This window comes from Rhipicephalus sanguineus, chromosome 11 (genome assembly GCF_013339695.2).
Source record: "Rhipicephalus sanguineus isolate Rsan-2018 chromosome 11, BIME_Rsan_1.4, whole genome shotgun sequence".
NCBI classification, from domain to species: domain Eukaryota; kingdom Metazoa; phylum Arthropoda; class Arachnida; order Ixodida; family Ixodidae; genus Rhipicephalus; species Rhipicephalus sanguineus.
Window position 1 is genome coordinate 27,736,987 of NC_051186.1, and position 288,358 is coordinate 28,025,344.

The following is a 288,358-nucleotide window of genomic DNA, read 5'->3' on the forward strand; positions in this document are numbered from 1 at the left end:
TATATCACACATGGTACAAAAAAAAATATTTGCAAAAACAAAGCATATAACAATGCCCGTGTAAGCGTAACAGGGAATGATTTTTGAATAAACACATGTCTAACAACAAACAACACTAACAGAATACTCAAATTTATTTACAGAAAAGAAATTGTAACACTACAAGTGCAAGGAAAAAAAACACAGCAATAGTACACCTGTAATTCTGGCAGTAAACTACACGAAACAATAATATCAACACAATATAATAATAGAAATGCATGGTAGCTAATCATATACAACAATATACATTGAAATGTAGTACAACATTAAGAAATAATTGAAATGTATGAATACATTAGTAATTCAGAAATATTTCACGTAATGCATTTAGCGCAGGTTTATGTAAATGTTTATGCTTATTAAGAATACATCTGAGGTTATATTTCAATGACTGAAGTTTATAGTCAGTGCGAAAGCGCGGTATGAGCCATCCTCCAACATTACGAGTATTGATAGCGTGACTGTTGCGTTGCAGTGCAGCAGTTAACTCGATAAATTGTTTAAATGAAGAAGAACATACGTAAAATGATCGCAGGATGCGGAACTCGTACATATACTGGATTTTAATTATACTGTACTTGCGAAAATATGTCGATGTCGGTGATAAATAACCAGTGTTGGCAATGTGACGGACAGCTTTCTTCTGCAAAAGCAATATTCTGTTGATGTTACGTTGAGTTGTAGTAAGCCAAACTAGACTGCAGTAACTTATATGTGATTGAAACAGTGCTTGATATATGCTGACTTTTATTTGTGTAGGAACAACTTCTCGACAACGCGACAGAGCTCCCGCTGTAAAAGAAAGTTTCTTGCATAAATGACTTACGTGAGAGTACCAACTTAGATGAGATGAAAATGTCACACCGAGAATTTTATGTTGTTCTACAATATCTATTTTTTGGTCTGCACAAATAATATCTTGTTTAACATTCAGAATTTTATTTCTAGCTCTAAATATTATTACCTTCGTTTTCTTAGGGTTAATTTTAAGTTTATTTGATAGTGACTATGATGTGATATTGCAAAAAGAAACGATTACAACTTTCTATCAACCTATCTGTATCTGCGCCGGAAAACAAGACCGTGGCATCATCAGCATATATTATAAATTTTACCGACTTGTTGATATTAACAATATCGTTTATAAAAACATTGAAAAGAAGGGGCCCTAATACACTTCTTGCGGGACACCTCTACTGACAGGCAATGAAGATGAGTGATGGTTACCTAAACACACACATTGTGATCGTTCTGCTAAATATGATTTTATTAAAGCCAGGGGACTGCCTCGAACTCCACAGATTTCTAACTTATGAAGTAGCGTGCTATGGTCAATGAAATCGAAAGCCTTGGTGAAATCAACGAACAAACCTAATGTAAATAGCCTGTTTTCAATGTTGTCTAAAATAATTTCTTTTAGCCTTAACAAAGCTAACTCCGTAGACCTTCCTTTACGGAAACCAAACTGAGCTTCGCTTATAATGCCACTTCTAGTGAAAAAGTTGGATAATCTGGAATGTAGCATTTTTTCGAAACCCTTAGCAAACACCGGAATAATCGATATTGGGCGATAGTTTCCCAGCGAGTTTTTGTCGCCACCTTTAAACAGAACAGACACACGAGAGCGCTTCATTTCATGGGGAAATTCCCCGGACTCTACTGCTAAATTAAATATGTACGCAAGTACAGGGGCTAAATGCTCTAAAACAAATTTTATGGGACCGATCTGAAGATTGTCAATATCTAATGCACTGCTATTCTTAAGACTCATAAATGTTCTGAATACTTCTGGTTCGTCTACCGGGTTGAGAAACATGCTTTCAGCATTTCTAATAATTGAGCTATTCATTTGTAGGGTATTCTTAATTGGCGGTATACCAGAAGTGAAATATTTATTGAAAGAATCAGCAAGTATTGCACCAGTTAGTACACGATTGTTTAACGTAATTTCACGTGGCATGAAGTCTGCCTTGTGGCGTCCTATAACACTGTTTATTGCTTTCCAAGCTGCATCAGGGTACCTTGTACAGATACCAGAAAACAACTTTTCATAATACGCTATCTTCGCCTTTCGAAGAGCGCTGTTTAGTTTATTTCTGAAAGCTTTATACTGCTGTAGTAATTCTTCCTCTCGCGATTTCAAGAATGCATGGAAAAGCTTATTTTTTAGGTTTATCAAACGCCTAACAGCAAATGTGACCCAACGTTTTCTTATTTTCTTTGACGGTTTAAACGTTTTAAAAGGAAAATAAGTGAGGTAGATATTTGTAAAAGATTCTATAAAGGTAAGTACGCTTCATGAACATCTCTAATCATATAAACGAAAGACCAGTCACGCATGCTAACGGCACGCTTGAAAGCCTGCAGTGACTCATCAGTGATATTTTGTACTTGGACAGTTTGGTGTAGACTCCTCTTTTCTGTTTTTGAGGAACTGTATTGCATGAACACTGGACAGTGATCAGTTATGTCTGATGAAATAGTACCGGCGTTAGAAACAAGTGTGTCAGCATTCGTAATCATCATGTCTAACAGTGATGAACTGGTTACTGTGATACGAGTTGGCGTTGATATTAGATTTATAAATCCAGATGAGTGAAGGCACGATATGAACTCGCACGTGCTTTGAGTGTCCCCCAAAAGGTTTATGTTAAAATCACCACCGCACACAAGCCGATATTTGTTTGAGTTGATATGTTCTAAGAAAGACTAAAAAAATTAAGAAAATTCACGATGTTACCATTTGGGGAACGGTAAATAGCAGCAACAATTTCTGAGTCAGTTTTAAGTGTTAAAAATTCAAAGTCATCCGCAATCACAAAAAAATCGGAAACAAGTTCATGGGTCCGATAAGCTTCAACAAAGATGCAAACGCCCCCTCCTCGACGATTCGGACGATTAATAAAAAAGCGCGAGTAATCGTCCAGACGAAGCATATCACAGCCATCGTAGTACCATGTCTCAGTCATCATGATTATGTCAAACTTAAACGAGAACTGATTGATAAAGCATGTGATGTCATGTTTTTTCCCAACTGCGGAACGTGCATTCAGATGTAAAGTGGTCTTCTGCAATCGACAATGTAGCGAGATATTTTGTGGTAGAGCAAGGTTATGGTAGTTCATTTCTACCTTTTTTTTTCTTTTGTAACTGTACAAGACGTGATACTTCTACTAGTTTATTTTTTCAAGATCAGCTTCGCGAGATATCTGTATGGCATCGGAATCATCAGACTCCCGCGCGAAAATTTTACCACTGAACGACCAAACAGACTTCCAGTGCTTTTCATGCCTGCGCTTTACTGCCATGCCTAGAAGGCGCTTCAGAGCAGGACAGAGATGCTCATTTATGTAGATCTGCGCAGAGTCTGAAACTCCGATGTCATTGTTGCGGATGCGCATCTTTTTTCCTTTCTTTAGTACAAGATCTCGCTTTACCCGAGACTTAAACTGAACTATAATGTTACTGCGGTCCGGATTTCGGGTAGGCACCCGATGACATGTTTCTATGTCAGATTCCTGAACAGGCTCATTAATAACCTCACCGACTTTTTAGAGGACACTCAGAACATCCTCATTTTCTTCTTTTCGGACACCCTGAATTTCGATGTTTGAGTTTCTGGAATACTGCTCTAGGTGAACCAGCCGTCTCTCTAGGTCCCCTGTATGGGTCTCAAGAGTCTGGCATTTCGCCTGCAGTTCCTCGTTTCTCGTGGTTAATTCAGCATTTTTTGCTGCTGCAGCAGCCAGCTGGTTTTTCAAATCCTCTATAGTTGTGTAAGCAAACTCAAGGCTCTGAGCAACGTTGCGTTGTTCAGTTCGAAACTCACTCATTTCATTTCTGAGTTCCCTCTCGAACGATTCCCGCGATATCTTCATTTCCTGTTTAAACTCATCTCTTAGTTTCAAGAGATCGTTCTTGATATCTTCCTTAATCTTTGCAATCTCTTTCGACATGACAAAAAAAAAAATACGGGAAACAAAAATAGCACACAACACACGGCAAAATATAACAGAAATGACGCAGCTTGGCAGCAGTGACAGTGTATCTTTGAAAATGTAAACGGAACAGTAAAAGTCTTTGCACCAACCTGCGGCAAGAATGCAGAAAATGCCTTAGACGATGTGAACGTAGTTCGCCACTGCTGCCAAATGAAGGCCTCGATGCTTGAGACGGTGCTTTTATGGCAGTCGCACTCGCGCAGAAACACTGACGCAGCGGCTGTCAACGCCCCCTTGTGCTGCACGGAGTCGGTGAAATTCGGCCGACACGTGTCCAACTGTAGTTGTCAATCTCCTGTGGCGCATACCTGTTTACCGTATACGGACATGTGCCACACATGTCTTGAGAAAAGGATTTGACGACGTATGCGACATGATTTTCACGTTATTCATGTGATGACCAGACAGACATATTCGTCAAACCATCTTGCCCTCCCATGCCAATTTTGACATACACCAAGCTAAGGAGGCGATCACGAGAGCACCCACACGTGGGCTGCTAGATAGATAGATAGATAGATAGATAGATAGATAGATAGATAGATAGAGATAGATAGAAGATAGATATAGATAGATAGATAGATAGATAGATAGATAGATAGATAGATAGATAGATAGATAGATAGATAGATAGATAGATAGATAGATAGATAGATAGATAGATACGCTCAAAGTCCCTTGTATTGGCTAAGAAATGCTTCGCATTTAAAATATCTCCAATGCCTACGAATTTGTTTTTAGCTGAAAGGTCGCAACGCGGACGTTTCTCTGTGTATCTTTTTTTGTACGAAAAAGGAAAAAGCTCTAGTGATCAGAAAGACGTGCTTTTTGTTTCTTCGCTGCCAGCTTCACCAGTTTCGAGAGGCATGCCAACTACACAATAAGATATGAAGAGATGATGCTTCCACGATAGGGGGTCAATAATTGAAGTGAATTACCATGCTAAAGTAATTAGTGGCTTTTGATGCTTCGTAGCTACGCAGGGGCTACAGAAAGTTAGGCAATTTTACTTAGAAACAATTGACAGTAAAATAGACAGATGACACTCTAAGGAAAAAAAAAAACACGGAATAGAAGTCGGAAAATGAAGATACAGGAATGGACAGTTAATTTTCAAAACGGGGCATACGGAAGATGGGGGAGTAATAGGAGGAGGAAAACGAGAGAGAGGAAAGACAGTGATGTTAACCAGTTTGGCATAACCGGTATGCTGCCCTGCACAGGGGGAAGGGATGGAGGAGATTGAAAGAAGAGTAAAGAAGCAGAGAAAGAGAGGGAAACACACACACACACACACATAAGTTCACAGCGCAGACCGGCAGTCTAGTGCGGTATGCGGCATTATTAAGAGTCTGCAGCCGCTTGTGCAAGTCTGTTGTCCTTAGGAATTTGAGCAATGCCTTGGTTGTTTGAATTCTCGCTGACTTTTCAGGCTGACATTGGAGAATTGTTTCTAGTGTGAAGACAAGCGAGAGCGAATAAGAGGGAGTAAGATTGTATATATATATATATATATATATATATATATATATATATATCCCAGCACCGCTGAAGGAACAGCGATGCTGGGCGGCCTTCTTCGTCCTTTTTTTATGTCTATTTCTTTCTCTCTCTCTCTGTATATATATATATATATATATATATATATATATATATATATATTCTTTTTTATCTCGCGCCGTCTAACTTTATTTCTCTTAGTTGCCTTTTCTTCTCTCTCCCTTTCTCTCTTTCTCTCTATGCAATGCTTTGCTCTCTCCCCTTTTCCTTGTTGTCCTCTTAATCCTCACATTTCCCCTCCTCATCCTCATTTCCCTTTCCCACCCCTTGGTATACTATACTATGAAACGCTATGTTGTGCTCTGCTAGCGTGCCTCGACGGCCGAGTGGTTACGATGCTCGCCTTCAGGTCGTGGGTACGCGGGTTCAAGTGTGTGCTCGTCGTGAACTTTTTTTTCGTTAGCAATTTCTCTACTTATTTATCTTTCTTCCTCTTTCTCATCCATCAGAGTTATTCCAACCCACCCCGTACAAATCGCACACGTGTTCCGGGAGCGAAGCAGAAGTTGAAGAAGAGGACGAAGAATGACGAAGAAAGCGTGCCGGTTCGTGATTATGATAGTTTTTTCTTACGGATTACAACCAATGGATGGCATAAAGAGCTCTGCTGTCAAAGGAACAGTGAGAACAACATTACACTTTAAGAATATACCACAACAGTTAAGCAACGAACAAAAGCTATGCTTGTCTTTTGAGCATTGGCGCACGCAGGGTTCTTCACATGGGAGGAGTGGGGCGGGGGAGGTATTGTTCTATACAGCCCTAGGTTGTATATATTAACTGTACAGACGTGATACTTCTACTAGTTTTTTTTTCAAGATCAGCTTCGCGAGATATCTGTATGGCCTCGGGATCATCAGACTCCCGCGCGAAAATTTTACCACTGAACGACCAAACAGACTTCCAGTGCTTTTCATGGCCTGCGCTTTACTGCCAGCCTAAAGGCGCTTCAGAGCAGGACAGAGATGCTCATTTTATGTAGATCTGCGCAGAGTCTGAAACTCCGATGTCATTGTTGCGGATGCGCATCTTTTTTCCTTTCTTTAGTACAAGATCTCGCTTTACCGAGACTTAAACTGAACTATAATGTTACTGCGGTCCGGATTTCGGGTAGGAACCGATGACCTGTTTCTATGTCAGATTCTGAACAGGCTCATTAATAACCTCACCGACTTTTTAGAGGACACTCAGAACATCCCATTTTCTTCTTTTCGGACACCCTGAATTTCGCTGTTTGAGTTTCTGGAATACTGCTCTAGGTGAACCAGCCGTTCTCTCTAGGTCCCCTGTATGGGTCTCAAGAGTCTGGCATTTTCGCCTGCAGTTCCTCGTTTCTCGTGGTTAATTCCGATTTTTTTGCTGCTGCAGCAGCCAGCTGGTTTTTCAAATCCTCTATAGTGTGTAAGCAAACTCAAGGCTCTGAGCAACGTTGCGTTGTTCAGTTCGAAACTCACTCATTTCATTTCTGAGTTCCCTCTCGAACGATTCCCGCGATATCTTCATTTCCTGTTTAAACTCATCTCTTAGTTTCAAGAGATCGTTCTTGATAATCTTCCTTAATCTTTGCAATCTCTTTCGACATGACAAAAAAAAATACGGGAAACAAAATAGCACACAACACACGGCAAAATATAACAGAAATGACGCAGCTTGGCAGCAGTGACAGTGTATCTTTGAAAATGTAAACGGAACAGTAAAAGTCTTTGCACCAACCTGCGGCAAGAATGCAGAAAATGCCTTAGACGATGTGAACGTAGTTCGCCACTGCTGCCAAATGAAGGCCTCGATGCTTGAGACGGTGCTTTTATGGCAGTCGCACTCGCGCAGAAACACTGACGCAGCGGCTGTCAACGCCCCCTTGTGCTGCACGGAGTCGGTGAAATTCGGCCGACACGTGTCCAACTGTAGTTGTCAATCTCCTGTGGCGCATACCTGTTTACCGTATACGGACATGTGCCACACATGTCTTGAGAAAAGGATTTGACGACGTATGCGACATGATTTTCACGTTATTCATGTGATGACCAGACAGACATATTCGTCAAACCATCTTGCCCTCCCATGCCAATTTTGACATACACCAAGCTAAGGAGGCGATCACGAGAGCACCCACACGTGGGCTGCTAGATAGATAGATAGATAGATAGATAGATAGATAGATAGATAGATAGATAGATAGATAGATAGATAGATAGATAGATAGATAGATAGATAGATAGATAGATAGATAGATAGATAGATAGATAGATAGATAGATAGATAGATAGATAGATAGATAGATAGATAGATAGATAGATAGATAGATACGCTCAAAGTCCCTTGTATTGGCTAAGAAATGCTTCGCATTTAAAATATCTCCAATGCCTACGAATTTGTTTTAGCTGAAAGGTCGCAACGCGGACGTTTCTCTGTGTATCTTTTTTGTACGAAAAGGAAAAAGCTCTAGTGATCAGAAAGACGTGCTTTTTGTTTCTCGCTGCCAGCTTCACCAGTTTCGAGAGGCATGCCAACTACACAATAAGATATGAAGAGATGATGCTTCCACGATAGGGGGTCAATAATTGAATGTGAATTACCATGCTAAAGTAATTAGTGGCTTTTGATGCTTCGTAGCTACGCAGGGGCTACAGAAAGTTAGGCAATTTTACTTAGAAACAATTGACAGTAAATAGACAGATGACACTCTAAGGAAAAAAAAAACACGGAATAGAAGTCGGAAAATGAAGATACAGGAATGGACAGTTAATTTTCAAAACGGGGCATACGGAAGATGGGGGAGTAATAGGAGGAGGAAAACGAGAGAGAGGAAAGACAGTGATGTTAACCAGTTTGGCATAACCGGTATGCTGCCCTGCACAGGGGGAAGGGATGGAGGAGATTGAAAGAAGAGTAAGAAGCAGAGAAAGAGAGGGAAACACACACACACACACACATAAGTTCACAGCGCAGACCGGCAGTCTAGTGCGGTATGCGGCATTATTAAGAGTCTGCAGCCGCTTGTGCAAGTCTGTTGTCCTTAGGAATTTGAGCAATGCCTTGGTTGTTTGAATTCTCGCTGACTTTTCAGGCTGACATTGGAGAATTGTTTCTAGTGTGAAGACAAGCGAGAGCGAATAAGAGGGAGTAAGATTGTATATATATATATATATATATATATATATATATATATATATATATCCCAGCACCGCTGAAGGAACAGCGATGCTGGGCGGCCTTCTTCGTCCTTTTTTTATGTCTATTTCTTTCTCTCTCTCTCTGTATATATATATATATATATATATATATATATATATATATATATATATATATATATATATATTCTTTTTATCTCGCGCCGTCTAACTTTATTTCTCTTAGTTGCCTTTTCTTCTCTCTCCCTTTCTCTCTTTCTCTCTATGCAATGCTTTGCTCTCTCCCCTTTTCCTTGTTGTCCTCTTAATCCTCACATTTCCCCTCCTCATCCTCATTTCCCTTTCCCACCCCCTTGGTATACTATACTATGAAACGCTATGTTGTGCTCTGCTAGCGTGCCTCGACGGCCGAGTGGTTACGATGCTCGCCTTCAGGTCGTGGGTACGCGGGTTCAAGTGTGTGCTCGTCGTGAACTTTTTTTTCGTTAGCAATTTCTCTACTTATTTATCTTTCTTCCTCTTTCTCATCCATCAGAGTTATTCCAACCCACCCCGTACAAATCGCACACGTGTTCCGGGAGCGAAGCAGAAGTTGAAGAAGAGGACGAAGAAGATGACGAAGAAAGCGTGCCGGTTCGTGATTATGATAGTTTTTTCTTTACGGATTACAACCAATGGATGGCATAAAGAGCTCTGCTGTCAAAGGAACAGTGAGAACAACATTACACTTTATAGAATATACCACAACAGTTAAGCAACGAACAAAAGCTATGCTTGTCTTTTGAGCATTGGCGCACGCAGGGTTCTTCACATGGGAGGAGTGGGGCGGGGGGAGGTATTGTTCTATACAGCCCTAGGTTGTATCCACAGGTGCTATATAACAACCTGGCTGCGTAATAAAAAAAAAACGTGAAGCCATTCCCGAAACAATTCTGCCTTCCAAGACGACAATTTTGTGGCTGAATGCCAGAGCTGTCAACGCTAGAGGTAGTAAGCAGTGACTTGGCAAACAGATAGATGTCCAAGCTGCCATCATAAAGAGGCCCTCTTTTTCGGCAGACCAACTGCGATGAGCAAAGCCACGCTTCATTGCCCGGCAGTATGCGCATCTCTCCGGCGGCCTGCTTCTCTAAGCAGCCAGGGGAAATCGAGAGAACTCGACGCCATCATTCAGGCGAGCCACCATTCAAGCCGGATACTCATCAACCGTTTCCTGACCATAGCGAACTGCCTGCTTATGAAACGCTCTGGCGTATTTCCCACAAGACAGAGCGACAGTCGTCTCGAGTGCCTGCAGGAAATGCGCGGCCGCCACCGACGGCTTTTTACGCTCTCAATAAAAACAAAAAGATTGCGCAGAATACCCGAGTCCAGTGATGAGACAGATTTGTAAGGCCGGTAAGATCCAGATACTTCGATTTTCCTCCACACGAAGGGACATAATGACGGAGGAAGGCAAGAAGAAAGCAAATATGTAAGTATAGAGTTTTGTTGTCTCGTTAACCCGGCACTTAGCGGCCAAAAGCGGAGTAGAAACAAACTACAATCCCCCGAAAAGGGTAATTTTAGGCTAAATGAGTTCAGCCCACACGAAGAGCTTTCAGCCACATTTCTCCCGCTCCCATCGGACTCCTCCGATTTTCTTCTCCCTGCTTTCGTCAATGCATCATACGTTCTTATCTAGTTTCTGTTTACTAATACCTAGTTATATATCTTCGCTCGGCGCTCGAAATGTGACTGATTGTAACTAAACTTGTGTCAGGCGTCGTTCGTCATCTCAATCTTCTGTTCGTTCTCTGCTGCGAAAGAAATGATTACGAGCGTAGTAGCACTTCCCGAAATACTATTTTTGTTTTTATTCCAGCCTTTCTCGATCGCTTCTCCTCAACCAGTTGCCGGTGCCGACATCCGTTGAGAAAACAAAACCACCACCGCACCACCAACGCTGACGTCTCGGACTAGGCCTAACGAGGGGCGCCCGGGCATCGACTCATTAATCAGGTAATGACTCGTTGCCATGGCGTCGTTTCGGCAACATCCCATTCCGGTTTCGTACTCTTTGACCTAAGGGGACGTTGGTTTTGCTCGAGCAGCCTGTGCTGTTTGTTCGTTTGCTCGCTGCACGCCAGTAGTTACATACAGCTCGTTAGAGTAAAGTGGCAGCGAAGCGCACTTGTCTGTGCGCCGGCGCCCGGCTGTTTGCTCCGGGATAGCAGCCGACAGTTCAGCTGGCCGACAGGAAATGAACAAGAAGTAGTGCACATCGAACAACAAAATGAGTGCAACCCACTTCACTCTTACTCTGGCGCGTAAGAAAAGCTGTATTGTAAAAGACAGGAGACCTTCTTCCCCGACCCGAGTCAGAAAAAAAGGAGAAAAAGGGGACAGCTAAAGCGTTACTAAAGCTGGACGATTTCTCCACGCTCAATGACTCAGAAGAAGGAAGGACATTTGAGTTGGTTGAAATCGCTCAGACTGACGTGCCGAGAAAGCTTCTTGAGTGGCGAACTCGAGTGTCAATACAAGTTGGCTCCTCGGCTGATCGTTACTACGTTTTGTTACTTAGACGCAGACGTGCATGACGAAGAGAAATGCTGGTTCGTGACTTCAGGGTGATGACGTGTATCTTCAGCGGGCAGGCTCGAGTTGTTTTAGGTGTGCTATATATCTGCTTTATCAAGTTTGTTGAGACTTGAGCTTAGTTTGAGTTTTCTGTAAATTAGCGCAAAAGAAAATGGGGATACGTGCAGTGCTGCTTCCTTCCTATTGCATTCTATTATTTCGAAATTGGTTTTCATTCAGAAGTGATACATATATTTTTGTTGTTCTTTTTCTGAAAGCGGGGGAGCAGGCGTCTTAGATTGATAACCACTTATGGTGATTCGAAACAATGAAACCAACAAACACGGAAAAGAGAAAGAGAAAGAAAGAAAAGGGGAAGGCAAGGAGGCTAACCAGAAGGTGGTATCCGGTATGACAAGAAAAATAAAACTCTGAAATAATCCTAGGCTAGTAAAAAGTCACATTGCGAAACTCTCTGTATATGAAGAGCAATTGCGCAAAAGTGAGTACCGTGTACATTTACCGAGTGTCAATCACACGTTATGGACGCCGACTTAAGATCTTTTTCATAAATTTTGTTCATAAAATTTGGTCTTCTAAGAACACACCCTCAAACAGGTAATGTACTGAGTAAGTTGTGTTAGTAATGCTTGCAATTTTTTTTCTTATTCGGTCAAGGCCACAGGCGGAATACTCCCTCCCGCGGCTCCTTGACCGTTGTCTGCAAGCCTCAGCAGTTTCCACCGGAAGCATAACAGACATGTTAAAGATATTTAAACTTTCAAAGAGCCAGAAGTACGAAAATGACACAAATTCCGGTATTTGTGTGCAAGAACAAGATCGCCCGCACGTAATCTTAAATGCACTGTGCAGGCTTTCGGCCATCCTGTCTTTGAAGCGCGTACGTTTGCATAAAATCTCGCAGAGTCCCTTATGCCTTCGCCTAAGACGACTCGAAGGCGAAAGCATCAGCGTTTAGATGCGAAGCAGCTTTTGCTCCGGCCTGTGTCCGTCCTTCCCTCACGCATCCACTCCCCACTGCGCATGCGCCAATTCTCCTCCCTCTACTCGCGTTAGCGCCAGGAGCTGGGGTGGCGGAGGTGGCGTGAGCGCTGCCTCCGCTACCTTTCTCCTCTCCCGTTTCTCTCTCTCCACCACAGCTGTGCGCTCGTATATAATGCGGCGCACGCTCGCTCCCGTTGCACTCTTCTTCGCAACGGCGCTAAGAACGCTCGCGAAGCTGAACGTAAACGGCAACGCCGGCAAGCAAATCTCGAAGCTCCGAGGTAACGCGAAGCCGAAGCGCAACGGAAACATCGAGCTGGGGAGGGGGGATAACATAAGCGGTACACAACATATACACAGCTCCACACACAAATGAAACATACACGGAAACATACAAATGGAACAGTGGAAACACAAGTGAACACCCAGAGCTGCTTCGCATCCCCACATGGTGCCTTTTAGTGAAAGATGGTGTAATCTTTTTTTTCTTCTCAATCAATAGCTCCGACAGCTTTCTGCACCTAACGTGGCTTGGCACAGCCACCAGGATCGCAGACATGGCAAGCTTTCTGTACCTCAGCTGGTTTTACACTGCCTCTGTGATCGGGCCACCTTTGGCGAAGCGGAGATGTCATATGACAGCGTCATCACGTCATGTCATGATGACACCACATATTTTGGTGATCTATGACGTCTGTGACGTTATCATCACGCGATGCTTTTTTGCATCACTCGTGTTGACGGCGCCGATGCCGACGGTCAAATTTCGCATTTGATGAGGCATCTAAGGCTTTCGCCTTAATGCGCTTTGAATCATGCTGCTGCAAGCTTACGCGCAAGCATGCAAAACTTACACGTTATCATTCACTGAGTGAGCCTTGAATACGAGTTTGTAATCAACTTCAGTCGGAAGTAACTGTCGCCGAGGTAGCTCCAGTGCTCGTTTGTATCTTCAGGTAAGGCAATTTATATTTCTTAAGTTCCGGGAAGAAAAATTCGTGATTTCTGGTGTTTGACGTGCCAAAGCGTTCGACATAATAATGAGACACAGCGTACATGTACCAACTAGCTCGCATTTCGCCGCTTGTTTTCAGCAGTGAAGGACCGCTGATTAGCATGGACCACCTGTGTTTCTTCAACCGCCAACTAAGTGCAATGACGCCTTCGCATTCCACCTAGATCGAAATGTGGCCGGAAATCCAATGTGCGTTCATCGAGCTCAGCAGCGCGACATCTTTGGACGCTAAGCTACTACGGCGGATTAATGTCGATTCCTTCTCTGTCCGCATATATACGAGCTAGGAATCCACGAGTACGCTTGAAATGAACTTCAGTTTAGTCTGACACATTATTTTCGGGTCCAGAGAAGTAGGCACGACTTAACGTGCTCGTTGTTTGGCTGAGCAGGCTGCTGCGTCTGCTACAACGTAAGCAAAGAGAAAGTAAGATGGTATCATCGTGAGGACGTTCTCGAGCCTCCGGGCATCGATGAAGAACGCGAAGCGAAGGAAGCGGTAAAAATCGCCGAGCGGAGAAGAGCCGTCATATTTCGAGGAACCGAGCAGAGAGACGTCAGGCGCAGAGATTCCCTCCTGGGGCGAGCGCCAAAGAGGGGTCATCCGGGACGCCTCCTCTTCTAGCGCTAATATTTAGTCATCATGGTTCGTCCGTTGTCATCCACGGTCCAAAACCATCCCCGCTGAGCAGCTCGGAAGAATGTCCCGGGCACATCACATGCACACGTTCAGACAGAGGGCAGGGCCACACGCATTAGGCGACGAGCATTACCCGCTCTTCTTCTATTCTCGTAACGCTTTTTCCCTACCCGACTCTCCCGCCATGATCCCTCGGAGAGTTCCCGTCGTTTTCTTTTCCTTCCTCTTCTTGCGGCACTCAGACGAGTTACCCAGAGAGGCGACAGATTGTTGTGACGACTGCCGGTTATAGCTCCCGCGGCTCGTCCGATGGAGGGCTGTGCTTTGCTCTTCGCAGAATCAGAGACAGCGGGGAGGGAGAAGAGAGGACGAGAAGGAGAGGAAGGGTAGAAAGGAATTTGTATCTTTCGGCATGCAGCCATTCGCAACGTCATCGCAGATCGCGACGTTGGAGCACTTATGTCGCTTTAGCGTGCCGCTCTCTTCCTGTTGGTCTTCGGGGAAGCGGGTTTACTGTTCAAGAAACGATTCTCAGATTCCCGCAATAAGCGCCTTCCGTCAGACAACTCGGGTAATTGTGAAGGAAGTCGTCTTTAATGAGTTTGTTTCTAAAAAAAATTAATCAGAGAGAGTATTTTTGTTCTACTGCAATCCAGGAGTGAGGCTTTTCTCAAGATTTTTTCCCATTGCTATAATAAATTTCTTATCTATTATTTTTTATTAACAAAACTAATTCCACATTCCTTAAATTCTAGTGGAGCAGCTCGCCAGGAGTTTCACAAGGCTATCGCCTGCGTCCTGCACTTATTTGTCTGGAATCGATCAGAGTTCACGGAGGGGTGCCATACACATGAATATTTACACGAAATTAAAAATCTTACCCCTCTTATGTCAGAGCAAAGATGCCTTGCTGTCGCATCGTTGCGCGGGTTTTTCCTTTACGAACGCTTATTCAACCCTGCGCATTTTCGCGCGCCCAAGGCCAAATCCGGATTGCGCATCTTAAACATGGCTAGAAGTTACGAACGTTCATAAATTGTGTGAATTGTTTGCGAACTGACTGTTTCCATTAACGGCCTGAATGTTGTCTTCCATCTGCTTCTCCCATCTATTTTTTCTATGCTTATCTATTTCTTCCTTCACAAGTGTTGAACAGCCACTGGGAATGTCATTGGTTAAGCTTGTAACATTTACTTCTACTTTCTTTTTAAACAGCTCCTGGGTGACTGCCCACCGCACATGAGGACTAAAGGACCTTTGTTGTTGACATGTTCAGCCGGCACAAAAGTGCTCCAGATATAGGTTGTACAGCTTTCTGAAGTAGCGCATATTAAGCCTTCGTGCAGTCATCACTACAGCAAAATGTGGTACTCAGCTGCAAGTTTCTAAATTACTGGCGAACTAAAATTAATCGAAGCTCGCAAGGTGGACAACAACTAAGAAAAGTGAATGCTAGCTTTCAAACAAAAACCAGTCAGATTAATATCACTTTTGTGCAACTTAATACTGCAATGAAACCCCACAACACTTGATCGAAAGACAACCACATGCAGCCTGTTCCTTACCTTCGCGTTAAAGTTCGCTGCATGAAAAGTTCACTCCTGTTTTCTGCAATTGTTTTCTTCTAGTCTAAGAGATGCGTCATGGTCAGTGCGCGTTAGTGTAACGACAAACGAGTCTGAACAAGGCTTCCGGAGGAGTGGGCGCAATTAACGGACGTCAAATTAGGGGGAAAGGTGGGGGAAGGTCTAAATTACGGGCTCTGTAAAGTAAACGCCCGCGACACGCCAGATGCACACACGAATCTACATTGTGCAAAACTCATTTGCGGCAAACTTCGACGCCTGGTCAATGTTTAATCTTCCCTCACTTGAGGGGCGTGCCCCAAACGCGGCACTAACTTGAGAAGCAGGATAGAGTAGCGTTAGAAAAATAAGAAACAAAGAGCAGGGGGCGCATCTCTGGGACGCGCTTTGCAGCCTCGCATCGCTGTAACCGCGTTGTGAGCACAAGGCTATCGACGTTGATATCATCGTTAAGAGGCCTGCGCGAGCCACGAACGTAAGCGGTACCCACATCCCTCTGCATTGGTGCGGTAGCACGCCGTCCGTGGTGATGCCTTCCAAACTAGCAACCCTCCCCCAGCGTTTCTCGGCTCTCATCCGAAAAACCCATTAAGCCTCAAGCAAAGCGAAACTCGTTATGCATGCCTAGGACCCAAGCGCTCCCGCCATTCAAAACGTTTGGTCAGGACGAGGGGTTCGGAGGGAGAAAGGAGAGGGATGGCCCCACTCGTCAAACTGCGCTCGTTCAAGCAAGCCGTGGGCATCGAAAACTTTTCACTACTCGCGCATGGCAGCTTCTCATGGCTTTCCCTTTCCACGCATGGACCCCTCCCGCTACGCCTATCGCCGTCTCCCAAAACACCCCTTCAGCCTAAGTCTCCGCACCGGAGTCAACTTCAGCGTTCCACCATCGCCGTGCTCCGTCATCAAGAGACCTTCACTCTAAACGCCGGTCGCTTCGTGTTTTCCCCTGTAGGTGAGAAGAAAGAGAGTGAGGCCTCCCTTTCCACCCACGAACTGCCTCGAACTCTCTTGAGACCGCGCGTGGTCAAGAAGGTGAGAACGAGGGCGACCGCTTTCCATCCTCCTTACAAGCCTCGCCTTTTTCTTCACGGAGACCTCAATTCCGCTTCCCGCTCATTTTCCCCCTCGTCGCCGCTCTTTCATACCTCTTCCTATTAACGGCCTTGTTTGCCAAAGTCGGCGGCCGCGCGAGGCCGCACCGGTGAAAGCGTTCTTCCGCTGCCCGGTCTCGGGAGGAAAAGATTCAACGCTGGTGTTTGAGGAAAATCAGTAGGGATGGGGAGAACTGGCAGTCGCAAGATAGAGAGAAAAATAAAAAGCTCGTCCTCTTCCCAGTTTCGCATGTGCAAAGCCACCTCGGCGGCGTCCACACCTGAGCCAATTAGAGTGTTCGCTGAAGCTGAAAACCGTAGCCCCCAACGCAGGATAAATATTTGAGCTCCTCCCGCTCATCTCACGCTCCTACTTCTTCACAATTCACCCACCACCCCTGAGCTAAACGCGGCTTTTCAGAGTGTAGACAGAGTACGCTTCATCGGTGGAACTACTTTTATTCTAATGTTTCTTTTTTCTCTCTTCAGCAATGAGGCGTACAAAAGCCTTCAGTGAATTTATTCTAAGCCTCCCACGAAACATCGCGCGTCTTAGATCGCCGGGGAAGCTCTCTCGCATCTCATAGACGTGTATGCCTTTCCGGTGGCGCGAACGTTTTTACAGCCACCCCGCTACCCACGACACGTCTGGCAATCAGGCGCTGTTTACGTTTCTCTGGAAGTGCGACAAAAAGAAAAGATATACATTAGTACACTGATTCTCTATAAGCTGTGTGATTTCAACGTGGACGCTGCCCAAACTGCTCTGCTATGTAAAGTGCAACGTCGTATGTCTTCGACGCGCACTCTGCTTGCGGCACCTCAGAAAAAAAGCTTTTTATTGTTTTTTGCTTATGATTTTATTGTTTGTTTTTCCTTGCGGCGTAAAATGACAATATGTGCGGAAGGGTTAGGAAAGGAATATTGACTTGGCTACTAAGAAGCTTTCTTTCTGAGACATCCGTATGGATTGTCTTGTGGCTTCGTGCTACGAACGGGTGGTTGTCAATATTCCCCTCTTGACCTTTTCGCCACCTTGCGGGATTCTGCAGAACTGATTAGCAAAAATTGTAATGTTATACGAAGTAAGGCTAGCAGCTAACTCTTTTGGATCAGATCTCTCGTAAGTCGACAAAACACTGGTGTCAGGGGACACGGCTGTTTCAGGGAGCGAAACGGTTTTCGTGCATTCTGTTGTCTCAACGCGAAGCGGGGAGAGCACAGAACGTAGAAGGGTATACGAGCCGTTTGCTAAAAAAGAGAACGTCCCAAAGGGTGCAATAGTTGTTAGAGTGTATTCGTAAATGTGAAATCTTGCGAGATTATTGCGATGATAAGGTGATCTTCTTTGATGATCGAGTGTTTGCCAGTGCTCTGAAAGTACACTTATGTGTCAAAAGCAATGAACAAGACGGCAAAGACAGCAAGTAGAATTCAGTGCGGAGAACTGTATAGTGATGGGTGCAATATAGACGGAGACGTCAGGTCAAACAGGAAAAGCGGGGTTCTCATGCGTGTTTCCTAGTGCTGACGCAAAGGCGACTAAAGAATGGGACTGTCCACGAAGGAAGGAGAAAAAAAAAGATCGCTTCATGAGCCTCAGGCGTCGAAAATTCGAACCACCAGTTTGTCTTCGGTCGCTTCATGGATCGGAAGGCGCGCGACGCCGAACAAGCTGGCCGTGTTTCCGCGCGTTGCCCGCTTCACTTCCCCCTCCCCTTCGCTAGCTCTTACGTCAGCGGGAAACGAAGAGTTTTCCTTTCCGCGTGGTGAAATCCGGTCAAGGGATGTGCAGCTATTCGTGCGAGTCTATTCTTTTGGAGGGTAGCGATGCAGAATTCTCGGAGCTTGCGTCGGCTGATCGGAGACGGACTCTGCAGATGCTTGAATATACGTGATAAACATAGAGATGATGACAACGTGCGCGCGTATTTCGAGACAAGAGCAAATAGAATGTGTCGCCATGCTCGTTAGGTTCCACTTGCAGGCTTAAAAACTCACAACAAAAACGGGACATTGACGTGAGCACAATACAAGTGGTATTGAAGTCGTTTACAACCTGGGAATGAATGCAAACTCCATCTGCAAAACGTCGGCGCGCTTTTCAGTCACCTATATTTAAGAGAGTTGGTCCAAGCTGGTTTCGTTTCCTTTCGAGCCGTAAGTACTTTTTCTGTTCTAATCTAAATACCGCGCGTATCGAAATATAAAGGTACAGTAGGGTCCACTGTCAAAGAGCAGGCTTCGCATTGCTGGCCCCCTAACAGCAAGTGCATGTGGAAAATTTGTTTGTGCTCGACACGAGTCTGTCAAAAGGAGTCAGAAGTGTCAACCACCACTATCCATATGCAAATCTAAGGCAATATGCTTTTGCAAGACAGCAAAATCCGGACACGACCTGAACGCAAGTGTTCCCTTTAACAGTGGACCCGTCTGTACATCGTTGAGGCCACAAATATTACCTTTGGCTAATTGATGCCAGCATCTGTGATAAAATTTGCCAGGACGTTCAATAGTTAGACCTAAACTAGCAACACTGAATGGGTACTATCGCGCTCAGTTTGAGCTACATCCGGGAGCGCATGACCGAGCGCTCTGCGTGGTTGTACAGTGGCGCCGATTATGGCATATCTTAGAGTAATCGGGAGAGAGTTTGGCTGTCCCTGGGAGCGTGCATAACATCCCCTTGCTTTCACCCTTACCCTCGTTTTGCCCTGTGGTGATATCAGCCTCGAGAATGATAACTTCGAGGGTGAGAGCAAGCAAGTGAGGGCGATGCGTGCTCGCACGAGTAGCCAAACCGTCTCTCGATAACTCGAAAATATGCCGTGGTCGGCGCCACTGTACAACCACGCAGAGCACTCGGCCACGCGCTTGCGTGGTGTAGCTCATGCTGAGTGCAATAGTACATCAGCTATCTTAATTACTCGAAAAGTTCTTGACGTCACGGAAATAAGCAAATGTGATTGGATGGAATGTTTATGCAAATTCTCTCTGGGCGGGACGGTGATGGCTGTGTGTGAAGCTTGTGTTTATGCGTGGGATTAAACAGATTATAGTTGCGTGTACACGAGGCGAAATTATATACCATAGTCATCACTCGACACCTGGAGTGGCGAGCCAGGCGATAAACCAGGATAACATCTCCAGGGTTATTATGAATATAATTGCCATCTGTCCGTCCATCCCCACGAGATTTAAGCCTACGTCAGAGTGTGTTGACAGGTCACTGTGAAACGGCCTCCTCGATATCAAAGTAGAAAACGTTTTTTCAAGGTACTGGTATTAAAGATATTGTGAATGTTCCGACGCACCACGATACCCTTTCGCAGGTTTCATGACACCAGTTCTTTTTGTTCGGGTCAACAATGCAAAATTTTCTAGCTTGCGTAAGTACACCATTAGACAAGTCGCCTTGTGAAAACGTTCGCGACACTTCTTGTCAGAGGACTTATCTTAATTTGCTAATAAAGTTCAACTGATAATAAACTAGACATGACCCCTGAATGGTTAGAAAGACATGTAAATCCCTTGATTTCTCGGCCACCTCATTTCGTATGTATCGGACCAAGAAGTCATGACGATTTGATTAGTGAAATGTTTTTTTTTTTCGGGATAATAGTGCGGAAGGGTTCTATAGTCAATGCATAGCACACCCATTTCACAAATATTGCCACACGCACTCCTTTTTTTATGTTTTCTCTTACCGCCTCCTTACACGTGTTGCTACTGCCTTGCGCAAGCCGCGCGAGAATGTCTGGGAACATTCCAGATTGTATAGATCATTTTGTTAAGATTGCGCACATCACGCGAATAGTCAAGATTATTTCAGAGCTTGCGCGACCACCAGTGTTAAGGCTGGAAAGTTCGATGCATGATGTATAAAAGACGGCGCGTGCCAGCGATCATCGGATCATCGACGGCCGACGCTGTGTTCGCCGCTATCAGCATGCGGTGTGTATTGCTGTAGTTCTACTTTGCGTTTCCCGGCCACAAGTTCGGCCAAATAAAGAGTTTCATCTTGGACACGCCGACTGCTGCTTTCGTCGACGTCACGGCCTCGTGACAATATTGATGCAACTCTATGACGCCTCTATTAACTTTCTGTTACCATCGATGGTCATTTTGTCGCGATTGAGTTGAATCTCGCCATAAATTCTCGCTGTTGCAAGAGCGCGATGAGTTGAAACATAACTAGCTTAGGAGGCCGCCTGCCGAGGAGTTATTGCTCTGGATAAACGTGCGCTCCACCCACGCAAATATGAAACGGATGAGCACGCGTTTAATTTTCTTTTCGCTCTCTCTTCAACCTTTACTCTTCGCCCCCATCAGTCTCCTCTCTCCCACACGACGTGCAAGAACTCTCGGTGCGGCACTCCCCCTCGCCCTTCAGCAGCGCGCGTAACGTCAACTCATCCGTGCCGCGGCATCCATTACCTTTATTGCGCACTGCCGGCATCGTCGTGCCCGTCCCCTCAATTCGGAGCTACACGACGATTATTACGGGGAGCACCAACGCTAGCGACCAATTGCCGGGGCTCGAGCACCCGCGTAGAAAGCCCGGCGCAGGCCAACCAAGCGTCGTGCGCAATCAAAGCAGCGCGTGCCTGGCCTCGCTCTCCACTGGCATGTGCGATGTTCGAAAGAGAAGCGGGGAATGCTCGTAACGGAAGAGGGAACACTTTTGAGACCGAGAGGGAAGGAGATATCAGACTTCTTTTGCTGAAATACTTTGTTCTCTCTCCTCTCTATCTTTCTACGCACACACACACACACACACACTATATATATATATATATATATATATATATATATATATATATATATATATTGAGATAGCAATTATAGGGACAGTCTCGGCTGGAAAATGTCCGTCCCCGTCGCCGTCATTCACCGAATATGTATAAGTATGTATATATATAGAAAGGCCACAAAGAAAAATAATTCAGAAATTCTTTCCGACGCGCGGAATCGAACGGGCGCCCTCTCGCTTTGCAGCCCGCCGCGTTAGACGTTAGGCCACGACAGCACCGTCTCTCAGCCTGCTAACGGAGAGCTATTTATATACACCATGTAATTCAGCATGCTTTCTTAGTGGCCACATAGATGGCGCGACGTGCGCGCGTGTTGCGCGCTTTAAAGATCGTTGCCCCGCCCCTGCGAACGCCGTTGCTGTTCGCTCTACAGGGCGTCGTCGCTTTCGTGCGCTTATCTCAAGAAAAGAAGGGGCGGCCGGTGGGGTGCTTCGCTTCGCTCGCTGCAGCGGCCGCGTTTGCGAAAGGAGCGCGCTGTTCAAACAGAAATAAGCAACAACTGTGACAATTAGTTTGCGCTCGTCTTGTGTGTACATACCTGTTCGTTTGTTTCGTGCGTCCTGCTTTATGTTTGAGCAGTGCGCTTCAAGTGCCGAGCTGTGACGCATTAGTTCGCGCTCGTCCTGTGTGCGTTCTTTTAACGCGGTAGCGTTAGAGAGCTCGTGTCGCAGAAATTCCGCTGTCGGCGTCGGCACCGTTGGTTGTGAGCGAAAAATCATCCGTGAGCGAAAAATCGAGAAAGTAGCAAATAAAATAAACGATAAAATCTTCGGTCCCAATGAGGATCGAACCCGGGCCGTTCGCGTGGCAAGCAGGTGCCTTACCACAAAGCCACGATGTTGCTTGCAGCTGCTCCGGACAAAAACACTACATAAATGTCATGTAGTGAAAGGAGTCTCGACACATTTTGTTCGGCAGATGTCACGACGAAAACGAGCCCATACGGTAGGCGCATTCGCGAGGCCATCAAACTACGTCGAAAAACGCCGGGATAGTGCAGCCATCGCCGCTAAATACACACACGAACTTTCAAACAGCTCTAAAAATGGACAACTATGTCCATCTAGAGAAAAACATATCAAGCCAACGCAGCAAACGCTAGATAATGTGCTGCCATCTGTGAGGCATTGTGAGAAATATGTCTCGCCTTTTCATGGCTTCCGAGAGGGCCGGCGCGCGGCGTATGTCTTGGAGGCCATGCGACTTGCTTTAGATCGAAAGCCTGTAAAATTCGCGCGCGTGCGTGCGTGTGTGTGTAACAATACACATTAATAAGTATGCACTTAGTGGTTGAAGTGCGCACTAGGGGCCGGATTTCGCTATCGCGTTCAACTCTTAAAGGCGAAGCTTAAGGGTCCCCCAATTTTTCGTGCGTCCTTTGGGCTCGAGCGATGTGCTGGCAATTTCGAGCTGCTTTCCGTTCTTCGCGTTACATAACAATTTATTGCTATCGCAATCATTGCTTCGCCATTGCGGCGACACTGTGACTTTTTAAATATATATTCCAGTCAAGCATACATAGGTATATCCATAATTCATATGGCGTAGCGCAACACGACAGGGACAGAAAAGAAGAACACATACACAGCGGTAACTTGCAACTAAACGTTTTATTTGCCATCACAGATGCCATTTATAGAATAACAGATCAACATTAAAACAGAGGCAACAACATGTAACGGTACAGTAGACAGAACACGCACGTGTCATCACTAATCACACAATATCTTGCACCAGCCTACGTCCAAGCGATGACTCGAGAGACTTTTTTCTTTTTCCGACAAAGCTAAAGATGGCACACTCGCGCATTTTATTGCGATATCAATTATATGGGCTGTCTCGGCTGATTTTTCCCGTCACTGTCGCCGTCGCCGCCGTCATGCACCGTGTATGTATATGCGTATATATATACATAAAATATACAAAGAAAAATTATTAAGAAAACCTTCCCGACGCGCGGAATTGAACGGGCCACCTCTCGCTTCGCAGCGCGCGGCGTTAGACGGTTAGGTCACGAACAGTACCATCTTTCAGCCTGCTAACGGCGAGCTATTTATATAAACCATTTACTTCAGTATGCTATCCTAGTCACTACAGAGATGGCGCGAAGTGCGCGCGTGGCGCGCTTTAAAGATCGTCGCCCCGCTCCTGCGAACGCTGTTGCTCTTCGCCCTACAGGGCGTGGTCGCCTTGGTGTGCTTATCTCGAGGAAAGAAGGGGGCGGCCGGGGGGAGGTGGAGTGGGGAGTTGTATTCTAAAAAGACAGGGCGTGCAAACAAGGACACAAGAAAGAAGTCAGGACACCACAAACGCCGACTAACAACTAGTTGTTAGTCGGCGTTTGGGGAGTTGTATGTCTTCTGCTTTCCCCGCGATGTCCGCGTTGAAGTCACAGAGCGTACGAAGGTCACTTCGCTCGCTGCAGCGGCCGCTTTAGCGAAATGAGCGCGCTGTTCAAACAGAAATAAGTAACAACTGTGACAGTTAGTTCGCGCTCGTCCTGTGTGTACCTGTTCGTTCGCTACGTGCGTCCTGCTTTATGTTTGAGCAGTGCGCTTCAAGTGTCGAGCTGTGACGCATGATAGTTCGCGCTGGTCCTGTGTGCGTTCTTTTCGTGCGTCCTTTGGGCTCGAGCGACGCGCTGGAAATTTCGAGCTGCTTTCCGTTCTTCGCGTTACATTCTAATTTATTGCTATCACACTCATTGCTTCGCCGTTGCGGCGAAACTGTGACTTTTTTCATAGGCTTCAATTGTTTCGCGTGTAGTTCTGCCTCGTGGCTTTATTTAGAATGCGGGTGTTCTCAAACACCGGGACGCAATCCCACCTCTGGCAGCGAACGCCTAAATGACCTGACACAGCTTTTTTGACATTGTGCAGGTGTTCCCTAAGTCTTTGGTTTACGCACCTGCCAGTTCGACCTACGTACACGCGTTCACAATTCAAAGGGACACAATACACAACGCCTTGACTACAATTAACCAATTCTGCCAGGTACTTGCTGGCACAATCGCACTCCTCGCTTCTGCCTGCATTAACCTTTTTGTATGTACACCCCTTGCAGTCGTTCGGGAGCGGAAAAAACAACGTCCAAACCGGGCTTTCTCGCTGTTCTTCGCAAATTATGCCAAATTGTGTGCATATAGGGCACCACAGCGACCTCGGTTGCTTTCATGGTGGCGGTCAGCTTATTGATGTTCGCCCCGCCCTTCCTACTCATATTTCCCGCGATGGCGGTCAACAGGCACATGGGATAGCCAGAATCAATTAGTCGTTTGAGCCTGGCCCACAGGCTTACTTCAAGCTGATGCGGACACGACTTCATCAGTGAATTCTGAAAACACGAATTTACTACGGCACGCTTTGTCAATTTACATACCAATTTTCATTACGTTTCAGCATAGCCCTGTCTTCTTTGTCGTGTCTCGTGGTTTTGCTAGCATTTCTTCAAGTAGCATGAACCAACTAGCTCAGATTTTGATCCCTGTGCTCTGTTGAAGATCTAACGAATTTTTTTCGATATTTTGAATTTTGACCGTTGTCGTCAAAGATAAAATGAGGCAAGGACGTCGCCAAGAAGCTCAAGTCACCCTGTAAGGCAGATAGATCCCGAAACTACGGAGATATTGTGCAACGTCCGCGAGAAATATGTGCTTGAGTGCAGAAAATGCACTGCCCTGTTTCTTTACCCCAAGAGCTTAGTATCTTTAAGGGGCCCCTCACCAGCCTCTGAAAATACAATAAATGAGCGCAATATTCTCTTCTGGTGCTTTTCGTCTTTCTGACGCACTTGGTGACGCAGAACAGTGATTCCCGTGACGTCTATATAGTGCATACTCTCGATCGGTCCATATGCGCGAAATATCAGAAGTGAATAGGTGGATAGCAAAACGGCGCGTCGTTTGCTACGGTACTTCCGGTTCGAGGTCTATCTCTTCGCTGCTTCAAGGTGCCTGCTGCCCAGTGTAATCGGGGAGGAAACGAGCACTTCTGCGGCGCGTTTGTTACCGGTTGTCCAGCAATTCTGTTCTTTGAATATTTTGCAAATGTATATGCGATATTTCGCATTTTAGAGAATCAAGCAAGAACTGGAAATGTGCGAACACGAGGAACGATGAGCAGTGAGTCTCAAGCGCAGCGTTCGAGTATAGATATACGGTTATGCTTTAAAACGCGCAGTAATATTTTGCAGAATAAGCTTAGTTTAGTGCATCCGAGCACAAATGGTGGGCATACCTCAGAACCACTCACGCATATGAGCACATGGTGTCAAATGTCAACATACGTACGCTCCCAGATCACTTACACTTCCAACAAGAGTACGCGTACTCTGTCTGCCCGAACAAGTTCGTCGACACAGTATACTTGCATTGAATATACTGCATTGCCTACTTTCTGTGATATTTATTAAAACTACTGAGCGCGTAAAAGGAAAACGTACGGAACAAAAAGGTCGCTCAGTTACTGGTATCGTAGTACGTAAAACGATCGAAGTTGGTTTTGAAGCAACGGCTTTGAAGCACGGTATAGCGTCTCTAGTATTTCAGAAACTTGCAAGCGGGAAGTGGTCCATAACTTTTAGTAGAATCCGAAAGGCAATTGTGTGTTGAGTGCGAAGAATTTCCTATGCATTGATCGAAACACAATGTTCGAGTGCGTGAGGGAAAGACATCTCACGTAAAGGAAGATTCAGAGGAGTAAAAGAAAAGCGACAAAACTGCCAGAGTTGTTTACGCTTTGAGCAAGAAAAGTCTTACTATTACCATGTGGTACCTTTGCAACTCAAAAGTAAACAAATAATTTTATGAGTTAGCAACAGGAAAACAGATTGGACGGATATTTCATCACACTATATAATGTGCAACAATCCTTTGTGTGCCACAAAACATGCGCGAAAATGCCGTTGGCGGCGAAACAACATGCATTTGTGCGGAAGTGCGCGCCACTTGAATGAAAACATGACCGTTCGCGCCTTTGTTGCCTTTATATCTATTCCGTACTGCACTTGTTATTCAACTGAGCTGCACATCACTTCCAAGTGTTATGCCGTAAATTGTGAGAAAAGGAGACCGAGACTGCCAGATGGAACACACAGAAAGCAACGGCACTAGCAGCAGCGCCCGTTCGGTGGCATGGCGTCTCGAACCGGAAGTCGATGCAGACGGGCGCCGTAGCCCACAATACTCTGCGAGAGCCGCGTTTTTGCTATGCACCTTTTGTCTCCTGCCCTGCTTTGCCATGAAGCCGCCCATCCTTTCTTCCTTACCTCGCATGACTGTCGTGCGCGATCAACTGATTTCATTTCATATTCTGTGTTTGCGACTGCGCAAACGGAGATATTGTGCAGCCGACAAGCGCGAAATCTTGATAGGGCCAACGCTCAGTGCTGACATGGTTCACGTGCTTTTAAGAAATAAGTGGCGAGGGGGAGACATGACCTGTAGGAAGGGTAGCGAAAGCGAGGAGGAAACCACTTCCTCATCTGTGAACGCGGGCTAGTGAGGGGCCCTTTAAGGGGGCAAGTAGAGTTATATGTACCTTAAGGTGAACACTATAAAAAGGACAATCGGGTGGCATGAGAAGAACCAGATCAATGGGATGAAAAATGAGATGATACAAACAGTACACGACACACATACGTAGAACACACCACGACACTCAACTAAAATGTACATTTTCCACCCGCTCCCTAGACATTTATCCCCCTCAATAAACGTTTTGATATATATACCTATTAGACGTGCCTGCGGGAAAGTTTAACGGTGACTTCTGTGGGCAAGATGCACAGGCAGCGCCGTTACATGAACCAGAGAGAGAGAGAGGTTGATTTACAGAAAGGCAGAGAGGTCGCCCTGAGCGATAGTATGATCTAGCCTACTACTCTACGCCGGGGGAGGGGAAAGGGGAGAGAAAAAGAGTGATATGTGACGATGGTAAGTTAAGGAGGTGAGTATGTACAGGTTGTGCTGGGCCCTTGCCCTGACGTCAACAGTACAACTGTGGTCATAAGAGCGGTCGCAGCTTATCTACAAGCCACTGGACTGGAGGCGCGGCAATAGCACTGCGCCACCTTTACGGGACTGTACATGACCCCAATACGTATGGTAGTTAAGGCCGACTTGATTGTGCAGTGCAGACACTGAAGCAGTGCTTTTGTGATGTGGTTAGCCTGCGCTGTGGTTTGTCACACGTCGGCGATCTTATACATGTGTTCTAGATATATGAGACATAAGTTCAGGGGAAGAGGGAAGCTTGAAGAATGCGGGGTGTCGTTTTCGCACTTCCCTTTCCTCCCCTGTTGTTTGGGTTGGGAGAGGGGGTACGAAGCATGCATATGCACGCGCTAAGGTAGGCAGTTGCAGCCTTGAAGACGACAAGACCACTTGTCGAAACGTCGGCTCCAGCGACACCTCGGCTTCACGACTACTCCATGTACTTCAGATATGAGATTTCCTGATATGCTTGGACCAAGTCCGCCCGATTTTAGGACTCAGCTTAAGTTGTCCGAGTTCATTGTCAGTGCTTCTCACTGATACAAGGATTGATTTTCTAAAAAAATTAGGTAGGTAGATGTCACGTGCCCATGTTGAAAGCCATATTAGTGGCTCTTTAATCGGACAGAGATTGTTGGAAGTTAGCGCTCTTTATTGTTTGTTGCTCTCTTTTACTCACTTGCGCTATTCAACCACTTTGCTTACAAAGGTCACGCTATGGAACGCGTCTTGATAAGCTAGGGCAGGTTAGAATCGAATCGATTTTTCGTTGCGTCCATTAGAACACGCTGTACGAGACATCACATTTTATTATGCCCTTGGCTTCAGCAGGACGGCTGTAGGATCCTTGGCCTTTTAAAGCTACATTCTGATTCTACTGGCTGGCCACACTTGCAACGCTGCGTTCTTGATCATGCGCGGCTCTGTTTCCATCACCATGCGGCACGTGAAAAACCAATCACCGTACGAGGTACAAATCGAAAGGGCTACATTTAGCAAAACACTGGCCTTCGGACTTTGAATGTCATCAGCCATCAATACAATTTCTGTTATTTTCTTTTTCATTGCAGCTATTTCCCGCTCGTGCGTGCTTCAGCGACATCCATTTACTTGCATGAAAGCACCAGGTGCTGTTTCGAAGCCATTGCACGTATCGCACGGTTTCGACCACAATTACAATTTTGATACATCCGTCTCGCACGCTGAATATTTATAAGGGTGACATAAAGGCTCGCACAACAAACTGAGCATTATAAATGAAACCCGCCATGATGGCTTAATGTATATGGAATCGTGCTACTCTTGAGGGCGTGTGCAAATTACTGGCCGCGGCGGCCGCGTTTTAATGGAGGCAGAAAATATTAAGGTTCGTGTGCCTTAGTTGATCTCCATGCTAGGCAATCCAGGTATAGGTGACAATTGTGTCGAACTCGCCCAGCTTACGGTGTGCTTTGTGTCGTGGTTTTGGAATGAAAAAAATTATGGCAGCGTCGCACTAGTGGCAGGGCCGTAGCCAGAAATTTTTTTCGGGGGGAGGGAGGCACCTGCTTGATCTGAAGTGGGGATCGGGCAGGCAGATGTGAGTCCGAGACCCCCCCCCCCCGAAATTTTTTTGGGGGGGGGTGGGGGTGGGCACGGGCCTGGTGTGCCCCCCCCCCCCTGCTACGCCACTGACTAGTGGTGACAAGCCTGAAGGAAGAGCGGAGCTTGGTGGCCTTCCTTGTTTCTTTTTATTTTTTATTTCTTCCTTCTCTTTCTTTTCCTTTATTTGCTGTATCTCTTTTTGTATCTGTTTCTTCCTATTTCTTTCTTTCTCTCTATATCTATTCCTTCCTCTTTCTTCCTCTTTCTTTCTTGCTCTCAGCTTTTCATACGTCTTTTTCTCTCTTCTATGTCGATCTTTTTATGTCTTTATTCCTTTTATTTCTCCTGATTTTTCTCTTTCTTTCTCTGGCTTTCTTTCTGCTCTCTCTCTCTCTCTCCATTTACTCTTTGTCTTTATATCTCTTTCTTTCTCTGTCTCTCATTCACGTGTTTCACGCGCTCCACGTTTCGTTTAATGTTCGCATCTGCTGTACTTGGTAGCGGGGCTTGCCCAATTCCTTTGACGCATACCCACTTGTGGAGTTTTTGACAACGGAGCACAAGTTACCGATCGGTAAAATCGTGCACATTCGTAGCTCAACAAAACGCTGGCGTAAGCAAACGCGGCCTTCGTGTCGTCTATCGCTTCAACGGAAACGGAGTGGTGAGACCACAGCACATACAAAGGTGTGAGCAGTCTGCCGATTCCTGTCAAGATGGGGCGCGCGCGACCGCAATCGGCAGATAAATGGACACAGTTTCCGCCTTAATCATGCATTCCCCTCTTGAAGCCCCCATGGCCGTTTCGAGCGACAGAGTCTTGCGCGTTACTCCTCTGCTTTAGCCGCCAACGCCGGCTGCCCTCGTACGCTTATACTCGCACATAGACCATAGACGCACGGGCGATATTGTCGCTCTTGGACGTTAACGGAATCTCACGGCGACGGGCAAGATGCGCCTGGAGTGCCCAAAAATTTATATCCCAATAAAGGAAACCTGCAATCGCTAGAGAAGATAAAAGGGGCAATGGCAACGAAGACTGTTCGAGCGCTCCTTTTTCTAGGAATCAGCCAAGAAGACGCGACCTTTCTCCGCCTTCTCGCTTTTCCTCTACCTTGATTCTTACTGAATAGTCAGATACAGTATTTAAAACAGTGCCCGTATGTTACTTCGAGTGCGTGTAAGCTGAGACGAGCGTGTCAAGCAGCAGGGGAAAATGTAGGCAACGGAAGAGAGCCAGAGGATACGGAAGAAGCGAGGGTATATACGAGAGGTAAAAGCTAACGACACAGAGCAGACCTAGATACGCACTATGGCACGTGCACGGTAGCCCCAGGGTTTGTCGTCATCACAGCTTGACGGACAGACGATGTCTCCGATCTCCTCTAGTTAGAACGAACATTGCATGAGGGAAGCGAAAACACAGGCACGCGCAATCGAGCTCATCATCTCTGCGCAGCTCAGGAACGATCCGCATCGTGCAGTAAGGCTTGCATCACGGCCGCTCGAAACAAGCGACGCCAAAAGCAGCGAATGCAATAACGCCTGAGGGAGCTCTCCTTACCGAACGTCTCGTGCATGCCGGCATCGCGACTCTAGAGAGCCGTGGGGGAATAGCGAGAAAGTATGTGCGGCGTCACGTCGACCGGTGCCTGCAGTGCTGGTTTGCTTCCTCAGTGAACCTGCCCATCTCGCATTCCCGGAGCCCAATGCTTCCCTCGCGTGCTATCACTGCTACTCAGCGACGCTCGCTGTCTTGCCGAACCATTTCCTCTATTTGTCTGCGTTTAGCTATACGGAAGCTGTAGGCACTTTTGCCTAGATACACAATATTGAATGCGAAGCATTTCGTAGCGAAACCAAGACACTAGAGCGTTTCCATCCATCCATCCATGCATCTATCTATCTATCTATCTATCTATCTATCTATCTATCTATCTATCTATCTATCTATCTATCTATCTATCTATCTATCTATCTATCTATCTATCTATCTATCTATCTATCTATCTATCTATCTATCTATCTATCTATCTATCTATCTATCTATCTATCTATCTATCTATCTATCTATCTATCTATCTATCTATCTATCTATCTATCTATCTATCTATCTATCTATCTATCTATCTATCTATCTATCTATCTATCTATCTATCTATCTATCTATCTATCTATCTATCTATCTATCTATCTATCTATCTATCTATCTATCTATCTATCTATCTATCTATCTATCTATCTATCTATCTATCTATCTATCTATCTAGCCGCCTACGTCTGGGCGCTCTCGTGATCGCCTCCTTAGCTTGGTGCAGGCCAAAATTTGCATGGGAGGGTAAGAGGATTTGACGAATATGACTGTCTGGTCTTGGCATGAATGACGTGAATATCCTCTCGCGCGCGTCGTCAAACCCTTCCCTCCAGATACCTGTGGCACGTACCCGTATACGGTAAGCTGGTATGCGCCACAGGAGACTGACAGTTTATATCTTCCCAGGACCCGCGAGAACAGACATTAGCAATTTAAATGCGAAAGCGTAACGAAAAACCGACATCGGCAGCGTTCACCCGACGAATTCAAATAATAAAAATCTGGGTACCAACAGGAATCGAACCCAAGCATTCTGCGTGGCAGACATATTCTGCCACAGAGCCACGCAACGTCTTGAAACTGCTTTGGAAGAAGAGCCTATGCAGGCGTAATGTCGGCGCAGCGTGAATTGTGGTTGCAGTGCTGGCGATTTAATTTTGTAATAAAGCAATAAATATTACGTACGTACTCCTGTGATGCAGGCGTAATGCCGGGTTAACATCGGTGGTGGTTCGAGTGTTGGCTCCACTGTCATACAAGTCTCATAAACATTATATTTGTACTCCTATGATTCAGCAAGCTCTTGACCCCGGAGGAATACGCTAACGAAAGGTACGCATGATATTCACATCATCACACCGTAAAGTGCACTTCGTTTTGATAATTTTCACGTCTCGGCTTTAAAGTGAGTATTGACGTTAGGTCAGACCATATGTTCCCCTTTAAACGCCAGTGAAGTCGATGTGCCTGGTAAGGCCACGATGTGCACACAACTACTACGCTTACAAAACCGCGTCGATCCACCTCGCAACGCTTGGCTCGAAGGCAAAAATGCAGCATAGACAACGACTCGCTGATTGCTTCGCACGAAAACGATTCCCACAAGGCACGGGATCTGCCCAATTTTTTTTCGTCTCTTGGTGTTCGTTCGCGGTTTATACAGTGTGGTGATTTCATGAACTTCTCGGGAGGCTGGTAAAAAAAGTTATTGTTGCTGAAGATGTTCCATTTATTCACTCTGAAAACAAACGTCGTATTTGGGGGGTCTTTTCGTCGCACAATAATAAACGTGCGCTATCATCGTGACGTGGCATTCCTGATTGGAAAGTGGCGAGTGCTGAGCAAGCGAGATGGCCATTCTTGTTGTGGGTCAAAATGACTAAAGTCCCCTAATATATAGAAAGTAGCGACACTCTCCTCCATATCCTCTCCAAAGCGTCCAACCCTCCTCTCCCAAGTGTCCAAACCTTATCTATATCCTCTTCCAAACGGCCACCGTGCGGGCGCCGGCCCCATAACCCGGCTTGCGCCACTTTCCTATCAAGAATGATACGTCACGCTGATAACGCGCGCGTTTCCCGGGCGACGGCCCGTGAAGCGGGGAGGTGGAAGGCGGGAGAGGAGGGTGCTCGGTGTGGCGGCTCGGTTAAAAGAAAGACGGCACTTTCCCAAAAATATCCAGGGACTTTAAAAATGACACACTGGAAGCGTCCACTCTTTTTGAAGCGTAACAAGAGAATACGACTTTCACTGCTGGTAGTGGCTGCCTGGGGAGCAAGGGTAGAAGGAAGAAGAATTTTGACGGAGTCAGTTAATAGTGCACTCACAAAGACATCCCCAGGGGCAGTCTTGACGAAATTACAGGCCCTCGGGCCCAGTTCGTTGCTGAAAAGTTAACGTTCCGCAAACATGGTGTCGCTCCTTTACTCTTACTTGTCTTAGTCGTGATAGGGGTTAGGCTGCGATGTTTTGAGTGAACGATGCTTTTATGTCGAAGCGCAGACGGGATATTTGTGAAGAAAAGCTGTGTCGCAGCACTTTCTGTCTAATTGCATGGGTACACAGAAATAGGCCTTCTCGTCTCCTAGTGCACCGAGTTGGTAACATTTGTTATACTTCAGCGTAAGAAGTTAAAATATTCCATTCACAGGAGGTTGATTTTACAGCCAAGCTGTATGTAATAAAAATGTTGGCTAAAAAAAGTAAATTGTGAGCGCTGACTATATAGTTCATCTTCATCTGTACAGAAACCATTGTAATCATCATCTTCGTCTGTCACGCGGGCTGCGCCGCTTTGGACATTGAAATATAGCCTTTCGAATACTGAACTGGGCGTCGTCTCATAAGTGGTGGAGGTGCTGCATGCGCCTTCCACACGCCTCCTCTGACGCTCGTTTTGCTGGAGAACATGAATTGCGAGCCCTGATCCGCACCATTGTCAGAGAGGAACTTCACGGCCTTGTTCCGGGCAACACAGCCACTTCGCCTGTCCGCTCTCCTCCTCCCAACCTGCGTGAAATTATCAAGGACGAACTGGCATCGATGACAAGCGTCGCACGTGCCCCGTCTCCTGTACCATTTCGCATGCCTTCGTACGCAGAAGTTGCATCACGGGCCCCTGCACCAATCTCATCTGCGCCTGCGGACGTTGGGTGCGACCATTTGGCGTCGATGGCAGCACAGGCACCAGTGCAGTCGCACTACTCTACCTGGCGTCCTTCGCGCCCCGTCTGTTTCTACTGTGGCATACGGGGCCATATATCCCGTTTCTGCCGCCGCCGTCAGCAGGATGAACGACGTGGCTATTCTGCTTATGAAAGAGACTTTGCCCCAAGATCTGATGCCTACGCTCCAGCGCCGTATCCATCCTCCTCACGTCGGTCGCCCTCACCTCCACTGTCCCAAGCCATGCCTTGTCCTTCTCGTTCACCTCGCCGCCGTTCTCCGTCACCATTTCGGCGTACGACATCACCCTTGCGTCCTGCTCCGATCTCTCTGGACAGCCACTCGGAAAACTAGAAGCTGCAGTTTTTGGAGGGGAAACTGCTCGTTGTCGAAACGTCACAACTCCTCCGTCTCGCCCAGCAAATCTACTGCCTGTTTGTGTGGAAGGTGTTTGTGTTGACGCCCTTGTAGACACTGGAGCCGCAATTTCAGTCATTAACCGCGAATTGTGTTTTCGTCTACGGAAAGTGCAAACTCCTTATGTCGGTCCCCTGTTATGCGGCGCTAATGACAATCCGATTTGCGCGACCGGACAGTGTACTGCGCGCGTTCTCATCGACGGAGTCCGCCATCATGTACAGCTGGCTGTGCTTTCTTCATGCGCTCATCAGATAATCTTAGGCTGGCACTTCCTATCGGCTTCGTCGGCTGTCATTTCGTGCGGTCAACCTCTCATTCGTATTACGGACACTGAGCTTTCTTCTGCTGCCGATTTTTCACCGCCCAACCTTGTCACAGCTGCGGATTTTCTCCTGCCTTCAAGGCAAGAACGTGTACTCACGATCAGGTCACGAGACATTATAGATGGCGACGCGGTGGTTACACCTTGCCAGCGCTGTATTTCTCGAGGCATCGCCATCGCATCTTGTCTAGTGCGGTTCACACGTGGTTATGCAAGCATCACCGCCTACAACACGACGCCAGAAGCCCTACTGCTGCCAGAGGGGACTACTGTTGCCAGCATTACCGAAGACGCACCGGTATGTGTCGTTACTGTTTCAACTGACTCGTCATTTCCACAGTGTACGCCCGCGGAAGGTTCATCGCGTGCTCTAAAGGCCACTTTGAGTACAGATCTCAATCCGACACAGACTGATGCCTTGCTGACCATATTAATGAAACACAACGCTTGCTTTGACGTTTGTTCCGATGGCCTGGGTCAAACAACAGTGGCCGCTCATCGCATCGACACAGACGGATCTCGTGTCATTCGTCGCCGCCCTTACCGTGTATCAGCTTCTGAACGCAAAGTTATAGAAGAACAAGTCAACGATATGCTCGCACGCAACATTATCAGGCCTTCGGCAAGCCCGTGGTCTTCTCCTGTTGTGCTCGTTAAAAAAAAGGATGGCTCAGTGCGATTTTGCGTTGATTATAGAGCGCTGAACAATATTACTCGTAAGGACGTCTATCCTATGCCTCGGATCGACTACGCTCTTGATACTTTACAAGGTGCCGAGTACTTTTCGAGCCTCGACTTGCGCTCTGGTTATTGACAGATCCCGATGCACGAGTCCGATAAAGAGAAGACTGCATTTGCCACACCTGATGGACTCTTTGAATTCAATGTAATGCCTTTTGGCCTCTGCAATGCCCCAGCCACATTCGAACGAATGATAGATACGGTACTGCGTGGATTAAAATGGAAGACCTGCCTTTGCTACCTGGACGACATCGTCATCTTTTCGTCCAGCTTCTCACAGCACCTGGAACGGCTAGACGAAGTTCTGACCTGTCTAGCTAAGGCCGGTCTCCAGCTAAACACTAAGAAGTGTCGGTTTGCCAGCCGCAGCATCAAGGTATTAGGTCACGTTGTCAGCAGACATGGCATTGAGCCCGATCCCGACAAGGTTGCTGCAGTACTGCACTTTCCTACACCAACCACACCTGAAGACCTTCGCAGCTTCCTCGGCTTAGCGTCGTACTTCCACCGCTTTGTGCGTGATTTCGCCACTATTGCAGCTCCTTTGCACAAGCTCTTGACCGCGAGCGCAACTTTTGCCTGGTCGGATGAATGCGCAGCCGCTTTTCACACTCTCAAGCGATGCCTCACATCGCGGCCAGTGCTTCGGCATTTCGACCCTGCAGCGTCTACTGTCCTACACACTGACGCAAGTGGACATGGCATCGGTGCCGTCCTGCTGCAGCGGAACCACGCTTCCGAAGAACAAGTCGTGGCCTACGCGAGCCGCACTCTTTCTCCTGCTGAGCGAAATTACAGCATCACCGAACAAGAATGCCTCGCCGTCGTGTGGTCCGTACAAAAGTTTCGCCCTTATTTATACGGCCGGCATTTCACAATCGTCACTGACCATCATGCTCTGTGTTGGTTATCGTCTCTCAAGAATTTGTCGGGACGCCTTGGCCGTTGGGTACTGCGTTTGCAAGAGTATGACTACAGTGTCACATATAGGTCGGGTCGGCAACACCAAGATGCTGACGCTTTGTCGCGGTGCCCGCTCTCGCCAAGCGCCCAAGTGTCGCCTTCAATCTGTTCATCACCGACCAGCCAAGTGACCAAGCAGACGGCCGGTAGTCCGAAAGAGTCCGTTGCCTCAGTGGACATTCTTTCATCCACAGATCTCACCTCGCTCCAACATGCAGATCCATGCTGCCGCACAATCATCGATCGGCTTACTGGCTTATCCCGTGCCCCCAACAGCCGCTTAAGACGACAGCTTGAACGTTTTAAACTTCGAGATGGAACGTTATGTAGGCACATTTACCACCCTCTCGGTAACCAATGGGTTCCAGTCGTCCCTCGTTCACTTCGTCTCCAGGTTTTACAAGCCCTGCACGACGACCCGACAGCTGGCCACTTGGGTTTTCACAAGACTTACGAGCGCATCAAAACTCGGTGCTTTTGGCCTGGCCTCTCAACAAGTGTAGCGAAGTACGTCGATTCCTGCGCATCATGTCAACACCGAAAACGTACCACATCTCTTCCCGCAGGCCCTTTACAACCTCTGCCGTGCCCGTCCGCTCCCTTTGAATTCGTGGGCATCGACTTATACGGACCCCTCCCGCTTACGCCAGCCGGCCACCGCTGGATTGTTACTGCCGTCGACCACCTAACTCGCTACGCGGAGACGGCAGCTCTTCCATCTGGGGCTACCTCGGAAGTAGCCGATTTTGTCCTGCGCGCCATTATTTTGCGCCACGGTGCCCCTCGTGTTCTCCTTAGTGACCGTGGCAAGACATTTCTTTCCCATGTTCTTGCTGAAGTCCTCCAGTCCTCTAACACCGTACATAAGACCACATCAGCATATCATCCGCAAACAAATGGTCTTACAGAGCGTTTTCACCGAACTTTGTCCGACATGATATCCATGTATGTTCAGCCAGATCACAAAAACTGGGACACTGTACTCCCTTTCGTCACGTTTGCATATAATACTGCCATACAACGCACGACGAATTACAGCCCGTTTTTCCTCGTGTTAGGCCGTGAACCGACTTTTGTTCTGGACACCACATTTTTATCCACGCCCTCTGTTCCATCTTCGTCCCTTCCAGAAGAGTTCGCTGCTCGCGTCGCCCGCTGCCGTGAAATTGCCCGCGCCAACACTGCTATCATTCAGGACAAGAGGAAAGTCCGTTTTGACGCGAAACGTCGAGTTGTTTCGTTCCGTCCAGGCGACGAAGTCCTCCTGTGGACACCTGTTCGTACCCCTGGGCTCTGTGAAAAATTTCTTCATAGATATCTCGGTCCATACACCGTGCTGGAAAGGACATCTGCCGTGAACTATCGCGTCGCTCCAGCCAGCGCGGCTACTGATCATCGTCGCCGCAGCACCGAGATCGCTCATGTCTCTCGCCTGAAACCATATATTCGGCGTTCCTACCCTTAACCTGCTGCCCGCTTTCGCGAAGGCGGAAAATAGTGTGAGCGCTGACTATATAGTTCATCTTCATCTATACAGAAACCATTGTAATCATCATCTTCGTCTGTCACGCGGGCTGCGCCGCTTTGGACATTGAAATATAGCCTTTCGAATACTGAACTGGGCGTCGTCTCATAAATTAATTAATTAGGGCTTGGTCATGAAAAAAATACAGGTTGCATGTGCACACGACTCCCACTAATATACAACAGGTAGAACTTTCCTAGAGTGCATGGTTTTTTTTATTATTATTTTTTAAATGTTGGGCGGAGCTAGCGGGGACACCCGGTAAACACGGCCATTCGCACCTCCGCCAGGAGTTATCCACTCAAGAGAAAAGCTCCCGCCACGATGGTCTAGTGATTATGGCGCTCGACTGCTGAATCGAAGGTCGCGGGATTGAATCCCGGTCCCGGCGGCTGCATTTTCAATGGAGGCAGAAATGTTCGAGGCCCGTGTACTTAGGTTTAGGTGCACGTTAAAGAACCCCAGGTGGTCGAAATTTCCGGAGCCCTCCACACGGCGTCTCTCATAATCATATCGGGGTTTTGGGACGTTAATTGTTATTATTATTATTATTATTATTATTATTATTATTATTATTATTATTATTATTATTATTATTATTATTATTATTTCTGCACCATGGCTCCCAGTCGGGATGCATGCTTGCTATGCTCCTCCCGTATTTCGGTAAGCAGCAGTTTTTCCGCTGTGAAAATTGCTCTAAACGTGTTCATGCGAAGTGTGTAACCTGGCCTGATGTAGAGCTGCTACTTCTGAAGTCTGGATCGCGCTCGTTTTGCTGCAATTTATGTGATCTGAGCCGTGCTGCTGGTAAGCACAACTCGGCGGCGTGCAGCGATGAGCATTGCAGCTCTCAAACCGGTTCCCTCTCCACGTGCACCCCTCCAGGTGGCGATCTCGCCGGGCTGCGCCGCATTCTCCTCGACGCGTTGGAGGGAATCTCGTTCCTCAGCGACGAGGTATCCGCGAAGAAAACGAGCGCCTCCGTAAGGATCATTCCCGCAGTGTTGAACAACAAGCCCGCGTGGTCGCCTCCCTTCGTGCAGAGGTCCGCTTCCTGCGTGAGGAGCTGACGCGCCGCACGGCCGGAGTGGCAGTGAAGGCAGCTGTGATCCCCCCAGCGCATGTGATCGTTGACCGATCAGTGACTTCCGAGCAACCTGCCTGCTCTGAACCACCTCTCTCCAAAACTCTTTCATCTTCGAATTCGCCGCCAGCTGACGTAGACACGTCCGAGCGTGGCAGTGTGATGCCTGCGACAGCCTCTTATGCAGCGGTGACTGAGGGGGAAAGAAAGAAGAAACCCGCCTCTTTTGGAGCTATGACAACATCGAATATATCTGTAGCTCAACGGCCACAACGGCCACCACGGCCAAAGGCCATTTTTGTTACGAAGCTGAGCCAGGACACCACTGCTACTGACATAAAAAAACATGTTGCTTCATTCGATCTGTCTCCCATTTCCTGCCGGCGACTTCAAACCAAATTTCAGTCCTATTCTTCGTTCTACATCGAAGTCGACAAGGAAACACTACAACGCCTGAATGACTCTTCGATGTGGCCCCTCGGATGCCTCTTCAAGCCATTTCGTGGGGAGCTGCGCGATGACATGCTTCATCCCTCTGAGCTAGTGAATGGAATCGAAAGTGCCGTGTAACGTAGACATATTCTACCAAAATGCTCGTGGTCTACGTACCAAGACACGCGAGTTTTTCTCTAATGTTCTTTCGTCTTCTTTTCCTATTATTGCTATTTCTGAAACCTGGCTAGGCACTGAAATTCCCTCATCTGACTTTTTCCCCCGACCTACACCACCTTCCGCAGTGACCGAGATTTCAGTGAAACCAAACAGAAAGGCGGTGGCGTGCTGATTGCCATTGATAATTCACTGAAATCCGTTAGATGGAAAGACCTAGAAACTATCGAAGAATCCATTTGGCTAGAAACCAACCTTGAGCGCAGTGAAAAATTGTTGATTGGATGTTTCTATTTACCACCCAGCATGTCCCCTGCCTCGTTTCATGATGTCATGTCTTCCATTGAACTTGTGGTATATTCTCATAGTGGGCACAGAATTATTGTTCTTGGGGATTTCAAAGCACCTCCATGGAATTGACTGGAGCACGCTTACCTTTTCTCATTACAATCATTTCATAGAGAAAAAGTGCAGCCTGCTCTTGGACTTTCTGGCGTTTAATTACCTACTGCAACATAACTCAGTCGTCAATTCCAGTGCAGTGGCAACGTCTTAGACCTGTGTGTGTCAAACGATCAACCCCTTGAAGTTTCCCGCTCCGACATCTCTTTTGTACGTCCTGACAAATTCCACCCACCACTTAACGTAAGATTATCCGTATCAGCCGAACCAACGAGCTTCAGCAGTTACGTAAACAAATCTCCGAGATTTGCCTTCAAGCGAGGTGATTACACGGGCCTCTATCATCACTTGTCCACCGTTGAGTGGTCACAGGTTACTGACAAACCAAATGTTGATGACCAGGTTGATCGGTTTACGGAGCTTGTACTGAGCAGCATGCGTAATTTTATTCCCCAATATACACCTAAACAACGTAAATATCCCCACTGGTTCTCATCTCAACTTATCAGTGCACTGAAGCATAAAGATCACGCACACAGGAAATCTAAATGTTCTCCATCCAGCGAGTGGAAGGAAGAGTTCAGCTTCTTTCGAACTCTCTCTAAACGCCTATATAAACGGGACCATAGTTCGTATATTGAATTCTTAGAAAAAAGCGCCTCTGACAGGCCGGCTGAGTTTTGGAAGTATGTACGTAAACGGTCTAGCAAAAGCGGAGAGTCCTTCAGACTACTGGACTCAGATGGGGTAGAAGTGCATGCCGTCGCTGACTGTTTTGCCATGCATTTCTCATTCGTTTATAAGGCCTCAGACTCTAGCACTGATATCCGACAACAGCCCAAGGCGGTTAGCTCATCCAGTGCTTTGTCGCTGGATGAAAATCTTATCTGCGAATGCATTAAGCGCTTAAAACCATCCTTATCATGTGGGCCAGATGGCATCCCCTCCGCCATACTAAAAGCTTATGGTAGTATATTTGTCCCAGTACGGACTACGATATTTAATAACTGCCTGGACACTTCCACATTTCCTAGCATGTGGAAAACTGCTCGTGTTTTTCCAGTATTTAAGTCGGGCTCTAAAACAGATGCTTCTAATTATCGCCCGATTTCTCTACTATGTGCCAGATCAAAGATCTTCGAGCTGGGTCTTCACAACATATTGCCTTTTAGTGTGAAAAACTCATTGATTCCTAATCAACATGGTCTTCCCGCTGGCCGCTCAACTACCACAAATCTTGCTAGTTTCATGACGCAGATCTCCACACCTATTTCTCAGAGAGGACAGGTTGACGTAATTTATTGTGACCTGAGAAAGGTTTTTGACGTAGTCAGCCACGCAGTGATTATGGTTAAACTTGCGCACTTTGATGTTGACTTGTCAGTTGTGAATCTCCTCCAGAGCTATCTGCTCAATAGATATTGTTATGTAGCCGTAAATTGCCAAACGCCTTCTTTGTATAAAGTGACTAGTGGGGTCCCTCAAGGGTCGGTATTAGGCCCACTCCTATTTTTAATTTACGTTACTGATGTTTCTTTTGCCATTCGTAATTCTTCTTTTCTCTTGTATGCCTATGACATCAAGATTTTTAAGGAAATCCATTCAGTTAACGACTGTCGCTTGCTGCAGTCAGACTTGCGCTCTTTTTCCGAATGGTGCAACGGTAATAACCTTTCTATGAATACCTCGAAGACAAAATTCATGTCTATCACTCGCAAAACATCTAGCGTGTCATTTCAATACTCTGTCAATTCTGTGTCCTTATGCAAGGTTTATGAGATCAGTGATCTTGGTGTTGTTGTTGACAGCGCCTTAAAATTTTCTGCTCACGTTAAGCGTGCTGCTATGCGGGGCCTTCGTTCTCTCGGATGTGTTTGTAGAATATCTCGAGAATTCAGGTCTCCCATAGCCCTCCACAAATTGTACACGGCAATATGTCTTCCGCAACTTGAGTATGCGTCCGTGATATGGAATGGCATTGCTCAATCCAGCGGTAACAACATTGAACGAGTCCAGAAAAAATTCCTGAGCATATATAACTATCGCTTTGCTAAAAATAACTCTGGATCTCGTTCAAATACTGCTGAATTATTATCACTGCCATCACTTCACTGCCGACGAAATCGCTCTGATCTCTTATTTCTTTACAAGCTAGTCCACGGTATCATATCCTGCCCTGTACTTCTCAATTGTGTTAATTTTCGAATTACGCGTAAGTTAACCAGAGAGAACAGACCATTTAATGTACCCGCCTGCTTCTTCCCACACTCTACCGCTCACAGAATACAAAGTATCTATGATGTTAATTTTCTTGATCTTGACGTTTTTCATAGCCCACAATCATTGTTTTTATCCGAGCTTTGCACTGTTTTGACATAGTGTGGCACAATGTACAAGGTCTTCCCTTCTCAGTCTTTCCACATAGTTGTATATATGCAATCTAATTTTTTATTCCCCGTCAATATTTCTTGTGTTGTCTTATTTTACTCCTCCCCTTTTGTGTTCATTTCTCTTTGTCTACGTGTTTTTGCTCTTTTTATTTCTGAGAACTGTCTGTATTGTATTGTTTATTTTTATTGTTTTTTTTTTGCGTGCGCCTGCACAAATACCTTACGGTTGTTCCTGGGCACGTTAAATAAATGATTGATTATTGTTATTATTATTATTATTACTACTATTATTACTACTACTATTATTATTATTATTATTATTATTATTATTATTATTATTCAAGAGCAAACCCCCAGCAGGTATGCGCCACAAAAATAATTGAGCAGACGCGACTACTCACCACAAATAAAGAAAAAAATGACAATGTATTAATTTATAAATAAAACAAATAAATAAATAAAAATAAATAAATAAATAAATAAGTAAGTAAATAAATAAATATCCTGCGCGCTGCACTTCTGGCCTACTCAAATCGAGCTGGAAGTGCTTTAAAGCAGCATACAGTAAAATAAAAAAAATTGCAGTGGCTCAGCTCGGCTACGCCAGGATATACCTAGCGTTAGCAAAGGTTCAGCTGAATATTCCTAGCTTCCCAGATTGTCTAGAATAATTAGCCTTCTTCTGTTCATTCTTGGTACGCTGAACCGCTAATTGCCAGGCAACTACTCCGGGATCCGATCAGATAAGCTTCTCGGCTCTTCTGCGCCGTCGAGAAGCATTTGCGCTCTCCTTCTCCATGGCATTACCCACCTGCAAACGCCAGTCAGAGGCGCTATCAAGCGGCCCCAGCGCAGTGTCAGACGGGGACTGCACAGCGAAGGCGAATAGCCGCGCGCGCGCCGGCGCCACTGTGTCTATGGCTACGACGTCACTCCTCTCGAATGCGCCGCAGACCAGCAGCGGCGAGCCGTGCGCGGTGGTGGCGGAGTCTACGCGAGCGCTGGCGCCAGCGTGTCTGCCGCGCCTACGACGCCACTCCTCCCGAACGCGCAGACCAGCAGCGGCGAGCCGCGCGCGGCGGTGTCGGAGAGCGCGTGAGATGCCAGCTCCGGCGACCCAGCTGTGTGACATCACTGATCCTCGCACATGCGCAGCACGCCTCATGACCCTCCACGCGAAATCGGCTCCGGCTAGGCAAGTGTAGCTAACGCTACAAAAATTATGTGCCTTCTGTACCTTTCGTCAAGCACAACTCCAAGTTCACAGTGTGGAATGGATCGTAAATTTTTTTCATGGGACCCATTGTTATTTTTATCAAAATGTGTGAGTATCAACAGGGGAGATGTTCTAGGGCTGGGACGGACGACATATGAGTGCCGAGGGTAGTCACCCTCCGGTTCCGAGATGCACCTGTAGATGACGTAACTGCCTCGGCCGCTGACGAAGGGGTAGCCGCACACTGAAACTGAGAAGCGCGGCTCCAGCGCTTCCGAGTAGGCCTTGTGGTGACGGTGCCGTGGTGGTGGGGGGCAACGGTGTAATAAATGTGTTAACATGCCTTTCTCTGTGCACCTCTACTCTACAAATAACGTAAGCACCGACACTCGCATTAAGTCACGAAACATGACAGAAAACCACAAGGGAAACATAGGAGCTCCGCTGTTTCTGTGGAAGTCGTAAATTACCGCTTTTTCGTTACACTTGTAACGAATTTTATTCAAGTTAGTTTATCTGGTTTTGAGAGAGAGTATTTCGATGTTTCACATAACTTTACCTTCAGAGGTAGCCATGAGGTAAACTTTCCTAATAAAAAAGAACGTAAGGTGACCGAAGGTAAACGCAAGGGATAACATTTTTTAATATATTTTCATAACACGCCCAGGGTTGCCAGGTTTAGCTACTTTGCGACAATTTGGCTACATCTTTAGGCCGGTGGGGGCAGATAAAACGCCTTGGCTACTTTTTGGCTACTTTCTTGCTCCCTGGTTTCGAACCATATTATCAATATTTGGCGACGTCGCAGCCGCTGGCGCTTGAGTGTGCGGTGTGAAAACATGCAGACAGAGGCGCGTTTCCAGCTCCCGAAATTGAATTTGCATTACACAAAAGAAGATACTTGTGGATACGTGGTTGAGACACGGGGAAAAACAGTTATATGAGGCCTCATATTGCAGATCACCCGTTGCTGAACGCGACTTTAAAACTGTAATGGGAAGAAAACAGGACAGTCGAAAGCGCTGCGCATCCGGGAAGCTTCGCACTCATCGACATTGGGAATCGGAAATCAGACAAAGTGTCCGTGTTATTTCGCAGAATTAGGCGAGGACTGAGACTCGGAAATATTAACTTCTCGGACGTCGCCATCACTAGAGACCGGATTTAGCAAATTCCTATTTTGTTCCTTGCACTCCTGTCATGCCACTTTGATACATGAGCATGAATTAGAGCTTAAGAGGGGCTTTTGTAGTGTTTTTATAGCGCCTATAAATGCCTATTTTGGTGTTTGTGCCTAAATGCCTAAAAATGCCTTTAAATAGCTATTTTCAATATTGGCGCCTATAAGAAGACTATTTAACCTCAAGTTTGCCTTCCGAGTGCAGATTGAGACCGTTATTCGTACTACCGCGCAATATTAACCGTTCGGAATTCTAAGGGGTTCAACCTAGTCCTCTAACCAACTCCCGGAAAAAACCTCTGGCACCAGTGAAATGGGACGCGCCGTCGAGCATACGCTGCTGCGCTGACATGGCACGAGCGGTTGGCGAATGCGAAAGCGCGGAGAGTTGTCAGGGGAAAGGACAATGAAGAGCAGAAAATAAATTAAAAAATGTGATGCGTACGCTGCTTTTGTTTTGTTTGTAATTTACTTTTTAAGGTGTTCACCGACAGGGGAGGAATTGACTGTATGTGATTCGACCCTGCCAGTGGGAAGAATCCCACCCTTCTTGTCTTTTAGCGACCTGGCTATCTGCTGCTGCACTGCCCTTCTCAGTCATGCTGGACTTTTTTTTTTTTTGCTGGAAATGTCGAAAAGAAAGACACCCATGAGTGTGTCGGTTCGACAGTGGGCACATGCCTCACCATGCTACAGAATAAGCGGAGACACCATGTTCTGCGAACCGTGCGAGGCGTTGGACACTTGCACGGCCACGTTCAACTGCTGGAGCCTTTGTGCCATCTTAAACAATAGCATTTCTTGTTTTCCTGTCGTAGACACGGGTCGTGCAAGTCTTAACTGAAATTATTTGCATTTATGTAAAAATTTATAGTGCCTATATTTGTGATACTGGAGGCATAAAACGCTGTTTTGCCTGCCAATTTCGGCGCCTAAAAGGCGCTTTTTATTGCCTAAAAGTCCGGCGTCTAGTCATCACGCGAGAAACGATAGCGAAAGTTACTTGAATTTACGTTTCAATCACAGCCACTGTGATTTTGAGCACACTCATGCAGTACGAGCTCACTTTATTGTCACCACAAAGCTGGTAGTTCTTGTCTTATTAAGAAAAGTCACGCAATACAAGAGCACAAGTATATTTCGCATGCTGCACGAAATGAATGCGAAAGACAAAATTTATGCTTTATTCTCAGCAATTATGATTGTGAGGGGTTTTTGCTCTGTTTATTTATATTTCCACCGAAAGGTACTTGCATATAGTCATTTAAATGAAAACGACGCAGTTTTCCTACACCCCTCGCTACTTTTGGCTACTTTTACAGCGCTTGGTTCATGTTGGCTACTTTTCAGCTAGTTTTTCGAATTTCTTGGCTACTTTTCCACCTGGTAACCCTGAACACGCCTGTGCTCCTAGAGGGAACGGTATTAGGCAAGGTACGTCTGTTAAAAGTGCAACTATAAATACATCGCCCTCTTCATACCAGTAATATCAAGCATGAGGAGAGAGCTTTCGATGACGGCTTCTCTGTTCTTTTCTTAAATGAATCGAGACGATGCTTCTCTGAAAAGTTCCCGCTGCATTTTCACTATGACGTGGGATAAATAGAAAGGAAACGCCCTGATAAGAGCAAGGTCATAGCGGTACGAAAAATAAATTAAGGACGAGTTTCCACGAGTGGTTCAGCAGCGCATAAGTCACGGCTTTACAAGCTGAATGCAGTTAATAAAACTCACAGGGTCCCTTAAGGTTCGACTAAGAGAACATAAAGGCGAAAGCCGCCGCCTTTTTATTGCGATAGCAGTTATATGTATACACTCTCGGCGCGTTTTTGCCGCAGCCGTGACCGTCATGCTCCGTATAAAGTCCAAATTGATAACGTCGCGTCGCGCATCCTATGTTCTATGCGAAAGCAAAAGCATGCAAGTGTTGAGGACGAACGCGGCTGAAGCAGAGCTTAAACGAGCCGGTCATCTCCGTCGCACTACGGGTGCGTGCCATAACACTGTTTCGCGTGCGAGGCCTGCAGTCGTCGGCCCCTCAAGGAGAGAGCAAACGCCCCGGCAGTCTTTAATTCCCTGGAGCGGCCGTATTCCCTTAAACTAGCGTTTTGTTGAGTTACGCGATATTCGCGGATCCAAAAGAGTTAGCTGCTAGCCTTACTTCGTAAAACATTCTAATTTGTTGCTATAGCACTCATTGCTTCACCCTTGCGGCGAAACTGATTTTTCTCAGTCGATGTGTTGATCCTCCCCCAGCCCCTTCCGAAAGCTTTCTGCACCTAACGTGCTTTTGCACTGCCTCCAGGATCAGAGGCATTGCTGGCTTTCTGCACCTGATGTGTTTTGCACTGCTTCCCTGATCGGCTCATCTTCGACCAAGCGGCGGTGTCATAGTGACGTCATGATGAAGTCACATTACGATATCATACGCTGATGTGATCACGTGATAATTTTTTGCTGCACTGATGGACGCCAACCCCGACGGTCCACTTTAACGTTTGATGAGGCACCTACGGATTTCGCCTGAATATTGTGAAAGGGGTAAGACGGCGGGCATAGTAATTGTATTGCGTTTGTGTGACACCTGAACTGTCTCGAGGTGAGGAAAGGCAGAGGTAGAAAGCCAAGAAGCGACCAAGTTCAGCCAAGTTCAGAGGGCCATAAATTTAAGAATATCAATCGAAGAATTAAAATACAACAGCACAGTTGTGGGACGATTCTTGTTACTGAATCACTGCTTCAAGCTCGTAACTGTTTGTCTCATGGCTCGTAAAAGCTGCTGCGAAGTGGAGACACCGTGCAGCACAACGACAAAGCCATGGCGGAAGGCACATCCTACGTGCGACTATGCGTCTTCCAACATCGCTGTGCCATTGCGCCTCAATATGGTCATAAGCAACGGGCGGCTATCCCAACAACCTGTCCCCCTGCCGAGATTAGCGTAGCGACAACTCTCGCTTTATATGATAAGCGGACGACAGACGTAGAACCGTGGGTAAGCAATGCCACCACTTTTGCGTCGATCCGCAAAACTTTGCCGACTGCGCTTTATTAACGCTAGCTGAGTCACGCGCAAAAGTGCCAGTCGTATCAGCCAGCGCCTGCATACTTTCTTTCCGGCTGTAACGAAGCGCATCCCTGGACGTTCTCGCCACTATACGACGTCCCGGCGATAGCCGCTCAGCGATTACTTCCCGCCTGCCATTCGCATTACAGGCAACGCTTCTCGCTTCGCAAATAGGCTGAGTGCAACAAGACGAGGAGATAAAAGAAGCCCGGTACGCACACACAGAGCGACGTACCAGCCGGGTTTGTGGTGCTGCGGTATAGAACCGCGGTCTGTCACCTCGCGAAGATCTATAGAAACCACAAACAAAGACGGCTGAACGCAAGCCCGCAAATGCGCAGATAGAAATGCTTTCCGCTCTGCCGCCATCGCGTGCATGACGCTCGGTGAGATTCTGAGACAAAAAAAAAGGAAGGTAAGCGGCGAACGAAAAGCGGGCATGCCACAGAAAGCGCGCGAAACTGCTTGGTCGAATAGACGGTGGGGCACGAGGAAGGAACAAAAATGCTGACGCAAGCGAAAGTGTATAGCCCACCGGCACTGCACTGTATACGAGAATAAAATGATAGTAATAAAAATGGCGTCGTCGTTGAGTGGCTTCATCGGCGCCGGCTTTGAGGCAGGCTCCTCTATAAAGAACCTTTTCCCTCTACCATGTTTGGCGATGGTCGGGACGACGTATGTACGTACTTGAGCGTTTCACGAAAGGACGGCGACGGCCCTTTGTGGGAGGCTAGGGCGACGGTGGTGTCTGGAAGGCACCGGAGTGGTCGGTGCAAGCAGCGCTTGGCCTTTCAGCAGAAGTCTCAGGGCCTTCAGGAAGCGTTGTCGCCTCTAGGTTGTGGTTGCTTAGTCATCGTCTAGACGTCAGGCGAATGCCGTCCTCCATTACAGTGTGAACAACGGAAGGGGGAAGTGAAGGATGTTGCAGTGAGGGGATGCAAGTGGGGCCCCGTGTCACAGCGTTTGGTGCTGCCCACCAAAATGTGTTTACGACGCTTTGCTCGTGTGGGCGCCAGTGGCCGGCTGGCCGGTTTGGCGGAGAGCTATTGCTGATCGTGCGTCTTTCGTGTTGCAAGAATACTGCCTCTTCGATGAGCAAACGGTGGCCCTTTGTGGCCTACCTCCTCGCTTGTTAAGAGCCTCGTTCCACTCTGATTCTCTCCGTTGTATTTTTACTGTTCACTTCCAGATTGGTGAGTGACTGGGTGGCAGCTGTATGCATGAACAGGTCCCAGTTTTCGCTTTCATTGATTGGCCCCTCGAATAGTCCTTATTAATCTCTGTACTACGTCAAGAACATTCACTGGCTATGCTGATGCCTGGTTCCTAGAAAGGTTGCTCTGAAGGCGGAATTCAATACGGGCGGACACTACAATCACTTAGATTACGAGGTATTGACTACGTCTGAGAAGTGGTCGACCTAGTGACAGCGTAACGGCGGTTTTTACTGCCGCTAATGAAATGTCATTTTCGAGTAAAAAGCCTTGGTGTAAAATAGGCACAGTAACGAGAAAAATACTTTCAGTAAAAGCAAACCTTCCCGGAAACAACTTGTATATGAGAACTGTTCGACGGATTAAGAACCATTTCGGGGGACGTATGCCGAGAGAGAGGGATTGTAATAAACCCATGGCATGACATTACAAAAACTTTATTTCAGTCCTGAGGAACCCAGATCTAGAGAGCCGGAGGCCCCCCAATATCAAGTTGGTGGCTCCGCCCAAGCAGAATCTTCTTTTGGGAGGAAGTGGTGCGTATGCGTAGGATTTTACCGTAGGAGAGTCCGTGGTTGCGGTCCTTCCAGCAGCTTTCTTTCAGGCTGTATCAGCATGGCGTCTTTCATCTTTCTAGCGTTCGTCAGCGTCTAAAACAGCCCAACGAAAGGCCCATCCTCCAATCATCGAAACGCGTCTTTGGTATTCAATTTTCGCAAATTCTTAATTTCCCGACATCTGCAATGCTCGATGTCGACACGCTGGGCAAGAGAGAGCTCTTCATTCCTCCATTTATAAATAGTTCAGCAAACCCATCATAGAAAGTTATTCAAACAGCAGTGCAAAAGAACAGGCGGACGACGAAATAAGCACACGGGACACAGCGCTAATTAACTGACTGCTTCAATGCATGCAATCAGGCTCATCAACGCGCAAAGAAAAAGGAAAGGGGAACAAACAATCAATTCAACACAGCAAGCTCAACTCATACAGCCGGTTAACAGGACAAAACAACATTTCTTTATTTGATAAAGACGCCGACGGACAACTAACAGCTTAAGCTCCGCAGCGTGTGCAGTGCTCGGCTTAGTGGCCTGACGAGGCAAGCTTTTCAATGTTATACCTGTGCTATCGCAAGCAATCATTTACGCACATGCCTGTCTCACCCATGTACTATTTTGCGACATGTAAACCGAATGCAATAAACAGCCCCTTCGACACAAGAAACAAACTGTTCGCGGTGGCTCTGCATGCACTCCCGTTTACTATAGCGCACAACCTAGGCAACTTCAATGGGCAGGAAACGCGATATCTACACCGACACGTTTCCTTATCTTCTTCAGATTTTTACTAGAGTTGTGTAGGCAGGGCGAGACAATTATTTTCTTTCTTTCCCGCGTCACATGGTCAACAGCATTTAGAATATTGTTCTTGGCTTCCTTTAGCATGCGGCTTGCTACAGCGGACAATACATGCAACGGGTAAACCACGCGTCTCAAGACGTCGAACTTGGCTATAGAAACTTCTGTAAACGAAGTGCGGGCAGGACTTCAAAATGGCGTTCTTGAAACACAAATTGGTGATGCCCGCTTGAGCGGTGGGCTTATGAGTATGCAAGAATAGGTTTATTGTGACTCGACTTGTAATACCAACACGCCTGCTTACTAGAAATAAATGAGGGGAGATCTAAAAACGTTTCTCCTTCGAGAGTAAAACACGAGAGCGCGTTCATGGCCCTTTCGGGGCATCGCCTTCTCAATCGCTACTCTATCTTCGCTTCTCGGTGGGCACCGTGTCCAAGGAAGGGAACGTCTGAGCGCGTAACATTGGCCATTTCAAGCTAGCCTACAATGCCTAGTGCAAGTACAGTCACGAAGTGCTCGCTACGACATGATTCTTCTTTAGCGAATGAACGAAGTTTCCACTACGCTTCCGTTAGGCAACAGGCGCACCTGAACACTTTGTTTATGGTGTTGCTCATGATGATTATTATTTATGCCTGGGCGCTTTATAATGACTGAGCCTTTGTCGTTCAGCACTTTACATATTGTGGCCTCCTGTGCAATTCTACGCTTCTTCAGCGCAACATCGCATTTGTGATGGAGACTCCTAGCACTACATAATATTCGTATAGGGTTTTTTCCCTAAACAGTTTTAAGCACTGGTGGGACCCTGTGGTAGAACGCCTGCTTGCCAGCCAGAAGGCCTGGGTTCGATTCCCACTGGAAGCTAAAATTTTTATTGTTTATTTATTTTCATCCATCTCGATTTTTCGATCACGGACAACGCTGATTTCTCGCTCCAATATAAAAAAGCGTCACGTAATGACCGGTAGAGAAACTAGCGTGTAATCGACAGCCACTTACCGCAGCGGTAATGGAAAGAAAGAAAGAAAGAAAGGAAGAAAGAAAGAAAGAAGAAAGAAAGAAAGAAAGAAAGAAAGAAAGAAAAAAAGAAAGAAAGAAAGAAAGAAAGAAAGAAAGAAAGTGATTGCCAGGCTGACAATGAAGGGATGCATCTACTGCACGTATTTAAAACGAGAAAAAAAAGGACATAATGTTAAAAGAAAATGTGGAGTCATCATGGAATTGTTACAAAGTAACCAAAATATGAATAAAAGGTGGACACAATGAATGACACGCGGCTGCAAATGAGGCAGTGCAAAATAAAGGAGGGGTCGTTAAGAGTCCCAGAACGATTTCTAACGCCGCGACAAAACGGGCTGAGCAGTTACCAGTGCACTTCTTGTCCCTCTGCTTAAACCATTAGGCGGTCGTTTGAGCTAGTTGCTGTTACGTGTATGAATGTACTATGCGATAAGAAAATGGATGGCGGCAGGGGGGGGGGAGTGATATATGTACGCGGATTTAGGAACTTCCTTGAGTGATGAACTCATTTAGTGCAAAAGGACTGAACACTGTGCGCACTGGACACCGCTACTTTTACATTGCTTTTTGTTTTTCACTTTTAGCGTCGAAGGATGGCCCTACAAGAGCGGAGCATTGACCGAGGACAGTTGATAGGTTCTCATAAAACAAGAAAGAATAAAGTATACAGAAGTAAACAATCAGGGAATGAAAGAAAGTGTGGCAGACTTTTCTTCTTCTGGCGCGTAAGCACTTGGGCTATGAACTAGTAGTGGGCAGGCTGCTAAAGAGAGGAAGGAGTTCGAACGATGGCGTCTGTTGAGTGAGATCAAGTACTAATAAACTGCTCTGTGTTTTTAACCATGCTTGATGGTGGTACAGTTACTGGTGACCCGGACTACGAACGCGACCTTCCATGGAGCAGCGTGAGAATCCAGACGACCGCAGCCTGTCTTGATCGTTCGAGCAATGAGCGCACCGGCTGTGGTTTGTGAAGTACCATCACCATAATGTCAGCTGAAGTACCATCACCATAATGCAGCAAAGGCAAGCCTCAAATAGCGGCTTCTTTATAACGAAGCTTCGAGGGGCTGAAAGGTTTTTAATTCAAACTGTTAGAGATTAGGACATCTCTCTTCGCAGTAGGCCCTTGCTATCTATAGAACTTCGAAACTGGTTCAAACGCCCCAAGTAGTGCCAGAGTATAAGAGCGCGGAGCTCTTCGTGATGGAGGCCACATTTACATTGAGAACAAAGCTGAAGCCTGCTGTAAAACTTTTGTTTGTCAAAAGTACTCATACAATTAAAATCTATCGAAACAGTTCGCGACAGATAGCGTTGAACGCCTAGAAAGTGGCGCGCGGGCTGTAACAACGCCTAAGACTAGTGCCTTGAAATGAAGTTTTGATATCTGAGTTCTCCAAAGATGCAGACACAGCTGCACACACCAGAGCTGTCGCGTCCATGCGCTGGCGTCAGAACGCGGCTTCAACGATCAGAAAAAGAACCGGAGGCTTGAACCGCTCTAAGCTGTAGAACGTCATGGTCATTGTAGCTACTCTGGAGGGTCTTCAATATGTAATGTAGGAGCATGGAAACTTATGGTTGGCCTTAACTTTCTCGACTTTTCTTATTTGCCACAAGCGTAAATGCACAGGGTAAATACAGCTTCTCTGCAAACACGCACCAGAAACCCAGAGCACGATTTATCGGCCTGGTCGAAAAAGCTGCAGGTTAGAAGCAACGAGGAACAAACGAAGGGCCATCCGGGCGACAAGCCCTTTCATCGAAAACTTCCCTCGTAGCGCAACGACGTTGTTTCGCGAAGCCGTCAAGCACTTCCCGCGATGAATAAAACAGTAGCTAACGCAACAGTACGCCAGGGATGCAGCATTCATTAACGAGCGGGGAACGAATCGACGCATAATAAATTGGCGCATACTTCATTTGAGCGTAATAAGCACGACATGCTCTGATATACTGAAAGCGGCCGTACTGCAGTTATCGTGATTAAATGGCCTCACTTATTCATGGTGCAGAAAAGAAAGCGTGTCTAGACGATAGACCCGGGGCTTCCACAAATCTTTCCATCTTGTGTCCCGATTTCGCTGCCCATTTTTCCTAATAGTCGGGCACTTTGTTTGGGCTGGGTTCACGATCACCGAGAAAGTGTGCAACGTCGATAGAAATATCTGAGGCATACACGCTTGTACGAGTGTGAACAAACAATCTGACGGCTGCGCCCGTGGTGATTCACTGCTGATGGCACACTGCATGAGAAACGACCCACGAGGAATTTGTTGGTTCGTCATACTAGAAGTATAAGGGAAAGCATTACCGAGACAACAAAATTGTGACACAGCTAGACCAAACCGTATGGTTGGTCTGTGGTGCCCATGTATCCTCCACTTCTACAGATATATTAATTCCAAGTATTCTCATGGCCTAATGGGTTTTACAGAGAGGAGTGGTAAAAAACATAATAATTCATTTTAACTAGTAGCTTCTTAGACAGCAAATTTCAAGTTGTTAGAATCCAGAGTAGTAATGGAAACAGAATGGCGCACTCGTAGCCGCCATGGCGGCCAGGAGTGGGGCTAGCTACGACTCCAAGGGCAGGACAAACATATGTTCAGAGAAAATGAAAAAAAAAGTCACAGTTTCGCCGCAACGGCGAAGCAATGATTGCGATAGCAATAAATTGTAATGTAACGCGAAGAACGGAAAGCAGCTCGAAATTGCCAGCTCGTCGGTCGAGCCCAAAGGATGCACGAAAAGAACGCACACAGGACGAGCGCGAACTAATGCGTCACAGCTCGACACTTGAAGCGCACTGCTCAAACATAAAGCAGGACGCACGAAACAAACGAACAGGTACACACAAGACGAGCGCGAACTAATTGTCACAGTTGTTACTTATTTCTGTTCGAACAGCGCGCTCCTTTCGCAAACGCGGCCGCTGCAGCGAGCGAAGCGAAGCACCTCACCGGCCGCCCCTTCTTTCCTTGAGATAAGCGCACGAAAGCGACGACGCCCTGTAGAGCGAACAGCAACGGCGATTGCAGGGGCGGGGCGACGATCTTTAAAGCGCGCAACACGCGCGCACGTCGCGCCATCTATGTGGCCACTAAGAAAGCATGTTGAATTACGTGGTATATATAAATAGCTCGCCGTTAGCAGGCTGAGAGACGGTGCTGTCGTGGCCTAACGTCTAACGCGGCGGGCTGCAAAGCGAGAGGTCGCCCGTTCGATTCCGCGCGTCGGAAAGAATTTCTTAATTATTTTTCTTTGTGGCCTTTCTATATATATACATACTTATACATATTCGGTGAATGACGGCGACGGGGACGGACATTTTCCAGCCGAGACTGTCCATATAATTGCTATCGCAATAAAAAAAAAAGAACTTGTTTTCTTTCGTCCTCTCACTTTTCTCCATCGGACAATTGCTGCACTCAATTAAAAACTGCAAACAACACCCTCTATACCCTCCTTGCCTTCATATGCTTTTGTTAAACAGAAAGCAGCGTCGATCTATTACCCTTCCCCATTACAGATAACGAGATTACAGGTTCGAATGCTGGCTACAGCGATTACACTTTGATGATAGCGTAATGGCGAAAGCACCTGGGTACCAATTTTCGCGACCACCACATGCGGAACACTTCACGGCGTTGTCCGCGACAACGTGCCTATTGTTTTTCGCGCAAACTAAAATGAAACTAATTAAATCAGTTAACAAATCAATCAGCAATTTTGCCTTGCACTCTAGGCAACATAAAGCGGTAAAGCATGATTGATTCGAGGCCATCTGCTTCCAGTATGAATGTGAAACTTCACAGAAGCTTCTACAGGGTGTTTCAAGATATGGGCCCAAAATCCTCAAAAATCAGGCCAATGAGATATTTGCTTGATGCCTTCACAATTACTTCTGTAGCCTCAGGTATCTTAAGATGGCTAAAGACATGATTTGCGACAGCAATTAGGAGAGCTAAATAATCAACTGTTTAATTGGTGGAGTTAGGCAGTTATGTCAGTCAAATCATATATATATATATATATATATATATATATATATATATATATATATATATATATATATATATATATATATATATATATATAGTGTTTTTTCTCTGCACTTCTTCGCTTTGCCTCTCTCTTTGTCTGGTGAAATTTGAAGCGCGGAAAGCCGCGATCTACGCTCGCGAGATCTGTGAGCCCACGGCTTGCGCTCTGCGTTGTATGGCCTTATTGATCCGAGCTACCGAGGGCTCACAAAATCGCACGCTGTTATTTTTTTTCAAATCAGCTAATCTAAAGCAGCACGTAGGTAATGTAACAACGCGTACGATATGACAGCCGTATGAAGTAACAGCATAACCCTAGGGTTGGCAACAACAAGCCGTTGCATAACTCTTGAGCGCTAAATCCCGAATTTCAGTGCACGCTATATCATTTTCCGGAGCTCCCCATCCTTTAATAAAATAATGCGCATATTTAAGGCTTTCTTTTCTTGCGTTTTCATTTGACTTGAATGGAAAGCGTAATAATGAGTACGTGTCGGAGGACAGCGAAGTGAAAGCCCACAAGGCTCGGGACACGACTGACAGCACATAATAAGTTCACGTTTAGGCTTTTTTTTTTGCAGGCCATGAATAGCTCGGTGGTTTCGGAGCTGCCTTGGCGTGACACCTCACGCAATCCGCTATTCATCATCGCAGCTCATCTGCCATGCATGACTTCGTTACCACTCATTTTTTTCAAATTTTAGACCGTTCATTTTTTAGTTTAATACCGAACGCATTTTACATAAAGCACCGTGGTTCCTACGAGCTGCGTTTCTGTGACAATTATAATTTCATCGTACGATAGTAATTAGGGACTTGTCATGCGGTTCTACTTTGCAGTAAAGCAAGTATGTCATGCGTGTAGTTGTCACCAAGTATCTGTAAGTTAGCTGCATCGGACAGGTTGCTAAAAAGAGAAGAAAGATTTCTTTCATCACCCCCACGGGATAATTAGGCGAGAGATTGAAAAATCGCGCTTACACGCCAGTAAAGATATCTCGCACAAAAACACACGCACCGTTTATTCGGCAGCACAATTTCATCTTTACTCCCTCCAAAATCCTGGCAATGGCCACAAGGGATCACGGCACGTGGAATTACATTCCGATTTAAGTGCACAAAACAAGAACGGACTCGCACATCGAATTAGTGCCATTTCATTTTAAGCTCGTCTTTTTCATTTTAACGTTAAAGTGCGCCTTTCCATTTTGTTTTTATTGCTTCTTCCTACAACTCAGAGTTGGACTACTATGAATGTCAGTTGTGGTGCTATGTTTTCTTCAATTTTTCTCTATGCCCACTTTAAGGACAAGAAAAATATAACATCGTGAGAATACCGACGAGAATTTCGCATTTCGCTCTCTTTTTCCGTATTATTGGGGCTCAGTCATGCTTAGAATGACGATATCACGTGGATATTCCTGAAGGCATTCGTTGTTGCTTCAAGCGCCTTTTATATCTTTTGTTTTCTTTGCATATCGATCATTATCGATCAAATAATCCGTTTGAAATGCAACATGTTAAAATGCGTCGGAGAACTTGAACCGGGGAGTTTTAATCCAGGTCAACCAATATTGCTAGTGGGCGTTCCTAATAAATACAAATAAAACTTGCAGTTCTCTTGTGCCACATTTCTCCACGCCCCCGAGGTCGCCTCCCCTACCCCCTTACCGAGTTTCTGCCCGTGCACGACCTTCGTGACTAAACTATGTTATTTGTTTGAGCTCATATATACATATATTTAAAATGACACAGAAGAGACCAACAGTGAAACGTTTGGCGCTTCATGGACCGTCTGTCCTTCCTCTCTGCTCTTTTCAGGGTCTGAATTTCGCGTCAGAAATAAGCATACAGAGCAATACAAACCATCAGCGCAGCACCTGCCCCACCCGGGTACGCCTCCATGCGCCTTTCGCTCGACGGTGACGGCCACCGCGCTTCCTCTTCGCTTGAGCCACGATTGTCAGCAGCCCTCGCATACTTTCCCTCGCGCACATTATGTACAGCGAGCGGGGCCATCTTATCGATTTTTACTTTATACGGAACATCACGGTCGCACCGACGCCGACGGCAGAAATGCGCCGGCGATGTCCATACAATTGCTATCGTGATAAAATTTATTTCGTGACATCCTGTTGCCTTCATCAGCTACACCGGATCATTTGTGCCATCGTAGGCTGTGGTGAGTGCACGTCTATTTCAGGCCACAGTACTGCGCTCTCACTGCACAATGAAAAAATCGCATAGAAACTTTCGCTACTCGCCGTAGAAGCTTAGCACGCTAGGTGGGAGTCCGTGTGCAGGAAGTCAATAAAGTTCTCTCTCCTTCTCTCTGGCCCGCCTCGTAAGTTTATCAATGTTCTGGAATAAATAAATACTCTTAAACAAGCCTCGCTGAACTGAAAAGAGAGTGGGAAGTAATTTCCGAAGAGTTCGTAGTGGGCGTTGAGGCAGCACCGACGCAGCGAGCAAGACGCCGAGAAAACGTGCTGGAAGGAGAAGCCGAAATCGTTTTTATTGTAGCGGCAGCCAGCAGAGACCCCGAGCGGAACGGATTAGATCTCTCTATCGAAAAACCGTTGATTCAGCCTCACAGACGACATTGTCGCTACGTATGTCTTAGCTGTGTATATTTTGTCTTTCTTTACTGCCCTGCGTAGCCAGTGGCACTGAACGAAGCGTGTACATCCCGGGGACCCAGTGCTCGCACGATATCTACTTTGTCCCACATCGGCGCCACCCCTTTCCCGTCCTGTGTGCGTGACGCGTTCGCTAGAGTCGATTCGCGTCGAGCGAGTGACTCAGAAAGGAGGCCTTCGCCATGAATTACTAAATACGTGTCTCGCAATATTCCCTTGACTGCTCAGTCAGTTTTGTTATAGCGTATTACACGTCTTTCATTCGCAGTCACAGTTCTTGACATCGTTTTATACGCGAGAGCCTAACCGCACAGACTGCGAGTTAGAGGCGAATGGTGGCCTCCTAAATTACCATATTTTGTCTCACACTACCGCCAGTGTGGGTATGTTGCAATACTCACCGCAAGCGGCTAAATATAAAGCAAAGCGCACAGCGGCCATCTTGAGTCTCATTCAAGTTCTCCCATATCGTGAAGACAGCATCAAAGACAAACATAATAAAGGCTAAATTGCCGTCTAAACAAGATGGCGGCTGAGCGGAATGCTCGGATCTTGGAAGGTATGGTTGTCAAAAAAAAGCGTTGAAATACAATGAATAAACCTCTATAAAAGCATGAATTGGTTGGATTATAGGGTTTAACATTCCTAAGCGAGTCAGGCTATCTGAAGCGCCGCAGTGGAAGGTTCCTGGTAATTTCGACCAGCCGGGGTTGCTTTAACGTGCAATAACATCGCACAGTACACGGGCCTCTAGCATTTCGCCTCCATCGAAATGCAACCGCCACGGCCAGAATCGAACCGGCGTCGTTCGAACCGGCGTCGAGTACCATAACCACCGCATCCCCGCGGGCGAAAACAACAATTCAGCCGGACTTCTCTACAGTACAACCAATAAGTTTCGTGAAGAGTGTGTGTAGATTTCTAGAGATTTGAAGCTTTCTAGAGGTATAATTATGCTCGTGTGAAAAAGAAAGAAAATAGGGTGAAATGCAGGCATCCCAGAATACGGTCCAGTGAATTCATGACATCGCGCTTTCCTCTTTCCATCGCCTCCAAAAATCTCTTTACATCCCCGGATCACTTCCAAAGACAGCGCATTCACAGTGAACGTGTCTCTGGTTAAGCTGTCTGCTTTCCTCTGCCTCTCTCTTTCTCTCTCTCTCATTGCCTTCGTGCCCCTGGCCTGAAAAGGAAAACCAACAGGCGGCGTCCCTCATTCCACCCTTTTCCCTTGCATTCATTTTTTTTTACTTTTGCATCTCATCTTTCCCATTCGAAAGGAAGGGTGCGCACGCTCCTTCAGACAAAGCGCCGGGAAAGAGGGAAAGGGCGAGAGACCAAAGCCGCCCCGCGCAGCAGTTGTCGCATGCATGGCCACCGCCACACAGCGAAATTATGATGCACGCGCACAGCGCACGACGGACAGAGCTCGTCGCGACGCCGTTAGAATGTTGCCAGCCAAGCGCGACAGGAGACAACGTCGTTACGGAGCACTTATGCAAATGAGGCCCTTTAGTCATCCTCACTCTTTCCCCCTTCTTTGGCGTGCACACACACACACACACACACACACACACACACACACACACACACACACACACACTTATTTTTTTCATGCTGCGGCGTCCTCCCAACTCTACGATTCTGACAGGGTAGCGGAGGAGAGATGACGTCGGGTGAAAGACGGGTGCAGAGGAGGTGGCAGGGAGCTGCAATGCTTAGCCGGGGAATGAACATTGCTGCGGAAACAAGAAGCGCACTCAAGCGAGCAGTTAAAAAATGCGGGAGAGGAGGTGACAGAGAGTCGGGCACTCTCGTCGGTGGTGAGTGTGCGGAGGGAAGCATGCAGTCATGATGAAGCCTCCGTAGTGACGTGGCTGTATGACTGAAATCACGTTCTTGAGGTCAAGCTTGTGCAACAGGGCGAGCCAGAATAAGACCACGTAGAGACTTTCATTTGATAATGTACAAGGCTGTCGTAGATGACTCATTCGTTTTGAAAAGGCTGCATTTTTGAGAGTATTACATGTAGAGCAAAGTAGCTATTTGGCCGAGTTGGTCGAACTTCATCATGAAACAGCGCACACAGACAAATACAAAAGAAGAAGGGCAGTTGTCGTCAGTTCTTTCTTCTTGCCTTGTATGTGTGTGTGTGCGCGCTGTTTTATGATGACATTACACGTACACACATGAAAGGTATATGAAAAGAACCTCAAATTCGCCAAGTTTGTATTGTGTATTCCAGGTGGCAGCACCGCTACCGCAAGCCCTAGTCGAGCTCCAAGACCGCATCAGTGCTGCCGCGCAGATATTTGACAGGTCTGTGCTATAAAAGGTATGGAATGAGCTCGATTATCGTGTGGACGTGTGTCGCGTAATCAAAGGGGCACATATTGAACATCTGTAGGTGGGTGTATGAACGTGGTGAGCTTCTGGTTCTTTTCTTCCACGTGTGTAGATGTAATACTTATGTAAATTAAGCCTTTTGAAAACGAATTAATCATTTATGATAGCCTTGTATAATGTAATTGGTGTGGTTTTACGGCCCAAAACCACGATATTTATTGAATTTGAGAGACGCCGTAGTGGAGGGATCCGAATAGTTGGACCATCTGGTGTCATTTAACGTGCACCTAAATCTAAGTACACGTGCCTCTAGCATTTGACCTCCATTGAAATGCAGCCGGTGTGGCTGGGACTCACACTATCATCTTAGTACTAGCAGTCAGTCGTTGGCTAATTGGTGAAATGAGGAAAGGAGGAAAAAAGAAACTTCACTGCGGAACACCCTGTAACTGTCTAGGGGGAGTGTCTGACACCTCAACGGCAGTCAGCATTGGGTGCAGATGCAGAAGAGTAACAGACAGGGTGAGAATAGAGCCGGACTATTTACATATGTACAAAGTAGATCATAATATCTCATTCATACGAGGGAGCAGCCAGTTATTGGCTAGATGGTTTCGCCAGTTGCACGCTCGCTGTCCCTGTTGGCCCACCTTTACCTCTGAACAACTATAGCATATGAAGTGATTTGCTGATACTAGCCCCCAAAAACGCAAGCTCTGTAAAAAGCCCGAAACAAAGAGCCATGATTGAACGAAAAAGTTATCTTTTTTTTGGTTCACCATCGAAAAAATGTCTGTATTTATTGAATGTTATCGAACTCGGACAGGCAAATTTAGGTAAAGTCACAATGTTCATGACGCGAGTTGGGCAAAATGGTTCGCAAAGTTGTGCCCCCAAAAGAAATCTTCTCTTGAAACCTACGCTGTACCGGAACCAGTGACGTAGGCGTCTGACTTCCTGAATTTCGACGCGTACGAACGAATTGAACTTCCGTCGTTCGTGTTGCAAGAGGGGGGAAATTAAAGTCGAATAGCCGGGAGCCTCTCATGGTCCCTTTCAATATTTAAGCTAGGTTGCTTCAAAGACCATGAAGGGCTATTGTGCTTGGCTTTCTTTTTTTTTTCCTTTAAGCTCCGTATACGTTAGTCACTACAGCAGTATCGCCATCAGAGAATGACACAAAGTGCCTTAACAGAAGCTTTTATTCTGAAGAACAAATCCCTTTGCATCCTGCCTCAATTAAAAAAGAAAAACAAAATGTTTTACTGATCTTAAAAATATCGCGAGCAGTTCACTTTCCTGCGCTGAACGTCTCCACACAGTTCATTTCCTAATCGTAGCGCACTCATGCGTGTTCACGGAATATTCTCCCAGAACAGCTTATCATAAAACAACTTCAATGTGTCGCTAGAAAGGTTTTCACGCCTTGTGAATATTTCACCCTGCTCAGAGTCACAGACAACGCTTGAGAAAGCAGAAAAAAAAAGTCCGGTGCGGTAAGTGTGCATGCTTCTTTAGCAAACGACAAGACAGCATCCGGCAGGAAGGCTTGAAATGTTCCGCAGCTCACATCTCTTCTCATCCTGCTAACAGCGTTTATTAATAAGTAGAAGGCGACACAGAAGAGTCTACGGCACACAAGCAAGTTAAAAATAAGAAATGTTCACTTCTTCTCTAAGCGGGAAATAGAAGCAATAGTTCAAACGTTATGCAAACGTCGGAAGTGCATGTCTGGTGAATTTTGACTTAGAATTCACGTGCAATTTTCAGGGTCTTCATATTCTAATGGCCAGTGCACCCCTTGGATTTGGTAAAGCTTTGGATTGTGCACGAAAGATATCTTGTTTCTGGGCGCATAATCGACGCTCTTACTCATTAAGTAGTCGCTCTCCTTATAGTTCAATGAAGCTTCCTATTGTGCAGAAAAGAACTGTTCTCCGTGGTGTTTTGCTTTTTATTCTGTTCAGTAATTTTCTACGCATTGAACTTTAATTACTTACTTTTTGCTGCAGGCTGAAACTTCACGGAAAGCATTTCTCACAGACACATGTTCTCTGTCTGGTTTTTTTTTTTCACCACTAGAATCCAAAGGCTTTTTCTTTTCTTTTGAGTCGTCATCTCAGACTCCTAGTTTACCACACTCGTTTCACTGTGATCATCAGATGCCCGGATGAATGTAGTACTCATCCTTCATGAACGTTTACGATGCATTGCTTTGTTTTATTCTCTTAAGAAGAAGCTCCAAAGGTTAAAAAAAAAACGAGCTATAAGGCCCCTGTAGCACTTTCAACACCCTGAACACGACAACCAACACAAAATTCGAAATTGCTCGACAAAAAAATTTAAAGAAAGCGCAGATTCCATTTAGCCGCGCGAGGTTGGGTCACAGCAGAGCTGGTGGGCAGCTAGCTAGTCCTGGCTCGGCTAAGCTTTTGCACTCTCACCTCTCTCTTTCGCACTCCTTGCTATACTATACTAAACATGGCATTGCTTGCTCTCTATTTATTTTTGCCTCTGTTTATATGTATTTCTTTCTCTCTAAATATATTTGTTTCTCTTCCTCGCTCTTTCTATGTTTCTTTCTTTTTCTTCCCTTTCTCTCTCGCTCACAATTTCTCGCTTCCTCTTTTCTTGTTTTCTCTCTATCTATTTATTTCTCTCTCTTTCTTACAAGCACTCCTCCTTTTGTTTCTGTCTTTCTTTCCTTTCGCTCTCTCTCTTTCTATGCTATGCTTTACTCTCTCCCCTCCTCCTTACCTCTTCCTCACCCCTCAGTTCTCTCTCCTACCTTCTTGCTATACTATACCAAACTATGCTGTGCTCTGCTAGCGTGCCTGGACAGCGGAGTGGTTACGACGCTCGTCTTCGGATTGTGGGTACGCGGGTTCGAATCTCGCCTCATGAAGAGATATTTTTCGCCTAGAATTTCTATCTATCTATCTATCTATCTATCTATCTATCTATCTATCTATCTATCTATCTATCTATCTATCTATCTATCTATCTATCTATCTATCTATCTATCTATCTATCTATCTATCTATCTATCTATCTATCTATCTATCTATCTATCTATCTATCTATCTATCTATCTATCTATCTATCTATCTATCTATCTATCTATCTATCTATCTATCTATCTATCTATCTATCTATCTATCTTGCGCTTGCCCATCAGAGTTATTGCATCCCACGCCGGACAAATCGGCGCACGTGTTCTGGGAGCGAAGCAGAAGATGAAGAAGAGGACGAAGAGAACGCGTGCCTTTTCGGATGATGATGACGATGACTTTATATCTGCATCACACGGTAAACCGCAAGCATAACAGCTCTGCTGTAAAATGCGTTAATAGCAAGAAACACCGAGCCGCTCCTGCTCGGTGAACCCGGCTGACATCCATGATTGGTGGAGCGCGCCGTGATGTCATCGTCGCAAGCGCGACAGCTCACACGCACAGGCAGTGCCACGACTTCCCTGACGCTTTGGCAGAGTTACAATGCTGTGGTCTCTTGCTTATCAGCAACATTTTAAACACACACGGTCATTCACATCGTCGTTTCATTCACTTGCCAGCCTCAGTGGCCGCCTCAACCGTGCCTCGAGAAAAGGACCGTCTGTGCGCGTAACATTGGTCATTCTAAGCTATACTAGAATGCGTGATTACTGCAAGCGCAGTTCCGAAGTGCCGACTGCGCCATAATTCTGATCTTTTTTTGGTGGCCACGTTGTAGAAGGGCGGCCTTTTCATCCCCCTGAAGCACAGAACAAGCCCACTGTTTTCTTTTACGACCTCATATGGGAAAGGAGCCCGCCCTCTATTCATGGCAAAAGGAACTAAGACAGAAATTTGAATCTGATACATTATAACAAGGAATGCGACGAAGAGACAACAGAAGTCATGTGCGTGCGCATGATTACGCTGAGGTGTGAATAAAACGAATAAAAGACGCTAAAAAACGGCAAGCATATAGTAATTGCCTGTGCTCGTTATAACACGTTCTCGAATGACTAATTAATAAAGCTACCACCCGAATGCCCCACATGCTTAGCACACACCACGCTACGCAATGATTGGTAGGTGCTCTACTCCTGCTGTCAGGAGCACATGTGGGAGTTGCAGGTTGAGCTGGATGCGGAGTCGTGGGCATACTGTGTTTAGCTTGCCCATCGCACTGGGCTTTCTATTCCTTCTGACTTCGTGCGTGCAAGAACTCGACTCACACTCAACAAAAGTTTTTACCATTGCCCCAACCTACGCGATGAAATAAAAAAAGAATATCTCTTGCATCTTTCGTCTCACCCCGGATAGACAATTCTCGCAAAGTGGTCCTAACTTCACTTCAGGCAAAATTTTATTGGGATAGCAATTATATGGACACTCTCAACTGTTTTTTTTTGCCGTCGCTGTCGCCGCCATGTTCCGCATAAAGTCCAAATAGATTAGATCTCCCGCGCATCGTATGTTCTACCCGTCGGTAAAAGAGCGAGAGAGGGGGCGACAAGCGCGGCTGAAGCAGAGGTGAAACGGACCGACCCATCTCCGTCGCACGGAGGGCGCATGCGATAACATCATCCCGCGTGCGAGACCTACCGTTGACTGCTGCTCAAGCAGAAAGGAAACGCCCCGCCCGTCTTGATGGCGCACGAAAAAACGCGAGGTGGGGAGGGGGTGTCGCTCGGGTAGCAACCGTGAACCTTGATTGTAAGGTCGCGGTCACGATTGCTTTCGCGCGCACTATCTCGGCAGGCACCAGCAGACGGCTCGTATACCATGTTGTAAGAATGGCAGACTGAGCGTGTTGGTTCAGCACATTTGAAGTGTAAGCCGCGACGACCACAACGGACAAAAGGGAGAGTACACAGACACCGCGCTCTGTGTGTTTGACCTCTCCCTATTCCCCCTTGTCGTCTTCGCGCCTTACACTTCAAATATGCTCGTATGCCCTTCTACGTGCTCTGCTCTCAAAGCGAAGAGACGGTGCGAAAACCGCTACTCCTCCTGTAGCTGCCGTATTCTGTTACACCAGCGATATGTAGGGTTACGTGAGACCGGATTCAAAAGAGTTAGCTGCCAGTCGTACCTCGTATAACGTTACAATTCGTTGCTATCGCATTCATTGTTTCGCCCTTGCGGTGAAGCTGTATTTTTGTTCAGTCTTTCCTTCTCCGCACATCCGCAGACTGGAACCACCTTCCCGGATCCACAGCCGACATTCAGGGCAACGCTTAGCTAACATTGTATACTAAGGCTAACAAAAATGTGTTCATTTGTTGTGTACTACCTATTATTTTTTCTGGTAAATACTTAACACGTAATTGTGTAATCTAGGAACATAACGCTTGTGTTTTGAATTTGTTCACTTTTACGATATTGCAATATTTATGACCACTCCCCTCTGTAATGCCATTGACCTCGAGGGCATCAATCAATAAATAAAACAAATAAATCTTGGGCGCCGAGGCCTCTCGTAGTTCACTCAGAAACCTCCTCCTAACTCCTGTCTTCTTTCTTTTATCTTGTGGCATGAACATCACCATGACCCCGTCCACTACATTACGTTGGGCGGCTCTTATTACTCATGCACGAAGTGCGGTGACTCCAACGGCTCCCACGCTTCCTTTGTATCCTCTACTACAAACTCTGTGGCACCGTTCGTCTCCCCTGGGTGCTGTGACTGCTGCCGGCACTGGAGCTCCAATCGTACGCCCGCAAAGAGTTTTTTTTTCCTCCGTAGGAAAACGAACAACAGCGCTACACAATAGAGGTCGCTGCGTTATGCGTAGGTGGCCGGAATTGTTATATAACTTTTTCGCGCCTCACCCGTCGAGCTCGTCTTCCGCCTGGTGGCGGCTGTGTTTTACAGGATTTTCTCGTCCCGTCTTTATTTTTGCTTCTTACCCGAACAATGCGGCTCGCTCGCCTGGGAGCTTCTTCCGAGATTCGTTACTCGTCGCCAGTCCCTCGGGACTTGCCACCAGAAGCGTGGTCGACACGGTGCTTGATGAGACGACAAAGACGACGTCTGCGGTCGCGCTGGCGCCATTCTTTCGGCTCAGACTTGCTTGAAAGAAAGGAGTGTGTGAGAGAAAGAGGATGAGACACAGCGCCCGCTCTACGCAGTTCCTTTGAAACAAACAGCGTCTTTTCCTCTCCGCTTCCTTCCCCTCCTCCGCCTTTTAAACAAAGCACTGTGTCGCAGGAAAAAACCCTTTTTCTTTCGGGCGCTAGAAAAAAAGTTGCGTTTGTTTCAATTCATCCCTGCCGTCGTTCTTGACGCAGGTCTAAATGAAGATTAACTGGAGTTTTCTTCGAAGTGCCATAGAACCTGAAGCTAGCTGCTGCATCAAGAAGGGGCCCTTGCCGTAAGACAGAACGAAGCAACTCAAATTGGGGTGTATTCTCAGTATGACGCAGACCATATAATACATTGTAACAACGAATTGACATTAAGAAGTCTGGTATTTGGCTAGACAACGAGCGAAAGTTAAACTAGTTGGTAGGGATTTTTAAGGCGCTTTTACAGCGAAAGCTGTTACGAGATCACAACAGGGGCCGTTTTTCGCGCCGTAGTTGTCTGCCGCCGCCGCCTGTGTCCGTAACCACGATCGGTTGAAATAAGAAAAAAAAAACGAAATAAGAAAACATTTCCAGGATGGAACGAGGTTCGAACCTGGCCGTCTGCGTGGGAGCCCAGTGTTCTACCTCGGAGCCATGCCGGTGCTTGAAACTGCGTTGCAAAAAGACCGTATGCAGGCTTCATGTCGCGAAGGAACCACATTAACACATGCAATGTAGCGTGGTAGAAGAGTAAAATAACAACCAAGCGTCACACAACGCGAATATTGTAACCAGGCGTCACACAATGCGAAGTGCGCAACGAGTGGGTTGTTGAATGCTTCCAACCCATTACAAAGAGCTCTCCCATAATTCTTCATCGTCATCAGCCGCAGCATCAACAAAGTGCACAGAATGCCTTAAAGGTGTTTAGCGGGTACCACGACTCTCTGCAAAATGACGAAAAATGAAATAGTGGCTGCTTCCCTACTTCAAAAAACTATGATCATTTGTAGCGTAGTGGGTTCCTCGCAAGTGCACTTCTATAGGTTGCCAAGGAAGCCCATAAAGCTCCTATGATGCATTTCCTCAGGGTCTCAATAAAGTTCTTTCCCTGTCTCTCTCTTTCTCACGTTGACCTATGTTATATAGCTGGTGGGAGAGTAAAATAACGACCGGGCGTCACACGATGTGAAATGTGGGTCGTTGAAAACTTCCAACCAATTACAAAGGGCTCAGCCATTTTTCTTCACCATCATCAACCGTCGCATCAACAAAGTGCACGTAATAAGTTACATGTGGTAGCTCGTTTCTCCGGAGAATGAAGAATCATGTCATAGTGGGTGCTTCCCAACTTCACAAAAATTATGATTTGTGGCGTAGTGGGTACGTTGCTAGTTTACTTGCATTAGTATCCACAAGAGAGTTTATAACGGACTCTAGAAATGCCGCTCTTGTAGCTTTCGCTGTGACTGCGCTGCGCTTTCCGCGCAGGCTTGGCGTTTTCTTTTTTGTTATGCCGTTAGTTGTCCGCAGAAAAGTATCATCATCATGAATCGGCACGCGCTCTCTTCGTCCTCCTTTTCATCTTCGTCGTATTCTTCATCTTCGGCTTCGCTCCAAGAACACTTGCGCCGATTAGTCCGGCGTGGGATGCAATAACTCTGTTGAACGAGAGAACGAGTACAAAGAGAGAGAGAAAAAGAAAGAGACGGAAAGAACGAAAGAAAGAAAGAAGGAAAGAGAGAAAGGAAGAGAGAAAGAACGAAAGAAAAAGGGAGAAGAAATAGAAAATTAAAGAAAGAGAGAAAGAAATAAAGCTGGAGAGAGAGAGAAAGAGGAAGCGAGAAATAGAGAAAAAGGAATACATAAAGAAAGAAAGAAAGGAATTGAAATAAACAGAGACAAAAAAAGACAAAATAGAACAGAGAATGAAAGAAAGAGATGAAGAAAGAAGGAGAAAAGTAAAGAGAAAAAAAGAAGGCCATCCAGCTACGCGCTTCCTTCAGGCTTGGCCCCACTGAGCAAAACTGCCTTCATTGTTTTTTCTTTGTTTTTTTTTACGCGTACACGTAAATTTCCCATTTGTCAAATCGCCGTCGTGGAATGTATCCGCTCAAGCAGCGCCAAGTAGAGGCAAAGCGGAGAAGGAGACAGGCGAAGCGAGGAAGTGTCGTGGACGAGACGCCTGTGAGTCAAGAACAACAACACGGGCAGGCGGAGGAAACATTTGAGCCCTAATTACGTAAGTTACTGTGGTATCTGGCAGCACAAGCAAGCACAAACGCATCTCAGTCGATGAAAATCGGGACGCTTCAAATGACTCTCTTTAACATGAAAGGCTTAGGGTACTCCTAAAATGTGTGAGCAGCTAAGGATACCGCCAAATGAATTCAGCGAGAAAGCATGGTATATGGTCACAAAAAGGAATGAGAGGTTTTGTAGAGTATGTTGAAGTCATGCTGCATTGATAACTATTGAAACCTCATTTACAAATTAATTGAGAACGGCGTATTTAGGACTCCAGACTGCAAGCCGCAGATCATGGAGAAAGAAGTAATACCCGCGTTACACGGGCAGTTCTCAGTGGCTATAGAACTGATGACCTCCGAAAACCTAAATATCTATTCATGTTTGTATAACACGCTTTCCTGGGTGTTTTCAAGGGTCGCTGGTTTGATTTCACGTGTAACGAACAATACAATACGACTTCTAGCCATCCGCAAGAAAAAAAAAAATGCGCACAGGACAGAAACTTTATTGAGGAACAACCACAAAACTAAAAAAAGAAGCGTATACGGGGCACAATATGCATAGACAGTGCATGGAGGAAATGTCACCAAGAACAAGTAAATTGCCATTCATGCAAGCAGTCCGTTCTAGCTTCCTGTGCCAGCGCATGTTTTCAGCGTGGAGCTCCCACCGGAAGTAAAATGTTCCGGACGCTCATCTTGAACTTCCTGGATCTCAAGTGGACCCGATTGCTCGAACAATGGCTGTCACAGCTGTCTAGCAAACTCGGCGTGCAAAGAAAAACAGGGAGTGAACCAGCTTGCCTCGTACTCACTACGAACATTGCATCACAACAATGTACAAAAGGCACACGAAATTAGTGTGTGTATATTACTTTTCTTTTTTTTTGCGACAAGTAAACAAAGGTGGCTGCTGAGCGAAAGGCTGCTATGTTGGGAATTTAGGCGGCTTCGTGGAAGCGCATTTCCAGATTTTTTTTTTCATTGAAGAGGACATTCTGTAAATGAGTGAAAGCAAACAGCGGTAGGCACCGTCGATATATTTAGGCTCTTGTAGTGACGTCGCAGCACGTAGGCTCCGCCTAGCGCTCGCCACCGTCCTCCATAATCACGAGACAGGAACTGGTGCAGTAGCTTCGAAAGCTGCCTTCGAGCACCGCGCGTTGGGGCGCCTTCAGCGTGTTTAGAAGGGACGACCGTGACAGAGGAAGTTACAATGGTGCTAAGAAGGACTTTTCACAAAGGTAATCAATTTTGTTAGATAAAACAGGCCACGTGAGCATCTGTTTTTGTCACGTCACCGATGAGTCGGCATCGGAGACGAGTTGTCGCGTTTTACAGCTCCGGCCAATTTTCTACTGCGCCTTCCTAAGCAGGAAACCGATGAAAACTTATCCCACCTTTCTTGTGCCTTTGTGCGCAATTAACCGCGACGCAGCTCGTCGGTACACCGTTTTTTCTTCATTGCGCAGCGGTGAACACTGCATCAATTGCACAGGTACTGGGGGGCATGACTTGAGGACGAGGAAAATAATAATACCTCGGGTTTAACGTCCAAAAACCACGATGTGATTATGAGAGACGGCTTAATGAAGGGCTCAGGAAATTTCGACCACCTGGGGTTCTTTATCGTGCACCTAAATCTAAGTACACGGGCCTCAAACATTTTCGCCTGAGGACGAGGAGAAGAAGAGCAAAATAGCTCTGCTTGACGGGACCAGCGAGCTCGTGCCAGTGGAGCCGTTGAGGGCCCGACAATAACCGCCTGAATTTATTTATTCCCTTTTTTCCCTTATTGAAGTTTCTTCCCCCTCCTCCTTCAGCGATAAAATGGTGGCCGATGCCTACCACGAGAAGCTAAACGCCGGAGGACAGCGCCACCACATTTTCGTAACGTAGGCTTTTGGGTGGTGGAGTAGGCTTAACCAAGGCGTCAGACTCGTATACAGAGCAGCTTTCCGACGGACGACTACGGAGCTCGCCGCTATGTCGTGTTTCCATCTCCTATAGCGCAACCTCGCGTCATCACCACGTGCGAGAGAGCCACGTGACCCGAGGAGAAAGTAGGCTCTACCTGGCGTCGCATAAGTCGCCCGTGTCAGTGGGGCGTCAGCAACTTATGCCGTGCCGCTTCGCGGTTCTCACTACTCTGCCAGCATCACTATTGCCACAACCAAATTCTACAATGACGTGCCTCTCTACCAGTGACGTGACACGTGACGTTTCTGCTCAGGTCACGTGACATTACCGCATGGGACAGGGACCGGAAGTTCCGCTATTTCATTCTTTAGGATATGGAAACGCACACAGCTGTCGTTGTACTCCAAGAGTTTTTTGTTCTGCAGGGCACAAGTGTTTTCTTTGAAGAGTTAGTTCTTTAGCTTACATTACGGGTTGCCCAATAATTATGAGAACTAACAGACGATAATGCCAAGGAAAGTATAGGGGATGTTATTTGTAATAATTTGAATATAAATCTGAAGAAAGTAGAGTGGACGAAAATGTAACTTTTTAAAGAAAAGTTGTCTTCTCGTAAAAAAAAAAAGAAGAAGAAAGATGACTCCTAAAAAGTGATTTTCCTTTCTTCATTACAGGTTGCCGTGTTTTTAAAAATCACATAAACTTGAAACTGAAATGTTCGCAGCGCCACGTACATTAATGCGAGATTGAAGAGCGCGGAAAATATTCATATACTCAGTAACACCACCTAGCTCATCTTACGAAAGACCTGCTCCAAGGACTAAAGGAAAAAATCAGATTTGTTTTTTTCTCGCATATCAACGGACTGCTACAAATAACGCATCCTGCAACCGTTCAAGCCAACGTTCTCGAAGAATCCATGAACAAATGAAGGTTGATTTTTTGGCCAAATAGACAACCAGTCCGAACTGAACGCGATATTTGCACACTCCATGGAAATCTTACTGATTCCGGATTTCAGAAAAAAATGGATATGACGAAAGGGGGTTCTCCGTATGTTGCAATTATTACGCTGACGGAAAATCATGTTCTCTTGGCAGCATCAGCTCGCAGGAGAGGCTGGCGAGCCTATTTAGTTGCCAACACACAAATGTCACGCAGACAGGTTGATTGAGGAAACGAAATACTTTCGTGAGACCGTGGGTTTCTTAATTCTAAGAGCTCATAGTGAGGCGAAGGACCATTGGATGAACAACATCAGATCCAGTGACATAGGCGCGAAGACTTAAAAAGCAGTACACATAATTAGCGCCCCTGTAAAGCGTGCACCACCATTGGCTGCTAAGCATTGGGTAAAGATGCTAGTGTCTTGACGGTAAATTGGGTTGGAATTTATTGGGTAACCACTAAATTATAATTTGGGAAAAATACAGACAGAATGTGCCATGACGAATAAAGAAAGAAATGACTTATCCAGAAAATTTGCAGCATGTTTACTTCAAGCGATCAGACGCAAAGCACGTAATATCAGGCCCTAAAAGACCGTTAATATATTGTTATTTTAAACTAGCGCTATAATCAGTGTGTGTCAGAAGGAACACTTTTTTGACAGGGCCAGTAAAAGAAATTTATTGAAGTTGAACAAAATGAAATAAACAATAGAGAAAAGGAAACAACATAAGTCACTGAGTAAACTAAAAAAAATGGTGTAAACGAACTCAAGCAAAGGAAACAAAAACATAAATACGGCGTGCACATAACTGTAGGGTTGGTCTATGTTAGTAATCGCTATATGTGTAATAACAGCTGTGCGCTTTGTGCGCTTTAACTAAAGATAAGGCGAGAAACATGCGTCAAAATACCGCCCAGCATCGTCGAGCACTCTGAGAGCGCTGTGCTTCACGCAAAGCGCACAAAGTGCTGGCTAACCAGAGGCACCTTGTCCCAGCGTTTCGTTGGTTCCGGACCACTGCTGCATGTGCGCAGACGCGTTTGCTGCCACGGACGCAGAGATGAGAATGAATGACCGTGTCCCTGACTCGCAGCGAGTTTGTCGTCCAAGCGACGCTTTTCTCGCCTCCTTTTCCCCCGCCCCAAGCTGCACACAGCCCCAGCAGAACCAAGCTCGCGATCATGACGGGACCTCCAGACACCGCAGCGACGTGTAGTGTGTGCGGCGTTAATCTTCAGTGTTTCTGGCTCGCACCACTGGGTAAACACGCGTGGCCCCACGTCATAAGACGGCTGGATTCGACCATCAATGCCTGTCATCCCGAAAGCCCAATCCCCACCCCGACTAATCAAATTATTCAGTGCACAAGCTCGCTGTGCCGCGCTCGCTCTGCTTCGAGGTCGCAGTCGTTATCTTTTATTCCTGCCACTTTCGTTTTGCGTGCCTTTGCGAGATATACGCGTTCTTCCTGCGGGATCGAACGCGGAGATTGTCAACGAGCGGTGCGGTGTAATTTACGACTGCGGGGCAAACTCTGCCGGGCACACTGAATCTGTCTCCACGGGTTAATGCCTGCGAAAATAACTTCGGAATACCCGGATGACATTCAGCACCACCAAAAGTACTGTCGCCGACAGACCCACCGCTTACGGTGATTGCGACCTCTTATTGGCCCGTGGCTATTTCTTTCAGTGTTTCTTTTCCTGACAACTGTGCCACCGTTTCAATCCCCAATATTAGCGGCAAGATTGCTCTCAGAAGAAATAAATAATTTGAAGAAAGTAAGGAAAATCGAGACATATTCAACAAATTTTCGTGCCGAACTCCCGTGACTTCATTAGGATCATGACTTCAGAACACGGCGATGACTTCAAACTGCCTTGTTCACGCCGTGTTTTCGTCTCATATTTATTTTGTACGAGTTGTGCTTCCATGTCCTTAGTTAACTCGCGTTCAACAAACTAGCGTGAAGCTTTACTATGAAAGCACCGCTCTTAGGCATAGCTTCGTAGCATACTAAAATCCGATTTTCAATGAAAGATACTTGGCGGCTTACATGTGTTTGGGGTATGTAGGATCTGGGTATTTATCTGAGTTCTTGGGCATAAAACAGCCATATTGGGTCAATAGAGTGATGTAGGGAGTCGTAAAAGGTATCAAAGTTTATTTAAGAGGGAGTAATGGACCACTAATTAATCGGAGAATAACTGGTACTGGCGTAATAAGTACCAAAATAGTAGCAGTTTTCCAGCCTAGTACAACATACTGCACTATTTCCGCGATCAGCCAACGTAGCCTCTTGACCAGAATGTGGCCCTCTCGGATTTTTAATCCACATGTTTATTGTGGTACTTGGCGAACAGCACAAGTCTCAGAGCTACCAAATTTCCGAAAAGGTACGAGGGAGTGAGAGAACGAAAGCAGGGGAAGTTTCCGAGGGGCACGTTTCTTCGTTAGAAGGCAACCTAGTGAAGCCAACAGATATTTAAGCCACGGAAAGTATAACGGACAATATTTGCAGTGTTTGTGTATAGTATAGTAATTATGGCATAACTTGAAAATAAATTAAAGTGGACGAAAAAAACACCTTTGCCGACAGTAGGGACCAAACCTACAACCTTCGAATTATGCGACTCAGAGAGAAGATAATCGTTGGCACACAATCGTAGATCCGGGAAAAAAGTAAAATTTCAAACGGAAAAAGAAAATACAGCAAATATTGTAAATAAAATGTCATGAAATTATACTACATTGCATGATATTATTTCCTCAATTTAGTATACCTAACAACATGTGCAATGTACGTTAATCTTGCTTTTTTTTAAGTTGGCTTTCATTGACAAGTCTTAATGACGACCTCAGTGACTGAAGGCAAATCGCTGTTTATTGTTTGAAACGAAGAAGTTTGATTATGGTCGGCTCTTCAATATTCCGAAGGGTTGGATTTACGTTAGTGTCCTGGACAGTGTTAAAGAAAAAAAACATGTACCTTGACGCATAAAGTCATCATCTAAACAGTCTATACAAGAAATATGAAAGTAGATAATAATAATAATAATATCTGGGGTTTAACGTCCCAAAACCACGATATGATTATGAGAGACGCCGTAGTGGAGGGCTCCGGAAATTTCGACCACCTGGGGTTCTTTAACGTGCACCTAAAGCTAAGTACACGGGCCTCAAACATTTTCGCCTCCATCGAAAATGCAGCCGCCGCGGTCGGGATTCGATCCCGCGACCTTCGGGTCAGCAGTCGAGCGCCATAACCACAAGACCACCGTGGCGGGGCATATATGAAAGTAGACTTACATACATTGTCGTGATCTCCTTGTGACCTTGCTTATAACTATGCGTAGGGTATCAGATTACACACAATTGACCCTTCGGGGCTTGCACCACAAATCACTATCTGTAGGCTTCCACCTTCAAGGATTCGCTAGCTACAGTGGCTCAAAGCTGGCTGGCGGAGCTTCCGCGTTCGATTATTATTAATAATTGCTTCAGTATTCCTCAATTTTAAATATCATTTTTTGACGACCTCGCCAGAAGCAGTATCGATAGAGTATAACCATGCTAAGACCGATTGAAAAAAAAACATGCAGAACAATATGTTTGTGCACGAGCTTCAAGGGTCTCGTGAACACGATGTTTCAAAAGTTTCCCAAGTCGAAACAGATGATAAGGGGGATTGGGCGCTGAAGATTCCCTGTCTGATACTGGAGCAAACGGAAACGGTGCGCAGGAAAAGTCAAATGCATAAACTATAACAGCTTTCGAATTGACACGAACTCGAAGCCAACGCTAGCACTGATCAATACAAGTGCGCACTCTGGGCACCCAACGAGCGCAGCGAAACGAGTAAACAGAAACACTTCGAAACATGGTTCACATCAATGCAGAGGTTAATACAGAAGCGTCACGTCTGTTTTCGTAACACTCTGAGCGCCAAGTAATGGCTTTCAGTGTACCTCGTCGCATAAATGATGAGCACTTTCGTCGATACAACACATCCCCGAGACGAGGTCAAGAACTTCGCTAGAATCGATTTCGACAAACGCTGTCGTGACGGATCAATGTATGAGCCTTCGTGATCTTGTCAGCGCAGACATCGCATTCGAAACAACCCAGAGGAAACCATCGTAAAGTCTTCTCTGCACGAAACGTTTCCCCACTGTTTACACGTATTTCACTTTGTATTACTTTGCAGTTGTTAATGTACATCGCTAATGACTTTTCTGCCTGCCTGCCGTGCTCGCCCTGTTTGCGACGACGCCTCACTCGAATCTTTTTCAGACGCCAGCCTACCAGAGATTTGTTTATTTGTACAGTGGAGACTAATATATATGTACGCCTAAGTGCAGTAGAGAGGATTCTAACGAGAAGCACTTTTGCACTATCGCTGAATGAGCTGTTGCGCGAAGGGTGTGCGAAGAGATAAATTTGTGCGCCATTTATCGAACAGGCAAGAAGGTCGCAAGAGCAAACAGTGTAACCCCTTGTGCGACGAGCGATCACTGCGTACGCTCGCTACTGTTGCGGTTTCATTGCATTCAGGCAACGTACTAACTTAAAGGGTCAGGTCGATAACTTTAAGAACGCGCAGTTACGAAGCGCATCAAGGAAATCGAAACTTTCCTGTCTCTGTTTTCCTTCCTACATTTGATACTCTGCACCTGCGATATTTGGGACTTCGAGAAGACAACTGGCCTCGGAAGGTCATAATGCCGCAACAGCAACACCACAATGACTCAGACTAGTATCAATGTTCTTATCCATCCGTGCCAGGCGGTACGCCGCGTTGCACTCATTTTTCATACAAGGCACGAAACATGCAGTTAACGTCGAAGCCACACTATTTTAAGAACAACTGCTTGTAATGAATACAGAAAATGACGCACGTATGTTTGATGAACAAGCAAGCCCCCAATACAAGTTTATTCACTTTCCGTGATGAAGCATTTCATTAACAGGTCAGGGGATAGCCAAAGCCACGCACCGTAACAAGACCTGCTATACAGCAACAGCCCTGGGGGTACAGCTATACAGCAACAGCCCAGGGGGCATCATATGCAAGGAAGTTGTAAGAAGTAAACAGGAAGGAGGTAAAGTAGCGCTCAATACAATTTGCAACATGGTGGCCATGGTTGAAGAGGCCCCAAGCCTACACTGTAACAGCGGCAAGCGTGAAATTGGTTTTGCAAATATCAGTAGTGTAAACAGCGTTTACGTCGCTGATTGTTTTCTATGTCGCCGCCACCGTGCAGTCTTGGCGCCGCTTTGACAACGGGAAGCACGTTGCAGCTCATATTGAGCGTGACTGTACACCTCTGTAAGTAGACAGTGGGTTTGTAGCTCCTTCCTCTCGACTGTTTACGATCTTTTGCAGGAGGATGACGATGATGATTCTAAAATAATAATAATAATAATAATAATAATAATAATAATATAATTGCTAAGAGGTTTATTGGCAGAGAATGCGTGCGAACAAGCAGCGGTCAGCAGCGTTCGGCCAAGTGCAGCAACCACGAGCTCACGGCGATGGCGATGCCGCTGAGGCGCAGAGCAATGCCGCCGAGGCCACTCTTCTGCTCTACAATTATTATTATTATTATTATTATTATTATTATTATTATTATTATTATTATTATTATTATTATTATTATTATTATTATGATTATTATTATTATACAGGGCTGCATAAGCCGGATATCATACGTAAGACAAAAAAAGAAATGGTAAAGCTTGTTCGTGCGAACTCCGGCGGACACCTGAGCTAGTACTAGCCCTGTAACACGATTCCGAGCACGTCGTTTTCATTAGAAGCGACAGCGGCGACATCGTCTTACAAACAGCGACGACGACGACGACGCAGCAAAGAAACGGCCACTTCGGCAAAACCTGGTTCTACGCGGATACCTTCCGAGTGCGACATCAAAGAGCTCCGCTCGCTCTCCGAGTCCAACACGAGCACGTGAAGTCATTAGCACAGGCACAGAGGAGCGTCGTTCTTGCTATGCTTCGCAAGGCATGGCGCAAGAAGCGCTGGGCTGGCAATTAAGCTTTACTCCCCCGAAACACGTTTCTTTTTCATTACGGCGAGAGAGCCGAAGCGTTCGTTCAGTGTTCTTTCCTTTGTTGATATTATACTCTAGCTCGTGCGCTGTGCTGCGCTTGCAAAACTGAGTTATTAGACAGAGAAAGAAAGAGCCTTCTTGGTCACTCCGTTTGCACTAATTGGAAAGCTCCGCAAAAGGAACTAATAATGATTTTCTCAGAAGAACGTTTTTAATTCCACCGACAACCATCAAACGTCATACATAAAAACATAATATTGGAATATAATACGACGGACTCAACGCGTTGAGACAAAGCATACAGGTTTCTGATTAAGGACCCGATAACTGTGACATAACAGAATAAAGGTATTATCATTATTTTCGGGAGAATTTATCTTAATCAGTTGTTTTTTGCACTTTGTTTTACTGAAAGCCTGTCCTCGAAATTGAAACATATGGTTTGAATAAATACATTTAAAATTGCAAATTCGTCGTGCAATTTTTTGCGCTGTTCACGCAGGCACGGAATACAGAAGCCACGCGAAGTATTCGAACAGAACGCGTCGCACGATGGTTATCGAAGGTAATGCGATTATCATTAACTTACTGTAACGACACGTTCACCATGTGGTCACCGCTGAAACTAGGCGTACACTGCGCCAGGGCTTCTATCTCTCGCTTAGCTATTGACAAAGTGTGTCATTTAACGACGCAGCCGCGAAGTCTGTAAATCGCTTCTGAAGATGACACCGGTACGCACGAACACTGAGAATCACTGTTCATATGTGTCCACACATATTCGTGGTGCAGCAGCAAGGCACCTGTCAGCTGCTCCGGAGGAACACTTAGTCCTACGTACTTTCTTACTGTTTGCTGTCATTTAAGCCGTAATCACGCGCCAATTCGCCAAACAAGGCACCCTTGTGAAATAACTTATCATCCAAAAGCCGAAAAAACGATGAACTTCACTAGTTCCAAAAACAAAAAAAGAATGCACAAAATCAGCGTTACCAAAGCCAAACCACAACTTTCAAAGAACACAACTCAACACAGCGGAGGAGGTAGCTATAGCTTTAACTCTCGCACCGAATTTCTAAAGTGATCCTTACTGATTCTCGCAAAGCCTGCGCCCGCTAATTGGCAAAGGAAATTTCAACCCGTGCCTAAGAAATTCTGCATACGAGCACGAGGGTCGCCGACCCCACCCAAAAACGCTTGGTATGGAGCCCAGGTCATCAGCGACTTTGATGGAACGAGGCTGCAGACGCGGCGGCCCGAGCGCTCATTCCCCGGGTACCTTATTTGAACCCTATGGATGGGATCTCACAACCACCGTTGCTCAGGTACAATGGCGGGGGGTGGATGCCGGCAATGCTGGGAGCTATAGTGCTCCCAGCATTGCCGGCATCCACCCCCCGCCAAGGGTCTGTATGAGGCGGGAGAGAGAATCTTACGCCGACTTCAAACGAACACATTGCTATGACCGGTCATTTTACAATACTTTGATGCCGCAGTCACTGCCAGGTGCAAGCATTGTGGGGAGACAGCCGGTGTCTACACCTTGGTATGGGCCTGCCAGCTGAACACAGCCATTCCGAACCCGAGAGGACTGGGAGGCGACGCTGCTTAGCTGCTCTGACCTAGGGGCCCAACAAGCCGTCGTTGCGCGAGAAAAAGCAGCGGCATCATTCAATGACGTCCCAGACTGAGGATGCCCCATAGTCTGTAGGGCCCTTTCAGGGGCTCACACGCTCTCTTTTATAATAAAGTTTTTCGCCACCACCGCCCGTTGAGCAACGAGTAATAATAATAATTTCTGGGGTTTTTCGGGTCGAAAGCACGACATGATTGTGAGGTACGCCGTGAGGGGGCCTCCGGATTAACTTCCAACTAGAGCTACTGTGTATGTTATCTTTAGGTGACAGAGTTGCACATCTGTCTTCCAAACGCCGCTAGCAACCATACATTGCGGAGAAGCTGACGCTCGGGCCAATTTTTTTATTTCTCGATGCCGCCGCTGCAGCGAATTGAATTAACACTAGTAATCGACAGCCAATGTTTATCGCCAGTCTTTGACACGCTAGACTGGTTGATTGGCGACACGGTAGGCATATCGCCTGCAAAAACGGAGTATGACTTCACCGCATAGCCGTGGTTGCTAGCCAGACCTACGCGCTACTCTGCTACTCTGCTACCTAAAGGTAGCATATAAAGTAACTCTTGTCCCAACACCTGTGGTTCTTCCGCACTCACATATTAAATATTTAATATTAAATATCAAATATTCAATATTAACTACTAAATATCAAATATAAGCACACGGGTGGCACTCACATACGTGCACACCACTGTTCTTTGCATTTAGCCCCTATAGAAATGCGGCCACCGTGGCCAGGAATCGAACCCGCGTCCTCGAGCTCATCAACACGACCCCTTGCGTGCTGAGCTACCACGGCAGGTAATGTAAATGGACACCAGCCTCCAAAATGTCAGACTCGAAGCAGTCGACATAATTAGCTGTAAGTTAAACGGGAAGGTGAAAATTGTCCTCCGATGGAGTGAGTGCAGTTGAAAACCCACAGAATGACACAAGTATAAGCATTTCATATTCGGAGAAGCATCGGCGTTGTTTTCACCACCATACTACGTGGACAAGGCGCCGGGATTAGTAAACGGCCAAACTTACGGGAAGCTTGGGAAAAATCCCGCTAGAAAGTGCAATAAGTAGGACGCTGGTAAACAGGTTCCGTAACCACATAAAATTGAAAACCTTTGCCTAATCTTTATACAGAGAAACATCTCGTTACCAGCCTTGTGCATAATATCGAACATTCGTGAGCTGAACCCGGAATCCGTCGTCGCACAAAAATGAACTTCTGCTATTCAATGAGATCAATGTTTGATTATCTATGCTGACACATGGTTACGTCAACACTCACAGAAGAAAGAACGTGCCGCTTGCTTAACCCCGAGGTCTTTATGAAAGTGGAATGACTACTATGTCCATTTGAAGGAAGGGAATTTCGAGGGCTCGTGTCATTGTTGGAGACAATTTAAATGCAAACCAGCTGGCACTGAAGCCAGGGAAGGTATCAGGGATGTTAATTGCACTGTTTTAAGTGTATTGCAGTAATTGTGATGTAGATGTGAAGAAAGTAAAGAGGACGAAAAAACAACTTGCCGCCAGCAGAGACCGAACCTCCAAACTTCGGATTACGCGAATCTAGTCTGCTTTACTGTTATCTTCTTTTTTTACAGAGTATCCCTACACTTGGCTTCAGCCACTGATCGTAACGGTTTCAAACGTGACAGTAAGCTCAGCTTGGGAACCCTATTGACGTGATCTTGAGTGCGCTTTACAAACACTTGTAAACTCCTAAGGCGTGCTCCGTGCGCTACAACACAGTACCTATTTGTAATTTAAAAAAAATATTTACTTCTCTCTAATCTGATCTAACATTCCGTCCCCTCTTCCAAATTGTAAGTTAGCTAACCGAGCAGGCCCTTTATTAACCTCGCTGCCTTGCCCCGGTCGTTTGTATTCCTCCTACAGCGTCCTCTAACTGCGCTTGTTATGTACGCATATATATATATATATATATATATATATATATATATATATATATATATATATATATATATATATATATATATATATATATATATGGAGAGAGAAGAGAGAGAGGAGAGAGGATAATACCACATGAATCTTATGGGACTCACAGACGTCGTGTTCCATCACTATGTCGTCGCTTAGAAAGCCGTCTGCCTACTGTCGAGCGACATATATTTGGTGAACTAAAATGTGCACGAAACAATCAGGCTGTGCAAGAATGGTATCAGGACCCTCTCCACAGTACGCAGGGACATCCATCATCGAACCCTTGAAACATGCCGACGACAGATATGCCTGTTAAGAAAATTAAGTCAATCATCCAAGGAACCTCTGTAAAAGATTATTGCTAGAGCTATGGCAGGTGCAGAACACGGCAAGCAACCTAAACAATTGAAACGGCACCCTGCACAGCGTATATATACAAGGCCAGCGCAACGCTAGAAAACCTAGCGAAACATATGCCCCAGCTCAACAAGAGCCTTTTCTCTCATCGACTTCTACAATCTCTTATTCAAACACTGCCACTTGAAGAAGTGCTACAAACTGTGTGACAGGCCTGGCCATTAGCTTTTTTGAGGAAATATCCTAGGTTAAAAGAACTCTTCTGGCTCATTGTTTTCCCAGCCGTTAGGTAGTGTAAGTACATAGCTATGACGACGTGACGTTGATTATTACTGCGAAGTCAATGCAGTGACGGCAACACCACCACAGAGAGATAAGTTAAGTGAAAGGCAGGGAGGTTAACCAGAAGGAAGTTTTTCGGTTTGCTACACTGCACTGGGGAAGGGGTACACACACACACACACACACACACACACACACACACACACACACACACACACACACACACACACACACACACACACACACACACGGGAGCATCATAGTAGTTTAGCGAAGTCGGTTGAGCGGAGAAATTTCACCAGCGCCTTCGTCGCTTTCTGGTTGGAAGCCCGAACGCTCCGGCACTCCAAAAGCGACTGTTCAGAAAGCGGTCATGGAGGACAACAACAAAGACAACAACACCACTACAGAGTCCGTATAAGACCTGCCCCAACGATACAAAGAAATGGTTCACTTCGCAAAGACAAAACAATTGGGGGACGCTTAAGCTTCGCCTTTAAGAGTTGAACGCAATAGCGATATCCTGCCCCTAGTGCGCATTTCGAACACTACGAGTGTTTAACAGAATGCGTGCACTAATGTGTGTGCCTTATGTAATGGGTAGCATGCTTTAAACCAGGAGCAATTATGCGCGAGAAACTTTTTCGAAGTTGCGATGCACCCACTACGTGGTCTCAAGGGAATACGCGCAGTAATGTGTGTGCTTTTTGTAATGGATGGCTGTCTTTAAACCACCAAGTCGTTATGATATTGACATGGTGTGACACCCGATGGCAATGTACGCTTGTACCACGCAATACTACTGCGATATTACGTCTCGTACTGTGACACCTGTATACAGGACGCGTGTTTTTGAGAAGCATGAAAGTTAGTTTCAGTGCAACTCCAAGTAGAGGCGTGGCTGTGTGGTAGAACACCTGCTTGCCACGCAGACGGCCTGGGTTCGATTCTCACTCGGACCCAACATTTTTATTATTTATTTTATTTGCAGCTTTTTCGATTTTTCGGTCACGGACATGATGGTGATTTTTCGCTCACAACCAACGGCGCCGACGCCGACGGCGGAATTTCTGCCATACGAGCTCTTTAACGCTGTCGCGTTAAAACTGGCGCCTGCATCCGACTACGCTTCTTCCGATTTACTGTGAACTAGTTATCTTTATTAGACAGACCTCTCTACGCAGCAGAAGTGTCGCGCGTTTTGTGTATTAGGGCTATCTTTCTTCGAGTGTCTGGGAACAGCGTAACCAAAGTGACGTCGCCGCACTACACTCTAGGCTTTGAAGCGACAAAAACAAACAAACAAACAAAGAATAAAGGGTGCGTTCCTCGAAGGATTACTGGAAGGGTGGTCTCCACAATAAAGATAAGTTATATGGTCGAGAGGCGCGGAGGCGTTTTTCCCGCGATTTCCACATCTCGCGTACCTCATCTAAACGCAGTGTCGTCCGGTCTACCGGTACAGCCTAGACGAAACTTATTTTGCTAAATCCTCTGAACCGAGCCAGCTAGAGGGGGTTCCAGAAAGGGGATGACGGCGAAGCTAGCTAGCCGGGTGGCTTTTTTTATTGCCGAGATCTAGGTAAGTGCGAGCATGGGGACAGCATTTCCGTCGTCGGGCCCGGCTATCGCTTTTTGTATTTCTTTTTTCTTTTTGGCACACTGCGCTCGGAGCCAAGGCCTGTGGCTTTTCTCCGGCTGCAGAAATGAGGTCTCTTTTTTTTCCCGAGGAAAACTGACGTCATCAGCTCAAATCCTTTTTTTACCTTCCTTACAACCAGGCCCACGCAGCTGTGTGCGCTGCGGCAAAAGCTGCGGTTGGTGCCTGCCTACCAGGAGCGTTGACAAGCCAGGAATGACAAACCTCGAACCGCCTTTGAGCGCCGGAGTGCCTTCCAGCAGTTTTAGGCAATATAAAATTGATCGGTCATGTCGTTATAAGATACAAATCTGCGCCGACGGTGCATCCTAAAATTATTCAAAGGAAAGGTTCTGCGAACTGGTTAAAAAGTTGACTCAGGTTTAGCTCTTGTAAACCTAGTGATCACAAGTGAAAGGCACGTTCATATTGATTTAGTAAATACTATAAAAACAGTGTTTCATTAAAGTTGGCCTTTATTACAAATCCGACGGTGTGTTTGTGTTCCTAAATGCTGACAAAGACGGTCTTATTGTCCGTTAAGTAGCCAGTAATGGTGGCAATATTGGCATCTCTATAACGTCCTAACCTGGCCTTCCTTTGCTCCGGTGTTTCAGCAGGCAACTTTGTCTTTGCTCGAGATTACGCAGCCTTCCGTCTAGCTATGTCTGCTGGATGACTGTGTTCAGTCTGTCGCTTCGGCTGAAGAGCACGCGCGGACGACCCAGCCGAAGCGCCTTCCATGGCGAGAGTGAGTGACCCATAGACCAAAAGCCGGCGAAGGAGCCGTTAAACTTTCGCCTAGCCACGTGCTATCGCAGCGGCGAGGCCCCAAGCAAGCGCAGCTCCAAGTTCCTTGAGCGAAGGGAGACATACTTACACCCATTATCGCACCCTCTCCTTCCCACAGCCGCCCTCAGTGGGTGCACGGGAAGACGGCGTGCACCAAGCCACTGCGATCAATGGCGATTCCTCGGAGGCTTTGCATCTCGCGTTCGTTCAGCGTAAGGTTCGGGTAACGCAATAAAATGCTACGGGATACCACGACGAGAGAGACAGAAGAAATTCGCCTGGACCGTCCATGCACTCAGATAAAACGGGAAAGCAGAAAGGAAGAGGAACAAGAGTTAATTCCAGAATTTTTAATTTATTGGTGAGCGGAAGGATAGCAGAAGGTTCTGTGCAGGCGTAGCAATAACGGGTGTTAAATAACGTTGCTGTCCTTGAACATCGCCGAACTGCAAGAGAACGAGCGAGAGGAGAAAAAGATTCGCGAGCAGAGGAAGTCGAGACAACGTGGTGACAGGAAGAAGAATATCGTCCAACCAACTGTACTGAGAATGAGCCACCCTTATTGGTACTGCGAAAAAGAAGAAGATTGGGACGTCCGCGGGAACGACATCGGCGTAGATTTATGCGCGTGCTTCTCGGACGAATCGGTCTTGTCGTACCGGCACTTACTTAGCGTCCTTCCTTCGACCGCCCTCAAGGAAAGCCTCGACTACAATTTGTTGCCGCTGTATCCGGTTTGACACTTTTATATTTGCAATTCTTATTCCGCCTTTTCAGGCCGCGCAGTTTGTAACTGCTTGGGTGCCTACAACAGCCCTCACAGTTGAGCCAACTCGCAAGCCTAAGGAGGCCTTATTCTTGGCTTCGTCCAATCGCAAGCTCAATCGGTAAAGTGCAGCACTAGCACTTTAGCACCTATGTAGACATTGTCAGGGATATAAATGCGGGAACCTTCCTCATACATATCTTCCTATCAGTTATAGCTGTAGTATACCACTTTACTCATAAACTCGGACGTTGAAATCTCAAAGTTACGGGTGTCCCCCGCATTTTGTCTTACGTCTCGCGCGCACGCGTTCTTTTATACGAGGTGACTCATTTCATAGTGGAAACGAGGCCCTGTCACTCGTAATTTATGCCGGCGGTACAATTTCGCTGAAGCAATAGATCCTTTTCTACGAGGGACAGTCATTTTGCCGTAGTATGGTGCATGGGGCCGATTGGGCTCCTCTCTGCATCTATTTATTTCTCTCGGGCGGTCATTGGTCGAGTCGTGTACGGTCGGTCACGCGTGCGCAATTGTGGAGCTAGATGGGGTTCGCAATACGCGCAAGGGAACACGCGCGCCTTGTTGGTTGTGTTCGATTGTCCTCGTATAATGTCAGTCACATACGCGCGGCAATATTTTACAACGAAAGCTGTTTTGAGATCACAACAAGCGCCGTTTTTCGCGCCGTAGCTGCCGCCACCGCCGCCGGTGTCCGTAACCACTATTGCTCGAAATAAGAAAAAAATTTCCAGGATGGAACGAAGTTCGAACCTGGGCCCTCTGCGTGGGAGCCAAGTATTCTATACCTCAGAGCCATGCCGTGCCTAAAACTGCTTTGCAAAAATACCGTATACAGGCTTCATGTCGGGAACGAACCACATTAACATATGTAATGTAGCATGGTAGGAGAGTAAAATAACAATCTAGCGTCACACAACGCGAATATTGTAACCAGGCGTCACACAATGTGAATTGCGCAACGAGTGGGTTGTTCATTGCTTCCAACCCATTACAAAGGGCTCTGCCATAATTCTTCATCGTCATCCACCGCAGCATCAACAAAGTGCACATAATGCCTTACAGGTGTTTAGAAGGTACCACGGTTCTCCGCAGAATGAAGAAAAATTGCATAGTGCCTGCTTCCGTACTGAACAAAAATTATGACGATTTATAGCGTAGTGGGTTCCTCGCAAGAGCACTTCTATTGGTTACCAAGGAAACCTAAAGCCCCTATACCTTCGGAAAAGTACAGCTTTCTCTTGATCTACGCCGCTTCCTCCTCCCCCGCCTCTGATAAGGCGGCTGCGGTCACGTGGTAGCGCGCGCCCTCTTTCTCGGTATTTTGTTTCCTTCGCCTCTCGGCGCCATGTTGAACGCTCCAACGTGCCATGTGCTGTGTGTTCGCCCCATGTGAAGTGCACGAAGTGTGAAGTGCACGTGTGCGTCTCGCTCGTTTTGTCTCGATGCCTGGTTGCTGTGCGTTTGGCTGCCATAACCGTGACAACCAAGGGAAACAGTTTTCTGCCATTCCTCGCGGAAAAGAGAATGCAGGTGGTCGCAAAGTCTGGCTCCACAGAATAGGTCGAGCAAACTTCGAGCCGAGATCGGCGCGGCTTTGTGAGGTATGTGCTCGTGCGTTTTAACTCTTGACAGGCGTCTTGCTTTGCCGAGTGACATATGTGGTGTATTACTTAATGTCACGCGAAATTTTGTGTAATTTGTCATGCACCAAGACAGTCACTTGCTCGAGCAAGTGACTGTCTTGAACACCAGGTGGTCGAAATTTCCAGAGCCCTCAACTACGGCGTGCCTCATAATCATATCGCGGTTTTGGCACGTAAAACCTCACATATTATTAACTCTGAAAGAACGAGTGTCGTGCACTGCAACACTAGGTTGTGTTCCACACATTCTGCTAACCTTTCACTGTGATGTGCGGATGGAAGGGCGAAGACAGAGCGAGCGTCGGAATGAAAGAGCGATAGCAAAAAAAAAAAAAAAAATAAAGAACCTAGCGCGCAGAATTTATCGAAAGCCGTGTATTTACGTGTAGCTCCTCCATCATATTGTCTAATTTGGTGACCCACTTCTGGGTGACAGTCAGAACTTTCTGCAAATTCGGAACATGAGCGGGGGCTTTAGTTCAGCGGACCGCGGCTCATGATCCTGCGTCTCATAATGAATTTTCGCGTCACACATTTAGCGCATAAGTTTGAAAACGCTACAAATGACATGTATCACCTGTGCTGTACTTTTGCAAAATATCTCGCATTGCATAAAAACACGGCAATAAAAACATGTTTCAGAAAGGTATGCTCATTGAGTGGGATCTTTAATCAAACTGCAACCGCTGAAGATGTCCGTTTGAAATTCGACACTTCGGTAGAATGAGTGGGTTAATGTCGTTGGTTTTAGCATGCCGGTTTTACATCTTCATTTATTGGTTTAATAAATTCATTTATTGTCAAGCTGCTCCGCACAGGCCAAACGTCCCAGAACGGCGTACTGCGAGCACAGGTCATTGGGCAGCAAAAGGGGATAATAATGTGGTTTTACGAGCCAAAACCACGATATGATTACGAGGCACACCGTAGTGTATATATAGGGCTACGGAAATTTGGACCATCTGGTGTTCTTTAACGTGCACTGACATCGCACAGTACGCGGGGCCTCTGGCATTTCACCTCTATCGAATTCCGACCGCCGCGGCCGGGACCGAACACGCGACCTTCGGATCAGCAGGCAAGCGCCGAAACCGCTACATCACCGCGGCGGGCAGGCCGAGGAGAAGTAACATATGTGAAACGTCATGAAGTTTTGATCGAGCACCTTCATGGGAATTACAGGCATTGCTGTAGTTATATATGACAGAGATAGTTTATACGCACGGGAACTATTCCTTCCCAAACGGCGTGGCTTGACATCACAGCTGCCATGTAAATATTTCTTACCGATGGAATAAATAGCGCGTCGTGTTTACAGAATTTTATGTCAACCTTTTTCAAGTAAACCCAGTTGCCGATATCCGCGCCAGACACACAGGGAAATGCTACGCTCCGAACAGAACCGTAAACGACGTGCAATTTGCTACAAATTGTACATGGGTTGCAGCAGCTCTTCTGGCGCGCTATAAGGGAATTAGATGGTGCACACACCCACACCAACTCAGAAAATGAACGCAGAAATAAAGAGAATCATTGCACACAGCCGTGTGCGAGACATGTCAAGCGGCCACGGCTGGACTACAAAGGGTGTTGCCAAAGTGGCAGCGCGCCTGAAAGCTTCACGCGCCCACATGGCGCGTTCGAGGGGGCGCCGCCGTCGCACGCGAAAGACGCGCAGGAGAGGAGGCGGCGTAGAGGAGAGCAGATGGCGGTACTTTTACGAAGTATAGGGACTTTAAGGAAGCCCACAAGGCTCCCATGGTCCATTTTCTCAGGGTCTCAAAGTTAATTCCCTCTCTCTATCTCTTTCTCACGTTAGCGTATGTTATAGAGCATGGTGGGAAAGTTAAATAACGACCGGGCGTCACACAATGCGAATTACGAAACTAGTGGGTCCTTTAAAGCTTCCACCCCATTACAAAAGGCTCCGTCATAATTCATCGTCATCAGCCGTTGCATAAACAAAGTGCACATGATGCCCTACAGATGGTATCTCGCTTCTCCGCAGAGTGACGAGTAATGTCGTGGTGGGTGCTTCCCAACTTCACAAAAATTATGATTTGTGGCGTAGTAGGTACGTTGCTAGTGTACTTGTATTAGTACCCACAAGACAGTTTATAACGGGCTCTAGAAATGCCGCTCTTGAAGCTTTCGCTGTGACTGTGCTGCGACTTCCGCGCAGGCCTGGCGTTCTTTTAATACGACTCCAAATCATAATTAAAATCTAGGCTTGGGCTATTTGGTAGTGAGTGATATTCGAAGAAAATCGCGGCCTACATGACTCACCACAAGGTAGACGAAGCTAAGATGTTCTATTGTACCCTTCACAACCCACCATATATATATATATATATATATATATATACCGCTTCTCCTCGATAGTATACGTGCATTGTACTTTACTGAACAGAAGGTGCCACCAGCAGTCAACGTTTTCTTTTCTGATAACTAATAAACACAAAATATACCATAATATGGAGGACACTGAAATCGTATGTGGTGCGCAAAAGTACAGCCTAAAACACACAAGCAGCTAATGTGCATATTTGTGTACAGAACTGGGTGAGAGACAAGCATATTAGGCCCCATTGTCAGCGTAAGAGGGGTAAGCGAACTGTTGAACCAAAATCCGCAATTAAGCGGAAACACAGAGCTGTGTATTGAACTTAATATTTGCGTGAGAGAACACACTGCCCCCGTACAACTAGAAAGCTAAAGGGAAGCACTAGGCAACTTCGTACACACTTTATGTTCTGCACCTTTTTGTTTTACCAATATCACAAAAGAGTTCAGTCCAATTAATGCATTAGCGTCATCGCTATCGACACCATTGTATTAGAAGTTGCCATGTTGTAGCGAGGTAAAGAACTTAATGAAAGGCTTAATTTACATTCGCATCTGACGTGCTCTGAACGTGTTCGGCGGCTAAAAAAGAGGACGAGCTAGCTTGCGTCATGTCGGGCATTTTCAATAAACGTGCGCGTATTGACCGACATAGCATAGCGTGGGCCTGTATTGCCACTGATAGCCGAATCTCGTGCAAAGAGTGCTTTTCGGCTCACGGCTTAACGAGCGTGCGCTTTCGCCGAAATTGCGTTCGTCATGCGACGAAAAAGAAGCAAGACTAGTAATCAGCAAAAATGAGAAAACAAATAGAGGAGAAGCAAATCTGCTAAAGTGCGTAACACGGCTTGGAAAGCACGTGCGGTAAACTTCCGAGCCCTCACGCTAACAAGTGGCTGAATGCAACAAATAACGCGAGACAAAGCAAGCAAATCATAATAATAATAAATGCAGAAAACGAAGTAAGAGCGCGCGCTAAAATTATCGCGTGCAAGCGCTCTCACACACGCACAGACAAACACGCCTCACAAACACTTGCACAAACGCCTGCATGCAGACACGTGACGTATGAGTGCATCTCCCGACTGACGTTGATTCTCCCGGGTGCCCTGCTAATGTGCTTATTTCGTGACGGGCGCCGATTTCGGAGGGTAAAAGTTTCTTTGCCCGTGTCGACCGACAATTTTGGGTGAAAGGGTTCTGTGTGGGCGGCTGGGACCTGGGAACAATGCTCATCCCGAGCCCACAAGGCACGCTAGTGAACTATTCGTCGAGGATTTGTCACTATATACTCAGCCACGAAAACGACAAATCGTCGCTCGTTTATTTAGCGTGTGCCGCTGCTAGTTTGCTCTCTCCTCTACCACACTCTCCCCTTCGCCTGTACCACAAAGACAGAGTTTAGAACCTACGTACAGCTGGGGGAGAAGCTAGCTGTCGTCAGCTGTGGTTCAGCCAAGTTGCATCTGGAATATATATATATATATATATATATATATATATATATATATATATATATATATATATATATATATATATATATTAAGCGAGCGTACGTGCTACGAGTTTCGTATTGGCCAAGTATTGTTCGGAGCAGTATGCAGCGCGTCAGGATCATTTTGCCAATACGACAGGCTCGGTAATTGACAAATGTTGCTTACTTAACTTTAATTAGTAACGCTAGAGAAAACTTCTCAATACACAACTTGTAGCATTTGTTCTGAAACGTCGCAATATTTCATTTATGCTTAGATAACTGCCAATGCACCAAGCTGGGTAATCAACCCAGGTTGCTTAATTAACTTTAAAATAGTGACTGTAACGAAAAAAATCAATGAATAAGATGTAACGCTTGTTCTGCACAGCCGGATTATTTAATATACTCTAAGATAACAGTCCCGTAATTTTTTTCCAGCTTTTATTTAGAGTGCGCGAAATTTAAAAACTGTACTTGGCGCAAATTAAGTGAAATTCCCTGTATAGCATTAACGAAAAAAGGGGAATTTTAAGTCTGTGTTTTGTTGCTAGACACAACATTAACTAGAACTAACAGACAAGAAAGTGAAGGAAAGTATAGGGGATGCAAGTGCAGTAATTATAATGTAAATGCGAAGAAAGTAAAGTGGATGAAAAGATAACTTGCCGCCGGCAGGGACCGAACTTGCGATCTTCGGATTACGCGTCCGATGCTCTACCACTGAGCTACGGCGGCGTTCATCCTCCCGTCTACTTTATGGGGTACGTATGTGCCTTTAAACCTAGAAGTGTTAGTTAGCGCAGCTAATAGCCATGACGGCGAATGTGGAACACTCTTTTTCCGCCTGCTGGCGCCGGGAAGGACGTTCATTCATAGCGAGGGTCTCGTTCTGGCAGACTGGATGCCTTCAGGTAGTATGCGAGCAATTATTGGTCAATTGCCAGCTCGTAAAAAGATCACGTGCTTGGTGACGCCAGCAGGCAGAAAAAGGGCGTTGCACACTCGCCGTCATGGCTACTAGCGGCGCTGACTAAGGCTCCTAGGTTTAAATGCACATATATACCCCATAAAGTGGACGGGAGGATAACCACCGCCGTAGCTCGGTGGTAGAGCGTCGGACGCGTTATTCGAAGGTAGCAGGTACGGTCCCTGCCGGCGGCAAGTTATATTTTCATTCACTTTACCTTCTTCAATTATAACTACTACAAATTACATCCCCTATACATTCCTTGGATTTCTAGTCTGTTCTAATTATTTCTGTATAGTATTAGAAATTTGATTGTTTTTCACAATATATTTCACAAAGAAAGCAATCTCAAGGTCTTGGGATAACTTTCATGTCCATGAAAATGCGTCCTCCAAGGCATGATTTAAACTAAACATTTCGACCTCATCTCCACTAAGCTTCCCCAACGGGCGGAGTCGGCAGAAGTACGCGCTTTCGCGGAAAGTCTGTAATGGATCGAGTCCACTCAGAACACCAGTTATTATCTCGTGAGTGTTACGTTCCGAAAAATACAGGTCATGGTCACAAATGTTCATTGTGATCCAGGTCGGTGTGTGGCGTGGGCGTGGTTAGTATGGCTGTACGGTTTCAAAGGAGGCCAATGGCTCGCGGCGACCAATAAGTCGGTCAATCACACAGTCCCGAAAGTTCCGCACCGTCCGCATTTGATTGCTGGACGCTCGGTGTATCCCGTAGAACGCTAACTTCCCCAAACTCCCACCTCACTAAACCTCCTTCCCGCCGTCCTTATCGCGTTTTAAATGCAAAGCATTTCTTTACATTATCTATCTATCTATCTATCTATCTATCTATCTATCTATCTATCTATCTATCTATCTATCTATCTATCTATCTATCTATCTATCTATCTATCTACTATCTATCTATCTATCTATCTATCTATCTATCTATCTATCTATCTATCTATCTATCTATCTATCTATCTATCTATCTATCTATCTATCTATCTATCTATCTATCTATCTATCTATCTATCTATCTATCTATCTATCTATCTATCTATCTATCTATCTATCTATCTATCTATCTATCTATCTATCTATCTATCTATCTATGTCTGGATGCTCTCGCGATCACCATCTCAACTTGGTGTACACCAAAATTGGCATGGGAGGGTAATAGGATTTGACGAATATGACTGTCCGGTCATGACATGAATAACGTGACAATCCTGTCGCGTACGTCGTCAAACCCTTTCCTCCAGACTCGTGTGTCACATACCCGTTTACGACGGGCCGCGTAGTACTGGTATGCGCCACGGATGATTGACAGTTCACATCTACCCAGGAACGGCCATAACAGACATTTGCAATTTAAACGCAGGAGCGATAAGAAAATCCGGTATCGGCAGCGTTGACCCTAGGAATGAAAAGAATAAAAATCAGGATCCCAACAGGAATCGAACCAAAGCATTCTGCGCGGCCGACAGGTATTCTAGCACAGAGCCACACCGGGTCTAGAAACTGTGCTGAAAAAAAAAAAAAAAAACGTATGCAGACGTAATGTCGATGCAAGGTCATTTTTTTGTTGTAGTGCTGGCTATCTAATTTTATAATAAATAATAATAATTTGATAATAAAGAACTAAACACTACATATGTGCTCCTATGATACAGGCGTCATGCCGGGTTAACGTCAATTATGGTTCCAGTGTTCATTCCACTTTTATAGCAGGCTAATAAACATTCTATTTGTATTCCTATGAGTCAGCAAGCTATATTCAAGCGCACTCGACCCTGAAGGAATACGCTAATGCAAGTTACGTATGATATTCACATCATCGCATTCTAAAGTGCATTTAGTGCTTTAACGTGAGTGCTGACGTTATGTCAGACCCCAAGTTACCCTTTAAGCGCCAGTGTTGTCGACGTGCCTGGTAAGCCCCCGATGTGCACACGACGACGACAATTACAAAAACGCGTCGATCCACCTCGTAACGTTTGGCTCAAAACCAAAAATATGCAGCATAGACAATTACTCGCTGACTGCTTTACATGAAACCGATTCCCAGAAGGCGTGGAACAGTGTGGGCTTCGTCGAAATAAAAAAATCGATGACGAAGCCACGTTTTTCTACCTATTTCTACCCTGCGCAGCTTCCGACGTGACTCATGCAGAGTCCCCCAACAACAACAACCCTTTCTGTCGCTTTCGAATTGACTAAGCGCATCATGTGGAAGCGTGCGGCATGTTCAGTGGCAATAGACGCTAAATCGAAAGCCACGTAATCCTCAGAGACAAAGCGGGGTCCGTTTGTTTTGCCGTAACCTAGCAACGTACTCCAGATTAGAACAACATGATGAAGATGTGCTCGGATTTCATCCTTATTTCGCAATATCGTAATTGTTCCAGTTCAGTATTTGAATGTAAGACGCCCGCTCTTGCAAGTACTCGAGGTTTGAAAGGCGTTCCTGCTTGGTACGCGCAACTATTCACATCTAAAGACGTGCTCACGTTACCGGAAGAAATATTTTATTTACTTCGGGCACAGTGCGCACGTTTTACTGTTGCCTCGAATAGGGACCCTCGCCGCTTTCTTTGCACTTTAATAAAGGAATGGTTTCATCATCATCAGGCTGCTCAGAATACATTAACTGTAACGAAGTTAGTTTTAAATTAGAATCATTTACGCAAAACGCATCTTTTTTTCTGTGGTATAGCTCGAACATCAATTAAACTTGAGAGAATTCAGGCAGGGCCAGTGCATCTGATTGCATATAACAGTCGTGTGTGAATTACTTCGCGCTTCGTAAGCTGCCTGGCAAATATAAAACAAGATGGTCAAATTTATAGAATACATCAATACAGTAGCACTGCAGTGTGAAAGTTAGCATCTTACGTTTCGACTAGATATAATGGTAGTGCCAAAGAACGGAGACGTTTGCGTGTGCCTACTGCCTATCGTAATTTCGTGCGATTTAGCTTTCTTGCCCGAATGAAGGACCTTTTGGCTGCGTACAGTACGTGGCGGATAAGATCATGGAGGACGGGAAATCATTTCCGATCGTATGGCAGTTCTTCACCAAGAATGCTTCTAAATATTGTAACACACAGTTCAAGAACACACTTTAATGAACTGTAGTGAGTTGGGGGAACTTTTGTCCGAGATGGAAGGAGGAGATAACCAAAACGGAAGTCGCCAAGCTGCTCCGGAGAACAGTCCTCTTTCAGCTCTGAAGCCACACCTCTTCGCTTCCTTTGGTTGTGGGTCGCGTACAGCTGTTATGGCCTGGGTCAAGCAGGCACGCGCTCTCCGCCCCCCTTTGTTTCGCACGTATGCCACGAACAACTGGGAGGGCGCGCGAATCGACCTGAGCGCGTAGTTTGAAACCCCCTTTTGTCCATATTAAGGAACAGTTGACTCATTCAAAAGCAATGGCATGTTACCTAGCAGCATAAGGACAAGCGTACGCTAATTTTAAAACAGGCCAGCTTTACTTTTGAATAGGCTAGCGCGATATTCGTCTACACTGTGGGCCTTTTCGATTATGTTACGTAAGGTGCTCCTGCGTGAAGCTGTATGTCACTGTAAAAGTAGGTGCTTGGGCCAGTTTGTGCGAAAACCCTAGACATTTAGAACAGCTCAAAATACGGTGCGTTAGTTGAAGACAACAGCGCATGCTCCCAGGTTTGTCCTTTTAATGTGGTTCCATGCTTTGCGCTGTTTTAAATGTCGCTTGTCGTCTAGTCCGCTCCAGCGACAGCCCCTGTTCACGAATTTTTTAGCGTTTCTCTGTGTGTCGGTGGAGCTTACAAGAACGCTACTTCATTTATGCATTATTTTACTATTGCATTGACTTACGTGCTTTTAGCGATTAGCCATTATTATAATGTTTTCTAGTAGAGTTTGTTACGTGTAGTTGTGCCCCTTTGAATGTAGCCCCTGAAAAGTTCTTGCAACTGAATTTACAATTTCTCGACTGTGAGCAATTGAATATACACTGTACAGACTCACGAGTGTTTTCTATTTGATGATTGTGACGTGGATGCATTTTCTTGTTAGGCTTATGTAAAAGTACACATAATACTGCATTTAGTTTTGCTTTCATTTGATAAGGTGGCACCTCAGTAGTAATGTTTGTGCACAACAAGAGCGCGACCTAGCGCATTTTTGCCAACTCCACATTGTCGGGTGTTAATAATTCGTTTTAAGCTGCTCCTGTGGGTTTTGTTTCCTAATTTCTTGCATTCCAAGAAAGAAAGGAGTATTATTTTGTTCTATTGTTCATTGCTCCATATTGCTTTGCACATTGCCCCCCCCCCCCCCTGTTTGGGTCAAGTGGCTTGCAATGTTCCTGCAGTAAAATTAATAAATAAACGCTGGAACTAAGAGGTGCGAGTTTTTCTCCGTGATGTACTTGTTTTCTCCTTAGCTGAGAATCTCCATGTAACGCGCTGTAAGGCACAGAAAAAGTATTTCTGCTGCTTGAATAGGAATGCAGATCTGAGGCAGTTCCTTGCACCCATCCGCAGTCAGCTGGGGACTCGAGACGACGGGTTCAAGAATCGTGCACTTAGTGCTGTACAAACAGTGCAGTGTTTACTTTCCCAACAACACCAGCTCGTGTTCTTGGCGATGATCCTGCTTCCGCGAGGCCCCCCTCGACATCTCAGCTCGGAGCTATAACGAGGCCAGCGACCACAAATGTGCGCTTGAAGCAGCTCAAAAGCTTCTTCTCTATGTATGTATGTACAGCGGCTTGGAAGAGAAGAAGCTTTCATGCAGCCGTTTCGTCTAAGCCGAGAATAAAGTCAGCTTTAAATGTTGACGGATGGCCATTTGCACAAAAAGCTGCACTTTACCTCAGCTTTAGCTCACAGCCAATAAAAGACGGAGCGCAGTGTTGGTCATGTATGTCGCTAAATCAAAACTTACGCCAATAAATAAATAAATAAATAAATAAATAAATAAATAAATAAATAAATAAATAAATAAATAAATAAAATAAATAAATGACCTACGCGCTGCACTTCTGGCCAACGCGAAATTGCGGTGGAATTATTTAAAGGAGCCTACACTAAATTTAACAATTCTGTGCGTTTCTGCACGTTTAATCAAAATTGTGCTACCTCTGCGGCCATGACTCATGTTCTTTGGATCATAAGCTCTGGCTGTGCCCAGCCCTTAATGCGTCTGCACGCATCACGCAGGAGCAATGGAAGGAATTCCTGAAGAGCAGCCGTCTTCACACTCAACTCCAGAGGGCCCACGACATCGCGGCGGAAGTTTGACTTGCGGTCCCATCGTGGGCAGAGCCACCACCTTGATCTAGGGGGGCCTTCGGTTCCCCTAAACATCAGTTCCTCAGGGTTCCTCAGGACTACAATAAAGTTCTTGTCATGTCAAGTCTGTGCCTTGCGCTACGCAGTTTCGCTGGTCATCAACCTTCACAAAGTATAATGGCTCATGAATATTTTTTGTTACATCCCTGACTTCAGTTTGTACATCAGAGAGGTTAAAGTGCTCAAATCTTTACCTGTAAATTCCTGCCGCCGAGAGAATCTGTTCTTCAGAAACAATGAAATATGACCTGAAACCAGCACTTATCTCATAGCTCCTTCTGAAGCACACAGGACAGGCGCGTGGTAGGTAACCAATCCTCCTGTCTTTATTATTTCATTACCTGTATCCATATATTAACCTTCATAACACAAGGCATGTTCCAATGGCTGGTAAGGCTTCTATAACACAGAACTTCCAATGCAAAGTAGTGCCAGTGAAAACGTGCCTGTTCTACGCAACTAAACAATAAAGCACCGTGTGAGGCATCTGCGTGCACTAGTATCCGCTTGTAGATATTTAAACATATTTAGACGGCAATGGTTTCTTATCAGAATAGCACATGTGTTGTTGCGTGGAGGTGGCGGGGCTTGCAGGCTGCTAAAGTTTGTTTCCCGATATCCTGCCCTAAGTTTCATTCTAATGCGATAACATTAAAGAGGTCGTTTCGCAGAAATTCCGGCGTCGGCATCGTCGGTTGTCAGCGAAAAATCGGCGTTGTTAATGAGCAAAAATATGAGATAGATTCAAATGAATCAGTAAAAAAATCGCAGATTTCCCGCAGTGTGGGAATCGATGTAATACGAAGCAGCCAGCAAAGAGCTGCCTACATCGTCTTGTTTGTTATTGAGGCCAATGAAGTCATTCACGTAGCGACATCTAGTTCGCTATATATCGCGAGATTGCCATACATGCATGCGTGTACAATCTGGTATATGCCATGCTAATGAAACATATATTCTGGTACATATATACGATGCGTGACCTGCTACTTATGTTCGTCACGCACTCCTGTCATGCCATACCAATTTAGGTATATATTCAGTTAACATAATGGCCGCGAGTGCACCGTCTAAATCATACCCTACATGACATGCATGTCATGGTTTTCGGGTTGCCACCTGCTATTTGTGTTCGTCACACAGTCACGTCGCGATATACCAATTTTGGTATATATCAAGCTAGCGACACGGCCGCGAGCGCACCATGAGCATGGCACGTAAGTCATGATGTGCATGATATGCGTGTCATGATTTTCATGCTACCACCTGTTATTTGTGTTCGTCACACAGTCACGTCGCGCGATACAAATTTTGGTGTATATCAACTTAGCGAAACGGCCGCCAGAGCACCATGAACGTGGCACGTAAGTCATGCCGCACATGACATGCGTGTGATGTTAACTCCTGTTCTTTGTGCTCGTCGCACAGTCACGTCGCGTGATATCAATTTTGGTGTACATCAAGCCAGCGAAATGGCCGCCAGCGCACCATGAACGTGGCACGTAAGTCATGCTGTACATGACATACGTGTCATGTTAACTCCTGTTATTGGTGTTCGTCGCACAGTCACGTCGCGTGATATCAATTTTGGTGCATATCAAGCTAGCGAAACGGCTGTCAGCGCACCATGAACGTGGCACGTAAGTCATGCTGTGCATGACATGCGTGTCATGATTTCCATGTTACCACCTGTTATTTGTGTTCGTCACACAGTCACGTCGTGCGATACCAATTTTGGTTGATATTGCCTTCTTTTATTTTGATGTGTTCGAGTTTGACCAGCAAGGACGGTTATCAACGCTCGACGCTGGCCGCGAAGCAGTGTTCGAGAAACTTCACGATTTTAGTAGATCGTTTTCTTAAGATTGCGCGCCGCACGCGAATGTTCCAGCTTCGTCGAGAGATAACGCCGCCACCAGCGATATTGCTGGAAAGTTCCATAGCGCCTGTATAAAAGCCGACGCGCTTGACCGCTTGTCAGTTGATCGACGGACGACGCCCTGTTCGCCGCTATCATTGTACAGCGTGTATTGCTGTAGTTCTAGTTCTCATTTTCCGGCCACAAGTTCGGCCAAATAAAAAGTTTCATCCTGCAAACTTCGACTGCTGTCTTCGTCGACGTCACGACCACGTGACATCTGGTGGAGGTGCTGGGTATGGTCGGGGTTTTCCTCGTCTTGTCGGGTAGAGGCCCGTACTCCGGTGGGAGACCTTGCTGCCTGCGGCTGGCCCGCTGGTCAATGTCTTCTTGACGGTGTGGGCTCGGCTCACGGCTTGACGGGGGCATCCGGATCATGAAGGAACAGCACCTCCACCAGATACCGCCGGATTCCCACGACGACCTACGGGGAGGTTCAAGCGCTGTAACCCGACGACCTGCAAGGCACGATCAGAGCTATCGTGCGGGAGGAGCTGCGAAAACTGTTGCCGTCCTCGCAGCCTGAAGTAGACTCGATTACTGACGTCGTGCGCCAGGAAATACAGCAATCCCTGCGAGCACCTCAACTAGTGCAGCCTGAGCCACAAGGGATCAGCTACGCCGTTGCAGTCCGCCGCAACGCTCCTCCTCGCCCGCGTCAAGACGCCGCGCCGCCGCAGCAGTTCCGCCGCCACCACCGACGTCATACCGCCCGCCAGCCGGCCAGCAATCCGCGCCGAGGAAGACCGACGTTGGGCGCGCCCCTGGCAATCGCCCGCTCTGCTACCACTGCGGGGAGGCCGGCCACACGTACCGCCGCTGCCAGTACCGACAGATGGGACTACGAGGATTCGCCATCAACGCACCGCGACCGCAGCCAGGCGAACGGCCTCGCGACATCGACGACTACCTAACCGGAACGCAGTGGCAAGGACGAAGTCCTTCACGCTCGCCGTCGCCCGGCCGCTACATGTCACCGCACCGCCGGCCGTACACTGGCCCAAACCGGGGCCGGTCGCCTAGCCCGTATCCGGAAAACTAAGGGCAGCAACCGATGGAGGTGCGGTTGCTGTACTACGAACTACCGAAGATCCTCCGCCGACGACGACGACGTCGCGACGAAACATTCAGAACACGACGCGAACCAGACAGACCCCTGACGACGAGATCTTGCGGACCGAAGACCCGACGACGCAACATGGAAGCAGCGGAACAAGCCGACGCAGCCGTGACCCGACGCCGAGACCCAACCGCAACGCAAGACGACGAACTAGCGACCTCGACGTTCTCATCGACGGCCACAACGTCACCGCTCTCGTCGATACTGGAGCCGACTATTGCGTCATCAGTGCGCCCTTCGCCACGAAGTTGAAGAAAGTTAAGACCGCTTGGGAAGGCCCCGAAATTCGCACCGCTGGAGGCCATCTGATAACGCCGATTGGTGTCTGCACGGCGAGAGTCACCATCAATAACCGGACTTATCCTGCGAGCTTTGTAATCCCACAAAACTGCTCCAGGGATGCAATACTTGGAATGGACTTCCTAAGTGAACACGGCGCCGTCATCGACCTGAGGTCCGAGTCGATAACACTAACCTCAGATAAAGCGCTCCCGCCCCGCGCGACGTCAGGGAACCATGCATTGAATGTGATAGAAGAGCAGGTGACCATTCTGCAGCGTTCCAGCGTCATTATTTCCGTCGGCACCGGAAAAGCTGAAGACATAGAAGGTGTCATCGAGAGCGATCAGCGTTTGCTGCTAAACCGTGACATTTGCGTCGCAAGGGGCATTGCTCGGTCGCATGAAGGAAAAGGAAGCGTGATGCTAACGAACTTCAGCCAGGAATACAGACACCTGTGCAGGGGCACGACGATTGCATACATCGAAGAAATCTTGGCCGTCAGCGATGCGTTTGCCTTTTCAGATTCTGACGAAGCTACGACGACGATCCCTGAGCCACCCTTCGACGTAAACCCAAGTCTTCCCGCTCGCCAACAGCAACAGCTTCGACGCCTTCTGCAGGAATACAGGGACTGTTTCTCGTTGTCATCGCGGGTCCGACAAACGCCCCTTGCTAAGCACCGCATCATAACAGAAGAAAATGCTCGACCACTCCGTCAGAGTCCCTACCGGGTTTCGACGCGGGAACGGGAGGCCGTTAAGAAACAAATCGATGAAATGCTACGCGACGACATCATCCAGCCGTCCAACAGCCCGTGGGCGTCTCCCGTGGTGTTAGTGAAGAAGGATGGGACCCTACGTTTCTGCGTCGATTATCGTCGCCTGTACAAATTCACAAAGAAGAACCCTCTCCCACGGATAGACGACACCCTGGATCGACTCCACAACGCGAATTACTTTTCGTCGATGGACCTCAAGACCGGCTACTGGGAAATTGAAGTCGACGAGAGAGACCGAGAAAAGACCGCCTTTATAACACCGGACGGCCTGTTCGAGTTCAAGGTCATGCCTTTCGGTCTTTGCTTGGCACCTGCCACTTTCCAACGAGCCATGGATACTGTATTAGCTGGCTTGAAGTGGCAGACTTGCCTTGTTTACTTGGACGTCGTCGTTGTGTATTCCTCGAACTTCGACGAACACCTCCAGCGACTTCAATCCGTACTTCAAACAATCAAGAACTCCGGGCTCACCCTGAAGCCAGAAAAGTGCCGCTTCGCGTACGAGGAGCTCTTGTTTCTGGGTCACGTGATCAGCAAGACTGGAGTGCTCCCAGACCCGCAGAAAACAGCTGCCATCGCCGCTTTCCCGCCACCCACCGACAAGAAGGCCGTGCGCCGATTTCTCGGCTTGTGCGCCTATCACAGACGCTTTGTCAAAGACTTTTCACGGATCGCCGAGCCACTAACGCAGCTCACGAAGACCGACGTCGAATTCAGGTGGCAAACAGCGCAAGTCGAAGCATTTTATGAACTGCAACGACGCCTGCAGACACCTCCGATACTTGCGCATTTCGACGAATACGCCGATACGGAGATTCACACCGATGCAAGCAGCATAGGACTCGGCGCCGTCCTTGTGCAGCGGCCGGGCGGACTGGAAAGGGTTATCAGTTATGCTAGCCGGTCGCTGTCTAAAGCAGAGGTCAACTATTCCACAACAGAAAAGGGGTGCCTCGCCATCATCTGGGCTACGTCAAAGTTTCGCTCCTACCTCTACGGCAGGCCCTTCGAAGTTATGAGCGACCATCACGCCTTGTGTTGGCTAGCTAACTTGAAGGACCCTTCAGGTCGCCTCGCACGGTGGAGCCTAAGACTTCAAGAATTTGACATTACTGTCGTGTACAAGTCCGGAAGGAAACGCTCCGACGCCGACTGCTTGTCTCGTGCCCCCGTCGACCCACCAACGCCCGGCGACCAGGATGCTGACAGCTTCTTAGGAGCCATAAGTACCGAAGACTTCGCCGAACGACAGCGAGCCGACCCGGAACTGAAGGGTCTACTGGAATACCTGGAGGGCAGGACCATCGTTGTCCCCAAAGTATTCACGCGAGGATTGACATTTTCCTTGGAAAACAACGTAATCGTAAAGAAGAACTTCACTCCGGCACGAGCCAGCTACCTTATCGTTGTACCTTCAGGACTGCGACCAGAAATTTTGCATGCCCTGCACGACGACCCAACGGCTGGACACCTCGGACTTTCCCGAACGCTCGCACGAGTACAAGAAAAGTACTACTAGCCGCGCCTTGCCGCCGACGTCACTCGCTACGTAAGGACGTGCCGAGACTGTCAGCGACGGACGACACCGCCCACAAGACCAGCAGGCTTCCTTCAGCCGATCGAGCCTAATCGGCGACCATTCCAGCAGATCGGGATGGACCTCCTGGGGCCGTTCCCAACGTCGACTTGCGGAAATAAATGGATCGTCGTGGCTACCGACTACCTCACCCGCTACGCCGAAACAAAAGCCCTGCCCAAAAGCAGTGCCGCTGAGGTAGCCAAGTTCTTCGTTGAGAACATCGTCCTTCGACACGGCGCCCCAGAGGTTCTCATCACCGACAGAGGTACGGCGTACAGAGGTACCACCCACAGACCAACGGCCTCACCGAGCGTCTAAATAAGACCATCGCCGACATGCTGGCCATGTACGTCGACGTCGAACACAAGACGTGGGACGCCATCCTTCCGTACGTGACCTTCGCGTACAACACGGCCGTACAGGAAACGACGCAGATGATGCCATACAAGTTGGTCTACGGACGGAGCCCGGCAACGACGCTCGACGCCATGCTACCAAACGTGACCGACGAGGAAAGCATCGACGTGACCACCTACTGTTACGACCGGGTATTCGGATCCATCCCACCGCTGCAACCATTTGTTACGAGCGGCGACGTTGGCCCGATGCGAACCCAGGGGGTAGCGTGGAGCTGAGTGGCAGGTGTCGTACCGCAGGCCCAGGGATGTCCAGAACAGCAGGAAGCCGAGGCAGAGAGACCGGCGTTGAGGAAACTTAACAGACGTTTATTTACAACATCCCAGAGGACAGGATCGTCAGAACGACATCTAGTCCGATCGATCCGTCCCGAGCAGACGTTCTGCTGCTCCTTAAATACGCTTCATTCCCAAGATAGGGAAACTCCTTAATCAGCAAATGTCCAATCACAAATGAGCATGCCTTTGAAGCTGCATAATTAGCAAACGTCCAATCACAAGCATGCATGCCTTTGGAGAGTCCGTCTCTTCGACACATAGGTCACCGCCCCCAGGATGGCACGCCAGGGACCACTACACTCTCACTCTCCACGTCCGACCAGTTCGGAAGAAAAGGGGGGGGGGAGACAATGCCACCTCGGGGAACTGATAATCCTTTTACGAACAAAGGCACCAGCCTTAGCCAAAAGCACACTCGATGCAAATACGCGTCCCATGGAGGGGACCCGCGTGTAGCAGCCAGCTTCCCGCCGAAGCGCTCAGTTCAGGGAAAAGACAGCAGGTGTAGGTAAATCCGTTCTCCGAAATGAAGGGAGGGGGGGAGTCCAAGTAGCAGGAAAACTCGTTTGGAGACAGCTGGCCCAGGACCCTCGCATTTGCTTTGTAACAGCTTCCCCGGCGGCAGGCCGAGACCTCGACGTACAAAGGTCAACCACCTTTGTGGGGAGAGGGCGATGAAGACAATGCTGGTATGCCGAAGTCGTGCACACCCCGATGCTGCTCTGCTGCATTCCTCTGCCACCTCCGGTGATCTCGAACATCTGGTAGCGTCGTCCAAATTCGGAGAAAAACTTCTTGCTCTGCTGGCCAACATTCCTTCTCGAAAGACAGCACCTGTGTCAACCACGCGAGAACCACAACCGCCAAGCAGGCAAGCGCCCGTACTCTCTCCCTGAGACCCACCAGGCTTTTACTCCAAACAAAATGACCTGTTCTCAATTACAATAGCAGCAGCAATGCGGCATCCGGCAGTGCGGATGCGCAGCCGAGCTAAACAAAACCACCGTGATGATGAGGCACAGGGACCAGCGCACGCGTGAAATTGCTGAAGCATTTGAAATTATAAAAGCAAGAGACAGATGCGTGAGCCAGCCTTCAATCGCTCTCACAGAAGCTGAGATTACCTATCTACAGCATACATGAGTACATGCCTGGTGGGGGATAAGAATTTTTGTTTGGTTTTTGTGTTTTTTTGTTTTCTTTTGTGTTTTTTTGCGGTTTTTTTCTGTGTGCTTATATATGACACGTTTCTTCCATTAAAATTTCAGTTGTTAGACAGCGCTTGTGTCGTGCACTTCCTTGTGTTTTCGTGTTCCTGTTTTGCGCTGAACATGGCGAGGAGCAATTCCAACAACCAAACCTGAAATAGGCTGCTCAAATTCCCAAACACATGTCGTGATGGAGCACGACCACAACAACAACAAAAAAAAGCAATTGTAAACCTGTCACAAAAAAGATGAACCTAAATACCAAGCCAGAGTACCCGACGCCATCAAGTTCCCTGAATCGCACACAACCCTAGCCTTCGGCTAAAACCCTTTCACTCATTGCACTTGGCAAATGAGTACTACATTAAGAAAACAAAACGCTGCAAACTAAATGCGAAATAAAACTGAAAATCAAACTCGCGTTTAACACAAAACAAGGAGAAACTAAAATTACACTGACGCGCATACTAACACGTAACGCAAAACAAATCAGTAGTACGTTAAACAGAGGCTTTTATCATCTAGCCTTCGTCTCTGTAACTACTACGAACAGCTCTCCTCTACTCGAGCGCTAAAAGCTATGTTTCCAGCTGTCGAAACAAAGCTATTTAATACGGAGGCTTTCAACACTCAGCCTACATCTCCTTCAAAACAATTCAGAGCTCTTTACACTAGCGCTGGCGGTCATGGCTCTAAATATATAAAAAAAAACAAATAACCAAACAAACGTCTCAATGTCCGCTACAATGAGGAGGAAAGTGACAAATTACAAAATTTCACTCCTCAATTCGTTAGTACACATTAACACACGAACTTCTTTCAAGATGTCAATTCATCTTTATGCTGCGGTTATCCCAGGGTGTCTCCAAAGGCACCCTTTTAGACGAACTCTGGGGAGACGCGCATGCCACAGATTTCGAGGGGTCCGGTCTCGACAAATGAACAAAGAACAAACCTGTCCGATGCGCTCAGTAGCGGCGACTTTTGACCCGCGGCCTCTCGATTCTGACAAAGGGCATCGCTTGCCCGTTGTGCCCCTCCGGGCTAAGCCGTCAGCCTTTAGCCACGGTGGGGGACAGTCTCTGTCACGATTCCGGCGTACGCGACACCTCGCTGCGCTCCTGCCTCGACTAGGCCGTGAAACGGATGAGACCAGGCAAAGATTTCGGCATCTGAATTTCCCTGAAATTCTTTTCTTCGCGACGCGCCTCACGTCCGATCTGGATTTCCGCGGGACTCTCAACTTGGAACTTGTCCTAGCACGCCTTTTTGGGATTTCAGGCCTAGCCTTTATCTTGGCGTCTCGAAGAATGCGGTCGTCGCGTTTGGCTAGCGCTTTAGCACGCTTACCGCCACTGGTCTCTTTTGCGTTCGCCTGTCGTTTGCGTCGGCGCCTTTTTCTCACCGAACGGCTCGCAGCGCTCATAGTCTCGGCACTAGTACTCTCAAGTGCGCTGCCTTCGACATTCGCTGCTAATACTTTAAGCGGCTGAACTGACTTGTCCTCTGGGCCGTTACTAGGTATCTCTGAGTCTGACCTAACGGTAGTCCCGACACTCTCTAAGTCAGCCAGCTCGCCCTGAGATGTCTCTTCAGCTTCGGGCGTTCTATCGCTTTCGTGGTTAGCCCCTTTTCTCTGGCCTTCGAAGTCGGCCTCCTGCTCTTCGCGTCTTTGACACTCTTCAATCTCACGCGCTTTGCGTAGCGCCTCTGTCTCTCGCGCCACACGAAGTGCTTCTTGTTCTCGCGCTTCCTCATCTAGCGCTTTTCGACGTGCTTCATCCTCACGCGCCTTGCGGAGCGCCTCGGCCTCTTGCGCCACGCGAAGTGCTTCTTCCTCTTTCGTCTTGCGAAGCGCCTCGTCCTCACGTGCTTTGAGACGGGCCTCAATTTCTAGCGCTTTGCTACGCGCTTCTTTCTCACGCGCTTTGCGTAGCACCTCAGTCTCTCGCGCCACGCGAAGTGCTTCTCGCTCTCGCGCTCTGTGACTCGTTTCCTCCTCTAGCGCCCTGGCGTCCTCAAGCGCCTCACGACGGGCTTCGGCCTCTAGCGCCTCGCGACGGGTCTCAGCTTCAAGCGCTTTACGGCGCGCGTCATCCTTTAGCGCTTCAGCGCTGTCTTTGTTGCCTCGGCTTTCGCAGTCAGCAGGACCTGACGCACCCAAGTGGCGCAACAAGGCATCTTTGGCCTTATCAAAGTCTTGCGCTTCCTCCGGGGCTAAGCGCTCCAAAATGCATGTAATTTGGTGCGGCAGCAACGTCACAAGCCTCTCCAACCAAAGGTCTCGGCTAATGCCAACGTCCTCGCAGACAGTCTTAAAGCCAGCAAGAAAAGTCTCAATGTTCTCGCCTGACTTGAAGACGTGGAGACGGCATCGTGCTCGCTGCCATTTAATCGCCTGAATTTCACGATCAAGCTCCTTCATCTGGTGAGCATGTTCTCGCTCCCGAGCCTGCCTCTCGCATTCCTCCGCCTCTCGCTTTTCACGCCTTTCGCGTTCCTCTGCCTCCCGCCTTTCACGCCGTTCGCGTTCCTCTGCCTCTCGCTTTTCGCGCTTCAGCCTCTCATTTCTTTCTTCCGCTTCGCGCCTTTCTTTTCTTTCTTCAGCCTCGCGCCTAAGCCTCTCATTTCTTTCTTCCTCAATTAGCTCTAGACACTCTGAGAGCTCGTCGTCGTCTGCCTCAAGGTTCTCAATAGCCTCGATAATCTCTGGCTTTCTCATTTGTTCTCGAACATCCAAACCCAGACTTTTAGCTAACTCTAGCAAAAGTGGTTTTTTCAGTGCCTTCAGATTCATGGTTGCTGCAAGTGCTGCTAACTTCACTACTACTAAGACGCTACGTTCCTATGCACAGGTCAACGTAGAGTAGTTACCTAAAATTACCACCTTTCCTACAAAACTCGAGACAAAGCCTGGTAAAATCTCAGTGAAGAAAAGTCAAGCACTCACCACACCCTGCAGCCATGATCTCGGCGGAGACAATCCCGATGCTGGCACGAGCTTGTTGCGACTTGGCGTGAGCAGAATCCCGTCGCTGCCATCCAGTTGTTACGACCGGGTATTCGGATCCATCCCACCGCTGCAACCATTTGTTACGAGCGGCGACGTTGGCCCGATGCGAACCCAGGGGGTAGCGTGGAGCTGAGTGGCAGGTGTCGTACCGCAGGCCCAGGGATGTCCAGAACAGCAGGAAGCCGAGGCAGAGAGACCGGCGTTGAGGAAACTTAACAGACGTTTATTTACAACATCCCAGAGGACAGGATCGTCAGAACATCTAGTCCGATCGATCCGTCCCGAGCAGACGCTCTGCTGCTCCTTAAATACGCTTCATTCCCAAGATAGGGAAACTCCTTAATCGGCAAATGTCCAATCACAAATGAGCATGCCTTTGAAGCTGCATAACTAGCAAACATCCAATCACAAGCATGCATGCCTTTGGAGAGTCCGTCTCTTCGACACATAGGTCACCGCCCCCAGGATGGCACGCCAGGGACCACTACACTCTCACTCTCCACGTCCGACCAGTTCGGAAGAAAAGGGGGGGGGGAGACAATGCCACCTCGGGGAACTGATAATGCTTTTACGAACAAAGGCACCAGCCTTAGCCAAAAGCACACTCGATGCAAATACGCGTCCCACGGAGGGGACCCGCGTGTAGCAGCCAGCTTCCCGCCGAAGCGCTCAGTTCAGGGAAAAGACAGCAGGTGTAGGTAAATCCGTTCTCCGAAATGAGGGGGGGGGAGTCCAAGTAGCAGGAAAACTCGTTTGGAGACAGCTGGCCCAGGACCCTCGCATTTGCTTTGTAACACTACCTACAGCGCGCCGAAGAAGCACGACAGCGCGCCCGCCTACGGATCAAGAACCAGCGGACGACTGACAGCCGCCGCTACAACCTTCGACGACGCCACATGGAATACCAACCCGGTGACCGTGTATGGGTATGGACGCCAATACGCCGACGGGGACTCAGTGAGAAGCTTCTTCGACGATACTTCGGACCGTACAGGGTACTTCGACGCCTCGGCGCACTCGGCTATGAGGTTGTCCCTGACGGCATTACGAACTCTCAGCAGCGCCGTGCGCGACCTGAAGTCGTCCATGTCGTGCGCCTTAAGCCGTTTTTTGCGCGTTAGCGAGCCTGGGGACTCTATTTTTTTTCCTTTGTTATTGTAATTTATTTGTGTATGCACTTGTTTTTTTTTCTCTTCTATGTTCTTTCACAAGCATCGGGACGATGCTTTTTCAGAGGGGGGAAATGCCACGCCCGCTCCTTCTTTTATTTTGATGTGTTCGAGTTTGACCAGCAAGGACGGTTATCAACGCTCGACGCTGGCCGCGAAGCAGCGTTCGAGAATCTTCACGACTTTAGTAGATCGTTTTCTAAGGACCTCGAAAGATGTTCCTCGACTGGTGGATCCCTGGCAGCCTAGCCCCGGGCACAATATCAACCGTTGGGCAAATAAAGTTTATTCAACTCAACTCAACTCAAGATTGCGCGCCGCACGTGAATGTTCCAGCTTCGTCGAGAGATAACGCCGCCACCAGCGATATTGCTGGAAAGTTCCATAGCGCCTGTATAAAAGCCGATGCGCTTGACCGCTTGTCAGTTGATCGACGGACGACGCCCTGTTCGCCGCTATCATTGTACAGCGTGTATTGCTGTAGTCCTAGTTCTCATTTTCCGGCCACAAGTTCGGCCAAAAAAACAGTTTCATCCTGCAAACGCCGACTGCTGTCTTCGTCGACGTCACGACCACGTGACAATATCAAGCTAGCGAAACGGCCGCGAGCGCACCATGAGCGTGGCACGCAAATCATGCTGTACATGACATGCATATCATGATTTGCACGTTAGGACCTGTCACTAATGTTCGTCATACACTCTTGCCATGCCATACCAATTTTGGTATATATCAAACTAATGAAACGGCCGCAAGAGCACCAAAACAGTGGCATGTAAATCTTGTGGTTCATGGCAAGGATATCATGATTTTCATGTTATGACCTGCCATTTATGTTCGTCTTAAAGTCATGTTACGCCATACCAATTTGGGTGAACACCCTATTAACGAAACGGCCAGCGGAGCACAAAATCGTAGGCGGATAGATAGATAGATAGATAGATAGATAGATAGATAGATAGATAGATAGATAGATATATAGATATATAGATAGATAGATAGATAGATAGATAGATAGATAGATATATAGATATATAGATAGATAGATAGATAGATAGATAGATAGATAGATAGATAGATAGATAGATAGATAGATAGATAGATAGATAGATAGATAGATAGATAGATAGATAGATAGATAGATAGATAGATAGATAGATAGATAGAAGCCTCCCCACCATAACAAAGTGAGCAGCTGCGCAGGTGCGCCTGGCACCTTACGGAGCTTAGTAGGTACTTCGCCGATTTGCAAAAGGAAGAATTATGGCGTAGTGGGCGCTTCGCAACTGTACCAACTGTACTAGCAGTAGGCATTCTAGAGTAGTTTGAAACGGCCGATGTTATGTGCGCTAAGTTTACTTTCACTGAGGCTCGGTTCAAGGCGATGCTCACGGGTTCTGATTACGCTATCGCATTCTCCTCTTTAACGCGGTGCTCAAGCGTGCTCCAAGTTTTTATCTTTTACTGATATTATTCACTTGATTTTGTATGTGTTGTGAAATCAGCAAGACCAAATGGAATACTGAAAGCCTTTTTTTGATATTGCTAATTTTCTTATAGTTCTTGTCATTCTTGGACCATTCGACAAGTGCAACATTCTAAATGTATATTCTTGGCCAATCCTCGAGCGTGAATACGCGCCCGCCTTTCAACATTTTCTTCGCTTGTCGACTTGTCCGCTACATTCGGCCGTTGACTTCGCGACGTTGCTTATTTAACTCTTCGCGCCCTCTCTGAAAGGCCACGCACGCATTGGCTTGAAGAAGACAACAGCTGGCGAATAAATGCTGAGAATAGCTCAAAGTGGTCGCACTCTCTCTCGAGAGAAAGAGCAGCACGACATTGCAGTCGGTGTGATCGTTTGTCTCGCTGAAGATTAGAGCGAAGCCACAAAGCCACTCCGGCTGTGTGACCCGCGTTCAGAGTCGGTGTAAGGGTTGACGTGCCCCGAAAACAAGAAGCGCCGGCTTTACAAACAATGTCGAGCTCAGCAAGGGAAACCACGGAATGAGTGCTCGCTGTGCGAAACCACGGCGTCGTCCTTAGTGAAAATAAACACTGCGCCCGGCTTGTTCTTGCAGCTATTTCAAAACTCGTAGCGTGCAGCCTGCCGGCTTGCACTATCCTTTAGTACGCGCACACTTGGGTGTTAAACTACTCCACGATGATGCTAGGCTGAGAGAGGACTGTTTTAGATCGACTCCTGACGTGTGACAATGTTCATCAATACGTACTGCTTTGCGTAATTTGGGCTGGAATTCACGCACCGACTGACATATCCAGTGTGGTGGTTGAAGGACGATAGTATTCTGTCACTGAACGCGACATTTGAGAGTTTAATTTCTTGCCACGAAAGCTCCGCTACTGAGAAGAAGGTGTAAGCGAACGTTCAAGTGTCAAGAGCGCGGAAGGGCGTCACAGTTCCGTGTACCGTTTCACACGCTAGATGGCGCTAGTTACACCCGGCGGCTTGTCGTTCTCGGAGCTCTCCCGAACCGAAACTGGGATTTCTCTGCAATAAACAGTCTGTAATTAATTATCTGTCACGCGCAGCAAAAAACGATGTGCTGTGTTATGACTAATAGGCCTCCAGCAACATGTCGCAGCGAAAAAAAAAAAAAAAACGCCAGACCAAAGTTTCTGTGTCTGTATGTACCCCTTGAAGAACCCCGAGTGGTGAAAACATATTCAGACTCCTCAACACAAGCCCCCTGTGCGTGTTGCGGTGTCAGTTAAAACCAATTACTAAAATGAAAATGTGGAGCCGATAACTGTACGAAGCGTTTATCTTATATAGCTTATAAACTTGTTTTACTTCTTTTGTGGGAGCTCCTCAATTGTTGGCCACGTCACGACAAGATGGTGCGCGAACGTCAAGGTGGTGTCGCCATCTGAATTTCCCTTTTAAGCTTAGGAAGCGTCTCCTCGCGGCAGTAGCGAAGCCTTTGTTATTGTGAAAGGGTGATTTACTAACACGAGAAATATCTTCCTTCTCCTTTGTGTCCCTTTAAGAAATCAGGTCCATCCGACTTAACTGTTTAGAGCACAACAAAAGCGAATAGCATGACATAGTGGGATTAATAGCGATAACCGAATTTTCGTTCGTTTCTCACTTTATGAAAAGTCATCCGTTTGCCGTTTAGAACGAGGCTGGCTTCACAAGAGGGCACCGCTTTGTTTTGTTTTTTCGTCGGCCAAATGGGCATTAAATGCGGACTTGTCTAAACGAAGAAAGCAGACATGTACAATCGTAATATTCCCTCGACATACCACACGTCAGAACAGAATCGATTATATAGAAACTTACCACAGGTTTTAAAAAAATTCTTCATGAACTAAAAACAGCAAGAATATGAGCACTCAAGAAATTCCAGAATCGCAGAATTGAGAAGTTCAGGCACAAAATCTGTGGTCCCGTCGAGGCAGAAGAGAACAAAAAAGAAAAGCTGACGTTGGCATGGCGGTTCCATTCACTTCGTGATAACCCCAAACGACAGCAGCCCTTCAGGATGAGTACAGTGGGCCTGAAGAAAAAGTGAATGCTTTACGTATACCCGCACGGCGTGAAGAAGAAAAGAATGGGCATCCCCAATCACCTCTTTCATTTGATCCGATGCACAAGATTAACACCGAGGTGAGTGCTAAGCGGGATTGCAGGAGTCGGTGAGGGATAGCTGAGGAAAAGAAAATGTTCCACGCGTTATTGCCTTTTTTTTACACGATTTCTCAAAGGCTGCAGTCAGACCGAGAGGAACTGCTACAATATACACGACCTGTCGAGTTTGTCCGACGTCCAAGACAGCACCTCCAAGAGGCGAGAATGAGGCTGATGTGAACGCATATACATACACATATACAGCAGGTCGACCAAAGAAATTTGGTGGCGTGCGAAGTGCCTTTATTGTCGGGAACGCCTTCCGGGACGCTCGCTGCGGGAAAGATTGTGCCGGCGACGAACAAAAGATATGGCCGTGTGCTTAAATCTGATGGCGGCGGGGCGGATCCATTCGGCAGGTGAAGCTAGGCTTCTTTCTTTTTTATCGCGCCGAGCCCTCAGCCCGAAGAGCAGAGTACTGCGGAGGCGTGATCCAATCTCCGAGGGACGCTTTGATGTGCGCACGTTTCAAGAGCCTGGAGTCAGTCACCGTCGTGATGAGTGCCGACACTCTCACTGAACAGTCGTATCTCCCCACTCAAACCTCAACTTGAGCGAGGGCACCGTTGTCTCCGACTCGGAAAGGAGGCGTCTTTCATCCAGTTCCTCACGCGCCATTGCGCAGCAGCGCCTACTGCATTTCGCTCTGCCGAGACAATGTCTACGCCGGTCATTACAGATAATAGCACTGCCATTCAAGGGATTCGGGGGCGGCTCTATTGAATTTCAAATGGAAAGCTTTTCTGCTTGTTCCATCAGATTCGAAAAATTTCAGAGAGCCTCTCGAGACGTTTTAGTGTCAGCGAAACCATTGGTCCAAATCGCTAGAAACACCAGCCAAGGAGACCATGCTCGTCTAAAATTCTAGAGAAGTGCTGACTGCAAAAGCTAGTTTGCTTTGTTACTCGCTTTGTTAATTTTTTTTTATGTATTGCCCCTTGCGCGTGCTGCTTGCCGCATAGCGACGATGCTTTCTAAGCCAGGGGAATCGCCACGCGCTTGCTTCTTTACTTTCATGTGACCGAACTTCACTCACGAAAACTCTTACATTTGTCTGTCGTCTAGCTTGATCAGCGCATTGCGCAGAACGTTGCGTTAATTCACAAAGCGTTCACAGAAACACAGTAGATGCTCTATCGTTTCGTCGCTATTGCACGAGTCGCATCTGGAGGTGTCTGCCATTCCTATGCGAAAAGAGTACACTGTTTTCCGAAGATCCTCGGATCGTGGCCCTACGTATCACAGGCCAACAAAGCGACACGAGCATTGCTACTATTTTTAAGATCGACTGGTTTAAGCGACCGCTTGTAGGCATTCAATGGGCAGGCGCATATGTACCCTGACAGTGTCTTCTTCCCTCTCTTTCTTTTAATCCCTTCATCCCTTTCCCACAGTGTAGGGTAGCAAACCGGACGTGCGTCTGGTTAACCTCCCTGCCTTTCATTCATTTCCTTCCTCCTCCTCTTCTTTACACGTGTCACCAGCGCTTGGCGCAATAACCGTAGCGTGTATTAGCGCGGTACATAAAAGAAAGGAACAGAACAGGGATGTAGAGATACGTAGGCGCTAATTAACGCCTACCTATCTCTACGTCTGTGTCGTGTTTCTTTTATGTACCGCGCTAATACAAGCTACGTACATGGATGAACAACTCGCCCGATCAGCAATCCTTCTGTGCTTGGCGCAAGCCTCGCCAGTATGTTTGGAGGCCTTCACGATTGTTTAAGAAAGTGCTGATCAGATTGCGCGCACGGCGCGAGTCGTTAAGTTTATTCTAGAGCGAACGCGAGCACCAGCGATGACGCATGTCAAAATACGACGTGTTCTAGCAACGATGAGATTATCGAGAATTGACGACCATTCTTTTCGCTGTCATTGCACTGCGAGTGTTAACCTATAGTTTGAGTCTTCCTCTTGCAGGGCTCAAGGTCGCCCAACAAAAGGCAGATCCCACGCCTTCTGGGAATCGGTTTCATGGGAAGCAGTCAGCCAGTACTTCTATGCTGTATTTTATGGCTTTGAGCCAAGCGTTACGAGGTGAATCGACGTGCTTTTTAAAGTGTAGTATTTGTGTGCACATCGTAGGCTTACCAGGCACGTCGACAACACTAGCTTTAAAGGGTAACTTATAGCGTGACGTAACGTCAGCACTCAGGTTAAAGCACATACGTCAGTGTTACCGAAACGAAGTGCACTTTATGGTGTAATGATGTGAATATCATACGTAACTTTTGTTAATGTATTCTTCCGGCGTCGAGCAACGCTTCAATATAGCTTGCTGAATCATAGGAATACAAATGTAATGTTTATTAGACTGCTATAAAAGTGGAGTCAGCACTGGAACCACAGACGTTAATCCAATATGACGCCTGCATCGTAGGAGTACATATGTAGTGTTTATTTCTTCCGTATAAAATTAGATAGCTAGCACCACAACCACAATTGACGTTGCATCGACGTTACGCCGGCATAGGCAGCTTTCCCAAACCAGTTTCTAGATCTGGCATAGCTCTGTGGTAGAATACCTGACTGTCAGGCAGAATGCTTAAGTTGGATTCCTGCCAGGATCCCAATTTTTATTCTGCGCATCCGTCGTGTCAACGCTGCCGATGTCGGTTTTTCTAAACACTCTCGCATTCAAATTACCAATGTCTGTTCTCGCCGTTCCTGGGTAGATATGAAGTGTCAATCGCCTGTGGCGCACAGCCGTACTCCGCGGCCCACGGAAAACGGGTATGTGCCACACGTGCCTGTGCCTGGAGGTAAGAGTTTGACGACGTACGCGACAGGATTTTCGCGTTATTCATGTCATGACCCAACAGCCATGTTCGTCATATCCTGTTACCCTCCTATGCCAATTTCGGTCTACACAAAGTTAAGGAGCCGATCTAAAGAGCACCCAGACGTAGGCGGCTAGTTAGATAGATACGTAGATGGAAACGTTCAAAGTGCCTAAGGTTGACTTAGAAATGCTTCGCATTTAATAACTCAATCTTTAACGTTTCAACTGCTTGGTTCTCCACACTCACAACTATGCCATAATAGAGAAACGGAGAACTCACTGTAGTCGCTCACAACCTAAGAATAAAGATAAGCTCCGCCCACAGCTGTCTCTGCCCCACCCAGAGAGAACTTGCATAGGTGCGCTGATTTACTCACTCACGCAACGTCCACCACAGTGATGTTCCGTACTACGCTGAAGAATTCCCATTCCGAGTCATGAAAATGCCCTATTTCGCGCATTTTTTCTGCCCAATGGTAGTAATACGCGCGCGCGCACACACACATGCACCCACGCACACACAAATACGTACACACACACGCACACACACACACACACACACACACACACACACACACACACACACACACACACACACACACACACACACACACACACACACACACAAATAACTAGTCAACATTACTATCAGCCTTATGACGGGTCACGTTGATACTCACTTGATACGCCAGCTCAATATGCAGGAAAATTTGCGCTAAACTAGATTCCCTATAAATAGGGTTCCCTATTTTAACTGATGCTCTACGTTCAATAAAAACAGTTGGTAGTGTGCGCTCGATCTGTCTAAGTGTTCCTTCTTTGTGTTGTCCTTTTCTAGTTTAGCGCAAATTTTCCTGCATAGTATGAACCAACTAGCCCCTCAAGACGTCCTGATCAGCTCAATATTATTGCGATAGCAATTATATGGACAGTCTCGGCTGGTTTTTGCCGTCGCCGCCATTATGCAACGTATATGTGTAAGTATATATATATATATATACATATATATATATATACATATATATATATATATATATATATATATATATATATATATATATATATATATATATATATATATGTATATATATATATGTATATATATGTATATATATATATATATATATATATATATATATATATATATATATGTATGTATATATATATATATGTATATATATATATACATATATATATATATATAAGTCCCAAAGAACAATGCTTCCGAAGCTTGGAATCCAACCAGCGACCTCTCGCTCCGCAGCGCATGGCGCTAACCACTACGCCACAAAACGCATATCATTCAGGTAGCTAAGGGCGAGCATTATATGCACACCCTTTACCGCTGACAGGACTCAGAGACGGAAGGCGCTTATAAGTGTTTCTTCATTACCAGCGAGATGGCGCGAGGAGCGCAACGGGCGCATTCAAAAGTAATCGGCCATCAGTCGCTCGCTTCTTCTAATATTTGCGCAGGGCGAACCTTGCCCTTCCGCTGTCTGCTCGCGCGGTAGTTACTGGCGAGAGGCAGATGTTTCTGCAACGTACCAGCGCATCCATCACGGGCCGCTTTTCTTGCTATCGCATTCATTGCTTCGCCCTTGCGGCAATCAAAGGGATGCCTGATCAAAGGGATGCCTGAAACCCCTCCTCCCTGCCCCCCGCCGGCAAAATTTTTCGAAGGAAGTTCTTGATAAAAATAGCTCTTGTGAGTCATATCTTTTAATACAAATGTCCTTACTCGATTGCTATCACTGGCAACTCGTATGTGAAGGGACGAGATCAAAATGCGTATCGTAGATAACCGATTATGCGAGGTATTGGCGTTTAAGTGCGTTGGCATCCTGATCGAAAAAGCTAATTATACGCTAACACTCATGATTCGACTCACTGAAACTCAGATCAAGCCGTGAGTCCCAGTGAGTCCTAAGGGCAACATATATTCCATGGGTAAGTATGTGTGAGCTCCACATTTTTGCCGATGTATGTATGTATGTATGTGTGCGTGTGTTACATGTTTACGACTATAACACATTTGCGTGGGCTTCATAACTCAAGCCCATACGGGGCACTAGAAATCGCTTCACACAAATATCAGAAACGAACCTCAAGGGCTATGCTCTTGCGAACTGCACGCGCCAGAACCGCTTGCAGAAGCCCAAAGCGCACTGCTATGTTTTGGTCATCACAGGAGAATTTCCCCATTCAAAAATTCCCTGCAATATCCCTAAATTTTCCCTCTTTCTCTTTCGTCCATAAAGACAGCTCAACCCCCTCCCCCCCAGAAAGGGAAGATTCCCTATAAGGAACATCACTGGACTCCATCTAACTCCACCACCTTTAGCGCACTTTAGGTAGGTCACTCTTCCACACAAACTCAAACTCATGTTAGTGTAACTGGATTTCGGTCGAAAACTCGCACTTCCTGCCAAATTTCGGCAAACATTTCGACACCACTGCTGAACCGAACCTAATATTTGAAGCCGGAACGACGAACATTGAATTATGAATTTACATAGTTCTTATATTAGCAGCGAGAAAGTACTTACTTTTGGAATGGAAACTACCTAAAGCGACTCTCTTGCACAGATGAATGACAGGCGTGCCGCAGTAGTGGGGGGTGGAACTTGTACTTAGGTTGTAACCGCTTATACATGCTGAAATTTCTGATTCCAGGCAATGCAATGCTAAATAAGAATACCAAAAGCAATACAGTCTACCAAAAGCGCATTCTGTGAAGAGGCGAGGACAAAATTTTGCAGTATCCGCGAGTATGTGACAAACTATTTCGTTCGCTGTGATGGCGCAAGCACTTGAAATCGAGGTATGGCATTGCGCATGTGTGCGTCTTTGAGCATGCAGGCACGGAAATGGGCAATACAAGCTGCTTGCATACATAAAGGGCGCAAAAATGCACATTAGTGGGTGAGCGTAGAGGCTCGCAGAATTTTGTTCTCATTTGTAAGTCTGAAGAAGTGCGTGCTATAAGAAGTCGCTGTCAGAACTGATGCGTAGAGAACACTTCGAAATCGCGTGGAGACTCACGCGATTTACGTGAGACACGCCAGCTTTTCAAAATGCCCATCTGCGTCACTGGACCCATACCTCCGACCCAGCATTATGTCGGTATTATTTCGAACACAGACAGTCGTTGTTTGTCGAATGCGGCTTGTGTATTTTCACAAATATTTTTTGCTTGCAGCACTGTTATTGCTAAAAGTTATGCCTGTGATAAATGTGGCAGCGGAGAAACGAACGAACACAACCTTTGTCATTATCTTCACTGCAGCTTGGATAGCTAGTTCCTCGCTAAAGCGCTGGTGCTTGGTTAAATGACACTAAAGAGCAAAACGATTTTTCCCGTATTGGTAAATTACTCTTTCAAAATATCGAAATCACCACAATTGCCGTACACGCTTGGTAGGTGGCGACGCCACCTACCAAGCGTGTACCACCTACCACCTACCAAGCGTACCACCTACCACCTACCAAGTGTACCACCTACCAAGCGTGTACCACCTACCAATTTGAAGGTGGCGACGCCACCTTGAAATTCCCGCATCGATCACCGTGACGTCATAGATTTTGACGGCGTCTATTGCAGCCTGTGTGATTCCCAATCGGTAAAAATTAAGTCCTCTGAAGGAGCTATTGGCCGCGAGATCGAGCAGAGTCGCCGCCTGGCGGCTACTGGCTGAAGCGCGCCTAGTGTGGATTGCTCCCTGCGTCGTCTGCTAGCCACGTCGTGTTTGCATGTGCGCGTACGTCCTGCACGTTCACAAAGGGCGGTTTGTTCTGTTATGTTAGCGCGAGTTTAACTGCTCGTACGCATACCTAACATGGTGTACAGAAGCAGATGAGCTTGCTTGGCTGCATGCGCATTTTAATAAGATCAGTGAGTGCGAGTTTCGAGAGGGCTGTGTATTGGTTTCATAACCTTCGTTCGCCAGAATCATTTCAGTGTTGGTGCCGCTTTCTGGTTCAAGCACGTCGTAATGGGCGCTTGGCATAGTACCAAACATGAGGAGCATTAAATAGTGTGTGAATGCCGCGTTTTAGCGACTCGGTGGTAAACAAAAGCGAGGCTCATGCACTTTCGCGTTGTTGTTAGGTGTATAACTGCGGCACTGTAGTTCATGATGAGCTTTAGTTGTGCTTAAGATGTCCTTTTATTGTGCGGTCGTGGTTTCACTACAGCGAAATATTTCTATCAAGTGAAGTCTGACACTTCGGTACTCAAACTGTTCCCTAAAAAAAAAAGAGACAACGGAATGACACGGCAGTGATGAAACGGAGTTCCCGCGCGCAATTTTAACTTTGCGCGAAATTTATGCAGAAACACCCGTGTGCTTAGATTTAAGTACGCTCTGAAGAATCCCGACGGCGTGCCTTGCATTTTTGTCGTATAATGTCACGCAAAGCCTCATCCTTTTTTTTTACATTACCTTGAGCGTTTGTGTGTTGTTATAAATTGATGGAAGGCAGCGGACGTAATTAGTTCGAGAAAAAACCCTTATTTCATAAGATAACCGGACCTTTGTTTCACCACTGTCGTGCACGTAATCAATCGATGAAAAGTCTGTGCTAAACACTCTTACATGCGTATGCGTATTCGCGCGAACAGTGCTATTGAACTCATTGCACAGGAATATGGGTTGGTATACAAATGAAGAAGAAGCAAACACTTAAGTAGTTCAGGCGTGCTACAGCAGTACGTAGTACACAGAACACAAGGTAAACACGTACAGAGAAAACAACAAAAAACGTCGTATAGTGCGTAAGCGCAGACTGTCACCCAGGGCGAGCATACCATTCATCGGCAGATTGCGCTTCTCTCACTAGTAATAGTAACGTTGGATGATCTTCGTGCATCGATTCAACACTGAAGAGCGTATATATTACCAGTAAGCTGCAATCAACGTATTTTATTCGCCGAATTTCGGCTCAAACAGCTCACAACGAAGCGCCGTTGTGTGCATTTGTATACGCGCCGCCGACCGCCTCTCCACACTAACGCGGCGACGGTGCTGCCTCCTATAGGTCGATCTCGCGGCGAATAGACTTAAGACACCAAGTTTCAATTAATTTCCTTGAGTGAATGTCGCCAAAATACGAAAAAAATCACAGCATATCCACGGGGTGAATGATGATGAGTGGGGCGAAGCTCCGGAAGAAATCATCGGTAAACCGTGAATCTTCCGTCATCATATCAATCATCAATATAACGAGTGAGAAACACTGTGGGTATATTACAAACACCAAACTTTTATTTTTCTTAATTAGATGATGCTTGGCTTGCGTTGTCCCTTCATTAGCACGGCTTTGTGGTCCGTGAAATGAAGGGATAGCGGTTCCTGTATGGGTTGCATTTGGAAATTTGGAAATACCAGGTCTATACACGTCCCTCGGATGGTCTTTGGTTTCATATGATCAAAGGACGTGCCCATGAGAGCATATTTCGCTGCCATGTGTTGTATTAACCACTCATTGTTCTTTTCAATAATATAGACGTTCAGGTCACCAACTAACACAAATGGTCTATTCTTGTACTTCTCATAATTACACAATGCCGTGTCAATGAATGTCTTGATATTCCCACTCGAGAAATTGGGTGCAAGGCACATGGTCATGATGATGCATCCATCAAAATCGATGGCAGCGTATTCACCGCTGTGGCTCTGTGTCGTTGGTAGTAGTTTCAGATCACCTGCAGGACGCCCTGCATCATCGATGCACACGACTGGAAGGTATCATTTGATATACAGTCTTTTGGCGTTCCACGTCTCGGTAAGACAGAGAACGTCCACCGCAGTAAGTATGGGGCCCCGTCCCACATCGTCTACGTGGGCATGCAAAGTTCTAAAGAAAGCAGTTTGCTTTTAGCCATTTTATTTACATTCCTCTTGGCTTCTTCTACCTATTCTTCTAGCCTCTTCTTTTCTGCCTTCTCCAACCAGTTCCTTTCGTTCCTTTGGAACTATACTAAAACTAGCACCATCTAGCAATATTATATGCAATTATATATATATGGTTCCTTTGGAACTATACTAAAACTAGCACCATGTAGCGATATTACATGCATTTATATGTATATGGAGCGAACGTCACCAACGCCATCTAGTGAGCACTTCAAGAGCTAGAGGTGTCTACTATAGAGCACTGCACGGGCTCGGGCCTACCCGAAAACCCGGGCCCGGCCCGGCCCGTGGGCCGGGCCGGGCCGGGTAAAGTTTCTACGGCGGGCCCGGGCCGGGCTCGGGCCTGAAGCTCCGGGCTTAGGGCCGGGCCCGGGTTTGAGGTCGCGGGCTCGGGTCGGGCCGGGCTTGAACTTTGCTCCGTTGTGAAAGGGTCACAAAAGGGAAACACTGAATCGGTTTAGACTGATAAAGTGTACTCTGAGAACCCGAACGTCATCAATTCCACCATGAATGAGTTTAATAATAAAGGAGAAAATCAAGGTCAAAGTTCCATCTTAAAATTTCGCGCTGAAATCTCCATACGTGACGTCACGGATTTCAAACTGTATTCGTCGTATCTTGGGTACCTTGGCTCAACGAAATTTCCAGAAACTTGGTATGCTAAGTCTGTTAAGGCCCCTCAGAGGTCAATGTACTTCATTTTTTACCCATTATAAACTACGTAGGGCCCAGTAGATGCCGTCAGAATGTATGACGTCACGGCGTTTGCTGGGTGAATTTCAAGTTGGCGTCGTTACCTGCATTTTCCTGAGAGTTTTTTCTCTTACCAAGAGTCTGGTTGCGGCGAGCGTGGTGCTTTTGGAATGGTAAAAGAGTAATTTACTGGTAATAGAAAAATCGCTTTTCACATTAATGTGCCTTGTTCCGCATACGCTGTTCATACATACAAGTCCCACATTTGATCTCGAAAAAACGCTTTTTTATGTGGGTAAGCTATTTGGAGAAGTTTTATGAGGAATAAGTACTGAACTGCTTTTTCTTCTTGCATATGGGCTACTTGATTTATCTGAAGCGGGCGAGCTGAAAGTAAATAGACCAGGAGCTTATATGTAACTCGCTATCCCGTGCTTTATTTGCTTTCTTTATTATTTTATATCCCAAAGGTTACTTTGTAATCGCAGTAATAAATGTAATATAAAATTATACCTATGAGATGTCATCGCAAGAGCATTCACAGAGCTCCAAAGCGGGGAAACGTTGTTGAAAGTTAGAGCCCCACTCTAAAACGAAAGGACTGCACGTAGTCTTGATACATGGAATCCCTATAAAGGCACATTCTTTTTCAGTAACTCTGTGACGGCTCCCGGTGGTCATGTGGCGCGAGATGGACATGCACAGCCTGCTTTGTGTGCCCAAATTGTTAACGTCTTAGCTTTCCTCTTGTTCCGCCACATCAGGGGTCTCAAACTCACCTCAGCTAACGGGCCGCATTCACAAAAATTATCTCTCGCAAGAGCTATGGCAATGACGAAAGAGCGTGGGAGGGGGACCAGGTTTTAAAACTACCGTCATTTCACAGCGGACCTTTCCCATATCTCCTATACGGGATGATTTTTGAAGGGGATTTGGTGGCAGGAGTCCAACAACATATCGACACCCATTGTTGCGAAATAGTGCGGAACGGAGCAACTTGGAGCGCGCCACACTCTATCGAAGAATAGGACACCGAGAGGCATCGAGGGCACGTGCACGCGGCCAGCGCAGCCGTTCGCCTTTATTGCCATTAAACGGATGTCTCTCTTTCACGTCTGGGGAACCAGTCATTTCGTATCACTCATAATGACTAAAATCTGGACGCCGATTCTGAAATATAGCTTTTGTTTCAGGGTTATGTATCAACACATGGTGACCGCAGAGGGTGCCTCACGAAAAATATGCTTTAGATCTGTGATGCCTGTGTAGCTCAAGAACATACTTATAAAGAAAAAAAAAAGATGAAGATAGTCATGTGCGGGCGGGGGGCCGCTAGCGAGAGGTCCGCGAACCGCGTGTTTGAGGCCCTATATAGTGCGCTATATAGTGCGAGAGCCACATGATACTGCCGCAACTGCGTTGGAATGTGCAGGAATAGAATAGGTCCATTAAACAAGGCGTGGGGTGAAGTATATTCGCTTGAGGAAATATCTGGCTTGAACAAAGACAATGACAGATTCCGTGCCGGGTGATGTCCCCTTACCTCGAACCATATGCATCCAATGAGTAAGCTTCGAGAAGCTTAGTCGCGCCTTTATTACCAAACCTGAACGAACCCCGAAAATATAACGAAATCGCTTCGTCCACCTCCCACCAGTCCTAACCGCGTAGTCCAATCACCACCTTCTACCGGTACAACATCGCTGGGAAGGCATAAACCATTATAATATGAAAAAAAAAAAACGAGCACGCTGCAAACCGTGCATAACATACACTGCTGAAAAATCAAGGAGAAGCCCTCAAAGAGGAGGTTTATAGATGACATTGAAAGGAGGCACGACGTTCGGGAACGAAAGAAGTGAAGGGATGAGCTGGACAGCTATGGTCATTCTACAGAGGTCCACAAGGACATCCTAGATTGCTCCAGTGGTGGAAGTTAAGAACAACGACTGCCGACGCCTTCGCAATTACCAAGGCAGATGTGCGCCCGTGCGGCCAGCGCGAGCAGTGCAAGAAGCTTTAATGCGGCAGGATATGTGATGCAACAGCGCATGGTGTGCTTAATGCAGGAATCTCTTGACAGTTTCATTTTTAGCACAAGAACATGTGAAGAATTAAACTATAAACTATGCCATAAGAAACTTATAGACTGTGTATACTAGCAGTGGTGTGGTATATAAAAATAATGCTATGACAAAAAGTATTTTTCTTCCTTTCGGCTGCATATACGCATGCACGTGGTGCATGCGGTTCCATACCTTTACCTATAGATTAGTGTATTTAAACCAACGGTCACAAATTTGTTTTTTGCCCCTCTGTTTCTCCTGCTGTGGTAAGGGGCTACAATGGTGAAAACAGGTGCTACATATCGAGAAGGGCGCACGATTGGCTTTGTAGTTAGAGCATGCTCTAAATTTCAATAGGCTATAGAGTGCAATAAAAACAAAGTGAAGTGAGCGTTTTGTTCTCTGCCAAGCCAATCTAGAACACATGCTCTGGCGGTGTTCCGTGTTACGCGGCGGCGGAGTCATCACGCCGTCCAAATGGGAGGCTGCTATTACCAGCTCCGCGCTAGAAGAACAGTTATATGGGCAGTCCAACGGGCCCGCGACGCAGCAGAGACTTGGTCTTTCTGTTCCCATGTCGGAGCGGCCCGCAACGTGCTAGAGCGCGTTCCGATGGACCATAATAAAGTTTATCCATCCATCAATCCATCCTTTGTTGTTATTGCGCTCCCTACCGAAACTGTACTCGTGCTGCAAATCACTATCCTTGCTTCAATGTCTGCTACAAAACGCCCTTCACGATCCCCAGTGTATTTGCAGAAAAAATGGGTACAGTATACCACTGCCGAACAAATATTCAGTGTATCCAATATGTCCGCTCAACTGTTTGCACCGTGAGCCCCTTTTCACAATAAATTACCGTACGTTAAAGTATAATTGTTAGCGAAACATCATAAACGCGAAACGCAAGCAAAGCGTAGATATTTGCCACTTAAAACACCTTGCTGTCGATTCCATGTTCGGGCAACACCACCTACTGGGTCGGGCCTCAGTCGGGCCTGATCTGTGGTCGGGCCGGGCCGGGTAAGCGAAACTTTTTCTCGGGTTCGGGCCGGGCCCGGGTCTCATTTTGAGTCACCGGGCCGGGTTCGGGCGGGTAAATCTGAACGAGTTCCGGGCCCGGGCCGGGCCCGGGCTTAGAATTACGGCCCGTGCAGTGCTCTAGTCTACTACAAACAAACGGAGGATGGACAGAGCCACGGCATAAGGAGCTTCTCCCCTCTGATTCGCCCTGAATACCGTGATGTTAGGCGCGGAGATCTCGAAGCAAAATTTTAAAATGCCACTTTGAACTTGATCTTGTTCTGCCTATGACGGTGAAATTAACGACATTAGCGTTTTCAGAGCAAAATCTATCGATTTACCGATTCATTGTTCCACTTTAGTGTCCCTTTCACTTTCCGCCTTTCATACACGTCATGTCCATATCTCAAGAAGATGGCTGCGATAGCGCCAAATCTTGTTGCCGAGGGGAGATATATCGAAGCGTTCCCAAATCAAAACGCGCGAAGAGGGCAAGCGGGAACGTAACGGCGCACCCTTCAACTTGAAGCGGGTCAAATGCCATATCAGGTGATGAGACAGTTTGCCGCTAACTTGTGGACGTAACGACAGAAGCTTCGGTGAGAAAAAAGCGGATGGGAAGCTTAAAACACTTGAAAAGACTACAGTGATCAAGCTGTTGTCGCCGTCTTGAACACGAACTGCGAGGAAAGAGTCAGACAGAAAGGAAAGAAAAAGCAATAGAAAAACGAGGTTGGAGTGGGGGGGGGGGGGGGTCTTATGCATATCGCATAAAAATATAAGCATAAAAGCACGATGTTTTACCAATGACGAGGACCAGAATTTCGACACTTAATTTGGTATGAAAACAGGAGGTGGAAGAAAAGAGCAGGAACGAAGCAATCGTTAAAAAAAAAACGAACACAAAGGAGAGATGAGAGAAATAAAAACGCCAAAGTAGTATGTGACACTTTTGTTTCGCTCGAGTGGTTTCTCATTCAGTATGCAGCTCACGGGGTCTCGCGGTCGGAAGCTTAGAAGGGAGAGGAGGTAGAAGAGGCCGCCGTTGTATTGAATTTAGTTCTCGGACACGCCGGGGAGTTCAAAGAGATCTCCATGCTGTCACGGACACATTCACAAGTGTGAAGCATTTAGTCGAGCAGGCCGCGTAATGTCCCAGAGGCCGCTATTGTTTCGCTCGCGCCACTGGCCTCTTCGACCCCCTAATATATTAACAATAAAAGAAACTAAAATGCTAGTGCACGGTGTGACAGCTAACTTGGGAGAGAGGAAGCCCGTTGATGGAGAGACTGCTTGTCTTTTGGACGCACGTGACCAGCCTGTAAATGCCGCGCAATCCCGACGCGGAAAAGCCTTCCATACGAAAGAGTAATAATCCCGCGCAGAAGATAAAAAAAATAAAACTAAAGAAAAGCTGTACGGGAGGAGGGTTGGGAAATAAGAGGGCCGGCCAGTGGCAAGACAAATCAAATGCGGTCTCAAAGTCCGATTCGCTGGAGTATTTGTCCATGCCAGACAGGCAGGCTAGGTATATCTGTGATGAATATTAGTGTGGGCGTGTGTGTGTGTGTGTGTGGTGTGTGTGTGTATGTGTGTATGTGTGTATGTGTGTGTATGTATGTATGTATGTATGTATGTATGTATGTATGTATGTATGTATGTATGTATGTATGTATGTATGTATGTATGTGTATGTATGTATGTATGTATGTATGTATGTATGTATGTATGTATGTATGTATGTATGTATGTATGTATGTATGTATGTGTGTATGTATGTGTGTGTGTGTGTGTGTGTATGTGTGGTGTTGTGTGTGTGGTGTGTGTGTGTGTGTGTGTGTGTGTGTGTGTGTGTGTGTGTGTGTGTGTGTGTGTGTGTGGGTGTGTGTGTGTGTGGTGTGTGTGTGTGTGTGTGTGTGTGTGTGTGTGTGTGTGTGTGTGTGTGTGTGTGTGTGTGTGTGCGTGCGCGAAACTGTTTTTTCTGGTGTGCGGGTTTCTCTTTTTACATTTACTATCCCCTTACCCTTTCCCCGGCGCAGTGTGGCAAAAGGGTGCCCCGCCTTTCATTATCTCAATAATTTCTCTCTCCCTTTCTATGCAAAGAGAAGGTGACGCAAACCTCGAGGGCGACGAAGCTTGTCGTTTTCTTTATTTGAACTGTTCAGCATTCGTGCTCACGTACTGTGCAACATTGTGTATAAACGCTCATATCAGCCACGATGAAGCCGGGCACGGAAGAAGAGTAAACGCAGAGATGCATTACAGGCCAGCAGCCACCCGACTGGGATGTCACCTCAAGTGGCAGGAAATCAACAGACGGCGTGTGCGGGAAATCGGAAGCGAGCCGTGTCAGCTGTAGCGTGTCGGCTGTTCGCCTTCTTTCCCTTCCCCTACAATTTTGCGAAAACTGCCTGACGTGCGGTACGCAATACTCACGAAGGGAGACTGGCTTGACAAATGCTATCGCATATCACGATAACTGGCCATGGGCCGCTCTCAAGATGACAGCTGTCTTGGTCTTCTCGTAGGGAACGTCCGGGCAGGAAAGAATATTGGGATCATTTTCTGTCAAAGTGCAGCCGAACAGGCGCTTGCCTAAGGAGATATCTGCGGTGCAGCCATATGGGTTCACAGTTTGACATATCTCTCTTTACCGTTACCAAGTGGGCGTAACTTTGTGTTACGTCGCTAAAAATGTGATAGCTTGTTTGTACTCGTTGTCTATCTCTCGACACTCTCTTATCTTGCAACCATGCACTCCACGTTCTACATCTTTACTTTCTCTTTCTCTCTAACACACACACTAAACACTGGACACCGCAATCTCTTTTTGAATTAAAAGCATTTCTAGCGAAACAAACGCACTTCGAGCCTGCCTGCCTATCTATCTATCTATCTATCTATCTATCTATCTATCTATCTATCTATCTATCTATCTATCTATCTATCTATCTATCTATCTATCTATCTACTTTTTTATCTATCTATCTATCTATCTATCTATCTATCTATCTATCTATCTATCTATCTATCTATCTATCTATCTATCTATCTATCTATCTATCTATCTATCTATCTATCTATCTATCTATCTATCTATCTATCTATCTATCTATCTATCTATCTATCTATCTATCTATCTATCTATCTATCTATCTATCTATCAAGCCGACTTTCTCGAAGTCTTCTTCTTAACTTGGTGGTATAGACCAAAATTGGCATAGGAGGGCATAAGGGTGCGACAAACATGACTGCCTCTTCATGACACAAATAACGTGAAAAGCCTCTCACGTGCGTCATCAAATCCCTTCCTGCATTTACTTGTGTCACATACCCGTTTACCACGGGCCGCGGAGTAAGGGAATGCACCACAGATGATTGACAGTTCATATCTACCCAGAAACAGCGATAACAGACATTCGCAACTTAAACGTGGGAGCGTTAAGAAAATCCGGCACCGGCAGCGTTGACCCTACGAATGCAAAAAATAGAAATCAGGATCCCGGCAGGTATGGAACCAAGGCATTCTACGTGATAGTCAAGTATTCTACCGCAGCGCCACGCCAGATCTTGAAACGGCTTCGGAAAAATACCGTATGCAGGTGCCATGCGGTGCAACGTGAATTGTGGTTGCAGTGCTGGCTATCTAATTTCATAACAAGGTAATAAGCATTATATATGTATTTCTATGATACAGGCGCCATATCGTGTTAACGCCAACTGTGGCTCCAATGTTGGCTCCGTTTTTATAACAATCCAATAAACATTACACATGTACTCCTGTGACTCAGCAAGCTATTAACACCAATATGTTTTAAGCCGGGGTCCGCCAAAACTTTAGTGACGTATTTCCATCACCGATATGACGCTGATAAAATGGACGCTAACGGATGAGAAAGAAAAAACTGTAAGAATAGGTTCGCCCGCCGAACCTACGACTTCTCGGCCGTGAAGATAAGCGCCCGGTGTTCTACAGACAAAGCTACCAAGGCAGATGCACGCCACTCCACAAACATGCCTTACATCTCTCACACATTCTATCTCGCACGGTGCTCCCTGTTTTCAGGCCTAGGTGGGTGGGGTCTTGCCGCCGTCTGTGAGCGGGGAAGAGAAGTCATTCGGCATGACAATAGCGTCGATAGAGAACGATTCGGTCACGATGCAGTTAAAGCATGGCCTCCGAGATTGCGCGGAGGCGCGCAATCTCGAAGGCCATCGCTAAAGCGTCTCGATGCCAGCGAAAAACACTGGCTGTGCTAGCATATCGGGGGCGGCCTTAGACGCAGTTACGTTCTTTTAAAGACGATATAGTCTTTCTTGGGGAACTCAAACGCAGAAATTTTGGTCTGTCTGTCGGTCTGTCTCTCTTTCTGTTTGTCTGTCTGTCACCCTATTCAGCCACACGGCCAAAGTTGAACCACTTGCCCAAGGGCCAGCCATCTTGAACTGGTGTGTAGTTTCATACTTGTGTATATTGTCGATCAAAAAAAAAAAAAAAACGCCAGGCCTGCGCGGAAAGCGCAGCACAGTCACAGCGAAAGCTGGAAGAGCGGCATTTCTAGAGCCCGTTATAAACTTTCTTGTGGCTACTAATACAAGTACATTAGCAACGTACCCACTACGCCACAAATCATAATTTTTGGGAAGTTGGGAAGCACCCACCACGACATTATTCGTTATTCTGCGGAGAAGCGAGGTACCATCTGTGAGGCATTATGTGCACTTTGTTATTGCGGTGGTTGATGACGATGAAGATTTATGGCTGAGCCCTTTGTAATGGGTTGGAAGCTTTAAACGACCCACTAGTTACGTAATTCATATTGTGTGACGCCCGGTCGTTATTTAACTGTCCCACCACGCTTTATAACGTACGTTAAACGGAGAAACGGAGAGCGAGAGAGTGAAGGAATTAACTTTATTGAGAGCCTGAGGAAATGGATCATGGGAGCCTTGTGGGTTTCCTTGGCAACCAATAAAAGTACACTTGCCAGGAACCCACTGCGCTATAAATCATCATAATTTTTGTGAAGTAGGGAAGCAGCCACTATGCAATTTTTCGTCATTCTGCGGAGAACCGTGGTACTCGCTAAACACCTATAAGGCATTATGTGCACTTTGTTGATGCTGTGGCTGATGACAATGAAGAATTATCGTAGAGGCCTTTGTAATGGGTTGGAAGCACTCAACAACCCACTCGTTTCTCAATTTGCATTGTGTGACGCCCGGTTACAGAATTCGCGTTTTTGTGACGCCTGGTTGTTATTTTACTCTTCGACCAAACTACATTACATATGTTAATGTGGTTCCTTCCCGACATGAAACCTTCATAGGGTCTTTTTGCAACGCAGTTTAAAGCACCGCCATGGCCCTGAGATAGAACACTGGGCTTCCACGCAGAGGGCCAAGGTTAGAACCTCGTTCCATCCTGGAAATTTTTTCTTATTTTCATTTTCTTCTTATTTCGTGCGATAGTGGTTATGGACACCGGCGGCGGCGGACAACTACGGCGCAAAAACGGCCGTTGAAATGATCTCATAACAGCTTTCGCTGTGAAAGCAAACATTACGCATATCTGAGGCGCAACATCACTACATAAGTATTAAGTGGTGTGTTCTTTTACTAGAAAATACATAGATACGTTATTCTAAAGACCCTAGTTTCTTAAGCTGCGCTGAAAATGCGGCTGCGCTGAAAATGCAACGCTATGACGGCGACGAATTCCCTCTGCCACGGAAGAAGGAAACCCTCTGCACAAGCTTATGTTTCCCGACGTATGGCAGATGGCGCTCATATCTCACGAAGTGCTCGTCTATCGTCTTTCGGCGGCATTTACAGCGTAGCACGCAGATACGCGGCCAATTTTTTCTTTCGCTTTGTGTTAGCGTGTGACGGCTCGTTGTCGCAGTAGCGCAGCTTCCACATTGCACCAACGGTGTTTCGCCGCTGACTGCCTCGAGTGCGATAGCACCGACTAATAACACTGCTGTAGTAAGCGCTGTAGAAAGGCAACGATATCGACGCAGTTGACTGGCGAATGTTGTGCCTTGGTGGAGCGTGACAGAGGCCAGCGAGACGTGCAACGTCTGCTCACGTTCGCAGCGCCAGCTACGAACCTTTGCCGCGCATGTTGCTGAAGCGAAGTGTGGTAGTGTATGCATGAGCACAGGCGTAAGTTACCCTATTACTTGGGAGCGCACACCTCATTAATTGACAACCCTTTGAAGAAGTGCATATCGATTACCAGTGTTTATAACGTGCTTGTTGATGTCATCGTCGCGCGGGATTCACAATGAGCTGTGTCTAGGTGTTTGTTAGAAACTTCAGCTACCACAACGGTTAAATTCTGATCATGGGCGTTACTCGTCGCGATGAAGACATGCCACAAGGCGTCAACGTGGGTGCATCCACTTCAAACGGCGCTATTGCTGCCAAACACCAAAATACATTGTACAAGCTCTCATATGTCACTGCACAATAAGCACTACTTCTGTGAAGACACGTTTTACTTTCCTGTCATACCGATTCTTATGGCGGAGGGATCAGCTCTGTTTTTTTCAAAGATTGATTGATCCCGGAGGAACAGGCTAGCACCGTAGCGTTCTCTTCGTTTCGATAAAACTGATGTCTCTGCTCTAACGTGAGGGCTGACGTTATGTCAGACCATTAGTTACCCTTTAAACGCCACTGTAGTCGGCGTGCCTGGTAAACCCACGATATGCACAGAACTATACACCATCTACAAAATCATGTGGATCCAACTCGTAACGCTTAGCTCAAACCAAAAAAATGCAGCATATGCAGCGATTCACTGACTGTTTCGCATGAAACCGATTCCCACAATGCGCGAGATCTGCCGAAGTTTTAAATTCGAAGCATTTCTTAGCGAACCTCAGGCACTTTGCCCGTGTCTATCTAGGTATCTATCTATCTATCTAGCCACCTACGTCTGGACGCTCTCTTGGTCGTCTCCATAAGTTGTAATACACCAAAATTGGCATAGCAGGCGATGAGTGTATGACGAATACGATTCACTGGTCATGGCAAGAATCACTCAAAACGCCTGTCGCGTACGTCATGAAATCTTTTCCCTCAGTCACGTGAAGCACATGCCCGCATACCGCAGTTCATGCTATGCGGGTATGTGGCACAGGTGATTCACAGTCTCAATCAACACATTACGGCGAACATACACAATGAAACGCAAGGCAAGAGCTGAAAGCAGAACACCCCTGGAAGACACTCAACTGCCATCCACTCGTCCACGTGGTCTGCCAGAATGACGCAGTGTTCTCTTCATTTCATACGAGGTTGAGCGATGGCCCCATGCTGACCGAGTATGACGTCAGATTGATCGAGAGCCGCTTTGTGACACGCGACGAAGCCGCCGCTAAGCGCCCTGACGGCATACGGCTATATACTACAGCAATGCGGACGTCGACCGCTATAATGCACGTTGCCTCGACGCTACGGACAATGCCTTATGTCATGCGATAACATAACTGTCTTTAAGAACGAGCAAGTACACAGGGACGCCCTGACCAAGGTGGCCAACATGAACACAAGCGACGTGGGTAGCCTGCCGGCCTAATTTACCCGAGCATCGGCAAGCCGTACATGATCACAGCCAACATCGACGTAAACGACGGCCGCGTTAATGGAAACATGGGCACCTTGTGGTACATCGAGCGTGACGAACACGGCAACCTATTGCAACTGTGGCTTGAATTTCCGACGTCAACGGTATGCATTGTCGTCCCAGCCAGGACGAAGCACATCACTAGCGCACACCCTCAATAGAATTGAAATGAGTGCCCGTCGGACTGCGAACCACCACAACCGCGACATACGCCAGAAAAATATCTCGTGTAAGAGGGCACAGTGTACCCTTGCGCAAGACAACGCCATGACTATATATAAGTCACAAAGCGCCAGATGCGCCCAGGTAGTCTTCGGATAAAATAAGCGCCATCCACTGAAGCTGGTCTGCGTAGTTTTTTTCAGGGCTACCAGCCTCGATGGCCTATACCCCACGAACGCAGAAGGTTACTTCAGGTTCCCACATGTAGCCGGCTCTATTGGCACAGTCTGTCGACGACATGGCCTGGCTAGCAAACAGGACTCTAGACATTGTCTTGGACCGGGCTACCGCCTACACTTGGTGCCACGACCACAACAATCACCCCACGCTCTCCGCTCTCAATGTACAGTCCCTGCACGCGCACGTGCACGACCTCTTAAAAGACGCTCTGCTCACAGAAATTGGCGTGTTAGCACTTTCTGAAACCTGGAGCGATGAGCCCACTGCAATCACGGAATTCCAGTGTGTCGGCAACAGCAAGCGGCTTCATTGCAAGTGCGGCGGCTTGGGCATATATAAGGGCACAGCGATACACAACTTCAACGTAGGCCGCAGCCCACTTCACCGGTCGCCAGACACCGTACCCGCACAGAGAAGCAGTGGAATCGGCGAAGTCTGCGCTGCGAACATCAGTCACAATAACAAATACATTCCGCTCGCCGTCATCTACGTGAGAACTGCAAAGAACCCCTTCCACAGACGCACACGGGTTCGTCAAACGTGCGTGCGTTTTCCATCATAACGGACAAGTATAAGCACTACATATGGGTTTGTCGCGTCTAGTGTTGTTAATACCTATGTCGCTGTTGGCATCGTTACGCAACTATAAACATCTGGTTGTATAGCCGATGCTCGAATATTCAACATATGTGTGTGCGTATACCATTTGCGGCTATCTTTAGCGTCATTTCGTAACGTCTCGTTCAATGTAAAAAGTTACGCCACAGCCACGTCCCCGGTGCATGCTTCGCATTACATCGACTCCCACGGTACATGGACCTGCCGAATTTTTTTTGTTTTGTTTTCTTGCACGCTTGTGTGTACTGCAACGTTTTCACCAACTACCAACCATTTGAACGTTAGAGGAAGACATCAAAGTAATCCAGTTACAAATCCCGCGACTTATAGCACAGTGAGAAAATGAAGGACCTGTAGCAATGTCTCGATATCGAGGTGCGGTAAAGGATGTCTTGGCAAATGTTGGAATTACTGCAGATTTCAATAATTATTTTTTTAATATTTCGATACATAACCCTTGCTTGCAATTCTGCTTGTAGCATGATTTTAAGTAATATGTACTGAAGGGCTAGTTGGTGAGGCATGATATTGGCGAGGCAACTCTCAAAACACAATATCACGTACGCATAAAAATGACGGAAACACAGCGCTTGTGTTAGCGTCATTTTTATGTGTGCGTGATTTTGTCGCTTGTAAGCTGTTTCATCAATATCATGCACCATGATATCAAGAGTTACGCAGTATCGAGGTTGTGATGGTCACTGTCGAGAAGTTTCGCGTCTACCAATATCCGCCGGGAGGCCATGGCATCTGCTTAACATTTTGACCCCTCTGATCAACTAAGCAGTCGAAAAACGCTCTTGAAGAAGAGTAGTAGAAGAAAGTACTAATATTTGCAATTTTAGCAGCTACATTAGTAGTAGTAGTTATGCCTGTTGCTCATACGAACTTGAAAATCATGAAGGTATTAGCCATAATAAAATATTCGGTGCGCAGGTGTATAAGATGTGTTATTTTAAAGCTAATAACACAGTACTTGCACTTCAAGCCTGCAACTTTTCTTTTGTGAACCCTGAAATGCAATTTCTTGAGTGCAGTTGTTGAAAATAAGTAATAGAGCAAACCAAAGTGAGGCGAGTTTCGACTTTCACGTTAGCTCATTATTTAAACGCAGATTAGGCGCTCCCTTTGATATTGACACCAAGCGTACGTAATTGAAAGGGTTACAGAGATGAGACAACGCAGAGAATTTAAATAAAGGCTGAAAGTTGTCCGGCTGATACAAGTAAGCTTTCCAATATGCTTCATAAGGGTTACGTAAGAGAATAAGCCCCACCATGTGGGACGGAGTCAAGCCTTATACCATAATTTCGTTAAAATAAAAGCCTCGAAGCTTCATTGTTTCCGTGGTGTGTCAACTACATTGGCACAGTATACACCCTGATGCAAAGCCTAGCATTCTCTTGATAATCAAATAGTGACTACCAAGTAAAAAAAAAGACAAGCAGAAAAACTGCCGGAAAATTGAGAGTATAAGTGACACAGAAGGGTTCGTCAAACCTCCAATTATAAACGTATTAAAAGATGTCAGGCACCCAACAAGGTTTGTTTCAACGAGATTGCTTGCAATAAAATGGAGCTCTACCATAGCTCAGTCTCGTATCTCAGTATTGTAGAATATTGTCATTCTTTACACAGATCTGATCCCATTTTACATAAAGCTAAGCTGTAAAAAACGTAAGAAGCAGCATGGCGTAACACGTAATCGTCCTCACAAAAGACGTCCTATCTGCGAAACCCATGTGAAGAGCTTAGTCTTCAAAGCACATCTACCTCCACAGCGCATGAAAAAGAACAACCACGTGTGAACGTTCTTCAGGGAGCGTGGCACTTTTTTATGCGCTTCAACGTTTTTGTCTTCATGGTGAAACTTTCCAGGGTGAGTAAAGAACACGCGCGCGACCGAAGAACAAGAGCGGTTGGGTGCTGAACTACGCTAAGAAGACAAAGAGCGTCTGACAAAGGACTTGCACGGCATTACTGAGAACAGAAGCCGAAGGCGGTGCCTGAATAAGCTACAATTCATGCCCCTAGTGGCGCGAAGTCTAGGAGTGTAGTCAGGCAATGTATACCTCTATTCAAATGTAGAACACCTTCGGTGTGTCATAAAAAGTTACGTAACTGACAAGAATGACAGTGTGCGTAAAATTAGGGAGGTGGATGAATAGCAATCTCAGTGTGAATAGATGTTTCACTAGTACAGCTTGACATTAAGCTGCGATATATTGTTTACTTCTGTAAATAATAAGTGCAATAATTGCTGGGGTTTTACGAGAGAAAACCCCGATATGATTTTGAGGCACGCCGTATAGGGGGACTCCGGATTAATTTCGAACGCTCGGGGCTTTTTAACGTGCACCTAAATCTAAGCCCATGGGCGCCCCCACGGAAAGGCGGCTGCCGTGGCCGGAAATTGAACACGCTCCCTCGAGCTAAGTAATAAGCTAGGAAGCATTAAAGTTCACGTTAGATAGCTCTACTACTTAAAAACTCACAGGGTTCCTTGCGCATTCGCTTAAGAAGACTTGAAAGCGAGAGTCATGCTCTTTTTCTTCTCAGTCGATGTACTGATCCTCCCCCGCTCCCCTTCAAAACATTTCTGCGTCTAACGTGGTTTCGCACTGCCTCCACGATCGGAGGCATTGCAAGTTTTCTGCGCATTGCCTGATTTTACATTGCCTCCATGATGGGCCAACCTTCAAACAAGGGTGAATTCGCGTGATGTGAACAAAGCGTGAGTCACGAATCAACATGTGAAGTCACGTGATCTGACGTTGTAGAGACTTCACGATGATGTCATGATGTAACAAATTTTGGCGCCATTTGACGTCATTGTGTCGTCATTACATGATGATTTTTTGCACCAGTAGTGTTCACATCGCCGATGCCGACGGCGACGGCCATTTTTTGCGTTTGAGGAGGCATATAAGGCTTTCGCGTTAATAACTGACCGTGCGTGCAGAAGGGCACATCGGGTCATCTGTGAAGACCAACGAAAACATCTGAGCCTCGACATTGATCCCAGAGAAAACGTCCCCAAGAGAGTAAAGGAGCGCGGCAGAAAAGACTGCGCTTAAGAACCACCGTACGAGATGTGTCATGCTAAGAAGGCCCAGTCTTATGGGGTCTTATGAAGGAAAAGAAAGAACTGGGAAACCTTCTAGTGGACCGATCTCGAGAAAAACACACCAAAGTTAGTGTGATTTCACAATTTAATATACGTATTAAACGAGCTATTAGGCAGCTGCTACCCTATTGAATATTTATCCACCATGTGTAATGGTGAATTCTACCATCCATCATTATGTTGGATTATGGTGCTGGAAGATAGTGGCATATGGTGTATGCTGGATGCTGGAGAATAACGGAGCGTAAAACGGCTCTACAGCGTCAGGACTATCGTGTCTAGCTGTCACACATAAATAATTGTATAGAAGGCGATATAGAAAGCATTAGTACAAAAAAGGAAAAAAAATCCGGATATGTAACGAAAAAAAAAGAAAACTTCCGCCACTGTGAGTCGAACGTGCCACCTTCGGATCCCGAGCTGAGTACTCTACCACACACACATTTTGCTTTCTGTAGAATGACTAGTCATCGTACTAACGCACGTTTGGCTTCAGCTTTGTATCTCTCATATTCGAGACAGACGCATCTGCACCTCTTACTAAAGTTTGCATAGTTATTAAACGCAAACAAACTGCTTCCGGTAACGAATGGCACGTCGATAATGGTAACAGCGCTTTCTTTTACAGTTCACAACGTAACTCCAGAAAATATCTAGTGGACCGAGGAGCGGGTGTATGTTACCTGCTGTTTGTTACTGCCAAGTTTAATGGTCGTTTTTCGCTTTTTCCAAAGGGCGACATGTGCGGAGGCTTTATGTCAACTGAAATTTCATTCGATAAATACGCGCGTACAATTGATTGAGTATTGTGATGTTTTTTCTCGCAACATACGGCGCGGCCGTGCCAGCGCACTGATCTGACGCTGTATCATTAGCTACAACTGCATAACAGCTGGGCCAAAACAAGTGCAGTGCGCACGAATTGACAAGTCTATGTTCGCGCGTACGAGTCAGAGAAGTGCCGGCGAGTGCGACCGGCGGCGGTTGGTGAACGGAGGCGTTTGCTGGAAGCGCGTCGCATCGATGCTCATCGCTTCTTGTGCGGACACCGTACACAATAACAAATGCTTCATTTAAGTTAGGCGATGCCGTAGCTGTGCTGTAAAGTTATTCGCACTCATCGGAATCCTGTATCCTGAAACCAAGAAGCGCCGATGACGCGTAGACGGACTCGGTTGGTACGCTATGCCTAAACTTTGGTGGAAATAATGGTGGTAGAATATGACGGCGGAAGTCATACTTGGTGGGGCTTATCTTGACGCAGGCCGAAGATAAAAGTTTGTGCATTTTAGCTTGGCATGCATTTTTACTGTTACCTTAATGTGCCGCTGAGGTAAGTGAGTGTGCAAGAAATGCCAGAGTTGCGTTTCTAGAGTGGCGGTATCAGGCGGTGGCTGTTTCCTGGTCTACCCGCTGGAAGGGGCAATTGCACAGCCAGAGCTCATTTACTTCTAGACAACTGTGGGGCGATGTAACACAGTTGCAGTCGCTGTTCACACCGACAACTCTAGGCTTGTAAATATCACAATAAAGCAACACATCGCGGATGTAAACCTGATAAGTACGTGCGCAAAATGTCAAAATTCACAGCTCCTGTGCTCCACAAAACTTGAGGTAGTTATTAACGCCGCATGAATAAAAAGAGCGTGCTAGAAAGCGTAATGATCGGCGTTGGCTTCTTTGAACTGTAAACATATTTTTCGGCACATTCAAGAGGCAGACATTAGAAATGACAGTGATTTCACATAATCTCACGCGCACCTCCATTATGCCACCATCATCCACCATGCTTCCATCATGCCACCGTCATCAAACTTGTTCACCAAGCCATCCACCAAAATATGTTTTTCTCGCCACCATCAGCCAGCATTTTTCACTTAGCCCAAAAAGAAGCTGCACAACACCATCACCACCGGCCACCATTTTTTCCACTCTCGCCATCATCAGCCATTATGACCACCACAACTTCCACCACATCCATTATTCTTTCTACCTTGTCCCCTATTGTTTCCACCATATCCACCAACAATTCCAGCATCCGCCAACCCAGGATTTTCAATAGTGCATCGAAACAGAAGAAAAAAAATTAACCACGACGTACAAATGAAGACATAAAATAAAGAATGGGCAGATCCCACGTACCATGGGAATCCATGTCATACGATGTCATACGAATCGATGTCATCAAGCACACGGCGGGATGGTGGCTGCGATGTGATATTGCTTATCGTAATCAAAGACTATATCGGCGTATGTGGCCCTTGTGACTTATGTACTCGTATATTTACGGCGTTTGCTTGCGCGAGGGGAAACTGTCCTCCTACACGAGATGTTTTCTCTAGCCTATATCGTGGTTGCTGTGGTTCGCAATCCCACGGATAGGCATTTCAATTGTAATAGTTATAATATGGGGGGGTTTAATGTCCCAAAACCACGATATGATTAACGCATTTCAATTGTATTGAGGGGTGTGCTTTAGTGATCTGTGTCGTCAATGCCTGCCGTAGACGTCGGAAATTCAAGCCACATTCGCATGAGGTTGCCGTGTTCGTCACGCTCAACGTACCGCAAGGTGCTCATGTTTGCATTAACCAAGCCGTCGCTTACGTCGACGTTGGCCGTAGTCATGTAGCGCTTATTGACGCTCAGGCAAATTGAGGCCGGCAGGCTGCCCATGTCGCTTGCGTTCACCTTGGCCACCTTGGCCAGGATATCCCTGTGTACCCTCTCATTCTTGTAGCCAGTTTTGTTAACTCATGCGGTATGACATGCATTTGCTGGGACAGTTACTAGCGCGACAAAGGTGGGTTAATTTATGAGGTTTAATGTCCAAAGCGATTCGAGCTATGAGAGATGCCATGGTGGAGGACTCTGGATAATTTATGTCAGCTGGGCTTCTTAACGTGCACTGAAATCGCACAGTACACGGACCTCTAGCATTTCACCTCCATCGAAGTGCGACCGCTGTGGTCGGGTCGAGCCCGCGTCTTTCGGTTCAGCCGCGGAGTACCGTAACCGCTGAGATACTGCGGTCGGTGACTAGCATTAGAAAACTTAACCAAAAACAGTTGGGAGAGGACAGCAGAAGAGTGTCCTGTCGCAAATCTATTTCCAGTACATTTTTTCACACTAGTAACTACGTCGTAGCTATTGAACTCTCATTTTATTGGTGCACTGCGTGGGAGTGGTGCCTAAGAAGTGTATATGAACGGTACATTACGTGTAAAAACGCAACAGCGTGCCGAACCACAGTTTGCCTATAGTTCGAAGCCGGCCAAGCGTACGCTTGCCAGAGGAAAAAAGTTGGTCGCTGATCTACACTCATCTTTTCCCTTTAAGATTGAATAACGCTAGACAAACGAACATGCGGATACCTACGCAATCAAACGTAATCACACACTTATACAGCCCAGCGCTTATGCTCACTGAAAGTACACAACTGCCAGAGCACAGCAGGCTCGCTGAGCCGCCCCGAAAGGCATTCGGGACCTTTTCCCGTACAACGAACGATGCGCCATTTCCGGTTCGAGAAGACATTTCCGGTTGCCGTAAGACGGTCATTTCGGGTGCAGAAATCCCGTCTTGCCTTTCTGCTCGCTGCTTCCCCCTCAAGGCAGCCCAGCCGTAGCCATCACTCTTGTAATCTGCCCACTTTCGGCGGATGCTCACTTTGCCGGGCGACATCATCTTCGCTCCGCCGAACAACTGCTGTACTGCCTCCACTCGGCCGATTTCGCCAGAGCTGTACCCTTTCTTGAGACATGCTATCCGAGACGTGAAGTCGGTCGTGTTTTACCACTTGTCTACACTTTCTTTTTATCTTCCTTGGACCAATTGTGACTGTGTACTTCTTTCTATACGTGCTTTATCGTCGTTACTAACACGATGCCAGTATGTACACATACAGTGACACTTTATATTTGGAAGCTATTTAGTTTTGCAGACGTTCATGCCTCCAGCTTTTTCCTGGAACCGAAGAGGTATCCGACTGTGCCCTAACCATTAGGAGGTGTGGCAGATGGTTAGAAAATTCCAGCAGACTTAACGCGCCGTCGTTTAATCTGCATACAGCGCAACTGGCATCGTCGACTTTCACCCAACGCTCCGATGTGCACGACATTAATACCGACGACACGACAACCCAGCAACGATCAAAAGTAAAGATGTCAAATCAGTTTTATGGAAGTCTGCGAGGTAGAGGAAGGATTACGAAACGAATAATTTCATCTGCCCGTTTGCAGCATAAACCTGCAAAGCAACCAATCCCGTCGTACCGAAAGAAAGCTTCTTCGTTCACGATAAATTTGTCCTATCTCAGGATTTGAACCCGGGACCAATCCGTTCTAACATGATATATTTACTATCACAAAGTAGGGGTGGCAAGGAAAATTGCGCAGGAACCTTAGGCGATGATTATGAATGGAGGTAGCCGAACCTTTCAAGGAAACTATTCATGATATAGCTCATGGCTTGTACGTGAAGAGACGACCGTGCCTCCATCGAAGCGTCGGCCATACTGGTTAATCAGCTGTTGCCTCGTTTCGCTTCGTTCAGAGCAGCGCCATTCAGAATTCGTTGACTCGTAGTGTTTGTGGAGTTTTCGTGACTTTCTGGGCCCAATGCCACCATCTTCCAGAGGAGAGCGCTTAGCGCTGCATATTACGCTAAGTTAATCGGATCAGCGCGCTCTGGATACGGTGTAAAGGTGCGAATGTGCGGCGGTGTCGGCCCGTACACGCTGAGACCAGGAGCCGGCACGCATCAGCCTCAGCTTTCTGCAGGCGCCGTCTTTTCAGGCGGTCGTAGCCCGCAGGATGTTCATGACGCATGCTGTATCCGAGCGCGAGCGTCGTTGTCCAATCATAATTCCCCTCGTGCCACAGCTTAGATGACCTGCCTACGATTGCAATATGTGCCATTCTTTCGTCGTGTCGGCATTTCAATCATCAGCAAAGGTTTTCGAGCTCACACGATACGAAGTGATCGCCGCACACTGGGATACAGACACGATCGATGTCGACATCGGTGCGCCTTATACATAAGTGATAAACTGCGCCGCTTTGCGCTTAGCGTCTCCTTACGGCCGCACTGATTGTGCACACCCTTCGACAGGCGGAAGAGATTTGTGTTCGCTCTGGTCTCGTCGTCGTTTTGCTGCGGTTCGAGCACCCAAATACCGCGCACGGCACCACCTATCACCGAAAGGCTTCCGCACGTTCACTGCCACGGGTGGTCCACCATGATGACAGACTGGTATCGCACAATTGCTAGCCGTCATGTGGGCGCAAGGCATGTATAAATAGAAGAATGCACCTAATGTGCGGAAGTAATAGCCTTCGTTGCATTACGTAATTTCGCAGATAATAAAGCCTTTAAACAACGCTTTAGTAGCGCAGGTGACATTATACACGAGGTGATTTGTGGTATGCATCTAAAGGCGCCCGGATAGAACGTGACTTCCGTCCTCCTCTAGTACTGGTATCCTTTCCAGGAGCTGAGTGAGAAGATAGAAGAAGACGAGGGTTGTCCGTGCGGAGTGTTACAATGCCAAGTCCAAACCATCAGATGCCACAAGGTACAGGTACGAAATCATGTGCTTAAGGTGGCACTGTTCCACGCATCTCTAACTGAACGAAACAAAGCGGGTAAACGAAGTGTTCGATTGCGGTAGGCAAGGAAGTCAGTGTATATCACAGATTGAATAGCTGTTGGTCACGTATGCCACAAGAAATGGTGTTCGTCACTCATCGCGAAGGAAATTCCAGAAGTAAACGACCTTCCACGCCCTCGTCTCACAACCGACCTCTTCATTATTGTTTCTTTGTCTTGAGAGGCGAGAAATGTAGCGAGAACAAGAGAAAAAAATTTGACGAAGGTTTGTTGCTTTGACAGACAGACAACAAACTTCTTTGTTCGTTGCTTTGAAAATTAAAAAGAATTATAGAGCGGAAATCGGCCAACAAAGCAGTCATTAGCTGAACAGTCATCCGATCACAAGCACCTTTCTAACTCTACAAATGTATGCCAGCAGGCAACACACAAATATTCAAAACGCTGCGCATACCATTTGCAACTCACACGTGCAAGAAGATGCAAGGCGATACCACAACTGCCAGCCGTGATCACAATAGCATAGTCGCTTCAGTGCGCACGAGAATGCGCACACATGCAGCTTTATTGTATGGGCTACGTAGAAAACAAAGCGTGAAATAGGCAGGTCAGATATGGAAAAAAAGGAGCATAGGTCTTGAGAATCGAAAGCTGTGCCTGTTGGCTGTCACTGACTGTAGACTGCCGGTAAGCTGTGTCGAGCTTGTCACTGTTAAACCTAATGTGCTTAAATCAGCGTATGGATGGATGGATGCATAGATGGATGGATGCTATGAGCGTCCCCTTTATAATGGGGCGCTGACAAGCGTGCCACCTGGCTCAACAAAAAAAAATCTCTTTCCTTTTTTTTATGTTGGCCTAATGCCTCTACTTCAATAAAATGTATCTTACTACAGGAAGAAAAAACGTTAATTCTCAGCCCAGTTCTCTGCCCTTTACGGTAGACTGTCCTTATTTTTTCCTAATATTTATTTTTGTCCTTTCTCTCTAATTTTCTACGCCCTGTACTCTAACCGTCTCTTACTTATTTCAATCGCGGGTGTGTTCAGCTTTCCATTGTTGTCCCTAAAACCCAAGGCTTCATGTAGGCTCGTGCCCAAACGTACACCTGAGTGGATATCTCCACATTCAATCAGAACATGCTCCGCCGTTTCCTTATCTTCCCCGCAGCACGTGCATTGCTCTTCTTTACTGAATCTCGCTTTATAACTACGCGTTCTAAGGCAACCCGATCTCGCTTCAAACAGTAAAGCGCTTCCGCTTGAATTATCGTAAAATGCCCTCCTCCTTATTTCATTTTTGCCCTTTCGGTAGTTACTCAAAGCCGGTTTTTTTCTCCATAGCTGCCGTCCAGTAAATCCTCTCCGCCTCTCTGACTTTTCGCTTAACGCTCTTTGTTGACACTTTGCTTACACTACCAGCCGTACATTTACTAGCGAGCCTCCTAATTCTTTTTCTCCACTGTGTGTCCACGCTCTTCCTATACAAATAACGGAACACCATCTCTGACCATCTACTCTGATTTATATTCCTTAGCCTTTCTTCGCACCTTATTTTGCTCTGAGCTTCCCTCGCCTCAAAACCTGCCCATCCCATATCGCCCTTTACAGCCTCATTTGTTGTCTTACAGTGAGCACCCAACGCGAGGCGTCCCACAGTTTCAATCACAGCACCCTCTACGAAACCTTTCAATCACAGCGCCCTCTACGCAATGTTGCGTCTAGAAAAAAAAAGAAAAAGAAATTGTAGCGAAAGCGCGTCGATCTGGAAAAAAGAAGCGCATTCTATATGAGCAGTTTAAGTGGCCCCCTGAGGCATCCTTTTGAAAGCAGTGACACTTTCGGAAAAAGAGTGACAAGTGTGCGCCTGTAGGGAGAGAAAATAGATCATTCTTCATTTCAGTAAAGGACGTTCGCGATGATGCATAGTATTCTTGAGCGTACCTGATACGCTACACTGAACATGCAGTCGCTACGGCGCCGAATGCAGTTATCAATACAGTCTGTTGGCAGAAATGGTTACGAACATAATTTACTTCAGCAGGTGCAATGAAGTCTCTTGTTTTCCTTATTCATCGTGCTTCGCTGTTGTTACGTCGGCGCTTAAAAGCATAGTACCGTACAGTAGGGTGCATGTTGTTTTCTCAGGGGCTATAAAAGGCATTTTCGGTCGTGCCTGCCAGCGTAATCTGATAGACAGGAGATCGGGAGATGGCTTGGGCTTCCTGCACTAGTAGCTCGCCTGCCTAGGTGAAGACATTTCGCCTTCTCTGAACGAAAGCTTAAAAGCCAGTGGAGCGCTGTCAATAAATTTTTAAAGGTGAAAGCCTTAGATGCCTCATAATTGATTTTGAAGGCGCAAACCAGGACATACACAAGAAAGGACACGGGACGGAAAATCAATTATGAACGTACACCAACTTGCCTAACAAAAAATTCTCTTAGATGTCTCATCAAACATGATAATTGGCCGTCGTCCTCCTGCGCCGTCGGCATAAACACGATGGGTGAAAAAAATTCGCATCACGTGATGATGTCAACATGACGTCACAGATGTCCAAAACGTGTGACGCCATCATGACGTCACTATGTTTTTACACAACGTGACGTCACATGATGATGTTGTCAGGTGACGTCATCGCTTTGTCACAGTTGGACCGATTACAGAGGCAATGCGAAACTAGGTGAGATGCAGAAAGCTTTTGAAGGAGGGAGGGAGAATGAATACATCGACTGTAAAGAAAAAGAATAAAGGTATTCGCCGCAAGTCACCTTAGGCGATTGCATAAGGGACCTTGTGAGTTTTAATTATTGGTTGCAGCACTACAGCATAGAGCACACAGAAAGTGTAGTAAGCATTTAAGGAATACATTTGCGCAAAAGAACTCGAATACGTGAAAGCCATGAAATGCGCGAAAGAAGAAAAAAGAGATGGCATTTTGAGCAAGTTGATTTCTGTTAAATTTAGGGAAACAGTGTCAAGGTAATTCTTGGCCCAGTGTGTTAGACATGCTTGAAAATAAAAGGTTACGCGAAAACAAGACACGTTCACAAGCGAATGCACAGACACAAGCGCAAACTCACACTGCTTTATTCGTGGGTGGAACCACTGAATAAAGAGGAAATAAAAACACCACGTGTGCGTACGCCAAGAAGTATACGAGAATTGCACATGCGCAGCAAGAAACCCCCTCTCTCCACTGCGTAGGCCGACAGAAGGATCACTAACAGATGCCTTCTGCGATATAGCAAAGGCTTCAAGGACCGTTCATATTTCCACTTCTACCGATAATCTTAATCTCATTCTGTGAAGGATCACACGTGCACGTGTTGCAATGATCAGCTAAAGTAGTCTTTTCCTTTTTCTTTACATTGTGAACGCTTGGGAACGTGTCTTATTTTGGAGCAACCTTATATTTTCAAGAGTGTCAAGGTGTTACGAAATAAACAGATGGAAGACTAGAAACTCTCCAATTTGTGCCCGAATAGCGTTTGCAACACCAGACGGACTTTACGAATTCAAAGTGTATGTAACGCTCCTGCAACCTTGAACGAGTTTTACGCGGCCTCTTATTGTATTGTTTTCTTAATTTATTCTGAGCTGCGCTATTTCATAAAAACATTGAGATCAATGGAAATGAATCGTGGGAAATGGAATCGGGTGCACGCTAAAAACGTCCGAAACAAAAAAAAAATAGAATGCCAAGAAAAACTCTGGCGTGATGAAAGGCGCAGAAAGAGAAGGATAGGCGCGCTCCATCGTGCTTTTTCTAGCTTCTGCGCGTCTTGGATATTTATGCGATCCAAACACTGGGCGCGAGGCGGAACATCGCACATGAAGCCACAAGGCATCTGGGTTGACTCAGGCCACCACCGATTACCCCCAAGATAGGGTGTGCAGATTGCGAGAAAGCTGAAGCGGGCTGAGAGCTAATGTCGCCACGGATGGGCTGAAAAACGGAGGAGGGTCCCACCGAGCGCGCTCGCCTGCCCCCTACGCCACTCCGAGTTCACCTCAACTGGCCTTATGTCGGCACATGGGAAGACGCCGCGCATCAAGTCGATAGATAGCTTCTAGGCTTTCTATCGCAGCCACCGGCTACGGAACTCGAGGCGTGGTAGAACACATGGTAACCCGACATATTTTTCTAAGCAACGTTGCTTGTTGAGCGAGTTGGAACGAGTCAGTCATAACGTAGTTCAGCGCAAAAAACAGGCAACAGACGAGTAAGAGGACAAGGACACAGCGCATTCTTCCAACTAAAGTTTATTGGATTGGAACGCATGTATACATACACACAGAGAAAGCAAGAAAAGATAAAAGAAAAAGGAAAAAAACAGGAAGTAAAAGCCGAAAGGTGAAAAGAAGAAAAGTGCCGATAAGTCACACACGTGTGCCAACACCGCCCCCCTTCCCATGACTCGCCAAAAACAAAAGCTCTTTGTCAGAAAGATGCAAGGAAGGCATGCTTACGCATGCGTCCCCAGACCGTTTAATTTCCTCAGCCTCGATGATTTCCCTCACCCTTTGGTCCCGACTGCGTGCAAGGACCGCAGTGTTTTCAAAGAGGGGCCTACACTCACAATCCCGCACGTGGATGCCGAGGTGCCCCGATACTGTCGTTTGGACGCTGTAGTAGTGCTCACGGAGCCTATCGTTCAGGCAACGTCCCGTCTGACCCACGTACTTTCTACCACACGTCAGAGGGATGGCGTACACAACGCCTTGAACGCATGGAACGAACTTTCGCTTATGGTCTGTGGTGCAGCCTCTTTTTTCTTTCACCCGAGAGGTCGAATTGCACAAGCCCGAAAGCTTTTCAGGGGCCGAAAAAACCACGCGAACGCCAGCGCTTTCCCAGATTTTCTTAAGCCTGTGCGAGACGACATGCACATAGGGCACCACAGCTGTCTTCTTCTTATCTTGCGCCCTCCATCTCACTCTGCGCTCCTCCTTCCTCCTGGGGTCCCTGACATCCCTAAGCAGGCCTTCAGTCACAGACGACACCACGTCCTGCGTGTAACCTGCGACCCTGAGGCGGGACACCTGCTCCAGAAAGGCGTCATCCACCTTGTGGTGACACGACTTGCACAGGGCCTTCTGCAAGGCCGAGTGCGCTATTGCCCTTTTCACCAGCTTCGAGTGGCCCGACGAGAAGGGCAGCAATGGCTTCTGAGCACGAGGCTCATACCGCCAACAGGTGTGATGTCTCGAAAAAAAAACAGCCTCAAGTCTAAAAACTTGATGGTGTCACCTTCAGGGAGCTCATACGTGGCCTCAAGGGGTTGGAGCTCGTCCTGGAAGACCTTCAAGATAGACATAGCATTCTGTTCGCAACCTGCCAAATCTGCCGAGTGAAAAACCAAAAAATCGTCCACATACCGGAAAACTTTCACAACGCTAGCCCCTTGTAACTGGTTTTCCATTTCCTATCAATGCGGGCCAAGAACAGGTCGCTAAGGATCGGAGCAATGCACGACCCTATACAGATGCCCTGACGTTGCAAAAACACATCACCACCCCAGGCCGAAAAGGTTGACTTAAGGTACAGTGTAAGAAGATCCAAAAAACCCGCCACGGAAATACCCAACTTTCCAGAAAATGATACAGCACCATAGTCATCTATGGCGTCTTCGACACAATGTAACAGATCATTGTGAGGAATTGAATAAAACAAATCCTTCATGTTTGTATCTGTTTGTATCAATTTTTATGGCTCCCATAAGTACCGTTACGTTTAGTCATGACACGTGCTGATGTTGACCTTTCATATCCTTAAGAAAGTGCTTGATTGGGCTGGCTGGTGCTGCACGGTAGACGAAGAACGAAAACAGCGCTAAACACGCGACGAGAAGAGGACACAAACACGGCGCTGAACTAACAACCAAAGTTTAGTGCAAAAAACAGTGCAATATATAGGTCACAGGTATCTGCGCAAGAAACATAAGCCAAAGTCACATGCATGTGATAAAGGCCAAACGGCGAACATTATCAAGAACCTGTCATATCAGTGGAACCCAGATATCTAATTTCACAGCCATGAAGCGAAATTGAGGGTACGCTAGAACAAGAGTTATCGTGCTGTTCAATGTGAAAGGCTTGGCTTATCTCGCGTAAGCGCTGGTCTTTATAGCGCCCCATAGCCACACACTTATCAGGAATCGGCTGACAACCACAGTTTTTACAGTGGTCAGCCAGGTGGCTGGGGACAGAGCCTTTCAGAGGGTAAGCGTGCTCCCTCAGCCGATCATTTGTGCATCGGCCTGTTTGGCCGATGTAACAGCGCCCACAAGTGAATGGTATTTTATACACAATTGCTGAAACACATTCAACAAAACGCGTAGCGTGTTTCTTAGTGCGTGCATGTTTCTTAGATTCATCACTATTAACCCTACGGCACAGCCCGGCCACCTTGCCGCGTGTGCAGAAAACAACTCTCACACCTATTTTGCCTGCAACTTTCCTTACCCTGTGCGAAACCTCATGTACTTAGGGCATAACAGCGGCGATAGCGTGATGCGTGATACGTTGGTCGTCGCTTTTTCTGTTACTGGGCGTCCTTACAGACTTTAGGAGCGTCTCGGCAATGGAAGTTAGCAGGGGCATTGTGAAGCCTGCTTGTTGAAGACGGTGCACTTGATGCGTAAAACTGCTATCGACCAGGTGGTGACAAGAGCGAGTCAAGGCTGCCTTTAGGCAGGAATGAGCGATGCTTCGCTTGACCAATTTGGAATGCGCGGACGTGAAATGAAGAAGGCTTTTCTTTGACCGTGGCTCGTGCCGCCAACAGACATGGTCAGACAAAAAAATATCACAGCATATCCACGAGGTGAATGATGGTGAGGTGGGCGAAGCTCCGGAGGTTATGGGTGATACCGTTAATCCTCCGAGAAGTTCGAACCGCGCGTCGGCTCCTTGAATGTGAGACCGTTGGCGCCGCTTGGTCGCCGCTTCCCGCGCACGAACACCATCAAGGTCTGCCAGGCGCCGCGCTCGCTTCGCCGCCGCTTCTCGGGCTCACCTTTCGGGGTCCGCTGCTCGGAGTGCACGTTGCGCCGCGGCGACATTGGCGCGCACCTTCACGGGATCCGCCAGGCGACGCGCTCGCTTCGCCGCCGATTCTCGGGCTCGCACCTTGGGATCCTGCCGACGAGCACAAGCCGCCGCGGCCCTCCGCGCCCGCCGCTCCACTTCGTCCATGCCCCACCAACGATCCGACACGTACGGCGACGATCCAGGAGACAGAGAGGCACTCGTTCCCTGTGCACCCAGGCACAGCCCGCGCAGCAGCCAATCGGAGAGTAGCGGCACTTCCACCACCATCTAGTGGCGATTCACACAAGCGCACTATAGCACACACTTCTATTGGACCAACGCCATCTAGGAATTGAGACGAGAAATGGTGATGACGACACAGATTGTGTACAGCGCCATCTAGAATATCATCACTCAACTGCAGTTTGTATGTATTTCTATGAGACAGCGCCATCTATTATGCTGTTCGGGAGATATTGCCGGTTACGCCTTACGCCGGACGCGTCACAAGGTTAGACTAAGAGGAGCTTCGCCCCTAAAATGCATTTCAAGATCTAGGAATCGTCGCCTGTCGTCAAACGTAAGCCGAGAAGTTAGTTCCAGTCGCTCCATTTCACGCCGAAATACGCCAAAAATCTCACCAGTGGTACGTCCACGGTTATTTTGATCAAATTAGTAAACAACTAAATATTGTCAACGTAGCGGAACACCTTAACTGTGCTTCTCTGGAGAAGCTTAGCCATGATACTTCTGTCATACCGAGCGAGTAAAAGGTCGCTACGGACCGGCGCTAAGCATGAGCCAATGCACACTCCCCCACGCTAAGTGTAAAAGGTGTCCCTATGAAGCAGAAAAGTGGATTGTAGGTAAGAGCGCAGCATTTCCGAAAACCTGTCAACGTGAATTCCACACGCATTTTGAAATTTTGTGCACCCATAACGCTCAATGCACTGGCTAGCTTCGTCGCACACGGGGTCATGAGGCAAGGAATAAAATAAGTCCTTAACATCAACAGAGAAGGCGCTTACTCGTTTTGGGCACTCAGTCCGGAGCTAATCACTGACGATAACAGGGCTCTTGATTCGGAAGGGGTAATCGATGGGTAGGACTGCCAGAGACTTCTGAAGATAGGATGCAACAGGGCGCTGCCATGTACCGCGTTCGGAGACAATGGCTCTGAAGGGATTACCTTCCTTGTGTATCCTCACAGAAAATAACACAGAAAGGCTCAGGCCCTTTGCCGTTCTCACAGACTTTGAAAGGCAGTTAGGCACATTTTGTCGCATATTTGACCGCTTGCGTCCTCACTCTCGCTCCCTTGACGGCAAGGAGCTCCTTGAAATTCTTTCAGATGGCTTCTTCGGCCTTGCTGTCGTAGACTTGCTTCGGCATCAGCACGAACCCTCCTTCCTTGTTAGATTGGAGGAGCTTCACATCAGCTCTTCGTAGGCCGGCGACAATTGGCATTAGACCGTTGTCTAGCCGTCTTAACGACTTGCAGAAGGCACTCCACACCCCCCTGGATGAGTCGACCAACTTCGTCATCTTTTGCTCGGCTGACGGTGCTTCTTACGAGGCCAAGCAGCTCAGCCTTGTCCAAGTTTGGATGCTCGCAGAATTATGGTCCCCTTTGCAACACCTTTTTCACCCCGGCAGGAACAGCAACGTTTCCAAGGATGACGACCTCCTGTCCTGGTGGGACTCGTTGGCGTCCATTTTTCGGCAGCGAAGGTAGCAGCTGGCGCCATAAGAACTCAGTTGATTGATGGGCTAAGCGAAGATCCTGACGGAAAAGCTTCTCTCCGGATCTTTTTGGTGCCTGCCTAACGTGTGCGACGTGAAGGCATTCCGTGTAGAAGCGGACCTGTCGCCAAGCTTCGGAGCGAAGGATACGGCAAAGCCTGTTCGCATGTCCTGCGGACGGTGCAAGGCCTCCAAAGAGGCGTAGGACTTCTGGAGGTAAGTAGGCATTCTTCAGAGAAAACGTGAACAGTATTGCCCTACAAGAAGCAGTGGCAATCAGGCTGACACAAAAAAACAGATGACTGTAGGAAGCCAGGAAAGCACAGGGAAGAGCCCGATGAACTAGAAATAAACTTTAACAAAGTGCTTGATTGGGCTGGTTGGTGCTGCATGGTAGACGAAGAACGAAAACAGCGCTAAACACGCGACGAGAAGAGGACACAAACACGGCGCTGAACTAACAACCAATGTTTATTGCAAAAAACAGTGCAATATATAGGACACAGGTACCTGCGCAGAAACACGAAACACGTTTCATTTGGCAGCAGCGGTTGCAGTTAGCGGAACGCTGACTTATACGCACTTCTTTGTACCCGCAGTTTGAATGGCCCCTTTGTGAACTTCAAGCTCGCGCTGCCTGGTCAACGCATCTACTCTTGCACCCTATCGATCACGCGTGGAACCCTTCTGCCGATCAACGTCCTGTCGACCAGCGTGGATTACACCTGGATTATCTGCGTGCGTGGACTGCCTGCGCACTGTCTTATCCCAGGCCACTTCAGCATAAAAGCCAACGCAAGCTTGGCAACGGCTTTCATTTGGCAGCAGCGGTTGCAGTTAGCGGAACGCTGACTTATACGCACTTCTTTGTACCCGCAGGTTAGTTTTTTTTGCTCATTGCCACTCTTTCTTTCTACTTTGCAACTGCTGCTGCCAGTGTACCCTGTGTTGTGTTTTTCTGTGCTTTTGTTGAACATTGGTCACAATACCTACTTGTGCCGAGTTGACCAAGAGGCTAGAAAAAGTCGAGGCTTTATCCGAAGGCAAGCTGGACGAGGTAGCTGAAAAGCTACTTGTTAAGTTCCAAGAAAAGATTCGCTCTTTTGAACCTGATGTAGTGACTCTTAAAGCTGAAATTGAGAGCCTTATATCTGGTGTCACCACGCTGAATTCGGTGATAGAGGCAATCAAATCGGAAAACTCAGCGCTCGTCTCAGCCAACAAGGATCTGGAGCGTAAGAACGAAATTCTGAGCAAAAAAGTTGCCCAAATGGAACAGTATTCCAGGGCAAACAACGTAGAATTGAAGGGTGTTCCTTACTCCCAGGGTGAAGATTGTTCTGAGATCATTAGAAATATTGCCTCGAAGGTTGACTGCGCGATCTCTGACTCCGATATCGACATTGTTCATCGAGTGCCCACAAAGGCGGGGTCTACCAAAAACATTGTCGCCAGATTTTGTTCTCGGGCAAAAAAGCAAGAATTCGTCATCAAAGCGAGGAAGGCTCGACTTACTTCTCGTGACCTTGGCTTTTCTGCCTCTCATTCAAACGCTGTATTTGTCAATGACCACCTCACCCCAGAGAACAAGCGGCTTTTCGCAAAGGCTCTGTCACTCAAGAAAGAAAAACATTGGCAATATCTCTGGACTGACAATTGCCAAATTAAGGCCAGAAAGTCGAACGAAAGCCGTGTTTTCCGTATTTCTTCAGAAGAAGACCTGTCTGTTCTCCAGCAGACCGGCTGAACCTTTTTTATAGCTTATTTACCGCGATCAGTTCAGCGCATATCTTACCTGTTTTTTTTTTCGTTTTTCTTTCTCTTTTACCGGTTCTCCACAATGTATTTCACCACGGATCAACTTCAGCAGTTCTGCTGCGATCGATTTTTGCCTGTTGTTCACTTTAATGCACGTAGTCTTAAAAAAAATTTCGATAGCATACATGCATTTTTGTCGTCATATCGCTTGAACTTTTCTTTCATTTGCGTCACTGAAACCTGGCTATCGCCTCACGACAAAAATATGTTCTCTTTCCCATCATACGTTCCCGAGTATTGTCATCGAGTGTCTGGTAGCTTTGGCGGTGCAGCTATATTCGTATCTGCATCTATTCCATATCAAAGAAGATATGATCTCAGCCTTTCCGTTGAGAATACCGAGTCCGTATGGATTGAAATTGCTAACCCATCTTTGTCATCGAGCGGTAATAAGACAATCATAGGCTGCATATATCGTTCACCGTCATCCTCTGTTCCCGATTTCTGTTCATCACTTTCTTCCATCTTCAATAAGTTATCACTTGAAAATAAGAATGTCGTCATTCTAGGTGACATAAACATCAATCTTCTTGATGTCAGCAGCTCAGCGTACTCTGATTACACTGAATCTCTAATCTCGGTTCCTACTAGATGTGTACTTGGTGCGTCCAGTTCTTTAATAGATCACATTTTATCAAATTTCATTCCATCAAACGACTGTGGCGTCCTCGAAGCCAGCTTAACTGACCACTACCCTGTATTTTGCCGATTTGAATGTGCCATACCTAATCAGCTAAGCTCTTTTCAAAAAAATATATTTGATAAAACGAATTTCGTCAAGCGTGTGGAAGCCATAGAATGGTCTTTTTTAGAACTACTTAGTGACCCTGAAGCTGCTTTTAATTCTTTTTCATCTGCCATCAAAAAGTGCTTAGACGATTCTACCAGCTTTGTCAAATGTCGAAAGAATTTTCCTGCCCCTCACAACCCATGGCTAACAGCTGGCTTAATGAAGAGCTTGCGAAAGAAAGACAATTTATATAAAAAGTTAAAGAAACGGCCTTTCAATACTGTCCTGCGATTGCGATATAAAAAGTACTGCAACATACTTAACAAAGTCCTTGAAGAAGCTAAAAGAAATTATTATACGAACAGGATACATACTGCTGGTAATAACAGCAAAGATCAATGGAAAACAATTAATTCATTTCTAAACAGATCATTAAGCGAGCCAGCTAAAACTGAATTACAGTCAACAGAGGGTGTTCTTAGAAATGCAGACGACACTGCGAACGCCCTCAACAAGTACTTCTGTGCTAACACTTCCCTCTTGCCTCAAGATTACCCGCCAACAATTAGGGATTGTCTCCAGTCATTTTACCTCTTTCCAACAGGCCCAGATGAGGTGGTGGAAATAATTAATCACATGAAAATAACAAGTGCTGGTCTCGATAACGTTCAGCCTATTCACCTGAAATGCATCTCTCACGTGATCTCGACCCCGTTAGCCTATGTCATTAACCTTATGTTTAAAACTGGCATCTTCCCATCGCAGCTTAAAAAGGCCAAGATAATTCCAGTCTTTAAAAAAGGCGATAGAACGTCTATTGTTAACTACCGACCTATTGCCATTCTTTCGTCGTACAGCAAAATCATAGAGAAGTGTATTGAAAAACGATTATCTAAATATCTAACTAAGTTTCGTATTTTATCCACTCAACAATTTGGTTTTCGTGCAGGCTATTCAACAGATTTCGCACTACTCTCCTTTACCGATTATATTAAACACACTCTTGACTCTGGTTGTTTTGCCGGAGCTCTCTTGATTGACCTCTCTAAGGCATTTGATTCTATAGTTCATAATATACTATTAGCTAAACTTAACTCAATAGGTGTCGTAGGTAGTGCGCAGGAGCTGATTACCAGCTACTTATCCAATAGACAGCAAGCTGTTTGTGTCTCTAACATCCTCTCCACTTTTAAATCTATTGACAAAGGTGTCCCGCAAGGTTCCATACTGGGTCCGCTTTTATTCTTAATCTATATTAATGACTTAACCTCAATTTTAACACACAGTCAACCTTTCGTGTACGCAGATGATACAACTATAGTTACTAAAGACAAGTCCATCGATGCGCTAACTAATAAATTGTCCTCTGACTTCTATAACATTCAGAATTGGTGCACAGCTAATGGTTTAACAATTAATACCAAAAAAACACAGTTCATTTTCTTCCATTCCAGTCATAACGCTCTTTCACCTACACCCGCTATTACTATCAACGGCCACAGCCTTCTTAGTGCTACTAAGTGCACATTCTTGGGAGTAGTCCTAGATGCTCATCTCAAGTACCATCATCACATTTCACTTATAAGGCAGAGGATTGCTCATGGTATCAGAACATTAATTAAAGCACGACCATTCTTCTCCTTGCAGACTTTCCTTAAACTGTACTACGCCTTCATCCACAGTCATATCACGTACTGTATCACGTCATGGGCGAATACATATCCATCTCATATCCTTCCACTTCAACGTCTCCAAAATCAAGCCATTCGCATCCTAACATTCAGTTCACCAATCACCTGCGCGTCCCCACTTTTCCAACAACATAGTGTACTAACAGTGTGTAATTTATTCAAATATAAATTGGGGATTCTTGTATTTAAATGTCTTAACGGTACCATAACAGCCAATGTTTTGGAGAAATTTCAATTGTTAAACTCTAATCCTACTAGGTTTGCCTCAAACAACAACTTTTTACTCCCACATGCACGCACTAACTACGGCAAATATACTACCATATTTGCAGCCATTCAGTTTTGGAACTCAATACCACTAAGCACTAAACAATTGTCATTACCAGCTTTTAAAAAAGAACTTAAACATATTATCTCGCAATCATAACTCATCTGTAATTCTATATCGGCGTTCTCTTACATTTAGAGCCATTACTGTGTTCGTTATTTTTTCACATTTATTACTCATGAACATTGGAATTGTTTCAACAGCTATATATCATTCATTAACGTCATTATGGTCCCGATTTACTGCCATTTTTATTGTATGTTTCGTTCTTTTCATAGCTTTGTATAATTACTAGACGTTGTTTTGTTACCATTTTTACTGGCATTTTTTATTGCATGTTTGCGTTGTCTTTATTACTATCAATAATTACTTAACGCTTTTTAGTTGCCATTTTGTTGTACTTATCAACATGTAATTTTCTGACAGGAGGTCCCCTTTCAGCCTTGTGCTATGGGACCTCCTTCTGTATATACTAAACCCAATGCGTGTATATTTTTTTGCGACAAATAAAGATTTGATTTGATTTGATTTGATAAGCCAAAGTCACATACATGTGATAAAGGCCAGACGGCGAATATTATCAAGAGCCTGTCATATCGTGGACTCCAGATATGGACCCCAGTGGATCCCAGACGACCCCAGCGCCGTGTTTGTGTCCTCTTCTCGTCCCGTGTTTAGCGCTGTTCTCGTTCTTCGTCGACCTTTCATATCTTTGCGCATACTGCAACAAACTTCAGTTGAAATGAAGCGCCTGTTTTTTGTCCGCTCTCGCCTACGCCATCCATTTTTCACTCTACTCTTTACCATCATGGAGTACAAAGTAGCCTAAACCACCGCACTTCTAAGTCAAATCAAAGTAGCAGCAGACTCTTTCGGCTAAAAACCTTCAAGAAATAAATTTTCGCTTTAACCAGTAACAAAAAGTTTTTCGTTTTACATATTGCCCTATGACTAGCATACAATGTTAGAGAAAACTTGTAAGCCTGGTCAAGACCTCGGCATACAAAATGTTGAGTCTAACTTATGCTAGGTGCCGAAACGAAAGGCCACAAATAGCATATAGCACACTGCAATAGTGCTCTCAAGAAAAAGAAAATAAAGTAGAAAACTGGTGGGATAGCACAACACAAAAGCCGCTGTACGTGCAGCAGAGATTTCCTGAGCAACAGCGGGGCAACTTTGAATGCAGACGGCACTCCGTTAATTAATCTTCATTAGCGTCGACCCCCACGATTGGATCCAATCGCCACCCACGCGCCTGCGCGGCTATACTGTATTGCTTGTGTTAACGCGTTTGTTAGCCTCAGATTATCACTTTTCTTCGCACTGTATCAACCCAGTAATCTATCATATAATTGTTTTGATGTTTTTAAAGAAGAAACGATGCACTGAGATAACGTGCCTACCGTGATAAATCGTTTCTTTTCCTTTCATTTGCAGCTTTACTCCTATCTCTCGTTCTGGGGACGTGCTATTGGACAGAGGCTAACCTGAGAAAAACATTGCGTGTGCCAGGAGTCAGTAAGCCGTACCACCAAAATTAGTCTTCGTCGAGTGACAGTGAGTGCTCAAACAGAGGTGCAGAACTCTCCCGGAGGAAGGCGTTGGTAACGCGTTGGTAACACGTTGGGAACTATATAAAAACGTATTCATATTGTTCTTGGACTTTATTTCTCCAGCATGTTCGACGGGAGTTACCTCTTAAAAGGATGGCACTGCATCTTAAAGGTGACCGAAGCTGCATATAAACTTTTTGACTCCATAAGCGCGCTATAAATCTTGAGCTTTAATTTAGACACGTCACAAATACTGGGAAACATATTATTGGGCGCATTGCTAAAAGCTGAGCTAATTCAGTGCTTGGGCATGCCACCCGAAAACTAGCTCCTCTTATTCCTGTAATTGTGTTGCATGTTTGAATTTTTCGTTTTGGACACTACATTCTGTGCAGGTCGTCTGACACATTCCTGGTATCAAAACGAATAAAACTGTGCAATATAGGTTGCTATTCTAGGACAATATTGTCTAGGAATATTGGGGTCCATCTCAGAACATTGTAGTACCAGTTAGTCACGCTCTCAGCACAATTTATCGCATGCTTGTGCCTGCTTTTCGAACCACCTTCAACAGTTATTACAAAGGCCTCAGCTCAACTTCGTATCCTGCTGCAGCCACCGAAGTTATGGATTGCCTTCGCCGCCTCTATCAGCCCTGAAAACCATTTGTAACATAATTCACAATTATAATAACTGCAGAGCAAAAACTAACGAGGACGAAACAAGACGACAGAAATGTCCTCGTGTGATACTTCTTTTTTTTTGCGCTGCAGTCATTAGAATAGGTGTACAGTCCTAACGGAAAAAAGTCGACAGATCCCACGTATCGTGGGAGTCGATGTTATGCGATGCATGCGGCGGGAAGGTGACTGTGGCGTAATGTTTTTACTGAGCGAAACGTTACAAAATGACGCGAAAGATTTGTATAAATTTGATACGCACACATATATGTTGAGGAGCCGCATACGTGTTATGTAACCAGTTCTTTACAGATGGGTAACGCTGCGAACGGCAACGTGGCTATTACCAGCACCAGAAGCGGTAAGCTGATATGTAGTGCTTATACTTGTCCCTTATGATGGAGAACGCATGAAGGTTTCACGAACCCGTGTGCATGTGTGGAAGAGGTTCTTGACAGTTCTTGAACAAGGTCATCATCGTCGTGATCACTGAGCACAAGCAGTTGGTCATGACTTGTTACTGGGTCCGGTCGCGATCGCGGTGACGAGGAGTCCGTGTGTAGTGAGGTATGAGGTATATTACGCGCGTTGGAAATCGTGGATGCCTCGGTCATTTCGTCGACAAATTGTACGTCGATAGAGCCGGCGAAATGTCGGAACCTGAGGTCACCCTTCGAGTTAGTGAGTTTATAGGCCGTCGAGGATGGTAGGCCTGGATAGCTACGTATACCAACATCAGTGGATAGCGCTTGCTGTATTCGTAGACTACCTGGGCGTATGTGGCCTGCGTAGTGTAGTCTACAAGGCGGCTGTCAATCAATCTGGCATCATTCTCGGTCAGCATGAGGTCATCGCCCAGCCTTGTAAGAAATTAAGAGGACACTGCGTCGTTCTGGCGGACTAAGTGCTCCTTACTGTGCGATGATGTAAGTATTATATGTAACTTTCGGTAATGTATTCCTCCGGGGTCGAGCAATGCTTCAATATAACTTGCTGAATCATAGGAATACAAATTTAATGTTTATTACATTGCTATAAAAGCGGAGTCAACACTAAAACCACAGACGTTAATCTGATGTGACGCCTGTATCGCAGGAGTACATATGTAGCGTTTATTGGTTTCTTGTAATATTAGATAGCGACCACCACAACCACAATTGACGTTGCGCCAATATTACGCCTGCATAGGCTGTTTTTCCAGACCAGTTTATAGACCTGGCGTGGCTCTGTAGTAGAATTATTGATTGCCATGCAGAATGGTTGTGTTCGATTCCTGCTGGGATCCTAATGTTCATTCTTTCCATTCGTCGGGTCAACGCTGCCGATGTCGATTTTTTTAACGCTCTCGCATTTAAGTTACCAATGCCTGTTCTCGCCGTTCCTGGTTATATATATAAACTGTCAATACCCTGTTGCGCATACCCGTACACCGCGACCCGTGGTAAACGGGTATGTGCCACACGTGTCTAGAGGTAAGGGTTTGACGATGTACGCGACAGGACTTTCACGTTATTCATGTCATGACCCTACAGTCATATTCGTCAAATCATCTTACCTTTCCATGCCAATTTCGGTCTACACTAAGTTAAGGAGGTCATGAGAGTACCCATACGTAGGCGGATAGATAGATAGATAGATAGATAGATAGATAGATAGATAGATAGATAGATAGATAGATAGATAGATAGATAGATAGATAGATAGATAGATAGATAGATAGATAGATAGATAGATAGATAGATAGATAGATAGATAGATAGATAGATAGATAGATAGATAGATAGATAGATAGATAGATAGATAGATAGATAGATAGATAGATAGATAGAAACGCTCAAAGTGCCAAAGGTACGCTAAGAAATGCTTCGCATTTAAAGGATTGGCACAACTGCCCGGTTGCCGGAGCGGCAAGGTTGTGAGACGTGGCGCTGTTTTCCCCGAGCACGCCGATATCGAGAGTGCCAGGCACATTCTATTTTCCAAAGCAGGGGAGGCCTGTGGAAAGCGCTCCAAGAAAACTTTTTCGGGGCAACTATAAAGATACGGTTGCTCGCAACTCCAGCGAAAAAAAATGACAAAGAAATCATGTGCATAGCCAGATCTGTCGATAAGCAATGAACAAGGATTTAGTTAAGATATGGTCTTTCGAGTGGGCCAACAGCAAGATGGGCTGCTTTCCGCGGGTGCGCCGGCCACCCCTGCTTTGGAAAATGGAATGTGCTTGGCATTCTCGCTATCGGCGTGCTCGTGAGCAGCAGCGCCACGTGTCGCCATTTTTCGGCTCCGGCCACGGTCACTTGTGCTAATTTTTTCCCGTTGAGACTACCAACACGCTCAACTCGCCACTTTAATGGCTCATTCACACTGGGGAATCCGCCAGCCACAGCGACAGGAATTTGCGCGCCGCCGAAATTCAACATTGTTCACACCGCTTGCAAACCGCACCGCCGAAACTAGGGCGCCTAGTTGTCATCGTCCCTTCGCGCAAAGGAACACTGCATCGACGCGCTCTGCGTTGTGCACGCGTTTCGTTATGGCGAAGCGCATAAACAGGAGCCGGGTCGTCGAACTTCTGCGCCTGCTGGAAAGCAACATTCTGGCGATGTCTGAAGAGGAGAAACATGCGTTCGCCGAACAAGAAACGACGCAAGCAGTTGTGGTTGCATCGTCCTGATTTGCAACACGTGAGAAGCTTGGTTGAGCCGAGATAATGCTAGCCGTTTTGCGAGATCGCGATGGTGTATTGCAAAGATGCTAATCGCGACATCACTTGGCAGTTGTCGAGAGCTACAGGATGATTACGAAAGACTTCGCTGTTGCTGTGGGCTTCGACGACTGCAATATCACAAGAACGCCGCCATTTTTTAATGTTCTACTCGCGTTCCGATTGGTTCGCGGTGAAGGAATCCGGCGGCAGCTGCCGCAAAAATCGGTCCAGGACCGATCGGCGCGGAAAGGGATTTTCCGGCGGATCTCGCTGCCGCCGAAGCGGATTCCGCGCGCTCTCGCCGCCGAATGTCTCAGTGTGAACGTGCCCTAATAGAAAGTTTGACGTACCGACACCTCCGTGGCGGATACGGTGTCGAAAGCAATGACGGACACTCCGCCCCCTCTTCTGCAAAGACAAAGGGGTGACCTGCAAGCTTCAAATCGGATTGCTGCGCCTGAGCATCTGAACATGGCTATGCGAAGGTCATCGAGCTGCTCTGACGTGAATGACATGGAATCCGACGTTGGATATGTCGAGGCCACAAACCGCCGGCTGAAGAGGAAGCTAGGCAGGACTTCAAGCGTGAGTGATCTCAACTACAATACGCCGTCCTCACAGCAGACTCAGCAGACGTACACAATCGCCTACATCCCCGTCGCTGCTACAGGCAACCTGAATTCCCCGAATAGGCAAGCGCTCACTGCCTATTTTGGTAGGTTAACTCCAGGACAAATAGGAGAGGTCCACATTAATCCCAGAAGGAATATACTTGCTGTGTATATGGCTACATGAACGATCGTCAACGCATTGAAAGCTGTGACTCAGCTCGGCAGCATACCTGCGCGCTCCTTCATTGTACATGAGACTGCACCATAGCTGGTGTGATTTCCGATGTGAATAGAGATATTGATGACAGCGATGTATCAACGTTGATCTCCTCAACTGGCCATATTACAGACACACACCGTTTTGGACGGTCGAGATGTGTGAAGATAGTTTTTGAGGAAAACAAGTAGCCATCGCATGTGAAAGTGGGCTATGTGAGACATTCTGTCCGCCCATATGTTCCTAGGCCATTAGAGTGTCGCAAGTGTCAGAAACATGGGCACGTGAGCGCTGCGTGCGTGAACAGGTTGGCATGCCCCCGCTGCAGTGGAAATCATGATGTGTCGATATGCCAAGGGTCTCACCTGAAGTGCTCCAACTGCGATGGCCCGCATGAGCCAAGGTCGAAGGTAATATCCGAAAATAAAGACTGAAACTATGGTACTTAGGAAGATGGTACGAGATCACTCTACGCACAGAGAAGTGGCTAGTAAGGTGCACCGTCGCCAGAGGCGCTCTCGCAATCGCAGGAGATCAACATCGGCAAGGGTACGAGAGCATCTACTTCCTAAAGAGTCAGCGCCTGATCCTGTTACAACTGAAGCAATTTTCCAGCCACATCTTGTTTGAAGAACACCAGCGACATTACCACATGGCCTTCCCTGCCAGTTCGGAGTGCGGCGGCCCGTGATTTTGACCCAACGCAGCTTGCGTGTGACCCAATTCTCAAACTCTGTTGCTGCTCCCAACGCAAGAGCAGCCTACCCAACGCAGCTGGACCCAGTGTCTTGGGTCCCGAAGTATCAAGCTCTCTAAGACCTACAAGGCTCGTACACACATCTAGTGACCCAAGACGTGGGTTGCATATATCATATGGCCACTGCTCTGGCTATTGTGTTACACTGGATTCCCGGATGCTGCGACGCACACGGAAATGAAAAATTGAATCTAGCTGCTTGCAGAGGCCCGCATTTAAGAAGTTTTCGGCAAGTATGTTTTACAAGTTCTGCCCGCATCACCAATGACGATGAAGTACACCCAGGTCGAGAGAAATTGCCTCTGGAGTTTGTCACTTGAACAACTCAAGGGCCCTTTCTCCAACTTAAGTTTTGGACAGCACTTTCTGACCTTAGCCACTTTATCACCAACTTCGTCTGAAGGCCACGTTCACATTTTCTTGTGCCGCTTCATCTGTCCAACAAATCGTATTACGGTGTGGCATTAGTAGGAGTGAAACATGCTTTGTTAAAATGCCCAGGTTATAGCGATGAGCTGAGCTATAGTGATGAGCTCAGGGGAATGAGTTCAGCTTGCCAAGTACCAGTGCTATTACCTTAAAAAGTGCTTTACCGACAGACATGCACTTTCGCTGACGCACAAGAACAGTACTTTTTGTTTTCAAAACGAAACCTACAGGTAGAGAGTGTCCTTGCTCACTGGGGAACAAACATCCCCACGTTTGGTTGTAAATAAACAATCTCCAGTTTCTTACATGCTCGTTTCCGTCAAATTTTATTCGTGCTTCAATACATGCATTGTGTTTATGAGCATCTATAGCTTCTAGTTAATTAGAGAAGCAACAAGGAAAATAAAAGTAACGCTGTACCTCTATTCTTACTTTCAGGTGTTTCGCCTCAGGGAACAGAAAACAAAAAAGGAACGATTTCTCATGAAACGCCGCGCTCTGCGTATTTCCTTTCTTGAGGCACTCCTAATATTGAAAAAAAAAAAATCTTTGGGGCAGCTACGCAATAGGAGTGCGAAGACTGAGCAAACGACAGAGCTGGTGGCTTTTCCCTCCTCCATTCGCTCCTCCTCACCCTCACTTGCCTTTCCAACCTCCTTGAATACTATACTATACATGGCTATGCTATGCTGTCTCTCTCTCTCTTTCTGTTTCTTGTTATTTCGTTTTGCTCTTCCTTTCTCTGTCTTTCTATTTTTCTTCCTTTCTCCGTCCGTCCGTCCGTCCGTCCGTCCGTCCGTCCGTCCGTCCGTCCGTCCGTCTGTCTGTCTGTCTGTCTGTCTGTCTGTCTGTCTGTCTGTCTGTCTGTCTGTCTGTCTGTCTGTCTGTCTGTCTGTCTGTCTGTCTGTCTGTCTGTCTGTCTGTCTGTCTGTCTGTCTGTCTGTCTGTCTGTCTGTCTGTCTGTCTGTCTGTCTGTCTGTCCTGTCTGTCTGTCTGTCTGTCTGTCTGTCTGTCTGTCTGTCCGGTCTGTCCGTCCGTCCGTCCGTCCGTCCGTCCGTCCGTCTGTCTGTCTGTCTGTCTGTCTGTCTGTCTGTCTGTCTGTCTGTCTGTCTGTCTGTCCGTCTTTCTTTCTTTCTTCTTTCTTTCTTTCTTTCTTTCTTTCTTTCTTTCTTTCTTTCTTTCTTTCTTTCTTTCTTTTTCTGTGGACCAGGATTCGAATGCCACCTCGCCAGGAACTTTTATTTTGTTTTATTTATTTGTTCCCGTCCTCCTTTCCTTCCTCCAACGTGTTGCTAGGCTCAGACGTGTCAGGTGGTTGACGCGCAGAAGAAGGCGAGTTTCGGCGCACACCTTGAAGTCGAACCTTGAGCTTACTCCGCTGTCAAAACAGGATAACCTGGTGTACCATAGTGCTGTTTAGCGGTGCACGTTAAGCCTTAAAATTACATTTAGTGAAGCTTAGTCTGTTTTTTTTTATAGTCGCTAAGAGCCCTTGATACTGATTTATGTGCAGTATAGCAGAAGCATAACGAGAGCGTCAGAATGTTACAAGGCAAAATATTTCATAAGGGCATGCATGTGCAGACAATTTGGCAGAACGTAAGTTAGGTGAAGGAAGCACCTAAAGAGCAACTTCTAATTGCTACCAGTGCTTTCGAAGACGCCCTTTCAAAGCAAGAAACACTTCTTGAGCTGTCTAAGAGTTCTTTTCAGCCAAAGCCACTTTCTTACCATGCTACCAGAGTCCATTCAATATTCCGCCTTGACGTTTCATTTATCAACCTATAGCCGCTCCCGAGGAACGGTGGAAACGATGGAAGGAAACAACTGTGCCGAACCTGAAACGTGTGGGCAGGAGTTGGCTGATAGAATCCGAACCGAAGTACGCGGTAAACGCTTGCAGAAGCGACTTCGGCAACATTTTTCGTCTCTGCTTTTACGTGTATCTTCCTTGGCTCGAAGGCGTAAAAGACGTTCTTGACGTGCAGAAGCTGAAGCTTCCACACGAACTCGCTAAGTAGGTGAGGCAACGCCTTACTCGCCGCAGGGCACAAACAGCAAAAGATTTGCGGCAATGAGCCGTTAAAGACGTGCATAAATAAAGGCTATACATGAAAGAAGAAGAATAACGAGGATACCGCAACTTTTTCTCGTTTGATGATATATATTTTGCTAGAATCGCTTATTTGGGCCCAATTTTCACTCTAGTATACTCTTCCAGTGTCGTGCCTGAATGGTGTTTCGCGCTTCATTTATCACTGGAGAGATAACGGTCTCGAAGAGTGATGGATGCTAGAGGAACTGTACTGGAGGCACGGCTAAGAGCTCTGACTGGCTACGTCGATGGTCTTCAGCTCCATTTTCCACAACCCTCTTAGAGGTAACACTGCGCTTGCCTCAGGCGTAGCCAACATATTGTACATTTGTTTCCCCGTCTCAAAGAAAAGTTACAGATCGAACAGACAGTTTCAGCCAGCGTTACACAATTTTAGTAGAATAGACAGTTTTAGAAAAAAAGAGCAGGTCAATTATGCACACACCAAGCTTCGCTTGCCTCCCATTTCCCCTGACAGGAAAAGACCTCCAAATTTTTAGAGCGCAGCTTCTTAGCGCCCGCTCCTGCGTTGAGCGGCGTTGCCGTTGTCGTTATCGGCGTAATCGATAGAGCGAACGAGCACGAAAGAGCGAACGCGGAGCGCAGCGAGCCGCTGTGTTAGCATCTGCGATGCCTCGTGCTTGCTTGCGCTTGTGACATCGCGAAGCATGCCTCTCGCGCACGGGCACGAGAAAGGGGGTTGACCTGCGAGGTTGGGAAGACAAGACGACGAGCGTGAGACTCCGAAGAACGCTCCGAGTGACGCGTCGCGAAGGGCTGCAAATAAAATAAAAAAAAAACACACAAAAACGCGAAAACAAATGCAGGCTCAGCGATCCAGACGCATAACAGACGTACAACGGCGTTTGTTTGTAAGGCACAAAACACCTTCTATTACTACTCGGTGTAAAAACAAGAAAGTTCTGTTCTGGGTGGTAAGAACATTGAACTGCTTCTTCATGCGAATGCATCCGCTGCAAGAAGTCTAGCTAGCTTCCGCAGCGTTGCACGAGATGTGTCAAGCGGAGCCTGCAATGCACAGAGTGGTGTGCGTAGCACTCGAGCGCTGGTAGTTTCTGTGGCAGTATGTAACGAATGTTACACTGCTACAACTGCGGGTAGCCAAAACTTCAAACACAGTTGGTGTTGCCCCAACACGAAGACGCGCTCAGAATTCGCATTAGGCAGTATCGTAATCGTCGGTGAATTCTCGTGGTAGTGTATTGTGTGCTGCTTATCCGTAGCTATTCAATTATGATCCACTGCTATGGGCTCAAAAAGTCATGCATTTCTTTCATGGTCCGCTAACGCAATCAGTGCACCGGAATTACACCGAAGCGTACTTTAGGAAGCGCCACAGAATCCAAAACGGATATGGATAAGAGCTTCAGACCTAACGGAGCTTCAGAAACTTGGACTGTTAAAAACTATAGCAGAGTCCGTCGATAATTAAGTCAAAGAGCTTAAACATACGTCTCATTTATACGACAGTTTTTTATTGGTATCTTACCAGGACAACTTGTAATACAGAACCGCAATGCTGCAGCAAAGATATCGCTACAAGTGGCAGAACTGTAATTTTTGTTGCCGTTACATGCGCTTAAAAAGGAAAGAACCCCGCAGGGGGACCGATAAACAAGAAAAGCTTATGTGTTGAATTAGGAGAATGAACCACGCTAGTTTCAACACAGCGAGCAAAATGCCACGCCCGTGGTTGCTGTCCAGTGCAGCTTCCACCACCCGAGCTACATTGCCCCAGGCTTTGTTTTTTTCTTGTCTTTGTTCTCTGGAAGTTTGTTAAGCCCGAAAATGGGGTCACCAGTCCCACAGAAACTTCCCTATCATAAGTTTCAGCCGCCTGTCTTCAGGGCTTTTCATCTGATGCGTCTTTCTAAAATCTAGCATTGTTTTTGCTCCTGCCGTGCTTCTTTGTTCGCGCAAGAGTCGTCTTTTTGCACTTTGGCACATTGAGGGCCATGTAACTTGTTTTGCTGCTTCGCGCTAGATCTGTGGAGAGAAAGAAAAGCTTCTAACGGTGGGCGATAAACGTGCTATGCTGAAACGAAGAAATTTTAACTGAATGGAAAGAAAACATTGTCCTTGAAACATGTGGAATGAAAAAGAACGCAAACCTGTAATTCTGCGGCTCCACGACGCTTCCATTCAGGCGACTTGCCAGGACGTTCCGGAGTTGCGACCTACCTAGCAGACGCGGCACAGTGTGATAACAAGAAAACGGCTGCGAAAGAGGTGCAATAACGCTAAACAAAAAGAAAAACAAGAAGGTGAAAAAAGCAGTAACATTGAAGGGGAGAAGCAATGCCAGTGCTCACGAAACAGGGGCCTTTATTAAATACCTAAGTTCGAAGCCAGAGGGCGGCTGCCAATCGATGCGACTGACTCTTAGATTGCTTTTGTGCGGCTGTAAGATGGTGGCGCTTCTAACCTTCTTTTGCTGCAGCTTCTTCGTTGAGTTCCCCCAAGGCAGTGGCAGAAGCAGCAGAGGTGCTTCTCTGTTTCGGCACAGTGGGGGAGAAAGGTGCTATCGTCCCTGCCATCGTTCTTCGAAATGGAGGGCCGCGTTCGAGTACCAGCGAGCAGACGCCGGCTGTGAGAGGGGGAGGCGAAGAAAGGGGGCAGCCACGTAGACGCTAAGTCAAGCACGGACACACAAACAGGCAGGGATGCCGGAAAATGGATAGCTATCATCCGCGCGAAAAGATCGCCGAGTGACGAGGAAAGTGTTAATTTGCCCCAGCGCTTCCCTCTCGTGGCCTCCCAGTTAACTCCTTCGATGAAGAGACAGAGCCTGAAATTCGGTTAAAAAGTTGGACAAGGGTGAATGCCGTGTCATTTGCGCAGTTTTGATATTAAGAACACAAAATTGGCGAAGCTTGCCCTAAGGCGCGCAAGGCTTAAAAAAAAACAGCGAAACTGGACGATTCTGCAGTCTAATATGGTTGTCGAATAGGCAGCGCACAAAAGGCAAGACAGCGCTTGTGTTTGCGTCTTTTTTGTGTACGTGTTGGTTGCCTTTTGTGCGCTGCCTATTCGAGAATCATGGCTCACCAACTAGCCCCTCAGTACATTTTAAGTAATATGGTTGCTTCTAGGTTATTGCTAGGCTTTAGCTTGGTTAGTCACGACACGGATGTCCAAACTCCAGAGCCGAGCGCTGTAAGCGAGCGTCGTCACTTCCGGGCGAAGCGCGCGCTCGTTGTCGCTCATACTCGGCTTCCCAATATGCTGGATCTTAGCGTGAAGCCCGCATGTGTGCAGCAATCGACTCACGTTCACGGCTGGCGTATTGGGAGCCTTCGCGTCGTCACCGCCTCTTGCACTCGGCAGCGTAGTCGAGATCGACTTGATGTCGTTGGCTCTCCCGCATAGCCGCGAGCCTTGCTTCGCGATGCGCAGCCTCTTGTTCGGGAGTACGAAGTATCTTTGGTCGTCGCATGGTTGCTACTGAACGATCGCGTTGACGCGCTCGCTTATCTAGCTGCTGCCCAGATGTGGCACAACCCGTGATGATAGCCGTTACTGGGGCTAATTGTTGCCTCCTTCATTTTTAGTGAACCAGTGGTGAGTAGTGGGATTCACCCAATTTCTGTGGCACATACCCGTTCATGATGGTGATAATTTTCTGATAGGCTGCACAAATAACGACCAGCTTAAACAGCTTAGCTGTTAAAACGTGCGCGTTTCCGTCTTCAGAGTGTTGCTCTACTGTTGGGTGAATGCGAACCATGCCATCCGATCATTGGCAGCAAGGCAAGGAGAGAAAATGGAGGTGAGGCAGGTTGGCCATTGTAAGTACGGGCTGCCTAACAAGAGCGTTTAAAAAAAATTGATAGAAAGAAAGAAGGCGTAAAACAAGCAAACACATAAATGTAGCGCCCACGTTAACGCGATGCAAGGCAATGCAACTCGCATAGTGCATAGTAGGAATCCACCTTCATGCATTACCGCTCGAATAAGTATGTCTGATTTGATTTGAACAGAGGCAAGGACACGTCAGACTATCAAAGTCAATTGCGGTAGAAATATCGGCTTATTGTTCAGGTATATTCTACTTTCTACGCAGAAAATACACTGTTGATAACGTAAAGTACCAACTTCCAACAATGGGTGCACGTTGTTTTTCTAGATCCGCTACAGCAGAGTGGAAGTTACCGTAATGAAACACAACCTGACTCAGTTGGAGTAAAAGTTCAAATTACACCCACCGCTCTGCCAAACTTGTTAAACTCGTACCAAGCCGAGCTCACTCAGTCACAGAGGCATAAAAATCAGGCACAGGCAGGCTCACATATACTGACCATTGAGCACTGACCTCTTGTTATTCCTGTTCACCCAGGATGACTAAGAAAGCAGTTTCAATGTTATTCAAAGAACCAGAGAGCCGCACAAAGGTTTGGAAGGTGCTTAGACTCTCCCAGACTAGTAATGACGGACAATAATCGGCAAACACTTTATAAGGCAGTGTGGTGAACTTTATCTCTCCATAAAACCACATATAAAGTGAAGTCTCTGATTTCGTTTTTTGATGACGTCTGGTAAGAGAAACACGAATTGCTAGCAGACGAGGTGCACGGCGAACAAGTACCAGTGCCCAATTCCGGCTTGTGAATAGCCAACAAAGTTTACACAAAATGGTAGCCCCGATTCTCGAGAGAAAATCTACGCTCACGTTGAGAAAGCAGACTTTCTTTTAAGGAACGCATCTAATTAGGTGGATATAGTGCCTTGCCACAACACCAGCTATCCTTTGCTCTGACGTGCGATAAAGAGTGAAATACTCTGAAAGCAGCAAAATACCTTACAAAACAGCACTTAATCATGAGGTAATCTGTCATATCCTAACCAAACAGTTAAAAAAAGTAGGAGCGATGACAGATACGTTTATAAATTTCGAAGACAAGAGCCACACGGTGTGAAGTGTGGGTCATCACGTCAACGAAAGAAGAAAAAAAATCCTTCTAGCATGAACACATTTCGGGAAGGTACGCACCACTGCTTGCCTGTTTTCCTGATCCCGTAGTAAGGTGCAGAAAGCCTTGGAATAAAATTTTCATTAGTTTGGTAGACTTAAATTGTGTGGCCCACCTCGATGTCGCTAGTTCCTCCTACGTATTTAAGATCTTCATTTACTTCATTTCACTGAACTGTGCACTCAGCGTACTTGCTGGGAGGGCTCCTGAGACTCGTCGACAATGAAGACGTAATTTAGAAAGGCACGAGAGAGTGAAGCATTACCACCGCCCTCCTTAGTCGCCTGTACATTAAAGGACAGCGGACTTTTCGCAAGAAAAAATAAGCCGCAGTAATAAGAGGCAATGTGGAAGTAAAAATGCACGTCGCTAAGTAGGATGCCTGCAGGAGCGACGGGAAGACACCCTTGGGGCTATTTGAGCTAATGCGCCCGCGGAGAATCCGGTCTTCCTGCCTTAATGCTTCCCAAATGCAGAGAATGCGTTTTCATGATGATCGTACCTACGATTTTTTATTCACATTTCTGAACGATTAACGTTGCACGCTAATTTTTCCCTAAGGGAAAACGAATGAAGGGGAAAGTCTAGCGCCTCTATAAGTGCTGTCAAAGTATTATTCTCAGGCCGTATTGATTATATATTCATGAATAAGAACTGTATGAGACTGCAACGTAGTGAATTCTAATAAAAACAGATGAAAAGAAACTGTTGAAGTCAAGCTTCAGAATACGCAGATATCTTTCCGCAGAGAGACAAAAACAGGAGGGTTAAAAAGTGCACAGATGCATGCCCCATACAATGGCGTTCATTTACTGCCGAAACATAACTGCCTCGCTGACACAACAAAAGGTATTGGTCTTGGTTCAATTAGTGTTCTTTGATTCTATTTGGGTGGTTTTTTTAGCAATGACACCTTTTGTCCTGTGGCTTTTACAGACTGTGTCAAGGAAAGAGACTGGTGGCAAAGAGTCCTTCACAGTGGAGCTCTTTCAGATCAAATACAGGCCGTCCGTCCAGAAGGCCCACGATATGGCCGTAATGTTAAACCTTACTGCCCCGCCGTGGGAGCCGCCTGCGTAAACCTAGGGTTGATCTTCAGGACCCGAATAAAGTTCATCATACCATACTTTTTATTTCTCAGATATTTCACTAGCTGAAAAGGATAAAAAGATCTCGAGGAGTTTCTTTCACTCGCTAAAACGCGCGTGCATACCCTATTTCTTGCACGGGATCTCGATCAGAACTATGCTTGATGGCTTAGCCTCCTCGCGGCAGTAGTGAAACGAGCTAGTTTGTGGAAACTTGTCCTCGTCCAGTTGGCGTTGTGATTTTCCCAGTGGCGACATCATGGCTTTATGATTGAGATACCAGAGATTACCAGTCATTACCAGTCACTACCAGTCATTACTTCATTCTGATAAGAGTGGGTTTTCAACCTGATTCTCACAAATGCTTTACCAGGTCTGTTCCTAGAGTTTCAGTAATTTTATCTCCGCTACCCCCGTCTTGGCAGGAACACATCTGAAGACTGATTTTAAATGTTTTATCCTCTCTTTGTATCTATACCAATTTTCCTTGATCAGATCGATTTAATTGATCCATCTACACCATCCACTGCTTTACATTGACGAGAAAGCCACGTACCACGTCAAGCTGGTTAATGCAGCTTGACGGGGGGATCTTTCAGAGTATACAGCAGTAAATGTAGTTGGCCTAAAAGATCAGGCCAACTTATTTTGTATTTCAGACTGGTACTCATTCCATAATTCATACAAATAAGTTCTTCCGTAAAAGCTCGTAAAACCTTCTTTACCTCAAAAAAGAAAAGTCCGCATTTTTTCATTTCCTTTTTTCCCTATGAAGGTATGATGAATACTTCAGTCGATAGAATGAGCTTATGCATGCCACTGGACGCCACAGAAAAAACTTTCACGCGTAATGAAGTCTTATGAGGTGTAGCTGGACAGCGTGTGAAATATGATGCCAGGTAAGATTACAAAGTAAAAAAATTATGAATTTGAAAAGAAACGTTTGCGCTTTCAGCCAGAATACAAAGCGACATTGAAGCCTATCCGACGTGTTCCGTGCCAGCGTTTGAAGATTATTCCCCAGCGTTCAGTGATTACGCAACAAAGGTGCCTTCTAAGAGAACGTTTATGAATAATGATAGTTATTCCAAGTGCTTTTTCGCAAGCAGCTTAGACAGTTCTCTTCCTCGTGCGCTGAAGAGCAACTTTTTGGCCAAGCTATGTGAGGCTAAGAAGTTTCAGATTGAACAACGTGAGATTTTTTCTGTTGAGAAAAAGTGCGCAGCAAGAATTTTTAATGTTGGTGCTAAGAAAAGCATATAGAAGTTTCCTTAGGCAACCAAAGATTCCCGTGAAATTGACGTCACGCAACAAGTCGCATGTTATGTAACAGATGTCAAGTAAAATGACCTGTCGCATAAAATTACTACGCTTCTTTCTTGCCCAGACGAACATAGAGAACGCAATAAAGAGAGTTCGCCTGTCATGGTACTATTTTAATGTGAGAACGCACACTTTTTAACATTAGTTAAAGTTTATCTCCAGCAGCTTTAAATGCCTAGCACTTTAGAGACCCGGCTTGTCGTCCATCCACTGTCTTATGTTTGCTATCCTACGCTGGGGGAAAGGCGCGTCTCGTTCACCTTCCGGCCTTTCCTTCCTCCCCGCTGTCTCGTGTCGCATGGTCACGCAGTGGTCAATACAGCCCTGAAGCAAGGCTAACAATTCTGAAAAAAACCAGTGCAAAATAAACTAACAACGTCAAAAATAATATAAAATGCAGAAATAACCAACAATTAATCGCAATAATTTATCTAACATCGCTAAAAGTGCTTCTGAAACATCCGCCTGATAGGGAATGGCTGGGTTCGCCGTGCTACGCACTTCGTCGGGTTCCACGGCGGTGGAGATGCATTAAGCGCAGGATTTAGAACTACACCAAGACAAGAACGACATTAGCGGCTAAATTAACCGCAGATTTAGCACTGAATTAGAGCCAAATTAGCGCTACATTGAGCGCTGAATTTGGAGTTTTGCGTTTAACTCCTCCTTGAGCCCAGCAAAAAAAAAGAGAAATAAAATGAAAAAGGAACATGATGGGAACATCAGGGGGTAGCAGCTTCAGAAGAGGTTGGGTTGTGTACTCTAGGCACGCTCTCTCCTATACGTTAGTTCTTTTAGTTGCATATTAATGCGTCCTACATGTACGTCGTTATGCTACCGGTGGTATATGAAGCCTCAATCTTGTCTTATTAATGTAGGTAACAACACTGCCTATTTTGTCCAAAGCTTGAGAGATAACACTATTCGAGCTATCGTCTTCATTTTGACTTACATGTACGGTATGTTACGACAGCTACTCAGCAGAATCACACGACTCGCGATGGTAGGTATATGATGATGAAATCAGCAACGCTATCAGCGATGTTCGTGAAGTCCCAATGTCTCTACTAAACTGTCTGTCTGAGTTTCTACGACAGCGCAGTCTGTGACGACGGCACCTCCGAGGCCAAGATTTAATAGCGTTAGGTTGAACAAGAATACAATAACAATACTGAAAATTCTCATCAAAGTTTCTGCCGTTATTAAGAAAGACATTTAATTTTACGTTAGGTAACTTTTTATGTATACATAAGAAAGATAGCGCAACTATGTGGTTTGGCGTGTCAAAACCACTATACGATTATGAGGCACATCACATAAGGGGACTTCAAATTAATTTTGAGCACCTGGAGTACAGCGGCCGTGGCCGAAAATTGAACTCGCGTCGTCGTGTTTAGTACCGCGATACATCCCCATCTAAGCCACCTCGGCAGGTGTAACAAAGATTGGGGAAGTGCAACTGTAAACTAAAACCAAAAGAGAAGTGTATTTACGTAAAGTCGACCACATGGAAATAAATGACAAAAAATATAAAAGAAACAAGAGACACAAAGAAATGACACCATCGAAAGGAGAATTCGGAGTTTGACTCATGTGTTGTTCGGTATCAGCAGCACGTGCTCACAGGCGCTCCAAGAAGCCTTTCACACGCAACAATCGCAACAGCGACGCCGGCAAAAAGAAATACTTTGTTTGCTTGTAAAGCGTGCACCACCTTAAACATACGTGTTTAGGGCAAAACAAACTTTACAATGAAAAAAAAGTAAATACGTATTTTTAAGTTAAATAAGCAAATAATATTCAAGGGACCTTTATTGGTAGAACTACTCCGACTGCTTATACAATATACTGATTTATCTCTTTTATTTTCGTTTCTTTTTATTTATTTATTATTCTTACGCCAAGGAGCGGTGTTTCGGAGACGGCACTTGCACATTCTAGTCGTAACTTTCTATTAATTCTTGTACTTAATAATTACGCGCTTTTAATATTTACCTATATCCCACTATTATCTCTTAGTAATATTATTATATATTAAAATGCTATCTAAATCTGGTGTACAAATCATTCCATATCCACTCCCTGATAGGGCAGACGGATAATGTACGCAAGACTATCACGCAATTTTCTCTCATAATGCGCCTTCAATGCTTAGGCATTATTAAAGGGAGAAATTGGCCACTCTTATACGGGAGACGAAAACTCCAAAGCAATATTAAGGTGAACTGCTGGTCTGAAACTCATTGGTGGCTTTTTTCTAAGATTACGCGATGGTTACACATGTTGGTTCCACGTAGAATGCAAATTAACTATAGGTGCCGAGCTTTAACAATGCCCCGACCGGCTACGAGGCGTTTCAAAACGCCGGCCCGAAGAAAACTGTCATCAATGGCGTTGCTCGAATCGAACCTCAAGAGTGCACTCAATGAGACCTAAAGGGAAAATTCTGAGGGTCTCTTATAGGATCCCTAAGACGACTCGAAGGTGAAAGCCTGAGGGCGGATGCATTAAAGACTGGTGCGTCCCGTGAGAACTCGACAAGCCGTTTGGCGCGTTATGCCTCACTCCTTGCTTGTCGAGCCTCCTCCGGCGCTGCATACATCTTCGGCACACCGCACAATTCGCTCAGCGTCTTGCACAGCGCACATTTTGCGCGTTATTATTATTTTTTTTTATTTAAACATACTGCGGACCAACATTCTGGTCCAAGCAGGAGTGGCAAAAGAAAACATCAAGTGAATGGTTACAGCAAAAACAAGAATACATGACTTTGTTGCAAACAAAAGAACACTATCATTCTTACGATAAAAGAGGCATCGCGACTGTGCAACAACAAGATTACAACATATGGGAACGCTAGACACCAACAAGATAATTTTCCAGTGACGTAGCAAAAAAAAAAAAGAAAAGACGAACATGAGAACGCTAAAAGAGGCATCACGTCTGTGAAACAACATTATGACATTTTGGGACGCTAGACACCAAAAAGATAATTTTCCAGTGACGTAACAAAATTTTCAGCGGTAAAAATCTCCTGAGGCAGTGAATTCCAATCTGTGACTGTTCTAGGAAAGTAACTATGTTTGTAGGCATTAGTTCGTGCAAATATGGGCGCCAATGATCGGTCATGTCTACGACGGGTTGTCCTAGCAGTAGCTGGTTGGACACAACATGGTACATTTATTGTAATTTTTCCTGACATAATTTTATGTAAAAACGTTAAACGGTTCAACTTTCTTCTTGTTTCTAACAAAGGAATCTTGTGTAACTGCATTAGTGAACTAGGTGAGTCGAGTCTTCTATACTTGTTAAAAATAAATCTGATCGCCTTACGTTGCACTTTTTCAAGAAGCATAATGTCCTTTTTTGTAAAAGGATCCCATATGACTGCAGCATATTCGAGCTTAGATAAAATGAAAGTTTTATATGCCAAAAGCTTTACGCTTGAGGGAGCATGTTTTAATTTTCTTTTTAAAAACCATAATTTACGGATCGCTTTTATGCAAATGTCTGTTATGTGTGGTGTCCAAGTAAGGTTGCAGCTGAGAGTAATGCCTAAATATTTATATTTATCTACTTGTAACACTGGAGAGTCATGAAGAATATAGGGGAAGATGACCGGCCGTTTCTTCCTCGTAATGCGTAGCAGAACAGTTTTCTCGGAATTCAGCACCATATCCCACCTACGACACCAATCATCTATTGCCATTAGCGCTGTCTGTAAAATGTTTTGATCAGCCGTAGAGGATATATTTTTGAACAAAATACAGTCGTCTGCAAATAATCTAATGCCTACATCCTGGGGTACAACATCGACCAAGTCATTCACATAGATTAGAAATAATAGTGGACCCAGGTCACTTCCTTGGGGAACACCAGAACTGACATGGAGCACCGCTGACTCAGAGTTTTTTATTGCAACAAACTGCACACGATTAGAAAGGTAAGCAGCTATCCACTGGATAATGAACCTTGGTAGCCCTATTTGCTGCAGTTTGTACAACAACTTCCCATGAGGCACTTTATCAAATGCCTTGCTGAAATCTAAGAACAGTACATTGACTTGTCCTGCAAGATCCAAAACGCATGAAAAATCATGAACGGTTGTGATAAGCTGTGTAATCGTGGATAATCCTTTACGGAAACCATGTTGATGGCATGTGAGGATTTTTTTGTTTGCTAAAAAATTGTTTATACATTTAGCTACTATATGTTCAAGCAGTTTACAGCAGGAACAGGTAATAGAAACTGGCCTGTAGTTCGAAACCAGTAACCGGTCACCTTTTTTGTGTATAGGTACAACCCTTGCTTTAAGCCAATCAGTCGGAACCTTACCAGTAGTAATAGACTGGCTGAAGAGGTTAGCTAATGGTTGTGATAACTACTCAGCGTAACATCTAAGAAAAGCATTCGAAATTCCATCAGGCCCTACAGATTTTTTATTGCTCAAATTAAGCAGCATGTTCATTATACCCTCACACGATATTACTAAATCACACTCCGAGTCAGTAAAGCGTCCAGTAGGCCCTTCCCCATCGGACTCAGAGAAAACCGACTGAAAATAATTATTAAATGTATCACAGATAGCCCTGGGTTCTGTTATAAGGTCATTATTCACTTTTATTTTGTCAATTTCTTCATTTCTTTCACTTAAATGACGCCAGAATTTTTTAGGTTCAGATTTAACGAATTCAGCGAGCCGATTATTAAAAAAGTTTTGCCTGGCTGCATTCAAATTCGTTGAGAGCTTTTCTTTAAGTTCAACAAACTCAGGTAAATGGGTTTTATGCTTTTTCCTAAGTCTTTTAATCCTACGCTTCAAATGTATTATCTCACGATTAATCCACGGGTTTGCACGCTCCCTGCGAATTTTCTGAAGAGGGATATAACTTTCAATACAGTATTTGATTACCGCAGAGAACCGCTGCCATGATGTCTCAACATTTTCTATGTTAGTGTCAAGGTGCCTGTCCAGGTAATCAATGATAGCAACATCATCTGCCTTCTCAAAGTCCCTTACGAGGGCGTTCTTGGGAGTACCACTTTTATGGCAACGGGAAACAGACCACGAGAACGATAGTAATCGATGATCTGATATACCGGATTCCACTGTCACAGTTGCTTCATTAAATCTTTCAGAAGTAAACAACAAGTCTAACATTCTACTATCCCGAGTTGGGCTTTTTACTTGCTGTTCTAAGTTATGAGTGAACATAAGGTCTAATATTGAATCGCAAGAGGGTGAAACACCGTAAGCAAAAGAGTTCCAGTTAAAGTTTGGTAAATTAAAGTCTCCTGTTACAATTATGTCTCTTCCACTTACTTTGAATAGATAATCATAAAGGCTTGACATAAAGGAATCCGGGGCATCAGGGGCACGATAAACAGCACAAAGAAAAAACGAAATACCATGCGACGAAACTTTTAAAAGTAAACTTTCATGTGCATCAATTTGCTCCTCGAGATACACATTAATGGAATCCTTTGTTATAACGGCAAGTCCACCACCCCTGGTGCCTCTGTCACGTCTGCATATATTATACCCGGGCGGGACAACTTCATCGTCACGAATACCATCATGTAACCAGGTTTCTGTAATGACTGTGATGTGCGGATCATACAAGAGTAACAGATGTTCTAGTTTATCTATTTTATTGACTATGCTCCTTGCATTCAGTGATAGCATATGGAGTTCATGGTTCCTTGATCGCTAGCTGTCTCCCGTCGAGGCAGCCACAGGTGAAATAATTTTCCTGGAGTTTGAGGCGTCATCCCATGTGTAAAATTGATTATCTACGCGCAACTTCTCGTGTATTAAAGTTACACGTTTACCAGAAGCGTAAACTTCTTACTCCATAACCGTCAATAAGGCGAGAAACGCGAGCGCCGCTCGCGTGCCTCGAGCCACTTAAGAGGTCACGTGATATTTTTGTAGTGTTTAGCCTGTTTGACATGCGAGCGACTGAGCAGTGGGGCCCGTGGCGATCGAGCGGCACCCGGACGCGGCTTTGTTTCACATACACCGCTCTGGCGTGGCGCGCCCCTCTGCGATGCACAGCGCCCGTTCCCAGCGGGTTTCCTTTCTCCGAGTTCGCTTGTTTTGGTGCGCTTGGGTTGCGAGTTTCACCAGCCTTCCACTTCGGTGCTCGATTTTCACGCGCCTAAACCTTGAATGATGAAAATGTGCAGTGTATCAGGGTGCAATTAAACAACTTCAGTGGTCACGCTTATTTCTGTTCCAGCTTTCTTATTTTACCACGCAAGTCTTCTTGCACGCTCATACACTTGGCTATGGAAAAGAAAGAGAAAGAAGTGGCTTTTGTGGTTTAAGCTTTCACAGGGCTTTCGGTGGCTTTTGCTCTCGAATGCCGCAAGGCGTTGGTGCGCCGTCTGGGCCGGCAACCGGATGCAAGCGGCCCAGTCGACGATATTGTGTGTTTGTGAGGGAGCTCTTCTCTCTTTTTGCCTATGGGCATTCCAGTAAAGAGGCGGCGGCATTTGTCGTCTTCGGGGTACGTGACCATTCAAAAAAAGAAAACAGCAAACTTTTCGAACGTGCTGGGCCAGAGTAGTAAACAAGAAAAAACAGCAGCATGTGCTGCGAACTACAAGTGCGGAGTGCCGTAGGGTACCCCTGTCTGGACCTATGTTGGTGCCACGATTCGATAAAAATGCAAAACAACAAAATGACGCGTGCAAACGATTTGTCTGCTTTGATGGAAGCGCGTAGAGAACAACAAAAGGAAAAGAACGGCACTTCTACACTGATAGGTCGTTGCAGTGGATGTCGTCTGCTAGGAAAGCGAGTTCCTCCCGGCGCGCGCGCCCGTTCCACGACTCCACCCCTGCAGTCACGTGCTCCCACGTCACTGATCCCCTATTGGTTGACCTTGGGCAGACGCTCGGCCGCGAGCGAATTTTTTCCAAATATAGCGAAGAAGATCGCAGCGTCCTTTGGTCGCTGTTAAAACCTACTTTTGGGCTCCTGCGACGGCAGCCGCTCCGCTCTTGGAACAAAATCGCTTGCATGTGAAACAGGCTTTAGGTACACTGGCCGAGCCGGAGCGGTTTCGCGTGCGCGTACGAGAGCCTGCTGCACATGCGCGAGGAGCAGTGACGTCACACGGCGCACAGCTGGCGCACTGGAGCTGCCGCCGCCGCGCCTCGCGCGCCCTGCAGGCACGAGACGAGCCGAGCATGCGAGGGAGGGAGAGGAGAGCCTTGCTGCCGGCACGAGACGAGCCGAGCATGCGCAGTGGGGGTGTGGACGGCGGCCAACGCCGCAGGTGCGACAAACAAAGCCTGTTTCACATGCGAGCGACCGAGCGGCGGGGCCCGCGGCGATCGAGCGGCAGCAGGACGCTCGGACGCGGCTTCGTTTCACATGCACCGCTGTTGCGCGGCGCGCGCCTCTGCGATGCGCAGCGATGGTTGTGGGAAGCGCCCGTTATCCGCGCGTTTCCTTTCTCCGTGTTCGCTCGTTTTGGTGCGCTTGGGTTTCAAGTTTCACCAGCCTTCTACTTCGGCGATCGATTTTCAGGCGCCGAAACCGTGAATGATGAAAATGTGCAGTGTATCAGAGTGCAATTAAACAACTTCAGTAGTCACGTTTATTTCTGTTCCAGCTTTCTTTTTTACCACGCAAGTCATGTTGCACGCACATACACTTGGCCATGGAAAAGCAAAAGAAAGAATTTGTTTTTGGGGTTTTAAGCTTTCACAGGACTTTCGGTGGCTTTTGCTCTCGAATGCCGCAAGGCGCTGGTGCGCCGTGTGGGCTGGCAAGCGGATGCAAGTGGCCCAGTCGACGACATTGTGGGTTTGTGAAGAAGCTTGTCTCTTTTTTTTTCCTATGGGCATTCTGCAGTAAAGAGGCGGCGGCATTTGTCGTCTTCGGGGTACGTGACCACTAAAAAAAAAGAAAAAGAAAACAGTAAACTATTCGAACGTGCTGCACCAGAGTAGTAAAAAAAAACTGAAACATCTGCTGCGAACAAGTGCGGAGCTTCCCCCTGTCCGGACCTATGTTGGTGTCACGATTAGATAAAAATACAAAAGAACAAAATGACACGTGCAAACGATTTGTCTGCTTTGATGGAAGCGCAGTGGAGAACAACAAAACGAAAAGAACGGCGTTTTCTACACTGCCAGCTCGTTACAGCAAATGTCGTCTGCTAGGAAACAGAGTCGGAGCGAGTTCCTCCCGGCGCGCGCGGCTGCTCTCACTCCATCCCTACAGTCACGTGCTCCCCGCGTCACTGCTCCCCCATTGGTTGACCTTGGGCACACGCTCTAGACGCTCTGCCGCGAGCGAATTTTTTCAAGCGAAGAAGATCGCAGCGTCCTTTGGTCGCCCTTAAAACCTGTTTTTGGGCTCCCGCGACGGCAGCCGCTCCGCTCTTGGAGCAAAATCGCTGCATGTGAAACAGGCTTAAAAATGCTCCGCATTTGAAAAAGTTCCATCAACGGGCATCGAACCCATGACCACTTGGTCCGCAACAACAGATGCCCGGCACGCTGTCCACTGCGCCACGGTCACAGACTGAAGAGGCTTTACAAGCGCGCCTTTTATATCTACCACTCTCCCGGTCGGCGGGGTGGTGTTGACCTCTAGGAGCGGTAAAGTGAAGCAATTCGTCATTACTGTGGCCTCCGCGATTAGCACCTGTAACGCGTTACACGTCCGTCCCCTTCGGTGCGTTTTCAATAGAAGTTCAATTTTGTCAATGAATTAACATACTGCGAGGTGGCGACATTAGCCCGTAAAAGCGTCGGCCTCGCTCATATCATCACGCTAATACAAACCAAAAATAGCTCTGCGACGCGCGCCTGCATCACCTGGCTGTGCACCGCGTTCACCGCTTACGCGTTCGCCGCGAAAAAAATCGCGGCCGGGCTTCCGGGGCGGCACGACGCGCTTTGCGTTTCCGTCTAGTCCGGCCGTGGTGTTGAATCATATTTAACATGCCGCGGGATGGCGACCAAGTTCTGCGTCCAATATGCGAGGCTCTTCCAGCTATCACACCTCGTTCTCTGATTAAGCTTTCACCGTTAACTACTACAGCTACCACAAGGGATTGTTTAATCATTTAGCATGGACGTTAGTCGTCGGGATATGATGTACCACCAATCATCAAAGTGGGTACATCCACGTCAAACGGTGCTATAGCTGCCAGACATCAATATACATTGTGCAAACTCTCTTGTAGCAATGTACAGTAAACATTCTGTTACTTCTGTAAGGGCACGCGTTTCGTATTATTCCGATTCTTATGACGGAGGGATCAACCATGCTTTTTGTACCATTTAGTGTCGTCGCCACGGCTTTCATTGAAGGTCACGTTCGCATGGGACATATAATGCTTCATATCTCAGCTGCTACGTAAGTCTAACGTGATCCACGCTTTACAAGCAATGTTTTAGGGGCGAAGCTCCTCTTAGTCTAACCTTGTCACGCGTCCGGCGTAAGGCGTAACCGGCAGTATACTACGACCCATGACCGATGCTTTGCAAACTGCCCATTACTTCGTCTTTGCAAACATCCCACTACGATCCATCACCGATCCATCACTTCACCGACCATAAAACCGTTATAATGAAGGGGGAACGAAAGCCACGTCTAGCTACCACTTACGATTAATAAAGTTTCTTGTATAAATATATACAGTGTTTGTCACGTCTTTGATGATGTACTGGGCTATCGCTTTGATTACTGCTGGGCGAAACCACTGAAGATTTCACGGTGTAACCATGATTGCTTCAGGAGCTTCGCCCAAGCTCTTCATCATTCATCCGTGGATATGCTGTGAATGTTTTGTTTGTTTGTTTGTTTGTTTGTTTGTTTGTTTGTTTGTTTGTTTCTGGTGATGTGAGTATTACGCGCAAAAGGCCCCTTGGAGCACCTATGAGTACGTACTGATGTCATTGCACTCCAAAGTGCGCGTTAATAAAACAACCGGTGTAAAGCATGTTTGTTAGACTTTCGTAATTTCAGAGCGCATGGCACAGGAGAAACGCATTCTACGCGTAACGCTGACTCTGAACGCTCATCGTTACAGTGGGAAAGCAAAATCTTACTTTGGCTCCACCGCAGATCTGACGGAACTGATCGCATCTGTTTGGCGTTGTCGTTTTGTAGCTAAATGCACAGCGCGCCTGCCGAATCTCGGGAAACCTAACCACCCATCCACGATACGCGCAACGATTGTGGCAGCATCGTGGCGACTGTAATGGTAAGACAATAGTTTGAGCAACTTTGAAAATCATATCACCAGAAAACAATGCGATCCGACGTATAATGTATGCCTAAACGCGCTAATAAATTATCTAACATATATCGTGAAAAATGGCTGCACCATATTTACCGAAAGATAAATGAAGGCTAGCCCCCTAAAAAACTAATAAAAGAAATTGGGGCAGCTACGCAATAGTGGTGCGAACACTGAGGAAGCAGCGTAGCTGGTGGCGGTCCCCTTCTTATGTCCCTCCTCCTTACCCTCATATCACTTCTACTCATCCTCAATTACCTCCCCCCCCCCCCTTGCTATACCATACTATACATGGCTACGCAATATAGTCCAGGGTTCGACGGAACACCGTCTGGCGAGGGGCCAAGTACCATGTCAAGACTGCCGCGCATCATACATAGGAGAATCAGGCAACTTCAAACGGCGAATCAACCAGCACCAGAATGACGTAGCTAAGGAACATGCTGCCGCCAACGCACTAGCTGAACATCATCTTAACACGGGTCACAACATTGATTGGAATTCAGCGACTGTCATCGGCACCGAAAAATCACTGTCATCCCGCCTTCTTTTGGAATCATTATCAATCCATGGCGATGCCTCATACACATAATCGGACACGTGGAAATCTACCCGATACTTAAACCACATCATTAGGCCACTTACTACGCATATAAAGGCACGGCCCAACTTCCTACTCTTGTATGTGAACATAGACCGGTAGTGGTCTCGAAACGTCATAAATTCCTTTTTTCGTTGCAACTTACTTTGGCGAGTGTTTGTTTATTCGCAAGAAATGGCTATGCAATACTTCACCCTCTCCCCTCAGCTTTTCTCTTCTCCTCAGCCTCATCGTCACTTTCTTTTCCCACCCACTTGCTGCACTATGGTATACAAGGATATGCTATGCTGTACTTTTTCGCTGCCTCATTTCTGTCCCCCTCACCCTGGTATCACTCCTCCTCACCCTCACTTCCCTTTCACACCAGCAACGCATTCATATGGTTCCCATAAACGCTTGTACTCTGTAGTGGGGCTTTCCCAATTCCTGCGGCGCATGTCCACCAACTAGTTTTTCCAATACAGGGATCACACCTTAAGGGGTATTTACACGAGGGAGAAATCCGCGGAGGACACGGGGGGATTGCGGATCACGTGACCGCTCCGTCATGGATTAGTGAGTGGGCGAGTGGGCGAGACACCCCCCCCCCCCCCCCCCGCACATCCTCGGAGGATACGGGGACCTTTCCCCGACAGGACAAACGATCCCCCGGCGGTGGGGATATAGGGGAATTTCGGGCTCTTGTTTGACCACATTGTTCCACCTGTTCCTGCAGAGAGCGGCAGTGGGTGTGCAGTCTGCAGCTGGTCGTCCGCAGCTCGTCGTCAGCAGCTGGTCAAACGACCGGTACAGACCACCGGAGTCGTCTGGTAACACTGGTCTCCCCCTCCGTTCGCCTCGTACGTGTGAGTGGGGGACATTTGTGGAGAATTCTGCTCGCGAGCTTACGTCACTAGGCTCCTTGACGTCACTAGACTCCCAGTGTGAATACCGCTTTACGCCCGGCTTTAAGAGCTCCGCTGTTGAAAACAGGAAATAAATAAATATGAACGCGTAAAAGGGCCGGTATTGCACATTTCTTGGTGACACACTATTTGAGCGCTTACACCTTCGAAAGCTAAAACATAATTTTTTTTATATTCCAGATAAAGTGAGCAAGTGCTGGGGAGGCGTACAACCGGATAATCCGCCCTTATGCGTCGTTGTGTCTGCTCTAGGAAATAAGTTAACGATAACAACTACGTAGACAGAACGGAAGCCAAATGAAACAAGGAAGAACAGAAGAAAAAAATGAGGATGCATGCCGCAAGGTTCTCAGAGTTCATCGTTATCGGCGGAAAGTCCTTTGTATTTTATTCTCCGGTTCTGCCACAACTTCGGCTCCCAGTTGATTTTCGTGAGCTGCTCTGCAAAGACGGCCGGCCCGAAATGTTTGTGCCTTCGGGGATCGGATTAGGGCTAGCCGGACGTAAATCCGTATTCAGGCCACACTGAAAGACTGAGCATATATGTGGCTCAATTCACCTTTTTTGGTGTTTTTTCCTACCTTCTTCTAGTCCCTGCGTACCGTCATGCCTTTGTGCCTGCTGTACGAAGCACGCATGTCGATTGAAACGTCTCGGCTTTAACGAGGTCTTCTGAGCCAACTTTGCATAGCACCCGTGCTAGTGCGTTTAGTAGTGGTATAGGCCGGGTTTCGTGTTTTTTTTTGTTTTGTTTTAGAGAAAGGAATGCATGCAAGGCATTTATACGAAGATGCGCTTCGCAATACATACTTTGATTTCCGGCTCTATGACATATGTTCAAATTCATTATATACCATTTTCTTAAAAGATTACGTCCAATATGTTAACAACCGCTCCCTACACGTCTACATTATTTGACTATGTCCTCCCTGCTTGAAAGAATCAGCAACGCAACCCTTTTCATTATACATCTGACTGAAAGTGCAGATTGCGCCTCACTGCATACTCCGGTATGCTTGAAGTAACCTGCCTATAAGGACTGTCTGCATTAGAAATAAATGGGAAAGGAAATACAGATGGGAACAAAGGGCGAGCCTGAAAACGCGGAGAAAAATCTACGAATGTGTTCCCGAGAATAAGGAGCCACGATGGACGGGTATTAAGTTAAATTGGTAATTGTAGAGCTCGCGCAGCACGCAACGCCAGTTGCACATAAGTAATAGCGCTAAGTTCTTCGTGAGCTTCTGTGGCAAGGCTGGTCGCCGAAGAACTATGGTAACTTCGTCCGACTCTTCTAAATCTGAAGATAATGTTCGCTCACCAAAGGACAAGAATACTGAGAGAGTTCACGCTGGTGACTTTTGGAATACGCTTTCGCTTGGGCAAGAAAGACGAGTTTCGCGTAACTAATTTTGTTTAGTTCGAAAATGTGGAGACGGACAAGGAACATCGATTGCCTGGTTAGAAACTAGCTTCGTAGTAGTAGTTTGCAGGCAGACGTCATGTAATAGAGGTGCCAGTTATCACTTGTAGTGCTTTTGAAAGAATTTTCCTTTAAAATAGCAAAAAAAATTATCGGGGTTTTAAAGTGGTTAGGCATTAAAGCCCTGATTCCGTGCATGGCACATGTCAATCAATCAATCAATCAATCAATCAATCAATCAATCAATCAATCAATCAATCAATCAATCAATCAATCAATCAATCAATCAATCAATCAATCAATCCAATCAAATCAAATCAATCAATCAAATTTTTTTTTCCTTTGAACGAGAAGGAAGCGGGACTAAAAGCCGGGATTACGGCTTGACAGAGGTCCCTGCCCCCTTGGTTCTTGACATGGCACAGCATTAAGGTGGACACATGGTGAATACATTGCGCATTGCGCACGGTTTACAATACTGTTTTTTGGAAATATAATAAAGGGTAGATTGCAATACAGAAGGAAAGATTACACATTGTGCTCTAAGAGAAATATAAAGTGACACTGTAAAAATAACACAATAACAAACTAAAAGAAAAAAAACTCAAACATAATGTAAATGGACACTAGCATTAGAGAACAGAATATAGTAACAATTTCATAATATACAGTTAACAACAACGCACCAGTGCATGTAATATCTGTACTCTTCATTAAGCCATTTTCGATAAGAAAAAAACTGATTTCATTGCTTGAGCAAGAAAACGGGTCAAATGATTCATGATGTAACCTATTTAATAAATGCGGTAGGGTATAAGATAAAGACTCTTTATAATACTTAGCTCGTGGGGTGGGGTAGCTCGTGGAGCGTTGGGAGTGGGCGAGAGAACGTACCACTACGTACGGGATTTTCTTACGGGCCGCCGGGCCCGCTTAGCGATCGGCGGACTAGAATCCCAAGACATATACACGGGTTGCACGGGTACGCCGCAGGGCTCCGTAATCTCGCCCATGCTCTTCAGCCTCGTGCTTGTCGGATTACCACGAAAACTAGCTGAGATAGAAGGCCTCCACCACAGCTTGTACGCCGATGATATCACCCTCTGGGTTGCCGAGGGAAATGACGGCCAAGTAGAGAAAACGCTGCAGGAAGCCGTCGACGTGGTGCAGGACTACCTTCGCGACACGGGCCTCGAATGTTCCGCTGATAAATCGGAGCTCCTGCTCTACAGACCCTCGCGCAGGGGCCGCAAACCCAAGAACGCCGATTCCGCATTCGAGTGCGCATATAGAGAAATTAATGTACTCACATCAGACGGCTCTGTCATCCCACAAGTTAACACCATTAGGGTACTAGGCTTGCGCCTGTCCGCCAACGGCCACAACGGCGAAACCATTCGCAGACTAGAGGGCGCAGTCAATGAAACAATCCGGTTGCTGAAGCGAATAACAAATCGACATAGCGGAATGAAGGAAAGCAATACCATTCGCCTGGTACATGCTTTCGTTATGACCCACATAACGTACGTCGCCTCCTACCTCAAGTGGCAGGCGACTGAACGCGCCAAACTAGATCGTCTCATCCGCAAGGCGTACAAACGCGCAATTGGATTACCGGTCAATACTAGCACGGAAAAATTTCTCGAGCTGGGGTTACACAATACTCTAGACGAGATAATCGAAGCACACAACATCTCCCAGTACGAACGTCTGGCGAAGACCAAAACCGGTCGACACATCCTCGAGGCACTGGGCATCAACTACCATACGCAGCGCGGCGAAAAGGTCGGGATACCCAGACGTATTCGCGAGCGCATCGTCGTTCTGCCGTTGCCTAAGAACATGCACCCGACACATCACATCGGCCGGCGCAGCAGGCGCGCCCAAGACCTCGAAAAGAAATACGGCAGCAGCAAAGACACAGTTTACGTGGACGCGGCCCGTTACGAGTGCCACCGCGGCTTCGCGGTCGCGATCACGGATCACGTAGGAACTTGCGTCACGAGCGCGACGATAGGCACGGAAGAGACGGAGGCGGCCGAAGAAGCTGCCATAGCCCTCGCGATAGCAACCACGGACGCCGAGGTGCTAATAGGTGACTCGCAGGCGGTGATACGCAACTACGCCAGCGGCCGGATCTCCCGCGAAGCGGCCCGCATTCTCCAAATTCACGAAGGCAACATTTGCCGCAAAAACGACAGTTTCCTCATATGGACCCCCACCCACACGGACCCTCCGCTTGCGGGCAACGCGACTGCCCACGCCGCGGCTCGAGGACTTACACGCCGAGCTGCGACGCCTGCCGACAGTCCCGATGTCTCGCACACTTCGACAGCGATGCGGGAATGGACGTGGGGGGATCGCATGACCACTTTCAGAGACATCACACAACACTACAGACTGAACAGATGCAAATATCCACCACCCCACGCCAAACTAAACAAGAAACAGCAGGTTGCCTGGAGACAACTACAGACACACACGTACCCGAATCCGGTGATCCTTCGCCTTTGCTACCCAGACATTTATACGTCCAACGCGTCTAAAGCGTGCGGAGCCAGAGCGACGCTGCAGCACACGCTGTGGAAGTGTACCGGTAGCGAGCAGCAGTCCCCTACGAACCCGGTAGACATGGCAGTCTCGAACCGCGAGGCGCGGTGGGAGCCGGCTCTGCTCAGCCACGACCTTGCCGATCAACTGTGGGCCGTCCGGCACGCCCAGGATGCCGCCCGGTCCAAGGACTCGAGGCCGTCACCTAGGCCGGGGTGTTTGTAGCCCCACCCCGCCCAATGACGCCGGACATGTCCAATAAAGTTTTTACTCACTCACTCACTCTATTGTAATCGATGTATTTTGGTCATGTTGGTAATGCCTATGGTACCCCATACAAGATGGCAATACTGAAGCAGGGAAAGTATCATTGAATTGTAAAGTAAAATTTTGATCTTTTCAGGAAGCATTTTTCGTAGTCTAGTTACTGCGCCAACTGCAGAAGGGTGATTCCACGTAAGACCGAACAAACGATGGTTGGTCGACCTCTCAAATTTATTTCAAAATTTTATATATTATTGCCTGATGAGTGGAAAGAAGAGATCCTCAATTTGTTTTGCCGCCAAAAATTTTTTCGAACCACAGGAAATCAATAATGACGAAGACTTGGAGTGGAGCGCTCATCCGCTCTGCTGTTTTGGCGAACTTTCGTTATGAATTGCACAAAATATATTAAAGTTAGGTAGCTGAAATTTATTTACCTAAATATATGCACGTTTTTGCTTCTGCTCAGGTATTTTTAGTTTTTATGTGTAATGTAGATGTTTTTATAAAAAACCTCAAAAATGGCCCAATCGGCAAAATTTTCTTTACTTTGAAGGTCTTTATCTCAAAAAAGCCTTTTAGCAGAGCGACAAAAATTCTGCATTACGTTCTTCGCATGCTTATCTACCAAACTGCCAAATCTTGTATTTATATAACTTTTCAGTAAAGAGATATGATCGGGCTAATTTCAAGAAAACACCGAACAATGGAAACTTCTGACGACAATTAAAAAAAAAACATTTCTAAATTTCTTAAGCTTTGTCCACTTATTCTCCTCCACATCAGCTTTCACAATCATTAAAAATATGTTGCATAATGTTGTTGCACTAATAGTTACGGCCCCTCCAATGAGACCCTTAGGCAAGGATGGGCAATTCCGACTTCTTGCCCAGCAAGTGTATAAAATGCAGGCAGGATTGAATTTCCTTTTATTAAAAGGCCAGCAGGTACCTAAAAAGGTGTCGCCGGCACTGAAGACGTTAATTTTGAAATTATTTCGTCACTGCAGCGGCCACGAGCGCGGAGCTAACGAGTAGGCGCGCGCGCACCCGAGATGCTCGTTGTAAGAGATGGCGCAGTGAGAGCTCGTTCTCGCGTCCTCAGACCGATTGAGTTCGAAACAGTAACACCTCTCGGGTGACGTGAACGCACGTGCACCGGTAGCCGCAGTGATCTGGTTAATTGCGTCGATTTCTTTTTCAGGGGGCATAAGAATGTCATCGTTAAACTGTGGGTTCCGTGAAGATCTTTCATTGCAGTGGTAGCAAAAGCACGCGTAGCACAAGTAGTCCGTCTCACTGACAGTCACTGATCTTTCGGGCGTTAAACGTTCCTTCAAAGAATTTATGTCTAGATCGGTAACTCTGCGAAATTTTGGCTTCTTTGCAATAATTAAAGGAGTACTGACACGATTTTGAGACATCGCAAAATGGACATTTTTTGTTTCGTTGGTATGCAGTGTCCACGCTGTCCACACACTGGAGTCGGAGAACACGTATAAAATATTTTAATTTGACTTTGAAGTATTCGTCGCTGAGCATTTGCAAGCCAGCCACCCTGCAAGGACATTATCCCGACGAGTCAAGACAGTTCCGCACGAGTTCGCGAGTTCTGCGTCCTGCATGCAGCCTAAATCGTAGAAATCACTGTCAGGGTCACTGGACGACAATTCACTCATCGTTGTCTATTGCACCACGAGCAGATGACGGATTTCCCGCTAGTACGTCGCGAATTTCTGTATCTCCGTGACGTCACACTGCTATGAAACGACACTAAGAAGCCACCCCCTCGATATCGAAACCGCAAGTGTCTTTTTAAGGTGGCGCTAATTAAAATATATAGGATGCATTCCCAAGCACCACAATAGTCGTTTTACGTTTCTCGACACCAGTATTTTTATTTAGAGCAACAATCCGAAATTTGTTTTTAATTCGTGTCAGTACTCCTTTAAGCTTCTTGTGCTTCGAAAGGTAGTCTCCACAATAGACTCATTCAGAGCTATACTTTCTCGTCATGAGACGCACAGGAGGAGTAGAGTAAGAGCAAAGCACAAGAACTATCCGCGCCGAATGAAGTGTGAAGAGCGCACCGAACGCGCGGCCAGTTCACGCCGTCTGCTGCCGACATCTAATATAGACAAGCGCATCCGGTTACCGATAGTTTTGCTTTTCTTTCCTTTGACAATCCATATTTTGCTTTGCCACTGGAGCGCCACGTTCATGCTTTCCACTGATCGCAACTGGCGCAGCGCAGTTTCTGTGGCAGCAGCGTGCGTGAAGCGAGCGCTCATAGCTCCCTTATAGAGTTTTCATCTTGTATCCATCTCCGCCGTGTTATCAGTGCCTAGCAGAGATGCGAACATAGGGCGGAAAGAATAGCGAAGCTCCAGTGCACATGCGTTCAAGTCACCCGAGAGGTGTTGCTGTTTCGAACTCAATCGGTCTGAGGACGCGAGAACGAGCTCTCACTGCGCCGTCTCTTACAACGAGCATCTCGGGTGCGCGCGCGCCTACTCGGTAGCTCCGCGCTCGTGGCCGCTGCAGTGACGAAATAATTTCAAAATTAACGTCTTCAGTGCTGGCGACACCTTTTTAGGTACCTGCTGACCTTTTAATAAAAAGAAATTCAATCCTGCCTGCATTTTATACACTTGGTGGGCAAGAAGTCGGAATTGCCCATCCTTGCCTAAGGGTCTCATTGGACGGTCCGTAACTATTAGTGCAACGACATTATGCAACATGTTTTTAATGATTGTGAAAGCTGATGTGGAGGAGAATAAGTGGACAAAGTTTAAGAAATTTAAAAAATGGGGTTTTTTTTAAGTGTCGTCAGAAGTTTTCATTGTTCGGTGTTTTCTTGAACATAGCCCGATCACATCTCTCAACTGAAAAGTTATATAAATACAAGATTTGGCAGTTTGGTAGATACGCATGCGAAGAACGTAATGCGGAATTTTCGTACCTCTGCTACAAGGCATTTTTGAGATAAAGACCTTCAAAGTAAAGAAAGTTTTGCCGATTGGGCCATTTTTGAGGTTTTTTATAAAAACATCTACACTACACATAAAAACTAAAAATACCTGAGCAGAAGCAAAAACATGCATATATTTAGGTAAATAAATTTCAGCTACCTAACTTTAATATATCTTGTGCAATTCATAACGAAAGTTGGCCAAAACAGAAGGGCGGATGAGCGCTCCACTCCACCTCTTCGTCATTATGGATTTCCTGTGGTTCGAAAAAATTTTTGGCGGCAAAACAAATTGCGGATCTCTTCTTTCCACTCATCAGGCAATAATATATAAAATTTTGAAATAAATTTGAGAGGTCGACCAGCCATCGTTTGTTCGATCTTACGTGGAATCTCCCAGAAGCAACTTTAGAACACAGGTAGTCTATATGTATACATAGGTAGTCTACATGACATTAAAATTAGAGCACAATCATTCGCTCAACGTAATGACTTAAAATCTGACGTAAAACTATTTAAAGTTTCTGAGAATGTATACGTAGGAAACACGCAATAGTGAATCCAAGGTACACAAATAGCGCTGAGGGTTGTCGCTTTAATTATGCCCAAATAAGAGCTCGTAGTATCAATACAATGCGCCGCGACAGGCATTAGCCCACGTCGTTGCGTCCAAGGAAATGCGTAACAATGTGCGACGGGTGTTCTCAACGATGATGGATTGCCGTATGTGGTACACGCAGTGTTACGTTTGGCCTAAAAATTCATCGAGGCCGACGCCATTGAGCGTACAGCTGTCTACCGGAATGCTGTCTTCTCCCCCCTATCGGCGCTTAGACGGAGGCAGGAATGCCGATTCTTCCTGTAGGAGCTTTTGCCGGGCGGGCGGACATGTCGCTGTGGACGGATTTCCCAGAAAAAGGACGTCGGAATTCGGAGACCCCTTTTTGGCTTGTTGTTCTCTGCGTGAGATAGCACCGCGGGAGAGTTTCTCACCCAGCCACATCTGCCTTCTACCCTACCGCAGCAGGGAAAATTAACCTGCGCCGGAGGGAGCGGTCTGCGTGTTTTCCGGAATTCGACACACCCGCTTTGTCGTGCGTTTTGGTCAGCGTGGGACTGCGCCGTTGAAGACGCTCCCATCAACCCAGGTGGGGCCTTCACCCGAGGCAGCCATCATTCAACACTTCTTCCAAGTATTACTGGCAGTGGAAACGGAGGTCATCGGCCCTTTCCCCTTTGGACTGAAACTCCTCGCCGACCTTCTCACCTACGAGTCTTCGGGGCGTGGCGAGTGTATTGTGTGACTCTTTGCCTCCTTTCGGGAGGCCGGACGCCAAGACGACAGGTTACCGGATTGGCGGGAGACGCTGACACCGGTTTGCCCGTGCTTCTGCAGTGACGGTCTCGGGGCTATAAAAGCCGAAGACTTTTGACGTTATCTCTCTGCTCCCTTTTCACTCCAATCTCTTAACCATGTAAATAAATCTACGTTCCTTCTTGAAAGAACGCGCCTCCTCACTGGGAATCATCGGCTTTGGGGACGGACGGCGGGAGCCAGCTACCGTAACGAGACCCGCCGAACCCCACTCCTTACAACTGGTTGGCAGCGGTGAGATGGACCTTGCGACATGGTGCTGCGTTTGTGGTGAGTGCTTGGTCTTTGCTATTACTTTCCAGGCTTCATTTTGCGTTTACACTTAAGTAGTGTAGAAGCTAGATTGTTTTTTGTGTGGGTTAGGTAGATCACCTCTTTATGAGTATTGAGTGAGTTATAGGGATCACCTAACTATTAGCGAGCAGGACCAAAGCAAAACAGCAGTCATGGAGTTAAAGACAATGCTAAAAGACGAACTTTTGTTTGTATGTGAGGATCTAAGCATTGAGGTTGAGGAAGGAATGGGCAGGTCTCAAATTGTGAAGCTGATTATGGAAAGTGCCAGTAAGGGGGAGATTGAAACCGCGTTAAACGCTTTCAAAAGGTTTGAGGAGCAAGAAAGAAAAAGAGAGGAAAGAGAAAGAGAGAAACAAGAGAGGGAAAGAGAGAAACAAGAGAAGGAAAGAGAGGAACGGGAGAAGGAAAGAGAGTTGCGGAGAATCGAACTTGAGAATGAAAGCAGACGTTTGGCTCAAACGAGTGGAGGGGCTCCTGAGAGAGTGAGCGAGATAGATTCATACCGCATGGACAAATATCTAAACCCTTTTCAAGTCGGGAAAGATATAGGAATATTCCTCGGGAGTTTTGAACGAACTTGCGAGAGGATGAACTTTGCTCCAAGTACATGGTCACAGCGGTTGCTTTCGCTGTTACCGTATGAAGCGGCTGAAGTAATTACCAGACTCAGCGCGCAAGAGGCAGATGATTACGCGAAGGTTAAGGCTGCCTTATTAAAGAAGTACCGCCTTTCAGCCGAGGCATTTCGTCAAAGGTTTCGAAACACAGAAAAGAAGGATAGTGAGGGATATCCGGACTTTGCCTACGGCATGAAGAGAAACCTAATAGAGTGGTTGAAAAGTGCGGAATCCTACGAGAGTAGAGACAGGGTCATCGAGACCATCTGTCTAGAGCAATTTTACAGGAGCATTCCACAGAACGTGAGGCTATGGGTGCAAGACAGAGATAACGTAAACACTGTGGAAAGGGCGGCCGAGTTAGCCGAAGATTACGTAATGCGTAGAAAACTGAGCATCGAGGGTGGAGGACCGGACGGGCGAAAAGGATCGCGGAAAGAGTTTTCGTTCAGAAAGGGCTCACAGGCGAAAAAGCTAGACAATCCGAGGGGAGAAACAAGTACGCCAGAGAACAAGGGTGAAAGCGCGAGTGGTGGACATTCCCAAAGAAAAGAGGTCGAGGCTTTCAGACCCATTCGCTGTTATAACTGTCAGAAGACCGGACATATCGCGGCAAACTGCAGAAGTCCTAAGGTGGTTTTTTCCTACGCGGACGAAAGTGACGAGAACATAGAGCTGTTACGCCCGTATCTCCATGACCTGGAGGTTAACGGCAAACCTTGCAAAGTGCTCAGGGACAGCGGCGCCACCATGGACATTGTCCACCCATCGTACATTACTGTAGATGACTTTACGGGAGAAGTGGCGTGGATCAAACAGGTTGTAGAGGAAAACAGCGTCTGCCTTCCTATGGCTAAAGTAACGATCACTGGGCCGTTTGGAGAAATTGTGACTGAGGCAGCGGTCTCGACATCTCTGTCGTTGCAGTACCCGTATATATTTTCAAATCGGTCAGACAGGATACTGCGCGAGCGGGGTCAGAAACTTGGAGAAGGAACTGTTCAAGCGCTGACTCGGTCCAAGGCGCGAGAGCTCGCCTCTGTGGCACCAGAAGAACCAATCGCAGCGTCAACAGAGACGGAGTTAGGTAACCCTACAGGCGCGCAGATAGAGCCAGCTGATAAGCAAAATGAGGCTTTATTGACGGAGTTAGATCACGACCTAGAGGGAGAGTCAACTGATCAGCAAAATGAGGCTTTATCAACGGAACTAGATCAGGGAGAACTAGCTGACACTCGCACAAGCAAAATGGGGTCAGTACTGTCGCCGGCCTCGAAAAACTTTGATCGGCTTGTACGAGTAAACAGAGAGTCGCTGGCAGCCCAGCAAGAGAACGATCCTAGCTTAACTAGATTACAGTTTAACGCTAAAGAAGGGATCGCTAGGGGCAACGTGACGTTGCATAAGAAAGGAGGTTTGTTGTATCGGCACTACAGGGATAAAAGAGGCCGGATTCTAGATCAATTGGTCGTTCCTAGAGAATACCGGGAGGATCTTTTGAACCTCTGCCATGGAAACGGGTGGTCCGGCCACCTAGGAATAAAGAAATCCAAAGAGAGATTGCTCATGGAATACTATTGGCCTGGGTGCTTCAAAGATGTGGAGGAATTTGTAAGATCCTGTGACACGTGCCAACGCACGGGTAAGCCTGGGGAAAAGTGGAAAGCTCCGCTAAAATTGGTACCTATAATATCAGAACCATTTCGACGTCTGGTGATAGACATAGTGGGTCCCCTACCAGCAACTAAGTCGGGTTATAGGTATTTGTTCACCATGCTGTGCCCAGCCACGAAGTTTCCAGAGGCAATCCCTCTGAAGGAGCCCACTTCGACAGAAATAGTAGACGCGCTTCTGTCAGTTTTCACACGCGTCGGCTTTCCGGCAGAAATACAGGCTGATCAAGGGTCGGTTTTCACGAGCTCGTTAACTACAACTTTTTTACAGAAGTTTGGGATAAGGTTGATACACAGTTCTGTCTACCATCCTCAATCAAACAGCGTCGAGAGATGGCATTCAGTCTTGAAGCGAGTGTTGCGCGCTCTTTGTTATGAGCATAAGGAAGACTGGGAAAGCTGTCTTCCAGCTACTTTGTTCGCTTTGCGTACGGTCCCACATGAGGCCACGGGGTTCTCACCGGCAGAGTTAGTGTATGGCAGAACGCTGCGTTCCCCACTTAGAATGTTGAGAGAAATGCGGGAAGAAAGAGGGGATAGTCAAACAGTGGTAGAATACGTGCTAAATCTGCTAGAACGACTAAGTACGACACAAGGGCTTGTCGAAAAGAACATGGACAAGGCTCAAAGGAATGCCAAGCTTTATTACGACAGGAATGCCAGACTTCGAACATTTAGCATTGGGGATCAAGTAATGATTCTCAGACCATCGCGAAAGAACAAACTAGAAGTACATTGGGACGGGCCAGTCGAAGTGTTGCATAGGCTTTCTGACACTAACTACGCGTTGAAAGTGCCAGGTCGAAGGAAGGAAGTTAGAATCTACCACTGTAACCTGATGAAGCCTTACGTAGAACGACATGGGGTTGTGAATCTCACCCTGAAGGAGCCCGAAGAAATTCAATCCGAGTTCGACGGATTCACCGAAACTTCCGACTCAGAAATTAGCCTTGAAGAGGTTGTAGCTTTCTCGGTAGGCGCGGAAGCGCTTAAGCCTGAACAGGTACAGGAACTAAAGGAGCTACTGAGGCAGTATCTCGATAGGTTCAGTCATCGGCCGGGAAGAACCGAACAGATAACCCACGCAATAGAACTCACATCAGCCGAACCGGCAAGGTCCAAACCTTACCGCGTGTCCCCACGACAGAAGGAGATTATGGAGGCCGAGATACGGCGCATGCTGGAGCTGGGGGTGATCGAGCCTGCTGAGAGTGACTACACGTCACCACTAATACTTGTGGAGGCCCCAAACAAGGATCCTCGTCCATGTGTAGACTACAGGAGGTTGAATGCCATCACTAGGGATCAGTTGTACCCGATCCCAAATATTGAGGAGCGAATCGAAAGGGTCAGCGCTGCTAAATACATTTCAACGCTAGATCTCGTGAGAGGATACTGGCAGGTTCCTCTTTCAGAAAGTGCCAGCCGCTATGCCGCATTCATTTCACCTGTAGGCACTTTTAGACCTTTGGTTCTAAGCTTCGGGCTAAAGAATGCGCCTTTCAGTTTCTCCAAGTTGATGAACATCGTACTGAAAGACCTACCGGAGTTCGCACTCCCGTACCTTGACGATGTCGCGATATTTTCAGACAGCTGGGAAGATCACCTAAAGCATCTGAGGGAAGTATTTTCGAGGTTGAGAGGGGCGGGTTTGACAATGAAAGCGGAAAAATGTAGTTTTGGCTGCTCTCAAGTGACCTACCTAGGCCATGTTGTTGGGCAGGGAACGAGACAGCCGGCCGAACTGAAAACAGCTGCGATTGCCGGTTTTTCACAGCCACGCACAAAGACCGACATTCGGTCATTCTTGGGACTTGTCGGCTACTACCAGCGTTACATTCCCAATTTTTCGCAACTGGCAAGTCCGCTTACAGACGCACTGAGAAAAGGGGAGCCCACTTAATTGCATTGGGATGGGGGTAAAGAAGCCGCCTTTCAGGGTTTAAAAGCATTGTTAGTTTCACGACCTGTGCTACGCGCACCGGACTATAGTAAAGAGTTTATAGTTCAATGCGACGCAAGCGACAGAGGCATGGGCGTTGTGCTTACCCAAGTTGGTGATGATCATGAGGAACATCCCATTCTCTATGCCAGCCGCAAACTAACGGTCCGGGAGGAAGCCTATAGTGCTTCCGAAAAGGAATGTGCCTGTTTGGTTTGGGCAGCCCAGAAGTTGTCATGTTATTTGTACGGAGCGAGGTTCATCTTTGAGACAGATCACTGTCCTCTGACATGGCTCAATCAAATGTCACACAAAAATGGTCGCTTACTCCGATGGAGCCTCACCCTCCAGCAGTACAACTTCGAGGTTCGTTATAAAAAAGGGAAATTGCACGGCAATGCGGATGGTCTGAGCAGACTAATCTCAAAAGTGTTGTTGGTGAATCAAGGGCCACATTATATTGTATCTTTTGTTGTTATCTTATGTGACCAAAACTGTTCTTTCTTTTTTTTTTATTTCTCTTTGGCATGCCTTCTTCCATGAATGCTGTAGCTTTGGCGGCACGAAATTCCGTCAGTATTTAGAGTAGCGGGTTTTTTCATTTATTTATGTCTTGAGAAGCCTGGAGAGTTTTTAGCGAGTCCAAGGCGCTTGATCACGGCATGGCATTGTGTTGTATGGTTCACTTTGCTGCTGTCGATCATTGTGAGGTGGTTTGGGAGTTTGTTGCGAGTTCGCAGTTGCGGTTCCAAGACAGGACGTCGGCCTCGTCACCAACCATTCTCTTCGTGCCCAGCGGTTGTGAGCGCTGGCCAGCCGAGATTTTCCGGGCGGCGGAGGAGCTGTTACGTTTGGCCTAAAAATTCATCGAGGCCGACGCCATTGAGCGTACAGCTGTCTACCGGAATGCTGTCTTCTCCCCCCGTATCGGCGCTTAGACGGAGGCAGGAATGCCGATTCTTCCTGTAGGAGCTTTTGCCGGGCGGGCGGACATGTCGCTGTGGACGGATTTCCCAGAAAAAGGACGTCGGAATTCGGAGACCCCTTTTTGGCTTGTTGTTCTCTGCGTGAGATAGCACCGCGGGAGAGTTTCTCACCCAGCCACATCTGCCTTCTACCCTACCGCAGCAGGGAAAATTAACCTGCGCCGGAGGGAGCGGTCTGCGTGTTTTCCGGAATTCGACACACCCGCTTTGTCGTGCGTTTTGGTCAGCGTGGGACTGCGCCGTTGAAGACGCTCCCATCAACCCAGGTGGGGCCTTCACCCGAGGCAGCCATCATTCAACACTTCTTCCAAGTATTACTGGCAGTGGAAACGGAGGTCATCGGCCCTTTCCCCTTTGGACTGAAACTCCTCGCCGACCTTCTCACCTACGAGTCTTCGGGGCGTGGCGAGTGTATTGTGTGACTCTTTGCCTCCTTTCGGGAGGCCGGACGCCAGGACGACAGGTCACCGCATTGGCGGGAGACGTTGACACCGGTTTGCCAGTGCTTATGCAGTGACAGTCTCGGGGCTATAAAAGCCGAAGACTTTTGCTGTTATTTCTCTTCTTTTCACCTCCTGACTTCATCATGTAAATAAACACGTTCCTTCTTGAAAGAACGCGTCTCTTCCCTGGGAGCCAGCTACCGTAACGAGACCCGCCGAACCCCACTCCTTACAGCAGCGCCACTATGAGAAATGTAGCCGTATATCATAAGCGCACCATGCCTATGAAAAAAAAAATAATGGAACGTACAACGTCAACACAGATACACACTGCACTTTTACACGCCTACCCATTTGCCTACATGATCTCGCTTGAACAAAACAAGAATAGCCGATTAATAATGCGACAAAAAGTATACAACTCCGCATCCAATTCGGACGACACAGTAACGGAAGCTCGAGTCGGCAGCCTTCCTTTAGGCGCAACCAACAAAGCTGAAAACGAGGCCACCACACTCATCGGCAGGAAACCTGCATGCATGTTGTATGAATTGCGGGCATCATTCACGAAGCGCTTATCTGAACACGCGTTCGAAAAAAAAGCGGTTGAAAGCGCAATGAATTAGGCGGCCAGTGGGTCACAGCACGGGCCACGATAGAGCTGGATTGTCACACATCCATCATCGCGACCACGCAGACTTTTTCGAAGGGAAGATTGCCGTGATCGATACCTCTTCCATTCTTTCCTAGTGCGTCTCTCTCTCCTCTGCGCTCTCGCATAATCACGAGGCTCTTCCCGTCGGTACGAAACGAATGGCCGTGCTTTCTTCATGCCCCAGCTTTTGCATATCCTCTGGGCACAAAACTTTCGTACGTGGCGATGAGAGACATCGACGCAGGGTCAAACCTTCGAAGAGAGACCGCGCCCGATGAGTATGATGGAGCGGTGGGCAAGAGGTAGAGGTGTGTGCTGGGTGTTACGTGCAGCGATACAGCGTCGAAGCAAATGCAGACAGTGACAGAGGAAAGTTCCACTTCAGTTCCTTCACCGTCACATTTTCCCGATTTTCTTGTGGACGCATGGAGAGCGTCTAGTACTCGCTGATTGGAGGGCGCAGTGGACCGTATAGCGCCTATTGGTGCACAAAAAGAAGCACAGAGACCGTGGGCGTGTGTCGTCTTCACGCGGCAAATTTAGAACGTCTGCCGCGTACAATCACTAGACTAGTTCCTGAAGAAGAGCGCTGCCACTGCATTTCAGACGGCGTTGCCAGTATCAAGGGATCTAATATGCATCTCAAGTGTCCTGATCCTATCCGGCCTTTGGTTAATTACTGTGTCGAGAAGAAACTCAGGCCAGTAGTTTCAGATAAGGAAGGGTATTTTGTAATTATGCCGGACAGTTTGTTCTCAGAAAAAGCATTAACAGCAATAAAAAAGAACTTTCGGGCGGTAAAACCTAAACCATCGGTAGTTAGGCAACGTGCTGTCGACCTTTTGTTAAGACATAACCTTGAGAGAATAGCGCGTAATGTCAAGAAGGCTAAATCACTTACTTTAGCATTGTTTGTTTCAGCGAAAACACACGAGAACGAGATTCCGTTTCGAGCAATCGTTTCAGAGCAAGGCACCCGGCAAGTCACTGTATCTAGTTATTTGCAGAACTGCTCTTTGAGTTTTTCAGACCCTTTTCGTATGCGTAATTCTCAGGCGCTAGTTCAGTTCCTCTCAGAGGAGAACCCCGGCTCTTGTAAAGCTTTTAGTATGAATATTGAAGACCTTTATTACTCTTTGCCGCATGAGGACTTGTTAAAATGTGTAAATGAATGTATTAACGAACAGGGGCACGAGACTGTTTTCACCGATAAATGTGGTGTTTCTACCAGGGCTTTTCTAGAAATTCTTTCCATGTATTTAAAGTCGACGCTGGTAGGTTGGAAGGAAGGCGTTTATGTCCAGAAATGAGGGATATGTATTGGTTCGAAGGTTGCTCCAGTTCTTAGCGATATATACCTTAGCAAGGTTGACAAACTTTTGGAAGGCGCCTTAGGTAATTCGGTTATCAAGGTTTTTCGTTATGTTGACGATTACTTGATTTTTTGTAGTGGTGAGGACTTCTAAACAGTGATAACCTCAGTGAGCGAAAAATTTGATGTAAATGGAGGAGGGCTGCGCTTTACTAAAGAGGTGCCTCAGAATAATGGAATACAACTTCTAGACATTTCCTTGACATTTCAGACGCACCACGTGTGCTGGCAATATTCTCCTAGATCTTAGAAACCGCTGTTAAATTTTTCGTCGAAGCACTCGAAAGTTGTAAAGAACGGCTTTGCCATGTCTTGCCTTAAGTAAGCCCTCACCTAGTCACGTGAGCACAAAATGAGTGATAGCTTTAACGCGCAGGTTACGCGTCTTGTAGATGTAGGGTATCCTCGTGATGCAGTAGCCACTGTCGCTGAACGTTTAAAGAGGTCCGCTCTGTTAAGTCCGAGCATGGTTGCAGAAAGCGATAGGAAGAAACGTTCCGTAGGTATACGGTACATTCATTGCGTATCTCACAGGCTAAAGAAAGTAGGAAGTAGATACGGCGTTAATGTCGTTTTCACGGCTGCCAATAAGATAGGTAAGGTTTGTGCAGCTGTGAAGAAGAAGAATGAGCAAGCAAAAGACAAGAAGCGGACCGATATTTGTTTCGTAAAACACACCAACAAATTCACTGATTGCCGTACAAGTGTGGTGTATAAGGTCCCATTCTGCTGCGGCCGCTTCTACGTAGGACAGATGGGCCGCTGCTTTAACCAGAGATTATTGGAACATAAGAGATCGCTAACCGGAGGCACACCTTCTAATCTATCTTTACATTGTCGAGATTGTAAGTGCACGCCGAAATTCGATGAATGCGCAGTGTTGTACTGGCCTGATGATTGAAGCGTGGCATATCGAGAATAGTGGTAGCGCATGCGTGAGCCAACCGTCGATTAACTTGCATAAAGATGAAATCAAATGGCTTAACAGTTATCTTCCACGTAGACCCCCACGCATGCCGGATTGATAGGTTCGCCTATTGCATGGGCATGCGCAGATAAGTTTGCGTGCATTCTTTCTTTTCCGCCGTTGTGCGTCTCTTCAGTTGTTAGTCAGCGTGTGTGGTGTCCTGACTTCTTTCTTGTGTCCGTGTTTGCACGCCCTGTCTTTTTAGAATGAACAATTACAAATCACGGAAAAACACAAACTAAAAAAAAAAATTACCCGCGTATTGTTGTAAGCCGACTTCCTTGCACTACCAGCAAGCAGTGCCGCAAAGCCAACTTGCGCACCAAAATTCGCATTCAAATACGCTAGCCTTATATAAAATTATGTGATATACCGAACTAATCTCCGTGTTTTAGCGATTTCGACAATGCAAACATAAGAGGACGAGATGCAAAGAAATATCTGTCTTCACGAGACATGCTGCACTGGAGCGTTAAAAGAAAGAAAGAAACAAAAAGAAAGAAAGAAAGAAAGAAAGAAAGAAAGAAAGAAAGAAAGAAAGAAAGAAAGAAAGAAAGAAAGAAAGAAAGAAAGAAAGAAAGAAAGAAAGAAAGAAAGAAAGAAAGAAATCACACCATCTCCCCCTAAAGGGGACCATGAGGCGTAGCGAAGCAGCGTTTCGGCATGACGAGCCCGCGTTTGAGAGAAAGAGTTTCTTCATAGAAAAATGAAAATAGAAAGGTGGGGGAGTGACACAGTAACTGTCTCTCAGTCGAGGACACCAAAACCGCGTCACTTTAGGGGAAGGGGGCAAAACGGAAGGATGAGGTAGACGGTGGGAGGGAAGGTCACAACAGGCTGGGGGCAGAGGAAGGGGGAAATCTCTCGTTGTCATCGCTGATCAGGCGTTGAGCACGGCCTAGAATCGGTCTGCGAGTTGCGCGGGGCACCGCGCACACGGTCCATGGCTGCGGCCGGGTGCAGCACATCGTTCATGGTCGCGCAGGCTAACCCTTGCCTCCTGAAGGCGCGCGTGAGGTGCTCCCGTTGCGGAGCCAGGGCGGTACAGGAGATGAGGAGATGCTGGAGCGTTTCGTCCTCACCGCAGTCGCCACATAGGGGTGAGGGAGCACCGCAAAGGCGGTGCCGGCGGTCGGCGGGCCAGACAGAGCCGGTCCGCAGTGCGAGCAGGAGGGAGCACTCCTTTCGGTTTAGCGTTCCCTCCGGTAGATAACGCAGGGGGCAGCCGGCGGCTACGCGCCCATTAAGGTGGTTGCGAGCGAGCTCTCGCCGGATGCTCTGGCGTGCTGAATCTACGGAGTCCGCGTACGTTGTCAGTGGTACCGCAGGGTCGTGCGCAGCCCTCTCGAGGTCGCCAGCAGCTTCGCTCCCCGCGAATAAAACGTGTGACGGTATCCATTGTTGAGCCACGTCGCAACCACGTTCTCGCAGTGCGTGTAGTTTCAGGGCTACACGCTGTGCTAATGGAGAGGCGCGCTCCTCTTTGGCGAGCTGGCGGAGTGCCGACCACGAGTGCGTGAAAATCGCGGCGCGATCGATGTGCGCCGATTCACGGAGGAGGTCAGCAGCGAGGTGAATTCCTACCAGCTCAGCCGTGGTGGACGCAAGGTGGTAGGCAAGCCGGCATTGGCGCTTCAATGCCAGCTGCGGTGCCGTGCCCAGGCAGCGGCCGCAGAAGGGTCCTGGAGCACGGAACCGTCAGTGAAAAACTGCACTCTTCCTTCCAGGTCATATTCAATTCTTGCAGCAGCTTCTTGTGCGATGGCACAGGCGGGTGTGTTCCACTTGGAGTGGACCCCTGGGAGCTCGGGAAGGGGGAGCGGAAATGGGAAGTAGCAAGTGGGAAATGGGAGAGGGTGAGGGCGAGAGGGGAGATGAGATTGTGGAGAGGGTTTGCGCATGCGCAGTAAGGGTGGTCACGCCGCACACCACCACCACCGCCACCACCACCACTGAATTGAACTCCGCTATAAGATGCTTCGCATCTAAAAAGAAAGAAATTACAGCATATCCACGGGTGAATGACAAAGAGCTTGGGCGACGCTCATGAAGCAATCATGGTCTCGGGACCCGCTTCTCGTTGAGCCCGTTTCGCAGCGGCGTCCTTGGCGCGCACCGTCTCGGGATCCGCCTGGCTGCCACCAAGCGAGCGCCAAGCAAGCGAGCCTCTCGGGATCGAGAGGCCGCCGCCAAGCATGCGCGGCGCCAGGCGGCAGCCTCTCGAGCTCGCACCTCGGGATCATGCCGACGAGCACGAGACGCAGCGGCCTTCCGCACCCGGCGCTCCTCGTGGTCCATGGCCCGCCAAGCAGCACGATCCGACAAGCGCAATCCTCCACGTACGGCGACGATCAAGGAGAATGAGAGATAACGGGCGCAGCAGCCAATCTGAGAGCAGCGGCACCTCTAACGCCATCTAGCGTGTATTCACCCAACCGCCATATTGCACACATCTTTATGGGACAGCGCCATCAAGTATATCGTCACCCAACTGCAGTTTGCATGAATCTCTATGGGACAACGCCACTAATTGAATGATACGGGAGACGCGACGGCGGGGGAAAGCCGGACGGAATGATGACCGACCAGGTGATGCTATAAGGAGCTTGGTCTCTAAAACAATCGACGCACGAGCACAAGTGGCATTTAATTACACACAGGGTGGTTCAGTGCACGGTCATGGGACTTAGCAGACATTGTGGGAGAGTTCACTGCGAAATTTTTCTAAAGTAAGCCTCACGGAAACCGTTAAGTTCTCACGTTGTAAAATTCAAACAAGACAGCGTCGGGAGAAGATGGAGGCTGGCGGACCCCCATCGCCTTGCCAAGGCGGTGGCGCTCCGGTGACATATACTGTTAACTATTGGCGTATCAAGGGGGGAGGGCTTAAGCCCCCCTCCCCCCGCCCCGCCAGCGTATGCAGGGGGGAGGACGTCAAGCCCTCCTGGGTCACCCCCCGAAATTTTAAAAATTTCCATTTGTGGACACGCACAAACATGCATGAGGTATGGTCGAACCAAGCCCAAACGAAAAAAATTTGTGGCTACGCCCCCGCTGGTAACGCTATTAAAGTCCCCACTTCTTTAATTAGATTGCAGAAACAGTTAGTAATAACAGTCGTGAAGAAAGGGTGTGCTACTCCGGGCTAGTCACACGAGCCAAAATGTCTCGTTTACTGATTGAAGAGCTCCAGCCGAGCGACAGATTTTAAGGGCAGCACTTCATTTGCAACACGGCTTGAGCTTGGAGCTGCGGCCCCTTCTAGGCCCGTGGCAAGACAGCGGTTGTGCGATGCCCAACACAAGAGCGCTGTCGATGTTCTTGAAGAACACGCGACTTAACTAAAGTGTGTGGATGACTCTTTAGTGTATATATGCATGTTTGTGACTGTACGTATTATTTGTGTATGTGATCACTGTATATATCATAGTCATCACCCGACAACTGGAGTAGCAAGTCAGGCGATAAACCAGGCTAACATCTCCGGGAATTACCCTAAAGATTATTGTCTCTCTCTCTCCAATCGAGCAGTGAATACTATCCGAGAAGAGGGACGCTTCTTTGTTTCAACGAGCGGCCACCTTGCTACACTAACTCTCGTCTTCGTACCTTTCCTGTTTTTTTCTACAGATGCATTCATTCGGTCACTGTGGTGCGCTTCAGATCCCATTTGATTCAGGATAACAAGCATGCGCGGTGGACAATCCAAGCAGAAACATCGACGGACGTGATGCAGTGCTAGTAAGGCCAATAATGGCTTTTGTCTTCCGTTGGCTCGTACGAGTTGAACACGCTTAAGGGGCCATACCTGTACTTTCGCTACAGCCTCCTCGTATTGTGCTCGTCAACAACACAATGCTCTGGCATCCCCTCTTCAGCAATTTCGTCGTTTTTCTGGCTGAGCGCTGCCATTCTAAGCATGCATGTACACCCTTGAAATTTTTTAATAATATCGGGCGAGCGTTGACCTATGGGCATGGTAGCGCCTAATATAGGCGAGAAGTAACGAGATTTCCTACGTGATGCGCAAGCGCAGAGAGCACAGCCGTGCGCAAGCGCCGTCGACCACGCCATTTGCTTAGAGACGCATACGCGCTATCATATTTATCTGTGCGATCTTAATCCACACCGGTGGTCTTATGGTGCTCGAATGTTGACCCCTAGGTCCCGGGATCGCGTCCCGGCCGTGGCGGCCGCATTTCGATGGAGGCGAAATGTTAGGGGCCCGTGTACGTAGATTTAGGTGCACGTTGAAGAACACCAGGTGGCCGAAATTTCCAGAGCCCTCCCGTACGGCGTCCCTCATAATCACAGCGTGGTTTATCATATCATACCAACAATTATTATTCGTATGTGCGATCATACGTTTAGAAAGCCAATGTGACGCTGATCGTCGTATCACTGATCTTATTGCTTCTCGCCCATATTCGTAACGCGCGGTCGGCGCTCGCGCGATATTATTAAAAATTGTAAGGGCATACTATTTAAAAATAAGATGCATCAAAAACACCTTTACTACCTAAATAAGTGATGCGACATGGTAGCGTGTGCGGGTGATAAATGAATTCTAAAGTTGACTGAAACGTACGAAAATGTTATGCACGTCTTTGTCCGACCTAAAAATTGTTGGTTTCGTTGATTTACGGCAGGGCAAGACTTTCTTAGAGACGAAATAAAGGCACACATAAGCTTTGTGGGCGAAGGTGCTACCGAGGTGCACCGAAGGCGAGGGTGATACCAAGCATCGCTCGGAACACTGTTTCGCAAATAAACGTTCATTTCTCTCTCTCTTACACTGTAACCAACCGCAGCTAAACCGCTAAGTCTCGAATTTTACAGGACATCCCGCATTGACTAAATGATTTACGAGTGTCCGACATGGTTGCGACAAGGCTAGTTGCTTTACCTACCTTTCGCACTTATTGGTTACAAGTTTTCGTGCCAACAAACTAAACAATTTATATGATATCTGTTTACAACCTTTGGTGTAGTTTCGTTCGTTGTGTTTCCTGTTAGCAGCTGTCTCTACTACATTTCAGCGCGGACGATTCATTGTGGGTCGACTTGCAATGACTGCAAGCCGGGCTTACCGCTTTGCTGACAATGTGGATGGACCGCAGTCCTTCTTCCGGGAGGCTTCGTCTGCGTGCCTCGTCCGCGGGACCCTCCATGCGGCCCTCGACTTCAAATACTCGACGACGGGGTTGCACAAGCGGTTATACTCCCGAAACACCTCGTCCGCACGTCCCGCCCCTCCATGCGAACCCGAAGTTCAACAACTGCGCCAGGTTAATCCCGCCTCGACCGTTCGGCCCTTCTTTCACTGCTGCGCATGCCTCGTTCCGGACCGCGCACTTTTGTGTCCAAGCGACAAGAACTGTATAAACCACTGTGACGTCGTCACTGTCTTCAGTGGGCCCAGCAGCACGGTCGCGATGACACCAGCTCGTAACACACCGCTGTTCTTTGCGCAGGTAACAAACCGCCTTTCCTTATTCACAAAGCCATATGGGATCGAATCCCGGCCGCGGCGGCCGCATTTTCGATGGAGGCGAAAATTTAATATCGGGGCCTCGACTTCCCCAAGGAAACGATTTCACCGCACACACGCAGGCTGCACTATTAACGACCGCAATTTCCGAGCCTTCTTGTCCTTAGCTTTCTCTTCGGGAAGACGACATCAGAAAGCGGGAAAGAAATCAGGGGATCCAAAAGGAGGGAAGGAAGGCGCTGCAGTGGGGGAACAGGCGCGCAATTTTTCCTTAAGTTGACATGCGCGGAAGATTAATAGCGCCGCAAAAATATGGCTTTATAGGGATTCTTTCGCCGCCGACATCGCTGCGGGTAATTACATTAGAGATCGGGCGCACCTTCATTAATTCTCCCCCTTGTTCGCCATCTTGTTCGTATACGCCAGTTCAAGCCCTGGCCGTTGTCGTCGAGTCTTCTATTAGCAAGCCGAGGTCGTCATTGTCCTCGATCTTCCTGAATCTGCGAAGTCGTGGTTCTCTTCGACCCCGAGGAATTCTTTACGAGTGGAGTTTATTTATTTCCCTTTTTTATACGGTTTATGACCGACGTTGGTGCCTTTATATTATCAGGTGGTTACTACTCATTCCATGATGCGTAATACGTAATAATACGCATACGTAATAATAACAATAATAATTATTCGGGATTTACGTGCCAAAACCCCGATATCATTATGAGCCCACTGGAAAACCAAGTGGCGCTGTCCTAGTGCCGTACATGATTAGTGGACCAGTGTGGCGCCGGGTGCTGGAACACCGGCACACAGCACGAGACACACTGGATGCTGGGGCAATGCACGCTGGGGCACCCGTTAAGGGCAGAAATCGGGGTTTTCAATTGCTTTTGAGAATATTGATCATGCCTGAATTGTAACTTTTACTAGAACACGAGCACTGCAAAAGAAGTAAAAGCCGCGAAAAAATAAATAAAAATAAAACGACCGCGTCGAACCCGCCACCTCGATGCACCTTACATCCCGAGTCTGACACGCTACCGCTACACCGCATTTGAGAGACGAGCGTTGGTCTCTTTTCTTCGTGCTAAGCGCTGGATACATGGTGCAATTCGGCATCCGATCCGACGTGCGGCGCCGCATGCGGCATACGACGATTCAGGACACGTAGGGCAAACAAGTAATCAGCGCGCAGACTCCGCGCACACACGGCACCTGGGCTTGCGCGCTCGGAAGACATCGTATCCTCTTGATTGAGTACAAAACAAACAACCTTACACAGCCACGCTTCGTTTTGTAAAAACATTGCCAATAAAGCTATGCCTTCGCGAGTGACAGGCACCTCAACAGACCGCATTCACTCATGACTCCGAGAGTCGGCCTATCACGACACCGAGCGTAGGCCTAGTAAGGTGGACGCTGTCGCCAGCGCCGTTCGCTTATTTTTATCAACCCGATTAAAACTTTTGCTCTTATGAGACGCGTTTACATACCCAAATGGTTTTCTCGACGGCCTCGACGTGAAGAGCAAAGGTGGAAGCGAAGCAGGCCGGTTCGCCGAGACGGCCTTACTTGCGAAGTGGCCTTCCATCACGGCTCGATTCTCGCTAGTGGTTCGGAAACGGGCGCCGCCTTGCACAAATGGCACACTTCAAACGTATCTTTATTCAATCATGAGTTATTTGATGTGAGAAAGAAAGTTTAACCAACGTTTTTCATGATGGAACCATCCGAGCCAAGAGGAATAAACGCGCAAACACACACACGCAAGCAACAAACGCGCCACCAGAGGCGTGACGTCAGACGTCTCCCGCGCTGCCATTGGCTGCGACCGTCAGACCGACGCGGCAGCCGCGCGGCTACATTCAGCAAGTTGGATGCCCGTGCAGCGTGCGAAGACGATGGAACCTGTTGGGCGTCTGTCAGGGGCCTTATACCTAATCTCTTTTTATTTTCTCGTTACGCAGAATTCAGTCTCTCTGCGCTCGCGACAACCTAACAGAAGATAATTTGTTTGTTATGTTTTGCCCAGGATCAGAACATGCATCTGACACGTTTTGCAGTAAAACATGGCATAACTGAAGATGTGCCTGGCCTTCGCACTGACTCGCTAAGCGGTTAGTTAGATCTGTGTAGAAAGCATCGTATGTACATCTCAACTGCACACTGAACACTTCAATTTTCATCACCCGCTTGGACATATTTTCTGTCGTTCTTATTTACGTTCCGCGTACTACAGCCACAGTTGTTCACTCCAGCCGAACCTACGATTATAGGCTTAGAGTTGTATTCCGTGCACCACGATGTCTGTGAAGAACGTCGATAGGGAATTACGAAGAATTTAATAAACGTTCGAATGTAGTTTCGATCATAATTGACTGAAGCTAGCTCGTACTTGCTTATTACGCTACACAAGTCAAAAACTAAAAATGCCGAAATTTAGCGTTGGTAACAAACCTTTCTTGACAGCGGCTAAGGGCTGCCGGTGACATACGGTTTTCAGCGGTACAACCCCATATGGAAAGACTGAGTGCTAGAGTAGGTTGGTGTTGATTAGGAAATTAATACTAATGTCATAATATGTTGCGCATGATACGTTCATTCAATGTAGTTATATATGAACTAAATTCACGACATTCGATCACACGTACTTAGAGAAAGTACACGTGCTCTATATATGGCTGTTTTAGTGTCTACGTACGTACGTCCGTCGCCTAATTAAAACTAAAACCAGGAAGTATTTTAGAAGAACTTCTTGGTGGGCGAGTTGGTGCATGTCTCTGCTGGGTATCGTTGCGCATTCAATCGGACGAACACAGGAAGGAAAAGACAGAGTAAACGGAAAGAGCGCGAACTATCAACTGGCTTTATTCATTTGGTCGCGGCGTATATATGCACTTTTTTTCACACGTCCCAAATAAATCGAAAGAAAGGGGGAAGAAAAGAGGAGGAAACACATGTCAAGGATACCTCACGTCAAAAAAAAAAGCTGCGCAGAAAATTGCTTTCTGCGCTACACAGAGAAACAGAAGCGTCACCCACGCAGTTGTCGCCCAATTCCTCAATATAAAAAGCTCCTAACAGCTCACGACCTACTCTCTCCTTGCTCCATCCCAGAATTTTTACCTTTTTGAAGACCGGTTCACACCCCATGCATGAGCTGCTATGCGCGGGCAAGTTCGCTCCTTCTCTTCTCCTTATCGACGCAGCATGCTCCCCAGCGCGTACGTTCACGCAGCGCCCTGTTTGGCCCACGTAGGAACGTCCTCAAGAGTTGCGCGCGGCTCTGCCAAAGTGGTGCAGGGGTCGAATGCCCGCTTCCCACACAAAAGGCCCGGGTTCGAATCGCAGCTGTAGATGATGGGTTTTTATTCTTAGTGTCACCTTTTATAGCTGTGTTGGTTTTCCTTTGTTTCTTAAGCATAGCTTCTGTTTCTACGCGTTGCTACAAAAAGTAGCGTAAAATGTGAAATATCGTTTCGAGTCTCGTATTCGCGAAAATCTCGGAGGCTATACTTTACGTTTTTGTTCAATCCCGGGTGGTGTCGCTGCAAATAACTGCACTCACTATTGAATTTCTTCTATTTTACTTCACATATTGCGTTACTTTTTAAATCAACACGTAGCAACTAGCGTAGAAACTGGCTGGACTCGTCCAGCCAGTTTCTTTTTCGCAACTTCCGGACGAACCTTCGGTGTGCCGAAAATCCGCCGTAGCTGGTTCTTGAACGAATACCAATCACGCAAGTCGCTCTTGTGATTTAGGAACCATGTCTTGACTACTTGGGATAAGTAAAACTGTATGCGGGCAAGTCACAACGCCTCGTTCAAGTTGTAAACGCTTACACGGTCATAGTTGTCTAGCCTGTCTTCGACTTCTTCTCCAGGCAGACCGGAGACGATTTCGGGGTCGCGAGGGGGGTTGTTGGCAGCGGTGGGGGCGGCGGCGTCTGGTTGGACCGAATGAGTTGGCACTGTGGGCTCATCTTGTGACATGGTGGTCTGCTGGCGTAAGCGGCGTCCCGAATGGAGCTCCAGGAGAGATCTTTAGAAGAGAGGTCGAAGAGATCGATACCCAACACCTCCACCACTTGAAATAATACGGTTCAACCGACGCTTTAATACACAAAAAGCAAGATGGCGCCAACAAAGAAACGCCTGAGCGAATGACTGATGATGGTTATTTACAGATGAGGAAGATGAAGTCCAATAAATAATGCCTACATCATCATCATCATCATCATCATCATCATTATTATTATTATTATTATTATTATATTATTATTATTCAAGCCATTTCGTGGGGAGCTGCGCGATGACATGCTTCATCCCTCTGAGATAGTGACTGGAATCCAAAGTGCCGTGTGACGTAGACATATTCTACCAAAATGCTCAGGGTCTCCGTACCAAGACACTCGAGTTTTTCTCTAATGTTCTTTCGTCTGCTTTTCCTATTATTGCTATCTCTGAAACCTGGCTCGGCACTGAAATTCCCTCATCGGACTTTTTTCCCCCGACCTACACCACCTTCCGCCGTGACCGAGATTTCAGTGAAACCAAACAGAAAGGCGGTGGCGTGCTGATTGCCATTGACAATTCACTGAAATCCGTTAGACGGAAAGACCTAGAAACTATCGAAGAATCGATCTGGCTAGAAATCAACCTTGAGCGCCGTGAAAAATTGTTGATTGGATGCTTCTATTTACCGCCCAGCATTTCCCCTGCCTCGTTTCACGATGTCATATCTTCTATTGAACTTGTGGCATCTTCTCATAGTGGGCACAGAATTATTGTTCTTGGGGATTTCAATGCACCTGGAATTGACTGGAGCACGCTTGCTTTTTCTCATTACAATCATTTCATAGAGAAAAAGTGCAGCCTGCTCTTGGACTTTCTGGCGTTTAATTCTCTACTGCAACATAACTCAGTCGTCAATTCCAGTGGCAACGTCTTAGACCTGTGTGTGTCAAACGATCAACCCCTTGAAGTTTCCCGCTCCGACATCTCTCTTGTACGTCCGGACAAATTCCACCCACCACTTAACGTAAGATTATCTGCATCAGCCGAAACAACGAGCTACAGCAGTTACGTAAACAAATCTCCAAGATTTGCGTTCAAGCGAGGTGATTACACGGGCCTCTATCATCACTTGTCCACCGTTGACTGGTCACAGGTTACTGACAAACCGAATGTTGATGACCAGGTTGATCAGTTTGCGGAGCTTGTACTGAGCAGCATGCGTAATTTTATTCCCCAATACACACATAAACAACGTAAATATCCCCACTGGTTCTCATCTGAACTTATCAGTGCACTGAAGCATAAAGATCGCGCACACAGGAAATATAAATGTTCTCCATCGAGCGAGTGGAAGGAAGAGTTCAGCTTTTTTCGAACTCTCGCTAAACGCCTATATAAACGGGATCATAGTTCGTATATTGAATTCTTAGAAAAAAGCGCTTCTGACAGGCCAGCTGAGTTTTGGAAGTATGTACGTAAACGGTCCAGCAAAAGCGGAGAGTCTTTCAGACTACTAGACTCAAATGGGGTAGAAGTGCATGCCGTCGCTGACTGTTTTGCCGCACATTTCTCATCCGTTTATAAGGCCTCAGACTCTAGCACTGATATCAGACAGCCTAAGGCAGTTCGCTCACCCAGTGCTTTGTCGCTGGATGAAAATCTTATCTGCGAATGCATTAAGTGCTTAAGACCATCCTTATCATGTGGCCCAGATGGCATCCCCTCCGCCATACTAAAAGCTTATAGTAGTATATTTGTCCCAGTACTGACTACGATATTTAATAACTGCCTGGACACTTCCACATTTCCTAGCATGTGGAAAACTGCTCGTGTTTTCCCAGTATTTAAGTCGGGCTCTAAAACAGATGTTTCTAATTATCGCCCGATTTCTCTATGTGCCACATCAAAGATCTTCGAGCTGGCTCTTCACAAAATATTGTCTTTTAGTGTTAAAAGCTCATTGATTCCTAATCAACATGGTTTTCTCGCTGGCCGCTCAACTACCACAAATCTTGCTAGTTTCATGACGCAGATCTCCACACCTATTTCTCAGAGAGGACAGGTTGACGTACTCTACTGTGACCTGAGCAAGGCTTTTGACGTAGTCAGCCACACACTGCTTATGGTTAAACTTGCGCAATTTGATGTTGACTTGTCGGTTGTGAATCTCCTGCAGAGCTATCTGCTCAATAGATATTGTTATGTAGCGGTAAATGGCCAAACGTCTTCTTTGTATAAAGTGACTAGTGGGGTCCCTCAAGGGTCAGTATTAGGCCCACTCCTATTTTTAATTTACGGTAATGATGTTTCTTTTGCCATTCGTAATTCTTCTTTCCTCTTGTATGCCGATGACATCAAGATTTTTAAGGAAATTCATTCAGTTAACGACTGTCGCTTGCTGCAGTCAGATTTGCGCTCTTTTTCCGAATGGTGCAACGCTAATAACCTTTCTCTGAATGCCTCGAAGACAAAATTCATGTCTATCACTCGCAAAACATCTAGCGTGTCATTTCAATACTCTGTCAATTCTGTGTCCTTATGCAAGGTTTGTGAGATCAGTGATCTTGGTGTTGTTGTTGATAGCACGTTAAACTTTTCTGCTCACGCTAAGCGTGTTGCTTTGCGGGGTTTTCGCACCCTAGGCTGTGTTTGCAGATTGTCTAGAGAATTCCGTTCTCCTATGCCCTTCCGAAAATTGTACACCGCGCTATGTCTTCCTCAACTGGAGTATGCGTCCGTGATATGGAATGGCATTGCTCAATCCAGCGGTAACACCATTGAACGAGTCCAGAAAAAATTCCTTAGCATATATAACCATCGCTTTGCTAAAAAATCTCGTTCAAATACTGCTGAATTATTATCATTGCCATCACTTCACTGCCGACGAAATCGTTCTGATCTCTTGTTTCTTTACAAGCTAGTCCACGGTATCATATCCTGCCCTGCACTTCTCAATTGTGTTAATTTTCGAATTCCGCGTAAGTTAACCAGAGAGAACAGACCGTTTCATGTACCCGCCTGCTTCTTCCAACACTCTACCGTTCACAGAATACAAAGTCTCTATAATGTCAATTTTCTTGATCTTGACATTTTTCATAGTCCACAATCATTGTTTTTATCCGAGCTTTGTACTGTTTTGACATAGTATGGCACAATGTACAAAGTCTTCCCTTCTCCGTCTTTCCGCATAGTTGTATATATGCAATCTAATTTTTCATTCCCCTTCAATATTTCTCGTGTTGTCTTATTTTACTCCTCCCCTTCTGTGTTCATTTCTCTTTGTCTACGTGTATTTGCTCTTTTATTTCTGAAGACTGTCTGTATTGTATGGTTTATTTTTATTTTTATTTTTTTGCGTGCGCCTGCACAAAGACCTTACGGTTGTTCCTGGGCACGTTAAATAAATAAATGATTAAATGATTGATTGATTGATTATTATTATTATTATTATTATTATTATTATTATTATTATTATTATTATTATTATTATTATTATCATTATTATTTTACTCCTCCCCTTTTGTGTTCATTTGTCTTTGTCTACGTGTTTTTGCTCTTTTTATTTCTGAAAACTGTCTGTATTGTATTGCTTATTTTTATTGTTTTTTTTTGCGTGCGCCAGCACAAAGACCTTGCGGTTGTTCCTGGGCACGTTAAATAAATGATTGATTGATTGATTTATTATTATTATTATTATTATTATTATTATTATTATTATTATTATTATTATTATTATTATTATTATTATTATTATTATTATTATCGCGCTCATTTTGCTGCAATTTATGTGATCTGAGCAGTTCTTCTGGTAAGCCTAACGAAGACAACTCGGCGGCGTGCAGCGATGAGCCCTGCAGCTGCTCTCAAACCGGTTCCCTCTCCACGTGTGCCCCTACGGGTGGTGAGCTCGCCGGGCTGCGCCGCCTCCTCCTCGACGCGTTGGAGGGAATCTCGTTCCTCAGCGACGAGGTATCCCAACTACGCGAAGAAAACGAGCGCCTCCGCAAGGATCATTCCCGCGGTGTTGAACAACAATCCCGTGTGGTCGCCTCCCTTCGTGCAGAGGTCCGCTTCCTGCGTGAGGAGCTGACGCGCCGCACGGCCGCCGTGTCAGTGAAGGCGCCTGTGATCCCTCCAGAGCAGGTGACCGTTGGCCGATCTGTGACCTCCAAGCAACCTGCGTACTCTGAACAACCTCTGTCCAAAATTCTTTCATCTTCGAATTCGCCGCCATGTGACGTAGACACGTCCGAGCGTGTCAGTGTGATGCCTGCGACAGCCTCTTCTGCAGCGGTAACTGAGGGTGTAAGAAAGAAGAAACCCGCCTCGTTTGGAGCATTGAAGACATCCACTATATCTGTAGCTCAGCGGCCACAACGGCCAAAGGCCATTTTTGTTACGAAGCTGAGCCCGGACACCACTGCTGCTGACATCAAAAAACATATTGCTTCATTCGATATGTCTCCCATTTCCTGCCGGCGACTTCAAACAAGATTCCAGTCATATTCTTCATTCTATATCGAAGTTGACGAGGAAACGCTACAACGCCTGAATGACCCTTCGATGTGGCCCCGCGGATGCCTCTTCAAGCCATTTCGTGGGGAGCTGCGCGATGACATGCTTCATCCCTCTGAGCAAGTGACTGGAAACGAAAGTGCCGTGTAACGTAGACATATTCTACCAAAATGCTCGGGGTCTGCGTACCAAGACACTGGAGTTTTTCTCTAATGTTCTTTCGTCTTGTTTTCCTATTATCGCTATTTCTGAAACCTGGCTCGGCACTGAAATTCTCTCATCGGACTTTTTTCCCCCGACTTACACCACCTTCCGCCGTGACCGAGATTTCAGTGAAACCAAACAGAAAGGCGGTGGCGTGCTGATTGCCATTGACAATTCACTGAAATCCGTTAGACGGAAAGACCTAGAAACTATCGAAGAATCGATCTGGCTAGAAATCAACCTTGAGCGCCGTGAAAAATTGTTGATTGGATGCTTCTATTTACCGCCCAGCATTTCCCCTGCCTCGTTTCACGATGTCATGTCTTCTATTGAACTTGTGATATCTTCTCATAGTGGGCACAGAATTATTGTTCGTGGGGATTTCAATGCACCTGGAATTGACTGGAGCACGCTTACCTTTTCTCATTACCATCATTTCACAGAGAAAAAGTGCAGCCTGCTCTTGGACTTTCTGGCGTTTAATTCCCTAGTGCAACATAATTCAGTCGTCAATTCCAGTGGCAACGTCTTAGACCTGTGTGTGTCAAACGATCAACCCCTTGAAGTTTCCCGCTCCAACATCTCTCTTGTACGTCCGGACAAATTCCACCCACCACTTAACGTAAGATTATCTGCATCAGCCGAAACAACGAGCTACAGCAGTTACGTAAACAAATCTCCAAGATTTGCGTTCAAGCGAGGTGATTACACGGGCCTCTATCATCACTTGTCCACCGTTGAGTGGTCACAGGTTACTGACAAACCTAATGTTGATGACCAGGTTGATCGGTTTACGGAGCTTGTACTGAGCAGCATGCTTAATTTTATTCCCCAGTATACACCTAAACAACGTAAATATCCCCACTGGTTCTCATCTGAACTTATCAGTGCACTGAAGCATAAAGATCACGCACACAGGAAATCTAAATGTTCTCCATCCAGCGAGTGGAAGGAAGAGTTCAGCTTTTTTCGAACTCTCTCTAAACGCCTATATAAACGGGATCATAGTTCGTACATTCAATTCTTAGAAAAAAGCGCCTCTGACAGGCCGGCTGAGTTTTGGAAGTATGTGCGTAAACGGTCTAGCAAAAGCGGAGAGTCCTTCAGACTACTAGACTCAAATGGGGTAGAAGTGCATGCCGTCGCTGACTGTTTTGCCACACATTTCTCATCCGTTTATAAGGCCTCAGACTCCAGCACTGATATTAGACAACAGCCCAAGGCAGTTAGCTCATCCAGTGCTTTGTCGCTGGATGAAAATCTTATCAGCGAATGCATTAAGCGCTTAAAACCATCCTTATCATGTGGCCCAGATGGCATCCCCTCCGCCATACTAAAAGCATATGGTACTATATTTGTCCCAGTACTGACTACGATATTTAATAACTGCCTGGACACTTCCACATTTCCTAGCATGTGGAAAACTGCTCGTGTTTTCCCAGTATTTAAGTCGGGCTCTAAGACAGATGTTTCTAATTATCGCCCGATTTCTCTACTATGTGCCACATCAAAGATCTTCGAACTGGCTCTTCACAAAATATTGTCTTTTAGTGTGAAAAACTCACTGATTCCAAATCAACATGGTTTTCTTGCTGGCCGCTCAACTACCACAAATCTTGCTAGTTTCATGACGCAGATCTCCACACCTATTTCTCAGAGAGGACAGGTTGACGTAATCTACTGTGACCTGAGCAAGGCTTTTGACGTAGTCAGCCACACACTGATTATGGTTAAACTGGCGAACTTTGACGTTGACTTGTCGATTGTGAATCTCTTGCACAGCTATCTGCTCAATAGATCTTGTTATGTTGCCGTAAATGGCCAAACCTCTTCTTTGTATAAAGTGACTAGTGGGGTCCCTCAAGGGTCGGTATTAGGCCCACTCCTATTTTTAATTTACGTTAATGATGTTTCTTTTGCCATTCGTAATTCTTCTTTCCTCTTGTATGCCGATGACATCAAGATATTTAAGGAAATTCATTCAGTTAACGACTGTCGCTTGTTGCAGTCAGATTTGTGTTCTTTTTCCGAATGGTGCAACGGCAATAACCTTTCTCTAAATACCGCAAAGACAAAATTCATGTCTATCACTCGCAAAACATCTAGCGTGTCATTTCAATACTTTGTCAATTCTGTGCCGTTATGCAAGGTTTATGAAATCAGTGATCTTGGTGTTGTTGTTGACAGCGCGTTAAACTTTTCTTCTCACGTTAAGCGTGCTGCTATGCGGGGCCTTCGTTCTCTCGGATGTGTTTGTAGAATATCTCGAGAATTCAGGTCTCCCATGGCCCTACACAAATTGTACACGGCAATATGTCTTCCGCAACTTGAGTATGCGTCCGTGATATGGAATGGCATTGCTCAATCCAGCGGTAACACCATTGAACGAGTCCAGAAAAAATTCCTCAGCATATATAACCATCGCTTTGCTAAAAATGACTCTGGATCTCGTTCAAATACTGCTGAGTCATTATCACTGCCATCACTTCACTGCCGACGAAATCGTTCTGATCTCTTATTTCTCTACAAGCTAGTCCACGGTTTCATATCCTGCCCTGTACTTCTCAATTGTGTTAATTTTCGAATTCCGCGTAAGTTAACCAGAGAGAACAGACCGTTTCATGTACCCGCCTGCTTCTTCCAACACTCTACCGTTCACAGAATACAAAGTCTTTATAATATTAATTTTCTTGATCTTGACGTTTTTCATAGTCCACAATCACTGTTTTTATCCGAGCTTTGCACTGTTTTGACATAGTATGGCACAGTGTACAAAGTCTTCCCTTCTCCGTCTTTCCGCATAGTTGTATGTGTGCAATCTAATTTTTTATTCCCCTTCAATATTTCTCATATTGTCTTATTTTACTCCTCCCCTTTAGTGTTCATTTCTCTTTGTCTACGTGTTTTTGCTCTTTTTATTTCTGAAGACTGTCTGTATTGTATTGTTTATTTTTATTGATTTTATTTTTGCGTGCGCCTGCACAAAGACCTCACGGTTGTTCCTGGGCACGTTAAATAAATGATTGATTGATTGAAAAAAAATGATTGATTGATTATTATTATTATTATTATTATTATTATTATTATTATTATTATTATTATTATTATTATTATTATTATTATTATTATTATTATTATTAACAATAACCACTAGTGATGCGGCACCTCTGTCGGCACTTCTCACTAGGCCAGCGTTTTCCAGTGCCTTCAAATCAACGGTAAGCCTTATTTGTAGTTTTCGATGCGTCATGTCCGAGAGAAAACGGCAGTTTTTTTCTTTCTTATTTTTTTGCACGTTCAATGGTCAATGGCCTTTCATGGAATCAGCCACTGCTCTTCCTTTGGTGGTACCATGACATGCGCGACTGAGATGGAGGTGTTCTTGGCCAAGTCATAATGTACGTCACATCGCGCGCACACATGCGTACATCTTTGTATTGGCCGCGAGGAGTTACGGAGCCGCCCTTTATCGGACCCGCCTCGATTGCGTGCGAGGTAGGATACCGCCGGCGCGCTCCCCATAGGTTTGGCTGTCGGCTCTATAAAAACACCTCACGGAAGCCCTGCAGGGCATCTCTGTAAGTACTTTCGAAAGGAACTGTGTTCTTTACTGTCAAAATAATCTTTTTCGACGAACTGAAAGCACAAGATAGTCTACAGTCGCTGTCCCTTTGCAGAAAATCGAGCACCCGCTTCACGCGGTCACCGCGTTGGAGATCCCTGAACCCGCCATTTGCGTGAAAGGTAGTCACTCGCTGAGTGCAAACTATGTGAAATACCTCGTTAGAGTAGACTGCCTGTATAACCAAACGGAGCATAACAGAAAGAAGCCTCAAGCCAGCGATTGCACGGGCTCGCGACGACTGACGGTGCCTCTGCATGTATGAGCGTCTGCACGCATGTTCGTACTGATTGTTTCGATTTTGCTACGAGCGCGTTTTGGCACACGGCTGTGAACTTTAGGCCGCAAAATATGAGAATTTGTGAGTACACAAACAAATACTGATGCGCGGACGCTATCAGAGCAGTTCAAAAACAGTTTCGTTACAACTACGATTTCGGTGCGCATGGCAACTTTGTGATGTGCCGTCCGGACGATTCAGTGCTTTTTTTTCGGTCTAAATTCGTGTACGTTTCAATGTTATTTGACAAGTTGTCTCGCACTGCGTATTTATCGGTCTTCTCAGCGGGCAAATGCCGCTGCTTCTGTTTATTTATTCAGTGCATTCGTTTCGTTTGGTGCTCACACAAAACGGGAGCAAATGCGACGCCTTTTTTTAATGCTCCTTAATTATCGATCCCTTTGCATTCCAGTGAACTTCACACTCTCTCTCATCAACAAATTCATAGACCAAAGCTTCACCACTTCGAGATTGCTGGTGGAAGGAGAAGCAGTTTACGAGACCGAGCATGTAGTAGCATGCAACGCCAATGAAAAGAAAGAAAATCCAGTAACGTCTGCCGGACTTGTTCTGCAAACGTCGGCTCTGAACTAGGACCCACGTGAATTTGAAATAGCTTTGAATAAAATAGAAGTTATTGCAGCAACCAGCAGGCGCAAAACAGGATAGTAATGATTTGGCGAGCACCCCAGCAATGTCGTGTCGTGGCAGCAGTGTCGTGTCTAACGCCAACATGGTGGCATCTTTCCCACGTAAATAAATGAGGCTCCAAGAAAATACATGGGGTTGGACAGGCCCAACGTGAGTTTGAGAGCGGCACAAATAAATTTAGGCATTTCAGCACATTGTGTTTGCGTCTGCGGAACGCAAGCTCGACTGAAAAAATGTTATTGACAACATAAATGCAGCACATAGCCGCCGCATTTGACTCTCGCTAGTCCACCAGCAAACGTCGCGTAGGTTATGAAGGCGAAAGCCTTAGATGCCTCTTCAAACGGGAAGATTGACCACCGGCGGCGTCAAGACGAGTGACGCCGCCGTGATGACGTCATCATGACGTCACAGATTTCCTAAATTTGTAACTTCATTATGACGACGTGACATAGCATGATGTCACATGATGAAGTATTCACACGACATGGTCCCTTTGCATTGCCTCCGTGATTGGTGGGCCGATCACGGAGGCAATGCAAAACGTCGTGAAGCTTATGAAGGCGAAAGCCCTAGATGCCTCATCAAACGTGAAGATTGCCCGTCGGTGTCCCGCATCGGCGGCGTCAACAGGAGTGACGCAAAAAAATAATTGTCACGTGATGGCGTGACCATATGACATCAAATGACGTCACAGGTCACCAAAGCATGTAGTGTCATTATGACGTGACATAACTTGACATCCCATGATGACGTATTCACACGTCATGGTCGCTTTGCATTGCCTCCGTGATCGGTCATGGAGGCCGTGCAAAACCGCGTTAGGTGCAGAACGCTTTTGGAGGGGGGCGCGAGAGAATCATTACAACTACTGACAAGAAGAAGAAGATGGCTTTCGCCTTCTAGTCATCTTCAGCGAATGCATAAGGCACCCTGTGCGTTTTTTAATTCAACGTATTTAAACAATGACTTAAGCATCTGCAACCGATTTTGTGGAGCACGGGGCTGACGATCAAGAGGTCGCACGGGAGTGTTCTGAGATGGCATCGAAAGTGGGAAAGGTAGCGCCTTTTCCATCCTGTGGCAGATAAGCATCATTTGCCGGCGGGAAGCGCGCGTGAGCCATCGTCTCAGTGCGAGCTGTCTGCTACTCACCGAACATCGCAGGTCCGACGCAGTAACGAAAGTCTGCGTCGCGGAAGTGCTTCTTGCACACAAGACTCGTAGCCGATGGCTACTTGCCGGTTCTTAGCTTTACAACCCATGCTTTACGCAGTTTCTTGTCCCGCGGTTACCGGTGCAGGCTGACACTGGGCTCCGTTGCGTAAGCACGTCACGGCGGCACCGAGTGGTAGAGCCCCACGTTCGTCGCCTTCCGAGGGAGCCACTCCATTACAATGGTTTCAATTGAGTAGAAAATGAGAGAAAACTTCTGAATTTTTTCTTTCTGAACTTCTTCTTTTTCGCCATCACTGCTCTTACTGCAGGCGCTATCTCCTCTTCGCCACTTATCTCTGCATGAACCAACTGGACAACATCATCACTAAGCTTCGAGCCTATCAGGATTTCACACTTTTCAGCTACATGCTGTTATCTCCGCTTGCTCACTTGGAAATGCACAAGAGGAAGTGAAATCAGTTGAGTTGAATAAACTTTATTTGCCCAACGGTTGATATTGTGCCCGGGGCTAGGCTGCCAGGGATCCACCAGTCGAGGAACATCTTTCGAGGTCCTCGGCGACGGCCCTGGCCCGCTGGACGGCCCACTCCTGGTCTTCGGTCGATCGCGTGCAATAGTCATGCGAGACAAGACAGAACGGGCGGGCGACTGCATGGCAAAACAGGGTAGGAGATAATGCACAACTGATACCACTCGTGCGTGAACCAATCGAGAGCTCATTTCCTCGCGACGTCACGTGAGTAGACTGCTGGCATCGCGAATCGTGCCGAAAAGACGGGAAACGCCAGGAGAGAACGACGCGCTCGTTCTTTTTATCTTCAGAGGTCGTTTAAAAGCCCTTCAAAAGTGGCTGCACGGTGAGCTGTATTTCATAAGAAGACAGGAAAATAAGATAAATAGAAACGTTCACGTTTACGCGCACCACCTGCGCTGATTATACAACAGTGACAGTCACTAGATTGTTGTCGTATCTACTATGTTTCAGTCGCGATAGTTAGTCTACGTATTACAGGGTATTTGTTTCACCCGGGGGCTCACAGTTTTGCGCCGTCTGCTGAGCCGCAAGAAGGCATCGACGAACGAAAGTGGCAGCATCGAAGTTCGCGAGAAAAGAATGAAGATAGCGGGGAGGACGACGGGGAGGCTCCGTGAAAGAGAATAACGAGAGCGCGATAACCGCGTTTCCTGCTGTGAGGCCGCTCATAAATCAAAGTCTGCCTCGCTCGACGTTTCCCAACACTTCCCCAGTCGCTCATTCCTTCCCCGATCGAACGTTCCTATTCATTTATTTTACTTCCCGTTGCCTTCCAATAGGAAACAATTCATTTTCACGTCTTCCTCTTTTGCACCATGTCTCCAGGAAACCAAAGCCCGCGGCGAAATGAGGTACGTTGAAAGGCAGAAAAACGCAAAGGGGGACAAAGCGTGAAGAGATTTAAAACCTCATTTTTTTCAAGCGTGATTACCTAGTCATGAAAATTTATAGAAAGCCTAATTAGTCAATCAATTCGTTTGTGTATTAACGCATAAATCAAATCACGCGACGCGCATCAAAATTATCAAGATACCACATTCTCGTACTATGATAAATTCTTCTCGCATTCCTACGGCTAAATAAAACAAATGCGCATGGTAATGTTTTTACTGCGTAACCACTGCAGTCACTACACAAATTTATGCCGTATCTATGGTTCGCTGCGAAAACACAGTACCTCAAGGGTAATGATTGAAGAAGGACACCCCTTCAGCAGTGGTGTGTACAACAGTACACATCAGCTGCGTGTTTCTTCAAATGGCTTGAAACGCAGTGTGTACATTTGGGCAGGCTTCCTGAGTGGACAACTAGCGCTCGTTTAGCTTCATTGTGCTGCGTATTACTGCAGAGGATCACTTTACTGGAGGCACTACCATCTTCGACAATTGTTCGACGTGCCGCGTTCCAGGGCCAACGTCAAGAGTAATATTTTTCTTTGCCCGAAAGAAATACAGCCAAAAAACAAACTGAACATGCATTTTCGGCCTAATCTTTGATTATTTTTATGCAAGTATTGAAGCTGGCTGATTGCAGAATAAGCAGATATTAAATTGCACGCAAATAACACATTCCTTCATTTTCTTTTTTGGAATGTAATATTGAGTGCCTTGAAATCATCCTATGCGAATTTGATGCATTTGCACAGCGCATCATAATTCGCACCTGAAGGAGACCGAGAAAAGGCAGGGCGGTTATTTAGCCTCGTTGCCCCAGCTTCGGTACCGTGCTACATACCATAGGCACTATGGCCACTTAGCGCAAGTGACGTAACATACTGCGTTAAAATGGAAAGTTTGGCACGACGGTCGCCGAATTGCTCGCCGAAAGGCTACGACTATTGAAAAGACACTGGACATACGGATGAAACAGTACAATCGCTCGCCGCTGTCTGCAACCTATTCCGAAATGCACTCACTAGCAACCGACGACTTGTACGAAACCATCCGAGACATCGTGCGGGAGGAGTTGCGCAAGCTGTTACCTTCGCCGCAGCCTCAAGTGGATTCGATTGCAGACATTGTCCGCGAGGAAATCAAACAGTCACTGAGTGTTCCTCAGCCGGCAGCTTCACGCAACTAGTTATGCTGCTGCAGCCCGACGCAACGCCCCCCCTCCCCCTCCTCGTCCGCCGCCAGGCACCACCGCCGCCACCACCGACGTCATACCGCCCGCCAACCGGCCATCGATACGCGCCGAGAAAGACCGACGTTTGGCGCGTCCCCGACCATCGTCCACTCTGCTACCACTGCGGAGAAGCCGGCCACACCTACCGCCGCTGCCAGCATCGACAGATGGGACTGCGCGGCTTCGCCATCGACGCGCCGCGTCCACAGCAGGGTGAACGACCACGTGACATCGCCGACTACCTGGCAGGAGCGCAGTGGACGCCCCGAGGACCTTCCCGATCGCCATCGCCAGGCCGCTACACCTCTCCCCAACGCTGACGATACACTGGTCCAAACCGGGGCCGGTCACCTAGCCCGCATCCGGAAAACTAAGGGCAGCAACCGATGGAGGTGCGGTTGCTGTACGACGAAATACCGCTCCTCCTCCACCGCCTACAACGACGCCACGACGCCACGACGAAACCTTCAGGACACGACGAGAACCAGACAGAGCCCTGACGACGAAACATCGCGGACCGAAATAGACCTGACGACGCAACGCGGAAGCAGCGGAAGAAACAGACGTAGCCATGACCCGACGCCACGACCTAACTGCAACGCAAGACGACGAACTAGCAACCTCTGTGTTCTAATCGACGGCCACAGCGTCACAGCCCTCGTCGACACCGGAGCCGACTATTCTGTCATCAGTGGACCGTTCGCCACGTGGCTGAAGAAAGTTAGGACAGGCTGGGAAGGCCCCGAAATCCGGACAGCTGGAGGTCACCTCGTAACGCCGGAGGGAATCTGTACAGCGAGACTCACCATTACCAACCGGATTTATCCCGCGAGCTTCATGGTACTGCAGCGTTGCTCGACAGATGTCATCCTTGGTATGGACTTCCTAGGCCTTCGTGGTGCAGTCATCGACCTAAGGTCCAAGTCGATAACACTGTCCACGGAAAAGGCACTACCGCCGCACACTGCGCCAAGAAAGCACGCCTTGAATGTACTGGAAGACCAGGTCACCATACCGCCTCGCTCCAGCGTCATCATTTGCGTCGGCACTCAGAAATCAGCAGACCTGGAAGGAATCGTTGAAGGTGACCAGCACCACTTGATTAACCGCAAAATTTGCGTCGCAAGAGGAGTAGCCGAGCTGCGGGCAGGGAAAGCAACAGTTATGCTCACAAATTTCAGCAACCAATACAACGACCATCGTGCAAAGGCACGACGGTCGCCTACATCGAAGAAATCGTAGAAGCCAGCAATGCTTTCGGCCTCACCGATTCTCCCGAGCCTACTCCGACGCCACCAGCTTTCGACGTCAATCGCAGCCTTTCGAAGCACAAACAAGAACAGCTCAAAACCCTGCTCGTGCAATACAAGGACTGCTTTTCGTCGTCATCAAGAATTCGGCAGACCCCCGTGGCAAAACATCGCATCATAACAGAGGAAAGTGCCAGACCACTCAGTCAAAGCCCGTACAGAGTTTCGACGAGAGAACGCGAGGCCGTGAAGAAACAGGTCGACGAAATGCTACGCGACGACATCACCCAGCCGTCGAAGAGTCCGTGGGCATCCCCCGTGGTGCTAATGAAGAAGAAGGATGGGACTCTACGTTTTTGCGTCGATTATCGTCGCCTGAACAAAGTCACGAAGAAGGACGTGTATCCCCTTCCCCGGATAGACGACACCCTGGATCGATTACAAAAAGCAAAGTACTTTTCGTCGATGGACCTCAACGCCGGTTACTGGCAAATAGAAGTCGACGAGAGGGACCGAGAAAAGACTGCCTTTATAACACCAGACGGCCTGTTCGAGTTCAAGGTCATGCCCTTTGGTCTTTGCTCGGCACCTGCGACTTTTCAACGGGTTATGGATACAGTACTGGCCGGCGTGAAGTGGCATACGTGCCTCGTGTACTTGGACGACGTCGTTGTGTTTTCCTCAACCTTCGACGAACACCTTCGGCACCTTGAAGCTGTACTTCAATCAATCAAGACCTGCGGACTCGCTTTGAAGCCTGAAAAGTTGCCGCTTCGCGTACGAGGAGCTCTTGTTCTTGGGTCACGTGATCAGCAAGGATGTTGTTCGCCCGGACCTGCGGAAAACAGCTGCCATCGCTGCCTTCCCGCCGCCCACCAACAAGAAGGGCGTACGCCGTTTTCTCGGCTTGTGCGCCTATTACATACGTTTCGTCAAGGAATTTTCACGGATCGCCGATTCACTGACGCAACTCACGAAGGCGGACGTCGAATTCAGGTGGGAAACGTCGCAAGTTCAAGCATTTCAAGAATTGAAACGACGCCTGCAGACGCCTCCAATACTTGCGCATTTGGACAATACGCCGATACGGAAATCCACACCAACGCAAGCAGCGGAGGACTCGGCGCCGTCCTTGGGCAGAAGACCGACGGATTGGAAAGGGCCATCAGTTATGCTAGCCGGTCACTATCAAAGGCAGAAATCAACTATTCCACAACAGAAAAGGAGTGCCTGGCCATCGTATGGGCTACATCGAAGTTTCGACCCTGCTTCTACGGCCGGCCATTCAAAGTTGTGAGTGATGACCACGCCTTGTGTTCGCTAGCAAACTTGAAGGTCGCCTCGCACGGTGGAGCTTACGACTTCAAGAATTCGACAGAGCCGTCGTTTACAAGTCCGGAAGAAAACACTCCGACGCTGACTGCCTGTCGCGCGCCCCCGTCGACCCACCGTTGCAAGACGACTAGGAGGATGACTACTTCTTGGGAACCATAAGTGCCGACGACTTCGCCGAACGACAGCGAGAGGACCCAGAACTCAGGGGCCTTGTGGAATACCTCGAGGGCAGGATCACCGTTGTTCTGAAGGTATTCACGCGGGGACTGACGTCGTTTTTCTTGCGCAACAGTGTTCTCCTTAAGCAGAACTTCTCGCCGCTTCGAGCCGATTCCCTTCTCGTGGTGCCCGCGACATTGCGACCAGAGGTCCTCCAGGTTCTGCACGACGACCCGACGTCTGGACACCTGGGTGTTTCTCGCACGCTCGCAAGAATACAGGAAAAGTACTACTGCCCGTGCCTTGCCGCCGACGTCACTCGCTACGTAAAGACTTGCCGGGACTGTCAGCGACGCAAGACACCACCGACTAGGCCAGCCGGACTTCTGCAGCCTATCAAGCAACCTCGACGGCCGTTCCAGCAAATCGATATGGACTTACTGGGGCCGTTCCCGATGTGCAATACCGGAAACAAATGGATCGTCGTAGCTACCGACTACCTCACCCGCTACGCCGAGACAAGGGCCCTACCCAGAGGCAGTGCCACCGAGGTAGCGAAGTTCTTCGTTGATGACATCGTCCTGCGTCAGAGCGCCCCAGAGGTCCTCATCACCGACAGAGGTACGGCGTTACTGCTGACCTAATTCAGGCAATACTGAGATACAGCCAAACAAGCCACCGCCGGACCACAGCGTACCACCCACACACCAATGGCCTCACCGAGCGGCTAAACAAGGCCATCGCCGACATGCTGGCCATGTATGTTGACGTCGAACACAAGACGTGGGATGCCATTCTTCCGTTTGTGACCTTCACATACAACACGGCCATGCAAGAAACGACGCAAATGACGCCGTACAAGCTGGTCTACGGTAGAAGCCCGGCAAGGACGCTCGACGCAATGCTACCAACCGCCACCGACGAAGACGATCTCGATGTTGTGGCCTATTTGCAACGCGCCGAAGAAGCTCGACAGCTCGCCCGCCTGCGCATCAAGAACCAGCAGAGAGCCGACAGCCGTCGTTATAATCCTCGACGACGCCACATGGAGTACCAACCCGGTGACCATGTGTGGGTCTCGACGCCGATACGCCGACGTGGGCTCAGTGAAAAACTTCTTCGGCGATATTTCGGGCCATACAAGGTGTTTCGACGTCTCGGAGCTCTTGACTACGAGGTCGTCCCGGACGGCATTACGAACTCTCAGCGACGCCGCGCACGACCTGAAGTCGCCCATGTCGTGCGCCTTAAGCCGTTTTTTGCGCGTGAGCGAACCCGGGGACTCTTTTTTCCTTTGTTATTGTAGTTCATTTGTGTATGCACTTGTTCTTTTTTTTTTCTTTTCCCTGCTATGTCGTGTCGCAAGCATCGGGACGATGTCTTTTCAGAGGGGACAATGCCACGCCCGCTTCTTCTTTTATTTTGATGTATTCGGGTTTGACAGGCAAGGGCGGTTATCAACGCTCGACGCTGAGCGCGCCGCAGTGTTTGAGAAGCTTCGCGAGTGTAGTAGATCGTTTTGTTAAGATTGCACGCAGGACGCTAATAGTCTAGATTATTCTAGTGCTTGCGCGACAACCAGTGATAAGACTGGAAAGTTCTATGCGTGATGTGTAAAAGACGGTGCATCCCAGCCATGAGTGAGTTGATCGACGGTCGACGCTCTGTTCGCCGCTATCAGTGTATTGCTGTAGTTTGACTTTCGGTTTCCCGGCCACAAGTTCGGCCAAATAAACAGTTTTATCTCGAACGTGCTGGCTGCTGTCTTCGTCGACGTCACGACCACGTGACAATATTAATCTCGCATAAACCGGCACTCTCTGCGACGTCGAACTCGACTGAAGGTTCCATGCTCCCCCCCCCCCCCCCATTCGCGGCATATCTTCGCTGCGCTGAGCAAAGCTGCTCTGTTGACGCGTTTCAGTAAAATGATGGTGAGTTTTGGTAATAGTGAACCGAAGGTTTGGAGTCGCTATCGGCTAGTCATTGGAAAGTATGCGGAGGGTGTGCAAAGAAGTTTGAGTTGTTGGGCACGCAAAGCCGCTTGGGGACGCTAATTCTCCCTTGCAACGTGGACAAACGCTTGATGGACTTTGTTTTGCACTGAACAACGTTGTGAACCGGCTGTTTACGTTGAGGGCTTCAAAGTCAAACAATTTCTGCGCCCGACATATCGAGGGTACGTTTTCAAGCGGAAACTTTATTGAAGTGGATAACAATGGTTTTGGCAGAGTTCATCCTAATCACAGACAGAGAGCTGGACATGTATCTCGCTATAAAAAACAGGCATTGCTAAAAATTGCAGCGTCATTATTTCCTCTTGAATACAAGCACTAATGATAATATTATTTCTTGGTGTTTAACGTTCCAAAGCCACGATATGATTATGAGTGACACCGTAGTGGAGGATACCCGAAATTTCGACCACTTGGGGTTCTTTAACGTGCGCCTAAATCTAAGTACATGGGCCTGAAGCATTTTCGCCTCCATAGAAAATGCAGCCGCCACAACCGGGATTCGATCCCGCGACCTTCGGGTCAGCAGTCCAGCAAATACAGGCAGCTAGACACAGTACATTGTAAACGTTGAATTTGATCTCAAAGTTCACTTTCCCTGTGATCCCGACAATCATCTAGTTAATTTTAGTGAAGCCTACAGAAACAGATATCAAGTTGCACGCACAGTGTTAAAATATTGATGTTGGTAGTAGCGCTATGAAAGATTGAACATCGCTGAAAGAGTCCGGAAAAATGCCAAAGCAGGGCAGATGGCGGCGTTAGTATGGTTAGTTTTTGCTAGAGCAGCGGTGCACCAATCTTACATCGCCGAAACGTGTCATGCATAAAGCGTTTTTTAGGTGCGGCGCCCAGTGCGTGTCTCTTACGTGTGTCAACGACTTCGCTTCTTTCACCTCAGAGCCAATGGGATCCAAAGCATGTCTTCCTTTCTTGCGATGACTGAACGGTATACACTACAATTTCGAGGTGGCGTGACGAGGTGAGTAGCCCCTTATTTCTCCATTATCGCGTCCGTCGGCTCAATCAATCATCCCTAGGTGCCCGGCTTTTTACCCTATATCGGTCATAGAGTACTCCGTTCTCGTACTTCTTTTTTTCTGTTTCTGTTAATCCCGTTAACACTTCCATTCATATATTTTTCCCGGCAGTATGCCCCTTTTGTTTTGCTTGTGTATATAGCGAGCTGGAGCTAACATAAAGGCACACGTCTAGCACAGGTCCCGTGAGAGAACAAAAACTGAAAGGTAGCATATACGTATAAAACGCGTCCTTTCCATCTCCATGCCGCGTTTGTATTCACAGCGTTCATGGTATGTCGCCTGGCACGTTCCCTTGCTGTCTTTCCCATTCAAATACGTTCGATAGGAAGCGGTCAAAAAGCAGGAAAGATACAGAGAGGTTGCACCACAACCATTTAACGGCCGACATTGCCCCATTTGAATATGCTAATGACATTTTACCGAGAGAACAAAGCGACGCGGGCTTTCAGGCAGCTCATTAGCATGCTCGCTAATTGCGCGCGAGACCGTAAAGGCGCCCTGCCGATCGGCTTTTAGAGTGGGCACTTGATCGGCTTTTAGAATGGGCACATTCTTTGACGAATATGCTTTCCTAACGCCACTTTTATGAAGGTGAATGCGCTTGCTTTTAGTTCGTATGACCTGAATGAGTAACGGTTGGATTTATGCGAGCCACTAAACCGGGGCGAAAGATGAAAGTCACTGGCTGTAGTCTCTCGATGGTGGCAGACAGCCGCAATACTAAAACTAATCATTCGCTATGAAAAAAAGCTCACAGTGTTCCCCATGCATTCGCCTAAGACGACTTCAAGGCGACAGCCATCTTGTTCTTTTTCTTCTCAATGTATTTATCCTCGCACGCATCCTCCAAAAGCTTTATGCTCCTAATGTGATTTTGCACTGCCTTCGATCCTGTACCTCATCAGGTTTCTGTACCTCACCTGGTTTTGCACTGCCTCCGTGATCGGCGTACCTTTCACTAATGGACGGTGCATGTGATTACGTCATCATACGATGTCGCGTTACGTGACGTCATAGCGACGTCATAATGAAGTAACAAATTCTGTTGATCTTTGACGTCATTATAGTGTAATGTGGTGACGTCATTATGTGATGATTTCTTGCATTAGCCGTGTTGATTTTCACGACTAACGAGGCACCTAACCTGATGCTTCCGCCTTAATAATGTTCAAGTGAATCGATAAAGGCATCAACAGCAAGCACATAATGAACACTGGTACTCCATATGCACTCCTTCAAAGTGTCTTTAAGTGAGGAGAGACACGGCACGTTGTGCGCTCCCGAGTAATATGGCAACCTACGCTTATGCTCATGCATACACTACCACACTGCGCTTCAGCAACACGGGAGGCAGAGACTCGTCGCTTGAGCCGCGAACGCGCGAAGGAGTTCCACGTCCCTCTGGCTTCTGTCTCGCTCCACGAGGGCACGACATTCGCACGTCGATATTGCTGCCTTTCTGTGGCTCTAATTGCGGAAGTTTTATTAGCCGGTGCTATCACACTCGAAGCGGTAGGCGGCGGAGAAACATCGTTGGTGCATGTGGAAGCCGCACTACTCCGACAACGAGCCGTCATACGCTAACACGCAGCGAAAGGCAAAGAACGTAACTGCGTGTAGAGGACACCTCGATGCTAGTGCGGCCGGCATTCGTCGCTGGAATCCAGACGCTCTAAGCGCATCGTCGCCAAATTGCCCCCTATCGGCGCTCGTTAGTGTTATGACCTCATGACGCAGCACTTCACTTCACCGTTCACAGACGGCGTCACCGCTTCGCCCCGCCACGCCTAGCACCGCCAACAGAGAGCGCCGTGCGAGAGAGAATGTGCGATAGATATAAGGCGCGTTTGTGGAACGCCGTGCATATGCGTCGGTGGCGTAGTCGTTAGCACGCCGGGCGCCTATCATCGCGGAGCGAGAGGTCGTGGGTTAGATTCCCGGCGGCGGAACATTTTCTTGTACTTTTTTCTCTCTCAACCGTTAGTTTTCATTTTACCAACGTCATGTCGTGACGGAAATACGTCAGCGAAGTCATGGTGGGAACAGTGCCGGCTCACCAGTTCATCTGCGCAATCGCACCAACTCCACGCTGTTCAATACAATAGTGAAATAAACAACTAGAACGGTATAAATGAAATGAAATCTTTACGATGTTGTGCACACACAGAGTACGCTATTATTTCGATTCGGTGCGCTTTTCCACCTTGACAGATGGACATCTTTTTTCATGTCCTGCGATCACCGCTATGCGTCAGAAAACTGCTCCGTAAATACGATGAACGATTGAAAATCGCATTCAATTATGTATCATTGCATCATTAACACTCTATTAGAGCCTTCTAAAAGCGACTACTGAGCGGAACAGCACATTTATTGTGAAAAGCATTTTGGGAATTCATCCGTTAGGCAAAAGTACGTCTCCTGAAATCTTGAGCTGGCGACTCATGCATTAAGGCAAATGCCGGTCGGTACGCTATCGCAACAGGACTAAGTGGTGGTTCTGTTCTTGAGATCTAGAGGAATCGCCGCACTTTACACTGAATTCTAGAAAACATATTGTCTTCATTACTTATACAACCACAGCAGTCTTGTGGTGCGGAGCTTGCTTCCGCTGCATTATGAAAGCGCATCAATGCCTACAGAGCCATCGTGGAAAATTCCTTCGTGGTCAATAATCACTTTTGTGCCTGGGTTCAAGAACAAGAGACGTACACCCGGACCAGCACTAACATATTTCACCCTACAGCACGTGGAAAATAATTACAGGGCTCACCGTCATATTTACACTGATGGCTCTGTTACACCTACATCGTCTGCAATTGGTGTCTGGATTCCATCTGCCAATGTCACCATCTCTGCCACTCTTAGTCACCGCACTTCATCTACAGCGACTGAACTGGCTGCACTACGGGCTGCATTTAATTACATTGTAGATCAGACAGCTGAGTCTTGGGTCATCTTCACCGACTCAAGAGCGGCGCTGCAGTCTCTGAAGTCCCCAAGCACGCAAGACCAACTCGTCATGGACATCAAATATCTATGCAACAAAGCCTGTGACCTCCATCACCGCATTGCTCTGCAGTGGATACCTGCCCACTGTGGAATACAAGGCAACGTCCATGCTGATGACGCTGCCAAAGCTGGACATGACGCCTCGAGAGAAATCATCAAGATACTTTTCTCGAGAAAAGATGCCGCGACAATCGTATCGGCACACGCTTGGCGGCTCCAGCGATCCCTCTGGACAGATGCTAATCACCAGTATGGACCACTTTACAAGATTGACCCATCGTGTAACTTTGATATGCCGCGAGACCTAAACAGGCAAGATGAAACATGCTTGCACCGCATCAGACTGAACGTCGCATACACCAACTACTTCAGGAGCAAGATTAAGCTGTCGGACTCACCAATGTGCGTCCAATGCAACGTCCAAGAAGATTTACATCATGTTCTTTGTGAATGCAAGCGATACGCATCAGAGAGACAGTCTCTGAAGGCAGCCTTGCATCTTCAACGGGGATCGTGCTTAGAGTTGCGACATGTTCTGGGCCCATGGCAAAGCAGCACCTGTGCGCTACGTGCCACGAAAGCGCTGTTGAATTTCTTGCGGGCCACGAGCCTGAACCAAACTTTGTAAACTTGTGTGACTGTATGTGTTATGTGGTTATCACTGTATATATCATAATCGTCACCCAGCACCTGGAGTAGCATGTCAGGCGAACAGCCAGGCAAACATCTCCAGCTTCATTAAAAGGTTTATCTCTCTTTAACCTGTGTGGTTTAACTTTCATAAACTGCACATTGGGTGGTATGCAGGGTCGTCGCAGCTTAGGAGACCGAATTAAATTTGAGCACGTGACGTTTTTCAATGTGCGCTTAAGTGTATGTAAATGATCATTTCTTGCACGTCGCTCCTTTTGGAAAGCGAGCGCTGCGGCATGGAATCGAGCCCATGATCAGAAGCAGAATGTCTTTATCACTAAGCCACCATCGTTTGTTCAGTATGCAGAATTTTGATAATTAACATCATCTTTTGTTTTCTGGAACCACACGATACAAAAGAACCACATGTTACATGCAATATATTAAGCGCATTTCGTTTTTCGTGAAACGGTATCAGCAAAAGACACCAGCTCGGAAATTTCTTTCCAGCGACCGTATAATCATACAAACCACGGACAGTCTCACATTCAAGCGGAAAATACGTTTTGCCAGTTCTTCGTCCAAATGAACGGGCAATGAAATTTATAAAGCAACGAGATTTTCTAACGTGTTCTATAGGACGATCGAAAAGTACTCATGGCCACCGGCACATCAAAGTGAAATTCGCAAGAAAGTAGCCAGATTCCCCGTCATGGCCGAACAAGTGACTGCGCCGACGAGAGAACAAAAACCCCAAAGCATGTCCGGTCGTCCAAGAATGAACAAAAGAATAGGAAGCCCTGGTATAACGATTTGAAACCACGCTATGTAGTAGAAAGCACCCTTATCCTGAACGCATGAGTGCGAATGTCAGGCGTGGGAGAAAGGAAGCTGAAAGCTGCCTCGGAAGCCCCAGTGCACACAGAAGGGTAAGAAGGCGTGAAAGGGAGCCTTGCCCGGAAAAGAAAGCAGTGGTCGGAAAGCCTCGAGGACATAAAGGCGGACAACGCGCATAGTCGGATGAAGACACGAGAGAGCCGTCTCAAGGAAACGCCATCGCGATCCGTCATGGTAGTTTGCTCGCGCCATCGCTCACCGTCTTGCGCGGCTCTTGGCACGGCCGAAGATCAATCAATCAGGCCCATTGTCGGGCTTCCCCTTGGCAACCCGTTCGCTCTCGGACTTCCGAAAGCCGTTCTCGGAACCAGTGCTTAAAAACTTCCATCTTAGAACAAAGGCTTTCTTTACTCTGTTCTACTTTCTATATACACTGCTGCTCTTCTGGCGTCGCATCCCTAAGCCGCAGTGACACTCTTCGCCGCCAGGAGCAGGGCTGACACTGCGACCGGAGGGAAGGCGACCTCCGAGAGAGAGAGCGGTGCTCGGAGATCCGGCAGCATCGCCTGCTTTTCTGATAGCGTGGCTGCCGGCGTGTAAAGCTGACGAAGACAAAACCGAAAAGTAGTTATTGGGGACAGGGAACGCCTACGTTCAGGCGGGGCTAGCCGGAGTTAAAAAGTTATCCTCGCCTTTTTTGCTGCGCTCTGCGGGAACAATGACATCGTATGTCAGTTCGAGTGAAATATAAATAGCGATGTAAGCCTGAAGCATGGTCTTCACGTCGTTTCGCTTTTCCGCTACATCGAACGCTCTCGCATTTTTTATTTCCTTACTGAACTCCAATCTCTCTCACTGCCGGATGAGAGCTTGACCTCAATCTGCTTGTGTCCTTGTTTCACTAGCCTTAGCCGACGGTAAAGGTTTCTTTAGTTCTCACGAGGATGACAAATGAGAGGGATAACTGTTGAGAGAGGAGAACAGAGTAAGTTAGCTAGTCCTGCCCTTTCGAAAATGCTGCGACATCCGTAAGAAAACACTTCAAGAGAGAAATGATGTAGGCCGCTTGATCATTTTATCAAAAAGATGCATACCGTAAAAAACAAAACAAAAATATTAGAAAGATTAATATAACAATAAATATTGGGGTTTTACGTCCCCAGACAACGATATGATTATGAGGGATGCCGTAGTGGAGGGCTCCAGTAATTTCGACCACCTGGGGTTCTTTAACGTATGCCTAAGGCTAAGCATAAGGGTGTTCTATGCATTTCGCCTCCATCGAAATAAGGCCGCCGCGGCCCGGAGTCGATCCTGCGACCTTGGAGTCAGCAGTCGAGCAGAACTAAAAGACTGATGCAGCGGTCAACTATATTTAAGTTATGCTGCAAGGGTCTGCATACAGAGTGTCTACATACAGAGTGGATTGCGGCGAGTACCACTGGGTTGTTGACAGAATGTGTGTTAATTTTGTGCAGAAAACGCGTATGCCTAAATAGGATTAGTTACAAAATCTGTCTCTTCAGTAGAACGGCTGACAGGAAGAGATGAACAAAATAAAAGGTCGTGGGATTAACGAAGGGAGATCCTGCAATTCGTACCCTGCAAATTGGAAAATAAGGAAATATATTAGATGACAGGAAGATGAAAGAGCATAAACTCGAAATTGAGGGATGATGGTAATAATTACATTATTAACAAAACAAACTGAGGTGTAGCAGTTGGTTGCACAAGGTTAGCTGTACGAATGAAGCTATCTCATGCTCTAAAGGTTGATAATGCCATTTTGCGATGCCTTACCTTCCGAGAACCTTGCGAGATGCGGAGTCTGCTAAGTAGCCAACGCGAGCGATGCATCGGCGCCTTGCACTCAAGACAGCACAGTGCACTACTTATTATGGCATTTGGGCACATTGGTCGAGGCAAGCCCGTTAAGATAAAGAATTGGCCTAAGCACGGGGGCCGTCGAATAGCGCACATAATAAGCAGCTAGAGCATATAGATAGCTGATAGGATTCCGTCAAACTCCTGATGACATCAGCTATAAAATATCAGCTGGTTGCTCATATCAGTGTTCGCTGATTGTAACAAGAAGCACAGTCAAACTGCGAATCACACCTGACGTGATTTCGCAGGTTATTCTTTTGCACAAACTTGGAGACATTCACACTTTTATCTGCCGACATATAGATATAGCGATTATTAATAATCAACGGGTGAGTCGCTGAAAAAAGTCACAGTTTCGCCGCAAGGGCGAATCAATTAATGCGACAGCAAGAAATTGGAATGTCACACGAAGTCCGAATAGCAGCTCGATACTTGTAGAGCGCCGCTGAAGCACAAATAAGGATGTCCGAAATGAACGCACAGGTATACACAGGACAAGCGTGAACTAACCAGTTGTTACACCTTTCTGCTTAAGCAATGCGCTGTAAGTGTCGACAATATTTGTTTGTTTGTTTCCTCAAAATTATAGCACATGCCCATTCTAGGGGATTGGCCAACACTTCGTGTCGACAATGGAGAATCAGACGCTCTTAGATATCTCTTTTTCTTTTAAACTGCGGCGCGTGGAGTGACCCCTCTGCGTCTCAATTGTCAAATGACATTTAATTGTCAAATGACATTTAACTTCGGCTGCAATAAGCCGCGTACTTTGGCACCTGGTAAGGTTGTGCGACATCCAATAAAAAATAGGGCTGCTACGCGCTAGTGGTGTGAGGACTGATGAAGCAGTGGAGCTGGTGACGTTGCCCTCCTCCTTTTCTCTTCTTCACCCTCTGATCCACTTTGATTTCTTTCCATTTACGTTATAATTACTATACTACACTCTCAGTACGGTCCTGGATAATAGCCTCCATATAGGCGGCATCCTTCTATGTACTGTTTATCATCACGGCTATGGACGGCCCGGCGAAGAGAAATATACGTTACTCTCTTTACGCGGCCTCGAACTGGAGAAGGGCCGCCTATATATGCAATCGCTGTTAAGCGGCCGAACTCCGTATACGGCCCCACAGGCCGATGCGCGCGCGAGAGAAGCGACAGGGCAGACAGGGCGCGGCGAAGCCGGCGAGCGCCGAAAACTACTGCACCACGCGTGCGCGCGAACAAAAAAAAAAAGGAAGAAAAATTGAGACGCGCGCGCCGCGCACATGATCACATGATCCCCGGGGTGAAAAAAAAAAAAAAAAGAGGCGAGAACAGCGGAAGCTGAGAAGTTTCGTTATAGTTTCGTGCCGCGCGGCCGCGCCATCACGAGACGGGCAGGCCGGAGTTCGGTAACTTTCACCTGTTCGTCAACGTAGCTACTTGGAAAGCGCTCACCTGCGCCGACTGCGCGCTTTGCGCCTGCCGCTGTGTAATATGTTTTCGTCAATGGATATGAAAGGTGTGTGTCGAGGGCAATGTAACACACCGCAATGTGAGTGCGACGGATTTTGCTGCGCCGTGAACAATGAGCCTGCCGCAGCATACCAGGCCGGTTGGTGTGCGTACTGCGGCCACAGTCCAGTACAACATGTTCGAATTGGTAAGTGGGCTTTTTGGTTTCTCTGATGCTGCCGTGATGTCTGCTAATGCATGTGCAGGATGCAATTTTCAGAGTGGACGAAAAAAAAAAGGGGGAGGAGGGGGGCACACATCGCCAGCTATGTATATACATATAACCATATAACCGTGTTGTACTGGCTGCAGAACATTAAGCGCAGCAGTAACTACTCCCGAATTTACATGCTTTGTGTGTCATCTTCGTTACATCCCATCGTAGATGCGCTTTTTCTCGGAATACAATATTTAACAGCCAGGCATCTTATCATGTGTACATACGTTGTGACAAGTTTGTTTTCAGTGTACTCAGTTCATGGCTCGCGCATTTGTTTCGTGACCTAATTGTGGCATGCCAGGGGGGGGGGGGGGTGACATTTCCTGAAGGCCTTGACGGTATGAGAAAAGTAGCTATTTTTATTATTTATTTTTAGTAAAACACCCCCTCCAAAATTTTGAGGGAGGGGGAACTAGGCACCGCCCCCCCCCCCTCTTTTGATGTGATGCATCAAGCCATTGAGCCGGCACAGTAGGAACGCACAGCTGACCAGGCCCGCAGCCTTCGGGGGGGGGCGGGGGGGGCACTTGCTGAAAGCCTTGACTTTTTAAAAAAAACACCGATTTTTATTATTTATTTTTGGTAAAAACACATACTTCACCAAAATTTCGAGGGGGAGGGCGGGCCCCTGCCCCCCCCCCCCCCTTGGCTACGGGCCTGCAGCTTACTGCTGCTGTGCCTGTTTTCTTTAGCGAAAACTGATTTTTTTCTGTTGTTGGCTGTCTTAGTTTGTGAGCACTGCACTTGAAAAGTTCTGCAGTGTGAATTTCTTTATTATGAACCAGCTAACCAATTCCAAAATTCTATTCTTCTCGCTCAGCTCTTACTTATCACAGAGTATATTTCGTTAGCATGATAGAGGTCTCGGCCATTAATAATAATTTCTGTTTGAATAGCTCATAAATGCATGTTTAAATGCATGTGTTAACCAGGTTGTCTAAACTTACCTATTGTATGATTTACAGTTACCACTGTTTCAGGAGGCACTGAGTCACTGAGATGCAAATGCATTTATCACTCTGCAGGTGTTGCTCAACAATACGAATGTACTGCCACTGGAGGTGCCAACACCAGCAGCTTCGTAATGCCTGCTTCACAGCATAGCATTACGGTGGGTGCCAATACAAATTTGTAAAAATGGCGTGATATCATAAATTACTGCAGCATCTCTGGGGTGTCAATTTGTTGCCAGTGCACTGCTGATACTAGATTTCATGAACGCAGTTCTTTCAAAACGTGAGAAGTGTCATAGCGCTAAGGATCACCACCAGGGTATCTAGAAAGTGCATTTATGACAGCACGAACGAGACAACTATACGTGCTGGTTGTTTATGACAACAGATCAAACATGGAGAAATTACAACAATCAACCTGTTCCTTTATGTCGTCTTAAGGAATTTGTTTGAAAAATCAAAGCGTCATGTTTTATACTAGCTTCCTCACCTACTCTTTCTCGTGTGTAGTTAATGCAGATCATCTATAGCTCTAAAAATGTTCACTAATAGGCACGTGTACTGTTAGGGCTTGCAGTGAATAATATAAATGCAATCTCTCATGTATCACGGATTGAAACAAGACAATCAGGGCTAAATGGCGCACACATTTTTGTTTCCACTGTCTTTATTTCAGGTCGTTTGGGCGTAATTTTGACTCGAATGGGTTGATCAGAGTCCATGTTATCCTTAGAGACCAGATTCGTCGCGACAGGACGTGGTTATCTTGAGAAATTGCGCATACCAGTTGTTATACTAAAAAATTTGATTTTGTGTTAGAATTCGCGAGTACTGTACACTGTTTGTGAATCGGTTTTGATCACATTTTTTACTGGTACATTCAGCAGTGCAGGCTGTTCTTACTGATCTTTTAACCACGCAGGAGACGCCGTTCATCAAATGACAGGCACAGAACAAAGCTTGCAAGGACCATGTGAAACTCCTGATACGGAATTCACCTCTCTACTATGTGCAGCTACCTTGACAACTGATGCAAGGTCTAGTACTTGTACTGAGACACTTGAGCCTTCCACGAGGTCAACCGCAGTTGCCACAACAGATGACGCATTAAGCTACCCCTCGGCATTTAGACAAACTCCAGGACTGCTTCAGAGTGTTGTGGTCAAGGCAGACAAGTTTCCCCAGTGCTGGGCAAACAGCAAGCTTCTGCACATTTTGCGTCAGTTAAAGTGTAGCTGGATGCACGACTTGTTACATTTTCAGTGTTCGCTATCAAGGTGCTGTTAGTGTACTAGAACAGGGTAGTTCTTGGAACGAGCTTCTAAAAGTGAAGCCAAAACAGGGTCCATCCGCTTGTGGCATTGCGATCGGTAGTCTGCAATGCGTCTTTGTTTAAAAGCTGCACACCGCTGATTGCAACGCCACAAGTCGATTGACCCGGTTTGGGCTTCACTTTCTGTAATGCGGCCGTTCCGACCACTCCCCTATTCTAGTACATTCTAGTGCTGTGTTACACAAGGCAGTGTTTGATTTTAAGAATATTATTTCTTTATTGGAGGACAACAATCTTACGATAGTGCATAACTAGCATTCAACTAGCTTTCAGATGTTGTGCAAATGACGCAGGACAAAAGGGCGATGCAGGCCACACGCATGCTACACTGTGTATGCGTCGCTCTTTTGCCCTCTGTCGTGTGAGCTGTGCCTAAGGCTTTTTGTATGAAAAGCTCGACATACAATTTATGTTAAGAATCAGATAGTCACTGACATCTTATGTTATTTATTTGCAGTTGTGAATAAATGTCCTAGATTCCAAAATCGTATAAAGATACTGGAATTGTTCAGAGTACCCGAAATATTTTAGTGTAACATAATTTGATGACCAGTTTTTTTTTTGTTTGTTTAACAGAAGCTATACCGAGTCGTGTTAAGACACAAAAAATTTTCATGAGGGAGCACAGTGTTAATACACTGATGCTCTCTCTGGCTCACTTTATAACTTGCTAACAACGAGTATTAGCTTATGGGGCAACTGAGTGAGCTGAAAAGAGTGCTAAAACATTGTGTCGTGACCCTGTGTGGCCTTTTGTTTCCTTTTCTTTTTTTTTTATGCCGCCTGATACAATTTCGCCTCTAGAAACATAACTGAATCTTGTGTGTAAAACACCTGATAGATAAGAAGTTTGTCATCATGCTCTGAAGTATATATTTTTTCTAAGGTTTTGAAGTCTTGATGTCTTCGTTGAAGGCACAAGATTAAAAAAGAGCCCTTCATCAGTTCTGCTTTAGGGTGTATGTTGGGAGCACAACTTTTCTAATCATTCTTCGTCGCGCTATCAGGTCAAAAAGATAAGTCGAAAGTAAGGTTGACACTAATTTCCACCTTAGGCCCCTCTAGGCATGTATACCTATAGTAAAAAGAGGCCAGCTGGATCTCGTGCCTTTTCTTGAAGACTACCTTCCTTACTTTCAAGAGGTGTGAGCTTGAGTAAACACAATAAGTGCTTTGTTGACACAGCACCTAGTTTTGCCTTAGTCACATGTCTTGATAGTGGTGAGAGTTTATTAATTCTCTTGGTCTTTCAGTATGGGCGCACGGCAAGCTTTCTGTGCCTTCAGGTGTTCTTATTACGCCCATATGAGGCAATTACAAAATGTGTGTCACGAAGTGATGTGATGTTTTCAAGGAAAATCTGTGATAGTCCCACTCTTGTGAATAATAGTGCTCAAGTCATAGTACTCTGGTGTTGGTGCATGGCAAGCTTTCTGTGCCTTAAAGTGTTCGTATTATGCCTATGTTACAAAATGAATGTCACTAAGTGCCATGACATTTCTAAGGAACAGCTGTGATAGTTCTACTTCTGTGAATAATAGTGCACAAGTTATAGTATATGTGATCTTGTTCAGTTTGTACACTGTGAGAGGAAAGGGACTCCGTACGTGCGAACACAAGTGCATATCATTGTGTTTATGTGACAATTCCTACTGTTTGAGTTTTAATAAACTGCGATAAAATTGTTTGTTGTACATGTTCATTGAGGTACATCAATATGTCTTGCAAGCAAACTGAACAGAATTTGTGCGTACAGCACAAATATTTCATTTAATGGTACACTGCTTATATTCAATCAAGTCAATTCAAGAAATCTTGTGCTACAACGCTCGGAAAATGATAAAATTGACAGGGAAGTAGAGACAGTGCACTGGTTGAAGATACGCTGAAGGCTGCAGTGAGTAATGTCTGTTGGAGTGTAACCGAAAAATGCACTGTATAAGTAAAGTCCAGGAACATGAGGCAGACATTTGCAGATGTGCTAATTCCTTTCAGTACTCCGCATGTGCACTTCAGCATTTTAGTGTAGCCAAACTTTCAACTCCATGAATGTTGCCCCCCCCCCCCCCCCAAGCATTCCTGCATATAAACAAATTATTTTCACGAGTGTATATAGGCACAAGGTGAGTAATCAGAAATGCAGAAAGGCTCAAATACCTTTTCACTACAGTTTCTTTTTTTTTTAAGAGAAAAGTTTGTAAACAATGTGTTTGGTCTTAGGGTACATTGCTTCTGATATTCACTGGAAACTTCATATGTAATCTGATGATTGAACGTTTATTAGCATGAAGAGTGCCTAGTCTGCGAGCGTGCTGTATACAGCTGATCATGCGTATTCGCGAACAAGGCAATGTATGTGCTAGTGACACACGTAGGCAAGGGAAAAACGGTGGTTGAAACGGCCTCCAACCGAACCTGAGAAAGTGGGACGAAGGCCGTCAGATCTTCGGCTCCCTGTATGAAACGGCAAACTGGTACTTAGCCCCAGCTATGTACTCGTTCAACCCAACGTGTAGAGATAAATGCTGTCTTCAAATGCGCTTTTCAAACCTTTCAGAATAAGCGCTGTCAGATGACGTGCGCAGCTTTCGCCTGAATAACGCGAGCTGTGCCCGCGCATTACATGCATACATTGTTGATTAATGTATGCAGTTCATCAATGTGGCGTGAGCATTGACATGCGCTGCTTCGAATGTGCTTTAAAACGCTCACGACGCGTAAAGCTCGCGGCGGAATGGACCAAATTGTACGTCAGTGACCCTGCAAAAAATACATACGCTTTATTGTAGGCACGCTGAAATGCCTCTGTAACGCTGGCATCGACGAATGGAAGCTTTATATGTAAGATTGGGTGGTCTTTGAAGCGCACAAAACGCGCTAGTCACGGTATATAAGAGCGTGCAGCGCGCGGTAGGAATAAACAGTATTTCTCACCCCGTGCATTCACTACATACACATTAATGTATGCACGATGCTTGGTATCCGCGCAATTTCGGCGAAGTAAACGTGATGCATGGAGCAGCGCTGATGTTATTTTCCTGCGGCAACTACGAACGGAAGAACACAGTCACAACCGAAATGCAGCAGCTTTCATGACTCTCTGCCGGCTCCGGAACATATATTCACCGAATGAAAATGTCAACACAACACGAAGGCACAACAACAGCGAAAAAGGCGAAGCAAGGACCGCAGAGCGATTGGTAGATATATACCCCCGTGAAATTTCAGCGCAAACGTGGTGGCGCTGTGGTGTAGCGGTTACTAGAGTCACTGTATATGCTACCTTTAGGTAGCAGAGTTGCGCATAGGTCCGGCTAGCAACCACAGCTATGCGGTGAAGTCGCTCTTCGTTTTTGCAGGCGACATGCCTACCGTGTCGCCGATTAACCTGTCTGGCGTGTCGAAGACCGGCGATAAACATTGGCTGTCGATGGCCAGTGTTAATTCAGTTCGCTGCAGCGGAGGCGTCGAGAAATAAAAAAATTGGCCCAAGCGGCAGCTTCTCCGCAATGCATGGTTGCTAGCGGCGTTGGAAGACAGATGCGCAACTCTGCTACCTAAAGGTAGCATATACAGTAACTCTAGCGGTTACCGTGTCTGCTTTCAATGCGTGCGTCCCGGGTTCGAATCCGCTGGTGTGTATTCAAAGTGTGTTTGTGTCATGTATGAGTGTTACTGAGTTATCAATTGTCTTCTAATATGTCAGAATAATACCTGGTGAAATTGTAAATCACAAAGCGTTGATATGCTTAAGTTATTTCATTTTTTTCCGCGACCGCTTTTGGGCCGCATAACCACAGGCCGCCCATAGACAGGAAATACCGACTCCCGACGCCGCAACGTTGTCGTCACGCGTAAGTGTAGGCCGTACATAGCCAGGAAAAAATTGACTTAAATTCCTGCCTATCTTGCGTCACGCCTATTCAGGGGGCCCCGTAGAAATGGGCCGCTTGCTCTTGGCGCCGCATATGGAGCCGCCTAACGAACGGTCTAGAGGCGGCCAAAATTTGACCGGATTTCCTGCTTACACGCGTGGAATCTAGCCAGGATTTGATTTAGAGTGTACAGTAAATAGCTACAGACAGACAGACAGACAGACAGAGAACTTTATTTGGTCCTGAGAAGACGAATGCCCCGTCAGGGGGTAACGTCCGCGGGCCGCACCCACGTACTGTCCCCTGCACTTTCCTTAGCTTCATTGTCTGTTGGCTCCATCGCTGTAGCGCGGAAGTGCTGATACGTCGACGGCAACAGTAACTTTCTCTTCTCCTCACTAACTTTCCTTCCCCTTACCTCCTTCCCCAGTGCAGGGTAGGCTACCGTTTTCAGCCCTGGTTGACCTCCCTGCCTTTTAGAAGAGAAGCAGCTTTTGCTCGGGGCTGCGTCCGTCCTTCCCTCACGCGTCCGCTCTGCACTGCGCATGCGCCAACTCTGCCCCTCTCCTCGCGTGAGCGCAAGGAGGTGGGGTGGAGGAGGTGGCGTGAGCGCTGCCTCCGCTTCGTTTTTTCTTTCCCGTTTATCTCTCTCCGCCGCAGCTGTGCGTTCGCAGATAATGCGGCGCTTGCTTGCTCCCGTTGCACTCTCCTTCGCAACGGCGCTATGCACGCTCGCGAAGCTGAACGTAAACGGCAACGCTGGCAAGCGTTGCACTCTCCTTCGCAACGGCGCTATCGACGCTCGCGAAGCTGAACGTAAACGGCAACGCTGGGAAGCGTTGCACTCTCCTTCGCAACGGCGCTATCGACGCTCGCGAAGCTGAACGTAAACGGCAACGCTGGCAAGCGTTACACTCTCCTTCGCAACGGCGCTATCGACGCTCGCGAAGCTGAACGTAAACGGCAACGCTGGCAAGCGTTGCACTCTCCTTCGCAACGGCGCTATGGACGCTCGCGAAGCTGAAGGTAAACGGAAACGCTGGCAAGCGTTGCACTCTCCTTCGCAACGGCGCTATGGACGCTCGCGAAGCTGAGCGTAAACGGCAACGCTGGCAAGCGTTGTACTCTCCTTTGCAACGGCGCTATGGACGCTCGCGAACCTGAACGTAAACGGCAACGCCGCCAAGCGAATCTCGAAGCTGCGAGGCAACGCGAAGCCGAAGCGCAACGGAAACATCGGGCTGGGGGAGCAACATAAGCGGTACACAAGATATACACAACTCCACACACAAATGAAACATACACGGAAACATACAAATGGAACAACAATGGAAACACAAGTGAACACCCAGTGCTGCTTCGTCTCCCCACATGGTTCCCTTTAGTGGGAGATGGTGTAGTTCTTTTTAACCCTTATTCTCGCCCTTGTCTTTCGGTTTTATTAAGTTCTGTCTAAGAGTATACTAATCATATTCAATCCCATACAGCGCCACAGATCACTTCGAGGATCGAAATAAACGCGCAGTAACCCAAGCTTGAAACACACATGACCCGAGGAGCCTTTATACGTTTGAAAAATGAACGCACTCTTTCCGGAGCTCCGGACTATAACTCCTCTGCATCCTGCATCCTAAATTAATGCCTTTATTTCCTGAACTTGCGTCTTACATTCGTGATCGCTTTTTTCTTTTCTCTCGCTCAGTGCGTTCACCAGCTCCTGAAAAAAATTCCTCTCGGCGTAGGTGCATTCGTAGAGACCATTAGTTTTCAAGGAACTGTGAATACACGAAAAACCCAGCAGGGTCTCCTTTACGGCAAAGCCCAGCGATGCTGTGCTTAAACTTACCAGCTCATGAATCGGCTTAGGGGCTATTTTTCAGACCCCGAAAGGGTATAAACCAGAGGCAACTGGAAACTGTAACTAATAAACAGCCACCACCTGGCTCCTATACCCGTACCGAGCTTTTCGGAAACATCGTTAAGGCACGGGGCTGAGAGGAAATTGGCGGCAGCAAAAAGGGCAAAGGCGCAAGAGCCCAGGGAAAGAAGTTACATAAATAGAGAGACAGAAGTAGCTACAAAAATAAGGTGCTGTTATTAGAAAACCGCTGCCGGCGAGGCCGGGCATTCCGCGTAACCGCTAGGCGCATCGAATGAAGTTCCGAAATTCATTAATCTTCATTAGCACCGCCATCGATAGAGCTGCGCTGCGCCCTACAAGTTTCGGCTGAAATTAAACGCCCGCCAGCCTCGGGTATTCTTTATATTGGCTGTAGCTCGTTGCGTCGAAGTAAATAAAGTTATTTTTCTTTAAAGCTACGAGTTCAGTCGTTAGTTTGAGAAATAACTCTAGCAACGCTGTTTTATATTGTTCTAAACGCTAGTCGCATTCACCGAAAGGCAGCAAAAAAAAAAAAAAAGAACTAAAGTAGCAACCTATAGCTACCACGACTACAACATGATATTTCTTTGACTTAGCATTATGAGTTCTTCAAGATTATTTTTTTCTTTTACTTGTGTTATATTTGCGCTAATGTTGTTTCTGCATTGCGACACGATAATGGTTTCTGCAGGACATGCTTGTAAACACATGCAAAAAGTCGAAATAATCCATAACATCCGCCAATGTGATGTCCAAAGGAAAACAAAACAAAGGCGCCACGTGTGGCACTATATATCTCGATTCACTAGGAAATTTTGTGTGCGTTGCGGCTGCCATGAAAAAACAAAGATCCAAGAGGCTTCATGACTTCAGAAAGCCAGAGTTACGCTACACTGTAAACCACTTTACACCCGTATGGGTGTAAATTGGTGTCTATAACTCACACCCCTACACCCCAAAAAATAGGTGTACCAAGCAGGATTACACCTATACAATGGGTGTAATTTCAAACTTTCACCCAATGGGTGTGGTTGGGTGTAAAAGCATATTACACCCAAATGAAAAAAAAGGTGTAGGGTGTAAAAGCACATTACACCCAAACGAGAAAAAGGGCGTTAGGGTGTTTATGCACAATTACACCCAAACACCCAGGCAAAAATTTCCATAATTCGAGTGGTTCCCCCCTCCAAGTTGGCTCCCATTGAAACGCTAGAAAGCTTACCCTTTAGCCAGTTCTTTCAAGGGCGCATGACCTATTATAGTGGCTCCTGCCACAGAAGGAAAATGCTGGCAGCAGCACTGATTTTATGGTGCATATGAAGCACGGCATATATGGCCCTTACATATACAGTGCAATCGTGACTGAATACAAAGTCATTACCTAAAATGTGTTGACACACATTGCAAGATGTTCACACAGTTATCCAATAGTACAAAATAAAGTCAAGCTTTTATAAACACAAAGCTCGTACATCCGAGACAAATTCTACGGTATTCAATGACCTTTCTCGAGTGCGCGGAGCGGCATCGCGTATGCCGCCAAACAAGGAGCACAAATGACATGGAGCACAAATGACCAAGGCGTTTGTGTCAAAATATAAAGCAAGGGCGTTCTTTCCACTTCATAATGAGGAATTCAATTTAACATGCTTCATTGTAACACAGCCGTATAGTGCAGTATGGGTCTTAGAACAAGCTACACCCGTGCGAGTGGGGTGTAATAGATGAAACCGCCCTCGAAAAGGTAGCAGTTACAGGGAGAAGCACAAATGAACCTTCTTCCCTGTCAGCCCCCTTGGGACACTACAGACATCTGGTCCCTTTGGGCGCACCCCAGAATGAATTTTCCCGCTGTAGTTGCCCTTCCCGAGAAGGGAAATATTGGTGCCACTTCTTATACTTGCACTTATGCTGTTGATAAAATAAGGTGCCATCGTCTTAAATGGGCTGCATAACATCAGTGTATGTGTTTGAAATCAACTGGAACACACAAGGTACGGTCTGGTCATTCTCCTGTTAAAGAGATAGTTCAGAAATGTGCAATTCCTTGATGAGAAAGTGGATTGATAAAGTTTCAAAATTCCAGCAGTGCCCACACCATTGTGCCTGTTGTCGACTTTCTTAGTAGGGTAAACACTGTCATCACACAGCTCTAGCTGATACACGAGCAGGGTATCAATGCTCCGTGACAACTCACGCAACATTTTAAAGACTCAGAATGTCGTTTTCCACAGCAGGCCTCCATATTATCTCTTTTCTGGGAAAGTACACGAGCGAAGTAGAAAACTGTGCACATTGCTGGAATTATGAAATATTTCCCACTTTCTCAAAAGCAATGGATTGTGGCTCCAACACAAAAAAGTGAGCAATCGGGCCATGACGCGCACGTTGCAGCGCATGCTGAATGCGGTAATATGCAGGAAATGCATGGGAATAGAGACATTATGACGACGACAGCCCTGCAGAAGCATTACCTACATAACAGTTCAATCAAATTTTACACGGGCATGTTCAGAGAAATTTAAAGATTATCCCTTTCCAAGCAAAGACAACAGAATCATTGGTAATTGAATAAAACGAGTATTTATTTCCTTTAAAAATATTGACAAAACTTAAAGCTTGTCATATAGCTCAAATATAAATTTTAAAACAATATTCGATGCAATGATTTCACTGACAAGTACTGGCAGTTTTGTTAAGCAAAAGTTTCAATAGCAAAAGATCCCAATTATTAAAACTACTGCAAAAAAGTCACAAACTCCTTTGAATATAAAAACTAAGCCAATAACCACAAAGTGGAATGACCTGTGAGAACATGTTGAAATCGGCAGAGACAATATGGCTTGTATTAAAATGTCACAAGAAAATGAGCAAGAAATTGAAATGAAATACTAGTACCGCCATAGTATTCGTTTCTGTATAATGTAAAACAAATAACTACTCGTTACCATATGAAAGTATAACTTTATGGCTTAAGCTCGAGTTAATCACAGGTGGCGACATACTTTAAGCAGAAGCTAAGGCCTATTTTCTAGGCTTTCTTGAAAATGTTTAGGAGCTTTGCTACTTGTGTCCTCGGAGTCATTACCCACTGGCCAAGAAGGAGCCATTCAACAGCGACGGGAACGTTGAACGCCTTGTGATGGCAGTCGATATTTAACAGCCAATGTGCTGCCATGAGTGCAGCTACTCATTCTTCGGCATTGGACCCACTGAAGAGCAGTTCTTTGTCCACATGGAGGAAAAGCTTGCTTGCATAGGGAAGATCGGGGCCATCGTACACAATGCAAGGTGTTATTGGAACGCTAGCTCCCTGCATGATAAAAAATAAAAAGGTCATTGTCTGGAAAGCGCTACGCAGACTTCAATTATTTGTTTCAGTAAATAACAGTTTCTGTACCGTGTACTATCGTGAGTAATATGAGCTCGAACATGAGAGCACGTGGAAAATAGCCTTAAAACTGAGATAGGGTGATACGTGGATGGCGCTGCCGAAACTGGGAGGGAGAGGGGGGGGGGGGGCGCTGTTCCGCTGACTGTTGGTACTCCCGCCTCGCTAGCGTTGCTGCGAGATGTCGGCTCATTGCGTGCCAATGACCGCTAGCAATGATAACAAAATAAATAAATGAGGCGCAGCAAAATCCTCAGCCGACACCACCGAGATACCGATGCGCAAGCATGGCCTGCGCATCGTGGCAGGCTACCTCACAGCCGATATCTCAGCAGCTACCTAGTCTGATATGGCTGTTCGCGTTGATGGGAATTCATATCACCGCTAGCGGCCACTGACACTCTCTAAGATGCTGTTTCGCATCAACAATATCGAAGCGGGAGGGTCAACAGCTAGTGGAAGCGCGGCGTCCTTTCCGCTTTGTTTCCGACAGCCGCCGCTGCGAATCAGCCGACGTAAGGTTCAAGGCTGTTCGCCACGCGCTCGCGTGTTCGAGCTCATATTGTTCACGATAGTACCATCCAAAAATGAAGCTCATAACATGGCCCATATGGAACTGGAGAGAATTAACAGCTTTTCTACGTGCAATTAGCTTGTTTGGGAAAGAGAAAGTACTATTTGACAAATATCATCCGCATTTTTAAAGAAAAAGGAGCATTCTTTAGTGGCATGAAGGATTCCTGCACAGCGATAAAAAGCATATAAAACAAAACTCTGCACAAGGACTTCTCTTCAAGGCTGCAAGTTGCAGCCTTGAATGTCTTATAAATCATTAGGCTTGTCTTTTACCAAATAATATCATTGGAGGTGGTCGTACAAACTGCGTTTTTTAATGTTTGTACACGTAAAAGTATTTAGCGAAGTTACAACGCCAAAGCGAGGCGAGGCGCATATAACTCTTAATAACCACAACAAAATAATGAAAGCTAGACATAATGGAAACAAATAGAATAAAATAAATTGTGCTCGAACGCGGGCACTCCGGCGTAGGGGGGGGGGGGCGCACCCCCCTAATCAATTCAGACAGAGGGGGGGGGGGCGCAAAGTCTGCCCCCATACTTTGACTTTTTAGTAAGGCGGGGAGAGGGGGGCAGAGATTAACCTTCCTACTTCCCTCCCCCCTGATGGGGAACCCTGCGCACGTCTAAGTGCACACTGACGCTCGAACTAGCGCTTGCACAGTTCAGGTAGTTAAGACAATTCGGCCACACACAGACATGAAAAATTCATTCGAACACAAGTCAAGTTTAACGAACGGCTCCCCGTGCACGGGTGCCGGCATTATCAGGAAACCTGTGTTACGGATGAATTAAAACGTCGGTACGAATTTAACGAAACGGAATGTATTAGCACTTAGGCGAGCTTCGCGCGGCGTACCTAAAACGAAGCAACATGCTGCGTTAAAATGACCCACACGCATCAACCCGAGCATCACGGTAGTTTTAGCGCACAAAACGAACACGGACGGAAAAGAACGACGCGGACACCACGTCGTTGTTTTCTGTCCTGTTTTTTTTTTTTTTCTTGTGCGAAAAAATGCACTTGAATTACCAACAGGCCGAAGCATACGCGCATTAGACACGCTTGACGCTTAGAGGTAACAGGCGCCGTCACAACCCAACTATTCTTAAATCAAAATAGCGGTTCATCGAGAGCGGGGCCCCCTTCCAACACCACCGCCGACAGGAGGGCACCGCCACAACTGCGTTCAAATCCCCCTCCGAATCACAGCCGCGCATGCGCACACTGCTTTCAACACCAAACAAAGCAAAGCTTGCCCGCGCTTAATGTCACACAACTTTGCCTTCATCCCGATGAAACAATACACTCACATATGCTCGATACGTTAACAAATGCTCACCGATCGTCAACCAGTTAAGAAAAGCTTAGTTAACGGCATTAGATCGCGCTCTCGGAGTTAACAAAGCGCTGGCCGTAGCAACGTGATAGTGGTACATACCGTTTCAGTTCGAGTGCTCCACGATATGAAGCTGCAGGTCTCCCTTTGAGTATAGTGCATCTTCGTAATAAGCAGCACTGGCAGAAGGTAAAGGACGAGCACACAGCGCACGCACACTTCAAACAACCGAAACACACCGATTGCAAAACTCGACCGATCGGGAGGCGACGCACAACACACGCAGAAAACGATGGAGTCCGGCGGCGTGTCTGAGCGCGTTGCTTAGGTCACGTGGTGATAGAGCTGTACCGCGCGCTGCGCACGCGCGGCGGCTGCGCCGGCAGAGGAGGTGGCGCCCCGGCCGTTGTTGGGTCGCGTGGGCGGCGTGGGCGCAGCTTTCTTTCTGCGGCAGTGTTATGTTTTGTTATGCTTTACACAGTGTATTCGAATCGCAATAAGCATTGCGACGACACAGTAAGGGCTGCTTGACTACAAGCAGGGCTTAAAGTCTCCCTTCACTGGAGGGGAGGCCCTCACAAAGCGGCAATATATATGTATATATATAATCTCAAAGAAAAGATCGCCTAGCAGCGATCTTTTCGCCGCTAAACTGGTGCTGCTGTGGTCTCAGCGGCTCTGCTACGCGCAGATCGTGGCTTGTTGGAACGCGGTGCGAGCTGTCATAGCGAAGAATAAACGCAGGATTTCTCGATATATCGGTCAAGATCCACTTTCGCGGTCGTATTATCCAGTTTTGGCAAAAATGTGATGGTATTAAACTCATGAAAATGCATTATTTTCAAGGGATGTTGGCAGGAAATGAAAACGAAAACGTATTAGGCTAAAAAACGTATTATGCAGAATCGTGTCAACGAGATTTCACTGTATATGTATGCTATAGATTAAGCGTTAGGAGAGGTGTTTGCGATGATCACAGAGCAGTGAAGCCAACTGTCTCTAAACTGAACAAATGCTTATGAATGCTAAACAAATACATATATTAATCCGAATGTATTTCGGGCATTCATTCAACGTGTCAATCAAATCAAGCAATAAATGAAATTATTTTGGAAATGATTTCTCAAAAATAAATCTGGATGTAAAGGCTTAAATATATGTGAGCTCAAAATAAGTAACATCAGTTGACTCAGTGCATTCAGAACCTCAGGCACGACAATGCTATATTTTATTTTCACTACCACTTGCCTAATAAAGTAGGCAAAATGCATGCGTCTTTGCAATTACAGCAGACTTGTGATGCACAACTAAAAGAATGAAAATTGAGTGGCAAGCTTAGCAGACCAAGGTGAACCATTACTGATTCACGAGCAGGTAGCTTCACACTCAGGTGCCTCGTGAAACAGTTCCTGTGCCAAGACGCTCTGTCGAACAGGGTGGTGACCCGTGGTTTCAGGAGGCGTTGCCCGTGGTGTTCAGTGTCTCAGTTAATTGCATTCAGCAGTACAACGATACCTGTTTCACGCAGTGAATTAACCCATAGGTGTAAAATCCAAAGAACACCCATGGGTGTTTAACAGAACATACACCCATTGTACACCCAAAAATGAATAAAGGGTGTGCAAAGGGTGTGCAAAGATGACATTACACCCTTTCGGATAATATTGACGGGAAAAAAGGTGTACGATAGGTGTTTTATCGCAAATACACCTATAAGGGTGTGAAACGGTTTGCAGTGTAGGTAATATCTTAATAACGTTTTCTGTCGGGCAGGGGCGTAGCCAGAAATTTTTTTCGGGGGGGGGGCGGGTTCAACCATACTTTATGTATGTTCGTGCGTGCGTTTGTATGTGTGCGTGCATATATACGCAAGCAAAACTGAAAACTTTCGGGGGGGGGGGGGTTGAACCCCCCCAACCCACCCCTTGGCTACGCCCCTGCTGTCGGGCTAGTTGGTGCATAGCTGATCTTAGCGTGTGCATTTTGCGGAAAAGCAAAGACAAGATGGCAAGGGCATTGGCTGAGGCTACGTACATACAGAAAGCTGGCGATCTGTGTGTCAGCGTTCCTTCTGTAATTCTTTATCAAAATGAGTATAGTTTTTTGATGGATAGGTTTTGATCAAGCGGTGGTTTCAGAGATTGATTTTGCTTTTGTGGTGTTGTGCGCATGCTTGAGGGTTTTAAGCTTAGCTTTCGGAAGAATAAAATTTAGTTGCGAGTGTGCGCTTGTCCGTGTCTTACGTGTCCTCCACGCTCCTGTCTTAACATTTGCGCCATCACTTGAAGTTCAACTAGGTAATATCGTCTGACCATACTCCCCCTTTTCTTCGGAGCCCAGCTGCGCGTTGATTCTATACTCCATCTCGCCACTACCGTTCAGCACTACCAAAGGTACGGGGTGTAAGCAAGCCTCATGTTTGCGCAGCAAGGCATAATTCCAGATATAATTACCTTACATTTAACAGCGTCGAGATAATTGTGGTTACTGGCCACGTCAGAGCAATACGTGATATGTTTATTCTTTTTCGCATTTAAGTCCTAGTTCTTTAATTACTGCATTAGTATCCACTGGTGAATGCGATTGCTACTCGCCCACAGCGCTGACAGCAACAAATAAATGGTGAAATGAGCCATCGTTTTGTGCTACATTATGATGAGGACAAAGCATCAGGCACGTTCTGTCGTTATTGGAGAGAGCAGCTGTTTGTTTAGCCACGCCTGCTAAGCCTTACGCGCCGAAAATTCCATAACGGTACATGGAAATAGTGCAGTATAGTCACGAATACATTGCTTTCGAAGCGTCAGAACATAAATTCAAAGCAAATACAAGCGTCAGTTTGGAACTTACTTGTCACACACCGCACGGCAACGACGTGATAAATTTGAGGCGGACGAGCACCAACTTTAGGGGGTGCAGCCATGTTTTTGTTTCTTGGCGCTGCCGTCTGCTCGCTTTCCCAACGCATGTGCGCATACGCTAGGCGTTCGCAGAGCAGACGACGCGGCGCGGATGAATACATCGTGAGAGCTTTTCGCCCTTCCTATTGGCTAAGGTGCTCTGTAGCCTCCGCAGTGCTGAAAAGAACTTCTGAGATGGAGTATAGAAGAAAAGGCGTTCAATTGCTACCGGGTATTTCAAAATGGTCTTCGATACGTGGTAGCTTTTAGTAAAGCCCTCGTTACGATCGACCCTCGTCACTCATTCTCCTCTCCGGCTGGCGAGGGCTTATATCGCATGAGCCTCACTCGTACATTTTAGAGCGTAAACTGTTATGAGCTTACAAGAGCCGCCGATTTTGAGGGCGTCCGCCGCCATCGCCGGTGTCCGTAACCGCTATCGCGCATATTTGAAAAAGAAAGACCAGTGTTCGAGGTTGGTTGGTTGGTTGGTTGGTTGGTTGGTTGGTTGGTTGGTTGGTTGGTTCCAATAGGGGAATAGCTCAACCCACTGCGGGGGAGGTGGAATCGAAGCCCAGCCTTCTGCGTAGCAAGCGAGTTTTTTACCACAGAGCCATGCGAGCGCTCGAAACTGTTTCTGAAGGAGAACCTATACAAGCGTATAATGTATATATGACGAGGAAACGCGTCAACAGGTGTAATAATGTGCGGCAGAAGAGCAGAATCGTATCAGGCGTCACACCAGGTGAATTCCATAACAAGTGGGTAGTTTGAAGTTTCCGACCCGTTACAAAGGGCTCGGCCACAGTTCTTCATCATCGTCATCATCCACCACAGCAACAACAGGTACGTAGGATGCGCATATTGCCTTTGGAAACTTGTAGAGGGCGCTTCCCTACTTCGCAAAATACGATTATTTATATTGCGTAGTGGTTACCTCGCAACTGTACTTGCAGTAGGCGTCCTAAGAAAGTTTACAACCGGCCTCTATGAAGACCGCTTCGCCAGTTTAAGCTGAGACTGTGCTGCATGTTGTGCGCAGCCTGGCGTTTTTTTTTTTTTCAAGGCTGTTGCATAGCCCTCTCTCGCAGTCTGGTCACGTGGGCTGAGGTTTTTATATTCTGCGGCATTCCATTAAACCAAGAATAATGAACAATCTAAAAATGATATGTCCAGACTGCTTTACCACTATTATAAAAATAACTTCCGATTCTGCATCTTTGTCACACTTGACACTTGCCTATCGGTAAACAATTTTCGGAACCCGCCAACATCGCCTGCTAGTCACACAACGTCAAAAAGACATAAAACTTACGTCAAGATCACGTGTGCCCATTCAGAGGCACATTCATGTACCCAACATAACTGTTCTTGACGGACTAGCCGGAAAGTGCCCTTTTTAACACGAAAGTGTTTTATGCCGGGGTCTACCACGGCTCCACTGACGCATTTCCGTCACGGATATGACGTTGTGAAATATAAATACTAACATATGGCAAAGAAAACACTATCAGTATAAAAGTTCTGTCACCGGGATTCGAACTTACGACCTCTCGATCGCCAGCGCGCAGCGCGAAACGACTCCGCCACAAACGGCACGTCCTTCGTCATACTAACGGCGTGCTATTTATATACACCAATTGCCAATGGCGGTACTCGGAGATCAGGGTACATCAGCGTGTTTTCGTTATCACTAGTGAGTGGCGCGAAGGGTTCAAAGAGCGCGCTTTAAATGTCGTCGCTCCCCGCGTTGAGATGAGCGTGTCTCTACAGGGCGTGGCCGCTCCTGCGCGCGCGCTTATCTTGTACGTCTTCCGCTCTCACCGCAAGCTTCCGTTCAAGTTACAGAGAGCACGAAGGTCATTTCGCTCACTGCAGCGGCCGCTTTTGCGAAAGTAGCGTGCTGCTCACAAACAAATAAGTTACAACTGTGACAGTTCGCGCTCATCATGTGTATACTTGTGCAATCGTTTCGTGCGTCCTCCTTTCTATTTGACCAGCGCGCTTTAACTGTCGAGCTGTGACAGTTGTTAGCTCGCGCTCATCTTGTGTATGTTCGTTATGTGCGTCCTTTCTGCTTGAGCAGCGCGTTGCAAGTTTCGAGCTGCTTGCCGTTTTTCGCGTGACATTACAGTTTGTTGCTGTAGCATTCATTCCTTCGCCCTCGGGGCGAAACAATGCACTACAAACGCTCAACTACGCCTGTGAAGACACGTTTTACTTTCGTGTTATACCGATTCCTATGACAGAGGGATCAGCCATGATTTTTCAAAGGGAAATCGAGAGTGACGGCCTTCCAAATCACTGCGGTGCTGGCTACTTGATTGGTTGATTTCGATGATAGATTTAATTTCCCAAAGCGACTCAGGTTATGACAGGCACCGTAATCGAAGGCTCCGGATAGCTTCAGCAACGCGCGGTTCCTTAATGTGCATTGAAATCGCACAGTACACGTGCCTTTTGCAATTCGCATCGAAATGTGATAATATAATAATCGCTGGGGTTCAACATCCCAAAACCACGATATGATTGTGAGGGACGCCAAAGTGGAGGGTTCCGGAAATTTCGACCACCATCCAGGGGTTATTTAACGTGGACCTAAAGCTAAGTATACAGGCCCCAAGCATTTTCGCCTCCATCGACAATGCTGCCGCCACGACAGGGATTCGATACCGCGACCTTCGGGTCAGCACTCGAGCACCACAACTACAATACCACCGAGAGGGTATCGAAATGCGACCGCCAACGCCAGGATCGAACCCGAGTCTTTCGGGTCAGCGGCCAAGCTCTGTAACCACTGTATTACCGCTCCGGCTCTGCACTGGCTAGTTGTTGCGGCCCGAAATGATGGCCTTGTTTATGTATAACAAATAGTTTGCGTGACAGTATGACATTGTCGAGTCATTTCTGTATGTATACGACACCGCTTTGCCAAAGCTTCTTCGCTGAGGATCGGCTACACTCAAAGGCAAAATTACCCGAAATAGGAGTAAGTGAGCCCAATAGGGGCGCACGATGAACGGATAGACTGCGAAGGAGCAACCGAAGAGGGACGCGTGCCTTGTGCAAGCCGGTTAGTCTGCAAAGGGATCAACCGCGCGGGAGATGGAGGCCGTGTGCGGAGATGCGTTCCGTGTGCAAACCGTTGTCAAAGGAACTGACCATCCTCCTCGCTCTTGGGTCACTCTTCCCACTTGTGTTCGTGGTGGCGTGTTGGCGGTTTTGTCGCGCATGGAGAGTTCGACGATCTAGGAACTACGCCGCGATGCCTTAGATCAGCGCTTCCTGCTTAGATATACACGTGTGCGTCGATGATAAAGAACACGTAGGCATGGAATTGATAAAGAATAAAGGAATTGATAGTGGAATTGATAAATTGCGGAAATAAAGGAACTGATAAAGATTGTGGGAATCGTGCGCATCGCCACCTGATAACCACACGTGCTGCGCAGTAGGGGTAGGCGTGTCTCACAGGCGTCCTGCAAAAGCGCCAGCCGACACGATGCGCGGGGAGTTGGCGACGGACTGGCGGGATGTGCGCGCGCGTGCGTTGGACGATCGGCATGGTGAAGGTCAATAAAGGGGAAAATAAAGGGGCCCCTTCAATCAATGTGTGAACGGCACTTGTGGTGCCCGGGAGTACTATGTTTGTCGTATGAGCGCAACTGTTTAACGGTTCTTCTTACTATTAAATGCTTTTTTTTTAGTTTTGAGGCAGCGCGGCCTTCCGTCATTTGGCCAGACGGCGAGAACCCCAGCAAAATACACGTAAGCGTGGATCAATTGACAATTTCCTGTCTCTGCTAAAATTTTACTTGAGTAGCACATTTATTTTTTTTTTACTCTATGCATGTACAGCGCAAAGGCATTTCCATTGGTTCATGTGTAGCTCCTGTCCTATGCAACATCTTTCTCTCATCTATTGGCCAGGCACTTGCTAGAAACCTCGACTGGGATCTTTGTGAAAAAGTTTTTAGATATGTTAACGATGTTCTTGTATTTCTAAACACCCCTAACTCTTTGACCGCTTGTGACGATGTAAAGAGTGTTTTATCAGTTTTTATATAGCATGGTAAAGGCTTGACGTTTACGCATGAGCTACCTCAAGACAGTCATTTGCAGTTTTTAGACATCAACCTGACATTAAACGCTGCACATTCGTGCTGGATGTACAGCCCCCATGCACGTATGGACCTTCTGCCTTACGAATGTGCACACTCGAAAACCGTGACAAGAGCCATTGCGACAATGTGTCTCTGGTCTGCGTTGTTGAAGTCGTGCGAGCACACCATGGACGGCAGTTTTCAGGAGCAGGTTTCAAGGCTGGTTGCAGCCGGCTTCCCTTCTGCGGTCTTAAACAGTGTGTCCGATTATCTGCTCCGTAAGCTTAAAGGATGCAGCAGGCAGCCCGAGGCTGTGCAGAAAAAGAAACCACTGGTTCGGCCTTACATGCACACGATTGACCACAATTTGAAGAAAGTTGCAAACAGGCATGACGTTCCAGTGGTCTTCTCGGCACCCAACAAGCTCTCGAAGCTTTGTGTACAGATTTGTTCGCAAAAAGCGAAGCTTTCATGCGAAAAGAAGCACGCCCGACCAGTTCTGCCTTGCATGGTGGGTTGTTTATGAAATTCCGTTGAGCTTTGGCAGGCCGTACATAGGCCAAACAGGTCGCTGTGTTAGTGATCGCCTTAGAGAGCACATATTATCAATAAAGAATGGTGTGGGAACAGTGGTGCGCACCACTGTTCGGAGAAACTTGTGTGATAAGACGAAGCAGGGAAACGTTAGCACGTGAAGTACCTGAGACATATCGCGCACACAGGAAGGGAAATGAATGCGTCAGTGCCCCTTCAATCACTTCGTACAAAAAAGAATGCCTATTTTTAGATAGCGCTGCGCGATAGCTTTTTTTCTGTTGTTTTTTGTTTGTGCTATGGGATAGTCGCTTGTGCTGCGCCCCCTCTTTGTGCGCATATCTGGAAGCATATATGTTTGGGTGATGTGAGGAAAATAAACTAGTTGAAAGTCTGGCGCCCTATCCTGTCTTCTCGTTTCTCCTTGCTTGTCTCCGTTGCGCCACACATATTTTATTGAGATATGACAACGCGGCTGGACCTGTATTGGACATTTTACAGTGAATTCAATGAAAGAAAGCAGAAACTCCTTATGTATAGACAAAAATAGAACGTTCCATTGTGTCACTTTTGTCTTGCGTTGTCGCATTGACTGCGAAAGCAGTGACACACGCATGACTAAATATTTTTTCACGTGTTCTTTTCCGCGCCATTTGTTGCTCACCACGAAAGAAAAACAACAAAGACACACGAAACGTGTATTAAGCCTTGCGAAGAGTAACTATAGAATATGATCCCTGGGGATTAACGGATCATTTGAACAGGGGATAAAAAGTTTATCCGAATAGAGTATTTGAGTCGACCGACCGTCCGTCCGGCGAGGTGCTACTGGGGGGGCTAACAGTTGCCCGGTAAGGTCTAAATGTGAGGACTAAATGTTAGTCCATTGAGGTGATCTGTGGGAACTAACAGTGCATGGGGACTGACTGTTAGACCCGGTGCCATTAGATCTTAAAGGGATTAATGATTGTGGCAGCCCCATTAGTCCCCGAACCATGCACCCTATTAACACCCTCTTGCCTTGTAGTGTATATTGAACGACCCGTTTTAAGCCAACATCAGCGAACCTGCGAAAGATGAGTAAACTGGTGCGGATCAATAGGAAACGCCAGCGCAATCCTCCTCCCCCAATCATTCGCTTTTTCTTCGCGTGCTCTGCTCAAGTAAAGCCTTTTCAACTTGTGAGTGTGGGGATTATCCTCTGAGACAAGGAAAACGCACCACAGCACGCAGTGCTGTTCGTTTTCAAGCGAAACGAAAAGAGAGCTCCTGCAAAGAACAAGAGCGTTTGATAGCATCATTAATAAAAAAGGTTACTTGCTCGCGTCCAAGCTGCTGTGACAAAAATTTGCCGTAAGAATCCCTCAATAAAATCGCAACGTCAGAGCTTTTACGTTTTATCGTCTCAGCCCTCTCCAAGCTTAAGTATTGGTTTGACTGCTTGCATTTCGAATTGGGCTGCTCTTCCCGTTCACAATGAGAAACGCAATCACTTCTTGCACACTCGATGCGTTTTGCAATAAAATACGTAGGTGTGCTCCGTGATTACCCTCCGCACATTTTAGATGCTGCTGCGGGTCAGGGCATAGACAAAACATTGCTGCGTGATACAATCTCGCGGGAATGTCAAATTCATGCCAGACTCTCGTCTCAATGACTCTTCTCCCTTTTTCCAATGAATAAAATATAGGAGAGTGCGCTGACGCAGATTCAGAATTCGAGAAGAAAGTCTGAAAACGCACTTATGACTGCAAACCTTGCATCACACTTAAACCTCGAAATCCTCATGCGATGTCGTTCCCGCGCCACATTTGATCCCGGTCGTCCGCGTTGCGCGAAAGAAGAAAAAATAGAGGCGATGTATTTCTTCATATATAAAAACGTCGTCGTCGTCCGGATGAGCGTGAGCGCATTTGCTGCGTAAAAAGGATCTCCGAGTGAAATGAATAAAATATGAAGGAATATTTCTTTCCTCCGCGTCGGAGGAAATTGGTGGACAATATTTCTGGCCAAATGTAAGCGGCCAGGGAGCGCAGAATTTGAGGAAGTAAAAACGTGAGAAGGAAACGCTGAGCTTCAACGTGATGTGGTCAGTGCGGATATAGGGCGTATAGTATGGGCACGGTGAAACGTCGGCGTATATGTGCGTACGCGCATGTGGGAGTGGCTAGAGAACGCCCTCTCTTGCTTATCCTTTTTTTAATACTTATATCTTTGTCTTTATTTTGGTTGCAACCATTTTAACATTTCTTTGAAATGGCGCCTCAGAGCAAAAAAGAAACACCAAAACAGGCAATGACACAAGAACGCAAGCGCCGTTAACGAACATTGCTATGCACATAAGAGCAAGGTATACTACAAATAACATTAAGTGAAAATGTCAATTCGGTGAGTCGGCAAGAATTCATTTCTTTAAGGCACCGCGGAAAAACAAAAACCCGGAATGAAACACGAAAAGAGGCGCAAAAAAAAGAAAGAAAAACCATGGCTGATCCCTCTGTCATAGGAATCGGTATAACACATTAGTGAAACGTGTCTTCACAGACGTAGTTGAGATTTTGTTGTGCATTGTCTTTCCACAAGGGCGAATGAATGAATGCTATAGCAACAAATTGCAATGTCACGCGAAGAACGGCAAGCAGCTCGAAACATGCAATTCGCTGCTCAAGCAGAAAGGACGCATGGAAAGAACATACACAGGGCTAGCGCGAACTGATAACTCCCACAGCTCGACAGTAGAAAGGAGGAACACAAAGGAGGACTCACGAAACGAACGCACAAGTATACACAGGACGAGCGCGAAATAACTGTCGCCGTTGTAACTTATTTGTGTATTAGCAGCCCCCTCATTTCTCAAAAGCGGCCGCTGCGGTGAGCGAAGGGACCTTCGTGCTCTCTGTAACTTCAACGCAAACTTGTGGTAAGAGCACAAGACGTACAAACCACCGCCACTACAGGGCGCGCGCACGAGCGACCATGCCCTGTAGAGGCGCGCGCTCATCGCAACGCGTGGGGCGACGACCTTTAAAGCGCGGCCTTCGAGCCGTGCGTGCCATCTCGCTAGTGATTACGAAAACACGCTGAAGTGCTACCGGTAAATGGTGTATATAAATAGCTCGCCGTTAGTACAGTGAAGAACGTGCCGTCTGTGGCCGAATCGTTTCAAGCCGCGCGCTGCGGGGCGAGAGGTCGTAAGTTCGACGCCTGGTAACGGAAGTTTTTTCTTTGCCATCTGTCAGTCTATATATTTTACAACGTCATATCCATGACGGTGCTACGTCAGTGTAGCCGTGGTGGACCCAGGCATAAAACACTTTCATGTTTAAAAAAGACAAATAAATCAAACTTTTCCGTCTTTTCGTGTATGTTATCGGGTTTTTATGCAGTGCTGTCTTAAAAAAATGCATCTGTGCCAGCTCTTCCAAGCGTCCGTTTTGCACAACATCATTATAAAGAACTCCTTTTGAAGGACTGCTGTTTCTTGTGGCAGTTGAAATAGCATACTGTATTTTCAGACGCGCTTGAAACACAAGGACACAGTTCGGCGCACATAAACCACAAAAGTGTAGCTAGAGTTGTTACAGCGCTTTCGTTCGTGGTTTATGGGTGCCCCATTGTATCCTTGTGTTTCAAGCGCGTCCAAAAATAAATTGGAATTCACCGTTTATTTGTATGTTTCCTTATTGACAACATAATATTTTAAATATTTCCATGGCATCATGTACAATTTTACTTCTTTAGACAGATTACTATAAGCTGCGCACAGTGTTTGCGGACGTACTCAAATTAATTACTTGATTAATGTGCATGGTTTCAACAACTAAGTTATGTTGTAATTGTTTCGTGATGCAAAGCGGAGCCTTCAAAACTCCGCCGGTGTCTTTGAAAGTTATACTTCCCGGCAGCGGCGGCTGCATTTTCGATGGAGGCGAAAATCATTCAGGGCCGTGTGCTTAGATTTAGGTGCACGTTAAAGAACCCCAGGCGGTCGAAATTTCCGGAGCCCTCCTCTACGGTGGCTCTCATAATCATATCGTGGTTTTGGAACGTTAAACCCCAGATATTATTATTATTATTATTATTATTATTATTATTAGTATTATTATTATTATTATTATTATTATTATTATTATTATTATTATTATTATTATTATTATTATTATTATTATCGAAAGTTATATTTGATTGGAACGTATTCTCTATTTCTGAGGTATACACGTTCTCGAAGCTCGCGGCGACATTTTTGGTGTACCAGCAAATTTTTAAATTCCGCGCAATGAAACCTATTATCTTAAAAATGGCGCCACTTTGAACATTGCTTCAAAGCGAACGTGCCTTGCGATATCAGTGGCGACATTTCAAATATTGGATTATCAGCTCTAAAGTAAAATGTCTCGCAGCTCGTCGATTTTCTATCAGTAGTGTCCGCCTTTTCAACAACGCAGCTCAGTCGGTAGGTTTGTACTACCTGTCACAGGCGATGTACTGACTAGCGGGTGCAATATGCAGCGGGCTGCATGCGGCTCCTGTTATCGCAAAGTTTCTTCTTCGATCGCACCAGTGCATCACGACCGCGCAAGCAGCAAATGAAAAAAAAGCACTATTTTAGCTCTTCGATGGGGCAACATAGCGTTATTGTTTACTTTGCGGGTAGCTCGGTTTCTTCGTTCTATCGCGTTAAATCGTTGCATAAGCGCTGGCCGGGATGCGGAGAAATTCCAGGGAAAGCGCCACACGACTACAAGATATCCGTGGATGGAATATGTTGTGTATGCAACGCACAAGCGGAAAACAACGCAGACGGTAAGTGCCTGTCCGCGATTAACAACAAGGTTAGACGTATTCGGGGCAAAATAGCCAGGAACAGCATAAGGGATGCTGTCGTTCATGGCATAATCAATCAAGAAAGTCCCACGCATATGTGCTGACAAGGAGAATAAAGTTCGTGCAAAATGCAACGCGTGGTGCAATGTGCATGCAAAGTGCAGCACATAATGCAAAGTGCAAAAGCACTTCGTCCTGACCTGCGTAGTGTGCTCTCCTTTGTGAGGCGGGCCAGGCTGCTTTGGGCGTGCCGCAACTCATTGTTTATTATATTAAGTTGCGCTTTCTTTATACCTGTGGTGATGTTAAAAAAAAGCAAGTCATTACAGTTTGCTTCCCATCCGTCATTCCTGACATCGTCACTCATTTTTTTATGCAAATACTCATCAGAGAAAGTGCTTCTTCTGCAAGTTCGGAACTTTTTGCCCCCACCCAGCCACCAAAAACAATGTTAACAGGAATGAAAGTGAATATACATCGGCTTGAAGGAAAGGACGCCCAATACGAAAGCTTCATTCTGCCTACGTTTCGGCCAGCCGAAACTTAGCAGCAATAGTAAAGTTTTGCGCCTCCTCTCACGTGTGTGTGTGTGTGTGTGTGTGTGTGTGTGTGTGTGTGTGTGTGTGTGTGTGTGTGTGTGTGTGTGTGTGTGTGTGTGTGCGTGTGTGCGTGTGTGCGTGTGTGCGTGTGTGTGTGTGTGTGCGTGCGTGCGTGCGCGTGTGTGTGTGTGTGTGTGTGTGTGTGTGTGTGTGTGTGTGTGTGTGTGTGTGTGTGTTTGTGTTTGTGCGCCTGTGTGTTATGGTAAGCGGCAGTATTATAAAAGCGAAACCTTAGATGCCTCAACAAACGCGAAAATTGACTGGCGTCCCACCTCGGCGTCTCCCGTCGGCGTCCACACGAGTGATGCAAAAAATCATCGTCAAGTGATGACTTCACGATATGACATCATCATGATGTCAAATATTGCGAAAGCTCGTGAGGTCATTATGATGTCACATAATGACGTAATCACATGCATCTTAGCTTGCTCAACAGTGGGCCGACCACGGAGCTAGTGCGAAACCTGGTGAGGTGCCTTCGATCCTGGAGGCAGTGCAAAACCACATTTGGTGCACAAGCTTTCGCAGGGTGACGGCACAGGAGCAATACATCGACTGAGAAGAAAAACAAGATGGCTTTCGCCTTCCAGTCGTGTTCATCGCAAGCATCGCAAGTAGCCGAAAGTAATACTGACCCCTCGACTTCAGCACAGATGCTGCTTCTGATATTCAGCGCTATCAATTTCTAATAACAAAAGTGTTTGTCATTGGTCACAGAAAAATTATTTTAATATTTTGGTATGCAGCAGTGTCGAATTTATTGCAACCTTCGTAAAAACATGGCCTAAATCAATTCTGTTCGGCTTTCTTTATTTATTCGTTTGTTTGCTGCATCTTAGTTCATTTTGTTCTGTCGTGTTATTAAACTCGGAACATTATATTTTCTTCTGCTGAAGATCACTTACCGAGTGGACCGGGAAAGGTGTTGACTTAGACAGCCTGCGACATGTTCACTGTAGTGTTAAGCGAAGAACGCTTACAAGTAGCGAGCAGCGGTTCGGTAGAGGACTGCTCCAAAATACATGAACGCGCCCACTCTTTCAATGTATCGGGCTGTACACGACGGAGACGTGTATAGCTTCTCATGTATCTTGAGCGTGTTCCATATGTGAATAAATCCATAAATAAATAAATATTAAGTGCATCGAAGAGCCATTTTTTTCTCAGCACCTGCACTGAGAGCGACGTGCAATTCTCTGCGTGCGGTATTAAATGTGCGACAAGAGGTGGAGCATTTTATAGGCTATTGTATTGTATATTTCTTATTCAGCTCGCTGCGCGAGTGACTTATTGACTTACAGCTTAAAAGGTACAGCTGGCGTCCATCAATATGCAAGCCGACGCCATATAGTGTACCGTCGCCAGCTGCTTCCATTCCAATATCATATTGATTGTCCTTTACGAGGGCCTCTGCGATGCTTGCTGCCTATGCGTCGTTCACTGTCCAGTTCACCACTGAAACAGATGCGCGCGGCACACGCAAAAGGCCGACTGCGCTTGACACGGTATCTCGAAATTGAAACGTGCCTTTGAAGCGGCAGTGTCATCTCAAGTCAAGATACGCCATCATCAGGCACGGCAGCTGCAGAAAACGAAACATAAGTAGCTGGTGAATTCCCGCGTGGTCGAGCTCAGAGATCCTCTATAGGGGGTGTACACTTCATAAGGCGAACGATTTTTCCGGTTTCAGTGACTTCACTTGCCAGCCAGGATGAGCTGTCGTGCACAAGTGACTCGTTGACACGTTCAAAATGAGTATGTTTTTTTTTTATTCTCGATTTTTTTGTCGTTTCCCAATCGATACAAACTAAGGCCCCAATATCGAAGTCAAGAGAGGTTTACTTTTCCCAGTACTATGACTGCCAAATCTGCTCTACAATAGTAGACCCGCGTGTTCTGTGCAAGATGCGATATTAGAGTATAAAAAATAACAGAGTATTGCATCGTGAATCTGTAAACAGGATTATCAGGGCCACCGCAGGGGACGGAAGTTGATGTCTGCCTGTCGGAAGTCAAGTATTTGCAATTGCACTGGTTTCTATGCTATACTCTATGATGTAGTTCTTTATCTCATTATTGCTGTCATAGTTTGTCATAAAGCGGCTGCGTTGCTTTGATCTCTTAAATGCTAAGCATTTCTCAGCGAACCTCAGGCACTCTGGCCGTATCTATCTATCTATCTATCTATCTATCTATCTATCTATCTATCTATCTATCTATCTATCTATCTATCTATCTATCTATCTATCTATCTATCTATCTATCTATCTATCTATCTATCTATCTATCTATCTATCTATCTATCTATCTATCTATCTATCTATCTATCTATCTATCTATCTATCTATCTATCTATCTATCCTCACTCGAACCTAAGTTTTTTTATTATTTATTTTATGTGCATCTTTCTCGATTTTTCGGTCACGGGCAAGATGATGACTTTCGCTCACAACCAACGACGCTGACACCAACAGCGGAATTTCTGTGCAACGAGTTTTTTAACGCTATCGCGTTAATAACGTGAGAATCTTTTCGCGTACGTCGTCAAACCCTTTCCTCCAGACACGCGTGGCACATACCCGCTTACCATGGGCCGCGGTGTACGGGTATGCGCCGCAAGTGATTGACAGTTTATATCTACCCAGGAAGGGCGAGAACAGACATTGATAATCTAAAAACCGACATCGGCAGCGTTGACCCGACGAATGCAAAGAATATAAATTAGGGTCCCAGCATTATTCAAACCCAAGCATTGTTGTGATGTATGGTGCGCGTTCGAAGTGCGCGCCTTTCAAGAGTGCGCAACATGAAAAGAATAGCTCGCGAAAACGGTGGCCACATGAAAGACGACGACGACGACGACGACGTCGAAATAACGTCCAGCACGAGAGCGCGCGCCACAAAGGTTCGACGGACAAGTGGCCCAATAGGAATTCACCACGGAGATTCCAGGGGCCAATAGTTGGGCACCACGAAACTTGAGCATCGCCAATCGGGACGGGACAAGTTTACCCAAGACCGAGGAAAAGCCTGGGTCGAAGAAGATGCGGGGAGTTCGAAGGGAACGAGGCAAGGAGAAGGTTGTCACCGGACCGGGCGCTGAAGATGGCCGTCGGGTTTCGGACCCGAGCCACCAAGACTTCAACCGGCCGTGGCATCCTGCCATCGAGTTCCCGTGCGAGACCATAGCCATGGTGCCCGAACTACACCCCAAGGCTTGCGGACTCTGGTTCCGGAAGGCAAGCAGCAGCAGTTGGGCTACGGGCCCGAGCTGTGCACCCAGGAGCCTGGGCCTGTTTCTCCAGGCAGCTCAGCGCATCGCTGAGCATTGACCGTCCCCTCGTCAACACCAGGCAGACTCGTCAACTCTACGGTCCTCCAGCCAAGCCTCCGCTAGTGGGTGAGACCAGACTGGCATTCTTCCCAGCTCCGCTGTTCAACCGCGCCGAACTATAACGCTTAACTTAAAACTTTGAACTTGTGCTTTGTTTGTGATTAAGAAAGTTTCGCCGTGTGTAGTGAACCTTTTGTTCAGTGTTTAGTGTGTTGTAGATTTTTTCCCTCTCTAATGGTTTATTAAAGTTTTTTTTGTGTGTTGTTTGTTAAACCAACGGCTTTGTCCTCGATAAAGCTCTCCTAGGCTCGGTCTTAGAGAGCTATTACCAACAATAAAAAGAACCTGCATCACAATTCTGCGTGGCAGTCAGGTATTCTACCACAGAGCCATGGTAGGTCTAGAAACTGCTTTGGAAAAGCACCCTATGCAGGCGTAATATCGGTGCAACGTCAATTGTGATTGTGGTGCTAGCTGTCTAATTTTATAACAAAGCAATAAATGCTCCATATGTACTTCTACGATACAGTCATGTCAGGTTAACGTCTCTAGTTTCAGTGTTGCCTCCGCTTTCATAGCAGTCTAATAAACATTTCATTTGTATTCGTATGATTCAGCAAGCTATGTTCAAGTGTTGCTGGAGTCCGAAGGAATACGCTAACGAAATCTGAGTGTGGTATTCATATCATCGCACCGTAAAGTGCACTTCGTTTCAAGAATACTGACGTATGTGCTCTGACGGGACTGCTGATGTTACGTCAGGTCATAAGTTACCCTTTGAACGCCAGGGTTGTCGACGTGCCTGGTAAACCCACAATATGCACCCAGCTACTGCACTTACAAAAACACGTCCATCCTCCTCGTAACGCTTACCCCAAAGCCAAAAAATGCAGCATGGAACTACTCGTTTCCCACAAGGCGGTGGATCTGCCGAATGCTTTTTTTTTTAATTTAATTCATCTATGTCGAATTTTCGTTCACGGACACCGCTGATCTTTCTCTCAGAACAATAGATGCCGACGACGACACCGGAATTTCTGCGAAACCATCTTTTTCACGCTATCCCGTTACTATCGCGTTACTATTGCGCTAACATTCCCAAACGTAAAACTAAGAGGTTTCGAAACCGTTCAATATATGTGTACCAATACAGTTTCGATTCTATAGTGATGAAATAACATTCCTAAACCCCAGTGTCTACCCGAAAACCATAGCAATCTCGGCGAACGCGTTGGCCAATATGAAAATGTACACCGCAATTAAATTTCTCAGAAAACTCAGTGTGCCTGTGAGCGCAACAGCTTTCATTCTCAATCTTCTTGCAGTTTGAAATTTTTGCGAAGTCACGTCCGGCAGTATTCCTATTAGGAAACTCGAAAGAATATAAGAAAACTTCACGATCTATTTTGCTAAGTCCGCTCATGATCCTCGGGTAGTGAGAGAGTAAAAAGGAACGTGTCAAATGCAGTGTGGAGAGAGCTGTCACATTCTAGATGTGCAAAATTCGAGGCATACTATCATACTTTTTCTATCCGAGTTGTGACAGTTCATTACCGCAGCCTATAATACCCAAAGAAAAGCAGAGAATACTCAAAGCACACGTCGAGAGAAATAAGAAAAGAAAAATAAAGGATGCAGACTTTTGGATTGTTTTCATAAAGGTACAAAATAAAATTATTAATAGATTTTTGCTGTCTGGTGTTATGCAAATGTCGAGGTTCTATCTGTAAATGAAGTCGTCTTTTTCTTGTCGCAGGAAAAAGCTGGTGTGGAAAGTCGAGAATGAGAAAATGCAGTCGCAGATGACATTTCCAAAAAAAGAAAAAAAGAAAGAAACATTGGTTCGCGAGAGTGGAAAGCGGATAAGAAAACTTTTAATTGAATGACATATCTCCCATTAAACTTTCGCGAGCGCTCTGATATTCAAGTATCGTAGAAAGAATAAGTACCATATTTTCCTTTCCCTTTTTGAGCGCGTACTGATATGTCGGTTTCATTTCGCAGCAGCCACTTCATCTGGCGGAGATACATTTAACTTCTCTTCCTCTTTTGCGCACTTATTTTTGGTCCAGCTCGAGCCATCGAGGCTGTGTTGTGGGTTGGCAGGGCGATACAAGTGCTTTTTCCGGCGCGACATCAAAAGAAAAGCGCCTGACGTTATGCATGAATGCGTCCACAGAGACGAAAGAAAAAAATAAAGGAAGAACTGAGATTGAGGCACACCGCAGAAGTTGAAAATAGCAAGAAAATGCTACTGGGTTCGGAGCGGGAAATGTTGATAGTATTTCATCTCACTCTGATTTCCCTCTGAAGTACTGACCGAGCCCAATGTTGCTTAGCTTAGGGGTTTGGACAGCACTGCAACGAATTCGCTAGCCTAGACCACATGCTCTGGCGTTTCCCCTCGTTACGAGGCAATGACCACATCAACGAAGACAACTGGCTATCCGCAATCAAAAGCCCCGATGCCGGGGCTCAACTATGGCCTGTCCCGAGGGCCCACAATGCGGCGATAGGCTCGCCCTAACGTGGAATCGGCCCGCTGCGCGCTGAGTCGTGCACCTCAGGACGTGCAATAAAGTTTTGCATCTATCCATCTATCCATATGTCACTTTTTGAGGCTTCAAGCAGAAAAAAACGCACACAAAAAATGGAGCGTAGAGCCCTAAGCTTAAGCCATAGCGTCCTGGGATGTTATAAGAGAGAGATATTTTCGAAGATAAGGAAGTTAATACACGAAGGTGCAGAGAAGCTATCAGGGACACTTCGGTCTCAGGTGAATGTTTTCAACTATATGTGTCCTAGTGAAGTCAGCGTACAATGTAGTGTGCGTTAAAGATGTCCCACTATGCAGATGCCTGTCAAAAGAAAAGAAGCTTTCTTTCTAAAAGATATTTTGTTGAAATACCATTCTCCTCATAGGATCATTACATATCATTTCTTAAGGAACATCTATGCAATTCCAACTCTACATAACGTGTTTTCGTTTTCCATTCACGTGTCCGTTATTGGCACCTGTGGTGTCTTGCTATTCTGTTGATGAACCAGTTCGATGCTACGGGTTACTTTTTTTACGACCAATTGGCCGTAAATGTTTTTAAGTGTTTTGGTCGACTTGTTTTAACTAAATAGTGTCATGGCGATGCATGGGCTCAAATGCCCTCTCGAAATGCGTTGTCTTACACGTGATTATTGCGTACTGTGAATGCGTTTATTCTATTAAAGCGAAGCTTCCTCATCCTGCGTCTCTCCGGTGTTCTCCGGTGTTCTCCGGTGTTTATGACCGTGCTGCTGCTGTGACGTATGGGGGGCGACTTTCTCTGACGCGTTCACATTCGGTTTCTGCTTCTGGTCTCCAATTTCACTTCCAGTTCAACTCTGGTAATAGCCTAACCAGAGAAGAACTCTTAGATACGCTTGGTGAGAAATGATTGTCTAGATCGTGGATGTCATACACCGTAACAGAAAGTGAGCGGAACCGGCTCAGGGTCACGTAATGCGCACCGAAGAAGTGGGTGAAAGACGAAGATGAAAGAGAACTTGGCTGCGTGTACAGTCAGGTGCGCCTTAAAGGAGCCATGGCGCACAACCGTGTTATGTGTATTAATCATTGTGAGTTTACAAACAAGTTGGCGAAACTTTAGCACATTTGGTCAAGCAGTTAATTTATAATTGAATCTTTTTTATAAAGACGCGAGCAGCCTGAGAGTCAGGCAACACTGGCGCACTCGCGAGCCGTGGCGTAACAAGCAGCTTGGTGTGCGAGCGTCTGCATTCCGGAGAATGATTTCGTTCCTCGGTCAGCTCAGCGTACAGTAGAGCCATTTGAGCTTTCTTCAGCTTGGCATGGATGATGATGATGATGATGATGATGATGATGATGATGATGAAATGAACTTTATTTGGTCCTGGAGAACCCCGATCAGACAACCCTCGAAGGGGGGGGTCCGCCGCAGTTGCTGGCCGCGCCCACGCCGGTACTGGAGGACCGTGGCCCTCCGCCCGTTCGCAGGCCTCCTGGACTTCCGACAGCTGGACTGAGAGCTCGCGGCTTTTAAGAGCCCTCCTCCCAGTCCTCTTCTGTGCTGAACGTTGCTCTAAGTAACGCCGGGCACTGCCAGAGCATATGAGCGAGTGTGCAATTATCCGCCCCGCAGCTAGGGCATCCTGGATTTATGCCTTCAGCAAAGTGGCTAAACGTGCTGCGAGACGGGAAGGAACCTGCCTGCAGCATCCGGAGAACCGACGACTGCGGCCTAGTAAGCTTGGAATGCGGGAGGGGGTATCGCCGCCTTGACAGTTTAGTGCGAAGTAACTTCGTTGAAGGTGCCAAGTGGATCCCTGAAGCTCTCCGTGAAGCCGCCTCCGGACCCACCCGGACCGCCGCGGCACGTGATTTCTAGCGCACGATTATGGGCAAGTTCGTTGACGTTGAGAACTGTTGGGTGAACCCCTGAGTCCATGTGAGCCAGGAACCAGGTAATTGTGTGAAAGCCTCCTACACCCCTCGAACTGAGAATAGCGGCAGCCTCTCTTGAGACCACACCCGAAGCGAAGGCCCGGAGGGCAGCCCTAGACTCGGTGAATATCTCAGGACGCGAAAGGTCTTTCGTAGTTAGAGCTATCGCTACCTGCTCTGCTACGGAGGCAGACACCTTCCTAACGGAAGCTGAGTTGAGTACGCGACCGCGATGGTCAACAACCACGGCCGCAAAGCTGTCCGAGCGGCCATACTGCGCCGCATATCGACGAAAGAAAGTGAACGATTTGCAGTGGCTGAAAGTTAAGGCGGGGCTTATAGCCGGCAACTTCTACGGCTTATTTTGTACTGAAATATTCTCGTACAATCTATCTATTCTAATATGTATAGGCGCAATAGACCCTCTACTTCTATTTTTCGCTGAAAACTGAATATTGTTGGGTGATGCGTCATGACCCATTTAATAAGGCATGAGAGGTCCCGCCCAGATGACCGAAGCGAGGCAGCCTCCGCGACCAAAGAAATAGTCCCGCTTATGTACTCGGCGATGTTCTCCGACGGAGGGGTCACCGGCTTACGACGCCATTCTACAGCACGCGCCCATTGATGCAGGCTTGTGTGCATCCAACTTTCAGGTGGAAATGCTTCTGCCTTCTAAAACTGTACAGGAGGTCATGCGTAGCTTCCAAAGGATGTATTGGATCTGCTGCAACTTTTTTCATGACGACATATAATGAGCCATAGTAACGTTTTATCTAGAACTATCTTTCTTTAACATATATGTATCCGTATTCACATCACCGCACACAGGAGGCGTTCATTTACAGAGACTGCAAGGAAATTCCAAAAATGAAGGTTGCAGCGTAAACTGCAGAAATTTGTTAAACTTAAAATGCCAGTGGGCGAGTTTGGGCTGTTGTGCGTCGTTTTGCTCAGCGCACGTGGATGGGGAGGGGGGTTACTAAGAGAGAGGGATTAATGTTATGCGAAAGGCAAGGGAGTTAACTGGAAGATAAATATCCAGTTTTCTACCGAGTACTTCGGAATTAAGGAGGAGGTAAGGGAAGATATATAAAGGCGAAGGACACGCCGAGAGAGAGAGAGAAGAGGAAGGCGTGTCTAGGCATCACGTCTGTAGGTGGAGCCCTTTCTGCCTAATGCCATTACTACGTTAGCGGTAATATTACGAAACTGGGCCTGGACGAAAAGAATGTGCCCACGTTCTGTGTGATAATAAGGTTGGCGGCGGCGCATGCTCTCGCATTGTTTGCGCAGTAAGTTCCAAGAAACTTTGCGGCGTTAGGCTTGAGATGCACCGGCTCTGGCTCTACGCAGTGCGCTTGCTTTACCTGGCATACCTCAGATGAACGAAGCCTCGGTGAGACAAAACAATTCGAGCAAATTTATTTGTTATACTATTCGCGAGCATTTAGAATGCAGCCCACACTACGTTCCTCACCTTGTTCAGGGACGCAATGGACAGAAAAGGCTTGACACTGACAAAGCTTACAATGACGATTATGATGACCTTATGCTGATGATAATACCTTTGATATAAGGTGGTGGCATGCTGTCACCTAGATCGTCTGTTGTAATAAGGTGTTCTTTCTTTTAATATAGCCTTGCATCCCAGCTATCTCTTCCTGATTTTTGTCTGTCTTCATACAAGTCTGAGTTGATTTTATGTACTAATATCCATACCTGTAAGAACTCCAGCTCTATCAACATTTTCCCTCTTTCTTTTTTTTGCCAGCAGTCGAAACATCTCTTGCTTACCTCAACAGCTGTCCAGTTAATACTTCCATTCGCTTTCAAACACAGATATTCTTAGAGGTGGGTGCCCTTAAGGGACGTTACTGAGCAAAGACCCTGGCATTAAATATCCTGAGATTAAATTTGCTGTAGCAGACACACGCCTCAGGCAACCGGCTCGAGTTTCAAGTATAAAAGCGTTACCTCCTGTGTTATCACAAATATTCCCTTCCGATTTCTTTCTTTCTTTTTTTTTGCCCCATTTGTAAGTCTCCATGGCATGCTGTCAGTTCCATCTGGTGTGATGAGGCAGCAAATGGTAGGTTTGTAGAAAAAGTAGCAGACGATCCACTTTTCCTTTCCACGCAATATCGCCAGGTTATTATGCTTTTACACGACCACAAACGCATTATGTTGCTTTCGATCTATGTTGAAATATGCCGCAGTTTCTTAAGCGCCACGTAATGTTCACTCTCAGTGCGTCGATGAGCGTTTAATGTTTCAACAGTAGACCTGTACTAAGCGGAGTTAGTTTAAAGCACAATTTAGTCGAATCGTAGAGCGGTGCACCGTTGAGTGCCAGGCTGTTCAACGACCCGTTATTCAGTTTAAAGTTTCTCAAGCACGATTTTACCCGAGGAGAACATTGGAACCTACGGTGTTCTCGTTAATGCGTGTTGCGTAACGCTGCTCTCAAGACAGACTAGCCGAGCCACGAGAGAGAGAGAGAGAGGGTGGTATTGGGAAACCACGTTGCACGACCAGGGCGAACGAGACGACCGAGATTGCAATTCGGGGCTCGGGCTCCGCTACATAATCACGGCGGCATGCGCAGAATAATTTAACAGTGCCACGGAGGTACAGTGGCGTTCATTCTGCAGTGAGTCGTCATTTGACTTAGGCTTCGCTCCATAATGGGGCCTCAGCTTTAGGGTAACTCTGATTTCTGAGTGCGCATACATATTCGAAGATGTAGACTCATTAGGAGGTCAGGCGTACCGATTCGAATGAAGCTAGAAGAATTCGTAGAACTATCGAGACTTACGAGAGGTCAATTTTGGCTTATCTGCTACAGCGAAGAAAATGCCGAACACCTTAATGCTGTCACAAATTTGGACAAAATTTTCAAATACTCTTAACCTGCCGTGCTGACCTAAGAAAGAAATGCATGTAAAACAGTGTGAATGTTACCAGCATTGGATGGAAATATATATTTATAGCAGAAAAAAAAGAACGCAGGAAAGTTAAGGAATATTAGAAATACCCCATTAAGTTACATATTTCATTCGTCAGATGTTAAACCGCGCTATTACATCTCTCGCGTCACCAAAGGCACTCGTTGGAATGGTCGCATAGTGACGCGATTCACATTCCCCACGCAGACAATCTTGACTATGAAACACCTCTTTCTAAGACGGATTTAATGTCTACGGCAAGAACAGGAGGTGTCTTAGGAGCAGTATTTGCCCGCATCATCGAGAACCTGAAAACGTTTAAATGTGTAACTGTCTTCAGTGTCCACCGTTCATTGTTTGCCGACATGAGTGCAACGAATAGGGATGGAATGGAAGTTAGCGTTGTTTAATATCAATCATCGTTAGATGGTTTCTGTCGAGCTTTTTAACAGCGCAGCTGTATTATGGCTGGGCCTGACGACATATGAGTGTCCGCGTTGCATGTCACGCTCCAGTTCCCAGATGGACCCACAGATGGCGTAACTGCCTCGGTCGCAGACGAAGGGGTGGCCGCACAGTGAAGCGAGGAATGGCTGCCCGAGCCTGACTATGGACTAATGTCACTGTAGCAGGAGCGGGTCTGGCAGGGGCTGCCACACGTCTTTTCCCGCGCGTCTCTACTCCACAAATAACGTAATCACATACATCCATACAAAATCACAAAACATCCGAGGAAATCACAGAAAATCGCAAGGGAAACACAGGAGAACCGCTGTTTCGGCAGATTTCACACTGGGTGAAACTGGATGAAGTTCTTTTTTTTTATTAATGATGTTACACTACGTAGTTCATCGTTCATACAATAGGGGGCCCGAATCCACGCAAACAAGATGGACAGAGCGGGGATAGAGAAAGACTGCGTCATCAATGGCCTCGGCGGAAGGGACGCGGAACGTGCTTGGCTGGTGGCATCAAAGAAGTCGTTTGTATTGCTTTCGATGCCGACGGAACACGGCCACCAGGACTCCGTGAGCAAGCGAGCAGGAAACAGGAAAACGCACTTCCGCACGGAAGTTCCGAGACCCTCCCGCAGCGATGCTTACGCCCCCGAGCGGGCACATTTACGCCGACAAAGGCGTTTGCCTTAGATAACTGTTTATTTATTTCTGTGACCCTAAACTCCCCGAAATAGCAGGAGTAGTGATGGAACTAACAGGGTGAAAAGTTCGTTAATATAAAACAGTCATTTTCTGACTGGCATGATCGCTTACGTGCTACGCTGCTCAGCATACAAACACACACACACACACACACGCACACAATATATATATATATATATATATATATATATATATATATATATATATATATATATATATGCACTGAAAGTCCAGTGAACTGAACCAGCTGTAATTTGTTATCATCAAGCTGAAGGAAACATCAGGTATTCAACCGAAATGTCACTCCATTTATTTAATGCTGATCATTTGCATGTTAATTTATGCCTACTGAGGATGTTGTGAAGATTGTAGTAATCTTTTGCTGCAGTTGTGTTCTTCAGACTGCAGTGGCCACGAATTATTGAGTTAGCGTTTAAGCTCTCATGAACCTTCTCCGACACAACAATCATCTGGATAGAAAATGACTTCACTTTCTACAAGAACATATGAGCGCTTCTACGCAGAAGTGCTAGTTTTCCGTCCAGAGACGTGCTATGCTGTTTGACACTATGATAACCAGCATGCAGATGTAGCCCCAAGGCTGCAGCTGCCGCTGCGGCTCTGATTCTAGCTGGCTTCGAAAATGTGTAGGCAACCAATAGAGTTCAAGGCCAAAAGGGGCCCACTTTAGGTCACGTGGCAATGAGGTGCCCTTGTCAACGTAATATCGTGGACTCCGCAATTAGCTCCGGTGACGTGCCGGTGGTGGAGCCAACCACTCTCGCAACGGTAAAACTATGCTACAAAAAGTGCGGTTGTACTTCTTGAAGTGGTCAACATGTAGTCAACATGGAAGGCATTGGATGGTGTCGCGTAATATGTTCGTAGAACTGAAATGCGCTGTGCACTGAATTTTGTTACTCTGAAGTGAATTAACGATGGGTTTATTGCAGATTCCAAGGGGGATTTTAAAAAATTCGTAGAACTGAAATGTTCGGTTAACCGACAATTGTTTAAGTGGTATTTTACTGTATATACGGCGAAGAATCTCGAACATAAGAACCCTGAGACCAACACTTCAGTACTCCCGTGAAATTAAGGCCGTACTGTCATAGGGCCTCCTTTAACTCCAACATCCCTTTCTAGAATGCGAATAAAATCGTTCTGGCTATCCCAGTTCTATTCGAGTCAAAACTCCCCATTCGAAGTTCTAGAATTCTGGCCTTGGTTCCAGTAAAACTCACCTATGTGTGCGCATGTTGGCAATTCATTTTTAGGAAAGGTAGAGGGCGAGGTATACACGGACAAAAAATAAATAACAGGGCACACATGCACACACACGCAGGCACACACAAAAATTTGCTGTAAGTAGCGCGTGTGTGTGTGCTTGTGTGTGTGCATTTTTTTCGTCCGTGTTTTCCTTGCACTTTACCTTTCTTAGAAATTCAATAATACCTATGTCAAAATTGATTCTTTTCAGGGAGAATTATTCAAGTGCGGATGGTCTTCGAGACATTTCTCTGCAGCAGGCGAGCCACAATATTTTGTGCTGAAGCACCAGTACTTCAACGAGCGCACGGGGCACCTGACGTCTGTTCATTGGCTACGGTGAAAAAATCCGTAAACAGGAGGTGGGTGCTCGAGCCGACGTTTCGACAAGTGCACTTGTCTCCTTCAAGGCTGGAACTCCAGCCTTGAAGAAGACAAGTGCACTTGTCGAAACGTCGGTTCGAGCACCTACCCGCTGTTTACGGATTTTTTCATCTCAAGCTTCCTTCCACTTCTTGCCGTTTTTTTGCATTGGCTACCAATCATTCAACACGATCACCTCGCTTCAGGTATCCTGCAAGTAAATACACATGTCTCAGTTTAGGTGAATAAATGTGCTATCCAATTAGCTCCACCACATTTTTACAAGGCAGCATACTACAACATTCGACATCCTGCCTTGAGCAACAGCACAGTACATGAACCTGGCCACATTTATGAATATAATTTTCAGAGTGCGATCGATAAGCAACTGTCATCGTTTCTCATATACAAGCGGCACCTAATCTGACCGGTCTTCTACGACCGAATGGTTCAACATGCTCGTGATAAATAATAAAGACAAGCGTCATCGTCTTGTTGCATGCATGCTATTCACAAGCTATACTTTTTTATTCGTAGAGAAAAAAAGACGCTTTTAGATTACTTATTTCATAACTTTCTTTATAGTACATGGTATATTGTAATCAAATCTGAATTATTCAAGCACCTCTGCACAGTGCAGCAACCTGCACATGCAATGCTATAAAGAAATCACCGTCGCACGAACCGGACAAATAAAAACTACAACTGAACTGCACAATTGCATCTCGATTTGTTTATTAGAAGACACGCTGAACTACGCCTCCTGACATTTTGGGAGACGTAAGTAGGATGTCACAAGGCACATTCCATGCTATCTTGCTTTGCAAATCAAGTTTGTGGGTCTCGTACGTAGAAGCACCAGAAGTGGCACTGCGGACAAGAAAGTCTCTTCCAAGGCGTTATGAGGTTGAAGACACTGCTTCTTCTATGCCATTTCCGCACTTTACGCAATGAACACGCATTTTATGAAAGAAGCCAGAGGTATATCTTGTTCTGGGCTCATGGGATTAGAGAAGACGGCGAGAACAGCGACAGGGCCTTGGACGCATTCGTTATTTGGGGCTAAGAGACACTGCAAAAAAAGTATTTGCCGGCATCGAACAATTTTTAAATAGAGAAACGCGGGAGACGATTGTCTGCTTTCGTAAGAAAAATGCTCTGTCTTGAGTAATTCGCAACTGCCAGACGAGATCAAGTTATAGTTTCAAACTTGCGCGCGGGCGCGCACACACGCGTTCACGTACACGCACACGCGCATCCACACGCACTCACACGCACGCACACACGCACGCACGCAGGGTGGCAGCAATAATTGCGTATGCAGTACGAAACACTTCATTTTTATTTACTATTATACAACATGTCATCGCGATGGCTGAGGGGTTACGGTGCTCGGCTCCTGACCAGAAGAACATGGTTTCGACCTCGGTCACGGCGGTCGCATTTCGACGGAGATAAAATGCTCGAGTACCGTGTACTGTGCGACGTCATTGCGCGTTAAAGAGCCCCGGTGTATAGGTAGAAATTCTTGGAGGACCTTGACTACGCTGCCTCTTATAGCCTGAGTCGCTTTGGGGCGTTTAAGCCCGTAAACAAACCAATACGCAACACCCCGCCGTCCATGTACGACTATTGCTGCCTTCTTCTCCTCATCTGCATTTATTATTTAGGGACATTATGTAATAGGGATGGTCGACGCCTCTTAAATGAACACTGTTTTAAACGTATACTTCACAGACTGTCTAGAGCAACACGCGGTAGTCTCACAAACATGCGTTCCTAACGGGGTCCAACCACCCAATCCTCTCGCCCAAACCGATACACTGAACATAAGGAAGCTACGTGCCCACGCACAAACTATGGTCTTCAGACGCTTTCTTACTGTTTTGCCTCAACGTTAAATTAATATAAGCTATATGATGAAAACACACGTTTTGCTCCTAAAAACACGTTAGCCCAACTCTTACTGCAAATGTAACCTTTCTTAAGTGTCTCTTGAGAAATATTTTCCCTGCCATTAAAATTGCTAAATTACAACTTATTTTTTTGTTTTTCTGCATGTACTTCTTTTTCCAACGTTTCTACAAGGGTACGTATTGAGCATTTCTTGCCATGCTGCTGCTTGTGTTTCACTGGGAGGTGGGATTAGTCAAGCTGCCATCATTCAGATCTTATCATACCATCCCCGTTGTTTATGTATGTTGTGCACTTGTGGTAATAATAACAAAATTCAAAATTCAGATTCAATAAAACTAAGAAAAACAAAGAATGAAAAGCTGCTTATTTAACACGTTTTATTCTGTCACTGCAGATTGTCGTATACCTTTTACACTAATAACAACAGTCAGAACTTGCCCAAAGCCTAGCGTACTTTAAAGCAACGTGATTACTCTTCACTTAATGCCACCTGAGCAAAAAATAGAAGTGGCAAAATCATGCGATTGCACAGAAACATAAAAGATTATCGCTTTTTTTTCTTTCCCTTCCTAGCTCGTCCGCCTCTCCATTTGGGTAGAAACTGAACACATAACGTCTACTTGTCCTTATCGATCGTTCCTCTCTTTCTGAAAAAAGAAAAGAGAGGCGATATTATGTAGAATAACAACAGGGCGTTTTGAAAGCGTTAAAACGCTTCCTTGAAGACATGGGCACTGCTGGCAAATATTAACGCATTTATGGTAATATTACTTGAAGCTCACTTATTGTACTATGGATGTTCTACTTTTTACAGGTATGTTCTAGTGTTGCCTGTTATGTGAGGATTCATCTTCATGATGACTAGATACATTACCGGGGAGTTTATTAATTGGATTACGGGCGTTTTCTTTCACGTTATGATGGCGTTGTTTGACATATGTGTGTTTGTGTGTTTTATTTTTTTTTCATGTCCCATTAATTGTTTGTGTGTTTCTTTGTTGTTGTGTCGTATGCTCGATGAATTCAAGAGCTAAAGAGTATTATTTGTGCGCCAACATCTCCTTCCTACCATATCAATTATTAAAAAAGCAGCTTCATTCATGTGTACGACTTTCCGATCTGACTTACATGTAGAAGCCAAAGAGAAACAGGAATGCGATACCGAATATGTGAGCGCTGCCAACTAGGTGAAACAATCTGACCGACACCGGCCACTGAGCATGGAAAGAAAAACGATCAGTGCAAGACCCGTTATCCGTTGATTTGTTTTCCGTGCCCCGACTCAAGTGCTGATCTATCCGTCACAAAAATGCAAAAGGAATAAAAAGAAAAACGAACGAAAGAACGTTAAACGAACGCAAGCTTCCTAGCCACAGATCTTTCCCTATTCGTAACGAATTTATTCTGAAGCAGATATTTGTCTTATTTTCATTTAAGTATTTCCACAACGCAGTGTAGAATGATCGTGGGGTTTTATTTTTCGTTTGCTTCTCATACGAGCTTTCATTCGACAGACGCACTCTGTTCCAGCCCATACCATGCGTGACAACACGATGCTGTGACCGCACCTATAAGTGGTGTAGTGCAACGTGTGACTGCATCAGACCGTGTCGTAAAAAAATAACCAGGAAAGTCCCAGTAAGCCCACTGGCTAACGCAAAGGGACTTCGTGATTAATACACTTGGTGTTTACTCGTTCTCCTGAGTTCTTGCGATGAGAAGGAACGAGAAGGCAACTTCACGTCATGTAGATGAATTATCACGTAAAGACATAACACAACAGTCAAGACAACATAGTCAGCAATCACATATACAGGGTGTTTTTTTGTTAGACAATACAAACTTTTTATAAAAATGCTATGACAGTCAGGCCCCTGTCGTCTTCTCAAAGTCTACGCCAAGGCAGAAAAAGTTTGTCGCACCTAAAGGTACATTCACTTGAGTAATTAACAAAAATTCGTTAATTAAATTATTGGCTGGAGAGTCATTGTTTATATGGAAGATCTGTAGCACGTTACATTTTATGACATGCCCCTTTAAAAAAATCAGAAAAAAACGCACGTAATTTGAGATAACAATAACCGAAATTCAAGGACCCCATCAAGGCCAAACCGAAAGTGAGCGCACCGGGCGCGCAAGAAATCCGTGAGCACCGTTACGTCACACCGGAAACTCACGTGACAATTTTAGGGGCGAAGCTCCTTATGCCGTGGGTCTGTCCATCCTCCGTTTGTAGGTTTGTAGGCTTGTAGTAGCCACCTCTAGTGCGTGAGGAGCGCGCGCTCTGGTATGCAGTAGAAGAAGACGACGACGTTGACGAGTGACACTCTCGTTGCGTGTTCGCCTGTGTGGCGTTCTTTCTTCTTTGCTACGTCTCGTGTTTTCAACGACACCCGAAGACAACATTTCAGAAGTAACGCGCCATGAGGCTCCCTCTTGGCACGCTTTCTCTTTAGCTCGGAGTCGCCAGATGGAAGACAAAGCTGCCGAACGGAGGGCACGGAAGGCGACGGCAGCGCGCGCTCGCAGACAGAATCCTGAGGCGAGAACCCGCGAGGCCGAAACTGCACGTCTACGCCGCGAAGCAGATTCCGCCGTTCGAGCCCGAGAAGCCGAAGCTGTTCGACAAGCTGCACGGCTGCGCCGAGAAGACCCCGCCGTTCGAGCCCGCGAGGCCGAAGCTGCTCGACAAGCTGCACGGCTGCGCCGAGAAGACCCCGCCGTTCGAGCCTGCGAGGCCGAAGCTGCTCGACAAGCTGCACGGATGCGGCGAGGAGACCATCCGAGGGACGTGTATAGACCTGGTATTTTCTAATTTCCAGTTGCAACCCGTACACGAACCGCTGTCCCTTCACTTCAGGGACCATAAAGCCGTGATAATGAAGGGCAACGCAAGCCAAGCATCATCTAATTAAGAAAAAATAAATGTTTCATGTTTGTAATATACACACAGTGTTTCTCACTCTTCATATGTTGATTGATGGGGCGTTACACAGAACATTCACGGTTTATCGATGATTCTCTCCGGAGCTTCGCCCCACTCATCATCATTCACCACGTGGATATGCTGTGATTTTTTGAAAAAAGGCGCGTCGCCGCAGAATGTGGTCAGGAAAAACGGCAAGTCTTCCCAAATACCCAAAAGAACCGCTTATTCTATGCGTTTGGTGCGTAGTGCTTTGCGAAGACGACAGGGCCTAACTCTCATACCATTTTTGTAAAAAGTCTGTATTGTCTGAAAAGCAAACACATCCTGTATGTAAACACACGGTGATGTTAAAATAAAACTTACCATATATAACATGACCTTCACGACAAGCATTATCAACAGTCACATAGATATACAATGTGACAATAAATGTTGGGGTTTAACGTCCCCCAAAACAACGATATTGTCACGGGGTCGTGACGTCCACGAAGACAGCAGTCGGCGCGTTCAAGATGAAATTCTTTATTTGGCCGAACTTGTGGCCGGGAAATGAAAACCAAACTACAGCAATACACGCTGTACACTGATAGAGGCGAAAAGGGCGTCGGCCGCCGAAAAACTGATCATGGCTGGGACGTGCCGTCTTTTATACATCATACATCGAACTTTCTAGCCTTATAACTGGTGGTTGCGCAAGCTCTGGAATAATCTAGGCTATTCGCGTCCTGCGCGCAACCTTAACAAACCGATCTACTATAATCGCGAAGCTTCTCGGACACTGCGGTGCGGTCAGCGTCGAGCGTTGATAACCGTCCTTGCTGGTCAAAGCCGAATACACGAAAATAAAACAAGAAGCGAGCGTGGCAATACGATTACGAGGGATGCCGAAGTGGAGGGCTCCGGAAATTTTGACCGTCTGGTTTTCTTTAAAGGACGCCTAAATCTGAGCACACGGGCCTCTAGCATTTCGCTTCCTTTGAAATGCGACTGCCGCGGCCGGGATTTGAGCCCGCGACCTACGGGTCAGCAATCGAGCACCATAATCACTAGACCACCGTGGCGGGCACACAGTGTAACGTTAAGACAAAACAAATGTTAAATGCGTTAGTGAAGGCCAAGAATGGTTTGTCTTCAAGAAACCTTCTGAATGCTTTTAAAGCGCACTTCTGAAAATCTCTTGTTGGCCACGGGCCCAAAAGTTTCCTTAAACTGAGTAGTCTGAGGATAAGGGGACATGATTATTTCTATTGTGAGACGTCACAGTGACACTGTGTTCTTCAATTTGCATATTGCATGTTCTACGGATTTGTTATGTTCGGATACTTTGGACCCCGTATGGGCTCCATGTTTGACACTTCTAAGAGCTAAAAAGAAGCCGGCGCCTTATTTGTGCGCCGATATCTTTTTATAGTATATCAATAAACAAAAAGTCGATGGCAAGCTTGCACTAAGCTGGGCAAAGCTCATGCACAGCGAACATGATCGATGTCATGCTTATTTACTGCTGTAACGAGGTTTAACTTGGCTTCAAACGACTTTACCGGAGAGCACGTGTCTCTTATATCCCTGCCACACGGCCCATGTAATGTCATTCTCAGTGAATGTGATTATGTGTTAATGTCACTTTTGTTGCTGCTACACGGGCATAGCGAATGACATTCACAGCTAATACACTTCGTCAGTTGAATGCGTTTCCAGAAATCATGCAAGCGCGTCATGTGTGATCTCTATAAGAGGCGCTGTGCAAAAACAAATTACAAAATTGATCACTTAAAGCAAAATCTAATCAATGTTGAAGTTTTTTATTGATGGCTCCTAATATTGTGATAACTTTTTCAATCACAGCACGACAATTGGAGCAACTTGTGGAACTACACATTCTTGTTTCTTGACTCCGACTAAATTTTTCCAGTGGCTCTGACTGCGACTTGACGCCCACGCCTTCTGTGGGCCACGTTTACAAACGCTCGTCTGTTTTTCAATTCCTTCATGTTGTTTTGGTGAAGTGGTGCCCCAGTAGCAAGGTCGGAATTTCGAGCGTACTATCTACCTGCCAGTCATGGAAGCAAATTTTGCAGTTTCGTCAGCAGATAATAATAAGAAGCAAAAAGCGCACTGGACTGACGCCAGACATCGATATCAGTTGTGAATGTCATTTTGTACAACCATATATTCCAGGAACGCAAGACCCGAATGACATTCACTATGAATGTCATTTACTGCGAATGCCATTAGATGTGCCGTGTGACAGGGGGTATGACGCAGTGCACGTTCGTACTAACACCCGGTACGAACCACGGATGACAGTCTTTACATTCGCATTCGGCCGGGTTGTGATAGCCGCGTATATACGGCTCGCCTGTCTTGGCGCGTACGAATCGACCTCCGCGACAGTGCATGACTTGTCATTCGTCATCAACTAGCGTCGGGTACGCCGTACTGCAGGACCACGACACGATTGCATTTGGTTTGGACGGATCGCCTATAATGATGGGCACAAGCTTACAATACGCATTAGAGCATGTTTCTACGACTTCGGGAGGCGGTTTCATGCCGAGAACGAGTGAAGTTCATCAGACTACAGCTTCAATCTTGCCAAACGGCTGCTCCTTTGGTTCAACGACCTGAACGCTTTTCATATCGGAGAAGGCGAATCCCGCATTATCAAATACGGCTTTCATCATCATGTGCGCAATCAGAGCAGCCGTAGTGCAACTGAAGAGCGAGTGCCACGTAGGCGTGCTCATTTTACGCTGTCCCCGCCACGGTGGTCTAGTGGTTATGGCGCTCGACTACTGACCCGAAGGTTGCGGGAGCGAATCCCGGCCGCTGCGGCTGCATTTTCGATGGAGGCGAAAATGTTTGAGGCCCCTGTACTTAGATTTCGGTGCACGTTAAAGAACCCCAGGTGTTGTAAATTTCCGGAGCCCTCCACTACGGCGTCTCTCATAATCAAATCGTGGTTTTGGGACGTTAAACCCCAGGTATTATTTTACGCTGTTCACCGCCACGTGCACACCGCCACGGCTAAGCTAAGTCAGCGTTTTATTTGAGTCAGAGGGAGGCCAAAGGAGCTACTGTACATTTATTTACAATAGTAAGGATCGTAGATATCATCGTATTCTTCTTCTTAAAAGTCTTCCCTGACGTCAGGGAAGACTCTTGTTGTTCTTCTTCTCGCTGCTCTTGCTGTGCTTTCGGCGACTTCTTGGCGAGCAGTTCCTCAACCAAGGGGTCAGCCGGCTCGCAGATGCGTCGCCAGTTTCTCAAAGCCGCAAACAAATCTCTGTTGTCGCATCTCGGAGTAGGCCGGGCTACCCAAGCTGGATTCACGGATATCTTCACCACCAAGGCCTTGCGATCACTGTGATACACGGCGAGTGGTTTGCACCGGTCGCTTATCGAGAAGTCGATGCAAAACTAATAGACGGACGCCTCTCCGTGGACACTGCGCCGGTGAAAACAAGGTGCCCATCTCGCTCCTCTTTGGTAGCAACGCCGAGGAGCATTCGTTTCCTCAGCACAGTGGCACATACCCGTTAAGATGGTGATAGTTTTCTGCGATCGACTCACTAGGAACGGTTTGCTAAACAGCTTCGCCGTTAAAAAAAAAAACTCCAATTCACCCTTTCCCGAAAGTTCAAACAGAGTTGCTCCCTCCGTGAAGTATTTTTTTTTTATTTTCTCACTCACTTTCTATTATTTATTCATTTTTTCCTAACAGGGTATGCCTCACCTCCAAAAGGAAGAATTTCAATAACCTTTCTTTTGTTCCTCATTTATACACCTCTCACTTGCGTTGGTTGTCTCTGTTTCTGCGCGCGTATGTGTTCGGACAAGGGTGTTTGTGATTAAAGGCTCATTAACACTGGTAACTCTCAGATGTCGCACTACAATTTTGATCGCAAAGCCTCAAGTACACTCAGGGCTTCTTCAACGCGAGCGGTCATGAATAATCGCATATGGTTGCTGGCTAAAACCAACTGTTCTGGATCGGTCGCTCACATCTTGGTTTTGCACTCGCGCGATTGCGAAATCGCTTTTTAGGCTGAAGCACAAAAATTCCGAGGGTCCCTTGCAATATCGCCAAGACGACTCGAAGGCAACTCGAAGATGACTCGACGGAAAGCCCTAGTGCCGATGGATTAAAGACGGAACCGTCCCGTCAGCATCGTTTGGCTCGTCATGCGTCATTTCATGCTTGTTGAGCCTCCTCTGGCGTCGCATACTTCTTCGGCCTATCGCACAATCCATTAGGCCCTGGCTCAGCGTCTTCCGTAGCGCGCCCTTTCCGCATTACTCTATAGCCGTAAGCACAAACCTGAGGACGAAAAGCTTCCAAGCGGCCGCCGCCGCTCCGCGGAAGCTCTCCGTGACTTCTGCTGCACCAGGGAATCGTTTTCTTCATCTTCTTCTTTATTGCCTCGGTTTCGCGCTCTCGCAAAAACTAAGTGAACGCATGGCTCGCGCTCATAGGCCACGTGATATCTTTTTAATTTTTCGAGACGTAGCCACGATTTTCTTTCAAGGTCGTGCTTGCATGAGACATAAGCTGATTAATAAAGCTGATGGGCGTTGTTACTATGCCGAACCGGCAACAAGGTACCACCCTGTGGAAGAATCTAGCTATGGGCTTCGGGCTTGTGATAGTGAAGCGTAATCTGACACGGCTAAAGAAGGATTGCGCACGCTTCACAAGGTGGCTTTGTGCGGCCCTGATTGAGACTCATGTGTCCCTTCAGTGCGTAGCATGCGCTACAATGTTTGATTGCCCAGAATGTGCAATTTGGGTGAGTTGGTGTGGAAGCATGGTTAAATAAGGAAAGCAAATTAATGGGACATAATTGCAAGCACAAACAGACAAAGCGACATGCTACCGACAACCGAATCTTCATTCGGCAAGTTAGAGCCTTCTATAACCCGACATGGCTTATGTCATTGACAAAAAGCAGGTGACGTTTATAAAACATTCTAACTTTCCGAATAAAGATTCAGTTGTCAGTAGTGCTTCGTCTTGTCTGTCTGTGCCTTCGCTTGTGTCCAATGAGTTCACGCTCCTTATTTGCCAAACTACTGGTCGCTCACAATGATACGTAATTACTAGGCATAATATAAACAAAGGAAAGGGCAAATAGCGGACCAAAATCTAAACACGGCAAGATAAACATGCAGCATTTGCTAGCGCTCTGTCCTGTCCCAAGTTTATTTCCATTTAAGTATTTCGCACCAGTAAATATGCCTCACCAAATGCATCGGTACCAACTATTCGTTAATTGCTGAAAAATGCAGTAGTAGATAGACGCAAGCTAATGGAGCTCTCAATTATTTTACGCATGGGACTTGTCTAAACATCTAATTCTATTACATTCTCTGGAAAAATAGCTCAAACTGCAGCACACAAGAAGTAGGGCTGTTGTATGTCCCTTCTTCTTGCGTCCTCTAGTTTGCGATGTTTTCCCGGCAAGCCATGAATGAGCCAGCCCAAATTCGCATGCTTCTGTTGTCCATTACCTTCGTCTGGACGACTTGAACTGAACCATAGAGCGCGTATATCTCAATTACTTCTGACAGAACAACATGGTACCATCTGCAAGGTGTCATTCTATTCAACTGCACAGTGGGGCTTCTTGCAGACAATGCTCACAGTACACCCTCCACTGGAGGGGAGGCAGCGCAGGGCTCGATTGTGAGGTTCTGTAGGTGATATATCAGTTCTGCACCGAACTGCATAAAGCAGGTTAAGAAAGCGAACTGCTAATTACATGGATGTATAAATTTTAGCCCGTTTAATTTAGAAAATAGACGAAGTTGAGCACAAAAAATTCGGGCAACTTATATTTTTTTGGTTTCTTGGTTAGTAAAGGCTCATTTCAGAAACGCTACAAAGACGTGAATAAAACATGGACAAATAAAGTTTGGTGGAACGAAAAGGAACGTATCAGAATTAAGGGA